This window comes from Rhinolophus ferrumequinum, chromosome 2 (genome assembly GCF_004115265.2).
Source record: "Rhinolophus ferrumequinum isolate MPI-CBG mRhiFer1 chromosome 2, mRhiFer1_v1.p, whole genome shotgun sequence".
Classification (NCBI taxonomy): Eukaryota; Metazoa; Chordata; class Mammalia; order Chiroptera; family Rhinolophidae; genus Rhinolophus; species Rhinolophus ferrumequinum.
This window is the reverse complement of record NC_046285.1, coordinates 38,132,471-38,420,828: the sequence shown is the minus strand read 5'-3', so window position 1 is coordinate 38,420,828 and position 288,358 is coordinate 38,132,471. Positions and strand designations below refer to the sequence as shown.

General features: G+C 36.8%; 1 protein-coding gene across 2 annotated transcripts; it reads right to left on the bottom strand.

Moving 5' to 3' along the window:
• Positions 1-156,858: 156,858 nt before the first annotated feature.
• NECTIN3 (nectin cell adhesion molecule 3) lies at positions 156,859-274,854 on the bottom strand. Of its 2 annotated transcripts, XM_033129375.1 has the most exons (9): positions 274,272-274,854; positions 237,986-238,327; positions 230,779-231,075; positions 227,700-227,817; positions 224,200-224,351; positions 206,109-206,247; positions 203,869-203,953; positions 161,705-161,767; positions 156,859-160,879 (listed from the first exon to the last, which is right to left on the bottom strand). In XM_033129375.1, the coding sequence occupies exons 1-9, from the start codon at positions 274,432-274,434 to the stop codon at positions 160,700-160,702; spliced, it is 1,539 nt and encodes a 512-aa protein (XP_032985266.1). In that variant the 5' UTR covers positions 274,435-274,854; the 3' UTR covers positions 156,859-160,699. The 2 variants fall into 2 exon arrangements, with proteins under 2 accessions (XP_032985266.1, XP_032985255.1); XM_033129364.1 differs by lacking the exons at positions 156,859-160,879; positions 161,705-161,767; positions 203,869-203,953; positions 206,109-206,247 and adding an exon at positions 216,660-217,984 and having other exon boundaries at positions 274,272-274,850.
• Between the last annotated feature and the right edge of the window lie 13,504 nt (positions 274,855-288,358).

The window sequence follows — 288,358 nt, the reverse complement described above, 5'->3', positions numbered from 1 at the left end:
GTGGTGTCTGACTCTCCTTCTGCAGGCAAAGCCCACCTTTATGTAGCTCTTGCTCAGGGAGACTACATACCATTTTCTCAGTGATACTGGGCTGCCCTGCTGGCAGCCCAGTCATCATGGTAAAATGTCCTCAGCCTGGAGTGTAACAATACGTTGCAATGTTCTGTTTGTGGACTTAGGGGGACTAGGTTTCAGTTCCTTGACTGTAAATCAAGAGACAGCATGAATGCCAATCATCTAATTCTATTAAATGTGACTTAAATGTTTATTAAACAATGTGATTTTTAAATGCTTGCAATAATTTTCTTGACCTGTCTTTGCTTCTGATTATCTGCCATGAGGATCATGGGCCTGGAGTCGTCAAATACACCTGGGTTCATGTCCCAGTTCCTCCACTACAGAGCTGCATGTCTATAGGTAGTATCCTTTCATGACTTTCCTCTTCAGTAGGATTTTCACAAAGATCTTCAACAGTTAAAAAAAAAAAAATCCCAAGGGCTGGGTTTGAGTTAGAATCTTCATACAGAAGAGACAGAGTTGTGTAGTGGAAAGAAAGTTTGACTGGGAGTGAGGAGTTCTGAGCTCCACTCTGGCCTTGGGCTTTGACTGGTCCTTTTACAGCTTAAGATCTTTAGCCCTGGCCCGTCTTCCTATACCTGTCCAAACAGCACTAATGGCCGAGTGCATATTCTCAGGTCCTGCAAAGGTGTGGGCAACAGCTACTACACATGCTGCTGGGTTCAAATCCAACTCCACACCTCAGTAACTGTGACCTCATATAACTCACTTAACCTTTCCAGACCTTCCTGCTCTCCTGTACAAAGTGGGAGTTGGGTTCTGTGGTCTGTAAAGCCCTTTCCAGCTCCCACTCAAAAATCACAAGAGTAATAGGGTAGTGGTTAAACAAGTGAGGGTTACAGGGCCACCCTGCCTAGGTTTACATCCATGATACTTGGTTCCTCATCTGTAAAATGGGAATTGTAATAGTTCCTACCCCATAGGATTTTTAAAATGAAAATTAAGTAAACTAGTATATGTAAGAGGCCTGTAACACTGTCTGGCACATAATAAGGCCCAATAGATAATAGTCTTTATTACTATAATGTTCCATACCCAGCGAGAAGCAGTAAGACCTCAAGCATAGAGTCTAAAGGCTGGAGCAGGATCAAAGCACTCTAGACTCTTTTTTTAAAAAAATCTGTGGTGTCATCCACCACTATGTAGTTAAGAAAGATATTTTGTGTTCGAGGCCCTTCTCCATGAGCTCCCTTCTCCTCTTCTTCATTCTAAGCCTCTCTGTGACCTCAACTCACCCGGAAGGTGTTTGGCTCCCTTTTCAATCTGCCATCAGGGTTTGTTTTCTCCCTAACATAATTCCTTGTTCTGGAACTTTCCACTTACATATGTTATAATAGATCATCATGATGACAATGATAATACTCAGGCATGGAAAGATGATGGATAGGAGCATTCTGAAATTAAACACACCCCCTCCAAGAATTTCATTCAAGAATTGCTTTCAAGACTACAGAATTCAAAAAAGATTTTGAATCTCAGAAGTTAAAGATATATTTTTAACCGTTCCTTATTTTCAGTTTTGTCCTTTCATTTTATGGTTTACCTATTTAAGTGTCTCTCATTAAACAGTACCACATAAAGGGGAATAAAAAAAACATGTGAGGGTTGGAAAATAGCTTTTTTTCTTTTTCTTTTTTTTTAAGAAAGGCAAGGATTAATTCTTTTATTCGAGGCCTTTGTTGGAACACCTATTATGTGATAGTCACTCAAACAGGTAAGACATAAAGACAGATAAGACATAGTCTTCACAGGGGAACATAATAGTTTTTTTTAAAGAATTCAGGTTATCTGGGAAAACTCAGAACTCTTAAAAATTCCCTTGTATTTATTTTAGGATTTAGTAACATTTTATTTGCATTATACATAGTGGTGGCTGCATAGTTGTTTTTGTTGGTTGGGTCTCAAGAGTCTTAACTGGTCCCTGCATGGTGAACGTATCTAAGAAAAATGATGGCAGGCAGCTGAGGCTGAGATGAGCAAAGTCCTCACAGAGGAAGTGGTATTTGAGATGTCTTAAAGGACAAATAAGTTTGTCTGTCTAGTATGGGAAAGGAGAAGGGAAGCGACTTCCAGAGCAAAGATGATGCAGGTTTGGAAGTCTGACAAGAGTGTACATGGCCTATACAGTGATTGCAGTAGTTGGGTTTTGCTGGAGCATGTAATACTTGGGAAGGGTGATGAGTAGGCTTCAGCTAGTTCACCAAGGGCCTCTGGTAAGATCCATGTTGTTCTTAGGAGAACGCTGCATCTGTGGTTGAATAGAGAGCAGCTACAATTCCCAAGGAGCTCCACAGTGATTTGGAGAGCTTGGCTTGACTCGCAGTTCCCAGGACTGGGGCTCATCTGCTTCATCTCCCCTTCTCAGGCGATATGCCTGCTCAGTTGAAGGAGGGTATTATTGGGGCGAAGAGCTGAGATCATGGCTGGTCAAGGGGATTCACAAAGGACATTATTTTATCCATTCTGTGAACTCACCTGCCCACACAAAAACAGTTGGAATTGTTCAGAATCAAATTGGAAGCCAGTCTTTCCTGCCATAAGGCAATTCCCCAAACATCCCTATTTATTTTTCCAGATTTTTTTTTCCTGTGAAAATGTTTTTGCCTATGTAGAGTGTCTGTTCTATTTCAATCTTCAAATTAATAATAGCTAGAACATTTCTTGAGGCATTGCATTCTAAGGATCACACATCATTAGGTCTTCAAACAATTTTTAATTTGTTTCTCATTGTGTTCCACTCACAACTGTGCTTCATATTGTTTCAAATCATAATGTTTCAGTAAGTACAGTCATTGAGTCATGGCCTTACTATAGATAACTATAAATATCACAAATTTCAACACAGCTATTATTCTACAGTGTTTGGGTAAAAAGTCAAGGCTAAATCTTGTTCAACTAAACTACAATTTTCAAAGAAAAAAGGACGAGACAGTTGAATTTCAGAAGATCAAACAAATTGAGTTGTAAAATATGAATCATTTCCTGGCCTTTATCACATAGTCTGTAGAAAATACTTGAACTGCTTAAATCCTTAGGAATAAGGACATAATTATTGTTACTCTTGTTTTATAATGGGGACACTAAAGAATAAAGTGGCAGTAATTCTGCTGAGCCCACTAAATTACAGATAACAATTATTACACTTCAACATTAGAGAAATGGTTACAAATGAAACTTTTGCTCATTTTCTTCTTAACCTATCATTCATATTATATGTCTCTTTTTTTCCTCTGCCTTTTTGCCTCAAATTTCCTGTCCTTTGTTTACATTTTTCTGTTCTTATGTTCGTGGGCTTTTGTTTGTTTGTTTGTTGTTGAGGGACGGGTTCTTGGTAAGCCCTAAGCATTGCTCTCCCATCCAGTCCTCATCACCTCCTCACAGCCAACCTTCTCTGCCCCAACTATGTCCTTGGTCCTTTTTAGACCATTTGACCTACCCAATTACTAATTTCCCTTTTGTCCATTTCATTTTTCCCCATCACCACCTTATTCTCTAATTCATAGTGGATTTTCTTTTATTTAAAACAATCCATTTCTTATTATATATTGACCATTTCCCTATCCTTGTAGTGGGTAAATTTATTCACTCAAATATTTACTAGCTATCTTTCAGATAGGTCCACAGCTGGATACTGAAGAAATATAGTAGCAACATATAAGCTAGAGATATTGTAATCCACTGAGGGAGATAAAGCTGAGAAAGTTATTTAGAGACCCAGGTCATAGAAGACATTGTACGAGGTCTGACAATTACGTGCACAAACTCGCCACCATGCACTTACATTGGGAGCACTGTACAAACAGCTTGGTAAGGTTTCATAACCTTGCTATATCAGTGTCTCGGTTGTGTTTGTGTTGACGTGTAGCGATGTCTTGCTGAGTGGCATTCATTGTTGTTGCGTGTGTTTGTGTGCAGTCATGAGACTGTCTGAGCTTAAATTAGAGCAACAAATAAACATTAAACTTCTTGTTAAACTCGAAAAAGTGGAAGTGAAATCAAGGACATGTTAGTCCAAGTTTATAGAGATAATGCCATGAAAAAAACGGTAGTGTACAAATGGATTAAACGTTTTTCTGAGGGGAGAGAACGCGTCACTGATGAAGAGAGATCAGGACAGCCAATAACGAGCAGAACTGATGAAAATATTTCAAAACTTCCTTGAATTACGTGTCAAAATCGTCAGCTAACTGTGAGAAGTATAACAGACCAAGTAAACATTGATAGAGAAACAGTTCAGAAAATCTTAATTGAAAATCTTGGCATGAGAAAGCTGTGTGCAAAAATGGTCTCGAAGGCACTCACCGGTGAACAAAAGCAAAGGACAATCAAAGTTTGCCAAGACCTTTTGGAGAGGCAAGATGGACCGTGTTGTCAATGGTGATGAAATATGGGTATACCAATACAACCCTGAAACAAAGTGTCAAAGTGCACAATGGAAGTCACCCAATTCTCCATGACTAAAAAAGTTCCGTCAGTGCAAATCAAGAGTCAAAATTATGTTGGTAACCTTTTTTGATATCAGAAGGATTATTTATGATGAATTTGTACCAACTGGACAAACAGTTAAACAAGTTTGCTATTTCGAAGTGTTGAAAAGGCTGCATGAGAAAGTTAGATGACAACAACCTGAACTTTTCGCCAACAGTTCATGGCTCTTGCATCATGACAATGTAGCAGCTCACAAGACACTGTCTGTGAGGGAGTTTTTAGCTAGTAAACAAAACTGTATTGGAACACCCGCCCTACTCACCTGAACTGGCCCCCAGTGACTTCTTTCTTTACCCAGAGATAAAGGAAATATTGAAAGGAAGACATTTTGATGACATATAGGACATCAAGGGTAATACAATGACAGCGCTGATGGCCATTCCAGGAAAAGAGTTCCAATATTGCTTTGAAGGGTGGACTAGGTGCTGGCATAGGTACATAGCTTCCCAAGAGGAATACTTTGAAGGTGACCATAGTGATATTCAGCAATGAGGTATATAGCAATTTTTCTAGGATGAGTTCATGAACTTAATTGTCTGACCTTGTATTATAAAAAGGATAGTAAAACATGACAGAATGGGGTTTATCCCAGAAATGCAAAGTTACCTTAACATTTGTACATCAATATAGTTCATCATATTAACAGACTAAAAAAGAAAAATCTAGTGATCATTTCAACAGATGTAGAAATGGTATTTGACAAAATTAAAAGTCCATCCTTGATTTAAAAACACCACAACAAAAAACAAACAACAAACCTCTCAACAAAATAGGAATAGAAGAAATATTTTTCAGCCAAAGAAAGGACATTTACAAAAAGCCTACAACTCACATTATACTTAATGGTGAAAGACTGATTCTCTCCTAAGATCAAAAACATGGCACACATGTAATTTCTTTAAATCAGAGTTGAGGAACTCTTAGCTTAGGGAATGTGTGGATATACTGAAAAGTAAGCGTTACTGCCCAAGAGAGCCTATTTCCCAAGGCTGTTCACTATCCAAATATCTTTAAATAAATAGTCCAAAATAAAATGGTAATCAGTGCCTCTGTTTGCAAAGTGTTCAGATACATGAGAATTGACCCCTCAAAATAAAACCAAAAAAATAAAGCACTGTATTGGCTGAATTGTTTCCCCCGCCATCAAAATTCATAGTTGAAGCCCTAAGCCCCAGTATCACAGGATGTGACTGTATTTGGAGACAGGGCCTTTACAGAGGTGACAGTGAAGATAAGCTATTAGGATAGGCCCTAATCCAGTATGACTGGTATTATAAGAACAGGAGATTAGGACACACAGAGACCCCAGGGACGTGTATGTGCACAGCGGGACAGCCACATGAAGACACAGCAAGCAAATGGCTACCTCCAAGTCAAGGAGAGAGGCATCAGAAGAACCCAGACCTGCTGACATCTTCATGTTGGATGTCTAAGAGAAAATAAATTTCTGTTGTTTAAGTCATCCAGTATTTGGCATTTTCTTATGGCAGCCTATGTACTAATACAGATACCATTACAAACCTATCAGACTAGATAAAATGAAAGGAAAGCAGTTTAGAGCGGAGTTGGCTGCTTATGAAGGAATAGGAGGAGATTAAAAGAGCTGCAGGACTGATGAATGAAATAAGCAGTTGGCTGGCAAAGAAAGAAGAGAAGAATTGTCAGGCAATTTTCAGGGCTCTACTGAAGTTAGTTAAAAATAATTTAGGGGGCCGGCCCGGTGGCTCAGGCAGTTGGAGCTCCTTGCTTCTAACACCGAAGGCTGCCGGTTCGATTCCCACATGGGCCAGTGGGCTCTCAACCACAAGATTGCTGGTTCAACTCCTCAACTCCCACAAGGGATGGTGGGCAGTGCCCCCTGCAACTAACAACAGCAACTGGACCTGGAGCTGATCTGCACCATGCCCTCCACAACTAAGACTGAAAGGACATCTTGACTTGGGGAAAAAAAAGCCTGGAAGTACACACTGTTCCCCAATAAAGTCCTGTTCCCCTTCCCCAATAAAAATCTTTAAAAAAAAAAAAATAATAATTTAGGGGCCATCAGTATGGTCAATACATGTTTTAAAAACAAAGTTCTACTATGAAATACCTGATAAACTGTAAAACTCTCATTCTTTCTGTGCTACCTGTATCCTTTTCTAGTCCAATTGGATGTCAACCATGTCATACCAACAAATGATTGAAGAAGGGAATGTTAATTTACTTCAAAGTGTATTGAGGCTCACAGGCAATAAAAGGGCTGTTATGATACATTCTCTGAAATCGCCACTAAAAATCATCAGTATAAAGGACTGCCATGTGATTTGAGCCATCGACACTCAGTAACTCAGAATAAATGGATATTTGCATTCATCTAGGGCTATGGGTTATCAAAGTTAGTATGACAGATATATGAAGGAGATAACTTGAGAGGTAGGGAGTGAAGAGTTGAAATGTGAACCTTGGAGTCCAGGCCAAATTGAGAAGAACACTAAACTAGACGTGACTAAGAGACAAAAGGGAAATGAAAGGAGTCCTGAGTTTTTGTAGGGAACACACAGGGCAAGGCAAAGGGAAAAGGGTCAGGAAAAGTGGGGGACAGTTAATAATTATTGTATGCTTATGCTGACATGGGTAATATTATCATTAGTTTATAGTGGAGGAAACAGGGGTGTGGAGAGGTTGGGTACCTTGTGCACAATCACAGAAGTATGGGGCCAGCATTTAAACTTGGATCTAATGGTATAATCCATGCATTTTCCACTACTCTCCATTGGCTGATAAATTAAAAAACAATAGGAGTGAGAAAAGAGGAGAGACAGAAGTTGATCAAAGAGATGAAGCTTCAAGTCTTAGTTACTGGAGTTGACATACTTAGGCCTGAAGATAAGTTTCAAGGTGTGGCTGTTCACGCTTTTGCTAGAGGGGAGTGGAGGTGAGCTCAGTGGAAGAGAGGTGATGAGTCAGAACTCAGTGCATGTGACACAGCACAGGCCATCCATAGAGATTCAGGTTAGAATAGGCGATGGGGGAAGAGAGAGAGAGGTTTGAGGAAGATTTATTCTTCGTAAGGGCTGTTTCAAACTAGACAAAATAATCCACACCAAGATTCTATGATCTTTCTCTCCGTCTCATTTTCAGAGAAGCCAAAAAAAAAAAAAAAAAAAAGAGCTTTAAGGGTAGTTATGTCAGATTTTGAAAAGTTTCCTCTCTAAATAAATGTGTAACACATAAAACAAATGTTTCATTGCAGTTTGTATGAGAAGGTGCATAGGACTAAACAGGGCAAAGAAGGTAGGCTTCCAGTCCATTTAATATTTTGATTTTATCTTAAAAGTCATTTGTTCTTGGATTATGACCTTTGATCCTGATCACACTCATGATTTTAACTCTGCAATGAGAAATACCTACTAGGAAATATCAATCAATTACCAGAGGTACCTCTTGCTTGGTATCAAGGAATGAACAAGTGACCAGCCCACCTGACAAACCTGCTGCTCCGTGTATCATGAAGAATGGAGAAAGATGTCTTCACCTCCATTAAACTCTGTGGGTGGAAAGGGTGTATCTCAGGGCACATCTGAGTATCTGAAGTAACAACACTGTGCAACATGTGTTTTCAGATTTCCTGGATCCTTCACAAAAGGCCCTATTGTTACAGCGTTCCCGAAACATGGCTGTCATAGAACTCAGGGAATTCGAGAAAAAATGAAAACGTTCTGACTCATACTGTCTGTGCTGGCTGAGTTACTTAAATTTCAGCCTATTTATGCTAATAAAAATCCCTGAAAATCCATTTGCATAGCATTCACCCACAAGTCTTTAAAATAGATAGAGAAAAACTGTCTAATAGTTGCTATACATAGATACCCTATTGTTTAATTATTTAGATGACTGCTATTTAATTGCAACTCAAATGGATCATCTTCTAAAAGTTCAACTTTTAAGATAGAAAGGAACTTTTAGTTTAATGAGGTCCAAAAATAAAATTTATTCAATTATCCTGATAAGTGTCTTATCTAATTAGCTGAGTATCCGGAGCTGACACATGAAGAATATTAGCTATCGTAGAATGCTTTGATTTTTTTTTTTTTTACAATATTTAAGTGCTCAGTCGTGTGCCAGGTAATTTATATATGTTATTTTATTCCTACCTTATGGAGTATGTATTATTATCACTGTTTAGAAGGTGAGGAAGCTGAAGTCTAGGGGTCTAAGTAACTTGTTCACATGGACAGTAAGTGGTAGAGATAGGATTTGTCTATCACCAAAAATAGCTCACATTCCATTTCAAACATAAATTTGGCATATTTCTTGCTTTGTATATCTTTTTATAATAACAATATTTAACATACTAATAATTAACACTTAAGTAGCTGTCATGTTTCAAGAATTGAATATAAACCAATTTAACCTTTACAACAATTTCATGACATGGATGCCACATGAGGAAACTGAGGCAGAGGAGTCCCCTTGATAGTCAACGATAGAGAAAGATGTGAACCCAGGTCTGACTCATGTCTCTTACCCATTTCGCTACCCATTTAGTCCCAGCATGACTATGATTGAACCCAACCTTGTAGATGTGGCTTCCCTGGGCCTTAATCAGAGTAAAGCAGGAATGGAGTTATTTCCAAAGTTCCTTTAGTCAGTTTTAATTGGATTTTGGCTTGACATAGGTAGGAGAACCAAATCTCATATATCATGATGTTGCCCATCTAGACCAGCTGCACAAATCACTGGTTAAGTACAAATCACCATTCTAAAGCCTCTTCTGTAGTTGTGTATAGATGATTTTATGCATATAAAGTGTTCAAATCAAGGCCTGAAATGTAGTAAGTGTACAATAAATATCAGATATTGTTATTCCATAGTATTCTTAAGATGGAGAGCTATCAAGAGAACAGAAATCTGGCCAGGGCACTAATGCTGCAGTCAGAACCCTTACCTAGAACTCAGCTATGTGTTTCATGATTTGAGGCATGAGGTAAATATATAATCCAGTTCTACAGGTAGAGGGGTGTGTGTGTGTGTGTGTGTGTGTGTGTGTGTGTGTGTGTGTGTGTGAGTGTGTTTAATCACTGAGTTTTCCTTTGGACTTCTTTCAGTCTAAATGAGATTGTTTTAAAATCTCACATTCTTTATTCACCTAACGTTGCCTCCCTTTATCTTTTTACTTATACCACTTTCTTTTTCATCATAACCCAAACCTCAGTATTGGTTACTAAAGTAGCAAGAGACATTGATGAGGACCAAACAGCAATCAAAATCCTCTTTCTCAGAACTAAGGGTTGCCATTCTGTGCTAATGTAGAAATCATCTTACTTCTGGTAGCTTCTCTAGAAGAGAGCAATTATACATGGCTCTGTCCTTTGTGCCTATTTTAATTCTGAAAATGATGTTCAAGGTCAAAGTATATAGCCACCTTAAAGAAAGATTCCCATAATACATTAACATGTTAGGTAATTCCTTTAGCAAAGTTCAAGACAGACCCGTCTCTGCTTTTTCTCAAACACAGAAGAATCAGGTGCTCCACATTTGATTTTTGTCCCCATTATGTTTGTAGAAAAGTTTCATTTTGGAAGAGAATTTTCCTTCTGGAGTCAACCCTGATTTTCTGATAGATTCTGGTCTGTATTTCATTATGAAGAAACCACAAGGCAATCATACTTTTCACAGTCATTCTTATTCATTCTTATTGTGTTTTCAATCTAAGGTTTTATATATAATTCAATCATTAATCCTCACAGGGTCTATAGATTGATTACTCATAGATTGCACTTCCAGGAGCCACTGAGTCAAATATATTGCACAAACGTAACAGGAAGTCCATCTTTCCAAGACAGAAGGGAATAAATATATGCCTGTCTGCTTCAGACTTGAGATCTTCTTACCTCTCATTTGAAGAGAACTGCCTTTTTGGTCAGCTGCCAAAACTCAACTAAATATAATTGTGAAATCTTCTGGGACCTCAGCTGAATGGGCTCTAGGACAAACGAAGACAACTAGGATGGTACAATATATGTAGAGGATGCTAACATGGCATTAATACAGGGTGACTAGAAGTAGTGGCCTTCTTAGTACTTCAGTTGTCCTATGAAAATGATGGAATTGGTGTCAGTTTGAAGTGCCATAATCAACATACAAGGCAGTCCAATATGGAGATGGTCATGGAACAGAAGGACAGATGGTAGGAGCTAGTGAAAATCAGGTTAGTGGCAGTCATTTAATAAAAGAACCACAACCAGGGACCAGAGACAGGATTCAGCCTTGGACCAGAGATAGGAACTAAGCAGTTCAGATGCCAGCCAGAGTTTGGGCTTCTGTGTGGGGCTCTGATCCAACAGAAAGTTTGAATACTGAAAAGACATCCAGCGTACAGAAACATGGCCAATAAACAGTGACATAGTCCACGTGTACCTGAGCCAGCTAGGGGTGGGAGGTAGCAAGCCCAAAGCTCAATCACACCAGTCAGTAGTTTGAACCTTCCAATTACAGTGCATCTCCAATGTTAGTGTATGCATAAATCATCTGGTGATCTCGTTGAAATGCTGAGTCTGATTCTGGGGAGATGCGGGGCTGGGTTCATGTCCTCCATTTCTAACCAACTCCCAGGTGACGGTGACACTAATGGTCTGAGGACCACACTTTGAGCAGCGAGGTACTGCTTGCCTTGTTCAGGCCTCACCAAGGCATAAGGGTGAGGGCTAGAGGTGGAGGAGATGAGTATAGATTGAAGAAATCAGTGCTCAGAATTCCGAGAAGCTGGGGAATGCCGAGACGTGACGTACAGTCAGTGACTGTGCAGTTAGCGTCGGCCAAGAGCTTGCAGAGTCCCAGGAGGACATGGGCTCATGCTGCCCGTAATAAGCATTCTCTGACCCCTTTGGGCAACGATGGTGTCAAACAAAGAAGGTAGCACAAGCTTGCTTTTCTGGAACTCCTTGGCTAGCATATTTGCTCTGAGGTGATGAGTTCTCCCCTATGGCAGAAGTTGTGACAGAGGACAAGAATTAGCAGTTCCCTTTCTGGCAAATCTTCTGTCCTATTCCTGTCTCAGTTATGCCAATCTCCCTTTCATGATGCTCTAGCCCAGAACATGTTTGGTGGTAAACTACGTCCTTTATCATAGTAGCTATTATGAGCTCAGGGAACAGAACAAGTTCTCGCAGCCATAAAAAACCGGTGGCTCATATCATTGCTGCAAGAGAAAAAAACAGCTCAGAGTGGTGAAAACTAACTTCAATGACTGTCATTTCTTTTTTCATAAAAATTTCAGTTTCTCATGTTAGACAACTCTCCACATTCTGCCTAAACATGTCAGAAGGATACCAGTGTCAATCTCCTACCAGCCGAAGTACAATAATAACATAAGAATGAAGACAAGTTTATAGAACAGTAAAATTAATGCTCATGCTCTGAAACTGAGAACAACCCAAGTGGTTGTAGTGTATCCAAGCGGAGATCTAAGCCAGAGCACAGAAATTCTTATTTTAGCATTTAGTCCTGTATTAGTAGATATTACTCTCAGAAACTAGATGTTTGGTCACTCCCAGAAAATTTCCAGTTACAAAGTCTGATATTATGCACTAGGAATCTTTGTCTCCCAGCCACTGTGGAGGAAATTCATGAGAACAATCTATACACTTTACATGTCAGTTTATAGCACGCTTCATCTCCTACTATCTCCAAAAAATGACAGTTTGATTATAATGTAATTATCTTTTGTCGTGAAGCTAGTGCATAATTTTATTTCCAGATGTGTTTATGCTGCTTATATTTAAACTCATTACTAGAAAAGCAGTCATGAAGCAAAATATAAATAAATAACCTAAAGGCAGACCATTATAAATTTCTTTAAAGAGCAGAGTCTTATAAGGTGAGGATTGCAGGGAAAGTACTCCCTGTCTGTCTTATATAATGCATATCCCACTGTTTGAAAGATAAATATCTCTGTTTTAAGAGGACAGAGGCAGTTCTGAGTCATTGGAGACGTTTCTATGGAAATGAAAAAACATGCAAATACTGCCATAAAGACTGAAAGAGCATGAGAGCATCCCGGCAGCAGATAATTTGACCTGGGAGGAGACCACATTACACAGAGAAGAGGCACAGATAAGCCAGCGTCAAGGTCCATTAGAAAGCATGAAGCTCCAACACCACGTTATGTAAATGAACAGGAAAAAAAAAAAATCACGGTCATCCCACAAGTAAATTCTTCATACTTGCGAAGGAATGGTTCATTTCCTATTCTGCACCTACAAAGTCTGTGGTCAATGTAGTCCTCTTGATTCCCACTTTTGCTGAAAGTGATAGTTCCTGTTTAAACTTTAAGCTCTGAAACATTCTATAATTTGACTTATCCAGTGATGATGTTAAGAGATTCTAAGTTTAGGTGCCCACCCCCGTTACCACCCATCCAATCACCTGGCCTTCGAGGTGTACCTGATTCATTTGTTTACCACACGGCTGTTAAGACATGTGCCAGACAATGTAATGAAAACAATGCAATCAAGATTATTGGAAAGATACATGCAGGATCCAGTAAGATCTCAGATGGGAAAACATTTTAACTTTGGAAAATGACTCATGGTGAGGGTGATGTTTGATTGAAGTCTTGAAAGAATTGGCCATGTGGACACAGCTAGCTGTGGAAAGAAGCGGAAGGGCACAGCAGGAGAGGTGCTGCTCTGTGTGTATGAACACTTGCCAATTTAGGGATGGCTTCCGTCTCTGAGTTGGACTTAACTTTTGTTTTGTGTTGTTATTTTAAATAAGCTATGAGGCAGACATTTTAAGTTACCAAGAGAATGAGAGACTAGTCCAGTGTAATTCTATTCCCTTTTAGTCTTAATTTTAAACAATATTACCCGACATTCAAATATGGTTCCAGCTTTTGGCTCCACTATGGTTCCAGCCTAATACACAGCACATGTCCACCTCTTTTATATATGAGAACATATATGGACCTCCAAACTTCATCAAAAGTAGTTTACACAATTGTCTCAAAACCATACATGTTCTTCAAAGGGAGAAAGTACATTGGCCCTCAGTATAACTTCTGGGCAGGTACAATTGGCAGTGATGACATTCACACCAAATCTATCATCTCATTTTAGATAGGAGGAATACTCAGTACTCACTCTCTGTCTCTCTCTCTCTTCTCTCACAGAACATTAAATCACAACCTTTCATTCTTTTTATAAACAAATCATAGGAACTTAAATATTACATGTTCTGTTTGCTACAATTCTGTGAAATGTATATTTTTGAGAAAGGTTCATAGAAATCTTACTTAAATCATAAATTGTTATTCCATTCCATGTAAAATTGGTATCACAATTAAATTTGTGGTATCAATAAGGCAATCCAGCCTATAAAGAGAAATCTCAATCAGAGACTTTTGTCTCTGATTAGCAAGTACTAATCTCCCCATGCCACGGTGCACTGTATATGAAGACCAGCCATGGGGCTCTGATTTATAAGATGACAAAAGTATGCATCTGAACAATAGATGTGAAAACAGTATGCATGAAAATATATATATCCAACTACAGAAGAGATCAAATATTCGATTATACTCATCAGAGAAGGCAATCGATACTTTAAAACAAAGCTAATAATAATTTTGTGTACCTCCCCTTAGCCAACCTGGAAGATTGTTGTATGGACATTATTTGAATACATTAGATACAGATGGTTGTATGGATAAAGTATAATAGAGCACCTCTAGCAAAATAAATCTTTTTTTTTTAAGATAAATCTTTAGATAGTATTCAGGTCATCCATTCAGTTCACTATTATCTTGGGTGATATAGGTCTCAAATAAATTTCTGTTCATACCTAAAGTTCAGAACAATGAATTTAATTTAATTGGAGGACTCCATTGATGAGGTACAGCCCTTAGAGCCCTTTTAGCAAAAGAACTATGAAAGTATAAAGTAGAAAGATAGATCACATTAAATTTCTGCTCAAATATAATGGCTTTTGGTTGGCTAGACCGAAATGCTCTGAGACCATCTAAACTTTAATGACATTTCTGAAGCTCAGGCACACAGCGCACAAGAATGAGCAAGTGTAGAAAGCAGGCCTCCACTGAGCCACAACTTTTCAAAAAACTAAAGTTGAGTATTGAGTAGAAATTATCACCAAAATTTAAAAATTCACTTAGGAAAGTAGAATGCATGTTAATGAGTTATGGTTTACAATTTTGAAGTTTATATGGGAAGAATTTTTATTAAAGAGGTAATAATAAACAGATTATAGTTGTGCATTCAGACAGAACAAGATGGAGAAATAAAACCCAGGCATCAGGCTCATCCCAGCACCAGGACTGCCCCCACAGACCCAGACTCCAGGCCCATCCCTGCATCCACTGACTCAGGCTCCAGGCCCAAACCCATGGACCCAGGTGCCAGTCCTATCTCAGAGGACTCTGGCACCAGGCCTGCCTACCTGCAGATATCAGCATCAGACCCGTCTGTGTCACCCTACTGCCACTCCATCTAGACTCTTTGGCCAGGCTGACTAGTGAAGGGCTTCCTCTGCTAAAACCAGTCTGTAAAGACTGAAAATGACTGCATTTTCAAATGGAGAGACATCAGTGTAAGTCTACAAGGATCATGAAGGATCAGATAAACATGACACCACCAAAGGAACAAAAAATAAGCACTAGTAACCAATTCTAAAGAAATGGACATTTACAAACTACCTGAAAACCAATTCAAAATAATCATCGTAAAAGCTCTGTGCGCTATAAGAGAACACAGATAGAGAGACAACTAAACAAAAATCAGGGAAATTATACATGAAAAAAAATGAGAACTTTTTGAGAACAAGATATAGAAGCCATAAAAAATGAAATTCTGGAGCTGAAGAACACAATGACTGAATTGCAAAATTCAACAGAGAGCTTCAACACAAGACCAGGTGAAGCAGAAGAAAGAATCAACAATCTTAATGACAGATCATAATATTTTGAAATTACCCAGTCAGAAGAACAAAAAGAAAAAAATTAAAAATGTGAAGAACGTCTATGAGAATTATGGGACTTATAGGACATGAGCAAGAAAACCAATATATGCATCATGGGAAACTCAGAAGGAGCAGAGAAAGAGAAAGGAACAAAAAAACTTATTTTGAAAAATAATAATAGAAAACTTGCCAAATCTGGGTAGGGAAATGAATATCCAGACTCATTAAACACAGAGAACTACAAATAGCTTGAACATAAAGTCTTCACCAAGACACTTTATAATCAAATTGTCAAAGTTAAAGACAAGGAGTGAGCTTTGAAGCAGTAAGAGGAAAACAACTCATTACATATAAGGGAGTCCCATGTGACAATCAGAATTTCTCAGCAGTTATCTTGCAGGACAGGACAGTGGGATGATATATTCAAAATGCTAAAGGAAAAAAACTATCAACTAAGAATACTTTATCCAACAAAGCATCCTTCAGAAATAAAGGCAAGATAAAGACTCTCCTATAGAGGCAAAAACTAAGGGAGTTCGTCACCACCCAATCTGTCTTATAAGAAACACTAAAGGAAGTTCTTCCATTTGAAATGAAAGGATGCTAATTAGCAATATGAAAATATAAAACTCAATGGTAAAAATAAATATATAGTCAAATTCAGAACACTCTAATAAAAGGGTGATGTAAAAATCACTTTTACTTTAATATAAAAGTTAAAATACAAAATCATTAAAAATAACTATACCTACAATAATTTGTTAATTAATACAAAATATTAAAAGATATAAATTGTGACATCAATAACATGAAATGTAGGAGGGGAGAAGTAAAAGTGTAGAGTTTTTGTGTGTGATCAAAGTTAACATGTTATTGGCTTAAAATAGACTGTTATAAGATGCTTTATGTAAGTCTAATGGTACTCACAAAGAAATAACCTGCAGTACTTTCAAAATATAAAGAAAAAGGAATGAAAGCATACTACTACAAAAGAAAAAATATCATGAATTCACAAAAGAAGATAAAAAGAGAGGAAGAAAAGAGCAAGATAGTCATGGGATGTAAAGTACAGCACAGGGAATATAGTCAATAGTATTGTAAACAACTTTGCATGATGTCAGAGGGGTAGTAGATTGGGGGGTTATCAATTTGTGAGGGGTGCAAATGTGTAACTATTACGTTCCTTTGTACACCTGGGGGGAAAAAGTTGAAAAACCATTAAAATGGCAATAGTAAGTCCTTACCTACTAATCAGTACTTTAAATACAAATGGATGAAATTCCTCAATCGAAAGACACAGCGTGGTTAAATGGGTGATATAGGCTGTGCACAAGAGCCTCACTTTAGCTTTAAGGATAAACACAGGCTAGAGAGAAGGGAAAGAAAATGTCCTTACAAAGGCAACCAAAGATACCAGAAGTGCTATCTTTGTAACAGACAAAATAGTCTTTCGCTCAAAATCTGTCACAAGAGACATAGAAGGCCATTATATAATAATAAAGGGGTCAATTTACTGAGAGGATATAACAATTATAAATATTAATGCATTGAATATTGAAGCACTTAGATATAAAAATAAACATTAACAGAACTGAAGAGAGAATTAGACATCAATACAATGATAGCAGGGGACTTTAATACTCCACTATCAACACTGGATAGATTATCCAGACAGAAAATCAATAAGAAAACAGTAAACATCAATAACACTATAAACCAAATGGACTTAACCAATATATACAAACTATTCCATCCAACAGTAGCAAAACACACATTCTTTTCAAGCACACACAAAACATTCTCCAGGATGGATCATATGTTAGGCCACAAAACAAGTCTTAAGAAATTTAAAAGTTTGAAGTCATATCAAGTATCTTTTCTGACCACAATGGTATGACACTAGACATCAATAACAGGAGGAAATTGGAAATTTCACAAATATGTGAAAATTAAACACACTCCTGAATAAATAATGGGTCAAATAAAAAATCAAAAGTGAAATCAAAAAGTACTTTGAGAAAACCAAAATGGAAATACAACATATCAAAACTACGGAATGTAGGAAAAGCAGTTCTAAGAAGGAAGATCATAGTAATATAGTGATAAAGGCCTACGTTAAGGAAAACGAAATACTCAAATAAACAAACTAACTTTATACTTCCAGGAACTAGAAAAAGAAGAACAAAATAAGCAGAAATTAGAAGAAGAAATATAATAATGATTAGACATAAATAAATGAAACCGAGACTAGAAAAACAATAGAAAAGATCAATGAAACTAAGAGTTGGACTTTTGAAAAAGTAAACTCTTAGACTAAGTAAGAAAAAAGAAAAGAGTCAAATAAATAAAATTTTAAGTGAAAGGAGAGCCACTACAACTGATACCACAGAAAAACTAAAAATCATAAGAGACTACTATGAACAATTGTAAGCTAAGAAATTGAATAACTTTTAAGATTGAATAAATTCTTAGAAACATACAACCTGCAAAGACTAGATCATGAATAAATAGAAAAAACTGAACAGACCAATAATGACTAAGGAGATTGAAACAGTAATCAAAAACTTCCCAACAAAGAAAAGCCCAGCACCAGATACCTTTACTGGTGAATTCTACCAAACATTTAAAAAAGAATAAATGCCAATCATTCTCAATCTCTTCCAAAAAGTTGTAGAGGAGATAACCCTTTTAAAAGGCCATTATTACCCTGATACCAAAGTCAGACAAGGACACTAAAAGAACGATCATTATAGGCCAATATCCCTAATGAATATAGACATAAAAATCTGCAACAAAACACTAGCACACTAAATTCAACAGCACATTAAAAGTATCATACACCATGATTAAATGGGATTTATCACTGGAATGCAACATAGCACAACATATGGAAAACAATAATGTGATACAACACATTAACACAATAAAGGATAAAAATCATACAATAATCCCAATAGATACAGAAAAAGCATTCGACAAAACGTTTATGATAGAAACTCTCAGTAAATTAAGTATAGAAGGATGAACCTCAACGTAGAAAGGTCATATATGACAAGCTCACAGCAAATATCATATTCAATGGTAAAAAGCTGAAAGCTTTTCCTTTAAGAACAAGATAAGGGTGTCCACTCTTACTATTTTTATTTAACATAGTACTGGGATTCCTAGCCAGAGGAATTAGATAAGAAAAATAAATAAAAGACATCCAAATCAGAATGAAAGAAGCAAAATTGTCTCTGTTAACAGATGACATGATCATACATATAGAAAACTCTAAAACTTCAGATACAAAAAAAACTGTTAGAATTAACTTAAATTCAGTAAAATTGTAGGATACAAAATCCATATATAAAAATCAGTTGTGTTTTTATACACTAACAACAAACTATCAGAAAGAAATTAAGAAAGCAATTTCATTTATAATAGTATCAAAAATAACAAAACACTTAGGGATAAATTTAACCAAGAAGTGGAATGACCTGTAGAGGGAAAACTATAACACATTTATGAAAGAAATTTAAGAAGACACAAATAAAGGGAAATATAATCTGTGGCCTTGGATTTGAAGGTTTAATATTGATAAAAATGTCCATACTACCAAAATTGATCTATAGATGCAATGCAATCCCTATCAAAATTCTAAAAGCATTTTTCATGGAAATAGGAAAAAAAAAACACCAAAGTTCAGAGGACACTACAAAGACCTTGAATAGACAAAGCTATTTGAGAAAGGAGAAGAAAGCTGGGGCATCACAGTTCCTGGTTTTAAATTACAGTACAAATCTATAGTAATCAAAACAGCATGGCCCTGGCATAAAAACAGACACAAAACAATGGAACAGAACAGAGAGCCCAGAATAAACCCACTTATATACAGTCAGTTAATCTTCAAGAAGAGTGCCAAGAATAGGCACAAAAGATAGTTTCTTAAATAATTGGTGTTGTGAGAACTGAATATCCACTCAGAAGAGAGTAGAATTGGACCCTTATCTTGATATTATACAAAAATATCAACTTAAAATGTATTAAAGACTTAAACATAAAATCTAATACAATAAAATTTCTAGAAGAAAACATAGAGGAAAATCTTCTTGTCATTGGTCTTGGAAATGATTTCTTGGATATGGTACCAAAAGCACAGACAGCAAAAGCAAAAATAAACAAATGAGATTACATCAAACTAAAAAATTTGTGCACAGCAATGGAAACAATCAAGAAAATTACATTTACGGTGGCCAAGACATGGAAACAACCAGAATTTCCTTCGATAGATGAATGGTTAAAGAAGTTGTGGTATATATACACAATGGAATACTATTTGGTGGTAAGAAAAGATGAAATAGGACCATTTGTGACAACATGGATGGATCTTGAAATTATAATGCTAAGCGAAATAAGTCAGACAGAAAAAGCAGAGAACCACATGATTTCACTGATATGTGGTATATAAAGCAAAAACAAAAGAACAAGATAAACAAATGAGAAACAAAAACTATTAATAGACACAGACAATAGTTTAGTGGTTACCAGAGGGACCACTGGTACCCAAGGGGGGAATGGGGTGGAAGATGAGGGAAAAGGGGATCAAATATATGGTGATGGAAGGAGAACTGACTCTGGGTGGTAAACACACAATTGGATTTATAGATAATGTAATACAGAACTGTAAACCTAAATCTATGTAAATTTACTAACAATTGTCACCCCAATAAACTTTAATTAAATAAATAAATAAAATAAAAAGAAAATTACAAAGTAACCTATGGAATGGGAGAAAATATTTTCAAACCATATAAGTGATAAAGGGTTTATATTCCAAACATGTAAGAACTCCTACAACTCCACAGCAAAACAAACAAAAACAAAAACAAAACCACACCAAAAAAATGATAAAAAATTGGAGAAGGACCTGAATAGACATTTTTCTAATGAATTAATACAAATGGCCAATAAATATATAAAAAGTTTCTTACCACCACTAATCATCAAGAAAATGCAAAAGAAAAACCACAATGAGGCCTCATCTTGTACCTCACAGGTTGATTGTTATGTTTATAAAGGATGTGGAGAAAAGAGAACCTGGAAATAAAAATCGGTACAGCCATTCTAGAAAAAAAGTATAGAGGTTCCTCAAAAAATTAAAAATAGAACTACTGTATGATCCAGCAATCCCACTTCTGTATATGCATACAAAGGAACTGAAATCAGGATCTTGAAGAGATATCCGCACTGACGTGTGCATTATAGCATCATTTACACTAGCCAAGGTTAGGAGATGGCCTGTGTCTATAAATAAATGACTGGATACAGAAAAGGTGATATATACATACAAAATATTATTCAGCCTTAAAAAAAGAAGGAAATCCTGTTATTTGCAATGACATGGATAGACCTGGAGGACATTATACTAAATAAATAAGCCGAACACAAAAAGACAAATACTGTATGACTTCATTTAAATTCGGTGTCTAAAATAGACTATAAAAGAAGAGAGTAGAATACCAATTGCTGGGGAGTAGAGGGAGGAGGCAATTGAGGAGGTAATGGGCACAGGGTAGAAAGTCTCAGTTATACAAGATAAAACGTTCTGGAGATCTGCTACACAGCATACTGCCTATAGCTAAAATATCGTATTGCATACTAAAAATGGTAGCTATTATATTGTGTTCTTACTCCAAAATTAATCGATTAATTAAGGGGCAGGAGGAAACTTTGGGAGGTGATGTATATGTCTGTGGTCTTGATGATGATGACGGTTTCACAGATGTGTATTTACATCCAAACTCATTGAGTTATAACCATTAAATATACATAGCTTTTTACATGTCAATCATACCTTATAAAGTGGTTTTTAAAAATGAAATAATAAAGTATAATAAAATTATGAATATAAAATGTGTGTTCAACTACATGGCGTAATTTTAATTATAGAGTTTAAACTGTACAAAGAATTGAGACTGGAAGTTACTCAATACAATGTCCAAAGTGTCAGTTCACTTCTGTTCTTCAATCAATTGCATTATATTGGCAACTGTTCCACTTCTAGCAACCACTACACAAGGGGTATTCTTTTTTCTGACTCAACCCTGGAGTTCCATTCATTACAGGTTATTAAAAATTTTCTCTGACACTTGAAAAAAAGCCTAGACAAATTTAATGCTGGTTGATAAATTACATGTGTCAGTTTAACTTCAATTGTTACTGTTAGAACTCACATGATAGTAACCCTGGTCTCAAAACCAAGGGGGAAAGAAAATCTTATATTCAGAAGGGATATTTGGGTAAAAACTCATTCAAGCAAGGATTAACATCTTTAGATCCAATGAACTGAGATGGATTGGGGCTAGTTACTTTGACTCGGATCACCCTGAAAGGAAGCAATCTTATCTGACATTACATAAAAAAAAAAAAAAAAAAATCAGTATACAATGAAGAGTCCTTATCTTCAGAAATTAAGCAGATATGGCAATAAAGGCGATATATTATATAAATTAAGAACCTTTGGATGGTGGATTCCAAGCTCTTAAGAGTAAAAGCATCCTTACCTAGCAGCTATGGGCTAGTCTATGTTTCATTGAATATCATTGTTTTATCAATCCCATTTAATCAATATCAGTCCGTTCATGTTTTGCCTTGGATAATGGTCTAATACAGTTTTTACGATGCCTTAAGGGTATTGCACCTATTGTTCCCCAACAACTGGGAAGAATGCTTTAAGAGATCCCTGAAATATTCTGTATCTTGGCTTCGGTTGTTGTCAAGTGATAATCTTTCCTTCACATGGTATATTAGTTTCCTAGGCTGCCATAACAAAGTGCCAAAAATTGAGTGGCTTACAAAAAACAGAAATATATTTTCTCACAGTATGGAAGCTAGAAGTCCAAAATCAAGACATCAACGGGAGCATGTTCCTGCTGAGACTCTTCCTTGCCTCTTCCTGGCTTCTGGTGGTGGCCATTAATTGTTGGCATCCCTTCGCTTGCAGTTCCACCACTTCAGTCTCTGCTTGTGTCATCAGTGTTCCTCTCTCTGTGTGTTAACGTGGTCACATGGCATTTTTCTCTTCTTATAAGGACACCAGTCATATTGGAGTAGGGTTTACTCTAATGACCTCATCTTAACTTGAATACATCTACAAAGACCCTATATCCAAATAAGGTCACATGCACAGGTGGCTGGGCTTAGGACTTTAATATCTCTTTCGGGGGACACAAGTCAACCTATAACACCTAGGAGATCTTGGGCTATTATTGCATTCTCACAATAGTTACAATATGAGACAAGAAAATGAGATGCTGTGCAGTTTTTAATTTTCACATTGTGAAAATTTTTGTGTGGCTGCTATCTTGTAATATTTCTGCTAAGGATTAGAGGAAGCCCACTTCTCATGCCTCAAGTGAGAAAGAAAATGCTATAATTCAGTATTACCACTATAATAATTTTGAGTATAAAAATAAGTAACTCACCGCCAGTCTGATATTGAGTTAGCAGGTGGGATTGAAAGGTCTACATAATGAAAGATCTACTTTTTCCTCTTAAACTAGAGAAGGTCTTCACTGTTCAAATTACTGAGGCAAAATATACCTCAATAGCAAAGGGCTGAGAAACCAGTGAGGATAGTCTGTAATTTCTTTTTTTTTTTTTTTTAGTTAGCGGTGCCTTGTGTAGAAAATAAAAGAGTTTATTAAATATCTTTCTATTGGCTGACTATTAGAGTGCTGACTTCTTTACACACACACACACACACACACACACACACACACACACACACACGGAAAAGAATTCCTTTAGGGCCTAAAAAGAAGAAAGCTTTTCCTGATCTTTAGCCAAGAATTTCTCTAAATTGTATAAAAAGGCATAAATACATTATGTGAGAGAACATATGTATTTAAGGAACTACACCATATTTCTCTCTGACTATAGCTTAGGGAGCATGTAGAGAAGCAGTAGGCAACAATGTTTCCTAAGGTTTTTGCAAAGTAGGTTTGTAGGAAATCAGTCAACTGCAATGCTCACAGAGTTACCGATCATTTTGAATCTTAAATACTTCAGGGGTGAAAAAAACGACAGTGAACACCACCACTAGTGGGAGACGTCATATCGTACCATAATGTGAAGCAACTCCATTCTTTTCATCTAACTCACCTAGAATTTTAAAGGAACCACATGTCAACTCAAAATTTCGTGCCATTTTACAACAGTTTTCACATTTCCATTTACAAATATATCTTCATTAGATGCTGTGATAGTAAAGGATATCTAGACATACCAAGCCTAAGAAAGGGCTTTTAAATTCACATAAACCGCTCTTCAAAGGGCATGACTGTTTCAGAGACAAGGATGCATCCTGTCCCCTGTTACTATGCTTCATGCTATTCTGGAGTACCATATGCATACATTAAAAAGGACTATTAATTACTAGGCTGCAGGATCTTAGGAATTTTTATTGGAGACATAGCATCTGCCATGCTGGGAGAGTAAATAAAAAATGATCCTACTGGAATGTAAACTGGGAGAGAGGGGCTTAAACAAAATTTAATGAGCTCTAAAATTCACAATAAGTTCTTAAGTCATTTCTCAGAAATCCCATCTTGTTTTCCAATCCATTGCCATAATTACCCCATCCCTATGACTCGAGTGCTGAGGGGGTAGAGGGAAACTAATAAAGAGAGGAAGACAGAATGTTCAACCTCTCCCTTCATCCTGATGTATCTAACGTTACCTCTAATATTTCCGTATTTTAGAATTAGTCCTTGGCATCTTATGTCACTATATCTTATCATCCTTATATTGACATTTATTAAAAGGGGACTAAAAAAAGGACCAAGACCTTGACATTAATGGATCCAACCAAGCTAATATAACTCCACTAGCTAGACATAAGGATAACAGAAAGTACAGGTATATGATCATTCAAATGCCTGGAACCATTTAGGCAGGGATTTGTAGATGAGTAGATTGTTTATATTCATTTCCAATTCTATTTACTAAGATTATATAGCAACAGTAGCTTCTTACAAATATACCTAGACCCACAGAGCCTTGTTTGTGACCATCATCAGAATGTAGAGAGAGCTCATTAGCTTCTCCCTGTGGCCTTCCTATGACCTTCTCTTCTGTGTCAAATGTTCCTCTGCCTGCTTCTTATAAGGATACTTATGATGGCATCTGGAGTCCACCTGGATAATCCAAAATAATCTCCCAATCTCAAGATCCTTAATGTAATCACATCTGCAAAATCTCTTTTGCCATATAAGGTAACAGTTCCAGGGATGAAGACCTGGATAATTTGGGGAGCCATTATTCAGCCTACCACATCACTATTATTATTAGAATTGATAAAGTGGTATAGATAATTCTACACAAAATAAATACACAAAGTACCTGGTGTCTCTGCAAAATGCATAGTACTTACAATCTATTCCAACAGATCAAGAGATCCTTATCTCATAAGCATCTACTAAACTATATACACTTGATGCAAAAACAGCTATAGGATCCTGGCTTTCTCCCACTTAACTCATATGAGAAAGAATCTGTTATGCTTTCCTAGAAACAATTTGAGTCAGATATATTTTCTGAAGATTAGCAGAAGTGCTCAGGAAGGTCAGAAGATGGTAGCTCACTTGACAGAAGTTAGTTGTTATTGATTTTCTATCTGACACGGTCAGATGCGGTTGCATTCTCTCTCTTCTAACTTGCAAATTCACAGCAAGATCTATACATACCTAAAGTTGCTGTTGAGGAGGAAATGGAAAACATTAGATTTCTTTCAGACCTAGGTGTCCCTCCTTAACTTGTCAACGTGCTCTACAGAAAAAAACATAAAAGCCTTGTTTTCAGATTATGGATTGTTGCCAGGCCTCTGTGTGTCCTTTGTTTGCAAATTCAGCAATTTGTTCTCCAGCCAACATGCCTTCCTTGACAGCAGTGCAGTTGGACTGGGAAAGAATTCTTTAGCTTAACAAAAATCAATATAATAAATTGTAATTGCAAAAAATTCTGAAATATGAATGTCTTCTAAGCATAAGTCGTTTGAGAAGATGTTACCTAAAGATTCTTACATTCCAATGTTTTCTTATACCTCGATTAAAAAAAAAAATCAAATAAAGCAAGGAGGGAAACTGTCCAGTTCTGAACGTCAAAACAAGTCTGGACAGCTTACTTCCTCTGGGTTTGTAGATTACCATTTGTACAAATTGTAAGCTCCAAAATCAGGGGTATTGGCATGAGAGATAATAGGAACAATAATGTCAATGGTATATATGCATGCATCCATGAGAGAGAGAGAGACAGAGAGAGAAGAGAGAGATGGAGGGGACAGAATTATGGGTTATTAAACAGTGAGTGCTGTTTAAAAACTGTTTTCTTTACAACTGATTTAGTGAGTACTGTAATTGTGATTAAAGGAGAAAACAAAAGAGGAAATCAGAATTAGCTTCCAAAGTGTTTTGCTCCCAATCTGGGCAACACTGACGTAGTAGACTATTAATACAACTTAACACTAAACAATGCTCTTTTATGAGAATCTCAAATATCTTCACGAACAAGTGTGGCTGTCTTCATTGCATGGAAAGCAAAACACTGCACAAATCACTTAGTATGCAGTTTATGTGCAGTTGAATTAGGACTGAGTTTTGAAATCAAGTTAGAGCAGTCTGGAGCAGCATCTGGCACTGGTGCTAGTCTCTTTTCACAGGGAGGTGGACAGGGCAAGCTGGGTGCTGGGCCGCAGGACTGTAGGGAGAATTCACCCAACTTCCTGCAACAAGGTGAGGGCAGGGCAAAGGATGCTTCACCCCACCCTGTTAAACCATTACATTTTACTTCTGAAGGTTACTCTGCTCTGCTTATTCTGATTTCAGGAAAGAAAGAACCTTGGTGAAGGAGCTTGACAGGCTTATCAAAAAGTATCATCATGAGACACAATTAACAATATTCTTCCTGTGCAGCATATTCCATAATATCCCAAAGCTTGGAGATGGTGGCACTCAGGGAGGAAAAGTGTTACAACTTGCAGGCTCAGGCTTCTAAACAACTGGCATCCCCTAAACTATGGAATACCCCATTTCACATCTTCAGGTTGGGCATTTATGGCCACAGTTGTCTGGAAGGTGGAATGTTCAAGTATTTCTTAAAATGTTACAAAGCAGGAGAAATAGGTACTGAGGCTTTCACTTGCACAGGAGCCTGCAGGTTCCATAGAAGTGCCCCTGAATAACGACCAAGTTATCATCTCCAAGTGTGATATTAAATTATTAAACTCGACGACAATTACTACAGCTAATAAAGCGCTGGTGCAGAACACAATAGCAGCAGTAATTGTGTGGCAAAATGATTAAACAGCAGGCTGCAATAATTATTCCAATCCATCTTCAGAGATGGAGGCAAAGCTCTTACAATCAAATCAATCAATTAGTGAAGGAGAGCGCTGAGGAGAAAAAAAATCAATGAAAAACAAGTTTTCACAACAAAGCAATAAATCAATCCCAAATAATCATGCTGCATCACTGTACCAAAAAATAGTAGGATGATACCAGCTATTGCAATTAAATACCAAAGCAGTGGTTTCATTATCTATTATCCAGCTCAAGCTGGACGGTGATTTGATTTTTGCCAGGCTTTGTGGCATCAAAATAAACACCTAGGACTCAATGTACATACATACATACATACATACATATATATATAAATTTATTATATATATATACATTTATATATATACACACACACACACACATACATACATCAGTTTCAGGTGTACAAAGCAATGTAATAGTTAGACATTTACACCCCTCTCAATGTATATTTTCAAGAGTCATGTAATAACAGAATATCTCTTTTGTCATTAAATCCTAGGTCCTGTCACTTTTCTCTGCCAAACACCCAATCAACCATGGATAATGGTTTTTATGGCCACCCTAGAAAAAACCCAGAGCAGTCACTGAGTGGTTCTCTGTATTGTATTTTACAACGCCCAAAGAAATTTTGCCAATTTTATCTGAAATTTTCTTTCCCGACAAGTGTCAAATGAGGTGGCAGAGAACAGACATTTTTAATTAATTTATTTTACACTGAGGCATACTGAGATTTAGAGAAGTGACTTTCCCAGGGTCACGTGGGGTGAAACAGACAGATAGGGCCATGTGTCTTTCCACCTCAGTCATTCTACGCTGCTTGGTGACTACACTATTGAAGTTTAGGGGAAGGACTGAAGGAAAGCCCTGAAGTCTACCTTCCCCTGCAGGTACCTGTAAGAGACTGAGGTCATGCTGTGGATACGCGGGGTGTGTGCAGGAAGCACTCAGTGGAGGTCTGTGAGGTGTAGACTGACCCCCGGGGAGTCTACACTGGTCTTAAAATGACACGTCTTGGGGTGGTTCCAGATGTGACCGGAGCCTCCCAGGTCCAGTTAGCTGGAGGCTCCTGCATCGCAGATTGCCCTAGAAGTGATCTTGACAGAATCTTTAAGTTGGGTCTGTTATATTGTTCATTAACAACATCTACATATGTACACCACTGATCAAACAAACACTGAGAATGTGCCAGGCACCGTGTCGTGTGTTACATAAATTACCTCAAGTTAATTTCCAAAACTACATTCACAAGTGGGTACCACCATGACCTTATTATAGACTTTAAACAACTCAAGCTCAGAGCAATGAAGGGGTGGCACCAAGCCTCACAACTCAAATTTCTGACTCTGCTCTGACCTGCTTCTCACTTGGCACTACGCTGCCAACATCTCGGTTGTGAACTGTTTAATTAGTTGTACACAATCTAAAGCACATTAACATTCTCCCTTGGTCTCACCTTGCAAACATTTCAAAAGACTATTCATTTTGATGTAATTTTTCAAACAAACTCAAAATTAGTGGCTACAGAAAAGGTGAATCAAAATTTCTCTCAGGTAGTTTATAAAGTCAACACAAAGTTTTAAAAATGGAAGTAATTAAACGACAGCAGAAAGGCAATATGTCATGGGATCCCAAGACCACTGCCAAGTTCAGTGATTTGCTAGGACTCACAGGACTCAACATATGATTTATTACAGTAAAAAGATACAAAATAAAAATCAGAAAGGGAAAAGGTGCATGGGGTGAAGTCCAGAAAAAAACAGATTCAAGCTTCTGAGAATTCTCTCCCAGTTTCAAGCAGTATTACACAGTTCCTCCAGCAACAAATTGTGACAACACCTGTGTGATGCTATCTATCAGGGAAACTCATTAGAAACTCAGCGCGCAAGTTTATCAGGAGCTAGGCATGCAGGCATCCTTTACTGAGCATGTACCAAAATTCCAGACTCCCAGAAGGCACACATTTGCACAAACAGTTTGGTACAGTAAGGCTTTCTTCTCAGAAAATTATAAAAATCTTCCAAAGTCTAAGTTCCCAGGCTCTGGCCAAGGGCCAGCCTTGTAAGCAGGCCTTTCACAGGACAGCAGCGTCAGGCCTGCTCTGCTAACTCTTTTCTGCACAGACTAGGTTTGTCATATCTCTTCATTTTATTTATTTCCTTTCCTTCCTTCTTTCCCTCCCTTTATTCAGAGAACTGAAAATCAAGACTCCTAGGTATGATCCATTTTAGCTACATCCGTAACGGCAGTTAGTAATGCATTTCCATTTGCATCTCCTGGTGAATATGATGGCTTTCTTACAAATGTCTGGTTATCCTTCACTCCAAGAATCAAGTTCGCTGGGGTCTCAACCTCATGGTTCCTTTCATAATGGTAAGCTTCCTTCACTCCAAGAATCAAGTTCGCTGGGGTCTCAACCTCATGGTTCCTTTCATAATGGTAAGCTTCCCGGCTTGGAGGAATCCTGTTTTGGATATTCTCAGCCAAGTATCTCTCCGTGGGGGCAGAAGAACTATTTTGTCTCTGTCTTGGATGGCACATAGGACTCACTGTTCATTCCACAATGAGTTCTGAGGAACTCAGCACTGCTCACAGAGGGGTTCCAACTGCACGTTTTCTCTTGAAAATCTGTTTGGCCTTTGTAAGGCCTTACATAGAAGCACTAGGTGGCAGCTCTGAATTAGCTATTTAAAACTAAAAGAAGCCCAAAAATGTTGCCTCCACGGAGAAACAGATGATGTGAAGGGAAAGCAGACTGGAGGGCAAGGAAGAATGAGAGAAAACAGTTTAAAGAAACAGAAGAAAAGAGAGCCAAAGGCAGCCTTAGTTTAGAGTGACCTCAGTTCAGAGAAGAGGTGAAACTGAGATGGTGATAAAACACAAAAGTCATGAGAGAGCGGGGTGGAGGAGAAACCCATGGTAGACTATAATTTGTGGAGGCATTAAAAGAAAATCTGATCGTACTTCACAATTCTGCTTTTGTTATGTATTTCACGTTTGACCAGTCTGATTACCCTGCGTAGGAGGAATGATCATTTAAGGTGGTATCTACATATAAACCTGTTAATACGACCACCACCCCACACGGATACTAACCAATTATTAACCAGTTGTTTGAATTGAATGACATTTTCATTCATCTTCAGTCCAGTTTGCTTTGTGTGTATCTACTGTATGGCACTGAAAAACAAATCACAGATTATGTTCAGTTTCCATGAGAAGGACCTGCTGCTTAATCCATGAAAAACAAATCCTTACCTTCAACACTGTCCCTTCACTCTCTCCTTTCCTCCTCAGGATCTGTTCCTTCCACCTCCGACATCCTACCCTTTTTATTCCTCTTCCCCCTTCCCTTGAGTCCATAGTTTCTGCAGAGCCTGGTGACTTGTGCTTCCCCCTCCTCTCCAGCCACGTTCCATGTCCCTAAATCCTTGAAATCAATGGCATATCCTCATTAGCTTCTGTAGCTTATGTCCTTTCTGTTCTAAACATGGCTAGGAGTCTCCATGAAATTAGTCAAATGTCCACTCAGCTATGTCACCCATCTTGAATGATTGTCTTTGATGTACCATGCTATGAAAATACAAGGGTATTTTTGTGTGTGTGTAATTTAAAATTGGTGTTGTCATGAGAAAACTATGCAAAACCATATTTAAAGATTTTCCTGCTGTTTACATGCTGAAAGACATTCAGAAACCAAAGGCTAGGAGCCAAGAGAGGGTACGAAGGGAGCTGAAGTTTGCTAAACTAGTTCAAGGGGACAGAAAGGAGGTTTTAGAAATGATATGCAAAATAACAACCATGCCAGTGAGAAACCTAGAGGAAGGACTCTACCTGGTTGTTTCATGAAGCAGCCAGACTCTCTCCTGTTCTTTCATAGTGAGTTTACTAGATTATAATGCTTCTTTTTGTGCGTGTGCAGTTTTGAGGAAGAGACAGAAAAAAATAAGGGAAGTGCCAGTATTTTAATGTCTGTACACAAAGGGAAATGGAACAACCTTATTCTGATAAAGAAGTTGCTAAATAAAGACAGCTGCAGGGTCTTTTTTAAACTCGGAGGCGTGGTTAGCCCAGAAAGGGCTGAAGTAAGCCAGATAGCTGGAAAAGGCAGAGCTGACGGAGGCCATGCATTCTGCCCTCTTCCCACTGCTCAGCTGCTGTCCCCCCCGAGTTTCTGAGTCTAAGAAAAAAGGATATTCACTTTGCATTTCAGGATCAGATAACAAGTGACCAAAATTATTAATTGCAACTCTACATATAAATACTAAGGCCTTCTCATAGAGTATCTATTTACTAAATTTTGAAGATCTATATATTCCATAATATTATGAAATACCAAAATTTAAGCTGGTGGTGTATGTTTATCTGTCTTCCCAATTAAAACAGACAAAATTTTAAACCTAGCTGATTATCAGAATCACTGGAAAGTTTTAACAAATAAAAATTCCTGGGCTCACCTCTAGAGATTCTTATCTAGTAGGTCTTATATCTCTGTAGTTTTAAAAATACACACTATATTGACTTTGGTGTTAAATCAGGTTTAGAATTCCCAGGCCTGAATATCATTATTAATAGTCCAAATTACCAGAATTTCAGGTATAGTTTATGACAGAGTTTCTCAAATTAATATGTACATCAATTACCCAGACATCTTGTTAAAATGTAGATTCTGGTTAATACCATTGGGGTAGAGAGAGAGAGAGTCTGCATTTCTAGCAAGTTTCCAGGGGTGGCTGATACTGCTGGTTTGTAACTATACTTTGGGGGCAGCTGCAAAAGATTAACCCCCCAAATTTCAGTGGCTCGACACACTAAATATTTACTTCTTACTCATAGAAAACCCATGTGGATTGGATGGCCCTCCTCCATCTCACAGCTATGTCACTTGGAACTTTTGTCCCCCAAAGTTACCAGAATATGAGATGAAAGGGATGGAGGCGGCACCATGGCTTTTAAATGCTTCGACTTGGAAGCAACGTATGACATATGGCAGGAATATGGCCCCAAGTGAACTGCAAGGGAGGCTGGGAAATGCAGAGGAGTACATGTAAATTGGTGAGCATTAGTGGTCTCTGTACCAGGATCTAATGTTGGACTGGATAAACTACCAAATTTTAATATCTCTTAGATAGATGCTTGGTTTTATCACTGTTAGTTTTGTTTTAATCTAAACTACATTATTCAACCAGAACAAAACCATAGCTCTTTGATTCACTTGGCTCCATAAAGTGATTATTTATTAAAGATCCAAAGCCCAGGAAATGCCATGATAATGTGTTCCATTATTGCATTGTACATAAAATTATAGTGTTTAATTGTAACATCTGCATTCAGTAACGTTTTCACATAAAATAAAAAGTACTGAAAACAGCAAATTTCCAGTAAGTATATGAAGGATAATCATGGGCTTGTTAAAAGACCTGGAAATACAGAGAGCAGGTAAGTAGCTGCATCATCAAATGTAACACAACTCTCCTCAATTCCTCTCTTTAGCCTGGATCCTTCTACTTCTACTTCCTTGCATAGTCACCTGCTTCCACCCTGCTTTGACAACCAATACTCAGGATGCCCTTTTTAGATTTCCAGACAAAAGTAACTCAACTTTGTTGAGTCTCAATACCTTCATGTGCAAAGTGGGAATTAAAAAACTAAAAAACAAAAAACACACCTATGCCTCCTAGGGTTGTGGTAATGACAAAATAGTCACTCGATAAATATTCTCCTCTTAGAATCAGATTATGAAGAAAATTAGAAAGAAATAAAAGTAAGAGAAAAAATAGATTTGAGTGTTTGGGGGGCTCTGTTCTGAATTTTACTAAAGTGTGGTTTCATGAGTTGATGTTTATCAGTATGAATATTAGAAAGTTAGGAAATGTTGAGACAGTTATGAAATCTTCTACCTGGAGATTCATGGAGCCAGGGAGATGTTCACTGGTGAGTGAAAATGAGCTCTAATGGAACACACAATCCCTCAGTACCCCTTCTGTAGTACGACTGTATGTTAAATACAGTACTTTGATCATGTGTTCTCATTTTGTTTCTCCAAATCTTGAGATTAGTTTTGTATAAACATAGTGCCTCTTGTTTTGTTCTCCAATGCTTGTAATAACAGCTCTGCAGGAAGTTGATTCTCTCTCTCTCTCCATATATATGTATGTATGTGTATATATATATATATATATATATATATATATATATATATATATATGTATATGTAGTTTCAGGTGTACAAAACAATGTAATAGTTAGACATTTACCCTTCACAAAGTCACAACCCTCCTCCCCCAATCTACTACCCCTCTGACATTGTACATAGCTATTACAGGTCCACTGACTATTCCTTATGCTGTATTCCACATCCTATGACTATATATATATATATATATATATATATATATATATATATATATATATATAATTATAGTTCACATTCACTATTACTTATTGATTATAATAAGCTATGCTATTTTGGATCAACATTTTATCTCATTTCTCTGTGACCGAGTTTTTAACTTTTGGGAGGTCATAGAACATTTTGAGAATTTTTAAAAAAAAATTATAAACACTTCTTCCCTATAAAAATTCACATTATCTGTACATATATATTTTTACATATAATTTAAGGAGGTTCATAAAACTCCAGTGCCATGTACGGATTCCCTGCCCCATAGTAATAACTACATGTTAAGTGTCTAAAATTTACCAGTAAATACTATTAACATGCAGGAATGAGGCAAGTAATCCCACAAATGCACATTGGATGACGAGAAAGGCCAGGGAAATTACATGATAATAGGCTAGCTATTACAGTTTCTAAGAAACTTCTGGTCCCTGATACACTTTCCCTAACAGGACAGATTTGCTGTTTCCATCACCTCTTCTGTGAAGCCTTTCCTGATGCTACCAAAAAAAGTTCATCTTTCCCTCATTATGTATGAGGGACTCCCTACAAGAGTCAGCTTGTTGGGCAATGGTTTACCCATTTCTGCATCATCAGCATGTAGTCCAGCAGGTGGTATATAGTGAGCACTGAGTAAGTATTTATTTAACTGTGCTGAAGGGTAAGCCACACTGATCTATTCTTTTAAGGATTGAATGCGACTCCATAGTCCATCAGAAGCAGAATAAACAGAATGTTCCTTACATGCCACCTCACCAGCCCCTCTCCTTCCAGATCAGGCCTGACTCAAGCACAGGACAAATATTACTCAAATTAAATTAAATTTCATTTAATATACTTGTCAGAGTTCCCCTGACAAAGCAGTTATTAATAAGGTATTCTGAAACAAAAGATGGATTATTTAAATGTGAATGAAAATTGGAATAAGCAGAGAGAAGTGAGCAGCATTATACAGAGAGTAAAACCCAGTCATGTCCAGTCAAATCCAATTGAGGGCATGCGGCCGAGGTTTCAATTTCTATCCAAAGCTTGGAATAAATTTGTGTTTGGCATGAGAGTGCCACTGATGGTCTCAGGAGGAGAGCAATAGGGAATCAGAAAGGGAAGATTATTGGATGTAGAGTCAAATGATAAAAAAAAAAAATACAAAACATCCAGTTAAATTTGCATTTCAGGTTCTCAACAAACATACATTTTAGTGTAAGTATATCCCATATATTCCCTGGAACATATTTGAACAAGTTTTTCTTTAACTTTTCACCTGAAATGAATATTTAGCTGGACATTCTCTATTATTATTTGCATAATTTGGCAACCCAGATTTGGAGGCCAATATCTCACAGCAAAAAGAAAGAAAAAGAAAAGATATCCATGCAGCAGCATCATCTTCAATCCTTTCCTATAAGAAACATTTTTTAACAAGTTCAATTTGCATTTTTATTTACCATATTCCAAAGACATGACTTGTACTTCTAAGTAATTGGGTATTTCTGATGGTAACCTGCAACCCTAAATCTTTTACATTTGTCGTAATGGAATTCATTGGAAACATAAGATTCTCAGCAGTTCTGTTTTTCTTTTTTCTTTCTTTTTTACTCTAATGGGTGGTTTATGAGGATTGGCTAGTGCCATGTAATCTCAGCTGTTGCCACTGAGCTTCCTCCTTGCTGGCATGTGTTGTGAGAGGAGACCAGCTGTCATCTTGTGGTGTCAGATTGCAGGGCTATGCCTGTCGGGAAGAGTAGACAGTTCCCTCCCTGAAAGAGGAAAGGTCCCCAGAGGTCAGCAAAGGCTGACACCTGTTGAGTTTTGATAGTATTCCAATGTGAAGTCAAAAGGCCTTGCCTTGCTATTTATATAGGGAAAGGACAAAAGGGCCTTAAAATCTTCAGACAGCTGATCAAGCCAGAGCACAGTCACATCTTGGGGAAAGGGAACAGATGTAGCTTCTGATGAGCTATGTTTAGGATCAACCTGGGAGTTCTCCTCAAAATGATGGATGCAGAGCATCAGCACATGTGTCAACTCTCCATGGGTCATTGCATGGATTTCTCTCTGTTTTTCTGGTTTCCATATGAACCAAATATTCTGGGTTGACTTTGCCCCAGTGTTTTAGACAACATGACATTTTAGTGGTATTTCATTCTAAATTTAAATCTTATTGCTAGACTATTAATCTCTTTCCCTGACAGTGGTGGTAGTCTGAGTGGTGTTTTGAGAAAACAAAGGTCAAAAAGCACATGAGGGTCCACTGGACAAAATTATATTAGTTAAATATTTGTGAAGCTGTTTAATCTAATTTTTGTCAATGCCTGCTTGTCTGTCCCATAAAATATGATTAATACCATTTTAAGATCAATGTGTCTTGTAGATGGTCTAGGGAAATTTTTAGGCTTAGAAATAGCTAGGACCATTGTTGAGAATCCTCAGGACATAAAGTGACCATTGTTGAGAATCCTCAGGACACATGTGATTCAAAGCAGAATCTGGTGTCAGTAAAATCCAGGTTTTATCCTGCATTGAGGACCACTGGAAACTGAATTGTACTCAATGGCTTTAAAACATATGGAAGAACAATTGGTATCACTCCACTGTAGGAGGATCACATCATGGCACTTTGTGAGTAGCTTTTCAACTTTATTTCCCTGGCATATATCTGATATTATTGCATGCCGTTGCACCAAAGCCCTTATCATTGTCACTGCTTAGAAATCATACCTACCACAACCATAAACATTTTCCCCAACCTTTTTACTTGACAAACTCTTTTCCTCAAGGTACAACTCAAATATCACTTTTTTTAGTGTACCCATGGGCCTTAGGTCTAGTCTGTAAAAGCCCTCACCATGAGATTGGGTGGTCTCCAGGGATAGGTATTGTATTAGTCAAGGTAGCCTGAGTCAGGACAGGTGGATAGAGAACCAAAAGGGTTAAAAAGAGTCCAGATTAATCTAACATTGGGATTAGGGAGATAACTCACAATCGTGGTAAATAGCAAAGGAAGAAAATAATAAGTTGTAAAATTGATAGCTAAGAGCAGGTGGAATGAGTTTTGAGGGGTGAGTGATTCATGTCTGAAATTGTGACTCAGCACCAGAACGTCCTTTTTGTATGTGGTATATGGTGTAGAGCCGATTTAAGATGGCAAAGTCTTCCTTGACCAATCACATTTTGTTGTTTCACATGTTGATTTTGTCTTCCTCCTGATGTTATCATCTTCTAGATCCGGAGTCCTTGTTTTATCTATATTGTCACAACATCTTCCATAATGCATGGTAGGTTGTATGTGTTTGTTGATTGTTCACTGCCAAATTGATCTGCTACTTCTTCAAGGAGGCAATTTAGGTTTCTGACTTGTCCTTTAGGCACAGTTTTTACTTTTTAGCTGTGTTATCAGGCAATGCTGATGACTTACTCCCAAAGATTCTATGTCCATGGAAATGTTAGGTATGCCATGTTATACACTGGCATTATGACTTCTGCTCAAAGGGATTGAAATATACTTTATCATCAAAAATAGTAGAATAAAATTTGCATTTTTCCCTGCCTCATATTAGACTTATGTACATGAGAAACAAATTCCAAGGAAGTACGGAACACAAACTAAATAGAAATGTGATTCCTGTTTCAACATCTGTAATAGGATGAAACCACGTTCACTTAAAGACTGCTGAGATGGTTGATAGGGTAAATATGTATGAGAGTAATGTTAAGGGCTAAGACACAGGAAGTTGAAAATGAAAAGAACAAATTCTATAGTTTTGTTCTGGTGGGAGAAAGGAGAATGAGTTAGAAGCTCCAAGAAACTCATGATGTTTTATGGCTGACATGAGCCATCCTTACCTCCTTCCATGGATCTTCTCTAATTTACCACCAATTTTTCAAAGGCCAAAGACAGCAAAATTCCAATGTAGTGGGATCAGGATTGCTCTTGATTTTCTGCACCTAAGGAAATCTTTCTGTACCTCGCTACTTAAATTGTATTCCTCAGTCCAGCAGTATCGGCATCACCTGGGAGCTTGTTAAAGATACAAAACCTCAGGACCCACCCTAGACGTACTGAACAAGCATGTGTATTTGAACAAGATCCTCAGGTGATTTATATGCATTTATTAAATTTTGAGAAGCTCTGACTTAGGGTAAGCTACACATGGAGCGTCAGTTTTCAAGAGAATGCACACTAATTTACAAAAGCCAACATATAGAAACAACCCAAGTGTCTGTCAACAGATGAATGGATAAAGAAGATGTGATATAGAAATACAATAAAATATTCAGCCTAAAAAATGGAAATCCTGCTATTTGTGACCACATGGATTAACCTGGAGGACCTTTATGCTAAGTGAAATAAGCTAGTCACAGAGGGACAAATACTACATGATTTCGCTTATATGAGCTATCTAAACTAGTCAAACTCACAGTAGCAGAGAATACAATAGTGGTTGCCAGGAACTGAGAGTTGGGGAAATGGGAAATTGTTGTTCAATGGATATAAAGTTTCTGTTATGCTAAATGAATAAGTGCTAGAGGTCTGCTGTGCAATATAGAACAATACGGTATTACGCACTTCAAAATTTGTTAAAAGGATAGATCTCATGTTAAGTGTTCTTACACAAAAAACAACAACAAAGTGACAGAAGAAAACACTGGAGGGTGCTGGATATATCTATTACCTTGATTGTGGTGATGGCATCATAGGTGCTTGTATGTGTCCAAACTCCTCAAAGTATACACATTAAATATGTGCAGTTCTTTATATATCAACAATATCTCAGTAAAGCTGTAAAAAGAGAGGGAGAGAATCCACACTAAGACATTTCAAAATTACTCAAGAGAATAATTTCCCCATTCACTCTTGTTCACACATGAATTCTGGCTTTAATCGTTTATCATTACGCTCATATGTGGGGACAGAGCCCCAAAAAGCAGTTTCCAGGCTCTCGGCCTCACATAGAAAGGTGCTGGCTCAGGTAGTAAATGGCCGTCGACTGTGATCAAATGGCCATCAGCTGTGGCTAGTTGGCCGTCAGCTGTAACCAGTGAGCCATTGGGCAATAATATAACTGCCGTGGCTACGCTAGCAAAGAAAGGGGGAGCTAGCAAGAAGATGGTGGCTGAGTCTGCAAGCGGCACAGTGAGGGTTGAGAATTGTGTTGCTCCTGGTTCCTGTGTCTCCAACCCAGCCACCAGTGAGAGTATAGTGGTATGACTCCCGTACCTATGGCTCCGTGGGTGTTCCTTTTTGGCCTCACCGTGTCCTGCATTCTTATGTGGGGAGTGGGACCAGAGACCCCGCATGACACCCCGCACGACACATGGCGAAGTCGGCAGGATCCCCTGCACTACATCATACCAATAAAGATCCCCCAGCCTTCGCACAGTTTCTAGAATCACAGAGATGATCAGCTACCTATTTACCTTTCCACTGCAGGGCCTCAACTTACCACATAAGCTCTGCAGACAAACTTGGTCAGCAAGTTTACCCATTGCTCACTAACTTACCACTACACATCGCCTTACATGCGTTTTCTTTCTGTGGCAGCCATTAGAGTGTTCTCGGGTTGCAGGTAGAAAGGGAATATTTGAATTTTCTATGTCAAGATAACTGACATTTTCCCCACATACTTTCATTTGAAGAGTATAATATTTGGCCTGACCTGTTCTGACTAGTACATGAACAGCAAGGGATCCTTTTAAGGGGGAGACCTCAGCCTTCAAAACTCTCCTCTGTGCCCCCAGGAGGCTCTTCTAGGGATCGTATTGGCTAGGCTTCTTGCCTTCTATCTTCCAGGTGGGTTTGGCCAGTGGATAGCAAATCGAGGACACCAAAGGATGAGAAGAAAAAGAGATCTGGATATTTACCTGTCCTCTACCCCCTACAGCTCCTCCCCTTGTCCCTACTTTAGGCCTAAGGGTGGTAACAGCTTTTTACTGTTATTATTATCTAAATGCTTCACCATGCATTATAAATTAACTTGACTTGCCCACACCTTTTCAAATAGTGTCTTCATTAAAGATTCTTTAATATCATCTTTGAGTATTCCCATCTGTGTCCTGCTGAGACTTTGACTGATTTACTTACTGGGTTCTTTCTCTCAGCTTACCATGTTTCCTTGAAAATAAGACTGGGTCTTATATTAAGTTGTGCTGCAAAAGACACATTAGGGCTTATGTTCAGGGGATGTTATCCTGAAAAATCATGCTAGGGCTTATTTTCCGGTTAGGTCTTATTTTCGGGGAAACATGGTAGTTCAAAGATGCACAATCTAACACACTTATAGTTTCCTGTTACTTTTCATTAGAACATCTTTCACTTAACACCTCTCTGGCCTCTTCTACAAGTGACCTTTCTCAATGCTCTGAGTCAGTGTTTCTCTAATTTTAATAACAGCATACTAAGTTCCTGAGGGATCTTGTTACAATGCAGATTCTGACTCAGAAGTCATAGGTGGGGCCTGAGAGCCTTGATTTCTAAAAAGTTCTCAGGTACGGCTGGTGCTCTGGTCCACAGACCACACTTTGGGGCTTCAATTCAGACAATGAAGACCAAGGAGTATGGAGGAGAGCAATGATTCTCAAAGTGTAGTTAGTCCTAGCCTAGCAACACGAGCATCACCTGAGAACAAGCCTGACAGAAATGAAATTCTGGGTCCGCATCCCAGACCTATTGAGTAAGAAGCTCTAGGGTTGCAGCCTAGCAACCTGTGTACGAGCAAGCTCCCCTAAATTTGAGAACTACGGAAGTAGAAGGTACTGAACTAGCAATAATTATTTTTAAGGCATCATTATTCGAGTAACTTCTACATAAAACAATGCAGATAATCCTCAGAGTAAATCTACTCAAAATACAGATAGAGTAGCTATATGATTTCAGAAATTGACATTAGCCACATTGACAGAATTTTAATTTCTGTGATTGTCATACATAACACTATGAAGGAAAAGAACATTACCAATGAATGTGTTGGCTTTTTTTGACAGTGACAATTAAGATTTTATTTTATTTATTTTACTGGTCTTTTTTCCCCTAACATCTTATTTTTTAAATTAAAAAAAAATCAATTACAGTTGGCATTCAATATTATTTTATGTTAGTTTCAGGTGTACAGCACAGTGGTTTATATATATATATATAATTTACAAAATGATGCCCCGATTAGTCTAGTACCCACCTGGCACTATACATATTAGGTTGGTGCAAAAGTAATTGCAGATTTTGAAACTTTTAACCTTTTAAACTGCAATTACATTTGCACCAACAATAATATGGTAATAGTTATTACCATATCATTGACTATATTCCCTATGCTGTGCTTATCCCCATGACTATTTTGAAACTAGCAACTATTCTGAAGATAGTAAATTATATCATCATAATTCATTTCAGTCATACTTATAACACGCAATTCTGTGCTAGATGCTGTAAGAGATACACAGATGGAACTTACAGTTTCATTGAGCATTGGCTGAGGCTACTGCCAGGCTGCTGTCTAGGATTTGAACTATAAAATCAACATATAAGAAATGATAAAAAAGTCTGTAAAGAAGAAGCTGAGAGACAAAATGTTTCCTGGACTTGAAGCAAGATGGACAAGAATCAGGAGATTCTTGGATAAAGGAAAGCCACAGAGATAAACACTATTCAGTTCTGTTGTCTGGTTTAGCCCTGCTGTGAAGCTGCTTTTGACTTGAGTGCCTTTTGTACCAAGCTTTTGAATCACAGCACTGTTCTGATTTCGTGCCCACCAAGCAAATTTCTGGCTTTTGCTATTCCCATTGGTAGATACCCAGAGGAAGAACACACACTGATATGACCAGTGCACTAGACAGTTGATCTCAATCAAAATGACCATAATGGTGTTCTGGGCTCACGTTCATACTCTCGTGAGTTATGGAATGAGCAGGTTTGAGTACCTCTGGAACACTGACAAGATACGAGTTCTGGATGGCGACGCTGGAATCATGATCGGACCACAGCAAATTCTCTACTGTAATGCCCAGTAACTGTGTGGCTAACAAACCGGCCTCTATAGGTGACATACACTTTACCAATACCCCCTTTGGACTTTTAAAAGCCAGACAAATAATAATATGTCAAGGCCACAGGACTTAATATAAAAGAATTCTGCCTAAAAGATAAAAGCTCACTGAAGAACTGAATACATCACTTCAGAGTAGAAGCTGAGGAAGACCAATAAAGCTCAAAGAACAGGTAGAGATTTTTATTGAAATACAATTCATATGCCATATAGTTTGCCCTCTTAAAGTGTATAATTCAGTAACTTTTAGTATATTCACAAAGTTGTGCCATCGTTATCACTACTTAATTCCAGAACATGACACCATACCCATGAAAAGTCACTCCCCATTCCGAATCTCCCCAGACCCTGACCCTGCCAACCATTAATGTACTTTCTGTCTTTATATGCCTACTCTGGATATTTCACAAAAACACATCAAGCAATATGTGGTCTTTGATGTGTGGATTCTTTCACTTAGCTTAATGTTTTCAAGATTTATCCATATTACAGCATACATTAGTACTTTGTTGCTTTTATGACTGAATAATATTCCATAGGATGGATATACCATATTTTGTTAATCCATTTATCAGTTGATAGACAATAGAATTGTCTTCACTTTGGGCTATTATGAATAATGTTGCTATGAATATTTGTTTACAAATTTTTGTATAGACATATGTTTTCAATTGCCTTGACTATATACCTAAGAGTGGAATTTCTGGGTCATATGGTTAATTTTATATTTAACTTTTAAGGAGCTGCCAGGCCGTTTTCCAAAGTGGCTGCATGATTTAACATTCCCACCAACAAGCTATGAGGGTTGGCAAAATCCATCACCATTTCATGGTTAAAGACCATAACAAAACTAGGAATAGAAGGAAACTTCCTCAGTCTGTTTAAGGACATCTGCGAAAACCCACAGCTAATATCATGCTTAATAGAGAAGGACTGAAAGCTTTACCCCCTAAAATCAGGAATAAGACAGGAGGTCCACTTCTATTCAACATTATACTAAGGGGTTACAAGCAAGTCATTCTTGGCAAAAAGATAGAAAGAAAGAAATGCATATGAAAGAGGGAGGGATGAGGGGAGTGACAGAGAGAGAGAGGGGGGAGAGAGAGGGGGGAGAGAGAGGGGGAGAGAGAGAGAGAGAAAGAGAGAGAGAGAGAGAGGAGAAGGAGGAGGAGGAGGAGGAGGAGGAGGAGGAGGAGGAGGAGGAGGAGGAGAAGAAGAAGAAGAAGAAGAAGAAGAAGAAGAAGAAGAAGAAGAAGAAGAAGAAGGAGAAGAAGAGAAACCCAGAAAAAGAAAGAAATAAAATTATCACTATTCCTTGATGACATGATCTTCTATTTAGAAAATACTAAAAAAAAAAATCTATAAAAAAGAAAAAAAAAGCTAGTAGAACTAATAAATGAGGTCTGCAACATGGCAGGATACAAAAAACTCAATTATATATCTATTTGCTAGCAATGAACAATTAGAAATTAAAATAAAACAATCCCACTTCCAATAGCATCAAATATAATAAAATATTAGGAGTAAATTATGTAAGTACAAGATTTTTACACTGAACACTATAAAACATTACTGAAAGAAATTCTAAAAGATCTGAATAAATGGAAAGTCCTATGTTCATTTGCAAATTAACATTCCTATGTTAATGGAGTGAAATAATTACTATTATTTAGACTCTCTAATTGATCTTCAGTTTCAATGCAATGCCAAGACCATTCAATGGGCAAAGAATAGTCTTTTCAACAAATGGTGTTTGGATAACTAATAGCCACATGCAGAAGAATGAAATCAGACTCCTACTACACACAATATACAAATTATTAATTTGAAATAGATTAAACACCTAAATGTAAGAGCTGAAACTATAAAACTCTTACAAAAAAACAGGGGTAAGTCTTTTTCATTAGATTCTTAGATATACCACTAAAAGCATAAGTATCAAAAAATAGATAAATTAAACTTCATCAAAATTAAAACAGTTTGTGCTTTAAAAGATACTATCATAAAAATTAAAAGAAAATCCACATAAAGGGAGAAAATATTTGGAAATCTTATGTCTGATAGGGAACTTGTATACAGAATATATAAAGAACTCTTAATAAAATTACAACTCAATTTAGAATGCACAAATGATCTGAATACATCTATCTCCAAAGAAAATATAAAAATGGCCATCAAAACATGAAAAATGCTCACATCGTTAGCTCTTAGGGAAATGCAAATCAAACTCACAGTGAAATATCACTTCACAACCACTAGAATGGTTATGATCAAAAAGATAAACAATAATTATTGGTGAGGATATGGGTAAATTGAGACCCTTGTACTCTTCTGGTAGGAATGCAAAATGCTTCAGTTACTTTGAAAGTAATCTGGAACTTCCTCAAAAAGTTAAATATATAGTTATCATATGACCCAGTAATTCTACTCCTGGGTATATACCCAAGAGAACTGAAAACATATTTCTACACAAAAACATATACATAAATATTCATAGCAGCATTATTCATAATACCCCAAAGATGTAAACAATACAAATGTCTCTCAACTAATAAATGGATAAACAAAATGTAGTATGTCTACATAATGGAATATTATTCAGTTATAAAAAGTAATGAAGTATTGATATATGCTATAACATGGATAAACCTGAAAAATATTCTAAATGAAAGAAGTCAGTCACAACACATCACATGTTGTATGATTCTATTTATATGAAATGTCCAAAATAGGCAAATTTAGAGATACAGACAGTAAACAGTGGTTGCTTAGGAATATGAGGAACACGGTATAGAGATTCCATACAGTGTAACAGCTAAAGGGTACAGAGGTTATTTTTTGAGATGATGAAAAATATTTTTAAATTGATTGTGGGGATGACTGCCCAACTCTGTAACTATACTAAAAACCATTTAATTGCATATTTTCAATGGGTGGATTTTATAGCATGTAAATTATGTCAGTAAAGCAGTTTTTTGTTTTCTAAGTCAGAAAGAAAAGGTGAAGAGAAACCAAGTTCTTGGCATTGTTTAAGTCACTAGAACATGCTTTGGCAGATTTATTCCCACCTCAACACTTTCAGTTACATAAATCTCTCCGTTGTTTAAGCCAGTTTGAATTGGGATTTTGATCACGTGCAATATAGATTCATAACCAATACAGAATTGGCAATGGTTCATCAGGAAAAACAGACTGAAAAAAGCAGTTAAGGTTGGGAAAGCTTAATAGGGGTTATTGCAATAGTTGAGAGGATGAAAAATCATGAAAAGGAGTTGACAACATGGATGTTGAATCTAGCTGATGAATTGAATTTTGTTGAATATGGGACATAGCAAAAATGAAAAATTGAAAATGTCTAAAGAGACAAATCTTTGTGAATTGGAGATTCTCTACTGTATTTGGAGCCCTTGAAGACAAGGACAGTGTTTCATTCATCATCACTATATTGGTCAAACTAAGCTGCTGTAATAACCCCAAAGCACCATTTGCTTTCAACAATCACTAATTTCTTGCTCACTCTATAAGTCAATTGTGAGCCAATTGTAGCTTTGCTCGAGGCTGCAATTCTGTTGCATATGGCCCTCGCTCAAGCACCCACACTGACGGGGTAGGCCCTTTCTGGGAATATTGTTCTTAGGGAAGAAGCCAGGGGCCAGAGTGCTGGCAAACTTGTGATGCTTTCTAAAAAAAATTGCTTGCTTATAGTATGCATCACATCTCATATTCCTCTGGCCAAAATATGTCACATGGCAGACCAAGCCCAAAGTCAATGAAGCAGGGAAATATTATTCTTCACACAGAAGACACTGTAAATCATATAGCAATGAGCAGGGATGTATAACCTTCTCAAGGAGCAGGGATATTGAATAATTGTTAACATTAATATGATTTCCCACAATTGTTTTTTCAGGCCTATTACTGTGTCTGGAATATTATAGATAATAAATCAATATTTATTTAGTGCTTGAATAAATAAATTCATACATTATCAACTATGTGCATTATTAAATAAAGAAAAAAGCATTTTGTGGAGATGGGAAAGAAAAGATGAATTTATGTTGATTTTGAAAAACCAAGAGAGGTAAGGTCAAGATTATTCATCCAATATTTATAGATTTGGAGAGATGAAGTGAGAGCAAGAATAAGAATGATGGGTGTAAATGTCTAACTAGTACATTGTTTTATACACCTGAAACTAATTTTATATATATATAAATATAAATTTTATTATATATATATATAATTATATATATATAATTTTATTATATATGTATATAATTATATATATATAATTTTATTATATATATATATATATATATATATATATATATATATATATATAAAAGAATGAGAGAGGGACGTGAAAGTTAAGATGTGAAATAGATGAGATAACCCAGGAGGAATGTGTGCAATGAAGAGAAATGGGTTATTAGACCTGGAAGAGAAATAGGAGTTAGGAAAGATTAGTCAGGATATGGTCAGAAATCAGAACAATGAAATATCAAGGGTACTGGGGAAAACAGGTACTGGGACAATGTTAAAGATATTTCTTTAATTATTTAATAATGCCTCTTCCAAAACTCCAAATAGAGTTATGTTACTTTTTTTTTTTCTCTACAAAGCTCTATTACACATAGGAAACTAAGGTAATTGAACTCTACACATAACAACAGCCTAATTAAATTTAGTGGAGGGTGAAGAAGAGATAGTTTGAAGGAAAGGGAAAATATTCAAGTTAACTGATTTGAACATTAAGACCAGGCAGGAAACAAAAATCAATACATATAACAAGTATGTAACAAACATTTGACAATAAAATTCAATTCCATATAATAGCCAGTTAAGAGGGGATCAGAAAAGGGAATGAAATAAGGGAGAAAGAAGGGGAAAAGAGAGACAGACCAAAAAAAAAAAAAAATGTGATGCTAAAAACAAACCAAAACAAAAACAAGAAAACAATGTCTTAGCCTAGTGGTTCTCAATGCAAGCTACACATTAAAGTCACATGGGGAAATTTTTTAAAAAACACTCACACCAGGGCCTATCCCCAGAGATTCTAAATTAATAGGCCTAGAATGAGACCTGATATTGTTACTAAAACAAACAAACAAACAAACAAACAAACAAACAAAAAACTCCCAGGTGATTCTAATGTGCAGTTTGGACTGAGAACTATTGTGCTGGAGGTAAAGAGGAGAGATTGAAAGGAGACTGTAATGAGGTAATTACTTTTGTTAAATCTCATGGTCCACTTGGGTTATAGGCTTAAAGAAATCTTTAAAATGTAAATTAGCTAATTAACCAACCATAGCTCAGCTGCTTTTTACTTTTTAGACAATGAAATGCCTAGTTTTACTACTAACTGTAAGTCTTTAAGCAAATCACTTAACATTTCTGGGTCTGTTTCCATATTTTCAAAATGAAGTAGTTTAGACAAGATGAATTCTACTTCCACAACTATGATTTGAAGGATATTAGAATAGGAAATGGGAGGGAATCTAGTCAAAATCAACTCTCTCCCAGGCCTGTAAGGAATGATCCATTGAGCACACTTAGCACATATTTTATGGAAAAACCAAAAGGGAGTGAGGTGGGAATACAAAGTCAGAAAAATGTGAGAAGATTGCAGAATAGGGGGTCCCAGCTCTCATTCCTCCAGAGAAACACTGATTTAACCATCATTCAGAGACAAAAATAACTTATTTGAGTTCTGAAATCCAAGTGAGAGAACAGCACCCTTGTAAAGTTCAAAAACAAGAAAAGACTCATTGAAAAGGTAAAAACAAATTCATTTACCCACATCACCACATCCCCAACCTGGCAGAGTACACATCTGAGAGAGACCCTGTTAGTCCACAAATTCTCCTACAGGGGAAAGAGAAAGTAAGCCCACTAGTGGACTCTGACACCAAGTCCATTCACCTGTTAATCCCAGTTATCAGAACTGCCAGTGGACCCCACCACCAGGCCTGCCCAGGGAAAAGGTGACTACTCCTTCAAAAGTACAGACCCCAACACAAGGCTACCATGATCACAAAGAATCATGGAAACATGACACCACCAAAGGAACAAAATACAGCTCCAGTAACTGACCCTAAGAAATGGAAATCTACACACTACCTGATAAATAATTCAAAGTCATCACCTTAAAGAAGCTCAGTGAGCTACAAGAGAATACAGAATGACCAAAAAAAAAAAAAAAAAAAAAAAAAAAAAATCAAGAAAACATTACAAAACCAAAAGGAAAAATTCACAAAGATATGAAAACCAGAAAAAAGAATTAAACAGAAATTCTGGAGCTGAATAATACAATGATTGATCTGAAAAATTCATTAGAGAGTTTCAACACCACACTTGATGAAGCAGAAGAAATCAGTGAACTCAAAGACAGGTCATTTGGTAGTATACAGAAAGAACAAAGAATGAAAAATAGTAAAGAAAGCCTACAGGAGTTGTGGGACACCATGCAGTACTGGAATCTTAGAAGGAGAAGAGAAGGACAAAGTTTATTCAAAGAAATAATGGCTGAAAACTTTGAAAATGTATGGAGGGAAAAGGGCATCCAGATTAATGAAGCCCATACGACCTCAAATAGTTTCAGTTTAAAAAAGATCTACACCACGACATATCATTAAATTGTCAAAAAATAATTTTTTGAAAAACGGATAAAAATAAAACAAAATTAAAAGCAGCAAGATTAAAGCAACTCATGACATAAAAGAGACTCCAGAAGATCATCATCAGATTGCTCAGCAGAAACCTTGCAGGCCAGTAAAGAGTGGTAATGACATTCAAAGTGCTAAAAGGAAACTGCCAGCCAAAAATACTATACCCAGCAAAACTGTTCTTTAAGGAGCAAGACTTGCCAAGACAAAAACTAAAGGAATTTGTCACTACTCGAACTGCCTTACGGGAGTGCTAAAAGGAGTTCTTTAAGTTCAAATAAGAGAACACTAAACAGCAACACGAAAGTGTATGAATTTCACTGCTAATGGTAAAAAGAGAATAATGTAATATGTAAGGTGGCACATTATCAATTTTAACCGTAGTGTAAATGTAAAAACACCAAAATTATGAAAATAACTATAACCAAAACATTTTGTTAATGGATACACACTATAAAAAGAAGTAATATCTGACACCAATAACCTAAAGGGTGAGTGAGGAACTAAAAGAGCTTTGCATGTAATCGAAACTCAGTTATTATCAGTTTACAATAGATTGTTCTAAGTTTTATTCAAGCCTCATGATAAACAGAAAAAAACCTATAGTAGACACAAAAGAGATAGAAAGAAGAATCAAAGTTTATTACTAAAACATCAAATCACAAAGGAAGATAACAAGAGAGGGTGAGAGAAACAAAAGAACTACAAAACAGAATGAAAACAATGAACAAAATAAAATGGTATGGTAATAGTCCCTACCAATCAACAATTATTTTAAATGTAAATGGATTAAACTCACCAATCAAAAGATACAAAGTGGCTGAATGCATAAAAAATAAAAACAAGACGTAACTGTATACTATCTGCAAGAGACTCATTTTAGATTTCCTAAAGGCTGAAAGTGAAACAATGGGGAAAAAATATTCCATGCAAATGTTAACCACAAGAGAGTAGGAGTGGCTATATTTGTATCGGACAAAATATGCTTTAAGTCAAAAGTTGTCACAGAAGGCAAAGTTGATTACATGATGATAAAAAGATCGACTGAATAGGAAGATATGAAAATAATAAATATATATGTACCCAACAGCAGAGTATCTAATACATAAAGCAAACATTGACCACAGACACAACAATAATAGTAGGAGACTTCAATATCTCACTTTCAATAATGGATAGATCATCCAGACAAAAAAATTAATAAGGAAACAGTGACCTGAACAACACTATACCACATAGATTTTTACAAAACATTTTACCCATCAGCAGCACAATATACATTCTCAATAGCAGATAGAATATTTTCCAGGGCAGATCACATGCTAGGTCACAAAACACGTCAACAAATTTAAGAAGACTGAAATAATTCTCACCACAATATAATAAAACTAGAAATCAATAACAAAAGGAAAACAGGAAAACTCACAAATACATGGAAATTAAATAATACATTCTTAAACAAACATTGGGTCAAAAAAAACTAAAAGGGAAATTGGAAAATATCTTGAGACAAACTAAACAAAACACAACATATCAAAAAACTTACGGGATACAGCAAAAGCAGTACTAAGAGGGAAGTTCATAGTGATAGATGCCTACATTAAGGACAAATACTATATGAGGAACCAGACTCTGAGGCAAACTCCTAGAAGCAGAGAACAGAATGGTGGTTTTGGGGTGTTGGGGGGAGGCAGAAATGGGCAGGTATTAGTCAAAGGGTATAAAGTTTCAGTTATGCTAGATGAATACATCCTAGAGATATACTGGACACTACTGTGCCTACAGTTTACAATCCTGTATTATATACTTAAAATTTTCCTAAAGGGGTAGATAGTTAAGTGTTTTTATTACACACAAAAAATAATAAATAAAGAGGGTGGAGGAATCTTTTGGAGGTGATGGATATGATTATGGCATAGATTGTAATGATGGTTTCACAGGTATATACTTATGTTGAAATTCATCAAATTGTGTATATTAAATATGTACAGTTTTTGTATGTCAATGTTATCTCAATAAAGTGGGGTTTTTTTTGTCTTGTTCTTTTATTTTTGGTTTATATACCACATATCAGTGAAATCATATGGTTCTCTGCTTTTTCTGTCTGACTTATTTCGCTTAGCATTATACTCTCAAGATCCATCCATGTTGTCACAAATGTTCCTATATCATCTTTTCTTACCGCCGAATAGTATTCCATTGTGTATATATACCACAACTTCTTTGTCCATTCATCTATCGAAGGACATTTTGGTTGTTTCCATGTCTTGGCCACCTGGTTGTTTTTTTAAAGTCATAAAAGTGGGAAAGAAAAAGCTCTTTTAATTTCATCCTGCCTGAAAGTTCTGTGTTACTTTGAAATATAAGTTTTAAAGGATTAGGGTTTTTAAAAACATAAATATTAGAGAATGGGGATTATTGCTTTTTTCCCATGATTATGGCCTCTAAATTATTAGTATAGTTTTATATTTCCCATTATTCACAAATAATCTGAAGTAACTTTAAGGCTTGGGAAATTAGCATCATGAGATAGTAAGGCTTATATGGAAAAAGTATTAGAACTCTTTGCCTATTTTTTTTTAAAAAAAGAGTGTTGTGAGAGAGCTTCAGCTTCTGAACCCTATTCGCATTTCTAGGTACAGATCTGGAGGGAAGGCAAAAAGGGAAGCGAGGAGGCAGAAATAGGACTGAGGATGGGACACCCTCACTAGCCCCCAATCCATTGCTTATATACAGATGGTGGTCACCAGCTGGTCCTGACCTTGCAGCCTCTAGGCCAACCCTGTGTCAAGACTTAGAAAGACCAATGGTTTGCCTACACCAGAGCTGGAGGTCACACCATTCTGACTCAGTCAAAGCTGGTCTAGCTTGCTCCACTGCAGATGACTAAGGCTCAAAGGACACAAGGAGAATTAGGCCTTTTAGTTGCATTGCTTAGACCCATGGACCTTCCCATGTGAGCATAGCTCAGAAGTCACCTCATGCATTTTTAAGGTGAAGAAGATCCATATATCATGGAAATGTTTATATTAATGGATGACTTGACTAACTTTTTTCAAAGAATTCCAATTCTCAGTAGCACCCTACATCTAGAAATAAGTCTAAATGAAACAAGACCCAGCTTACATGTCACATTCTTTTGTTCTCCCAGTCAGGATTAGCTGTCCCTTATCTGGGCTCCTAGGTTATTACAACAGTTACCTTTCTTCAGATGTTAGACACAGCAGTAGGCTAAGTATTTTGCATGCATTTAATGCTCACAAAGCCCTAGGCAGTAAGAATTCTTCTTTCTTCGTTTTTCAGATGAGAAACTCAGGCTAGAAGAGTTCAATCTATGTGACCAAGACTGCTCAGCTAGTAAGCAGCAGAACCAAAATACACAGAATGCTTAACGTTGGAGTTTCATTACAAAATACTGCCTCTGTTAAGTATGTCTTCCTTAAAGTAGCCCAATCTGCTGATTATAAAAGTCATACATGACCATTGTAGGGAATTTATACAAATCAAGAAAATATTAAATTCAAAGTGCTAATTTTCTATAATCTTCACTACAGCCCACATTAAACCTCCATAGTTTGATGTTTCTTGTGGTATTTTTTTAAAATTTATAAATTTTTAAAAAAACTTTGTATTAACAAAAAGTTTATAAAACTTGTTTCATTTGATTATTACATCATTTGCACTTTTTTTTCCCACATCGAGTTCTTCATGAACACAATTTTAACTGGCTTAATAATAGTCAATCATAATTTACAGAAACAATTCCTTCCTATTAGAAGGGTTTCTCCTTCTCTACTGGTATAAATAATGCTAGGATGAGCATCTAATAAATCTTTGTTCCCATTTGTGATTATTCCCTTAGGACACATATCAAGTTGCCCATGGATATCTCTTCTCTGGGAACGACCTGCCCCACCCACAAGCGTCTCCTATATTTAAGCTATGGAATCCTGCCTTCTGACCTAACTAATTGGTGCAATGTTATATTCCAGACCCAAACTGTTCTGTTTTCGGAATTTGAAATCTTAACCTGAGGAACATAGAAACTTGAATGTTATTCCTAGTCATGTCACATGACTGGCAGCATTCTAGGGGTAAGGACCATGGTCTCCTGTTAACCAGATTCTCCAAAGCTGCTCTGGTTCCTGTTCTTTCCAAAGCCTGGCGTTTCAAACATTCCTTGTGTCCCCAGATTCACCAGTATCCTTCCAATAAACTCCCTTGCTTAACTATCTCTGGTTGGTTTCAGTAACTTTCAAACAAAAGACTTAATTAGTATAAAATACACAGTCGTATTTCTTGAGGAGGTATTAGTTGGTTAAAGCAAATTTGACGCTATTCATGCATATTGGCTCATTATTCCTAGAAATTTCTAGTTTGCATTCCCACCAGTAAACACATGGAATGGGACTATTATATTTAGTATTTTTGTCACATTTGAAGGCAGATAATACCATCTCATTATTTATATTTGAATTTATGTTATTACCAATAATGTTTAACATTTTCATATATGCTTATTATATTTGTTAACATCTATGCCTATTCTCTATCCACTTATCTATTTTGGTCTAAATGTTTTATTGTGACCTATCCAAGATCTTTCTATACTGAGAACGTTAACCGTGGTTAGAGCACTTCTCACGTTTTGCTGTAGTTACACAATTATGTATCTGCCACTACTCTCCCACCACTGCCTTTCATGTAGCTTAAACTTCTGTCAGATTAAACGTCATACATTCCTTGCAGTAATCAAAATGGGCCAGTTTATGCTGTGGTAACAAAAGGCAATATTTCATTGCTCGGCACATAAAAATTGTATATATTTGTTCAGGTTTATCAGAAGTAGGAGGATACCGCTAATTTTAAACACTCCGTGACCCAGGTTGATGGAAGTTCCATCTTGACTCATGATTCCATGAACACTGTAGAAAGGGCAGGGAACTAGGTGATTTGTGTGCTTTCTACCTGCAAATAATGAACATCCCTTCTGATTATAGTTTATTGACCAAAGCAAGCCATGTGGCTGTGACAAACTTTAAATGGGCAGGGATATACAGTCCTACCATATGACTAGCAGGAGATGAGAACCAGAATATGTACAAAAAGCCACATGGTTACATCCCTGTACATTCTTGCTGTTTCTCACTGTTCTACTTCCTAGAAAGTACCTTCTGCTTCTCTACATGTTCAAATTCCACCAACCTTTCAAAAGCCATCTCAAAGATCAAGTCACCCTGAAGTCTGTTCTCACCTCCTCCAAATGGAATTGGTCTCCCCCTTCTCTGAGCCACATTAAAATCTCCTTAGGAGACTCACTTTTTCCTATATTCTATTATAGTCATTTGTATACTATTGTCTTCCTTTTCACTGGATCCTGAGCTTCTTGAGTGAAAATTTGTATCTGATTAGTATTCATATACTTCATAGGGCTTAGTCCAGTCCTGGCATATTAGGCTCACAATAAACATGAGCATGATGTGAGCCTTACTTGAATGAAAAAACGTATATACTCCATAGCTTATAGGCTTTCATTTTTGCATAATACTAAGATATCCCTTACTTATAACTCATTGTGTTAATAAGAATAACATTTTAAAACATGCCCAACATAAAATGAGCATGTTCCTTGACTTTCCTGAAGTCCATCAACTCAGCGATTTATTGAGAAAGCTGGTGGCTGTACCGTCCTTACACAACTGTAAAGCTCTTCCTCTTTAGGTGCACAGGCAGATGGTTGGGCTTCCAACGCTTTACAAAAGGACTTTTTTTTTTATCAGTAGGTATGTTACCAGTGTGGTCTTGAGTTGGCCATAGTTTTAAATTGTTGCTATTCTTACTTTGAAATATAAATCACTGATAGTTTATCTTCAGCTTTTCTCATTTATTTTCATATTTGTTTACCTAACCCTGTATAAGGTTTGTATAATTTTAGTTAATACTTTATGTAGTACTTCTGAACTCTAGTTTTAGATTAAACTTATTATATGTATACATACACATGTATATGTATAACGTGTATATATGTATACATGTATAAAATGTATATATTATAAATACATATAGGTATGTATATATACACCCGTATATATACACACATATATTCACACACCCCTACATAGAATGCGCAAACACAAGCACACATATATATGGGGGTCTTTGCATTTAATATTTCTCCAAATTTGCCTATGACAACAGATTTTCATCATTCACTCAAACGTCAGCTCCTCAACTTTCCTCCCTGAGCCCCCCGCTAGAGTAGCTTCTGACCATCCCCCAACCCCTTGCCCTCCCATTTTATTCATGTTCTTTTTACATCTTATTATTACCTGAGATTCTCTCAGATACGTACTATTTTGTCCTAGTTTTTTCTTATTTTTACCACACTTACGGTCAATTCCTTCCCATGAAAATGCACTGTGTTAAGAACAGGGATTTTGTTCTTTAATTCCTGTATTGACAACAAGCAAACACTGCCTGGTACAGAGTATGCAGTAAAATAAATATCTTTTTCAGATCAGCGAGTGATGAATAAAAGATTCTTTCTGGGAAGACTTAGGTGAATTGTGCTGTCACTGGAAAGAACATGCAAAGGCAAAAGTAATGTGAGAGGAATGGTGAGTTCATCTCTGAACACGTTGAGTTGGAGGTTCCTGTGTGATATTCAGAGGACGATGTCAAATAGGAACTAGTGTGCATGGGTCTGAAGCAGAGGTCAGGGGATGCAGATGGGGGGGTCATTCACTCACAGGTGACGGGAAATCATAGGACTGGCGGAGATTCCTGGGTGGGTGTAGTAGCGTAGAAACAGACAGGGACAAACATTTGTCTCCCAGATCATTCTCTCTCTGATGTCTGCTCCTCCCAACAGCCTCCACAGGCAGGAGTCCCCAAAACCCTCTACTCTTGACAGTGCAAATGACCTTGCCGCTTTAATCGCATTAGTTTCCCTATCAATAAGGACCGCTCAGGAGAGCTGGGCCTGCATAATCTATTTATCCCAGCCTGTCAGACTCATGTTTATCCCCGATGTTACAGACGTAGGAGAATCAATACATCCCATGGGGCCTTACAGAAGCAGAGAGCAGACCCCACTTGCTTACCCAAATACTTGCTCCCAACCCTTCTGGCAGAATTCCCAGGAAGAAAAGACAGGGACGTATGAAGAATGTTTTATCAGTGATACACAGCAGCAGCCATCTGTCTCTCTAATGATTATTTGTATTCATACAGAGATCTGTTCAACAAAGGAATTCAAGCTCAGAAGGAACTCCTCCTTGGTAATGCAAACCATAGTCCTGCAAAGTGTTTTCATAATTTACTAGGCTTCTGCCCTGAGGTTCTCCGAAACATGTGTAATTCAAAGCTTCTGAGAATAAATAAAAGTTGAATACTGTTCTATAGTTAAGGACACGGAGTCATCGTGACCTATCCAGTGATTTCCAAAGATCAATTCTGGCACCAAAATCACACTCCTGCTTCCTAGTTTTCATTCTGAACTGTTCCTGTGTCCTAACAGTAGTTTCCTAGAAAACTTTAGTTACTTTCTAAAGGTTTTATTAGCCTCAGTTCATGAACCCATATAATACCATTCTTGGATTATCTGGTAAAATAAAACCAAGTGAAGGCTGGTTTTGCCCAAAACCAGTTTCAGACTATATTGTCTATAAACTTCTCTGCAACTCTTATACCCTATGCCCATTGAACAGTGAATGCCAAGGTTAGACATTAGACATCATCTAGCCACACTGCTTAAATTTCCTTCTATAATTTGCTCATGGAGCGTTTATCATTTTGCATGGACACCCCAGTGATGTGACATTCACTATCTCATAGGCTTGTACATTTAATTTTTAAGTAGATCATTAGACAATTCTCCCATGTGTTGGGTTGAAATCTGCCATACTCCATGTTTTCCTTACAACCTTCAGTCCTGCACTCTGGAGCCACCCAGAGTAAGTCTGAAAATGCTCTTCCACAGGATAGCGCTGCAGATTTGATGAGAGAATTTTATCCATCCTCGAGTCTCCTAATCCAACGTAAACCTCTCGATTCCTTCAGCTTGTCCACATGCATTCCCAGTTTGCAGCTTCTGCTACTTAATCTGGGGCCCTACCCAGCCCACTCTCCCTCAAGGTCGCTCTGCTCAGCACAGAGTGGAGGCCCGTTAGTGCTGTCCTGAACCTCATGAGCCATTTCGACAGGCCTATCCCACTATTGATTCAGACCGAGCTTACAGCCAGCTGTAACAGGATGCAAGTGTTTTACATCCTGCTGTGAAATGACGCCTCCTTTACGCTGTGCTTAGGCAGCTGATGCCCTGATCCCCAGTGCAGGGCTTTGCATTTACCTCTGCTAAATTTCATCTAACTGAATTTGACCCATATATTCAGTTTGCCATTCAGTGTTCTCACTCAAGTCGTTAATAAAAATTACACACAGGACAGGGTCAAGAAGAAATCCCTGTGGCAAGGGGACTAGATCAACATTGATTCATTAATCTTTTTGGTCCTCTCCAACCAGTTACTAAGTCACCCACCCATACTCTTGCTGGCCCACAGCACTGCGTCTTGCCTCACAGGTAACACAGAAGACCTTGTCAAACACGTGGCTGAAACCCAGATCCACTCCATTCATAGCCCTCCTAAAATGGTTGGTTGAGTAACTTTATGGAGTTAGTCTCTATTGATCAGATTAAAGCCCATATTAGATACATAATTTTTAAATACCCAAATGATCCATAGTGACTTGGTCTTTTAATGAAAGCCAGACAGCCTTGAATGTGCTCCCTATTTGTAAATACACACCTAGGTGCCACCTCAAGTTTCTATCAAGGTTCTGGGTGTATTTCACCTTTAGGTCAGCATCAAAAACCGGAGAGCTACCTGACATTTCCTCAGTTCTCTTTGAAACATTACTTACTTAGTGGAAGAAAAGATAGCCTGGGGTCTCAATATACTTCAAGGGGTAGGAGGATGAATGATAAAAGAACTGTAGCTGCTCTTCTGAAAGCAATCTTGCCACCTCATATCACAAGAAATGCCCCCAACTCCCTTCCCCGGGTCCCCTGAAACACTAGCAAAGACACCTATTATTCCCAGGTCATCAGGAAAAGTCGCAATTACCTCTGATGTAGATTTATTGTTTATATAACTCCTTAACTTCTTGGTTAAAGAAGTCAAGATACTCATGCCTTTGCCTCCAAAAAATGCCTCAAATGAGCCTAAAACTATTTCCTGCAAACTATCATCTTTAAACATGTGTTAAAATATCACTGAAATAATGGTTCCCCACAGGATAGTCCATTGTTCCAGATCCAATTAGGACTCCCTGGAGACAGGAGAGGTCACCACCAGCCTTTACAACAATTACTACTACTCTACTGAGTTGCAAGTGATCCCAAAAAAATTCCTAGATTTTTCTCTCTTCATTTTCCAAATAAAAAAATTCCCAGAGACATTGAATAAGTTGCCAAAGGTCACAACCTAGCTAAACACAGAGCCAGAGCAAGAACTCAGGTCTTTTGACTCAGAGTCCAGTGTCCTACCTACTGTTACAGAGAGGAGAGATGGGACAAGAGAAAGGAAGAGGCAGCAGTGTCCTCTGACCACACAAGAAATCTCTGGAACCATTTTTGCTTGTACTTCATTTCCATGCCTGAGAAACAAAGAATAGGAAGGCATCTCTGTGCTCACATTTTGCCGGCTCGGAGACCAATCTCTTCCTCTGCTGGAACTGGGGATTATGGCCGTGGGCATCCCTCACTCACTGGTGACTCCCCTCACTCACTGTTGACTAGTCAGCGTCCTATAGACTCTAGTGCCTTGTATGGCACTGGATGAGAAAGCAGGTTTCTTGCAAACACAGCCATTCCCGTCTTTCTTGCCTAGAGTGTGCCACTAGCATAACTCCCTAAATTTGTAGCTTGTCTCCAATATGTTTATCGCTTACACTTCTTTACTTTCTACTCTCACATAAAGAGAACCTCAAAACTTAGAAGTCTGTTTTATTTTTCGAAAACAGGCCAGCACCACAAAGAGCCTTTTACTCTTTGTTAGAAAACTGGAAAGTCACCTTTAATCATTTAGCTATCAGAGAACGCACAGGCTTAGGGAACAAATGAGAGAATAATAAGAAATCATTCAGTAATTCAACCAGGTGAAAGGAGGGGGTGGATCCTTCTGCATGATTCCGGTAAGAAACACCAGGCGCAAAACCCTCAGCTCCCACAGCGTGAGCATCCCAAAGGTCTCATGGTATATAACCAGCCCAACCAAACTAACTTAACATCTGGACATACAAGAGCAACCTGGTCTTCTTGAACAGTGATCCCCAAACCAGATCAATCATTAAGGTCATCTTGGGTATTTTTTAATAAAGTCTCATTTCCAGAAGTAGATCCCAGCATGTGTAGTTTATCAAAGTACATAATCTGATTCTTATGTAGTCAGCTTGAAATCATCTTCTAGAGATGATGGGCTGTAATCTAATTGATTTTACTTTATTTAGAATTTTACATCTCGTGCAATATAAATATCTGTAATAACAAGAAGATAATAATGACTTCTTTGTAAAACAGTCTGACAGAGAACAGGGAGGGAATTGTATGTGCAGAGGGTATTTTTTAGAAGGAACTTTAGAAAGAACTACTGGCAAACCAATCAGATCTGTTTCTGCAAAATAAGATTTGAACAATTGTAGAATGCTGAAAATATGACAGTGTACCTTACACTTAGTGGCCCTCCAATATTCAAGAATTTTACTCATTGCAAGATCTGGGGGGAAATCAACCTGTTATCTCAAGGACACTGCCTGTGTCTACTGAGGGAGGGGTACTCCCTATACCATGCTACACTCCGTCTCATGTTTTCTCAGATGCTACAGCTGAGGGCACCTCAGCACCACAAGGCAGAGGCAGTGTGGTGGAGACAGATTCATTTGTTATTCAAATGACATCGATATATCCCTGGTCATACAGTTAGACTACATTTTCTACCTTGCCTTTCAATTAGATGTGGCCTTTGATGAATTCTGGCCAATAAAATATGGGTGATGCCAGTCACTTCCAGGCAGTCTGAAACCTGACATAGAAAATCCAGCAGTCGACTCAATGCCTAGGAAATGCCAGGGCCACAAGTGTGCAGACTTAGTCCCTGGGTGTGTAGACAGGGGCCCTACCTGACCCCTGCTGCCAATTAGACTTTACATAAGGACGGAATGGACTGCTAATGTGGGAGTCACTGATATTTTGGGATTATTGATTCTAGCAGTGAGCCTTCTCTGTCTAATACAGAAATCAGGACAGAAACTGGAATGCTGACTTCGTAAAAGCCTAAAATGTGTGGTATTGTTTTAGCGGTCGGATAGCAGACAGAGAGAAAATAAATACAGCAAGCTAGAAAGTTAGAGAGCCTTGATATTCTCTGGCCAAACGCTTCATATATGTGTCATCTGCAATAACTTAAGAAAACAACTACATGCCTCTAAGCCTAAAGCTGTGAGGAAAGTAGTTGGAAAAAGGTAACTGAAGCATATTAATTACTCTGAAATGCCTTGAGCACAGGAACTCAGGCAACTATGGAGTGTTTTCCATGCAGACATTAAAGGGAATGAAAAAAGTCCAAAGATCAAGAGTCTTATAAATTTGGAAGAGCCAACAGGGGCTGAACTCCAAATAATAGGAGAGAAGACTGGAAAGGTCCTGAGCTACAAAGATCCACTAAGACTTTTTGCTGATACACAGTGCCTTTGTAGCAAAGACCAGAACAAGGGGGATACCTTGGTATCCAAGCCTACTGTTTCAGTGAGCCTGAAGTTCACTACCACGAAGCTGAGAGAGGGATGCATGGAGATGAAAGAGGAAAGAAAGAGATCAGGCTTGAGAATTATGTCTAGGAGAGAACTTAAAACGTGATTACTGGTTATAAGCAAACAGATCAGAAGCCTACTGAGTCTTTAAGAAAATTATATTGCCCAACTAATCACAAGCTCGCCCTAAGGAGACTTCTGACTATTTAAGGCTTAAAGCAATTCTTGAGCTCCCAAACTTGCATGATCAGGAAGAAGGCTGTGAAAGCTGTCAAGCTCCCAGGAAGAACTTATTCTACCAGGCCCACTTCAGATGTAACCATGAAGGAAAATCCTGGAGAAGGAAGAAATCCGTAGTGATAGATCAAGGGTCATAGAGAATGAGGGACAGAGCACAGTGTCTCTCTGACCAGGTTACGTCCTCTGCTCCTAGGGAAGGGTTTTTCAAAATGCCTGGCTAGGAGCATTTCGGAAGTATGGTGGACAAGTGACTGCTTTGTGTCTCCCATTCTGCCCTTTTCCAAATACATGTTTTAAGTTGTATATTATTTGACCATTGTCTATTGATGGAAAACGGGTGGGGTGGAGGGGTGGAGAGTGGGAACTGACAACTTGTTTTTTCACTTCATAGGTCACACAGCTTCACATCCAAGCCAGATGAAGGTTCTGCATTGTCCAGAGATCCTGGGTTTTGAGCTGGATATAGGAACTGTCTAGTACTTAGCGTAGTCTCATTGGGAAGGGCAACAATAGGTTCCATATATGGAAGGAAACGTGAAATTAATATTTAGTGACCAGAAGAATAGACTGTCTAGTCTCAAAACCTATTTTCCCCTTGGGCATGCATCCAAACTAGTTTTCCAATCACTTTTGCACGTGATCAAGTTCTGGCAGTTAGAAATATGGGCAGAAGTGATGTGTCCACTTCCAGGCCTGGCCCATAAGTAGCCCAAATATGCCAAACTGACTCTTGCTCCTCACTTGCTAGCCGCAGGCAGAGGATTCAACAGAGGACACCAGGACTCGTAAGAGGATATGTGCCTGAGTCTGTAATACAGAAGCTCCATCCCCACCCCATCTACCAACACTAATTGGCCTTGATGTCAGCATGATACACTTCTATGAAAAGCCGCTGAAATCTGCCAGTTGTTTCTTCTAGCAACAGGCCTTCTCTCACTAATACAGGTGGGCAGGGTGCCAACTATACTCATACTTAGAGCATCTTTAATTGAAGGAGAATCCTGACAGTTTATTAGCTCTCAGAGGCATGGACTTCTGCAATAAACATCTTTTCTTCCTTTTCTTTCTGTGTATCAAACACTGAATCACACGACAGGAAGTATCCTAGAAATAAAGAAGGTTTGATTTTAAATCCGAGATCTGTCACAGAGTAGCTGCTTGTTCTTAGGTAAGTAATTTAATCACTCTAAACTAGTTGAATGAGTCTAAAATTACAGTCATTATGAGAAGGAAATATGAAAGTACTTAGCACAGTTTCTGGCACATTTTAGGTGTTCAGTAAGTATTAGTTTCCTTTCTTCTTTGTATAATAATAAGCAATGGTTATGAAGCTCTTACTTTATACAAGGTACTCTAAGTGCTTCATATATCTGTATCTGGAATTGCATGCAAAAAGCAAGTATGGCTATTCGTCTGGTCTTGTCTGATGAGTGCATTGAAGGGAAAGTTAAACAGAAGCAGGTCACTGCGGTCTCTATTTTCTCCTCTGTGCTATTTGCTGAAGTGGCCTCCCCATCCTACTCAATAGACACATATGCAGGAGGGATAGTAATGGTTTCCATGCCTCCTTTTGGGTGACCTGGGAACAGTGGTTCAGGAATCCAAGTGTAAACCATTTACTCAACAGAGCATTGAAAGCAGAAGTTCTCATCACTGCTCAGCGCCTCAGCAAACCTCACCAAAGAGTGCAAATTCTGCAGTGTGGGGTACCCAGAGCAGGGGAAGATGCATCCGTGAGCTCACAGTTTGCAGTGAGAATTCAGGGACACAGCTTCTGCCTGGTCAATCGTCCAGAGTCCATATCTAATCAATAGATTTCCATGTGTCAGCCTACTTAGGAGAAATGCAACCTCGCGTGTCCTGCTGCTTCTGTTCTTTCAGTAGTGGTAATCTTACCTCTGTCAACATCAGAAGAAGGCTTATTCAGTCTTGACCTTTTGAGATTTTATTTTCTATCTTGGTTTTCTTATCCCTTCCTCATTTCCTCATGAAACCATCTTTCAGCTAAACGTTTTTCTTAGTATAAAAGTCAGTAGCAGCAGCAGAGGCAAAGCTTGAGTGAATGTAACAGATCCAATTAAATGTATAGTTAGACCTTTGGGATGTATTATGGAACACTCCCCTCTACCTACACACACACACACACACACACACACACACACACACACACACACACTGCCCTGTTTTATATCTTTCCTGCTCCTCAGAGTGATTTTCAATTTATAAGTGATCCAGTTCAAATTTTCAAATGATTTAAAGTGTTGTTCTGCTTTTGCCTTAAGAAACTTCTTATTCAAGTTTCTCAAAAGCAGTTGTAACATACGGTGCCTGTTGTGTTCATTTGTGCATTTTGTCGATGAGTGCTTAATTTGCAATGTTCACCAGTGCCTCCTAGAAGTAAATCCAAGAGAAGAGCAGTATTCTATTCTATCAACCCCTGAGCAGTTACAAGTTAGTTTTCCAGGGGGAAATTTGTCCCATGTCCTTTACAGGAAGGTGGGAGAAACACCTTACCTAGGCACAGGAGAGATCTGTTTGTGTACGGAATCAGTGTCCTCCAGTCATTGTGAGCAGAGAGGTACCTTGTAAAATATTGCGTGGCTTTTGAAAGAGTCACTCAAGACATAGGCCATGGTAGAGTTTTGCCCCTCCACAGATGACAATAAGATATCAGAATGGTAACCAAAGGAAAGCCTTTAAAAGGAGACGCTTAACCCAAGTGTGGAGGAGAGCCTGTTCTGTGATGTGACTGCTGTCTGTCGCCCAAGCTGGACCCAATCTAGAACAAAGGTGACCTTCTGCAAAGACCCCCTTAGCAACTGTCTGATCGTAACTGATGTTCATGCTGACATACACGAGCCACCCCCCTTGCCTCCTGCTCTGCTGGTTCCTGAAACAGGTTCCTGTCCTGCGCTGGTGAAGCATGTAAAGTAATTTCCCGTACCTGGGAGCATTTCTGTGCTAGTACCCGTGACTATTTCCCACCCTGATCCTATGTAATTCTTTGCGCCTGGCAACAGGCACGGGGATCCATTTCGTCTTACAGCCACTCAAGGCACGCCTCATGTAACCTTCCCTTAATAAATTCTATGAATAACCAGACTGGACTGGCCAGCCTCTTTCATTGGTCTTTTCATGCCCTCTGCTTATGGAGATAGATTATCAGCCTCAGGACTTTTCTCTGGGTCTGGGGGTACTAACATAAAGAGTTAGCAAAATAATATATATTTGAAAGCCAACACTAAGTAAGTAAAACTTAATTGATAAAATTATAAAGTAACTTTTTTTCTCCAACTATGTCATTAAAATGTTTTCACATATAAGGTGGAAGAGTGTTCTTTTTCATGCCGATGGATGAAAACTCAAATAGTTCCTACGAAGTCAAATAGACTTTTTCAGTCACTCTTAGGTAATAATCCAGCATTCATCCTAAATCCCCAAACCTAATCCTGATGCTATTTTAAAACGTCTCATCCTTCATTATCAACATTCCAAATGTGACTTAAAGTTATACGTTCTCCCCGGCTGCAAGCAAGAAGCTAGAGAAACAGGAGCATGGCCCATCTTCTTTCTTTTCCCGTCCTATGTTTTCATCTCTCCTCCTCCTCTTACTAACTGTGGCTTCTGATCCCTCCAAGGTCAAGTCTGAGGGATGAAGGGGTAGAGGGAGCATGAGGATGTTCTGTTTGAATTGGGAAGTGGTAGTGTTATAAGATGCCTGCATGGTTTCTGAGCCTGACCTGTTCTCTAACAGGAATTTTCTTGGCTCCCCCAGGGACCACCCCCTCACCAGTGTTGGGGATTTCTAACCTGTAGTTCCCATAAAGCGGGTGATTCATTATTCCTGATCACATTACTCATTCCTTCTGTGGTCCCGAGGAATCCAGAAATACGTTGAATTTCTATTTGTCCCTTCAGCTCTCTATTGAAGGGCCTCATAGGAGCGCACGCTGGCTCTCATTTGAGTGTGGCCTACTGTGGACCACAGTAAATAATTATCAGCTCTTTATCCTCACAGCTCTGGGAGTATAGGCTCATCCTAAAGCAGCCACCTTCACTTGAGTTCATCTGTCAAGATCTAGACTGTCCATCGCTCTCTCTTTCAAGTTTTAGGATGGGAGTCAGAAACAAGTCTATGCTCCATCGGTGGCAGGGATACATAATCAAATTCTCCCAGTCATCCTCTTGAAATCTTCGTATCATTGGCTCGAGAAAAAAGAAGCATCTCTCCACCTCTCCTCCTTGATGAGGAGAGGACCCACACCATCAATCTTTTCAAAGAAATTCTTCCAGAAGGCCTACACTACTGACCTACCACAACCTGGCACTCTATTCTCACTGTAGATGAGGGGTTTAGAACTTGTAAAACTGTGTTCTTCAAGTTACTTTTGAAAGACTGCAATTGATTCAGAATCTCACTTTGGAATGCCAAACCCATTATAACTTGGTGCTTCCATGGGAATATACAATTTAACATCCTAATATACTTATTGAAATTTTGGAAGGTACATGATCACATAATAAAGAAAACAAAAGTCACTGATAATTTCAGATCCCACACAAATGTAACTACTGTCAGCATTTGTAGAAATATTTATTCAGTCTTTTTCCTTTATTTAGAAACACATTTAAAAATATATACTTTTAGAAAATTAGATTACACTGTATATACTACTAGTGTGTTTTTTTTCTTTTAATCTATTTTGAACAACTTTCCAAGTCAGTAACTGTGTCTCTACATATTTTTAGATGGTCTTTCTAGATAACATCTTTGGACATACCACTATTGATTCCACAAATTATTTACTGTTAGCTGTTTTCCAATGATTCCATTGCATAAAAAGCCTCTCCTGAATATCTTTGTGTTCATGGCGAAATATCATATCAATAATAAAATTAGAAATCCAAGCCATAGTAAAAATAAAAAGTAAAATATAAACCCTACCATTCAGGGATAGTATTTCAAGCTGTAATCAGTAATCACTAATTTCATATTAGTGTGAATTAAGGCACTAAGAGCAGATTTTGATTAAATATCCCATGGAGAGATACCAAAGCCCACCAAAGGGATTCCAGAGGATGAAAAACAAATTTTACCCATTTTCACAATTTTTTCTTTCCTAAAGCCAGCTTTTACTTTCACCATATGCCTAAAAATATCACTAAATGCTATTAATTCTACTTCAGAAATATTTTCTGGATGCAGCCCCTCTTCTCCATCTCCACTATCATTAATTTAATTCACACTGTCACCATTTTTCACCTCATTTGCTATTATCACCTCCATTCCCTCCTCACCCGTCATCCACACTAACACCAGGATGGACTCCCTCAAAACACATAAATTCTTGTCTTATTTGCCAGATTTAACCTCTGTGCTGGCTTTCAGATGGTTACAGGATAAGTCCAACTGCATTTCACAGCAATTCCAGGCCTTCTCAGGGAATCCCTCCTGTGTTTACAGGCTTACCCCTGACCCTCCCATTGCCCCTATCCTGAATTTTATGCTTTAGCCACACTCAGTTTCTCACTGGCCCCTAGACACACTGAGCTTTTTCTAATGGTTTCTGTACATAGCTCCTTCCTTTATCTGGAGTGTTGTAGCCTGGTTGTTCATTCCTTTTGAAACTAGATCCTGCTATCTATCTATCTCCTCTCTTTTCCTGAAATGTCCAGGTGGTATCAATTGCTCCCTCTTCTGGTAGTTCACAGGCTTCTCTATTTGTGCTTGCCTTTATCAAGTTGTGTTATTTTTTTATCAGTCTCCCTCTCATTAGACCACGAGCTGCTGGAGGGCAGGGACTTGGTCTCCCTGACACCTCATATGTACCATTAGACACGTAGAATATGCTCGATGGATTAGAATGATCATTTAGAAACCTTTTGGACACTAATTAAGTATTTCTCAAGTAGCCCACAACATAATATAGAAATCAGTATTCCTTTCTTCCCATCTTTTTATAGCTAAAAAAGTAAAGCCAAGGGAGGGGAAATCACAGCCTCCAGATGAAGCAAAGCGGTATACCACTCAGGAGTTTGGGACCGTGATCCCACTCTCCAGCTTGCTAAATGACAGAAGGTCCAACTTGACCCCAATAGGGTACATTACTAAAATCCTCCAGATTTCCAGGTTAAAACTGAAGCCTAATGCACTTAAAAATATATTTTTCTTCCCACTGTGCCAGTTGTGTACAATAATAAAACACATTATATATCTGAAATACAAGCCCACATAAGCATTTCTGGGCTGCATGGAATAAGCGCTCCAACTCAAGTAAACATCGTTTGTAAAACATCCACTAAATTATAGATTAAAATTAGAATAAAAAGACAGAAAACAGCATGTGAAACACTTCATTACCTTTTACATTTCTATGAAGCCTAGGGTAGAGGCAAGTATTAAAATAACAAGATTGGAAAGTGACTGCTGAAAAGGTCTTTAGCACTTCCCGCCTGACATTTTTAAAGGGGTTTATTAATGCAAAAAACCCTGAGGCTTTCATCATGCACACACATAAAGTGACTTTCAGAGGCACAGACAGACAGGAAGGGAAGTCTGCCCATTTGATCTCAATAGAAGAGGGTAAAAGAGGCTGCAACTCCTCCAATGCCCCTTCACCGACCCTCTTCCATCACCACCTTCTCAAAAGTCAGGCTGAAAAATGTGGTTTAAGTCCTTGTCCCAGATGCTAGCTTCAGCAAACTCTGTAGGCTGCCGTGCTTCTGCCTGGCACTATTACAAGCTGCTGGGCAGTGCGTCCACCCCAGTGCTAACAGAGTTGCATGATGGCAGTCTGTCCCTGCTCTGAGGGCAGAAGTGGGCGGTGAACCTGGCTCTCTGGTATTCTGACAGTGCATAAGAAACCCCTATACAGAGGCCAACCAGTCCCACTTCTTTTCAAAACCATTGGAAAATAAGAGTCTGCCATCTGAGAGAACTCTGCCCAGTACCCAGAAGTAAGATGTAAAGGATGGCTTTCTAGCATCATTCCTACTGGCCCCATATTCTAGAATCCTGTTCCCTGTTTTGTTATGCCCCATCTCAACATATTGTGACACCGTGTGATATGGTCTCTATGGTCCATGTTTGAAACTATGTCCCAATCTGCTCCTCACATCCTTGGATTCAGGCAATCAGAGATTGAACCAGAGTTGTCAAAAACTTTTTTTGTTCTTAAAAAGTGCTTCTTAAACTCTCCCAGAAACTTCCACCTTCTTTCTCATTCCGGACAACTACTAAAATTTCCCTCTGCTACTCTCACATCCCAATCCACGCTAAGCTCTCCCTCTCTAAGCATTTGAACCCCTCCTAATGCTGTCATGTAACAGCCTTCCAGAGAGATCACAGTCCTTCCTATCACCACCCACACCAATCCAGACGGAGTCTCCCCTCATCGAGAACTACGTAGAGGTAATCTCCACTTTTCAACTCTCATTCATAGGGTAGAAGAATCGTTCAAAAATTCGTTAAAATTCCAGTTGATACTTCAGGGGGCCAAGTCAAGAATATGACAATTCATTGAGAATAATTTTTGTCTGCTTCATATAACGTTGGTACTCACTTTTCATGCCTTTGATTTTGAAAGCACTCTGAATCTCTGTGGCTCAGTAGAGCAAAGCTCATCATGGCTAAAATCATCGGATTTCTCTCTGTACGTTTACACAGAGACTCACGTTTGCAGAGCCAAGGAGTCATGGCGTTTAATAGCAATTTGAAGATCATCTCATTTTACAAAAGGAGAAACTAAGGCAAAAAGAAAGAAACTTGTCTAAGTTAGAAGTGGAAGTACCGTTTTTTACTAACATTTAGGGCCCCTGACTATTAGGATGCTACTCTTTCGCCATTCCATGCAAACTCAATTTACTAAAGATCACTCCAGGAGCTCTCCCATCAAGGCAGGGACTGTGTATTTAGCAGTCATTAATAAATAAACAACCCTCCAAACGTCCTGGCTATGAAAGGCCTGAGGCGGTGTTTTTGTTTTGTTTTGTTTTGTTTTGTTTTGTTCCTGACCAAGAAGTAATTTTCTTCTGCCTTGAGACCTTGGAGGAGTCTCTACTTTCAACCATACAGTAGAGATACCTTTAAGAGTAATGGTGTAACAGCATGTTCAAATTTGGAACCTTGAAACTCAAGGGCACACAGTGAGGGGCAGAGCAGCAATGGAGACTTAACTCCTAGGGCATCATCAACTCTGGAAGGTCTTCAGAAATGAGGGGGTGAGTGTAACATAAAATGCCTTATTTTTAACAAACGTGATGAAACCGGCTCGTGCAAATTAGTTTTCTTTTCTCACCTAAAGTAGTCACTCTGTAAGAAAACAGAATTTATCCTAACATGTAGCCATTTCACAAAATATTTTCAAACTTCTCTTTGGAGATTGCTGTCAAAGCCTGTGCAGAATTCTTTTGAATGTCTTTGGTGTTAGTAGATGCTTTTTCTTCAAGGTAGATTTGGTTGTTAGAAATAGCCGAATGTCACTTTTAGTTAATTAGAAGGAAGAAGATAGGTAAAATTATATTTTTGTTTTTTAAAAACATTATATATTAATAATGACACAAATGTTCTGAGTTGTTTTGAAGGTGTTTCCAAAAATGTCATTTCAAATATAACTGAAGCAATGGCAATGTCATTGGAATAAGAATATAATCTTCCCAGGTGATTAAAGCAGAGTCAACATTCATTCCTTCAAATAAGTTTTGGTATCGTGGTTCAAAGACCAGCCACAGTATGACACATTTTCACAATGGAATACATGCTGGCATCTAAATGGATATTTGAACAGCTTTTTAATAGCTTAGAAAATGCTTTTGTTAGAATTTTAAATGAAAAAAGCAGGGTATATTATACATCAAGGATTATTATAGCCACATAAAAATACACATAGATGAAAACTGGAAGAATTGATACCAAAAAGTTAAAAAGTGATGGTCGTTTGGTGGTGGAACAGTAGGTGATTATACTTCTACTTTTTAGTATTTTCTAATGAACAGGTATAATTTGTATAATGGGGCAGAAAAGCTTTCTTTTCTTTCTTTAAAAAACCATTACATGTAAGCATTTTCTTGTACCCAATGAAAGAATTGCTTATATTGGCCTCCAACTATGATCACTTGCCTGCATGCACCTTATCTACAACGTGAAGTGACTGGGTGGTTACCATCCGAAGGCCTTAGAGAAGACCGGTATGAAGCAACTGCAAATGCTAAGATTTAAATGCCTAGAAAAGTTACAGAATGATAAAATAATATGATTTGGTTCTATTACAGGAATATTTTGTTTACTGGAACATCTTGTACTATAATTAAACTAAATTTTGTAACCACATATTTATTTTAGAACAATCTGAGCATGTGTTGATTAAGTAGCTTAAACAGAACCATACAGCAGCAGAGCTAGACTTTACCTGAAGACATGGTAGCCTTTAACTGAATAACCTGTTGGCACACTATTCAATTCATTTCTCAGGAGGCATTTACCAGGTGCCAGAAAGGACACAGTACCCAGTGCCCAGAAGCTCTATGAGTAACTGTATCTTCTCATAATTATGGTATTTTCCAAGTTCACAAAATATGATGATTTACATAACCTAATTTGATTTTTCACATAACTCTGTATTTATGTTACAGTTATTATTAGTGTTTATCACACTGAATTAGAAATAGTTTTAGTGCTAATTGTTAATATCTTGAGGGCAGGGATTGTGTTTTCACAATCAGTAAGTTTGCCAAATTAAATTCCCATAGTGCAGATTAGGAAACTGAGGTTTTAAGATTTCACGTGATTTGTTCATGGTCATGAAGCCAACAAGAGGCTCGGGACACCTAACTTCTTTTCTATTCCATGCCTTTTTTAATAATAATTCCTGCACTTTGGTCCTATATTTCAGCTGTGGCTAACAAAAATTAGTTCAATATTCAAGTACTTAAACTCCCAGAAGAGATAAAATTTATAATTGAGAGAGAGATTATTTGTTTAAAAAAATATCTGTAATTACCGTGTAAACAACTAAGGATGACTAAACATGTTTATAGCTAGGCAATTAGAAACAAAAGTGCCATCAAAAAGTAAATAATAGTGAACCAAGAAGTTGAGTTTCTCTTCACTGGGAAAGGTAAGACCCTGAGCTGTGACCTAACAGAAGTTCTCAAAATTCTAAAAGAAATCAATAGAGGTTGAGAGAAACAAATCATCCATATGAGTGAAGTGCTAACAAAATTGTCTAGAGATCATCATCTGAGAATTAGAAATGAGAACACAAAGGATTTGGGGCAGCATATTTTCTTTCTCACAAAGAGTATTAAATCCAGGCTCCCTGGATTCAATCAGGTATCAGCTCAAATGTCATACACTTCTTCCCTCCCTAATATATCTACCCAATGATGTGCTGGTAAATGTTTACAGCCAGATCTCTGAGGGGAATATGTATGCATGTATATATGCACATATGTTCATCATAAATTTTACTGATATAAAAGATGTATTTCACATAATTTAGAAATAAAAATAACAAATTCATTATTCTTTATCATAAATTATGTGTAGTCAATCGATTCCTTCAGAGTGTTTTTGCTTATTTTCGCCATAACTCTTGTATCCATAGCCAACCTATGGTTGCAATTGAACGAGTACAGTTCAGATTCATTGATGTCACTGAATGTAAAATTAGGAAGACATGTGCAGTAGTGCACCATGGTAGAGGATTTCCACCATACAGATGTAATAGATGTAAATAACCACACGACCATATACGATAGCTAAATAGAGTAAAATGAGAAAGTGATGAGTTTGGAGTTTTTTACTTTTGTTTCTAATAAAATTTATTTAATTTTTAAGTTCATAGCTGTTTAACAACTGGCTTGCAAACTTCCTGTAAATTTAACAATCAGTTCTCACGAGCCAGCATGAGATAGTACCAGCACACCACCTTTCCCACCCACCTCACCCCTATGACTCTATTCTCTTGCCTTGCTTTATTTTTCTAAATGGCTCTCCTCATCTCCCAGCTTTGTACATTTTTTTTGTTTATTGCTTGTTTCTCCCACCAGAACATAAGCTCAGTGAGGGCAGGAATATTGTCTGTCTTGATCATTATTGCCATGGCATTTGACACATGGCAGATGGGGGGTGTAGGAGGTATGGAAAGGGGAGGTCAAGTAATTCATGCCCTTGTCACTGTGTGCTTGGTAAGTATGCTCTGAAAGGGAGATTAGAGTGAAGCAGCTCATTAGGAAGTGTTTATCAACACCTCTGGAGAAAGGGGAAGGAAGAAGGGCTGGCAGAGGAAGATGCCGAGCCGTGATCCAGTCTCAACCAAGACTTCAGCTTATTCATAGGAGCTCTGGAACAGAGACAGTCCATCCGAGTTGCCCTGAGCTGGTCAGTGTGAGCCTTTATGCCCTCACAATTAATACATATAGGCTACCCCAAAAGGAGGCGTGACCTTGGATGAGGTAATTCTCTGACTGACAGGAGGCTGATAGCTGACAAGTGTCTGTCTCTGCCTGCAGCACTCTCCGTGGCTGGGAGACATGTCCTGTGCAGGGTTAGACTCAGGGCTAGGTGCCAGTGTCAGCAGAAAAATGGAGTGCAGTGAGCAAATAAAGATGAAACCATCATAGGAATCATAGGAAGGGAGTGTGTCTGGTGGGGAGTGAGGGAGAGACTGCAGCTTGGAAGGCATTCAAGTTCCCAGGGTTTGCTTCAGGATCGTTTTCTCACGTTAGGAAGCAATGGTAGAATCAGGGTAGAATACATTGTCTGCCTCTAATTTACCTGGTACACTCCGTAACCCTCACAGAGGCCCCAGCCAATTCAGCTCTACCCAGGATTCTTACAAAGCACATGTATTCAAAAATATGTATTGAATATCTATTATATGTCAGGCCCTGTGCTACATTACAGAAACGTAGTGGTGAATTAAATAGACATAGTTCTTGTCTTAATGGAGCGTACGTCTAGTATAGTGGTTCTTAATGTGACTGCACATTAGGATCACCTGCAGAGCTACTTTAAAATGCCAGTGCCTGAGCCTTGTCACCAGAGATTCTGATACAATTGGCGTCAGTGCAGCGCTAGCAGCAGTATTTTCTAATTGACTTTTATGTGTAGTCAGGGTTGAGATTCACTACTTTAAGCCACTGAATGAAAAGGAAGTGAACACTCCAAATGCTCCCAAATTCAAAATGAAAATGTACACCCTGGACACAAAGAAACAAAATTAAAGAAATAAAAATCGAAACAATGGCTTGATCCAAAAAGAAGATTTCACTTAGTCCTCTGTACCCCGATCTGAATCGACACTCACGGCTGGATTAAGTTACTGATACCACATCTCTGGAATGGATGGTAAATCTTTTCGATGATTGGTCAGGATTACAAACTGCATCCCTTGAGTTGTGCTTGATGGCACAACTAGAAGTGCCTTGCACATATCAATAGACGTCAGGGCAACCGAAGCATGATCTAAACTGCTCCTGCTGAAAACTGGCAGCACATTGGGCTTTTGGCTCCTGACAGTAAGTCGACCTTTCCCTCTGAATTCCTGACTCCAATGCCCAGACACAATATTTAATTAGTGTTTCAATTATCATTTAAATGTTTGCACATCAAGTTCAATAAAGATCAGACAGATGAATTTTGAGACAAGTGATTATATCATCAATGATTTCCCCAGAGATGGTTTATTTGAAGGTTAACAATTCAAGAAGAGGGTCTTAAAATGTTGTTAAGTGGTGTAAATACTTTTTCAGCTGCAGGAATCAGCCCTGTGAACAAGTGACTAGCTCCTTTGATCTTAATGAACTAAGATGTTTTCATGCATCACAGGAGCTGCTTGGGTCCTAAACTGCAGTTCCCAAGAGCAGAGGTCATCTTCTAAACAGTCTTTCATGTTAGCTACATTGTAATTACCCTTTACACTATTCACCATTGGCTCACTAGAACAAATTCAATGCCTGAAATGTTTTTTTAAAATCATGCAAATAATAAAATTCGAGTGGAAATGTTTTGGAGCGGAGAAGCCAGCTTTATGTCACTCTAAGAAGATGAAAGAGAAGTGAAGGATACCTGTAATTAGGTTGGTTGGTAATATTACCTATTTTTTGTGCTTAAAGGGCAATAACATTGCCTAAAATCAAAAGAAATGTGGGAGAGATAGAACAAAGGGAGGAGAAAAGAAACTTAGATGGCATTCCTGCCCACAGCACTTCAAGACTAAAATGACTTTGAATGCTATAAGGATTGACTGAGCACATGTTGAGAACAACGTCATGTTTAGGGAGGTACCGCTGGATTTTCATCTAATTCTGAGTTTTCCTGCCTACAGGCCTTAATAATTTTTTGGTTAGTTTTGAACTCAGGTTCAGTACGGAGAAGGGAATAGTTAATAATCCACCACAAAATGACGTGAAAAGATTTCAGAAAGCTGAAGATCCAAGAATTAAGGCAGATGACCTGGAAATCCCTCAAAATGGAATATTTTTTTTGCTTCGGGCCCTGTCTTCTAGTATCTAGTTATTAAGGAGGAAAATAATGTATTTCAATCCCTCATAAGTCATTTCTCCAAAATTAAAATTTGCCTTTCTGTTTCCAAGACATACCAACATTCAATATTTTAGAAATCTTTCCAGGATTTTCCTAGGACTTAACTACTCAGTTGTTGTTGTTGACTTTTTTTTCCCCCAAAGGAATTTGCCTGGTCTCTAATGCTGGCTTTTCTCAAGAGGAACCTAGTATTCTTAATCTTTTATGTCATGTCACCTCTTTATACTCCATCCTTCAGAAGAAAGAGTTGGATAAGGTCTTGAAGCTGGAGCAATCTTATGAATCACCAAGGCCAGTTTCCTCATGTTATAATACTATTCATGCTCAGTGGTTGGATGGATCTTCCAAGGCCCAGTACTCTTTGGGCAAGCAGTGATTGAGATCTCCAGCTCTAGAGTCCTACACACTGGTTTAGATACCAGCATCAACTCCTACTGGTTGTGGGAACTTGGATAGGCTACGTAACCTCCCTGAGTCTCAAATTTTCGATCTGTTAAAACAGAAATAAGAATAGTACTCTCCTACTGGAAGTGTGAAAAGGATCAAATGAGATAATGCATGAAAAGCGCTTAGCCCAGAATCTGATACAGTGAGTACTTGATAAATGGTAACTGTTACAATTAAGAGACAGAACCCAGCGTAGAACCAAAGATTCTGACTTTCAGTCCAAGGTTCATTTATTTTTATCATGTTGAACAACTTTTTCAGTTGTTAGAGCTCCACCATCAAAATTCTAGGCCTTGGTGCTCTAGAAAGAAATATTCTATATTCCCTTCACTCCTCTATATTCCCTTCACTCCTATGAAGAAGTAAGGTAAGAAATGATTATTTATTCAAGGTGGCTCTTCCAAAAATGTCTCAGCAGGAGCATAACAAAATGTGGGAGTCACCTCCCTGGTGGAGACAAAACTTCTCGTGTTATTTCTAGCTGCACTGCACTCATGCTCATTGGTGTAACTTCCTCCCTCTAATTTCTTGCCTATTTCCTTCTCAACTACACAGTTAGCTACCGTTTGTACCTCTGCCTCTAAGAGCATCTATTTCATAAATTAATTATGCTCTCTGAAAAGGCAACTGACACCTAGGGCACAGAAAGGTACCACAACATAAAGTGGGAAGGCCATTCTGCCTCCTTCTGACAAAGGACATTGCGAATCCAAAAGGTTATTCTTGGGATCATTTATTTAGAAACTGCAACAACATCTTCATAATAAAGAAGGCAAAACAAAACACTTCAGCAAGCCTACCACTAACCTTGATTACGTTGTCAGAAAGAATAGCTTCTGAATTGTGTCAAGCATGAAAAGCAGTTAAGGTAGAACATTTTCAATTTTCAACCTTGGTTCATACAAAATGAGTTTATCTCGTCTGATCTGTGTGGCTGTGAGTAACCACCACCTCTGACTCACCGATCAGTATGCTGGGTGGGAAGGCAGTGTGCAGACCATCATTTGGCTCGGCTGTCACAAGGGCTTTCAAGGAAGCTCGGCGGTTGTGTTACTATGGAAAACGTCATAGGGAGCCTGCTCACACCATTGTCAACGCTCAGATATAAAGACACAAATGTTCTGAGAAAACCGTACTCCCCACTCTCTCAATTCGGAAGGAAAAAAAAGAACATAAAACTCAAACTGAATCTTTGAAACCCTTGTATCTTAGAATCTACCTGATTCCCCACAGAATGGGCTTTAACATTATACCTTTAGAGGTTGACTCAGAGCTAAGAGAAACTTTAGAACTCATGTTGGAATCTATGTGCTCTCTTTTATCTTGAATTTCTCACTTTTTCTCCCTTTTCTGGTGAATTATCTCATTCTGTTGACCTTCCTCTTCATGTTTCTCAGATATGCCTGTTCCTTTCACTTCCACCACCACTCTCATAGGCAAAATTCTTCAATATGCACATCTCAATTATAGCAGTAGTCTCTAAGTTGGTCTTCTTTGCAACCAATTTTTTTATGACCCAAATTGTCTTGCTTTGTGCTACAGGATTCATCTTCCCTAAGTCATAGTTTTCATCACATCACTTACTTGTTTGCATAAACAAAATGGTTCTAATTTCATGCAAGTATTCATATCCTTCCATCTTTGAAGATACATTGCGCAATTCCACTACACATCATCTTACGGTGTCTTGAATTTGCTGCCTTCCTTCTTCCCTCCAGGCTATTTGTTGCGCTGTTTTCTGATGCAAAGTTATCTTCCCTCTTTTTCCATACAAATGTTACACTGTCTTTACTTCTGAAGGCTCTTGCAGTGAGAAAGTAACTTTAGCCACTTTAGTATTTAGCACTTCCTGTTTGTCCTCAGACACTTCTCAGGAATTTTGTCTTCTCTAAAAGTTTCTCACTTCTTAAACACCCTATCTCTTGCTATCTCTATCCTTGCTTCCCCTCTAGAATGCAGAAGTCCTCCAAAAGTTCCCTGTTCTCCCACAACTTTGTTGTGTCTTAAGCACAGCCAACCTCCTGGAATAGCATGAAGCATACACCAGTGCATAATACTGGAAAAAACACAGCATATAGATCCCCAAAAGACTTCTATTTAGAGCAATATTTTTAGGTATGCAGAACACCTAAATATTCTGAGCGATATGTTTTTTGTTTGTTTGTTTTCTATGCATGACTAAACTGGATAGAAAGTAAGAATGGTCCTTAGGGGTGAGAATAAAAAAGAAATCTCAAATCCATAAATGGACTATCAGAATTTGTCATCCAGCAATAAAAAATCAGCATTTGTCCTGTTTCAACCCTAATGACCTAGAACTTGGCTTCAGTAGACCACCAGCAGATCACCTGCGCTATGGGAATCATGGGAGTTCAGATCAGGGACCTTTGTATCAAGCCAAGGCCCTGGAAGCCTCTGTGGGTAAACTAGGAAAAAACTGCCTCACAGAGAGATGTGGTAGGATACTTATTTGTTTTGGCCTTTGCTCTGGGAAAAGGGGGGGAAAGAAAATGATTCCTCTGAAATCTTGACCAGAACTCTGCCCTCCCGCAAACTTAGGGCCAAAATTTACATTGATTGTAAGATTTTAAAAAACCACATGCTAAAAATTTAGTTTAAAACCAGAGTTGGCAAACTATGGTCATGGCAAAATCTAGTCTGCCATGAGCTTTTTGTATAGTCAATGACCTAAAATGGTTTTTACATGTTTAAATGCTGAAAAAAATCAAAAGAAGAAAATATTTTGTGGCACACAAAAAGCATATGAAATTTAAATGTCAGTGTCCAAAAATGTTTCACTGGAGCATGGTCATGCTCATTTGTTTACATATTATCTATAAATCCTTTAACACATCAGCAGAGTTGAGTAGTTGTGACAGAGACTGTATAGCCCACAAAGCCTAAAATATTTACTCTCTGGCCCTTTAACAGAAAGGCAGTGTGGAGATTCCTCAAAAAATTAAGAATAGAATTACCATATGACCCAGCAATCCCTCTCTTGTGTATCTACTAAAAAAATTTGAAAACATTTATCCATAAAGATGTATGTGCTCCGATGTTCATTGCAGCATTATTTACGATGGCCAAGACTTGGAAAAAACAAAGTGTCCTTCAATAGATGATTGGATAAAGAAGTTGTGGTATATATACACAATGGAATACTATTCTGCCATAAGAAAAGATGAAATAGTGCCATTTGTGACAACATGGATGGATCTTGAGATTATAATGCTAAGTGAAATAAGTCAGAGAGAAAAAGTAGAGAACAATATGATTTCACTGATATGTGGTATATAAAACTGAAAACAACAAAAGAACAAAAAAACAATTGAAGAAACAAAACTCATAGACACAGACAATAGTTTCGTGGTTACCAGAGAGTAAAAGGGGTGGGGGTGGGAGATGAGGGTAAAGGGGATCAAATATACGGTGATGGAAGGAGAACTGACTCTGGGTGGTGAACACACAAAGTAATATATAGATGATGTAATACAGAATTGTACAGCTGAAATCTATGTAACTTTGCTAACAATTGTCACCCCAATAAACTTTAATTAGAAAAAGAAAATGTTTGCTGATCCTTGGTTTAAACTGTTCCCTGGTTGGCAGAAGCAAACACTAATGTTCACTGGTAAGAAAATTTTAAACACAAATCTCAAAAAATTCCACAGATAAAGTTCTAAGAAATATACATTCACAATTATATATATAAAAAAAAAAGGTACTTTCACTCAAGGAATAAAAAAGAGTAGGTGATAACAAATATAACTAAGAGGCAGGTTAGAGAATCTGACCTACAAAGAATATAGATACCTAAATTATCAGACACATAATATAAAAAATGTTTGATCACATTTACCTAAGTCCATCTGGGAGTGTCTATTCAGTCATATATCCGTATGCATTTGTTTGTTCACTCATCTGTTTTTTTAATTGCTGTCTGCTTTCTTTATAGAGAGTGATTAGTGCTATCTTTTTTTCTATATGCATTATAAACACAATCCCTTTTGTAGAGCGTGATATTTAGGGCTTAATTATAAACTTTGTTTAAAAATGAATCCTGGGGGCACTTTAGTGTCTAAGTACAATATCAACACCAGCATTTCACCTACTCAGAATTTATTTCATCTACCCATAATAGAATTGGGAACTTTTATTCTACTGGAGTACTTACCACTAAGAAGTATTAGAATCGGCGGGGATTCCAACCAGGACAAGTTCACAACTTGACTTTAAGAAGTACTCATACAAGTGGGAAATCTTATATATACTTGACCTTCAAGTAGGTCAACTACCTGCAGACACCACGCTATGCTAGCTGATGTTGTGGGTCTTTCCCCAGATCATCGAGGACTCATCTCAAAAGTCACCTCATAAGAGAGGCCCTCCTGAGCACTCTTTTTAAACAACCCCTGTATGGACACATCATCTTTCACATTACCCTATTACCTTCAAGGCACGTCACATTACCCAAATATTATTTGTTCATATATTCATTGTCTATCTTGGCCCTACAGAATGTTGGTTGCATAAAAAGAAATGCTGTCTTGTCACATGTACACGTTACACTTGTATACAGAGTCTTTGTTTTCCTAGGACCCAGAAGAGGAGCTGACCCACAGGTACATTTAACATATGACTAATTAATGGCTGAAAAGATGAATGCAGATAGATCCATCCTGGGTGCCTGGACTGCCAACCAGAGCACTGACATGTGGTCCATTCATGTGTCTTGACGTTCTCACAGCATGGAGACCTAATGGTAGTCAATCTTTTTACATGGTGGCTCAGGTCTCCAAATTAGAATGTCACAATGAACAAGGCAGAGCTGCCTCACGTTTTAGGAGCCCAGGTCAGTGGTCACAGAGCATCATCACCACCTACTCCAATGGACAAAGCAGTCCCTACATACTCAGAGGAGAAGACATAGACTTCAGTTCTCACTGGGAGAATTTGCAGTCAATTAAAAAAAACTGCTACATTCTCCTTTCTTCTAAAATCCACTCCTCTCAACATAATCTAGTGCATCTAAAGTGAAATTTTTTTTTTCTATATCTTAACTTGTATAAGTTTGGGTGATGCATCTTTTGTTACTTAATTTGCATAAAAAGGGGTAGGACTTGATGATCTTTAGGTTCTATCCTTCCAGCTTTTGCATTCCATGCTTCTACTATTATAATGTGTCAGCCAAAATTTCATGTCTACCTGGAACCTGAGAATGTGACCTTATTTGAAAATACTATCTTTGTAGATGCAGTTAGTTAAGGATCTCAAGATTAAATTATCCTAGATTTAGAATGGGCCCTAAATACAGTGATAAGTGTCCTTATAAGGAGAAGAGAGGACACAGAGGAATACAGACAAGAAGGTCATATGAAGACAGGCGGAGATTGGAGTTAGGCTACCATTAACCAAGAAATCCCTGGAGCTACCAGCAACTGAGAGAATCAAGGAAGGACCCTCCCTCAGAGTCTAGAGAGGGAGCAAGGCCCTGCTGACACTTCAATTTCAGACTTCTAGTCTTCAAAACTGTCTGAGAATAAATGTGCATTGTTGTAAAACACCAAATCTGTATCAATTCATTATGGCAGCCCTAGGAAACAAATACAACTACCTTCTCCCATTTCTTCCTTTCCCAAATCAAGCCTCAGTCACCAAAGGTAAAAAGCACTTCCTGACTCCCCACAGCAATGCGTGACTTCAGGAGCACAGCAGCAAGAAATTCAAGGAAAGAACAGAGACACGGGGGGAGTATGCCCATTGTCTGAAGCCTGGAGGCTCCCAAAATCACTTTTTAATTGCTTTATTGTTATTTACCTTGAGCATGAGAAAAAAGTGAGTTTGAAGATGGTGAGGAAGTCCTAGTATGTAGAAGATACACGTGCTCCAATGCAAGCTGTAAAGGAGGGATGAAGTGAGGACAGAAAGATGTGTAAGTCACGTCCACTAGAAATGCTACTCCTGAGAAGAGAAACCCAGCATGGCACAAACGTAAGGCTGAAGTGCAATTATCTGTATTCTCAAGACGTGGGAAAAAGAAAGGGTAGACCATGTAGAATGATGAAGCCAAATCAATTTAAGTGCTTCTCTTAAAAACTTTTTCTTTCTTTCTTTTTTTTTCTTTTTGTCTTAGAAGCTGGAAAAACAAGAAATAAAAAGAAATTTCATTAGGTCGTAAATAATCTACAAGTAAATCCTAAAACTACAAATGATTCAATAATTCCCATTTTGACTTTGCAAGCTGGCAAGCTATCCACTCCTTCGTGCTTGAAGGATGCTTTCATTCCTTTCTCTTGACTCTAATGCAGCTCTCTCCCCACCCCCATGACTGCTGAGTCCAGAAATGTGGAACAGTCTCACTGGAGAGCTCCCTCTCCGTCTCCCACATTTCATTTGAATTTCTAATTCCACAAAGCTTAAAAAAATAGATGCCTCCAGACAAGCCGAATTGAGAAAGTCAAAGTGAATTGTACTAAGGGGTTTAATTACAGACCATGCATTCTCCTTATCTGGGTGACAAACACACTCATGCAATTTGAGTTCCTGCCCTCATTTTACTTTGAAAGTGATTAGGAGGTCTTAATATATTTTGAAAGAAAGCATCTTCCCCACCATATTCTATACAGATTACATGCTAAACTAGACTGCAAGGAGATATTTTACTCAAAGAAAGATTAGAAAGTGCCTTTTCAAATGCTATCAAAGCTGATGCTAAGATGCAAAATGTACAGCTAATCAGATATTTAGACTATAGAGCTTTGTACCATTCAGAGGTTTATGTTTTTCATTTGTACAAATCATTTTGGGGGAGATTGTGAGGAAAAGAAACATGTGTAATAAGAACATTTAAAATTTTTACTTTACAAGGCAAAAGATCACAAGCGGAACATCAAATGAGCTGAGCTGTTTATCAAGGGGTTTCAACTAAAGAAGAGCAGACCAACTGGCCAGCACAGCAGGCAGGTCAGTGAATGAATACTGTGGCAGTACTCACAGCCCTTCTAGAAGCTGCAGAAATTAAGCCTTTTTGTTTTGTGTTGTGGTCTGGTTGACTTTGCACCAGGTCGAAGCAATGATCTGTATAATTGCAAACCGTACCCTATTACCAGAACCTGTCAGTTCAGAAAGTGATGTCTGGGCTCCAAGCCAGATTTTGGTTTCACCTTAGCTTTCAAGATACTCCTTATTGATAAAAGGAAATATATTATGGGGCATAGAGGAGGGAGAGTGAGCATGCAGTAGAAGGCAGAGAGAGAAAGGGAGAGATGAGAGCAGAAAGGGAAGGATAGAGAAACAATAGGGAGAGAAAGAATAAAAGCTGGGAGTGGAGGTGGGAAAGAAGGTAGTCTGCGAGACGGTGAAATTGTGTTAAATAACAACATATTTGTATTTCCCTAAGGAAAAGCAGTATGAGGAGGCATAGCACATTTCCTCCTAATCAAGAGTCTACTTTCCTACATTTTCCCACCAACACTCGTGCTCCAGCTCCCCATCTTGGGAATGACTCCATCTCACTACAAATGAATTTCCATGAGAAAGCATGGAAGTCTGGCTCTGGTACTGATTCTGGTGAATGTCAAGAGAGTAGGAGGGTCCAACAGCCTGCCTGACCTGGGTTCTTCAGAAATTTGTAAATGAAAGAAGGGTCCAACCTGGAGCAGACCTGGGTACCTGACAGTGTTCAACAAATATATGTGGAATGGGCAGAGTTTACATAAAAGAAAATATATTCCATGAGCAATAAGAATACATGATTTAATTTTAAAAATCATTAAAGTAGGCATAATCTTGAAATGAACTTTTATTCAATAGTTTGAGGGTTTTTTATTCCTCAGAAAGTCATCTTAAAGCTGAATACCCTAACCCATTTTTCTCCTGTATTCACATAGAAAATATCATGATCATCATGATCTTTTGAGCTTCCATGCTTTTCAGTAGTTTGCAAACATCCTAATTAAATAAAGAGACTGTGATTCAGACAAAGTATAAATTACAAAACAAACAAAAAAAGCAGCAAGAGGAAAAATGACATGAAAAGAATATTAGTCTTGGTATGCTCTGCTATTCCTGTTCTTTTGGATAATCATCACCTTTATTCTTAATATTTGCACTCAAAGAATAATTATCATCGTAAATCATTCATCATTCATTATTTAAGCTGTGAAGTAAGTGCATAGAAAACACTGCAGTGTGGGAAGGTACAATTCAACTTTGGTGGAGGCAGGGGACATGAGAAAACCATATGGTGGGAGATAATCACGACTCTGCTAAGTCCGTCTATGGAACTCATTTCTTCTGAGATGTATTTCTAAACCATAAAAATCTCTGGTAGAGAAAAAAAAATGGTCTATCATTCCTAAAAACTCAGATCTTCGCATAGGCTGTGGTCATCTTTTCTCTTGGAGAAACATTGATTATCTTCCTCTTAATTTATTTTTGTACCAGGCTGTTAGTTGGTTCACAGTGAATGGCAGGAATCATCAGGTGATCAATACTGGTTAGTCCAGAATAATAGAGGATTTACTCACATTCACAAGATGGGGAAGAAGCAGTAAGACTACAATTGCCCTTCTCACTGACAGGTGAGCAATTCAGGCAATGGCACAGCAAACTCCACGATATTCCATCTCATTTCCCAAGGAGAAAGCAACACTGCACCCTCACAAACGCTTGTGTGGACTAGACCTCCCCTACGTATCTGTCTTGAAATCTCCACAGTGACCAGGTACACATTTGCACCCCTCAGTAGCTGCTCCTTTCTCTGTAGTAACTCCTTTCGGTTCTTAAAGTGCTTTACATATGTTAGTTTATTTGGTCTTCTAATAATTTTACTCTCTCTAGGCGAAGAAAGTCTTCAGGAAGAATTACAAGCAGGTGGCTCAAATTGTATGCCTCCTAAGGAGGAAGTCTGGGTCAGGAATCCAGGTTTCTTCACATTATAGAAGAACTAGATCCACCCACCAAGCTGCTCAGAAAACAGCATTTGGGGCTGGATAATAAACCAAAAAGGAAAAAAAAAAATCCTCATCTAGAAAAGATAGGTAGGAAATGTAGCTGAGGCTAAGTCTCCTGGACCTAGGTAATAAGCCCACAGCAATAATTAGGGCGTTGGGAATTATTAGCAGCAGAATCTATGCGTATTAAAAAAAAAAAAATTGGTGTTCTTGTTTTTAAATTGATGGCAAGGGGTGGTTAAAGAAAGAATTATGACAGATCTCCTACTCTCACAAATTATGTTAATCAGTGCACATTTTAGTGGCTGCACTTTCCTTCAAGCTTTGGACAATATACAATAAAGTTATCACCACCGTAATTAAAGATATGCTTGTGTGGTTATGCTTGATAAATGGGACAGAAAGCAATTGTAACTTATGTCCCCACACGTATGGTATATGAAAATTAGATAATTAATAGCTTTTGGCAAGAAAGAACCTACCCCTGGTTGGTATTTCTTCCTACTGACCTAAACACTCCTTCACCTTTACTTAACTTTCTCACCATCCATCTGAAACCAGTTTCATCTTACTCTGCTTCTGCTGCTGCAAACTGAAATATACCTTTTCATCAGTACTTCAGTCAGCCCATCTATTACAATGTTTATTGAGAATATACCATCATGTTAGGCGCCAAGGGTACAATGGTGATCAAGGTATCAAAAGTAATCACTCCTACTATGAGTGTGAAGCAAAGTATACCATTTTATAGAAAGTCACTACTATTACTTTAATTTCTGAGCATTTTTGGTTTCTTATTTTTTTATTTTTATTCATCTGGGGATGGCTATGCTCCAAGGTCAATACAAGAGTGAATATGATGATTCTGTCCAAGGTACCACCATAAACACTTTCCTACCTCTCACCCCCTAAGAATAAGAATCAATGCTTAGAATAAAGTGCAACACTTGGCAAGACTAAATATGTAGGAACCGTAGTTATAAATACATAAATAAAACAGATGATGTGGGATAAAATCTCAAACTGTAATAAAGGAGATATTTACTTCAGATGGCAACTTCAGCCTTGCTGGCAGTGCACTACAAATTGCATTTTAAAGTCTCCATGGTAAATAAATACATTTATGTTATCAATAATAACTGTAGGGATTATAAGAGTGTTTCCTTCCAAGTTACATTCCCTTTGAAGTTTATTCCTGGTAATTTACTGTAGCACATTTAACAGAGCAAGGAAAGAGGGGGGTTAGGTCAGACTAGCAAAAGCACCCATATTTCAAACATCAAGGATTCTCTGGAATTTTTTATTTTATTAATTAACCCAATAGCTGTCTCCTTTACTCCCTCACTTTTACTCATTTAAATTTTATCTGCTTCTAAAAAGAATGAAGTCAGTGAGAAGGGCAATTGTAGTCTTACTGCTTCTTACTTTTTTTGGGGTTTTTTATATGATTTACATGCATGTACTTAAAACAAATATTAAAAAAACAGTTTAGGGGAAAAAGGATCATTTTATTCATACTTAGGATGAGATCATTACTGCAGTTAAATACTTATTTTATCTCCCAGTTTCACAGTAGTCAAAGTAACATTAAATGCATTATTATATGTATAATTATAATGAGAGGAATCCCACAATATTAGTTGGGGAGGCAGTTTCATGGCACTAAATTCCTGGACAATGGTTCTCCATTCTACACCGTATAAGAAAAAGTAAGCAATATAGTAGGCACAATGAAAAATAAGTTTTGTAGGTGAACATGAAATAATCTTCAAATAGTCCTTCCTTATATCAAAATTTAATAAAAATCCAACATCATAAACTCTGACATGAAGGTAGATTTGAGGGAAGTTGATATAGCAGTCCTTATTTTACGCATGAATAAAGTTTAAAGAATCTAGAGAAATGAATAGATACCTCTTAGCCTGTCTTACCTGTGATTTGTCAGCTATACTTTAAGTAGATCCTTTATTACTTCAAGACCAAGATCTTTTAAACTGGTCTAAAATGCTGATTTTCTGTGTTGTTGACCTGAGGGTGTGATGTGGACATGAGATGATTTTTGCTAAGTAAAATATAGGTGAGATTCCCTAGTGCTTATCACAGGACACTAACCTTACACCTCTGACTCCTCTGCTACCACAACCAGAATGAGCTGCCCTCATTCAAGAGAATGATTTAGCTCACCTACTACACTGAACACCATCAAGAAAAAAAATTAACAATTTCAGTTTTAATTCATTTTAGTGTTGAGCATCAAATCTTTATCAATAATTCGTTTTTTTTAAAAAAAAAGATTAGTTAGCTCAAAGTTACAGATTACCTTCAAACTGGAAGACGTTCCTTCGATGTTGGAATGTGAATACCTCCAGTGACAGGTAATTGACTACTAAATGAGACAGCTCACCTAGCTTCTAAAACATTCTAAATGTGAGGATGTTTTTTTATGTGATGCTCTTCCTTAAAATTTACTTCTGCCTAACTTCTAGCTACAATCCCATCTTCTGCCCTCTGATGCATGCTGGAGATGCGTAATAAATACAAATATCCATTTCAAACCATTGAAAATTTAATTACGCCAAGGGTGAAAAGTTCACCTTTGCTCATCACGATGTCTAGTGCATGTCTATCATTTCAACACAAAACACTCATAGCACTATTGCTTTTTATGGAGTTCATAGTACAATTCTGGTATTTTTCTCCATTGACTTAACAGTCTGTGGTGGGAACTTAAAATGTGTCCGTGGGCCTGCTCTCCTTGCAATTCCTACAGGGTCAGCGCTCTGCACTATGGTTTCACCCCACGGCTCTAACTGGCGGGATATAGATAGCTAACCCAACCAAAGGCTACCCACCCATGACCATGACCTTGAGCCTCACCTGAGGGCTTTTGCAGAGGAACTGCGTAAGATTCTCTCTCTTAATATTGTAAGCTAAAATACAAAGTATGTGGTTAGTCAATGGTGAATATTAGAGTAGGAAAATCAGGAAGTTTGGAGGACATCTTAGCAATTGAAGGGGTCATTGGGAAGCTGATAAATAAGATAGAATGAATATTTAAAGAGTGTAGATAGTATGTGCAGAGAAGGCCTGAGCTGGTAGATCGTTAGGCCCTGGATAACAGAGGAAGCAAGTTTGATTCCTGGTGACTTATTTCCACATGGCCCAGTTCCCGTGGTTCCAAGCCTTAGATCCCTAAGTGAGCTCTGTATGCTTACAATGCCCCCATACCTTTACTTGATCGGATCTGACTGAGTCTCTGTTCCTTAAAAATGAGACTGCCCTGACTGAAGAGGGATGAAATACAAACATCCCAAGTGTACAGAGCATCTAAGCTACAGAATGAGATTTGAGGTAACTTAATAGCCATATGCAGCACTGGCAAGTGGAATTCTCCCTTCTAGGTTCCATTTTGTATGGGCTAATTTCAATGACACAGATTGTTTTATACAATTTCATAAACTATAAAAAGACAGATAGTTAATTAAATCAGATTAACCATGACTGCAATCAGTTTATGTGGCTCAGAGTGCAATTATATGCACGTATAGAATTAAGTGCACTTAGTACGTCAGATCAGGAACTTGACTTTGTTTCATTGTAAGATGCTGGTGCAAAATGCAATTTCTAGTTTCATACTTTTGATAAGCTGGAGTTCAGAGTGACGCTAGAAATCCCCACTTCACATGAACAGAGCAGATCATTGAGTTTTTGGAAACCTACTTGTAGACTCCACCACACACATCTCTCATCTTTGGATGTGCTAGAATTCTAGGAGGAAAGATTGTATCTGATAGAGGGACAGTGAGGGCAAGTGAAGGACAGAGCAGGTCATGATTGCTGGGAAGGGAAGACATAAATGACATTTGAGAACCACTGTTTTGGAACATGATAGTATTTTCCAAAAGGTGGTTAGTACCTCATAGTATACAATTTTAAGCCATGCAGTGTCTACTCATTTTCAAGCTCCTATCCCATTCTATTACAGACTTTCAATGAGTCATTCTTGACACATGTTGTAATGTTCTGGACACCAAGTTATTTTGAAAAACAGCAAGGAAGAAAATACTGTCATCACTTCATAGTCCTAGCAGCTACTGGTAATATCATTTGATTTGTACTATTTTGTTGTTGTTGTTCATGTACCCATCACTGAAACCCCAAAGTAATCATGCATGAAAATAACAATATAAGCAAAAATTTATCCCACAAAATTCCCATTTTTTTTTTCATGTCCAAGAGAGGATTTCTATTGAGAATTAGAATGGGAAGCAAGAAGGGAAAGAAGAAACACAAGGATTTCATAGTTGGAGTGATTTCTAGCAGGCACAGAAAAAAAAAAAAACACAAACGGAAATTATATTCAGTAAAACCAAAGCAAAAAGGCAGAGCAAAATAAATCAGAAATAATGTCAGCTCAGAATCTGAAAATTAAAATACTGCTCTGAATAGAATAGATACGATTCCCAATTGAACAATAAGCTGAAACTCAGGAAGCCTTCAAAAATAAATAAAAGGTAATCACAGTGAAGAATGAAGATAAGTGCATGTTCTCATTTACATGAGCGGACAGTAGTTTCACAGCTATTTCTTATTAAAATGGATTGTTCTGCAAGGAGCAAAAGGAAACGGATCATAAAGTTGCTCATTTTAATGATACATCCTCTCAATAAAAATGTATTTTTAAATTAAGATATAATATGCAAGATGAAATCTCAACAATATTTGAGTGATCATAGAACTGAAAGGGATGTTGAATTAGCCAACAATGTATTGTTTGGGTCAAGGTGAGTTTTTCTCTAAGGCTTGTTAGGAGATCTCTGTATATACAGCCCTCATAGACAATCACTGACTCTGTATAAGTGTTCCTACCTTTTTTTCCCTCCCTCTAAAACAGTGCAATATCCCTTATTGCAAAGGTGCTCAAGATGAGATGAAGAAAATTAACTTTAAGAAAGCCTCTTTGAGCTTTAAACTTAAATAAACTACTCAATGAAACATTTGAGCTGATATTTGTCAACTATTTGAGCTGATACATCTCAAAAAGCGGAAGGAAAAAAAAAGCCAATGTCATGAAGCTTTCCCTCCATATTTTCTTCTAGGTATCCCATAGTTTTAGGTCTTACTTTCTGGCTTTTAATTCATTTTCAGGTAATTCCCTTTAATTTAAAAAAAAATTCAATTACAGTTGATAGTCAATATTATATTACTTTCAGGTGTACAGCATAGTGGTTAGACATTTATATAACTCATGAAGCAATTATTACAATGTCTAATACCCACCCTTAGAACATACATAGTTATTATATGATTGACTATAATCACCATGCTGTATTTTATACCCCCATGACTGTTTTGTCTTATAAAGAACTCAAAGGATTGGAAAAAAAATGTTCCTAGAAGTGCTTAGTGCATAGAGATCTGTATGCATGTCACACTTTTTTCAGCATGATCAAGTTCTTTAGTCTTCCCTACTCTAAATTCCTCTTGTCTTTCTTTACTCTAAATTGTAAAGAGTTAGACTCCATTGATGGTAAAAACGCTCTCTTCCTCGGTCCCTCAGATGGACAATTCTGAGATGGATTTTGTGTGGCTCTTCCGTGGGTCCCAGGAGAATTAAGGGTCAGTTGACCACAGTGGGGATCACCTGAAGAACATACACTTGTAATAACTTTCCCTGGTTTTTGTTCTTCATTCTTTTTGACATCTTACTCCAGTTCCCTGGTATTACTTTCAAAATAAACCACTTATACACATGCCATTATTTCAAGCTCTGCTTTCTGGAGAAAGCCTAAGTGAACATGAGGGAACTATAGGCCATTCATTTTGTGCAATTTGTGCAGCCAATTTGTACTTCTTACTTCCTTCAGCTTTTTCACCCAGCCCCCCAATCTGACTCCCATCTGACAATGATTAGTTTGTTCACCATATCTGAGTTTGTTTTGGTTTGTTCATTTGTTTTTTTAGATTCCACATATAAGTGAGATCATATGCTATTTGTCTTTCTCTGTATGACTTATTTCACTTAGCATAATACCCTCTAGGTTCATCCGTGTTGTCAAATATGGTTAAGATTTCATTGTTTATTATGGCCGAGTAATATTCCATTCTATATATGTACTACATCTTCTTTATCCAATCGTTTATTGATGAACACTTAGGTTTCTTCCATATCTTAGCTATTGTAAAGGATGTTGTAATGAACACAGCGATGCATATATCTTTTCAAATCGTTGTTTTGGATTTCTTCAGATAAATACCCAGAAACGGGATTACTGGCTCATGTGATAGTTCTACTTTTATTTTTTTGAGAAACTTCCATAGTTTTCCGTGGTGGCTATACCAACTTGCAACCCCATCAACAGTGCACGAGGGTTCCGTTTTCTCCGCATTCTCACCAATAATTATTGTTTGCTGATTGATTGATGATAGCCATCCTGACAGGTGTGAAGCGATATCTCATTGTGGTTTTATGTTGCATTTCTCTGATGCTTACTGACACTGAGCATCTTTTCACATGTCCATTGGCCATCTGGATGTCCTCTTTAGAGAAATATCTATTCAGGTCTCTGTCCCTTTTTAATTGGCTCGTGTGTGTTTTTTTTTTTTTTTTTGGTATTACGTTGTATGAGTTCTTTACATATTTTAGATGTTAAGCTTTTATTGGATGTAAGATTGGTGAGCATCTTCTCCCATTCAGTAGGCTGTCTTTTCATTCTGTTGATGGTTTCCTTTGCTCTGCAAAGATGTAGTTAGATGTAGTCCCACTTATTTTTCCTTTTGCTTCCCTTGCCTGAGGAGATATTTCAAAAAAAAAAAAAGTCACTAAGAGCAATGTCAGAGAGTTTACTGTCTATGGTTTCTTCTAGCAGTTTTATGGTTGTGGGTCTTACATTTAAGTCTTTACTCCATTGTTATTTTATTCTTGTATTTGGTGAAAGAATGTGGTCTAGTTTCATGTTTTTGTTTTGCCTGTGTCTATTCAATTTTTCCCAATTACCATTTATTGAAAAGACTGTCCTTACCCCATTGTATATTTTTGCCTCCTTTGTCATAGATTAATTGACCATAGAGGCAAGGGTTTATTTCTGGGCTCTCTATTCCATTCCATTGATGTGTCTATTTTTATACCCGTACCATGCTGTTTTGATTACTATAGCCTTGTACTATATTTTGATATAAGGTAGCATGATACTTCCAACTTTGTTCTTTGTCAAGATTGCTTTGGCTATTCAGGGCTTTTTGGTGATTCCATAGAAATTTTAGGATTATGTGTTCTAGTTCTGTAAAAAATGCCATTGGTATTTTGATAGGGATTACATTGAATCTGTAGATTGCTTTAGGTAGTAATGGACACTTTAATTATGTTGATTCTTCCTATCCAATAGCATGATATATGCTTCTAATTATTAGTCTCTTTTCAATTTGTTTCTTCAATTAGTTGTAGGTTTCCAAGTACAGGTCCTTTACCTCCTTGGTAAAATTTACTCCTAAGTATTTTTTTTTTTAATGCAATTGTAAATGGGACTGTTTTCTTAATTTCTCTTTCTGATAGTTTGTTAGTGGTGTATAAAAATGCAACTAATTTCTGAATATTAATTTTGTATCCTAATACTTTACTAAATTCATTTATCAGTTCTAATAGTTTTTTGTGGAACCTTTAGGGTTCTCTATATACCATATTTCCCCCCAAACAAATCCTAACCAGAAAATAAGCCGTAGCATGATTTTTCAGGATGACATCCCCTGAACATAAGCCCTAATGTGTCTTTTAAAGCAAAAATTAATATAAGACCCATTCTTATTTTTGGGGGAACACAGTATAATATCATATCATCTGCAAATAATGAGTTTTACTTTGTCCTTTCCAGTTTGGATGACTTTCTTTCTTTTTCTTGTTTGATTGCTACAGCCAGAACTTCCAATACTATGTTGAATAAAAGTAATAAAAGTGGACATCCTTGTCTTGTTCCTGATTTTAAGGAAAACGTTTTTAGATTTTCACTATTGAATATGATGTTAGCTGTGGGTTACACATATAGCCGATATTGTGTTGAGCTATGTTGCCTCTATTCTTATATTGCTGAGTATTTTTATCAGAAATGGATGCTGGATTTTGCTAAATGCTTTTTCTGCATCTACTGATATGATTATATGGTTTCTATCCTTCATTTTGTTTATATGGTTCATCACATTAACTGATTTATGTATATTGAATGAACTTTGCATCCCAGGAATAAATCCCACTTGATCATGGTGTATGATCTTTTTCATGTATTGATAAATTCACTTTACTAATATTTTGCTGAGGATTTTGGGGTCTATGCTCATCTGAGATATTGGCCTATAATTTTCTTTTTTTGTAATGTTTTTGCTTGGCTTTGGTATCAGAGTAATGCTGGCCTCATAAAATGAGCTTGAGAGCCTTCCCTATTCCTGAATTTTTTTGGATAGTTTGAGAAGGATAAGTATTAATCCTCTTTTGAATGTTTGGTAAAATCCACCTGTGAAGCCATCTAGTCCAGGACCTTTGTTTGTTGGGAGTTTCTTGATTAGTGATTTGAGTTTGGTAGTAGTTTATTGGTCTGTTTATATTTTCTTTCTTCTTGATTCAGTCTTGGAAGATTGTATGTTTCTAGGAACTTATCCATTTCTTCCAGATTGTCCAATTTGTTGACATATTATTGTTCATAATATTTTCTCACAATCCTTTGTCTTTCTGTGGTGTCAGTTGTCACTTCTCATCTTTCATTTCTGATTTTACTTATATGGGTCCTCTCTTTTTTCCTTGATGAGTCTGATTATGGGTTTATCACTTTTGTTTATCTTTTCAAAGAACCTGCTCTTAATTTCATTGATCTTTTGTATTCTTTTACAGTTTGTTTTTTTTTATTTCTGCTCTGATCTTTATTAAGTCATTCTTTCTACTCACTTGGGGCATGTTTGTTCTTCTTTTTCTAGTTCCTTTAGGTGTAAGGTAGTATTGTTTATTTGAGATTTTTCTTGCTTCTTTAGGTAGGTCTGTATTGCTATGAATTTCCCTCTTAGAACTTTTTTGGCTGTATCCCATAGATTTTGAATCATTGCGTTTTTTTTTTCATTTGTCTCAAGGTATCTTTTGATTTCTTCCTTGATCTAATTGTTCACCCATTCATTGTTTAATAGCATATTATTTAGCCTCCATGTGTTTGTGTGTTTTTCAGTTTTCTTCTTGTAATTTGTTTCCAATTTCATACCGTTGTGATTAGAGATGATGTTTTATATAATTTCAATTTTCTTAAATGTATTGAGAATTGTTTTGTGGCCTAACATGTGGTCTGTCCCAGAAAACATTCCATGTGCACTTGAAAATAATATAGATTCTGCTGCATTAGGATGAAATGTTCTAAAATACCAAGTTAAATTCATCTAGTATAATGTGTCATTTTAGACTCCTGTTTCCTTATTGATTTTCTGTCTGCATGATCTATCCATTGATGTAAATTGGGTGTTAAAGTCCTCTGTTATGACTGTATTATTGTTACTCTCTCCTTTTATGTCCATCGATATTTGCTTTATATATTTAGGTACTCCAACATTGGGTGAGTAAATGTTTAGAAGGGTTATAGTCTCTTGCTGAATTGATCCCTTTATCAGGAAATATCCTTTCTAGTCTTTTGTTATAGCCTTTGTTTTAAAGTCTATTTTGTCTGATATAAGTATTGCTACCCCAGATTTTTTCATTTCCATTTGTATGAACTTTTTCTATCCCTTTACTTTCAGTTTGTGTGTATCTTTAAATCTCAAGTGGTTCTTTTGTAGGCACCATATGTATGGTTTTTGTTTAATTATCCATTCAGCTACATTATGTCTTTTGATTGCAACATTTAATCCACTTACATTTAAATTCATTATTGATAAGTATGTAGTTGTTGCCATTTTATATTTCAGTTCTTACCCTTCCCCTTCCCTTTCCCTTCCTTTTCCTTCAAGAAGTCTCTTTAACATTTCCTGTAATACTGGTTTGGCAGTAGTGAACTTTAGCTTTTTCTTGTCTTGGAAGCTCTTTATCTCTCCTTCAATTCTAAATGATAGCCTTGCCGGGTAGATTAATCTTGGTTGTAGGTCCTTGCTTTTCATCACTTTGACTATTTTGTGCCAATCCCATCTGGCTTTCAAAGTTTCTGTTGAGAAATCAGCTGACAGTCCTATGGGAGCTCCCTTGTAGGTAACTAACTGCTTTTCTCTTGCTGCTTTTAAGATTCTCTCTTTGTCTTTAAGCTTTGGCATTTTAATTATGGTGTGTCTTGATGTGGGCTTTTTTGAGTTCATCTTATTTGGGACTCTGAACTTCCTGGACTTGTATGTCTATTTCTTTCACCATGTTAGGAAAGTTTTCCATCATTAGTTTTTCAGATAGGTTTTCAGTTCCTTCCTCTTTTTCTTCTTTTTCTGGTAACCTTATGATGCAAATGTTGGTATGCTTGATGTTGTCCCAGAGATCCCTTAAACTACCCTCATTTTTTAAATTCATTTTTTTTTTTTTTTGCTGTTCTGATTGAGTGTTTTACACTGCCTTGTCTTCAAAAATCACTGATTTGATCCTCTGCTTTATATAATCTGCTGCTGATTCCATCTAATGTAGTATTCTTCATTTCAGTTATTGTATTCTTCATTTCTGACTGGTTCTTTTTTATGGTTTCTGTCCCTTGTGTATGTTCTTGAGTTCATCTATTCTTCCCCTAATTTCATGGAGTATCCTTACAACCAATATTTTGAACTCTTATCTGGTAAATTACTTGTCTCAATTTCATTTAGATTTTTTTCCCCTGGTGTTTGATCCTGTTTTTTCATTTGGGACATATTTGTCTCATTTTGGCTGCTTCTGTGTTTGTTTCTATGTGTTAGGTAGATCTGCTATGTCTCCCAGTATTGACAGAGTGGCCTTATGTAGTAGGCCTAATGGTAGTCCTAATGGTAGTCCTAGGTCCTAATGGTAGTAGGTCCTAATGATCTGAGTGGCACAGTCGCTCCCGACATCTGAGCTGAGTGCTCCAGGCTTGTACCTTGTGTGTGTTGTGTGTCCTCTTGTTGTTGTTGAGCCTTGACTGCTGCTGTCACGTCAGTGGGTGTGATTGACCCTCAAGTTGACTGGCTATGAGGACTGACCATGACTACAACAGATGAGCTGTTGTGTGGGGGCTGACCCCCATGGAGCAGGATTAGCTTTTGTGGGGTTCTGGTGCCTACAAAGTCCACCTTTTGGGTTAGTCATTTTTGGAGCTAATTGTGTGGTGCTCTGATGGGGTCTGAAGTTGGCCACTAGGTGTGTTATTTCTGGGGCCTCTGGAAGAGTCTCCACTGGAGGCCAAGTTCAGCTACAGCCTATGCCCATCTTGGGGCCATCTAGTAGGATCTGTGGTTGGTAGTTTCCTGTGCTGGGCTTGGGGGCCTCTTGGAGAGGCTATGCTGTGAACCAAGGCTGGCTGCCACTAGTGCCGGGCTTGGGGCCACCTAGCAAGTGGTACAGGGCACTCTGATGCCAGCTGCTGATTGTCTGTGGACCTCTGAGAGATATTAGGAGAGTCTGAAGCATGGACTGAGGCCAATCACTTCTGTGGAACAGCCACTGAAAGAAGTTTGGGCTGGACACGAGAGTTGTGTGGGGCAGGGTCTCAGGGAATCACCAGGGGTGGGACAAATGCGATGTTAACCGGGCTAACGGAGACTCAGACTTGGCACCTGCCTGCAAGCTCTCTGAAGGGAGGGCTCAACAAAGGAATAATGGTGCCTGCCAGCACTTCAGTCCTGTAGAAAGCTGACCTCCAGCCCTTGCCCTGAAGTCAGACAATTCAGTTTCTCCTCATGTGTCCTTGGTGCTTTTTAAACTACTGTCCCTTTGCTGGAGCTGAGGGTGAGTGTTTGTGAGTTTGTGCTTGGGCCCTATAAGAAGACACCTCGGTTTCCATCAGCTTCCACTTCACCCACCCCTCTGTGTGGTTCTCATGGGGGGGGGGGGTGTTATATAGTTTAGTTGTAATTTTGTTATGGTCATGAAGAGGTGAGCACAGCATTTACCTACTCTGCCATCTTGACCAGAAGTGTGTTAAGTTTTGCATGTGGTGTAAGGTAAAGATCTAACTTCATTCTTTTCATGTAGATATCTGGTTTTCCCATTTCCCATTTGTTGAAGAGACTGGTCTTTCTCCATTGTGTAGTCTTAAAACCCTTGTCAAAGATAACTTGGCCCTATGCACAAAGGTGTGTTTCTCGGCTCTCTATTCTGTTCCATTGTTCTATATGTATGTCTTTATGTCAGTACCATATGGTTTTAATTACTGTAGCTTTGTAGTATGTTTTAAAATCAGGAAATCTGAGAACTCTAAATTTGTTCTTCTTTTTCAAGCTAGTTTGGCTATCTGGCTAAATTAATTCCATATTAATTTAAAACGAGCTCTTTTCTATTGCTGCAAAAATTGCCATTGAGATTTTGACAGGAATTGCACTGAATCTATAGACTGCTTTGGGTAAAATGGAGATTTAAACAATATTGTTTTCCAATACAAAGCATGGGATGTTTTTCCATTTATTTGCATCTTCCTTAATTTCGTTCAACATGTTTTGCAGTTTTCAGTGTACAAGTCTTTTACTCAGATTTTTTTCATAAGCATTTTATTATTTTTGATGCTATTGTAATTAAGATTGTTTTCTTAATTTTCTTTTTGGATTGTTCATTGTTAGTGCACAGAAATGCATCTCATTTTTGTACATTGATTTTGTATCTTGCAACTTTGCTTAATTTGCTTATTAATTCTAACAACTTTTGTTGAATCTTTGGGGTATTCTACATATAAGATCATGCCATCTGCAAACAAAAATAATTTGACTTCTTCCTTTCCAATGTAGATGCCTTTATTTTTATTATCTAATTGCTCTGGTTAAGATTCCATGTACTATCTTAAATAGAAATGGTGAGAGTGGGCATCCTTGCTTTTTTACTGATCTTAGGGAAAGTTTCCAGGTTTTCTCTATTGAATAAGATGTTACCTATGGTCTTGTCATATGTGGCCTTTATTATATTGAAGTAGTTTCCTTCTATTCCTAGTTCATTGAATGTTTTATCATGAAAGACTGTTGAATTTTATCAAACATTTTTTTCTGCATCAATTGAAATGATTATGTGATTTTTGTCCTTCATTCTGTTAATGTGGTGTTTTACCTAGATACATTTTTGTGTGTTGAAGTATTCTTGCATTTTAGAAATAAATCCCATTTGGTCACGGTGTATAATCATTTAAGTGCTGTTGAATTCAGTTTGCTATTATTTTGTTGAGGGGTTTTAAACTAATATTCATCAATAATATTGGTCTATAGCTTTCTTTACTTATAGTATCTTTGGCTGGCTTTAGAATCAGGACAGGGCAATGCTGGCTTCATAAAATGAGTTTGGAAGTGTTCCTTCCCTTCCAAATTCTTGGAAGTTTGAGGAGGACTGCTGTTAATTTTTCATTAAATTTTTGGTAGAATTATCCAGTGAAGCCATCTGATGCTGGGCTTTTCTTTGTTAGGAGGATTTTGATTACTTATTCAGAATCCTTACTGATTGTAGGTCTGTCCAGATTTTTTCAATTTCTTCATGAGTCGGGCTTGGTAGGTTGTATATTTCTGGGAATTTATCCATTTCTTCTAAGTTATCTAATTTGTTGGCATATATTTTCAGAATAGTTTCTTGTACTCCCTTCCTTCCCCTGTTGCATACGACCCCTGTTGTGAGGTTTCCTCTTTCATTTCTGATTTTAGATATTTGAGTCTTCTCCCTCTTTATTTTAATTGACAGAGCCTGTCAATTTTGTCAATCTTTTCAAGAAAAACAAACTCTTAGTTTTGTTAAATTGTTCTATTGTTTTTCTACTCTCTGGTTTATTTCTACTCTTTGACATTTGTTTCCTTCCTTCTGTTAAATTTGAGTTTAATTCATCTTTTTTACTAGTCCCTTGATGTGTAAAGATAGGTTCTTGACTTGAGATCTTTTTCCCCCATTTTTAATGGACTTATTTACTACTATCAACTTACCTCTTTGTACTGCTTTCACAGCACCCCATAAGTTTTGATATGTCTTGTTTTTTTCATTTGTCTCAACATGTTTTCTAATTTTCCTCGTGATTTCTTTTTGATCCACTGTGGTTAACACTGTGTTGTTTAATTTCCACACAATTGTGAAATTTCCAGGTTTTTTTTTTTTTTTTTTTTTTTTTTTTTGTCTGTTTTCTGCTAATGAATTCTAGTTTCATTCGATTGTGGTTAGGGGAAAAAAATGGCATGATCATTATGACCTTAAAAAGCCAGTCCACATAAGTTATATAGAGAATTATTCAATTTATATAGCCTTCTTGAAATGACAAAATTACACAAATGGAGAACATTAGTAACTTCCAGGAGTTAGGGATGGGGGCAAAAGGGAAGTAACTGTGGTTCTAAAAGGGTAGCAGGAGGGATCATTGTAATGGAACTGTTTTGCATCTTCACCGTGTCAATATTGATATCCTGGTCCAATGTTTATATCTTGTAATACTGTACTACAGTTTACAGGATATAAATGGGGAAATGGGTAAAAGGTACACAGGATCTTCTCTGTATTACTTCTTATAATTGCATGTGAACTTATCATTATCGTGTTTCCCTGAAAATAAGACTGGGTCTTATATTAATTTTTGCTCCAACAGAATGCATTAGGGTGTATGTTCAGGGGATGTAATCCTGAAAAATCATGCTGGGGCTTATTTTCCAGTTAGGTCTTATTTTCAGGGAAACACGGAATTTCAAAATTAAAAGCTTAATTTCAAAAACCTCTAGAGAGGCAAGTGTATCCATTGAGAGTACATTTTTTGTGTGAGACAAAACAAGTTTCCAGTCCTAAGTCCATCATTAATATTTGTTTGACTTTTGGGTCAATGTCCCATCTACTACTATTGTGGAAAATAGATGGAATTTCCCTGAACCTGAAGTGCCTTATCTGTCCCATGGGGTTAAAAATAGTATCTATCCCACAGGGGTATGGCAAGTATTCAATGATCTAAGGTATAAGAAGACTTATCCTAGAGCCGAGCACAGGTAAGTACTCTACAGAATACCATTCCAACTATTATTGCACACTTCCTCTCTCTCAATAAAGTCCATAGCTAGTGAGCACCATTTTAGCGACATAGGAGAAATAACAAGATAGAAAAATACAAAGACTTTTTTTTTACATTGAAACTGAGCAAAGATTTAGTGTGACTATCTCAAATACACAAATTATAATGAGGCATAAATGCATTTATAATTAAACTAAGCAATTTATAAACTAGAAACAAAATCACTACCCAGGTTTATGCCTCACTTTTTTAAAAAATGAAATGAGAACTAATTAAACAGCCTGAGCATGAAACCTGAATAAGCATTAAATGAAGCATAAAAGTAATAAAGATAATTTTTTGCTAGTTTCCTTAAAATTTAAAATTAAAATTAAAATTTCCTTAAATTTAAAATTAAGCTAGTTTGCTTAAAATTGCAAGCAATATTAAGCAGAATCATTTTAAGTTTTCTTAAGGTGAACTTTTCTCTTCCATAGAAAGAAATTTCTGAGATTTTTCACATTTATATGAATTGAATTCCCCATATTTTTGTGTTGCCTTTCTTTAAAGAGAATTGTTTTTCAAAATCAGGAAGGGATGTAAGGTAGTTAGGGCATGTGGACCATCTATTTTCCAGAATAGTGGTAGATGGGATAACACAATGTAAATTAGTTTTAGCAATTGTTTTTATCTTGTTACCAAGCAGCTAACCATTAAGCAAATGGAATGATCAACGTTTGCATATTTATTCTGCTCTGATCACCAATTGCTAAAAAGGGAGGAAAAGAAACACTCCAAGGGCAGATAAAATGTAAAGATCTGTAGAGTCAAGGATATCATGACATTCTTTGTACTTTAAATCATCATGGATTCAAGAATTCATAAAACACAAGAATTAAACTATGAAACAGAGAACAAAAGAACCCTGCATAACATGGAGAATATAATTTTCTTCATGAGATTTTACTATTTGTGAAGATGAAACTATTACCTGGTGAAATGGAAAGAATGTGGATATCAGAATCAGGCAAACTTTAGTCAAAACCCAAGCTCCACCAATTATTTATTGTGTGACTTTAGACAAGTTATTAACCTGTTTGAGTTGTAGTTTTTCATTTATAAAACTGGGGTTAAAGTAGTTGTCTTAATGGTAGCTTTGGAACCAAGTGAGAGCACGTGCCTCAGCACCTAGCTCAAATCAAGAGCTAAGGATATTGCCAGTTCCTTTCTTTCCTTGCCTTTATACCTTTTGTTTCTTTTGTTATTGTGGCTTATTATTGGGTCAACTTACTCCCAGCTTTTGGTTAAGAAATTTCAAGGACAGAACTCTGACTTTTCATGGCAAGCCCGAAGAACTATATGATGCCCATCAAGTCTGGATATTCCATTTCCAGGTTGTTATTAGCAAGTAAGTCCTTCTGAGTCAATTGTAACCCACACATACCAAAACTCATATAACTTACATTCTTTGGAATATTAAGGAGACATATGTACAGGAAATGGAGGTTGGAGAACAGTTCAATCCACTGATAGGAGGCCCTTCGTAGATCAATGGGTTCATGCCCATAATCTTGCAAAGTGGTCTCCTCTGTAAGCTAAGTGAAGGTCCCTGACTGATGCAGAGAAGCTCAAAGATCTGCTTCTAATTCAGTTTTTGCCACCAAAAATTCAGAAAATTATTGTGATTTTCTCCTTGAAAGAGAGATGGCAGGTGATAGTCATGGGTCAAAAAGGAGGAATCTGGATTTAAGCCAAGGTCCTGGGCTCCATTGGTTATTTATTCATTATGCTCTTACTTCACTTACACATTCACTTTTCCTTAATTGAATAGAAGCAACATACCATTGTAGGGCATCGATTCTGACATGAATAAATGTTACTAATAACATGCATGAAATAGAGTCAGAAAACTCGAATCCTTTTATAAGTTTCAGGTTGTTCATCCTGGTGTGTATGTTAGATTGCTACAATAAAGACCTTCAGTGAATGACATTTCTCTGTGTCCATTTCTCTTTGCAATGTGACTTGCCATTTCTACCAAGAAGTAGAATAAATTTCCCCATCATCTGAATGTGGGCTGGCCTTGTGACTTTCTGGACCAATATAATGTGGTGAAGTGATAGCGTGTGACTGACTTCTAAAGCTAAGTCTAAAGCCTTGCACCTTCTACTTTGAACCTCTTGGAACACTTTCCCCATCACGTAAAGAAGGTTGGTCTACTATTGTAAAAGATGAGAGGCCTTGTGGAAAGAGAGGCCTAGCCAAGATTCAACACCCATCATTGTACATGGGAATGAGGTCATCTAGAACCAACCAGCCCTAAGCAGATCAACCAACTATCTGAGAAAGTGAATGAACCCAGATAACACTAGAGGAGTAGGCGGATTTTCTAGCTGAGTCCAGCCCTTTAACATTGTGATTTATAAGAAATATACATTTGGTCTTGTCCCCATTTCTGGCACAGAGCTTCTAGAACCCTTGGAAATTCCTAAGTGATGAGAGCAATAAAGGTGTCTTTTGTTATGTTAATGAGGTGCATTTGGAAAGCCCCTAGGTAACCTAAGGACAGGCACTGGTTGCCAGGGAAACTGACCTTGTGATTTATAATTGCAAGATTGGAACTTTCAGTACACAAACACACACACACACACACACACACACACACACACACACTACCTCTTGGGAGAGGAGAGGGCTAGAGGTTGATCAATCACCAATTGCCAATAATTTAATCAGTTATGTCTACGTGATGAAGCTTCCATAAAAAACCCAAAAGGACAGAGTTTGGAGAGCTTCCAGGCTGATTAACACATAGAAATTCAGGGAGAGTGTCACCCCAGGGAGCATGGAAGCTCCACACTCCTTCTCCACACCTTGTCCTATGCATCTCCTCCATCTGGCTGTCCCTTTTATAATAAACAGGTTTTGCAGTAATAAAATGTTTCTCTGAGTTCTGTGATCCACTCTACCAAATTAATCCAACCCAAGGAGGGAGTAGTTAGAACCTCCAATATAGCCAGTCTGTCAGAAGCACAGGTGACAACCTGGATTTTTGACTGGCAACTGAAGGGGGTGGGGGGTGTGGCAGTCTTGTAGAACTGAGCCCTTCACTTATAGGACCTGATGCTATCTCTAGGTCAATAGTGTCAGAATTGAGTTGAATTTTAGAACACCCAGCTGGTATCAGAGTATTGCTTGGTGGTGTGTGTGGCGGGAAACCCACATATTATAATTGGGTACAGAATCATAAGCCCAAATTGCCAAGGCACAGAATTGTGATCAAATACACAGTTACAGTTTTAAACCACTGGCTTGGTTTCTTATCCAGCAATAAATAACTGACAGACTAGGTAAAAGGGCCTTGGTAAGCTTTTGATGCAAAATAAAAGTGAAGCACAGAAAACCTGTCACTCCCATTTTTATTATATCTAGTTGCCTTTTCTCTGTCCCTTTTCTACTTGTATTTCTGTAACTGAGATTATTGACCACTCTCTGTGTGAAATGTCTCCTTTGATTTTTGTTACTGTTCTTTCCGGGGTACCCCCTACCTCATAGTCTCCTCCTTCTCAATCATTTTTGCTAGTTTCTTTTCTGCTCGATTTTCAGTTCCTAACTCTGTGCTTTTCTGTCTCATTCCTTCACTCACTTTTGGCTTTATTCTGAGAATTATCATATCCTGAAGACAAACAAGTGTTCACCTATAGCTTCAATCTATGTATATCATTGATTTTCAGTAAATGTTTGTGAGCTGCTCTTCAAATGGAAAATAAAACATGCACATGGACTGTGATTCTCAGAATTATGTTTGACAAAACAGAAAATATCTGAAAATTTCTTAAGGGAGAGATTTCCCCCCAACTTAAAGTTTGCATATTAAAGTAATGTGAAAATATTTCCCATTCTCAATGAGAAAGCTAAAAAGAGTTCAACTCTTATTGTAAACCCGAAGACACAGATAAATGTACTAAATACCCACATGTTCCTGCTGCTAAAATACCTTCCTGCAATCCTCACTTAAGCATTCAGAGATGCTTCTGCCAGTTCCAAATAGGAATCTACATGTAGCTCTGGGCTTCAAAGAAGGAAACAAAACAATAATTTCAATTTTATAAGTCCTCAGAGTGAAAACAACTGAGACGTAGCCTTTTTCTGGCTGTTGTGCAGTCCAATCCCTGCAGGCCAATTAAGTTCTTTCAAAGCCCCAGCAAGGACATGAAGGTTAATTAAAATGTGCGATTTAGGAAAAACGAAGGATAGTATAATAGTGCACATACTCCACCAGCTGCCTTAGAAGCAACATTTAATTAACTGGCAGTGAGGCCCAGCACCTGATATTCCCCCATTTCTGCACAGACATCATTGACGCAAAGCACCAAGGTCTTCGTAGGTGATATTTGCAAAGACAGAGAATGGAATGCCTTTCCATTCCCCACTCCCACTCTTAGACAGGGATCCTGCTTTTTGGTGTCTTTATTATCATACTGTCCTAAGAGTTCCTCCCACAAATAGCAGATCTTTAACCATTGAACCTCCTCCAAAACCCCACACAGAAAGTTTTCTCACACCTTCTGTTCCCCCTCCACACACAACTTGCTCATCTATTTTCTGCTTTTCACATTGGCATCTACTTGGTTAAATCAACGAATGGCCTGTTAATGTGCTAACCACTCCGGAAACACCTGCGTCTTAACTGAAGGGTCCATAGGACATGAAAGCCCATCTATGGAAAGTGGTAGGCAACCTCAAAATAGTCCCCAATGATCCCTGTCTCCTGGTATTCATGCCCTTGTAAAAGCCCTTCCCACATTTTACCAAGTTGGTCTGGGTGATCAATAGAATATAACAGAAGTGATGATGTATCACTTTCAAGATTAGGTTATTTAAAAAAAAAGTTCCATCTTAGGTTCAATCTGCATGTGTGTGTGTGTGTGTCCAACTACTTGCTCTGGGGGAAACCATAAAATAGTGGCCCAGTGGAGAGACCTTCATCGTAAGGAACTGAAGAGCCATGTGAGTGAGTTGGGAAGTGGTTACTTCAGCCTCAACTAAACCTTCACAGGCTGCAGACTTCATCCGTGAGAGATCCTGATCTAGAAGAATCCAGAGGAGTTGCTATCAGATTCCTAACGCATAGAAACTGTGTTACAAATGTTGTTTCAAGCTACTAAGTTCTGGGGTAATTTGTTATACAGCAATAAAATAGTAAATAAAGTTTGGGTCTTTCCCACATGATGGAGCCATTTAGCAGCACATAAAGATGACTGGCTGAGACAGAGTGAGCTGAGCACCCATTTCTGGTAGTTTCTAGGAAGAAAAGAGACGGAGAGCTGACATTTCAGGAAAAATGTCACAGGGTGGGTGGGGACCAATAGGAAAGTGTTGCTGGGCAGAGTCAGCTTGGATTGGAGAGGGTAAGAGGTGACTGTTCGGGACTCCAGGATTTATTTTCCTTTGTCAGATTAGGCTTTGACGCCGTCTCTCTCCCACCCTTTCTCTCTTGCTCAGGCCTCAGCCACGCTGAAGCTCTAGGCTGACTAGGGTTGCTCTCAGTCTGTCACATTGCCTATCTCATGTTATCTTTGTCAAGGTGCGTATCTCTTTCTCTTAAGGTTTCCTTTGAGCTGATGGTACACATCTTTGTTCCCTTCCCATCAAATGAGCTTGTGTGTTCCAATTACCAAATGGTTAGTCAGAAGGAAGGACTTTTGGTGTATGAAAGAGGAAAAAGATGCCTGCCTTGTTTGCTGTATTAACTAGCAGAATCCCATGAGAAGCTTTACTAAAACGTGGATTTCTTAGTCCTATTCATGCATTCATTCATTCATTCAACATATAGTTGTCAAAAGGTTTCAGGCATCGATATACATGCAAGGATACAGAAGTAAACAAATCAAACAAATACGTCTGCCTGAATGGTAATTCCATCAGAGATTTTGATTCGGGAGGTCTGATTCTTCCTTCTGTGGTTCTGAAACGCAGACAGGCTGATGAACTGGCATAATCTAAACTTAAATACAATGATATGACTTTCTTATGTTTTATATATTCACTTTTTTATTATGCAATATTTGATATTTACTAAACAATTTGCCATCTATACATTATAGAATACAATAATAAAATGAATGCCTGGGAAGCCACCACTGACTTACGTCCTAGAGAATCATCAGAACTGTCCCATCTACCTTTGCTTTCACTTCTTTCTTTCTCATGCTTCCACCAAACCCTGCCCCCCACCCAAGATGAATTTTGTTTTTGTTTTTTAAAAAACAGCTTTATTGATGTGTAGTTCATATACGAAACACTGCACATATCTAATGTATAGAGTTTGATGAGTTTGGACATATGCATATACCTAGGAAACCATCACAAACTCAATAAATGTATCTATCTCTTCCAAAAGTTTCCCTGTGTCCTTTTGTTTTTTGTTTTTGTTTTTGCATGGTAAGAACACTTAACATGAGATCCAGTCTCTTAACAAATATTTTAAGTATATAATACTTATTGTAGACAATAGGCAGTATGCTGCACAGCAGATTTCTAGAACTAATTCATCTTGCATAACTGTTAACTTTATACCCACTGAACAACAGCTCTCCATTTCCCACTCCTTCTGGTACCTAGTGACCACCATTCTATTCTCTGTTTCTATGAGTTTGACCATTTTAAGAACCTCATATAAGTGGTATCATGCAGTATTTGTCTTTTTGTGACTGGGTTATACTTCACATAATATCCTTTAGGTTCATCCATAATATTGCAAAGGCAGGATTGCCTTTTTTAAGCCTGAATAATATTCCATTGTCTGGGTATACCACATTTTCTTTATCTATTCATCTATCAATGGACATTTGGGTTGTTTCCATAACTTGCTACTGTGAATAGTGCTACAATGAATAAGAGTGCTGGTATTTCTTTGTGATCCCAATTTCAATCCTTATGGAGGTATACCTAAAAATGGAGTTGCTGGATCATTCTAGGTTTAATTTTTTGAGGAACCTCCATACTGTTTCAATAGCGACTGCACCATTTTACACTTTCTCCAACAATCCAAAAAGGTACCAATTTTTCCACATCCTCGCCAACACTTGTTATATTTTGTTTGTTGGATAATAGCCATACTAACAGGTGAGAGGTGGAATCGCATTGTGATTTTGATTTGTATTTCCCTGATTAGTTATGTTCAGCATTTCTTCATATACTCTTAGCCATTTGCTGTCTTCTTTGAAGATATGTGTATTCAAATCCTTAGCCCCCCCTCTTTTTTTAAATCAGGTTGTTTTTTTGTTATTGAGATGCAGAAGTTCCTTATATATTTTGGATATTAACTCCTTATCAGATACATGGCTTGCAAATATTTTCTCCCATTCTGTAGGTTACCTTTTTCATTGTTATCTCCTTTGCTGTGAAGAAACCATTTAATTTGATGTAGTCCCACTTGTCTAATTTTTGCTTTTAACTGTCCTTTGGTGTCATATCTATAAAGAAATCATTGCCAAGAGCAATGTCATGGAACATTTCCCCTATGCTTTCCTCTAGGAATTTTACAATTTCAGGTCTTATGTTTAAATCTTTAATGCATTTTGAGTTGATTTTTGTGTTTAATGTAAAAGAGGGGACCAATTTCATTCTTTTGCATATGGCTATCCAGTTTTCCCAACACAATTTTTTTGAAGAGACTATCTTTTCCCCGTTATTTATCCTTGGCACCCTTGTGAAAGATCAGTTGACCACATATGCATGGATTTATTTCTGGGCTCCCTATTTTGTTCTATAAGTCCATGTCTTTCTTTATTCTAGTAGCATACTGTTTTTATTACTGTAGCTTTGAAATATATTTTGAAATCAGGAAGAGTGGTGCCTCCAGCTTTGTTCTCCTTTCTCAAGATTATTTTGGCTATTCTGTATCTTTTGTGGTTCTCTACAAATTTTAGGATTTTTTTTTTCCTATTTCTGTGAAAATTTCATTGGGATTTTGATAGGCATAATGTTGCCTCTGGTAGTATGGACATTTTAAAACTATTAATTCTCCCAATACATGAAAATGGGATCTTTCCATTTATCTGTTTCTTTTTAAATGTCTTTAGTCAATGTTTTTGTAGTTATACAATTCTTCACCTCCTTGGTTAAGTTTATTCCTTAATATTTTATTCTTGTTGATGGTATAATAAATCAGATTGCTTTCTTAATTTCCTTTTTGGACAGTTTGTCGTTAGTATATAGAAATGCAACTGATTTTTTAATGTTGATTTTGCATCCTGCAATTATACCGAATTCATTAATTTTTTTCTAACAGTTTAGAATTTACCAAGTGGAATTTATCCCTGGGATATAAGAGTGGTTTAATATATACAAATCAATTAATGTGATGTACCACATGAACAGAATGAAGGAATAAAAACTACATGATCATCTTAATAGATTCAGAAAAAGCATTTTACAAAATTCAGCACCATTTCATAATAAAAACTCTAAACAAGCTAGGTATAGGAGAAACTTACCTCCACATAACAAAAGCAATAAATGAAAAAGCCCACAGCTGACATCATACTAAATGGTGAAAAACTGATAGGATGCCTATTCTCACTAATTCAATTCAATATAGTACTGGAAGTCCTTGCCAGAACAATCAAGAAAAATAAATAAAAGATTTACATCCAAAAAGAAGAAATGTAATTATCTGTTTGCAGATGATATGACTTTATATTAGAAAATTCTAAAACTCCACACAAAAAGAAGTATTAGAACTAGTAAACAAATTCAGTATCAAGTTCAGTATACAAAATTAACCTACAAAAATCAGTTGTGTTTTTATGACTTTCAAGTATAACAGACTACTTGCAGGGGTTACTTTGATAAGTACAAGAGGTCTCTAGACTGAACCCCACCTATGATATTTTGAAACTGGTCTTGTGTGCAGGTATTTTAATCAAAGCATTGTGTAGTGAAAACAGCATGGACTTTGAAGTCAAGCAGACATGAGTTCAAATTTTTTCTCACCTCTCCATAGTTTTTCTCTATAGACTTTGAGAAAGCTACTTTCTCTGACTGAGCCGTTGTTTCTCATCTGCAAAATGAGGCTATTAGTATTTACTTCACAATGTTTTTTCCAGAATGGGATATGGTATAACATATATGAATATAGAATGCCTAGAATTTAGTAGAGAGTTCCATAAAATTTGGCTGTGGGTGGTGGAAATAATAGAGCAAATAGTAACAGCAAAGGCAAAAAACCTTTATTAAGCACCAAACCTGATGTAAGAAGCCTTCCCTCTGAATGCCCTTTCCTTCTTCCCCAAGTTTCTTAGAAACTCTGGACAGAAGACAGGATATGAGCCTGTTGGTAGAAAGGGGCTAGCAACGTAACAAATACATGTACCCCACAAGGTGCTCTTGAACTTAGACAAACACATACTAGATTCTATGTGTTTGTGACTGAGAAGAACTATGGTAGAGTCAGAAAAGCATGTTTTAGCACTATATGACTCTGGGTTCTAATGTATTTTCTGCAGCTTACTAGTCATGCTAGGTAAGTAATTCCTTTGACCCTTGGTTTACTCATCTATAAGTGGAAATAATATATAGTTCATTAGTTCATTGCAAACACTAAGTGAGACAATGTACATAAATCTCCAAATGCAGTTCCTGGCATCTAGAAAATGCTCATCAAATAATAATGATTTTTCTTTCTATTCTCCCATCTGAATCATTCAGAGCAACTCTAATAATTCATTTAGAAAGAACTTCAGGGCTTATTTATGATTCAAGGAGGAGGAGAGGTATATAATAAACCTTTTGGATGCACAATCACTTGTCAAAAAAGAAGAAATCATTTGTATGGTCTAACTTTTATATGATTAGTGCTGTACTCCAGATAATACTTAAAATATACAGGATTTGAATAAATCTACAAAAGTTACCCAAAGCACAGGTGAAGCCATCTACAGATGGATTTTTAACTGTTACTATCACAGCAAGGGCTATCTTTATAAAAAGACTTACAGATGAAATGGAACTTAGGGTACATCCAGGCTAAATGCACATCCCGTATGGAAAGTCCATCTAGAATACCTTTTAGAGACAGGATGGTACTGGAATGCCTGGATTCAAATCCCAACTCTGCCCCTAATTAACTGTGTGACCTTGGACAACAAACTCTCTGAGCCTCAGTCTCCTTGTCTCTTAAATAGGAATGATTATAACACCTGACCTATAGGGTTGTTGTGAGATATATACATATATATATATGTATGTGTGTGTGTGTGTGTGTGTACATATATGGCTATACCAGTGCCTGGTAATGAGTGTATATGTATGTATATATATATATATATCTGTATCTATCTATCTATCTATTTATATATACATATATATATATATATATATATATACACACACACACACACACACACACACACACACAGCTATACCAGTGTCTGGTAATGAGTGAATATAAGTGGTCACTGTCATTTTCAAGTGGCCACTGAGTTCTATCTTGAAACTTCAAGAAAATTCAGGAAATTGTGTGCCCTACGGGGTAGGACTTCCATTGTTGGACAGCACTAGTTACGTCCAACAGAACTAGTGGGACAGAACAAAGCAAGTCTACTCTTCATTCAGCAAGGCAGGCCTCCTGATATTCAGAGGGAGCTAGAGCCTCTCTGCTCACTGTGCCTCCTGTTGTGAAAGGTTTCTAGACCCTCCATTCCCCGGCTGCCTTCCTCTAACTGCTGATAGTTTATCAGAGATCTTTCTGGAGTGTGTCATGCAGAATTACACCAGTACTCCAGATGTGGCAGATAAACTGGAAGTAGGATTTCCACACACAAAGAGTGCCTTTACAACACAAAATCCCATTGTTACTTTCTTCTTCTATGTAAGATAAGATCAAGCTTATGTGGTGCTAAATATAGGCCTTTATCTCTTGGGTTTTACCTTATTAGTTTGATTCCAGTGTTCTGTCTGTTCTATCCCACTAATAGCACTTTGAACAGTCTATTTTTTCCACTTTTGTGTCAGCTACAAAGCTACAAACCAGACAAGAAGCTTCCATTGAAGTCATGTAGAACAGAGCATTTTCTTAAACTGCTGATACCAGGAGAGAGAACTCCTTCATCTCAGTGTGTGGAGCAGAATGAGGGTGCTGGGCATCTTTGGGATGCAACTTACCCATGGATAATGTGGCCTGGAATGGTGTAATCTCTGCAAGCCAAGAAAAGCCACTGATCAACAGCAAATGTACTCAATCAATCAATCAATCAATAATTAGGGGAGGACTGGAGATGAAATACCCAGGCTAAAATTCACAGTGAGCAAGAAATGACCAATATCAGAGAGTCTTCAAGAAAATGGTTTATTGGAGGAAAGTGACTGGATTCCTGAACAGGGTAGGAAAAAAAAGTGATGCAAAACAGAATAACTAAAAACAATCAGTGAAATTGCAGTTAGTTCACAGTTCACTGGGCTCTACTAATACAAGCAGGATATTTTTCCTAGAAACCTGGGAGGAAAATGGCGGGTTTTTTTAAATCTCAAAATAGATAAAGACTTTCAGATCATGTGATTTACACTTTCCATACATGCAAATAACTGAAAGATACAAAAGATACAAAAGACATAGATTTCTCAACTTGAGGAATTTGTTTTGGAATTAAAGAAAGCGAAAGAAAACATGTAAATAGAGCATAATGATATTAAACAGTAACAGGAAGCCATGGGAGACAAAATAAAAAAACGAAAATGGGAAGGAAACCAAAATATTAAGAGCCTATTGTTTGCTAAGTGCCTTCCATACATGATCGTTTATTTTTTCCCAAGATTGTTTAGAGTAAATAACTCATTTTAACAATGAGAAAAACTGATGTTCAATGAGTTTAAATAATTTTCTCAAGGCACATAGGTAATAAGAAGCCAAATATGATTCAAACCAGGTTTGTCTGCCTCTAACTCCTACTTTCCCTCAATGTAGGAATGTAGGTTGTCTCAATGTAGGATGTCTCAACATCACCTCCTTGGGTTAGTCTATTTGGGGAGAGTAGATATACACAAATTGAACAAAACAATTATGCCAGAGATTCATAAATCGATAATTGATAATACTGATAATTTTTGTAGAACAGACTAGAAATAGTTTTGGAGTTTGAAACCAAAGAAAACCAATGAAATCTGGAGATGTTGGAAAATGTCACTCTGCAGAAGAGTTGATCCTTGTCAAGTTCTATGAACCCTGTCAAGTGTTGCGTCTTGATAGATGGGTATAGAACTTGACGGGTGGGCGTGGGGGTAAGGAAAACAGAAGCCATGCTATGTAGGAAGATGAGGAGAGTCATTTCTTAAATAAAAATGTGTTAAGACATAGTGTGATGCATGATATGGAGTGTGAAGGATAGAGAAGAAAAAATGACAACTTCAAAGTATAATGGTGCCCATCTGAGGGGTGAAATGTCTAATTATTGCATTGTTTCATACACCTGAAACTAATTAAAAAAAAAAAGTATAATGGTGGTACCACTAATAAAGGTCAAAGAAAGTAAGAGAAAAAGATCCTTTTCGGTGAAAGATGATAAATTATTGTTTGGAATTGTTGAATCAAGATGACAGTGAAGTATACAAACTAAAATCTCAGTAGAGGAAACAAACTAAAACTGATAAAAAAACAAACAAACAAAAAAAACAAATAGGGCTCAGAGTAGAGATGTGAGATTTAAAGCTGTTACTGATGAAGAGAAGAACACAGGACAAGAGACAGCGTTGAAAGTTAATAGTTCTATCACTAGAGAATCCAGAGAAGGTCACCAGAAACCTTGTAGGAGTCTCAGAATGGTGCAGTCTCAAAAGCTAAAGTAGGAGAAGGTCTCAAGCGTGGCAGACTGAATGAATGATGTGAATTCTCCACCACTGTGACATCCACCCGTTGGCCATGGTCTAGTCATAGATGAATGCACTTCTGTCCCGGAGACTTTGAGTTGATACATGTGACTTGTTTTGGCCAATAGCATGTGGGAAGAAGTGACAGTGTGCCTGCTCCAAGCCTAGGTCTTAAGAAGCTTTACAAGTTTCCATGCAGCTTCTCGTGTTTCTGCAGTTACCATGAAAAGAACATGCCCCAGCTTTCTCACTGATCATAGGGAGAGGATGACACAGATGTGAAGAGGTGTCCTGGCTGACCTTAGTGCACAGCAGAGCCACCCCAGCAAACACAGCCCCAAGAAAGAGCCACCAGCCAAATCCATCCTCCATCAGATGAACCCTTCCAACCTGCAAAATGTGTGAACAATAATATCTGATCATTGTTTTACATCACTGAGTTTGGGATTGGTTTGTCATGCAGTTACAGCTAATCAGCAGGTTAGTTGACTTTGGCAAATATATCAGAGAGAATATGAAGACAAGACTATTGAATTTGGAAGCAGGTAGTCATTAGAGATCTTTAAGAATGAATGATGATGCTTCAGGAAAATTACAAACACAAAAATTAGATTTCGAAGTATTAAGAACAGCAGAAGGGGCCAGGAAATGCAGTCGTAAGTCTCTACTTGAGAAGATTTGAGGTTCAAATAAATAGGATAATTGTTAGCAGGATAATCAAATATTACATCCCAATAGAAGTGTCCTGTGCATATTTGGAAGTATAGGAAAGGAGTCTGTGAAGAGTGGGTGGAGGGGAGAGGGAGGCTGATGATTGTGGAGCATGAGAGCCTAAGAATATGGGGAACGGTCCACAGAAATCAGACACAAGAATGGGGCACAGCACAGAGCATAAAATCAGTGACTCTGCCATCACCAAGGGGACATAATAAAGGAACTGAAGTCAGTTCCTGAGTCACAGACCACACTTTATGTATGAGTTTCTTTTGTTTTTCCAGTGAAATTCCAAGAATGTGCCAACAATTGTGAGAATGTGAAAGAGCATCACATACTTGTCTCTGAAACTTCTGTTTCCCTTACATTGCATAGGACTCTGAAGAGTCAAACATCTATACTCAAGAGATATATCCAAAGAGTTATCATACAGGTTTCATGGTGAGAGAAAGGATTTGAAATTCTACATAAAATTCAAGTCCATAGCTTTGAGTATTTCAGGGTACCTCTAAGTGACCACCTGTGATGTCAAATGAAGCAGTGAAAGCAGATGGGGTCACTATGAGAGGAGAGAAGCATGTCATGTTGGTGTGTTGAAGAGAAGTGTAAGGCACTAATGCTGTGAGCTGTTACTGGACCACTCTAGTCTTTTGAGATGGGTGCTATCTTAGTGTTTCTGTTACCCAGGAGTTCATGAGATTTCCTTTTGTTAGCCTGACTTGACAATCTCCAGCCAACTATGCTATAACAGCATTATGGAAAATGTCTATGAGCAATTCATAGATGAGGCTGGTTCCATGTTTGAACACTGGTTTGCAATGATGTTCCCCAAACTAATTGAGGCCAATGCGTCAGATCTGTCTGAGCAAAATGGAATAGGAGCCATCCTCCAAAGATCTGTTCCTGACAGGGCTGCTGCTGACTCACCAGGAGAGAAAGTGAGCACCAGTGACCATGCCATCATGGCAAGTCGTTCTGCCTCATTTCTGCTTTAATGGGGAGTCAAGACAATATTTATTTCGTGTGCTCTGACCCCAGGGGAGTATTATGAAGGCTTCCCTGTGGTGCACCACTTCTTCCTGCCCTCCTGCCACAGGCTGTGTCTGGATTGTCAATGAAAAGTTGACACCAGGACGCTCGGTGCCACTGTCCCATTGCCTGCAGCCACACCTACAAGCAACTGAAGTCAAGGTTATTTCCAAGGCACCCGTCAAATGAGAGGATCATGCTTGTTAGGGAATGGGACAGTACAAGAAGGTGGGGAAAAGCATCACTGGGGTCATCATTTGGTGAAGGAAAAACAAATATCCTGCAATTTAAGGAGATGAGAATTCCTCACCTGGGTTGCAAAAGCATAGTTTGTGCTCAAGAATCCATGAACAAAATGCCTTCATTGTGAAAAAAAATAGTTATTGAATGCCTCTTAGTGTCAACACTATTTTAGCAATACAAGGAGCTTACATTCTAATGAGAGGAGACAGATTAAGAATAAGTGAAAATATATGTATCAGATGGCGATGAGTGCTATGGTACAAAGGGAGACAAACAGAGATAGAAATAGAGAATATATATGCATACATATATGTCAGGATAAAGGGGACACTGTGCTGTGGGGAAGGAGTTCTTTATATATGGCAGTCAGCGAAGGCCTCATGGATAAGGTGAGCAGAGATCTGAGAGATCTGAGGCAGTGAGTCGTGCTGCTACGTGGAAGAAGAGCTTCTCTTGGTGCAGACTTGTCACCACAAACATGCTTAGCCTGAATGAGGGAACAATGCGCATAAAGCAGAGTGAGTAATGGGAAGAATAGAGATTCAGTCAAAAAAGTGACAGGGGTCCATATTACATTGTGTCTTATAGACCATGTGAAGGTTTCTGACTTTTACTCTGAGTGAGATGAGAAACTGCTGGATAGTTTTGAGCATATGTTAGTTTTGTACTAAGGAGAAAACAAAGGAAACTTTACTTTTAAAACAGAACCTTGACAGCCGCCTCACCAAAGGAGACATACAGATGATAAATAAGTATATGAAAAGATGCTCCACATCATTTGTCATCAGGGAAATTCAAATAAAAACAACGAGATACCACTATAACTATTAGAATGGCCAAAACCCAGCACACGGACAACACCAAATGCTGGAGAGGATGTAGAGCCCCAGGCATGCATACTCATTGCTGGTGAGAATGCAAAATGGTACAATTTGGAAGACAGTTTGGTGGTTTCCCACAAAACTAAACATCCTGTCGCCATACAATCCAGCAACCACATTCTTTAGTATTTACCCAAAGGGGCTGAAAACTCATGTCCACAAAAAATCTGCATACAGTTGTTTGTAGCAGTTTTATTCATAATTGCCAAAACTTGGAAGTGAGCAGATTCTTGTCCTACAGTAGGTGAAAGGATAAATAACTATGATATATCCAGACAATATAATATTATTCAGCACTAAAAATAAATGAACTATTAAGTCATAAGAAAACATGGAGGAACATTAAATGCCTATTACTAAGTTAAAGAAGCCAATCTGAAAATGTTATATATTGTATGATTCCAACAACATGAGATTTTGGAAAAGGCAAAACTATAGAGGCAGTAAAAAGATCAGTGGGTTGCTAGGGGTTGGAGGGAGGGAGGGAGGAATAGGTGAAGCAAAGAAGATTGTTAGGGCAGTGAAATACTCTGCACATTATACGGCTGAATACACATCATTATACATTTGTCCGAGCACAGAGAATGTTCAGCACCAAGAGTGAACCCTAATATAAACTGTGGACTCAGGGTGATAACGATGTGTAATGTAGGTTCATCAGTTATAACCAATGCACCCCTCTGGTGGGCAATGTTAATGGGGCAAGCTGTGTGGGGACAGAGGGTACATGGAAATCTTGGAAGCTTCTACTCAACATTGCTGTCTGTGAACTTGAAGTGCTCTAAAAAATAAAGTCTATTAAAAAAGTAAAGCAAGAGTAAACACAGACACAGCGTTCTATCCTCAAAAGCCACACTCACTGAACTTCCCACTGGCCAGCTATTCCTCAAATATAATCGACTGGCCTCTTGGTTTTTGTTTGAAAACACTAGTTTTTTGCCATCTTAGCAACCTGACTTATAAAATGATTATGAATTCTACATCAAGCTCTTAGAATTTTCTGCAAATTGCAAAATAAAGGCTTAGTTCCCCTGATGGCTACAAGATAATGTTGGATTTAAGGAGAGGCAAGAGGCGAAAAAATAATAATAACGCTAAGGGAGATAATGCCTGTATTTTGGCTCAGATGATTTCCCTAGGAAGAATGCCTGCTTGCTAGTAGAGAGCATCTTACGGGAAGAGGCTCCAGCACTAAACAAGCCCCTAAAACAAGCAGCTGAAAGCCAAGGAGATTGTAGGGAAATGTTAAGTAGAGGAGAGGCAGGGAGGAAGGGGAAGGGAAAAGGAGGGAGGGAAGGAGAAAAAGAAAAAGAAAAAGAAAAGGAGAATTTAGATTAGCCAGGGTTAACACTCAGGGGTTGTTGTGGGAGAAAAAAAAAAAAAAATATATATATATATATATATATATATATATATATATATATATATATCCTCAACAAAACACTGGGAAACAAAGGAGAGAAAAATATCTGACTTTCATTAACTGACCTTAGCTAGACCGAACACAAAGAGAAATTCTAGTCCGTTTTTAGAGACATTTTTAACTGAAAGGTTGAGGGGTTATTAGAGCTTCTATTTGCAGTTTGGTTCAATCAAACCCTGTCCCCAACAAGCTTCTCACCTAAAGCTTCATTTGAGAAAATAACATATAATCATTAAAAAAAAATCTTCCAGCTCTATGTAGACATAAAAATAGTTTAAAGCGTGAATTATACAGCCAGGATTCAGAGGGCTGTTAACACACTAACAACCCAGGTTTGTAAAAGGCATTCCTAGCTCTAATGGCTCACCTTGTCAAGACTCGCCTGCCCCCCGCCCCCCACACACGCACACCACACTCCTTTCACTCTTTCCACTGGTTTTGGGTGTCACCTACCTGCACATCCACACACACAAGCTTGTTCCTCTCACCCACTTCAATGCTTGACATGTTACTGGGGGGTGGTCTTCTGACTCTATATTGTGCTCATGGCATGATTTGAGAAGCACAGGAAGGCCCCTGCCCAGAGCTATGGTTTCTGCTCATTTTCTAGAGATTCTTGCTATTCAAAGTAGGTACATGGACCCATAGCATCAGCATCACCTGGGAGCTTGTTACAAATAAAGAACCTAAGGTCCCACCCTCAGACCTGCTGAATCAGAATATGCATTTTAATGAGACCTGCCAGAGTTCCTAGAAACTGAAATCAGAGAAGCACTGGTACACAGAGCCTCACGTTTTAATCCAGAGAGAGTCAATCATTAGACAAAGGTACTACTGCTCTCTTAAGTGTTCTAATCGGAAAGAGCGCTGGGGCCTTCTTTTATGTCTTCACTCTGATACCAACTTACTGTGGACTTGAGGTAAGTCTAAGAGATGTTAAGGCAAGCTGCACATGTGATTTTACGTTTCCTAATAGCCATATTAAACAGTAAAAACAACAGCAACAAAAAAAACCACAAGTGAAAATAATTTTAACAATGTATTTTATTTAACCCAAACTATACAAAATGTAATTATTTCAATATGTAGTTAATATAAGAACTTATTAAAGAGATAGTCTATGATTTCTTTTTGTACTACATCCCTGACATTCAGTGTGTATTTTACACTGCAGCGCATCTCAATTTGAGCCAGTTCAAAGCTCGACACCCACTGTGTACAGTGGCTTCAGTACTGGCCTATGTATCTCACCAGACTGCTGCGTATGATGAGATATCTTATGTGAACACACCTTATAAGCACTAACTGCTGTCATATGGATGGAACTCATAAATTCACAGATCACTTGAGTCTGTCTTTCGTCAACTATCACGGTTTATCTTTCCCCTGAGTACTTTCCTCTGTGACAGTGAGCTGTGACCTGGACACAGTGACATGTGCAGTCGTATTTGCTGCCACAGTTGTGGTGTCATGGGAAGCGCACAGACTGTGGAGTCCGGATACATACAGTTGGGTTTTTGACCACATCCTCAGTGTCTTTTACTGTAAAAATAATATCTCTTCTATCTATACCACAAAGTTGTTGTGAAAATAAATGAATATAATATGTATAAGTAAACTATTATGTATTATAAAACGCTGGATGCTATCATTGTGGTATTTACTAAACTAGCACGCCCTCACATAATTGTTGATTTGGCACGGAACATAATTATAGATCTTTCAAATCTTTAAATAAATTTCCTATTCATTGCCTCCTACAGCATAGCACTCCTTTTATGGTTTGGTGTTCTGGGCTAGGCTGTCAGCTGTGATACCTACAGATGCCCCCTCTGCTGGATAATGTGTCCCTGTGGGGAATGTTTCTGCAGTGGGCAGAAAATGGTCAAAGCAAATTCAGATTAGAGCGATGTTAAGAGCATGAATTTGAAGTCAGAGAGAGCCAGGTGGGAATACTAGACCTGCTGCTTGCTCTCAGGGTTATTTTCCTTTTAGAACCCCCGTTTCCCCATCTGTGAAATAAGCTACTGTCTAGGATTGTTGTGAGGCTTACAAGAGAAAACACAGTAAAACACTTAGCAGTGTACCTGTGTACCATAGTCCATCCCATTCAATTCTAACTGCTTTTATCATTACCTCAGCATACCAGATTCCTCACACGCCATCCCGGGAGAGGGAGGAGCTGTGGTGAAGTTCCAAAGTGGACTGGCCATTCATCTCGTCTGCAAGGGGAAGGGGATTGTGTGGAGCCTGTTGGCAGTTTTGTTTAGCAGGAACCGGGCCCCCAGTTGGTGTCTTGGTTTTATAACGTCAAACCATTTAGTCACATCCCAATGGACTGACTCATTATTTCTGAAGAGCTAGAGAAATAGCTCATAAGAATGATGGCTCTTTCCAGTCTGGCTGGCTTACATGGGACCTCCCTCACAGCGACTGGCTTCTTGGGGAGAACCTTTCTGCTTGATAGACTTAGGCAGATAGAGTCCTGCCTCATGAGTTCTCATGTCCAACATGAACTCTGAGTTTATGGGAGCAATGTTCATCATCCTGGTTAGATATTTGTAAGAAGTCCTTTCATCCCCAAGGATCTCAAATTACTTTCTATAGCTCGCCTCTTGTGAGAAGCCTTACTAGGAATGATATAATCCCTGGGTGACAGCGGGAACAGTGCAGGCAATGGCACAGGGCCAGAGAGATGACATCTAGCAGGCATTTATAGTGGAAACTAACTTGGATGATAGAAGGCTGGGTGACCCACTGTCTCAGTGCGCCCGAGACTCAGGGGTTGCCCTGAATGCAGAACTTTTCCCAGATTGTTGAGAAGCCTGGACAATAGGTCAAATCCTCAGGAGCAATAGGATTGAGCAGTGCTTCTCAAACTTTAATGTGCCTACGAGTCACCTGGGGATCTTGATAAAATGCAGATTCTGATTCAGGAGATCCGAGGTGGGACCCAACAAGCTTCCGGTAATACACAGTGATGCTGTCCATTCAAGGGCCACAGAACTAACTAATAACACAAGGCTTTGGAAAGGCCTAGGTTGGCATCCTGGACACACTCCTTCCCAGACGTTATTCTTTGAACTTCACTTTCCTCATTTGCTCTACTCCTAGTGCCCCTTGGGATGAAACTCATCGTTCAGGCTACTCAGAATTCTGTATTCCTGACCCTCTAATCTTTGATCTCCTTATGCAGCCCCTACCCCTTACTGTCTCTTAGTCCTCCCTAGTTACATACTAGGACTCACTTTCAAGTAGGGTAGCACATGATCACATCCAACAAATACAAGTTTCCTCCTTCTACTTCTCACATCTCCATCAGTGGTGATTCAGTTATCGCTGGTCAAATCCCTTCTCCTCAACCTTACCCACCTCACCCATTTCCAATATAAACGTGGGCCTGAATATGCCTAAGGGCATGTAGCTACAAACGTTCCCCTCTGTCATACAGTGTATTCTAGTTGTCAGTTTTCCCAACATGGTAGGAAGAATTTTAAGATGTCTCCCCAAGATTCCTGCCTCCTGGTGATATATACCTCCTTCCAGGAAGTAATTCAATCAAACACTAATCTAGGTGCTGCTGTAAAGGGATTTTGCAGATGTAAATAATTTTCCCAATCAGCTGACTTTAAGATAGGGAGATTATCCTTGGTGGGCCTGACCTAATCAGACAAGCCCTTTGTTGTGCGGGGGACCCTGCTCGCTCCATTTGTTGTGCGAGGCAGCCTGCGGGCCCCTAGTCCCTCTCCCCACATAAGAATGCAGGATGTGGCTAGGCCAAAAAGCAACACCCACGGAGCCGTAGGTAGGGGAGTCATACCACTATGGTCTCACTGGAGGCTGGAGTCACACGACCTACAACCTGCTGTCCGCTTTTCTGCCGGCCACCCGATCGACTCCACTCGACTCCGACTCTACTCTCTCGACTCGACTCTCCAACCAGCGCAGCCGCGGCAGTTATATCAGTGGCTACTTGGCTCACTGGTTACAGCTGACGGCCAACTAGCCACAGCTGATGGCCATCTACTACCCGAGCCAGCACCTTTCCACGTGAGAACAAGAGCCTGGAAACTGCTCTCTGGGACTCTGTCCCCACACCCTTAAAAGAGACTGGGCCCTTCTTGGTGTAAAAGATGTGCTCTGATATGAAGAAGAGCCTCCATTGCTGACTTTGAAGACAGACGGTGCTATGAGGTAGGGGACTGTAGGAGACTATAGAAACTCAGAGTGAGCCCTGGCAGATAGTCAGCAAGGAAACAAGGACCTCAATACTCCAAATACAAGGAAGAAAATTTGGCCAACCATCTGAATGAGCTTGGAAGCAAATTTTTCCCTAGAACCTCCAGGTAAGAACTTAGACCAGTCAGCACCTTGATTTTGGCTTCTGAGACCCTGAGCAGAGGATCCAGTTAATCTGTGCCTGGACTTCTGACCCACAGAAATTATAGATATAAATGGACATTGTTTTAAGCCACCAAATTTGTGGTAATTTGTTATGCAGCAATGGAAAACTAATGTACCCATTCAGAATACCAAAATAGGAGAACAAATGACCACCAGCCCATTTGACTGGACTTTCTCTTGTATAATTTTCCCCAGGAATTCAAGTAAACTGGGTCAAAGTATGAATAAAATGATATGCCCACAGCACCGAGAAGACATAGTATTGAAGTTGAGCACCTTGGCTGCGGACACCCCCTCATTCCTCTCTGATCTCAACTCTTATCATTATGCCCCTCACTTCCCCTATTCTAGCCATACTGGCTTCCTTGCTTTTCCTCAAATACATCAAGTGTGTATCTGCCTCAGGGCCTTTACACATGTTGATCCCTCTGCCGACATCACTCTTCCACCAGATAGCTGCATGACTCCCTTCCTTACATGCCTCCTTCTCACTCACATTTATGGTGTACATGATTTGTCAGGTTATATGCTCAGGCTTTCCCTAACCACACTATTTAAAATAGCTACCCTCCAACCCTTCTCCAACCCCCAGTAACATTCATATACACTCCCTATTCTTCTGCTTTCTTATCTCTTCTCGTTTGTTATTAACATCGATTTAGTGTATTTATTTGCCTTTTCTGTATTTCCCTCCACTGGAGCATCAATTCTGGGAGAGCTGGGAGTTTGTCTAGTTGTTCACTGCTGTAGCCCCAATACCTATTAGAATGTCTGAGACATGGTAGGCCCTCAATAAATATTAGCAAATAGATGACTATTTTAAATTGTGTGACGTACTAAAACCTTTGATGTAAGAAACTAACCACAATTAGCCAGATTGATGCACATATCAACCACAAAAAGAAAATGCATTCTGACTTCAAATCCCTTGCTAAATTCCTTTTACACTACTCATAACTTTAGCCTATGTACTTAAAAATGCCTAGGAGTCTATGAACTGTCACGTACGTATACACACACACACACTCTCTCTCACCTTGATAAGGAATACAAATAATACGTACCATAAATGTGTGGTGGTGGTGTTCTTTTGTGTGGGGATGAATGAATTCTCTGTGAACCCTGAGAAGCATGGCACTCACTGCCTTGGCACAAAGTAGTAGAAACTTCTCTTGCAAGGTAAGGTGGTTCCGGGAACCATGCCTCTTCACATACACACCTAACCAACTCAGTTTAACATGATGAATTCACCAAGTCTCTGTGTCAAGCAGAAAGACAAATAAGCATATTTGTGTCTAAAAAGTGTCTCAGCTGTTTCATGATGGCTTTAATTTAGTATTAATGGTTTAATTTCCAAGTTGCACGTCCTCCCTCCTTAAATAGCACTCAGTGTAATTGATGCCAGGCTAATCACTGTGTCAGCCACGGGAAGTGTCCACAGGGCAGGAACCACATGCTGTTTTACCTGTGCTTAAAGAGGAGAATGTCACGCATCTCTGAAGAAACAATGCTGTTTGAAAACAGTGCTGAGTTTCAAACGAGATCCTTGAGAAAAATAAAGCATGAAGCACAAAATGGGAAAGAGACAAAAAATCATCACTATCTAAGAATTGAGGTGAAGATTAAGGTGACTACTTTTTTCTTCTTTACACTATTAAGTAGTTTCCAAAATTATAACAATAGGTATATATTTTGGATAATTATCGACAATATGGTATAATGTAAAAAACAATACACATTATGTGGCGAGTATTCTCAATTTTAGTTGGGACTTGTCTCAGTCCATTTGGACTTCTATAACAAAATGCCATAGACTAGGTGGCTTATAAACAATAAAAAGTTGTTTCTTTCAGTTCAGGAGGCTGAAAAGTCCAAGATCAAATTACCAGGAGATTAGGTATCTGGTGAGAAGTCACTTCCTGGTTTACAGAAAGCTGTCTTTTCTCTGTGTGCTCACATGACAAAAGGGGCAAGAGAGCTCTCTGAGGTCTCTTTTATAAGGGCACTAATCCCACTCATAGGGTTCTACCTTCAGGACCAATCACCTCTCAAAAGCCCCACCTCCTAATACTACCATATTGGGGGTTAGGCTTCAACATGTACATTTTGGAGGGACACAAACATTCCATCTATGGCAGGACTACAAAAAATACAGGAATCTAAGGAAGCACACTAAAATGTTAATAGTGGATATCTCTGAACAGCAGGATTATTGCTAAATTTCATCCCTCCCCCGATTTGTTTTTTTAATTTTTTTTCTAATTATTTGACAATAATATGTGCTACTTTTTTAATTTAGAAAAAGTTGGTTAATTTTCTGAAAATTGCTACCATCCTGTTCTTCTAATAACTAAGCATTTTATTTGTGTGTTTGCCTTGGTTTATTTTAAACAGGCTTTATCTCTTATTTCTGGCATTATACTGAGACCGGGAAAGTTTTTATCTTGGAGAGGGAAAGGGAGTGTTCCCCTTAAAGTGTATCATCTTTTAGAAGGAATCTTTCTATCCTGCCTTCCTGTAAGATTTCCCCATCGCTATTGAAACAAGGTAGGCATGGACAGCTGCACCCTGGCCTTACATACATTTGAACCCAGGGCTGGTGTGAACTTGGAGATCAACCAATGCCACCCTCCTTCACAGTAGAGGAAACAGAGTTCCTGAGAGAGGACGGGATTTGCTCAAGGTGTCACTCTGTGTGTGACACCATAACAAACCGAGGTCTGGAATCTCAGATAGAAACTGTATGTTCTCTGTGTTCAAGCTGCTTATTGTTTGGACTCAGAAATAGAATCCTGATGAATACTGAGCACAGTGCCTAATCTATAATAGATCCTCCATAAATGAAGGTTGGAAAGACAGAAAAATTAACTAAAACATTTTGAACGTTAATGATCAATACTTTACATGGGGAAAAAAGAGAGGCTCTGGAAATAAACATCAATTTCCTTTTCCTTAACTTGATAGGAAAAAAAGAGCAAAACCACCATAAAAATAGACTATCTACGACTATCTATGACACATATTGGCATCAAGTGCCAGGATCTGTCCCCAGAGAGGAAGTCAAAATGACTCTGATGATGGAAATTGCACAGGGAGGCCTGCACAGATCTTTCTCTGGATTGAAGGGGTCCAAAGAGTTGGAAGAAATGTAAAAATGTCTCTATCTCTTCCTAATGGGTAAAGTGAAAACCCAATCCAGTGCCCACAAAGGAGCTCTAGAAAGCAATTGACCCAGGAGCCTCCAAACCCAATAGGGTATCCATTGGGTCAGCAAAACTGAAGGGGCCAACACATGTTTAGGCAATAAAGGGAGGTGTTTAAATGCACCCTGGAGGCAGTAAAAGGAACGGAAAGAATGCTTAGCCTCACAAGTAGGTACAGTTTTAGGAACAAAGAGAACATAAACATTCAGGACTTAGTAAGGCTCACTAATAACAATACACAGGCTTCATCAATGACAGCCTATACATAAAATGCAGGTCTTGCTTTACTTCTGTCAACGTCCTACCATTCAAACCAACTAGATTTTCCTCAGTAGCTGGGCCTACTCTGGGAGGCAGTCATTTCATACAACTTGGTAAACCACACCACCCAAAGAACATTGCCAGCTGCCAGAGTTGACAGAAATTTCTCCATCATCCCCATTATGAGGGCCTCCACTGCTAGTTTTCATATTTTCCCACCCAGAGATGCCTTTTCTGAAGATTCCAAATTGTCTTTTTAACCTCAATCTTTGACCCAGGTGAACAGTAATGCAAACATGACAGCCATTGCATACCAAACATCCTTTCTTTGAACAATTTTCTCTCCCCATTCTGATTAGGGATCTAAATTTTCTTTATGGGGCTTCTTCAAAGGTCACTGAAGACAATACTGTGGCATCACTGTCCTGTGTATTACAGGGTGGGTGCAATGGGCAAAGATGTGCATTTAGTTTTCATAGAGCTTCAATTCACTTAGCTGCCTCCCTTACTGGAAGATAGGATCCTCTTCTCAAGATAATCTCTATTTCTTTTCACTTACTGAAACCATTAATTAGACTTATTTGATAAAAAGATGTCTTTCCAGAAGAGCTGTCCATGCTGAAAGGAAATCCATCATGGGCTTTCACCTTTAGAAAAGAGGCTTACACACGTAAGATGCTTAATATGCATTAATTAGATAAACAATCTGTGGAAAGCAGAATAATGCACCCCTCCCCCCAAAGGCGTCCATGTCCTAATCCCTGGAACCTGTAAATATGTGACCTTACATGGCAAAAGGGACTTTGCAGCTGTGACTAAGTTAAGGATCTTGCAATGGTAGATTATTCTGTATTTTCTTGGTGGGTTCAATGTAATCACAAGGGTTCTTGTAAGTGATAGACAGAGGCAGGAAGTTCAGAGTAACAGAGTATGAAGATGCTATACAGCTGGCTTTGACAGCGGAGGAAGGTTAATGAGGCAGGGAATGCAGGTGACCTTTAGACAATGGAAAAGGCAAAAAAAACCCCACAAAAAACGGATTCTTCCACAAAGACTTCAGAGGGAATGAAGCTCTGTAAAAACCTTAATTTTAGCCCAGTATAACCCATTTCAGACTCTTACCCCCAGACCTATAATATATTAAATATGTGTTATTTTAAGCCACATTTGTGGCAATTAATTAAATAACAATAGAAAGGAACATTTGAGAATTCCCCAAATTACCCATCACTCCTTTCTTTAAAGAGATGACTGATAGACAGGAAGAGCAGTCCCAGGGACTTCTATTGTGGACTCTTCCACTAGCCTCTTTCAACAAAATCGTGCCACAGTGACCGGCAAGCATCAGCACACACAGTCACAGCCACGCTCACTTTGGCTAATACGCATTTAACAAAGCCATATGTAATCAGAACAATCGATTCTAAATTATAGAGCTTTTTGCTCTGCAAATCAGCTCTCTGGCCTCCTTTTTACTCCTGATTATAACAAATTCAAATACCTCAGTAGCACAGGAAACAAAGGCATTGCCTAATGTGTAATTTGGGAGGGAATTTAATGATACATCTGTCTGTTTTGACAAAGCACAGTCTTGAAATATCTATTTAAAATAAAATCAGCAGATTGGCAGCGATTAAAAATGGGAGGCTATATAAAGTTTAGGGAAAAAAAGCATTAAAGTCTAATAGCTCTTGGTTTATGTGCCAGCACTATAGTAAATATTTCCAGCACCAAATTTCTCTCCTGAAATCTCAGCATTAGCTACTGCAAAAAATACCACTATTAAACACATACAAAAAATCCATCTTTTATAAAGATAAGGCAATGAGTCCATCTGGGATCCAGTAAGACTGAGTATGCATAACATTACAAGGTATTTTATTGGACAACGCTGAGCAATATCTTTCAAACCAGTGAAGATATAAACAATATGCTATTGCTTTGTTTAAAAGACTGCCTTAAAAGCTTTTTAATATTACACTGTTATTTTGCCTGAGCAATTTATTAAAGAATTTTGGAAGTTTGTGAGTTTGGGATATTCTCAATGATTTCATTTGGAAATGTACTAATAGCCATATCATGTATTGATATTTGTTCTTGAAAGATTTAATATAGTTCACATCTTAAAGCAACAATGTAATGACAACCAGAGACAGAAACTACCACCAAAATGGACTTTTAAGTAAAGTTAGTCATGAAATTGCAAGTATTACCAGTAACTGAATGACACCTGTAAGATCTCCAGGGGTAAAAGTTATGGCATATGCAACAGCCCCAAACTCAGATCCCTGCTCTGAGTCACATCCCAATGTGGAACTCAGTTCCCTCCTGAATTCTTTTACCTTCTGGCTCCAACCATACTAAATGCCTTCTTAGGTCTCCTGCTTCCTATCTTCAACTTAGCTTACTGAAATTGTGGGAGATTTGTAAAAATCTAGTCCTTATGTTATGTGTCTTTTATTTGGTATCAGCCTGGTGATATAAACTCGATGGTACAAGTTCCTTATGCTATGCTAAAGCCTTACAATCAGTGACTGTCTCAAGAACAACAATGGATACTTGAAAATAATTCTATAGCTTTATAAAACCACTTAATGTGTAAGTGGTCTAGAAATGATTTATGGCATGGCATGGGACTGTGCAAAGGTGGACTTTTAATAACTCTATTATTATAATTACTTCATTGGTATATAGTTGTCCAATGCTTCTCAAAAAAAATAGAGGCAGAAGAGAACATAATCAAGGAAATCATGTTTGTTTACTCAATATTTATTATATCTACTATATGCGATGGCTTATGTTAAGTGTTAAAAATACAATGGGAAATAAAATGGACATGGTTATGACCTTTTTCCTCACAGTCTAAAATGACTGTTAACGCTCTGGTGGAAACGTCATCAAAATGGCAGCGTGAGGTGAGACTCTGGAAATCTCCCCTGGAATTTACAATAAATCGAACAACTATAACTCCACAAAGGACTCCCTGCACAGCAGCAGACAAACAAGACGAAGAGTCTCACTACTGAATTCACCTAAAGGTGGGCAAATTGCATGAGCAGGGGATTAGGGAAGGGAGAAGTGCAGAGACAGAGCCGCTTGGGCGCAGGACACAGACCTAGCTCAGTGCTCCAAGCTCACTGCACCCCGGAACTACTGTAGCTGCAGGAGAGGGAAGAACTCGGACTGCTTGGGCTCTGTTTATGGCCCACAGAGCTGAGGGGACAGCATATAACATGGCTGAACCCAACGCTCACGGCAGAGACCTCAGAGCAAAGACTGAGGGAAGAAGGCTGAAAACGGTGGTTTAAGCCCTCACTGCCGAGCAGAGAATGGAAGCCGTAGGCACTGAGACGAGCTGCCCCCCTCCCCACCCTCCCAGAGCTCACCCCGCCCCCACGTGCCCGGTGCTAGAAGCGGAACCGTAGCAGTGTCAGATCAAAAGAACAGAATATTTGCCGTTCTGAGAACTATGGTCCGCAGAAACAGATTCGCAGCCCAACTACTTCCAGCAAAGGGGAGGGAGCTGTGGAAGCAGGACTAGGTGTGATGGTGGTCAGCGCCATTGCTCTGGGCCACCTCTCACAATTCACCCCGCCCCTGTTCCCACCTATCTGGGTGGATCCCTGCAGGAGTAAACAGAACTGCTGAAACACATGGGCTCTGAATCTGGTGCAGGAAGAGCGTTGGAACTTCAAAAGCTCTCTGCATCCCCATACAGACACGGTGCCCTATGACCCAGGTGAACTGTTAACAGAAGAGAAGCCCGCCTTCCAGGGAATCACCCCATTGTGTGAGAAGCTGGAATAGTGCAGAAAAAACATAACACTACAGTGTGAGAGAGAAAAAAAGGCTGCAGTTGGAGAGAAAATAAAACATTCTACCAACAATACTGGAAAACAAAAGAAAGACCTCTTCCTATCAACTTGTTGCAGAAGCCACTCCTGTAGATGTCTAGGTAGAGAAAGAATAAATCAGTAATTGCCATGAATAATCAAGGGAGCAAGATAGCGCAGAAAGAAAATGAAAAGTCTCCAGAAAAGGAACTTAAAGATATGGAAATATGTGACTTAAACGACAGAGAATTCAAGATTGCAGTTCTGAAAAAACTCAACGAGATGCAAGAAAACACAGAAAGGCAGTTTAATGAACTCAGAAACACAATCAAAGAACAACATGAGCATTTTACGAAAGAGATTGAAATTTTTAAAAAGAACCAAATAGAATGTCTGGAGATTAAGAACTCAATAGAAGAAATTAAGAATGAAATAGCCAGCTTAGGTAGTAGAGTTGACCAGATGGAGGAAAGAATCAGTGATCCGAAGACAGAAACCTGGAAATTACACGGATGGAAGAAGAAAGAGACTTGAGACTTAAAAGAAATGAAAGAACTCTACAAGAACGTTCTGACTCCATCAGAAAGAGCAATATAAGAATAATGGGCATACCAGAAAGAAAAGAAAGAGAGAAGGGCACAGAGAGTATATTCAAACAAATAGTCGAGGAGAACTTCCCAAACTTGTGGATAGAACTGGATGCTTGATTCCAAGAAACAAATAGAACACTAATTACCTCAGCCGCAATAGGCCTTCTCCAAGACACATTGTATTGAAGCTGTCAAAAATCAAAGACAAAGAAAGAATCCTCAAGGCAGTCAGGGAAAAGTAGACGGTAACCTACAAAGGAAAGCCCATTAGAATATCATCAGATTTTTCAGCAGAAACTCTACAAGCCAGGAGGGAATGGAATCAAATATTCAAACTATTGAAAGAGAGAAATTATGGGCCAAGAATAATATATCCAGCAAAGATATCCTTTACGTATGAAGGAGGAATAAAGACCTTTCCACACATACAGAAGCTGAGGGAATTTTCTAACACACGACCTTCACTACAAGTAATACTGAAAGAGGCTATTCGACCAGCATTAATAGGAATAATTTGTGGCAACCAAAACATAAAAGGGGGGAGAGTAAAGGCCTGAACTGGAATATGGGAATGGAGAAAGTAGGCATGCTGAAGAAAATGGAATACTCCAACTATCAAACTTTCTTTTACATAAACTTAAGGGTAACCAGTCAAAAAAAAAAAAAATCCAGAACTCCAATATATACTGTAATAAAAGAAGAAACAGAGGGAAACATCATAGAATACCACCACACAGAAATAAAAGACAACAACAAAAAGGCAAAGAAACAATGGAGACACAGTCTTACCAGAAAACTAAAGACAGAATGATAGGAAATCCTCACATATCAATAATCATCCTAAGTGTAAATGGACTGACTCACCAATAAAAAGGCACAGAGTAGCAGATTGGATCAAAAAACTAAACCCAACCATATGCTGTCTCCAAGAGACACATCTCAGCTACAAGGACAAGCATAGACTCAAAGTGAAAGGGTGGAAATTGACACTCCAAGCAAATGGTATCCAGAGAAAATCAGGTGTAGCTATATTGATATCAGATGAAATGGAATTCAGGGTGAAAAAGGTAACAAGAGACAAAGATGGACATTTCATAATGGTAAAGGGGACTATACAACAAGAAGACATAACAGTCATCAATATTTATGACCCCAATCAGGGAGCACCGAAATATACCAAGCAACTACTAACAGAACTAAAGGGAGAAATTAATGAAAACACAATTATACTAGGGGACCTAAATACGTCATTGACAGCTATGGATAGGTCATCCAAACAGAAAATAAATAATGAAATAGTAGCCCTAAATAACACATTAGATGAAATGGACATAATTGACATTTATAGAGCACTTCAAACTAAAACATCAAACTATACTTTTTTTTTCTACTGTACATGGAACATTCTCAAGGATAGACCATATATTGGGACATAAAGCAAATTTAAGAAGATTGAAGTCATACCAAGCATATTCTCTGATCACAAGGCTTTGAAATCGGGTATCAACTGCAAAAAGAAAGCAGGAAAAGCCACAAATACATGGAGATTAAACAATATACTTTTAAAGAATGACTGGGTCAAAGAAGAAATTAGAGGAGAGATCAAAAGATATTTAGAAACAAATGAGAATGAAAATACATCCTACCAAAATTTTTGGGATGCAGCGAAAGCAGTTTTAAGAGGGAAATTTATATCATTACAGGCCTATCTCAAGAAACAAGAAAAATCCCAAATAAATAACCTCACGTTACACCTTAAAGAACTAGAAAAAGAAGAACAAATGAAACCCAAGGAGAGCAGAAGAAAGGAAATAATAAAACTCAAAGCAGAACTAAATGAAATTGAGAACAAAAAGACAATAGAAAAAATTAATGTGATAAAGAGCTGGTTCTTTGAAAAGATTAACAAAATTGACAAACCCCTGGCTATGGCTAGGCTCACTAAGATAAAAAGAGAGAAGACACGAATAAACAAAATCAGAACGAAAAAGAGGAAGTTATCATGGATGCCACAGAAATACAAAGGATCATCCAAGAATACTATGAAGGACTATATGCCACCAAATTCAATAACCTAGAAGAAATGGACAAGTTCTTAGAAACATATAGCCTTCCTAGGCTGAACCATGAAAACCTGGAAAATCTGAACAGACCGATCACCAGTAACAAAATTGAATCAGTCATCCAAAACCTTCCCAAAAGCAAGATTCCGGGACCAGATGGCTTCACTAGTGAATTATAACAAATCTTCAAAGAGGATCTAATACCAATCCTGCTCAAACTCTTCCAAAAATTTGAAGAAGAGACAGTACTCCATAACTCATTTTATAAAGCCAACATTACCCTGATACCAAAACCTGGTAAGGACAATACAAAAAAAAGAATTACAGACCAATATCTCTGATGAATACAGATGCAAAAATCCTAAACAAAATTCTAGCAAATCGAATGCAACAATGCATTAAAAAGATTATTCATCACGACCAAGCGGGGTTCACCCCAGGGCACAACGATGGTTCAACATATGCAAATCCATCAATGTGATACATCACATAAACAAAATAAAGGACAAAAATCATATGATGATATCAGTTGATGCAGAAAAAGCATTTGACAAGATACAACATCCATTTATGATTAAAACACTTAACAAAATAGGTTAGAATGAAAATGACTTAACATAATAAAGGCCATATATGACAAACCCTTAGCTAATCTCATAATTAAGAGTGAAAAACTGAAGCCCTTTGCTCTATGTTAAGGAACACGACAGGGCTGTCCCCTATCACCTCTGCTTTTCAACAGAGTGTTGCAAGTCCTCACCAGAGCAATTAGGCAAGAGAAAGAAATAAAAGGCATATAAATTGGGAATGAAGAAGTTAAATTGTCACTCTGCAGATGACATGATGCTATACATAGAAAACCCTAAAGACTTCACCAAAAAGCTATTAGAAACAATCAACAAATACGGTAAAGTTGCCGGCTACAAAATCAACATACAAAAGTCCATTGAATTCCTATATACTAACAATGAAATCTCAGAAAAAGAAATAAAAAAAAAATTCCTTTTGCAATTGTAGCAAAAAGAATAAAATACCTAGGCATAAACTCAACCAAGGATGTGAAAGACCTATATGCTGAAAACTACAAGACATTTTTAAAAGAAATCAAAGAAGACACAAAGAAATGGAAAGACATTCCATGCTCATGGATTGGAAGAATCAACATAGTTAAATGGCCATATTACCCAAAGCAATATATAGATTTAATGCAATCCCCATCAAAATACCAATGACATTTTTTAAAGAAATAGAACAAAAAATCTTCAGATTTGTTTGGAACCACAAAAGATCCCGAATAGCCAAAGCAATCTTAAGAAAAAAGAACAATGCTGGAGGTATCGCATTCCCTGACTTTAGCTTATACTACAGGGCAACAATAATTAAAACAGCATGATATTGGCAGAAAAACAGACACGTAGACCAATGGAATAGAATTGAGAACTCAGAAATAAAACCACATATATATGGACAGATAATTTTTTACAAAGAAGCAAAAAACATACAATGAAGAAAAGACAGCCTCTTCAAAAAATGTTGCTGGGAGAATTGGAAAGCCACATGCAAAAGAATGAAACTGGACTGGTATCTGTCACCATGTACCAAAATTAATTCAAAATGGATCAAAGACTTATGCATAAGACCTGAAACAATAAACTGCATAGAAGAAAACATAGGTACTAAACTTAGGGACCTTGGGTTCAAAGAGCGTTTTATGAATTTGACTCCAAAGGCAATGGAAGTAAAAGCTAAAATAAATAAATGGGATTATATCAAACTTAAAAGCTTCTGCACAGCAAAATAAACCATCATCAAAATAAAGAGGCAACCAACTGAATGGTAGAAGATTTTTGCAAACAGTGCCTCCAATAAGGAGTTAATATCCAAAATATTCAAGGAACTCATGGAACTCAACAACAAAAAGCAAACAATCCAATTGAAAAATGGGCAGAGGACCTGAAGAGACATTTCTCCAAAGAGGACATACAAATGGCAAATAGACATATGAAAAAATGCTCAACATCACTAATCATCAGAGAAATGCAAGTAAAAAAGAAATGCAAAAAAAAAAAATGAAATATCACCTCACCCCCGTTAGAATGGCTATCATCAACAAGACAAATAGTCACAAGTGTTGGAGAGGCTGTGGAGAAAAATGCACTGTTGGTGGGAATGCAGACTGGTGCAGCCACTATGGAAGGCAGTGTGGAGGAAGTTCCTCAAAAAATTACGAATAGAATTACCATATGACCCAGCAATCCCTCTCCTGGGTATCTACCCAAAAAATCTGAAAACATTTATCCATAAACACACGTGTGCTCCAATGTTCATTGCAGCTTTATTTACGGTGGCCAAGACATGGAAACAACCAAAATGTCCTTCGATAGATGAATGGATAAAGAAGTTGTGGTATATATACACAAAGGAATACTATTTGGCGGTAAGAAAAGATGAAATAGGACCATTTGTGACAACATGGATAGATCTTGAGATTATAATGCTAAGCGAAGTAAGTCAGACAGAAAAAGCAGAGAACCATATGATTTCACTGATAAGTGGTATATAAACCAAAAATAACAAAAGATCAAGACAAACAAATGAGAAACAAAAACTCATAGACACAGACAATAGCTTAGTGGTTATCAGAGGGTAAAGGGGGGAGGGAGGTGGTAGATGAGGGTAAGGGGAATCAAATATATGGTGATGGAAAGAGAACTGACCCTGGGTGATGAACACACAATGGGATTTATAGATAAGGTAATACAGAATTGTACACCCGAAATCTATGTAATTTTACTAACAATTGTCACCCCAATAAACTTTAATTAAAAAAAAAAAGCGCTGGCCATCACAAATGCATTCCAGGCGTTAGGACTTAGGGACAGATAAAGAAGAGCATGTACCAATTTCTCTTCCCTTTAAGGGATGAATCGTCCACACTATCACTTAAATCTCATTAACAAAAACTTAGTCACATATTCATACTGAGCTGTAAGGGATCTGAGGAAAATAGATGCTTAGTTGTGTGGTCTGTGCCCAGCTCAAAATTAGTGTTCTTATTTCTAAAGAAGAAAGAGAAATGGATCTTGGAAGTTAACTAGCATACTCTGACACAGTGTCTTTATTTCTTTTACATTCATTATCTTATATCCTGACTTCAAGCAGAGAAAATTCTCCATTTAGTATGAATAACAATCAAGTGTGACAATACAAGAAACAGCTTTTCAATCTATAAAGTGCCACATAAGGGTAAAATATTATCACTGCAGATAAAAGTCTATTAGCTGTTAATTCAGGAAATTGGTACTTTCAACACCCAGAGTCTGAAAGGTGTTACAGGACATTACTAAGATCCACCCCATAACATATTAACTTCTGTTAAATTAACCATTATTTCAATTTCAAATTTTAAAATTTGTATTACAAAATATTTTTAAAATATTTAAGTATCGTTCTTGTGTAAAAACATGTTCTCTGGATTTCTTTCTAGAATGCACTGCATACTCTCCTTATTTATCAAAATGACTGTGAAATAAATTCATTGGTACTGAATATATCTATTGAATGCCCAGTGCGTGGCAGGTGCTGTTCTAGGTCCCAAATGATAGAGCATATAATAAATATTAAAAGAAAAAACCAAAACGTGCTTTCAGAGAACTTATGTTCTAGTCGGGAAAGAGACAAAACAAAGAGCCAAGAAAAACGTTTCTCTTTCTAGTTTTGCAATTTCGAGTGTGTGCTGCAAAAACAAAGAAATAAGCAAACAAAAACCACTTAATGCCCCTTTACTTCTGTAATGATAAAATGGAAGAGAGAGAGAGAGAGAGACAGAACCATTTGCAGGGATGAATTAGCCAGATGAACAGGAAGAAACTTGATGGTAAGGGCAGGAAAAACAATAGAGGAAAAGAAAAAAAGTTGGTGAATGTTAATAAAAGAAATGTTTCCCCGACTCCCCACCCCCAACCAACGGTGATAGTGCAGAGTGCTTTGCTGATGTGGTTCATTTGGGAGGCAATGGATTCGAGAGAGCTCGGGAGCTAACCGGGTGAAGTCTGAAACTGGTCCCCTACACCAAGGACAAGGAGAGACCAGAGTCTGGCCACTCCAGACTGAGAGGTGGCGGTTTTCAAAAGCAACGGAACGAGGCTTGTCTGGAGCAACCAATAAGACGAGTACATCTCCGCACCCGCCCTCCGGATTCGTAAGTTTATGTAGAGAGAGGCCTTACCTGGGTTCAGTCCCGCATTCCATCCAGAAGGTCTCGACAACACCTGTCCCTCTCAAGCCTGAGTCCTTGAAAATGGTTCCTGCTGTGGAAAATGGCAGCTGTTCCAACTGCCGCAGAACATACATTTCATGGACCGGAAGGGGCGGAGCCTAGGATTGCCCGGATGGAGCTCTCAGGTCAACCTGAGCTCTCATCTTCTCAATGACCTCCCCCAGCAGATGAGAAGGGCTGGAAACACAACAGCTTCTTTTGCCTTTTGACATCTTAAAAGCCTGAAAAGCTCGTGGGCCAACTGAACAGAGGAAGGGCCACCGAGTGCAAAAGGAGAGGGCACCTCCTGAGATATTGCTGAGCGGGAATTCTCACTCAGTGCAATTTATTCATCCATTCATTCATTGTACTGCTGGGACAAGAGGTAAATGAAACAGACATGGTCCCCACCGTCATGTGGTGTCTAGTCTAGTAAATGTTGTGGACATTAAATAGAAACAAAAATAAATATATATCCATAAATTGCATATATAGTACTCTGAAGGAAAAGTAAAGACTGCGATGAAAAATTATGACATGTGGTCCTGAGTTAAACTGTGTGTGTGTGTGTGCCGGAGAAGGATTTGGGGAGTTGTCAGTGGAAACTAAGAAAGAGACATCTGCACGCAGACAACAAGGATGCATATATGTTAGCTGGGTGTAGTGCAGGGGATCCTGCCGACTTTGCCATGTGTCGTAGGGGGCGGCAGGCAGGGTCTCTGGTCCCACTCCCCACACAAAAACGCAGGATATGTCTAGACCAAAAAGGAACACCCACGGAGCCATAGGTAGGGGAGTCACACCACTATACTCTCACTGGCGGCTGGGTTGGAGACACAGGAAACAGGAGCAACACAATTCTCAACCCTCACTGGGCCGCTTGCAGACTCAGCCACCATCTTCTTGCTAGCTCCCCCTTTTCTGCTAGCCTAGCCACGGCAGTTATATTAGTGCCCAATGGCTCACTGGTTACAGCTGACGGCCAACTAGCCACAGCTGATGGCCATTTGATCACAGTCGATGGCCATTTACTACCTGAGCCAGCACCTTTCTATGTGAGGCTGAGAGCCTGGAAACTGCTTTTTGGGGCTCTGTCCCCACACTGGGGAAACAGTAAGCTATTTCTGGGAAAGCTTTCAATAGATTGTGGAGACTGAAGTCACTCAAAACCTCCCAGGAACCATGTGCAGATGACTGATTTGAATTTTGATACCTATTTTAAAACATTTCCCACTAGTTAAATGTAATATATTTCTAACACTGTTGTGCTAGAGCTAATTCATAGGGACTCATTAAAGCCTGTTCTAAGCATCTCTTCCCAAATCTGCGTTCAGTGATGTCATAATGGTAGCTTGAAGCTAGCCATGTTCATAGTCTTTACATCATGGAAACTAGTAAAGGCTACATATCAGGACATTTTTTCTCCTTCCAGAGAGCTGGTTGTGAAACATTTACCAGCACATCATTGCTCTTATGTCAACTGATGCCAGGATGGCTAGGCAAGAAACACCTGGAGAAAGGCCATAAAAGCAGTAACTGAATTAACCCATTCTGATAAAAAATTTCGTCCAAAATTTTGATATTTCTCAAATGGTTTAATATCCTCATAGAGAAAGTATCCAGATTATTTTGGGAACAACAGAATAATCACACATTTAGTTTGCTGTATCTATAATAAGTTGCTTAATAACAATGGCTCTAGAATTTACCTAAGTCTGATAACAACACTTTTAAAGAGAAAGTATTCTTTTGAAAACTACAACACATTTCATTGATTTGTATTGATAGCATAGGTAGAAAGGTAGAAATGAGCAGGGGAAGGAGGGAACTAGCCCCGGTGAGGAAGCCCCTTGCAGGTGCTCCTACTTGGTTCAAGTCCCCTTGCAGCTGCTCTCACTTGAGCCACAAACACCTTTCTCAGCAAGATATTGAGAACAAGGTATGTTGTTAGAAGAATGGAAAATGCTAGAGAGGGACAGAAACCATCCCACTTATCAGAATATACATCCTGCTCCTCAAGACCATTTTTAATGAGCTTTCTCAAATAAATCATGGGAAATTAACAGGTTTATGCTTATGCCCTGAGAAACAACCTTGAGAGCCAGAGGGGAGGACAGGTCACCTCAGCAGGGAGAGGGAAAGATAATAGAGTGGGAGAGGAGGAGACTATTCTACCTACGAGATAAAAACCCTCTCACAGTGTGAGGAGAGGCTGCTTGCTTCTCTTGGGTCAGCCGGCTCCATGTCTCAGGGTGTACATGATTTTACTAAAAATCTTCTTGCTGTCCTATGCTGCAGAAACTGTCTCTTGACTAATTCTTTCCTTCAAGAAGACAAGAGCCGAGGTACAAACGCCATTCCTAGTAATAGTATTACTTTCTTTCTACTCAACTTTAATCATTCAAAACCTATTTTCTGATTACTGATTATTGTACCAAGCTCAGCAAGGAAAATGACAATCCTAGGACTCAGAGTTTCCAATATTAATAAATAGCTCAAATATTATGAAATGTAAGCTAAAGAGAGGTAAGCGTAGATAAAAATGGTGAGGGAGGGAAGATGTCACTGAGAACTTGATTTGATCTGTGCTATTAGAGATGTGTGGAATGTCACTTTATTATTATAAAACCAATCTAATATATTGCTGGTGGGAATGTAAAATGGTGCAGCCAGTCTGGAAAAGAGTTGAAATTTTCTTACAAAACTAGATGTAAGCTTACCATAAAACCCAGGAATTGCACTCTTTGGCATTTATCCCAGAGAAATGAAAATTATATTCACACAAAAACTTGTACACAGATTATCATAGAAGCTTTATTGATAATAACCCAAAACTGCAAAAAAAAAAAAAAAAAAAAACAAAAAACAAAACAAAAAACCAGAAATTTATCCATTTCTTTTTCAATGGAGTGGGTGACTAAACAAACTGTGGTACATCTATACCATGAAATACTACTTGTATAGCTCTCATGGGAATTATGCTGAGTTAAAAAGCCAATCTCAAAATGTTACATACTGACAAAAGAATACAGATGGATAACAAATTCATGGTTAAGAGGGATTGGAAGCGGGGAGAGGAAAGGAGGTGTCTAAGGCTACAAAAGGATAGTGTGAGGGATACTTACAGTGGAATTCTTTTGTATCTTGACTCTGGTGGTGGTCGTCTGAATCTATACCTGTGATGAAGTTGTATAGAAGTAAATGCATACATACACACAGACACATGCACAAAAATGAATTCTTATAAAACGTGAAATCTGGATAAGTTCCATGAATTGTATCAGTGTCAATTTTTTGTTTGTGACATTGTACTATAGTTTTTTCAAGACTTTACCATTAGGGGAAACTACCGTGTTTCCCCAAAAATAAGACCTACCCAGACCATCAGCTCTAATGCGTCTTTTGGAGCAAAAATTAATATAAGACCCGGTATTATATTATATTATATTATATTATATTATATTATATTATATTAAGACCGGGTCTTATATTATTTTTTGCTCCAAAAGACGTATTAGAGCTGATGGTCTGGCTAGGTCTTATTTTCTGGGAAACACGGTAAGTGAAGGGTGTATAGGGAAGCTTCTATTGTTTCTTCCAACTGCACATGAAACTATAATTATCTCAAAATAATTATAGTTTCAAAATTATGTTAATTCAAAATTATGACATAATAGTAGACAGGAAAGAAAATAATCTCTATAATGCTATCACACTATTATAACAATAATGGTCATTTCTTTTATTCTTGTGGGTCGTATTTGGATAAAGAATAGGGTAGAGTTTATTAGAATATCTCAAATCATGAATGATTCTAACAAGACCAAAAATTTCAGTCTTATTTCCTCTCTGTAAATATGAAATATGAGAAGAAAATAGTACAGAATTGTACTGCTGACTCAGTTTCCTCTCTTATTCATTCCATTCCAAATTTGATAAGCTTATCATCCTACCTACATCATCCTTTGCTCTCCTGAGAACAACCACCTTGGGACTCACAGCTACATCAGATTTCCAGTTAGGGCAGAGTGCTTTACAGAGTGTCTTTCCCTACTCTTAATATTTAAAGATACAGCGACAATCTTTATAGCAGAATGGATCCCAGAGTCTTGGTCTGATATTGTACTGGAATGTAAGATTTCGGGCTGAATGGCAGTGAAGTATATTTTTCATCTGATAAGGTAGAAACCCAAGCAGTAATCTGTATGTTTAGTTGGAAATCATAATTGTAGGGTTTGGATCTTTATGTACAATACTCCCACACATACATACACACACATCCAAAATATATACATGTTTTAAGTTCTTCTTATAAATCAATATAGAAAATTAAGTAGAACTTACTGATGAAACTCTGCCATAAATTTGACATTTGAATGCCCTCTCCTGAACAGCCCCAGGTAACATTCAAAAGCCACAATTTAATTTTAGACCAAGAGTGAAAGGTTTATGACCACGTTATTCAAACAAACACATGTTGCCGTGAAATACCACCCTGACCAGGCCATCTGTTTATCTGGGTGATTTTATTTAGTACACAGATCTGATGGATGAATCAGCTACTTTTTGGCACATTGGGACTGCAGAGAAGGCCAAAGTCTGTAATTCAGCTTCTGTTCATCACTGGTCAAGCAAGAAGCCCTAATGAGAGTGGAGTGACAAATGGCTGACTTGAAACAGCAGGTACTGGTCTCTAGTTCTCAAATTTCTCTTTCTAGAAGATCCTTCAAATTAGATTTGATGTATAATTATATGCATGTATCTGATGCTTATATGACCCAACAAGATATTATCTTGGGAATATTAATTACATTGTTTATCCTTTCAGCTATGTTGTTATTCTGTTCAGTAAAAATCTCATGTGTTATGTTTAGTAAATATATATTTTAAAACTAAAACCCTGGAGAGCAAAACAAATTCAGATATTAGATCACTTGCCTCTACTTCTTAGTGTAGGATAATGGTAGGAATACCAATTTGAGTCAGACACATGCTCAAATGTCCGTTCTTTCTCCACCATCTGTAACTTGGGTAAGTTATTTCATCTCTCTGAACTTCACCTCTCTGAGTCTGTTTCCTCATTTGTAAAACGGGGTTAAGGAAAACTACCACTCAAAGTTTTGTGAGAATTGGCCCAATAATTGGCACAAAGTAGGTGCTCATTAAATGCTAGTTCTAGTCCTTTATTGAGATTTTGTTGGGTAACAGAGTGGTACCATTGAACAGGAATTAGCATCAGTTCAAGACAGCGTGTGTTAGTGGTTAAGAGTGCAGATCCCGAAGCCAGACTGCCAAGCTATGAATACCAGCTCTAGCACTTTCTACTTATGGAAACTTGGACAAGTTATTTCATCTTTCTATTTATCAGTGTCCCCATCTGTAAAGTGTGGATAATAATAGTATGCCTAAGGATTAAATGAGTTAATATAAAACACTCAGAACAATACCTGAAACATAGCAAGTGCTACCAAAGATAACGGTTAGCTATCAGTATCATTATTACCATGTGTTGTTTGATAACTTATATTTCATAACGTGTATCTATTAACCTCCAAAGACCTTTGTTTTCTTGCCAGTCATTAATAAAACTGTTTCTTTTTCCATTGTTTTATATTAAAAATACCTGGGTAAATCTGGCTTTCTGACTTCCTGCCTCATCAAGTCTTCCAAGGTGAAAATACCCGTCAAATGAGGGAATCAATGGCCTTTTTGAATCTCTCTCAGAAGGGGGAGCCAGCTTCAAGGTTGTTTTGAATGTCTGAAAATCTACCCCCAGGCTTGACATTCTCTAAGGTTCCTTCCTTCATTAGAATTCTGTGAGGAAATCCTTTCCCACTCTTGGAGATGATTAGGGAGAAAGAAATAAGTTTATCTAAATCTCCATGGGAAAGAAATGAAAGATAAAAATGAAACTAAGACATCCTTACTCCCTCCTCTTCTCCAATGATGAGTTCATTAATATATTTCAAGGCCATTCTATCACAATAGCTTTAAAAAACTTCCTTATTGTTTTCTATTGTAATGAAACAGCATATTTAATTATATTACATAAAAAAATTCTACCACCCAGAATAATAATGGTCTCCTCTGCATAGAGAAATGTGGCACTGCTATTCTCCAACAGCAGGACAAGTATTTTGAGTGAATGTACATCAGGGTAAAGGATTTGCACTCTTCCTGAATATTCTTATGCTCTGCTTCTCTTGGACTAAGGCAATATGTTTTCAAGATGGCTGCCTCAGGCTGGAAACGTGGCTTTTCTCCATAGCCATGGCACAAAGCACAGCTTCCAGTCCACACCATCACACTCCTGAGTGAGTGGTGACAGTTCTGTGCTTTACGTACTAACCACAGACTCAAAGACGGCACAAGCCAAAGGAAGTGGGGAGAGTGGGGGCAGGGCTATGCTCATCTCATTCAGTTTGGCTACCTTCTAAAGCAAAGGGACCAAGACAGGGAACTATCTTTAAAAGAACATCGTGAGACTCTGTTCTTTCCTCCCTAAGAAAAATTCCTGCACTCTCATCCTATTTTAGATCCTGAGTCGCATCACAACATCCATGAGGCACCGAACCCTCCTGGAACTCATGAAAGACAGTTCACAGTTCAAAGAAAGAGTTCTTAGTCATAAAGCTGACCTTATACAGAAGGGGGTGCTTACTCACCCAGAGTGACTCTACAAACTGTGAGAAGCCCCCGAAGTTCCTCCCTCCTTGCCTACTCCCCCATAATAATTGATTATTCAGACACTCACTGCAAATGATTTGTAATTTGAGATAAATTGTTCCTGTCTTTAGTTGACCTTTGAAAAAAATAAAACTACCACTGAAAAACAGGAGAAAACATATCTAATTTTTTATTGCTTATCAAATATATAGACTATTTTAAAAGTTTAGCAGGGAAAACACTACGAATAAGTATCCTTTAGGAATAAGATTGGAGATGGCTGAAAACTGCTAGCCTATTAGTTCCTAGGTGGCCACGTAATTCTGCACAAAGTTCTAATAAAAACAGGAGTATTAGAGGGAAGAAGGCACTGCTGTACATTTAGGTTGGAATGACCTGACCTGGGTGGAGAGGGAGTCCCGGGGAAGACCCCACTGATTGCCTCTGGCTTCCTCAGGACAGTCAGAGAGCAGTTCAGTGACCACAAGAACCAGATGTGCTTGGATAGCTCAACTTCATGCATTTTTTCCTCAAAAGAACCATTTTGCTAAATATAACTAAATATGATCTAATTTTCATATTGAAAAGACTTCTCTAAGACAAATTGGGAAAAAGTGTCCTGTCCCACATGTTCTGGTTTGAGGTTAGGAAAATATAGCCTTTATAATAAGGAATGCATAAGTCAGAGCTGGGCAACTTGTGCTGAGGGTAGAGAAACACTGCTGAGCGCTACCAGGCCAGACAAGTGTGGGAGTTTTCGGGGTAGAGAGATGTCTCACCTGACTAGGATGCAAGAAAGAAGAGTAAGGAGTTCAAAAAGTTGGGCTGCAAGGTCTTCCAACTACAGTAGGTCCCCCGAAACAGGGAGGAAGGTAATATCCGGAAGCAGTGTTTTACACTACAGCTGAATTGTGGTTCAGAAAACCCAAACCATATGTGGGCCCAGCCCAGGAAGGCGTCTGAGGTTTGCTTTCCTCCTTACTTGCGTGCCTGGCTCCTCCATCCAGCTATCTATTCTTCCTCACAGAAAACATTTGAGAGCAATTTATCTAGGAAGTTACTCAAAGAAAGTTCGTTTCAGGGAAAACAAAATTTTTGAAGAGTTAGAAGACACCCATTGTTTTAAGGAGTTCAAAATTACTTTCAATCTTTCTATATATATTCTGAGTTTATTTATACTTCCTTTAGTGGAAGTATCCACAGTTTACACCCACAGTTTTGTACTGGGGGCAACAGGGGGTGGTTCCAGCACGGTGGGCCTAATTCGTACACTCTTTTCTGGAACTCTAACAAGAATCATCAGGAGACAATGGTCAAAGTTAGCTGTTCAGTTTTAAGTTCTAGTGTTTTTGCTGCATGGGGCTCGTCTCAACAAAGAGAGTTTTATACCAGTATGGTTGTCATAATTGCTCCTCTTGAACATGAGAAAGTATGAGTTACACAAGTACGTTAAGAAGCCGAAAGGGTGTAATTTCTCCAGCAGTGAAACAGGAAAATTCACTGATAGATGCACATTACTATTCTACTTGCATGTGCGTCCGCGCCTTGATGGCCATCCATGACTCAACAGCTCCAGTTGCTAAAAATGTTTACATTGAACTCAAGTTTAAGTACCTAGGCTTTTAACTATGTTATTGTGACTATAAAAGTAATACATGTGTATTATAGAAAGTCTGAGAAAACAGAACCTAAATATAGAATAAAAACTCAATTCTAGCCCATAAACAAGTGTTGTTAACATTTTAATGTATTTATCTTAGCCTTATTTATATAATAAACACATATACAAACACAAACACATCACTTGTAACATAATTGCGACCACAGAATATAGTATTTTGAATCTTACTGTTTTCACTTAATAATATATCATTAATATTTTCCTATGATTTGAAATATTCTATGAAAACATTATAATGAAGGCATACTGTTCCATAGTATAAATACGTCATTATATATGAACTTTTCTCTATTGAGTTTTTGTATTTTTTCAAATATTTGCTCTTCTAAATAATAATTTAATAAACATCTTAAGACATGAATCTTTGATTGTTTTACTCTGTGGGGTAGATTGCTGAATGTGAAATTATTAGCTCAGAGAGTATGGGCTTTATTTTTAGAATAATGCATTAATTTATATTCCTAGAAGCAGTGATTAAGAATGTTATTTTATTATCCTGTTTTCAAAATTGAATGTTGTAATTTAAAAATTCTTTATTATTGTAAGGAGCAAACTATGGCCATTTCATCGTTTCAAGCCTCATGGTTTTCAAGAGGTTTCATTTCTCCAGGAGAGAAGAAGTTGATTACATGTATGGCTTCATATCTATACATGTCTATCCACAAAGCCTTCTTTAATTATCATAAATGGAACCATTTGATAGTGACTATGATATTCTCAGTGTAGTGTTTTGAGAGAAACTCACCCATCTCTTAGCATGTGCCTTGCAGAATCAGCCTGTCAGAGTACTGGCTGCAGAAAGGAGAGGAAGGGGGCCAGGCCTAAGGAAGGGGAAGTTCTCAAAGCTGGAGTGGTACCATGAGAAGGGCAGGCCCTGTCAGAGCTGCTGTAACTGGAGGACTTTGCACACTGGGAAAGGAGGTGAAAGAAGATACAAAAGAGTCTTCAAGGATGTGAAGGTATTGAGACAAACACTGTCTAATAACTTGTCTTACTGAAAACATTATTATTGAAAGGAAAGCCTAGAGAGGATGCTAGAATGGGCAGAAATCATTAACACTCTTAGAGCAGTGGGTGTCAGATTGAGATGCTTGCTAGAAATAAAAGAGGTCAGACCTACCCATCTGGTGAGCAGCTTCCTGTCAGGCAGCAGACAGTGAAAAGATGGCCATCTAGGAAGGCAGAGCATGCCATCCAGAGTGAAAGGTGGCAGCTGTTGTGCAAGATAGCATTTGGCATTGAGGAGTTTCTGCGTGACCCCTAGTGGGTGTCCCTGACCTTGACAGGTCATGGAGAGCAAATGCATTGTCTGGCCAAATGTGAGGTTAGATCAGGGTGTCAAAACGTGCAAAAGCAGACCCTGGTTCAGGGAAGGACTAGCAGGTAAGGGGGACCCTGGACGATCTGAGGATCTGGACAAGCTAAGTCAGATCTTTGCACCCAGACGTGCAAAGAGGAAGCCAGTTACTAGTGCTGATGTGCAAGGTGTGTGCTGGATGAGGAGATCCTTGAGACCTATGAACCCGACTCAAGGCCTGGGATTGAGCACAGATTCTGCCTCCATGTGGGGGTTGAAAGGTCTCAGCGAGAGAGACTGGCAAACTGAGGTGACAAGGAGCCAGTAACGTCATCAGAGAAAAGAAGCAGAGAGCTCACGAGGACACGCAAAATAAAACTCAAAACAGTGCATTTCATCCTCACTATTTAAGTTCATGAACAACTGGAAACTTCAAATGATAAATTGCAAGAGATTTATGGGTGAGGGGAAAAGAAATGTATTAGAAGAGGCCCAGTGGGGAATGAACAAAACCTGTAACTGTTAAAGTAGCCGACAAGGAATGAAATGAATAGCCAAAATGAAGCGTATTTTGATACCAGCAAAGGGGTGGGGGCTAAAAAGCGGAAGGATTTGTAGGGACAGTTTTTTTTTTTTTTTTTTAAGCCAGTTTATAGTAAATCAAGAGCATGAGATTAATGGTGACTTTAAAATGGCTAAGATAGTGAACTGATTTTCTTAACCTGTCTTTAATAAGAGAAATGGAACCAAGCAGCCGTTTCAATTAGGTGGTAATGTGGAGTTTGCAAAAATGTCCACAGCTGGTAAGAAAAACCTGGAGACTATAAATATGCAGCTCAGCAGGTCTTGTTGAGATTCATCCTTGAAGTGATGCCTACAAATAATCCACACTGTGCAGGGAAAGGGGTAGGCAGAGTGGGGTAGGGGCAGGAGGAGGGAAGGCAGCCACGTATTTAACCCCTAGAAGAGTGCCATGGAGCCTGCTGGAGGAGACAGGTACTATATAAGCGCTACGCGAGCTATCCTCATGCCAGTCCTAGGAAGCAGGCGTGTGTTCCCACTCCAAGAAATACCCAGGAGGGTCAAGCAGTTGGGAACAAGGGTCAGGAGCAGTGGTCAACATCATCATGTTTTTCCTCATGTCTCTAACGTGTTCAAGACCATTTGCCAGAGGCATTTTTGGAAAAAACTACCTTAGGTTTGAAGAGCACGTTATATTTTGTTCAATCCAGCAAATACTTGCCAAATACCTATTACATGCCTCACTTGTGCTGGGGGAGAGTGAAGAAGACAAAAACATACCCAGTCTCTGCTTTTGTGTAGCTTACGAACTTATGGACGCACCAAACACCAAATGAGAAAGTAGCGCAAAATAGTGGAAACTAAATACCCAGCATGTGAGGTACGGGACCTAAGGGGCAGGCCAAAGAACAGCGGTCCTTGCGGGGACTTTTGACATTAGGAAGACATCAAGAAGGGGACACTTGAAATGGGCCCTAAGGATGGGAAGGATCAAGGCAAAACAGAGTGTGGGTTCTCCTTGCAAGGGTTAAAATAGCAGGTAATGTGTGTTGGGTGAATAGTAAATCAGCTGACATGGGAATAGAGAGCTCATGCTGGGAAATGAGAGGGGATGAAGTAGACAGAACACCACGTAGCAAAAGATCAGAGTACTAGTAAAAAAGGAACAGAACCTGACCTGGTCAGCAAGGAGTTATTTGGTGTTCCTGAGTAAGACAGTGACATGAGAAGAACGGAATTTAGAAAGGGGGTCAGTTCTGGAGAACGCAGAAAGGAATGGAGCATGAACAGACAACCGGTTACAAGGGTATGCCTTCGATAGAAACATTCCTTTTCCTGTCACCACCTTGGTCTAGCGACCACAGCCTCTCAGCTAAATGCTTGAACTGGCTTCTAAACTGGGCTCCCTGCTGCTCTTCTTGCCCTCATTTGGTCTATTTCAACGTGGCAGCCAGAGTGATGCTGTTCAAGTCTAACCAGATTATGTCACTCCTCTGTTGAGACCCCTCCAGGAGCTACTCATTCCTGCAAGGAGCAGGCCGAGTCCTCACCATGCCCCATAACTTTGTACTGACCCAGTGCCCACCTCCCATTCCTTCTCAGACTTCATGTTCCACTTCCTTTCCCTTCCCTCACGCAGGCTTTTCCCCGAATGTGGTGCTCACATATCTGCCAACAGGATCTTTACACTTGTTGCTCCCTCTGCCTGGCTGGTTCTTTCCCCAGATGCACAGCCTCTACCCATTCACACCTTTACTTAAATATCACTTTCTCAGTGAGGCCTTCCCTAGCTACCTTTTCTAAAATCATAAAAACCCTATGCCCCCAACACTTTCTAACTCCTTTTCTTACCTTGTTTTTTTATTCATACTTATCACTTTCTAATATGCACATTTTAAAAAATTAAATCATTGGCTGTCTCCCTCTCTATCCCTTGAGGCAGAGATTTTTGTTTGTTTTGTGCATTGTTGTATTCTTAGCACCTAGAGCAGAACTTGGCAGACACTCAACCATATGTATTGGATGGATGGATGGCCATCTATCACAGAAAGCTGAGAAGGATTGAGACTGTAAAGTGGATGAGAGCTGTAAGAATGGAGGAGGAGAGGTAACTATGGAGAGATTGTATAAAAATGCCAGAGCCTTTGAATTACTGAAGGAATAATTAAGGAAATGCATGTCCTTTCAGCAGAAGTCCTGCTATTACTCAAAGTGTCTGCAACATGGGCTGGCAAGGTCAGAGTTTTATGAAGGAGAATCATCTTTAAAGCATGATGAATATCTGAATAAGACCCACTAAGTGACCTGTTACATTAATTAATCTCAAGTTTTTCTTTCCAGGATATTCCTAAAGAGGTTTTGAAACATGCACTTTCCCCCTTCTATCTTTAATTCTGCTTGATATTAATGCAAAAACAAAATCCATTTTAATGCTGGTCAAAATGCTAAAATCAGTATTCGTGTGTTCTATTCATTTATAGAGTTCATTTTTAAAATAGCATTTTGAGGTTTCTCATGACAAACATCTTAATCTATTGTTTTACAATTAGAGTTCTCAAAGATAGGTGTATACTGAAAAATAAGAAAAAAGATATGAGTGATATTAAGGAAAGAAACATAAATTTGAGTGAAAAACGTGAGGATGAAAACAAGAAAGGGGTGGAGTCAGGATTTTTTCTAAAGTGCTGCTCTACTTGTCAGACTAGAATTGAGGATTGGTCGATGTGCAAGAACAAGCAAATGGGGAGGGGGTGGGCATTGGGGACGGGACGGTGAGGGCCTGCTCATGCTCTGAGATGGACTAGAGAGGAGCAGAGGGAGGCTTTGCATAAAGTGCTTAACATCCTCTCAGCATCCACCTGGCAATATGCGGTCCAGATGGCCTAAGGACACAGAAGGTACATGTACACAGTACTGAGAGGCTTAGAGGACCTGAGCAGTTAAGAGAGGGGGAGGGATGGAGGGACTGATATAATTGAGGTTTCTACACGTGTCAAACACACAGGTGTGCAAGAAATAGCACATCTCTTTATTTTCTTCCAGTCACCTTCTTCTAAGCCATGCTTCCATCCCAACAGGCAAGTTGGAAATTCAAAGCTATTCTTGCACCATTCTTCTGTTACCTTTTCTATTTCAAGGTTGTTTCCAAGTCCTGGAGTTATTATATACAGTGCCAAGGTGGTGCTGGTGGTGGCAGCAGTGGTGATTGAAAACGACTGCTCAGACACTGCTGTGTCAGCCCATGTGTCTCTTTAGGTCCACCACTGTGCTGCTTCTTCGCCAGGACTAGGACACAGGACAGTCCTGCCCGCCATATTCACTGAGTAACCATTACCTGAGTATCTCCTGCACACACAGGGAAATACCAGAAACAATACGCATGTCTGTATTTCTTGTGGGACCTAACATCCTAGAGCATCTATTTTAGTTTGAGAGAAATTGCCTTCTCTTCAAACTCTATTCTCAGAGCAATGGTTTTAGGCTTCTAGGGGGGGAAATGCAAAAAAAAAAAAAAAAAAAAAAAGGAATTAAACTCCCCTAAGATGAGGAAACATGAACGGTCACTACCCCTTGAATGGGGAAAGATTAATGGGTAAAATACAGGAAGAAAACATAAGTTAATAACTTAAACACTATCTGGCCATTAATAGAGACGTCCTAGCCTATAAATAAATCGATAGCAGCAAATCTGAATAAAAGTAGCCATCTTCCTTCCTGGTGTGGGCAGTGGAAACACACTGCCCACATCCCCTTTCAAGGAAGAAGTTGTTGCCCGAGCTCTTAACCCTGCAGAGCTGACCCTGCTGCAGGGGGCTTCTGCTCCCAGGCACACGCCCTTCTTGGGGCAGCACACATCCAGTGACTCAGGAAGGTAGGGCCATTTCAGCCAAATGTGGGACAACCCTGATGGGCCATGTGGGGTGGGTCAAGGCTTTGCGAACCTGCATCACAGTTCTTTTGTCCCTCTGCCCAACCTTGCTTCCACCCCTCCCTCCTGCAGGTGTTCATCTCTAAAAAGTATCCTGCACACCAAAATCATCTCGGCATTTGCTTCCAGAGAACACGACCAGAAAGTTTGTCTAGGAGTGGTGCTCAAAAGCAGTTACTAAGATGGGATTTGGGAGACAAATCACTAGCCAATGAGGACCCAACTAGCGATGGATGGAACATGACATCCCCTGGCTCAAGGTGACAGTGCATTGGGTGGTAAAATGGAAAGATATATCCATAGCAAGGAATGCACTAGTGGGTGAGGATTATCAGTTGTTGAGAACTAAGGGAGAAATAGTAATTATAGGAACAATGGGATTGGATGAGTATTGCCAAGAGCCACTGATATACTAAAGAAAATGAAAAGATGCTGGAATGAACAGGTGACCGAAAGCCAAATAGGAAAGCCAAAGAATCTCCCTGGTAGTTTACAAAGAGGCTCTTATACCCTGCAGCTGACGCCCAAGCCCAGGAGTAAATCTAGTGCTCATCTCCAGAGATGGTTAAATTTCCAAGCAGACGTTTTATCCCAGTGTGGTTGGGGGAAGGGGACCCTGTTACTTGGGATAAAAACATCTAGAAAGATGCTCCCTGAAAGTTGCAAACCCCCAGAATCCTCGGGTGACCAACTGTCCTGGTTTCTGCTGATGGAGGGGTTTCCTGGGATGTGGGACTTTCTGTGCTAAAAGTGGGACAAAAAGTTGGCAAATCGGGGCTGCTGTTCACCCTGTGACTCCTGTGAGTCCTCTAAGCCTATAGAAGTGTCCTGTCTCTTGCTACTTGGAGTTAGCACTTCCCTCTTGCTTGAAATCAATGAGTTTCCCCCCTTCCAGGTGGCAAGTCCCACTCAAGATCTATCCCAAGCTCTCCTCCTGGCTATGAGGCTGGTAAGTAGGATTCAGTCACAGCATAAGCACCATGGGACATGTTGGGCCTCAAAAGGGAAAAAAGGGACTCTATTCCCAAGTTGCTGCCAGGCTGAGCCAACATGTCTGGGCAGATGCCAGGGCAGTACCAGGGTGACTGGGTTCTTGACCAAGATAACAGGAACATAAGATTGGATAATAGAGTTTATTGATTGGGGAGCACTCTCCAGAGATGGAGGTTTTATACCTCGGCAAGAACCCCAGGAGATGGTGTCACATTGCTACTAGGATGGTTCCTAGAAGCATGGAAAAAGCTATGACCCACAGTAAACAAATTTGGAATGCCAGAATTTTCTTGGCAGATTGAGGAAGAAAAAATTAAAAGGTTCAGGGATGTGGACACGCTAGAGTGGATGTATTACAAAGTTTGTGAGGCCTGCAAAGCAACCAAAGGATTATGTTCCACAGAACAGCCTAGAGGACATACCAATAACCAAGACCATCAGGGATAGGCGTCAGGAAAACACTGGTGAGAGGGGCTCCAGCAACACTGAAATGTTCAGCAATGATGAAAGCACAACAAATGGTGATAGGCTAGGACCCCAAATGATAGGACCCCAAAATAACAGAGGCCAAGTGTGTAACACCTGAAGCAAGCCAGGTGGATACAATCCTAATGAACAGCAAGGGGAGAGTAGCAACCCACGGGGCCTGACCTGCAGGGTTATGGAGATTATAGGGCTCTTCGGACCAGAAGACTACTGAATCAGGAACTCTGGGGGAGGGACCCAGAACTGTGGCTTAGCAAGCTCTCCAGGTGATTCTAATGGAAGCTAAAGTTTGAAAACCACTGAGTTAAAAGAACACAGGTATAACAGGGATGACTTTGGAAAGCAGTACCATGCCAGGAAACCCAGCAAGTCCACGTCAATCATAGCAGGGGACACATGTGCTAGAATGTTCTTCACAATTTAGAAAAGGCTTTGCTTTCCCTTTAGCCAACAAGAGAACAAGTTTACAGAGCAGTCACAGATTAAAGTTCCATTGCACTATACATTTCCACTTAGGAAATCTCAAACTGGGGACTTAGCAATTTTGAGTTCTGAGCGATGAATAGTTCCACCCCTTGCTAAACTGAGCAAGGTAACATGCTGACCATTTCTGTCCACCAAACCTGCTGCTTTCTTTGATTTGAGCTGACAAATATAGGTCAAACGCATCAATCCCACCTTGTAACTTTGGACTTTATTACCAGCAAGAAGGGAAGAGTTTGGAAAAGGTAGGGCGAGCCCCAGGAGATTGTGGAGGAGAGGCTGGGTTATACTTAAACATAGTTCATAAACTAATACCAATCTGGAAACATATTAGACCAGAATTTCAAAGCGCTATTTAAAGTCTGAGATCTGAAGTACTTATTTTGTAGATGATTCGCCATCTCATGCCTCTAGAGCCTTCTTGCAGCAATTTCAGAGGCTGAAGAAGGACATTTTCTTTTCCTTACATTGTTTTTTGCTGAAAGCATAAATCTAAAGTTGAGTCTTTTCCTGGAACTTCTGGGGAGAAGAAACTTACAAGGAAAATGTCTTATCACAAGAGCTCACGCTCGTGTATCTAACCACCGAGACATAGCTTCCCCACTCTTTTTGACTCCTTCACACCTTTGAACTCTTGCACAAACCATGTATATGTGTGGAATACGTCTGCTCTTTTGTTTACCTGGCCATGTCTGATTCATTGAGCATGCTCAGTTAAAATGTATTTTCCAGGAAGTCTTCTAGATGGATTAGAATATGTCCCCTTTGGTTTGTTGTTTGTTTTTATGAATTTGATCATATCACAATCAAAGCTATCTCTTTAATGAGGCTTGGACTTTATTCCAACACTTTTTTGACATTCTTGGAAGTCAAGTGCAAGTGTATGTACTTAGTTGCCTGTGAAAATGTGGCCATGATTCCTGAGTAATGAAGGCTGAGAAAGAGCCAAAGGCTATTTGGGAGTCTAATGATATCATGGGGAGGGGCAGACATTGTCCCTTCTACTGGTTGGAGAAGACCAAGGATAGCCCTGAAGATGGTAGCTATCTTTCCTGATCACTATGTCATACATGCCCTGTTAGAGATGGTTTACATCAGTGATATGTTAGAGTCAGCTGGTTCCACTTGCTGTGCCAATTGTGCATGTCCCTTTCCAACTTTAGGTTCCGTGGTGTCATGTCAAGAGCTTAAAATTGGCCATGATAGGAATATTTACATCGTTATATCATGGAAGTCAGCAAATGTTGCAAACCAAGGTTTCTTTTTTAATCCAGCAAGCAGATTTATCAGCACTCTACTGTATTCTTTTTTATTCCATATCTACCTCTAACAGGCTCAGGCTTCCCTCTACATTCTCAAACACACAGTGTGTAAATGTATTTGTCCACTAATTTTACCTTGCAGGTCAGAAGTTGACTAACTGAAGGTCAAATCCAACATGCAGCCTGTTTTTACATGGCCCATGAGCTAAGAATGGTTTTACATTCTTACAGGGTTGTAGAAAACAAACATCATTAGCCATCAGGGAAATTCAAATAAAAAACACAATGAGATAGTACTTCACTCCTACTAAGATAGCTATAATTAAAAAAAACAGGTAATAACAAGTGGTGTTGAAGATATGGAAAAATTGGAACCCTCATACACTGTTGGTGGGAATGGAAATTGATGCAGCAGCTTTGGAAAACAGTTTGGCAGTTCCTCAAAAGGTTAAGTCAGAGTTTCCATCTGATCTGGCTATTCCATTCCTACATATACATGCAAGGGAAATAAACACATATGTTTACACAAAGGCTTGTACATGAATGTTCATAATAGCATTATTCATAATAATTCATAATTATTTCCAAAAGTGGAAACAATCCAAAAGTCCATGAATTGATAAATGGGTAAAATGTGGTATATATCCATACAATGGAATGTTATTTGGCAATAAAAAGAAATGAATGATAAATGCTACAGCATGGGTGAGCCTTTAAAACATATGCTAAGTCAAAGAAGTCAGACACAAAGGACCACATATTGTATGACTCCATTTACATGAAATATCCAGAATAGGCAAATCCATGGAGATAGAAAGTAGACTGGTTGTTGCCAGAGGCTGGGAGGAAGAGGGAAGAATATTTTAAAAGGGTTAATTTTATAATATCACAATAATTTCTTTTTAACTGGTCCCCCATACTTTGGGATTTCACAGGCCAGTAAAGCATTCATCCCTAAAACAAAATTCACGGATCCGTCATAGATGCCTTTTTTTGGTAAGTAATCACATTTAAAAAGTTATCATCTAGCACCAAAATCATTTTATAAAAGAAAGGACAATTTTTTTTTTAAATTTATTGGGGTGACAATTGTTAGTAAAATTACACAGATTTCAGGTGTACAATTCTGTATCACATCATCTATAAATCCCATTGTGTGTTCACCACCCAGAGTCAGTTCTCCTTCCATCACCATATATTTGATCCCCCTTAAAGAAAGGACATTTTAACATCTAAAAATTAATCAAGAATGAAGAAAAATTCTTTAAGTGGAATAAATGTAGCCTTCATTAAAAAAGTATTAAGTAATTTTCCCAAGCAATTACACTAATATGTCACTTGTCACGTTTTAAAAAACATTTCCAATACTGCTTATGTATAAAAGTACTTTTGTTACTATTTTTAAAATATTTTTTAAAGGGGATCCCATATAAAACTTACTATTTCTATAAAAGAAGTTCTTTAAATCTTGAATTTTACAGTCATGTAATTAGGTGATTAATTTTTATATGTACTTTAATCATAATTGATTTATTGATAATAAAATAAATGAAAACACTTTAGTTGATAAAGCCTTTATTCAAAACATGTCAAGAAACATAGAGTGCAAAACTGCAAAAATAAAAGACAATCTTGGTAACTTAAAGAATACCTAAAAACAACCACAGTAACATTTATTACTTATAATACAATCTCAAAATCAAAGGTAATCTTCATATTTCTATATTTTGCCACATTTGGGCTAGAATCCTCCTCCTTACCCTACTACATTGTTATGCAGCCCTTTCAGTTTTAACACCTAAAATACAACTTGGGACTTTTCTGACAAGCAATAATACATACTATTGATTTCTTCCTGTATATCAAAATAGAACAGTTCAAATGACTAGACACTAATTTTCACTAAAAAAAGAAAGTACATGTTAGCAAAACATTTTCTTAAAAACAATAGGTGGATTAGTATTCTGCACTGAGCTACACAAAAACACATTTCTACTTGAAGATTCTCCAGATTATTCACTATGCATTACATAGTACAGGACATTTGCAAAATACTTTTCACCATTTGTTAGTCACGACTCACAACACCCAGGTGCTGTGCGATAGCAGAATTAACCTTCGCTTATACAGGGAGAACCAAGGCACATGGTGAGATCTGGTCAGGGCTAGAGTGACACCGCTTAGCTTCTGACGTCATGTGTCCAGAGCCAGATGCCTCTTTACAGAAGACATTAATTTGCTTAATGATGGAAGTAAAAGTATGTGGGATTTGGTGTGGGAGAATTAGATTTGGCTCTGTAAGTAAAATAAAAGTTCACAACGTGGGTAAGATAGAGAGGACAATATCAGTGTGAAAGGATTAATGGAAAGAAAGTTAAAACCAGAGTAAAGAGCCTATTCAAACAGAGATCACTTTTCAGAAATAAAAATAGCAAAACAAGAACAGGAAAAATACAATAGCTATAGAATTTCTCATTTCTAAGCCAAGGTGAAACCTCTCTTGAAGACAATTGTTAAACATCTTATTTTTCCTCCATCAAACCCCTGTGAGGTAGAGAGTACTAACTTACAGGGGGTGAAACTGAGAAGTAAAGAAGAGGTTAAGACCACATGGAGAGTGAATAGACTAGAGCAGATGTTATGTCTTAAAGCATTGGTTTAGAAATAGAAACAGAAGGTAGAGGATAAACAGGAACTTTTCTGGATGGACGAATGGAATAATCCAGGGATCCAGTAGCAACACCACCTACTTAACATTTTTTACAAACAACTTGGAATTTCAAGTACACAATGAAACCTAAGATGACAAATGCACTTCTGGGTATTAAAATGCTCAGTTAATGGGAATAGATGCAGTAATTTCTTATAAGGTGTGATAAAGCAGAGGCATAAATGAGCCACAGTGTGGGTGAGTGCAAACTAATGCATTTAGGACAAAATACTGCTGCTTGTAGTTAAAATATGATGTACGCTGAGCCATCAGCACGACTTGGGAGAGGAATTTAATTTAGCTGTGTTAGGGTGGATTTAAAAACAAACAAACAAACAAACAAACAAAAAAATCTGGTCATTATTGGAAAAAGTATTGAAAACCAAAACAAGGGCACCCATTCACTTGGAAAATCACGTGCAACCTTGGGCTTCATAGGTCCACTGTGAGCTATAAAGGAACATTAAGAATGTTTGAAGTATATTTCTGACCTCTAGAGGGGACACATGAAACACATCATCATGGCTATCAGACATATTTGCAGCAGGATAGCCACAGTTCTAAGCCAGAGTAGCAAATCGGATGGTGTGGCTTCCCAGGGAGGCTTTCCCTCAAGATCTCCTCTAACTGACTTTCACACTTAAATCCCAGGCCATGATCATAAATATACCCAATTTAGACTATAGGGGACCTGATCATAAAAAACATTAATGGTAGCGCTGGGAAAAACTTCAAAAGGCAACTCTTTGGTCTCCCACTTCTAGATGGCGTGAAAGATTGAAATTCTCTCTGAAAGCTAGTTTGTGTTGATTGAAAATTGGTTGGGATGGCAGTTATAACCTAATAATAATTTTAAGTCCAAGACTCCTTGGGTCCAACTGGCATGCCTCCTGTGTAAAGTGTGTACTATAAACAATACAGCTATAGAATGGGGGCACTTAGAGGACAGGTCCGTCCTCATTTTTCCACTCATGGACGTTGCTCTTCTCCATAAATACTTGCAACATCTGTTCCCCTGAAATGGAGGCATTTATCCCTAAACCTCACAGACTATAGAATAGAGAATAACTAACCTCATAATTGAAATGGAGTAGAAATAAACCTAATATTTTACACAGTTCGGCTGTCAAGGTAAATATGGCCTGCATGTTCCTATGTCTAAGGATTTTTTAGAGATAATGTTAAAGCAAATACAGAATGGGCTTGAAATAGTGAGATGTTTGCAGATGTAAGGCTTCTCTTATACATGTGAACTGCAAAACTTTTTTCAACTGCAAATTTTAAGTCACCTTCTTTTCCCTCTAACACACACACACACACACACACACACCCCTAAGAAGGAAAAGGCTGTCACTAAGGAGAAATGCCAGGGAGACTCTATTTAGCACATGGTTGACTTCAGAGCAGTGAACATCTAACTCACCCTAGTGTGAGGAATCCTTAACAAATTCTGTTACATTCCATGCATTTTAATTATTTTGGCATATGCTAATTAGTCTTAACATACACACTGGGAGTAGTTAGTTAACATTTGAAGTAACCTAGTTGGGAACACACTCTCCAAAGGTTATCATTTAGCATTTTAAACTCTAGTCCCTTCAGAGGCTACTATCACAAATGCTTTACCTGGAGCTCAACGCCAGAGACTTTGTTAATAAGTGTTTATTTTCCATGGTCACATTAGTGGTGCTAAAGGTATGTGGATTGGTCCAGATACCACAGGGCACTCCAGCTCTTCCATGAGCAGGTGTGAGACTCTAGCAAGCACACTAGCTTTAGGATTCCTAGATTCTGTGTCTAGAATTTAAACAGAATGGGGTTGCCTGACACTGAATCTGCCTGAATATTATTGGATTCATTTCAAATAACCCCTTTACTTAAGATATTTTGGGTTCCCTAAAAAGAACAGAGGTGGGACTTTTTCAAGCTTACAGGACAGGTTGACTGTTATAGGATCTGTTCTGGTGCTTGCATGCTTATAAACATGAATGATGCAGAAAATGGTCGAAAGCCTGATTTCAGTGTAAAGTACCACCTGGTACGGTTGTGGGGAGGAGACCTACAGCCCTCACCCACCTCTACCAACAGAAGGCCACCAAAAACAACCTCATAATTGCAAGTGACCAAACTGGCCATGTCCAGCTGACAGCAATTTTCTCTAAACGAGGAAACACAAACACCTTTACAGGTGCAGTAAAATTAATCCAGTCATAGTGTCTAGTTGAATAGGCTTACAAATAGCAGTTTCTAGTTTAACAGAAGGACTGGAAGGAAGTCCCTGGTCCTTTTACAAAACTGTAAACAGCCCGAGAGTAAAAGACCTTGTCAGTTAAGCACAGGAGGAAGAGAAGCACAGAGCTGAGCCACAGGTGACATTTCTACTTCACACCCTTCCTATGCTTCTTCTGCCTTTCTCCCAAAGCCATCTTTCTTTCTAGCTATCTATGAGTGCCACCACCCTGGGAACAAACTAAACAGAGGTGAACTAAACTAAACTAAAGGTGAAACAAACTAAACAGAGCAATGAGTATATTAAAGAACTAAGTTGGGGAAGAGGTGTTAGGAGTTTGTGCCCACTAAAACACACCGAGTAGGATGGAGTGGTTTTGATTATTTGGCTGGTTATTTTTGCAGCTATGGTTAACCTAATAGATATGAGACTCTTTCTGAACATTTTGAGAAGTTCAAAAACTAAGTAAAAACAAGCATAGGGACTTGCTTTCACCTTAATCAACATTTCTTATGGTTTTCTTCATTACCCTCTTATACCTTTACTTAAGAAAAAAAAAAAATTCAAAAAGACCTCTTCCCTAACACCACTTTCCAAAAGCAGTTGTAACATAAGTAACAGCGACCGACGAAAAGAGTGATCTGTGAGTATGCAGTGTACAAGTGTGAGCCTTTCTGTCTCCACAAGGGTTCCTGAGAAGGGGACAAAGCAGGAGTTTGGCTCTAGTCAGTGGGGTGATTCATGTAAGGTGCTGCTCTGGAATCCCTCAATAATGGTAGCTGTTATTAGCAGGAATTTGTAAAACAAAAGCAACCACTAGTCATAGCAACATGTACTTTCAATTCTAGGCAAAGCTTGAAAGGCTAAAGTCCAGATATCAAGCTTTCCATACGACCAATGTTCAGTGTAATAAAAGGAATGTCTTCTACTTACATTTGTCTAACTCAAATTAGGTCTAACTGAGATTTTCATTTGCCACTTGGTTCTCCCTGGGGACAGTATGGTACTCTAAATGCTGGCACGGGTACTGGGAGTTTAGGTTCAACATGAAACAATAATAAAGTCATACACATTTGCATTCGAAGAGAACTTACAATTTCCCATCCTTTATTATCTTATTTCACTCTCCTCATACTGCTGCGAGACTGAGGGGGAAGGTGTTACAATCTCTGCTTTACGGATAAGGGGAAACTGATGCCCTAGACAGGTTAAGTGACTTGTTCAAGTTTCCACGGCTGGAAAGGGGTGAAAGTGGGAGTAGAATCTGCTCTTTTGATTCTTGGTATAATGGTCTATCCTCTACACACCAGGGAATAAGAGGCTTGAAGACAGGCTCTACTGCATATAAAAAATAGCACAGGGAGACCATCACAATGCAGGGCAAGACTGCACGATAAAAATCAAAATAATAAATTTTAGACTACTGTGAAAGAAGACAGGAAATCATTTTCAAAGATGGATAAAGAAACTATCATCCCTATGAGTAAATAAGGCCATAACAAATTAATGAGGGGACCAGTTAATTCAGTTTATAGCATATTTCTTTCGTATCTACTGTGGGCATGTTACAGAAGCCTACCTAACGCAGGTAAGAATTTTGTATTACATGCCCCAAATGGCATGGACTTCTTCAAATTTAGAACATATAAGGTGGCCAGGGATAGAGAAACCCTCACAGAAGAGAGAAGAAATCATTGCCATTTAAGAATTAATCTACATTCTTATCCCATTATGCCAGACCAATCCTAAGTGGCACAGCTGCTTCATTTTAGCGTGGTCTGCAAAGAACCTAGTTATCCGCTACTGCAGCAACCCTGCACACTCTGGGAGCCTGGGCAGCCTACAAAACAGGCAATAAAGGCTGCGTGTTTAAGATGGAGCATGCACACTCCCCTTGAAATGCAAAGCCGCAACCACAAGTGGATAAGCACTCTGGGATTTATTTCTGTCTCAGTGTTTTAGTAAACCAGAAGAGTATCTGGTGTCAACTGTGGCTTATATCCCTAAGCCTCACTCACTGACCTTTAAGAGTCTAACTTCCAAATTTAAATGGCTATCGTCAAGTAGTCTAGGCTCCACATTTACAGATTGACAGGCTAATTTTGGATGGTACATTTTGGTTGAGGGGGCTGGTTGATCAAAACCTTCTAAAACTCCTTCCTATTCCACACAGTATTTAGAGAGAACAGATGGGATGCACCAGGACAAGCAATTATACAGCTTCCATGACCCATGCAAGGGGCCAACAGCTATAAAATCTACCAGTTTGTTCAAGAACTATCATAGCTGACAGAGAGGCAAAGAGGATGTTGAACAAGCTGGCTGTGAGGGAGGTACGTACATCCTGCAATTTCTTTTCCATAACTAAACTAAGGATATGGAAAATGCAGGCGTAGGTTCTTCTTGGTAGGGAAGGTGCTGAAGACAGGTCAAAGGGCTCCTGAAACCCACTCTTCCAACTCTCTTTCCCTAGTGCAAATGAGGACATCTCTACTCCGTGCTAGGTCCTGGGTGCGCTTTTGTGACATTCATTCAACAACCTGTTTCCAAGCAGGACCCTAGGAACTATCCTCAATGTGTAAGACATTTTTAAAGCTTTCCAGAGAGGGTGATGCACTCCAGTATCCCCTCCTCGGTAACATCCAGTATTTATAAAACACTTCCCTGTCAAGAAGAGCTCTAACCAGAATCACTGTTCTGTTGGAAAACAATTGCAAGGATTCCTATACCTTCAGTTACACTAACTTCCTGCTGGCATTCCAAGTAATAAAGTCAAATATTTTCTTTGTGTGTCAGCCTGCTACAAAGGGCAGTAAACGCTAGCTCTGAGGTAGCACAGTGATCCAGCAATGAGGGAATTTACCCTTTGATCCCATGTAACTATCGCTTTTTTTTTTTTGCTAATTACCTAGCTAAAGCACTGAGTTAGAATTTAAGTATCTTTTCTCCCAGAACCATTGGTCACTGTTAATAGGCAGACAGTGTGTTAGTACTGCAGATCAACAGGAACATTTGTCTGACAAAGCATGGCCACTAAGAAAAGGAAACAAACACCCAAACAAGAACTAGAGCCAGCAAAACATGAATCTCAACGTGTCTTTGGTATCTCTTTAGAAATCTGTGTTTTCTCCTGTTCCCTTGAAGCTTAGGTGGGAAAATGGGTACTATCTCTTAGTGCTTATGTCACTCTTTCCTAATACATGACAAAATCTGTAATGTTTTTTATATCCGTGATGTACCTCTCATCTTCCAGAACACACAATGTAACGATGCTTTCCTTACGATGTGAGGGAGAGTGAGCGCCATTTCTACCTGTGCTCCTTCCTCTGCTTACCTGACTCTAATTACTACCTTGAATCTCAGCGAGGAAAAGTTGGCAAAAGGAGAAAACTCAAGACGAACAATGGCAGGCACCAGAGTGGTGCCGGATACACTGGTCAGTCAGTCCCGATACCATGCACTTTTCTTAGCATCTCTTTCTTCTTCTTGTTGATCAGGTAAAGTGGGGGGAGGGGGCGGTGAAGGACAACCTGTGTGTTAAGCATATGTGCCACACTGAAGTGGTTTGGTTTTTTTTTAAAGTTTTCAAATTTTCTACCTGGCTTTTAAGAGCAGGAGTTATTTCACAACGATTTTCTAGCAGGCTTTTCTGAGGTAGATAAAACCTGGACAACAGGTACTCTGAAGAATGCAGAGGGGAGCGAAAGCCAGTGCGGATAGGATTCGTTTGAAAGAAATGTCAGTAGTGAAAGCTGAGCCTGTCACATACAATACCACAGAAAAGAAGGAAAAGGCGCAAGGCTGTCCACCATGCAGACAGGGTTTTTAGAATTTAATAGGTGGGAAATAGACTAGGAAAGAACAGAACTGTGGGAACAATGACAGAGCAGGAGAAAGGCCGTGGTGAGCCCCTACTAAGGAAGAGCAGGCAGATACGGGGACTAGGCAGAAAACGGGCATCCCTCGGGAACGTCGTGATCACGAAGGAACATATACATGGCAGGATCACAAGAGTCTAAAGCCTACAGGCTTGAAGGTTTAAACTGCCTAGTGTTGTTGCTTTTTGGATACAGAAGAAATTTTGCCTCTTTCCTCAGGCTTCTTATTTGTACACAGGTATTGCAACTATATGAAGTCATGCCAGGAAAAGCCAAATCCCAACTAAATAATTAGTGAAATGGATTTTGAACTCCTTTTTCTGCCCCTTTGAGTTACAGATGAACAGGCTGGCCTGCCGGAGACCCGGCGAGGTGAACGGTCCCAGCTGGGGCCTTTCTTTCTGGAGAATCACTGCTGTCATCACAAGCAGATGCTCTACTTTTAAATGAACGTGCCACTGTAGGCCAAATGTTAGTAGTTAAACACCATCCCCACAGAAACGCACAAAGCTATAGTCAAGTTCTCAAACACAGCTGGTGGTGAAGCAAATATTCACGAAAGAAAGAACTTCGCTATTGGCTCCAAGGTGTTCATCACAACTTCCGATACGCTTAGACTGGGATTGTTTTATATGAGAGAGAATAAAATAATAACTATTGACCTGGGTTTCTCTCCCCAATCTAAGAATGACATTGGTTAGAACACCCATTAGAAAACAAAGGGAAGTCACACGTAATGTTCTCGCGGGTTGATGTAGACTCTCTCAGGGTCCTCGTTCTGATGACGTTTGCCAGAGCTTCGGTCTTGATAGCACATCTGATTGTAAAGGGGGTACATCTGCTGACGCCCAGCTTCCCCCACTGGATTCTCATCTTCATAGTCAAATCTCCTGCTATTTACTCCATTCTAAAAATTCAAACATTGCTTACATTAGTGGAACAGCTGTTTGCATTTTTCTAGCACTGTGGTAAAAACAGGCAAGAATAGAATTCATTACCATTTGTGTCCCTGATTGCTTATCTCACAAACCACTGAATGGCAAGGTAAAGTTCAACAGATTATCATTTTTCGGGCATTTGTTGCCCGAATACCTGAATAAGATTGGTGGCAGCTCCTAAATAAATGGTGACTAATGAATGGGGACTGTAGTCAGTTTCGGGTTTTGAAATTTGGAGTTAGTATCGGTTAAGGTAAACTGCAGAAGAACAGGGCTTGACTTCAAGAGTCCCTCAGCATGGCTCATGCTCGAAATGAGTGCATGGGATATACAGAGAATTAAATCAAACAACCCAAAACAAAACAAAGCCAAACCCCAAAAGAAACCTCAGAATTCAGCAGTGGGGAGTTAGGGAAGAGACATAGCGAAATGAGCTGGTATTGGACCTTATGCCCAACACAACTGAGAATAAGAAGCACTATCAAAATTACCCGCTTGTCTTGACCTTTCTACCTTGCGTGACCTTGAGTCACAGCTGACACCATAAAATGAACCCCACATGCTGCTCTGATGTCTCTGGTACTGATCCCTCTACCTGGTTATGGGTTTCATAAAACTTTATTGCTTCTAAGAGGGATACGCAAACTCATGGACTTTACAAAATCACACTACAGATGCATAGAGAGCAGAGGTGAATAAAATGAAATTTCATAGACATCAGATGATATTTTAATAAGCACGGTGGCCACTGGCTCCACCTGGGCGCACCCCGACAACAGGACAGCATTACTCACAGAGTGCTGCAGACAGCCAACTTCTCTTTCTTTGAACTGAGTCTGCAAAGGCAAGTGTTCAGTCTGGAGGAAGAAGAGAGAAAAAGGCATGCCCTTTAAAGCACCAAGCACATGGTAAAACACATCAACCAAGACCACTAAGACTCCTTTTTGAAAGAGCAAATCATGTCTTGTGAAATGCCTGCCAACTAAGCAAAACGTTCCAGATGAGGACAGGAAAAGTACATTTCTTGAGAGGCTCTCTCTCTCTCTCTCTTTCTTCCCCTCCCTCCCTCGTTCCCTCCCTCTCCTGGCTCCAGATTTCTTCTGGAAGAAAAAAACACACAAACCATATATGGAATCTCTCCTGCAGAAACTCTCAGGCAAACTTGTTTACATCTTACTTCAAGGAGAACTGGCACAGAAGGCCTTCTCTCATCTTTGCTCAGTAGAGAAGTCTGCTATTTTTGAATCAGCTAAAATTGGTTTGGGGTGCTAATGAAAGGTTATTTTTTGTCCTTATCTATATATGTCTTTTATGGTCACCCTTTTCTTCCTGCAGCTACTCCCTGGCCCCAGGCCCCACCCAGAGCACAAACAGGTTTCATCATTTTCAAACCCTAAGAAGGATCCTTCTCAGCTGCCCCTGACTTACACAAACGCACCTTTACCCTTCAGCCCCTTTGTCAAACATCACCTCTCCAGGGAACCCTAGTGCTTACTAAACCCTCAGGCAGAGATGGCCACTCTCCTCTCTGTGCTCTCACAGCATGTCCTATCACAGTTATCTGTGCATTTGCTTGTCTCCTTCACTAGACTGAGCGTGCCGGTTGAGTGTTTTACAAACATCTCATTTAATCTTCACTATAATTCTATACAACGGATATCTTTATTTTACAGATGACTAAAACTGAGGCTTAGAGGGGTTAAGTAAGTTGTCTCCAGCCACACGGCTGGGAAGTAATGGACTGTGATACCAAATGGACTTATCTATTGCTTAATCCTATACTCTCCTGTCTCCTGCTTCTAGCTCATTGCCCGGAAAATAGATGTTCAATAAATACAACAGAAGAATGTCTGAGAGTCCAGCATGTAGATGTATCTATCAACATGCTCTCCATTGTACTGCCCTTCTTATTCTAATCTATCCTTTTGGTCTGGAAGGTCTGTCCCGTCGTCTCTGGTAACTGAAATACTACCCATCCATCTTGGCCTGACTAAAGTCTGCCCGGCGCCTCCCACCCCCGGACAAGGCTTTCCACATTGCTCACCAGTTACTTTCTTTACTTTCAGTTTCCCTATTGTTCTCGTTCATATCTCCATTAGAGCACACATCACGTTCCATCTGTTTTACAGTTCCTGATGTCCGTATCTTTCAAGCCCAGGAAACAGCCTTTCTTGGCCGTCCTCCTCCATCCCCACACCCTAGCCTGTGGTTCTAGAAATACTAAGAGTTGGTCAACAGTTAACCAATGAAATTACGGAAATCTAAACTACCAATTCTTGATATCCCACGTCAGGATTATCCTAGTTATATACATGATATGACAAATTTGTTCCCCCTGTTGTGTTCTGCAGGAGTCTAATGTGCTTTCCACATGACCAGTTGATGTTGACAGTACATAAAAGTCCAAGTAGGGCCAGCTTCATGGACGAGTGACCTAGCGCTCAGAAGGGTCCCACTTTGGGGTTTAATGTAACTCTGTGGTTGCCATTTTAGATTTCTTAATTTCCTTGTGAATATGTTTTGTAAGTGGTCTAACGGAACAATGGAGCATGCTTCAGGGACTTGTAGCCTCAGCTTAAGGGAGTCCTGCCTCCTGCAGCTTGTGTTTGATTTTGTTCTAGACTCTCCCACCCCGTATCCTCCCGCCTGATACCTTCCCCTCCCTGCCCCCCATCCAGTGACTGCTGCCGTCCTCTGTCCCTGCAGTGGCCTGGGGTCAGGAGTGTATGCCCCTCTGCTTCATGTCATACCTGGCAGGTGGCTGGAGGACACATCTCATGAGGCCAATCCCCTCACTTATCCGTGATCTAGGACCTAGTCTTACCATCTGGACATTTTTAATTTTAAAACTAGGGGCCCCTGCATTTTCACTTTGCACTAGGCATCACAAATTATGTACCTGGTTCTGGCCCAAGGAAAATAGGCTTAGAAAAAAAACAAAAAACCTAAAATTAAAATTAGTATTTTTCTTTTGTTTATTTGCTGATTTAGATTATCCCTGTTGCTGTTCACCTTCCATTAATAGGTCATTGAGAAATCACTCTACATCACTGCTGTATCTAATTTGACAAGAGGCAGGGTTATTAGACGCTCCTCTGTAGAAAAACCAAGAGGCTCTCTCCTGCTGGAGGCACTGTGAGGAAAGCAGGAGTACAGGCAATACTGAAAGAGAGCAAGAGTTCAAGAGAAGACTTGATTGGAATATATGCTGTTCTATTGTTATGCTATAAAATTCCTAATGGTAAAAGTAACATGACCAGAAAACAAATTGTCATTCACACTTTCCCTGAACACTCTAAGATCTGTGTTTGGTCATTACCAATGAAACACAGTAACCACCTTTAAAAGGTCCTTAGAAGCCAGTATTCATAGAGGACACACTCATGAGTAACAATATAACCAGTATTAATTTAATAGTACTGGGGAATTAGAGGCAGGAAAATCTGTCTATTTTGTTTCAATACAAAGGAATTTCAAAGAGCCATGACTTTATGAGTAATAATATCATTGCTACCTGTTTCTCATGGTAGGAGATTATAAAACTAGCCGGAAGTAGTAACTTTGACAATAAAGGACAAGAAGAAAGAGTTCCTAGACCTGAACAGGAAAAAATGGTGTCTGGGCACCACGAACAATCTTCACATGGACAATAAGCAAACGCCTAAGTTCCTCTTCTCTATCCAATATTGTAGACCTTCATTCATAAATTACTACACTTCCATGAGCCCGTGGATTGTGACTTTTGTAATACAATATTTAATCAAATTGTTTCTATAGATAGGAGCCCCACACATCCCAGGGATGTACACCACCCTCCCTGCTTAGGAATACAGGGCTATGGAAAGGCATGTTGTGTTTGTCTCTACATTGTGTGGCCATCCAATTTCCCACAAGATAAATAAGAAATTTCATTTAATCTAATGGTGGGTGGATCCATATATTCTTTTTCTGCTAGTCCACAAACTATTTGAAATGTTGCATGTTCTGATTTTTTAAAGAAGTTAATGACCAGCGTGTATAGCAAAATGTCGTGCATAGTATCTCACATATATTTGGTGCTTAATATATAGGCAATGAATTAATCTATAATACTTTAACTGCATTGCATATATTATTCCACTATTCTTGCTTTTTTCCCCTAGAAAGCCTTGGGTTACTCTGAATCTCTCATACATATTTTGGTTTCCCTACCTACATGTATATACTATCTGGCAGCAATTTCTATTGTGCTACAACCCGTATTCATTTTCCTGATTTACTAAAGTCATATAGACTTACATTCCTGACTTCCAAGGTGCTAACAACACTAGTTTTTCAAGTTTTAGTATATGTTATCTTAAAAAATATTTCACCTTCTCTGGCTCAAAAAATAAGCCAAAACCTTCACTCTTTACTATGTACTATATTTTAACCTGTTTCCAGCTAGATAATATTTTAAAATTCCCTAACGAGAGCTTTCAGAGTTTTTAACTTATTTTCAGTAATGACAGAACCAAAATTTCAAGTTGCTATTGTCAGGAGCTCTACAATAATTCTGGATACTCTGCTTGCTCTGGTAGTGTCCACTTGGATCCATTATAACTACTACCAACTTTGAGTTCTTTTGGTCTTCTGTCTTGTTTCATGATTTCATCTTGAGAGAAATGAAAGATAATACCTATAAAACTTCAACTTTTTAAATTCTACAAGGTGCTTAACTTACCTCTCAAAATCTCAGCTTGAAAAGATACCTAAAACTTGTTACCTGCTGAAGGGCCATCCATCTTACCTCAATTTCAATGAGTGAAGATATACTAAGTACCCTACAACCTCACACCTAGGTGTAATTGGTCTCTCCTCCACTGCTGCCTTTCCAATTCAAGCATTTGCTAAGCTTCCCTATCACATCCTTGAGTAACTTTCCACTGTCACATCAGACATAACCAAATATTTTAATGTGCAGACACTATTTTTTATGGAGACAGAGAATCTCAGAGTATAGTTTATATGAAGAATGTATGAATAATAAGTATATTACTTAATTAGTTTGATTCTGCATGAAATCTAAGGGATGGAGAAAATTACTATACATTGCCCTCATGCCTGTCAAGAAACGCTGAATCCTAGATAATACAACATTTCTATGAATCTTTCCTTTTTAGTTTGCTTCTATTTGTGCTTTTATTATTCTCTCAATTCCACTGGTAACCAGGGAAATCCTGTTTCATTTTCCCCCGCTGCATCAGAACTTCAGGTTCATATCTAGTATTCATGTTGAAATTACATTCCACTGAACCCTAAATAGGTTAAGTTTCTGGAATTGCTGGGTCACAGGACACCCAGTAATTTTCTCTGAGCTGAGTACTTGTTTCACGACCTGTACTGTTCTCCTGGTCTATTTTCTACAAGATGCAATAAATCTGTTGGCATTCTCTCTCTCTTCTGATCGTGTCTCCATAAAGCTTTTAAAAGGGTTTCATCCTATCAACATTATCTTGCCCTAATGTTTCTTCCTTATACTGACAAGTGATACATTTTTGCTTCTGCTTCTATTCATGATGGAGAACTAATACCAGACTAGCCCACCTGCTACAGATTACTAGAAAACTGGACAAAATATATGAAACAACAGTTTTCAGACACTGACAACTGTGCGGCACAGCACTGGGATCTCAGAGAATGGGACACACACAAAGCGTGCATGCACACAGTAATCTTCTGACAACCTTGACTTTTCTGCTGATTCAGGAAGAGGAAAACCCAAGAAGAACACAGGGTCTTGCTGACCTGTGGAGATAAGAGTTCAGCGTTCGGGCAAGCTGGGGTGGCTGAGATCTGTGGGACCGGGTACTGAAGTGAAGGAGAATCTCACAGAGCATGTGAGACATTAAGCAGAGACCCCAGAGTCATACCTTAGGAGTAAGGATAGTGTAGCTCTAGAGGACAGACTATTCTAGAACCACAATAACAAACCTTAAAAACCAGCTTCTGAAAGATCAAGTTGATCTTAAAGTAAATTAACTTGACTTTCAGAAAATAACTCAATTCTTATTAAGGAATGATAACAAAATTCAAATAATTGACAGTATAACACAATTGTCCAGCGTCGAATTTATATGTATTGAACATGAAAACAAAAGTAAATACAAACAAACCCAGAAATGACAAATGTGATGGGATTAGTAGACAAGAACTTTAGAACATCCATTATACTAAACATGTTTAAGAATAAAAAGGATAATATGCCCATGACATGAGACTTGAAAACTATGAAAAAGAACCAAAGATAACTTCTAGAACGGAAAAAATATAATATCTGAAATGAAAAAGTTACCTGCATGGTCCTAATAGACACTAAAAAAGAAACGAAAGTGCACTTACGAGTAAAGACAGAAAATATTCATACAGAAAACAGGGGAAACGGCTGAAAAAAAAAATAACCGTAGTAATCTGTGGGATAATATCAAGAAATCTACTATTTTTATAATTAGAATCACAGAAGGAAAGGAAGACAGAAAAAAACATTTGAAGAGTTGTTAGAATTTTCCTAATTTGATGAAAAATATAAACCTATAGTTCTAAGAAGCTCAATATACTCTAGGAGGGTAAACATACAACTATGCCAATATATTTCAAAATCAAAGTCCTGAAAACTAATGATAAAGAAAATCCAAGATGTAGCTAAAGAGAAAAATAAGATACAGTATATACAGAGAAATAAAGAACTATCACTGGCTTCTTACGAGAAAAAAACAAACAAGAAAACCCACCACCAATAACAACAAAAACACAAGGCTAGAAAATAAAACTACAACTTTAAAGTGATGAGTGAAAAAACAAAGTCAAAGTAGAATTTCATATTCCACAAAAATATTCAAAAATGAAGGTAAAATAAAGAAATTTTCAGACAAACAAAAGCTAAGAGAAGTTGTTGTCAGCAAACTTGTACCATAAATAATGCTACAGGAAAGTTCCACAGGTTGATAAAAACTGATTTCAAACAAAACTTCATGAATTTTAAAATTTTTATAGAGATACATTACAGTTCAAAACAAAAATAATAAGAATATATTGACAGGTTTATAACATGAATAAATAAAACATATAAAAATTATACAGGAGGAAGTTGAAGTATGTTAAGTTTTTATATGATACATAAAGTAGTATAATGTTATATAATAAGGTAGATAGTAATAAGTTAAAAATGCACATGCTAAACTCCAGAGAGATCACTAAAAAAGTAAAACAAAAAGGTATAGTTAATAATTCAATAGAAGAGATAAAAAAAATACTAGAAGTGCTCAGTTAATTTAAAAGAAGGCAGGAAACGAGGGTAAAAGGAACAAAGAACTGATGGGACAAACAGAAAACAAATAAGATGGTGAACTTAAGTCCAACTATAGCAATAAGCATATTAAATAAGAATAGATTAATATAGCAACCAAAGAGGGCTATTTTCAGACTGGGCAAAAAAACCAATACTCAACTAGATGTTATCTATGTGAAATACATTATAAATATAAAGATATAGATAGGTTAAAATTAAGAGGATGTAAAAACACATACCATGAAAACATGGATAATAAAAAAAGTTTAAAGACCTGGTGCAGGTATATTAGTAACAGACAAAGTGATTTCAGGACAAGGAAAATTACTGGAACTAAAGAATAATCTGTATAATGAAAAAAAATCAACTTATCAAGATGACATAATGATCTTAAATGTGTATGTACCCAGTAAGAGAGATACAAAACATATAAATAAGAGACAGACCTGAAAGGAGAAATAGACACATTCACAAATATGGTTGGAATTAACACTACTCTTTCAGTAATTGATAGAAATGTAAACTGATAATTATTATGTATAAAGAAGACTTGAAAAATGCTATCAACCAACATGACCTAATTGACATTTGTAGAATACTATACTCAACAACAGAATATACATTTGTTTGTATGCACATGGAATATTCAATAAGATAGACCATATGTTGGATAATAAAAGAAGTCCCAATATATTTTAAAGGATTGAAATCCTACCGATACATTTTCTAATTGTAACAGAATTAGTGAGAAATCGATAACAAAAACATATTTGCAAAACTGTAAAATGTTTGGAAATTAAACAACATATTTTAAATAACTCAATGGCCAAAGAAATAACAAGAGAAGCTAGAAGATATTTTGAACTGAATGATAATGAAATCGTAACATATCAAATTTTGTGGTATTTCAAACAAAGAAGTGCTTAAAGAAACATTTATAGCTTTAAATGATTGTATTACAAGAGAAGAAAGATTTCAAATTAATGATCTAAGCTTCTTTAAGAACGTGAAAAAAGAGCAAATTAAATCCAAAAAAAGTAGAAAGAAATAGAGTAAAAAATCAACAAATAAATGGACAAACATTGAACAAACTTAATAAAACCAAAAGTTGGTTCTTTGAGAAGATTATTAATAAAATTGGAAAAACCCTAATGAGGAAAAAAAAAGAAAATGCAAACCAATATCAAAATAAAAATGGGGACATTACTACTACTTTCAGATAAATTAAAAGGACAAAAAAGAGGTGTTACGGAAAATTTGAGGCCAAATAATTTTGATAATCTAGATGAAATGGACAAATGTCTTGAAATACACAATTAAAATCCTTTCCACAGAGAAACTCCAGGTCCAGGTGGAATCACCAGTAAATTCTATTAACCATTTAAAGGACTAATACTATCCTTAAATTCTTTCTGCAAATGAGAGAAAAGAGAACACTTTGGAACTTGTTTTAAGAAATTAGCATCATCCTGATATCAAAACCATACAAAGATATTACAAAAAAAGAAATTAAAGATTTTTATTCATAATATTCCAAAACCTTAAACCAAAATAGTCCCTCAACAGTTGAATGAATAAGCAAATTAGGGTATATTCATAAAACGGGATACTACTCAGCAATGAAAGGAAATTTATTCATGCAACATGAATCTCAAACATTATGCTGAGCAAAAGAAATTGGACACAAAAGAGCACACTATGATCCCCTTTATGTGATTTTTTTTTTAAAAAAAGGCATAACTAATATATTGCGATAGAAATCACATTAGTGATCGCCTGAGGCAGGAAGTATGTGTTGGAGCGGCAGTGGTAGAGGGTGTAACAAGGAATTTTACAGGTTATAGAAAGGTTCTAGATTTGGGGTAGTGGTTACATTAATGTGTGTATTTGCAAAGCCTTTCAAATGTATACTTAAAATAGGGCATATGTTATGTAAATTGTATCTTAGTAAAGTTGAGTTTTTAAAAAACTGTTATCTTTCCACTTTATCATAGCTATTCAATTGTGGAGGACCATGCACATGGAGGTGAATGAGAATGAGTAATCGCTGACAGTCCAGAATCTGGCATGATACAAGCACATAGTAAAATTCTCGATAAATGTTTATAATAGATTGTTCTTGATATAGGCGTTTCTGAGCTATAGTATCCAATTGCTTATTTGTGTTCTAGGGACGAAGTTCCTAATCTACAGAGATGACTTCACCACACTAAAGGAGTAACACACACAGAAATGGCTACCATACATAATTCACATTGTATGGATTCCTCAAGGCATAAAGGACATTACATTCCTGTCTACTAAGAACCTCTGAACGAATTTATAAAACATTATTCAAACTATGAACCAAAGGTCAATTATCCCTTTCACTGTTTTAATAGTCATGAGAGCATCTGACCGTGTTGCATGAACAAAAACTATAAAGACCGTGTTCTAAGCAAGCCAAATTTATAACATGAATTAGGCACTTGTTTAATGAGATACATAATTGTTACTGTTCTCCACGATAATTACCTGTAAGGGTAAGCCATTCACATGAATGTCTCTTATTATTATAGTAGATCCTTGGCATTCACAGATTTAACGTTGCTGGTTTTAACCCTTCATGAGTGAGTTTAAAAAGGTTATGACAGATAGTAATTTGTAATTTTGTTGAGACAAATCTGAATCAAGACCCAGGAGGTTTCTGCAATGGGGTAATTATTTAGCTCATTAATGAGCTTAGCAACTGCTCAATACGCATCTTTCAAGGTGTCTTTGTTATTCTCAACTCTGGGTTTAAAAAAAAAAAAGCGGTATTTTGGAATGTAGATTTCTCAAAAGCCTGTGAAGTATACTCTATGAATGTCAAAGGGGGTGCAGTCTTAATCAATCTTTTTGTTTTAAATTTAGAAGTGTTTTCTTATTAACTTTTAGTTAATTCTTAGTTCTCTAGTATCTACAGTCAATCATGACAGATGCAGATTGCTACTACACATTTTATACAGGTTAAATGTATAAAGTCTGTCTGATGTTATTCCCCAAGACTTGAGATTTATTTGCTTACAAGTCCTCCTTCTCAATGCCTGGAAAGTAAGGTTCCCTTATATCTTCTGTGTATGCATTCTATCCTATAAATCCTTTCCTGTTGACAGGGAGGTTCCCCCAAAACTTTATATGGTGCTATCACGGAGTAGATATTCAATAAACACTTGCTGATGTATCTACTCTCCATGAACAGGATCTGTTCTGACTCTCAGTCAGTGGTCCCCACAGAAGTCGTGGATGCTAGAGCATGTTGGGAAACCTGTACTAGTTGGACTAGAAAACTTGGGGTCTGAATCCCTAACTTAAGAACCACATTCTTCTCCTACTCCCTGCCCCGTAAGGTAGGCATTGTACAAAACGCATTAAATTGTGCTCATATTGTTATACTATCTCATTGAGGTAATTTTATTACTGTTCCTATAATAAAGAGGAGGAAACTAAGGATTAGAGAGATGAAGCAATGTTCCCAAATTTATAAGAGCTAAGATTCAAATTCATGTTTATGTAATTCCAAAGTCTGTGTCTTAAACCATCACACAAGACTGCTTATCTTGAGTATATCCTGTCTGTTCTTAGCTTAGCTTGACTGCAGAAAGGGACTGAAAAACAGGGAGACAATGAGCTTTTGAAAGGAGAATAGGGCCTAACACCGAGGGGAAAAACTGGCGATGTTCAGTACTTGCCAGCTTTGCCCCCTGCTCTGGGTTATCTTCACCTGAACTGGTCAAATAGAAACTATGGCCTCAGCTACTTCATCTCCTGCTTGGGCTCCAGCCTCAACTAAAGGAAAACAAATAGAGTCAAACACTCTGACTGCATTTGTTTTCCTTTAGTCAAGCAATCCCTCTCCTGGGTATCTACCCCCAAAATCTGAAAACATTTATCCATAAAGATATATGTACCCCAATGTTCACTGCAGCATTATTCATGGTGGCCAAGACATGGAAACAACCAAAGTGTCCTTCAAGAGATGACTGGATAAAGAAGATGTGGTATATATACTCATACACAATGGTATACTACTTGGTCATAAGATGAAATGCTGCCATTTGTGACAACATGGATGGATCTTGAGATTATCATGCTAAGTGAAATAAGTCAGACAGAAACCTTGAGAACCATATGACTTCTTTCATGTGTGGGATATAAAACTGAAAGCAGAAAATGAACAAGACAAACAAACAATCATAGATACAGACAACAGTTTAGTGGTTACCAGAGGGTTGGGGGTAGGAGATGGTAGAAGACGGTAAAGGGGGTCAAATATATGGTGATGGAAGGAGAACTGATCTGGGTGGTGACCACACAATGTGATACATAGATGATATGTTATAGAATTGTACACTTGAAACCTATGTAATTTTACTAACAAACATCACCCCAATAAATTTAATAAAAGTTTAAAAAATATAAAGGAAAACAAATCCAAGGTTTTCTTTGAGCAGTCTGAAACTCTCAGACTTTTGGGGTTTTTTTCTGTTGTTCGTTTGTTTTGTGTGTTTGTGAGTGTGAGTGTGTGTGTGTGTGTGTGTGTGTGTGTGTTTATCTGCCCCAGCCTATGGTCATTCGCTATAGTACTTTGAAAAATTAGTTTAGCGAACATTTTCCACTCTAGTTTTATTGTTTGTTTATACTATGCAGATATAATTAGTACTTTAAAATGCAATGTCCAGTCCCCAAATTTATAATATTAGAGATTGAAATGAGGCAAAAGATTGAAAGAAGAAAGGACCACAGAATGTCCTCATGGCAAATTCCAAATGTAGGTGTAAGTCACAAGATTTATTTATAAGACAGAAGAATATTGGACATTTTATCCTACAATGTAGCACTGAATTTTTCTTAAGTCACCACAGAATTATAACAGCCTAGTTGGGTTGTTGAAAATGTTATCTTATCCAAAAGGAAGTCAGTGTTGCTTCTTATCACTGGTAAATAAATTTCATTACTTCTACTGAGTATACATTCTAGATTTTAATTTTTCAAAGTGAAATTTGATGTGATAGATTTTAATGAAATTTCTTATCTTGGTTTTGGTCTCACTTCATCCTTACATTAAAATATACAAGAAAGTGATACTTCACTTAAATTGTAACATGTATGCAAAGCAAAACATCTAATTAAAGCAGACAGATGATAAAGGCAATGGAAAATTATTTGTAGGGAAACCAGACACCCACATACAATGCTAAGATGTCTCCAATTATAAATCCTACCCATTTCCAGGGCACAATTCAAATGATTATGCATTCATAAGTGCTGTTTTCCATAACTAATAAATACTTGCACATTGTAACACCAGACTGCTATGGTGTCCTTGTCAGAATGGTCATCTTTGCTCTTCAACCCCTAGCACGAATGCTATACCAGATTACGCACTCATACCACTTTATCTCCAACACTGCCCACAAGGTAAACCTTCAATTTAGAGCTGTTAATGTAATTTCACCCACACACCCAAATGCCCTCATAGAAGATGTTAATTGCTTTTTCTGTATCAGGCAGAGTATTGCACCCCAATAAATTTAAGAGATATTAAGCACAGAGATATTATCCATCACACTGAAATATAATACCTGTGAAAAGTTGTCTTTTCAGGGTAAACATCATCCCATTTCTGGCTTACATATTGTAATGGTCAAAATTTCACGTGCTAAAATAAAAACTCTAATCCCTCTCTTGAAATCATTAATACAGGCCTTCCTAAATCTCATATTTAATCCAGCTTCTAATTTCCTTAACTCGTGGCACTTTTTGAAAAGATACTCTGGTAAAAATTTCTGTGTGGTTAATAATTTATGTTATGCTTGGCAAAAAGGATTAAAAAAAAAAAAACCTACAAAGAGCCTCCTCAAATCTTCAGCACTGAACCTATTTTAGATTGTGAAACAAAAGGCAATATATAAAATGCGGAACACCATTACCCTTGTATTCCTTCCTATTGAGAAGTTAGATAATACAGGAATCATTTCCCATCAATAATCTACTTTTTCTATTGAAACTGAGAAATTACATTAATTAAATATTAACAGTATTTAAGGTAATAAGTGATCTACTCCCTGCCCAAGATGGAACAACTCAAGGCTGTAGGTGACCCTGGCTGGAATTGATCCGACCCAGGGCGCTGTCAGCAGGTGTCACTGAAGCAGCAGCAGTCTTTTCTTTCCTCAGTCCCATGCAGTTAGTTAGTTCTGACGTAGTGTTTATGAGAAGTGGCACCATGGCTAGGATATCTGGCTTGAGATCTGATGGGAATTTGGTTCTGCTATCTATGAGAACTGAGCTCTATAGAGGTGAACTGAAGTCTTCTCTAAATGGACTGGAAAGTCCATACTCTGAAATAAGCTCATCATTAGTTACTACTCCACCAAAGCAGATACGAAAGAACTTGTGGGCCCCGATCTCCAGGAGTTTACAATCTTGTGTCATGTGGCTTATCTTCCATTTAAACAACAAAGGAAGGCAGTTTGAACACAATCTCCTTAAAAGTGGGGAGCTTGTCTTATGCTTTTACTTTTTTTTTTTTCTGTCATACTACCCAGCACACTATAGATATATAACCATCTCCCGGACTAAGCTGATTATATGCCCAAATCACTACCGATCCACAATTTCTTATCTGAAACTTTTAGGAAGAGACGTATATTGAAATTGAGAATTTTCAGATTTTTAGAAGGGTGATAGGTACTTACTCCATATATTTATAAAACACGTCCAGCAGGGTCTGGAACAGAACCCCACAATCAAGCACATAAATATTTAATATAAATATTTCTGCAGTGGAAACTGTGAGTATCCACCCACATTAAGAAAGTAATGGCTATATGTGACTTCATGAGAGTCAACAATTCAGGTCAGATTTTGGTGCAAAATGAGGAAAATCTTTAGGTGCCTAGAGATTTTTGGAAATGTAAGTAACAGAGTGTGGATCTATAATACATGTCACTGGAATGACAAGAGTTAAGAGGCTAGAGCAATCAAGATAAGGTGTGAAGAGGTAAAGATTACACAGTATGAGTGAGGACCTACATGTTATTGGTGAGGTGGTAGCACTCGTGTGACCAAACGAAGCGTACTGAGCTAGGTATGGTGGGGTGAGATCACAGAGCGCCAGGCAGAGAGTCCCAAGTCTCAGGAGCAACACGATGAAAGCAGGCCTGGCAGATCCTAACGTGACTGATGATGAGGATGAGGATGATGATGACATGATGAGTGTGGCTAGGTCCTCAGACTGCAAGACATCCAGCGTTCTACTACCAATAGTTGGAAACAGAGAAGGCGAAGTAAGAGAAGGCAGAAAACACCAACAGACCAAAATCAAGTGTGTGCATTCTGCAAGCACAGACAAAAAGAGAGAATAAGAGGAAAAAAGAAATACATGCAGGCCACATGCTTCATTAGAAGTGTATGGGACAGAGGTATACTTGTCTGTGAAAAGAGTAAGAGTGTGGATAACAGCAGAGATTATTACTATAGATTGATTGAGTTGAATCGTAAGAACAATCACATTCCATCCAGGAAAACAGAACATAGATTTTTTTCAAAAGCACAATGAAAGGAGAAAGAAATACCAGCTCAATTGTAGGAGGGAGTTTATTATATTATAGGGCAAGCTAATCTTGAAGAGCTGACAAAGACTGTAAAATCCCCGGCCTAGTGAGTGAGCAGCTCATGTTACAGACACTGAACCAATTGTGAGGTTGGGGAGGAGTACAAGAGACAGGGCTGCTATTCATTGAAAAAAATGGGTCAGACGTTTGCGCCCCAATAAATGATGAAGGAGAATCCGAATTGAACCCAGGAATTCTGATTGAAAGCATCATGCATGATTACAGATGAAAGATCAAGGAGGAAGAAAAGTTGCCCAAGGCCTGAAAATGACAAGATGCAACAAAATGGGAGGGGTTAAATGTTATCACATGGAGGGAAAATACTGCTGCTCCCGTGAAGATGGGGAGCAGCTGGAGGTTCAGAAATAAACCTTCCTGTTCAGAGATGAAGCGTGTTGTATTAAAGAAGAGTGGCATGCACTTGGAAGACGAGTCATGCTTTCCTAACAGACCAGAATGGGTAACACATCAAAGAGAGTGAGCACCATCTGTGTGTTAAAGGAAAAGGCATAATGTTTGCTTTTGATCGTAATCTGTTTGTTGTTGTTTTTTTAATGTTGCATTTCTATGTAATGAAGAAGAGGGAAAGAACGTAGCCAATGTAAGCGGATTCAAAAGCTGCACAAATTGTCTATCATTTTTCCTCCAAAGAAACTGAGAGTGCTTTGCTAGAATCTCATTTTTAGTTTACAAGCAATATCGATAGAAGAGATAAAGGTTCTTGGAAAAACTTGTGCAGGATTTCACAGTAAGTCCAGGTGCTCTACTGTGTTTGCAGAACACATGAGGCCTCCAACAAATGTGCATGGTAAGTGGCAGACCCAAGAAACAGGCCACCTGGAAAAGTATCCTCCTGACAACTATTTGTGACTGGAGGATTCTCTAACAGCCACCATTAAGGATGAAAGTTTTATTGCTTAGCATGTTCAATAACTGAATGTAAAGACCCACTTTAATTTTTTCCTGCTAAAATCAATTTTGAATACTATACCATCTTATATTTAGTATGATTTCGGGAAATATAAATTTTTAAAAACAAATATATAAGGAAGCTAAGTAATACAAATTTCTTTTCTGTGGCACAGAATCCAGATTAACTTCAGATCCTTTAAATGTGTAGAAGTGAGATGGAAAGGATCTTGCTTTTATTTCCAGCTTTTCTCATCTAGAATTATGACATTTCAAGCTCATGTTCATTTATGAACATGTATTTTAACTTAGCACTGTTTAGACTTCTGCATCAAAGTGACCAGGGCCCAGAAGGATACATGATGTGTGGGTGTGCATGTCTGCTCATGCATGAGTGCATGTGTAGCTGGGGTGGAGAACGATGGCGCGAGGTGCTAGAATAAGGAAGAAAGAGAACAAAGGAAGCAGCTGCCACACACACAAGGGGAGAAGATAAGCACTAAGATTATAGGGTTTAAAATCTACTCATAGAACTCATGGAGAAAAGTCATAAAATATGACAGATACCCAGAAGGAGGAGGAGGTATAACAGTACAAAGCCCTCTATTTATTTTATAATACCATTTTAGTTAAATATGTTCAGTTCAAAACAAAAAGAGAAAGCTCCGAATATTTACAGGGCTAATGCCAACAAAGTGCCTGAATGTTTCCCTATTTTGTGAAATGTTGGAAAAAAAAAAAAACCCTACCTCAAGTACTTGGCTACAAATCTGTGCAACAGACCTTTAACAGGGCAAGCTGGATGACAAAGTGAGTTGTTTTGAGAAAATACATGCACTTCACATTGTAGTTGAACTTTTTTTTAACTTACCAGGAGATGACATACATACATATATTTCAACTGTTTTTAATTTTAGAGTGTTTTTTTTCCCCTTATGAGGTTCCACCCATATGTGCAGAGGGGTCATATGACATCTCCTTATAAATAGCTTTCAAATGGCAATATACACTGGTACGGAGTCCTGTTCTATACAGATGCAAAGGCACCTGATGTGTTGGGAAAAGGTGATGTATTAAATTGCAGCCACTGAACATCTTCTGGGTACAATCCCAGAGGCTGTGGGATAACAGCTACTTAAGTCTAAGACTGTCCTTAATAACTGATGGATCCAAAGCAACAGATTTGTTTAGCCCTTTCCATGCGAGGAATTGTAAAACGTTAGTGCAAGAGGACCTCAGGAAATATTCGGAAACAAATGCCCTTCTTTCACATATGAGGGAACAGAGTTCCAAAGAGGTAAAGGGATTTCTCCAAGGATTCACTCATGACAGAGCTGGGACACAAATCCAGATACACATTTTTTTGACACCCAGGCCAGGGATCTTTCCCAGTATTTGCAATACAGTGTGGACTTTCGAGCTAGCCTGCCTGGGTTCTAACCTTGGCTCTTGTAGCTGGGCGACACTGGTAATGTTATTTAATACTCTGAGCTTCAGTTTGCTCATCTGGAAGCTGAGGATAATGCTAGCATATACCTCACAAGGTTATGAGGACTGCATGTGTTAATACAAAACACTTAAGACAATGCCTTGCATTTAACACATGCCAAATAAATGTAAGCTCTAATTAGTGTTAACAAATATTCTCTCAGTCGGTAGGCAACAAGACATAGAAGAGCCCAAACCTAGAAGCCCTGTATAGAAATGACCTTGGAGAAATCAATTCCTCAAAGCCTTAGTTTCCTCATCTATAGAATAAGGAATACAGAAATTCCTACGTGAGAAGGTGACTGTAAGGATTAAATGAGATAGTTCATGTGAAATATTTACAACAATGTCTGGCACATAAGTAATGCTCAATAAATAATAGGTAGTATTCACAATACAATAATTCAATGAAAGCTTTTAACGTCCTTTCACAAACCTATTTCCTCCCTACTCACTCCTACCTCCTTCTACCTTTCAAAACCTTTTTCCATCCCTATGCCCAATAAAGAAGAAAAGAGTAGGGAATTTGTTATTCAACATTAAATAAAGGAAGAAAGAAAAAAGTTTTTAAGAAAGAGGATTTCATTTACTATATAAATAGTCAAATTTATCCAATCAGTGGATAAGAGCTGACTCTTTGGAGAGAGGAAAAAGTGGATGCATGAGAACACTTTCAACTTACCAGCATATCTTTTAGGGCCTTATCGTAGTATAACAGCAATTTTGTTAAATGCAGAATTAGTTAATAAATGAACTAAAAGACATGATTTCTTTCATACACTGTTGGTAGCAGTGTATATTGGTATAAAGTATAAATTTCTTTGCAATAGCCATCAAAATAAAAACCCATATATCCATTAATTTTCACTTTTTAGAAATTCATCTAATAGATATGCCTCCATGTGTATCAAAATTCGTTTGTACAAGCTAATCACTGCAGCTAAATGTAAAGTTGTTTTCCTAATTCTTATTTCAAGATTTTAGATAACTTTCCAGTATCTAGTCATATGTACCTATTGTTGAAGATTTTAATGGAGAAGTGATATCTTCATATTAGACCCTAGAAATTAAGTAAATGGAATAATCATAAACAACTTTAAAATATGCTCTGCTAACCTTGATTATAATCTACTAACTTTCTGTGACAGTGCATTTTACTTAGCCTTGAGCACAATTTGCTAGAAGAAAAAATGCTTATTAACAATATCATGCTTGATGCCAAATTTTGATTTAAAAACATGAAGCATTTTGGGGAGTGATATCACTAAGATGGCAGAGTAGGAGAGCCCAATCTCTGTCCCCTCACAAAGATCAACAATTAGATAGCTATCCATAAACAAAAACAGCTCTGGAAGAGCTCAGGAGGCCTGAGAAATTTCAGCGCAACAGTGGAACAAAAATACCTGAGAATAACCACATGAAAGGGGAAGGAAGAACAGCTTCATTTTGCCTGCCTCATCCCATCCTCCAGGCCAGCATTGGTCAACCAGAGGGAACTTTCCAGCTAGTAAGAGTTCCCCTTGCTGGAAAGGGAGGGTGGGGTAAACAACCAGCTTCCTCAGCCTTTTGGGATACCACAGGAAGGCTCCACTTTGGTTTCACCCCACCCAGAGACCAGCAAAGCTGAGTTATATAGAGACAGCTAGAAACAAGAAAGAAGAGTAGGGGCGACCAATATCAGCCAGGCACTGGGAGCAACCATAGTTCCCCAGTGACCAGCTCTGCAGACGACCCCAGTAACTTTCATCACTGAAGAAAACAACAGCCAAAACAGCTGCATGAGACCACTGAAGATTTTACCAGTTTTCACTCTGAGGTATTTGTGTTTGCAGACCATAAGCCACCTGAGTCCTTCCCCATTCCCTCCCCTCCCTAATCCCATTGCAGCCCAGGATCCTCTTCACCAGCAACTATCCCAGACTCTCACCATAACGCATGTGCTTGGAGCTAGTCCCTCAAGCTGTGCATTTGCATACCACCAACTTATACCCATCATTGGCCTGTGGCAAGACCCTGCAGTCACAAAGTACACACTGACAGTGAAGGCCCCCACAGCTGCTTGGGCCCATATTCAGCTCTATATCTCTAGTCACTGGCCTATATTACCAGGCTTACTTATAGGATTTATGGGCTTACTCAGGATTTATAGGATCTATGCATTCCTGAGGTCTCACTGGAGAGAAAGGGGCAGAGAAAGAGGCAGAACACTTATTTAAAGAAATAATGGCTAACTTCCCAAACCTGGGGAGATTTGGACATCCTAGTTCGTGAAGGTAATAGGTCACCCCATAATTTCAATTCAAAACAATTTTCTCCAAGTCACATTATAATAAAACTACCTCAAATAAAAGACAAAGAAAGAATTTTAAAATCAGCAGAGGAGGAAGAATTTCTCTTAAACAAGGGAACCCCTATAATGATATAAGTGGATTTCTCAGCAGAGACTTAGCAGGCCAAGAGAGAGTAGGATGATATATTCAAAGTGCTAAAAGAAAACACAAAGTGCCAATCAAGAATACTTCACCCAGAAAAATTGTCCAGCAGAAGTGAAGGCAAGATAAAGACTTTCCCCAAACAAACAAAAGCTCAGGGAGCTCATCACCTCTAGACCTGCATTACAAGAAACGCTAAAAGGAATTCTTCAAGTTGAAATGAAGGATGCTAATTAGTAACATGAAAATATATAAAAATATAAAACAATGGTAAAAGTAAGTGTATAGTAAGATTCAGACTACTCTACTACTGTAATATGGTGGCGTGCTAACTTCTTCACACCAGTATAAAAGTTAAAGAATAAAAGAATTAAAAAGTAGTTTAGCTAAAATAATTTTTCCATATATATATATATATATATATATATATATATATATATATATATATATATATAAAATGAAAAAAAATACATACCTGGTGCCAAAAAAATGTGTACACACTTTAAAAGAGGTTATCTATGTTCAAACAGTAGTTTGCCATAATCAGAAGTGTCTGGACGCTGATGGTAACCACTTTGAGCACCTCTTGTAATTGCAGAAGTCAAATGTGACTTGTATTCATCTTTTGTTACAGGTATATGTTGAGTATTACAATTTTAATACAATTTTCCTTTCTTAAAATGTGTATACATTTTTGGCACCTTCTGTATATATTATATATAAATAATATATTATAATATTATTATTTATATATCTATATATAATATATATATTATATATATATATAAGAGATATATAATATATATAAGAGATATATAATAATATATATCTCTTAATAGCTCTTATATATATATAAATAATATATATATATAAATTATATATTATATAAATAATATATTATAATATTATTATTTATATATCTATATATAATATATATATTATATATATGAGATATATAATATATATAAGAGATATATAATAATATATATATATCTCTTAATAGCTCATATATATATATATATATATATATATATATAAAAAAGAGCTATTAAGAGATATAATAGCTACCATAATTTTGAAGTGGTGGTGAGTGAAAATTATATTTCAAGACATCTACAACAACTCTAATGTGATTTTAAAAATGAACAATTTTATAGGTTATAGAGTCACAGGTACTGCCAATTCCACTGTGTGGTTTGTTGCCTACATTCATAATTGAAGGAAATGTTGAATTTCAATTAGAGGTTATTAAAAAATATATATTTTTTTCAATCTTTTTCCCCTCTTCATAAAATAGGACTTTCTGAATTCTAACCACTAACCCCCTAAACATCAGTAGATCCTAGGATAAAAATTCCTTGTCTTAAGTTTCTCATAAACAAGAGAAATTTATTTCTCTCAGTTCTGGAGACTAGGAAGTCTAAGATCAAGGTGGCAGCAGACTTGGTGTCTGGTTCACAGAGGGCTGCCTACTCTGTGTCCTCACATGGAGGAAGCTGAGATAATTTCTTAATGAGTATACAATAATACTGTGATATGAAAAAGATAGAATCATAAGATAAGGGACAAGTGTGCCCACTCTCACCACTCCTATTCAATAGTGTCAGAGTTATTAGGCAAGAAAATAAATAAAAGGCCACCAAATTAGAAAGGAAAAAGTAAAATTCTCTCTATTTGCTGATGACATGATCTTGTATACATATACTAAGTCAAGATCTTGGATTTATAATTTGAGTAGCTGGTAGTAGTTCTAATAATTTGGCTAATGACTGAAATTCAGGTCCAAAGGTGGACTACACTAAATGAAGGTCAAATTCTGGCATTTCCATGGAATACTCTAAAGGAAAGTATCCAAGAGCTTAAGGAGACCAAATATTACAGTGAAATTATCATGTAAGACCTGTTTAGCTACTTCTTAACTATGCCCTCCAAGAGATTCCTGAGGACCTTCTCTTGACCAATTCTATATGAACTGCATCTGTGACGGGAGCTCTGGCATCCCTGAAGAACTCTGTGGTATCTACTCTCTGTAAGTCAAGAATGACAGTGGGTATTGCTGCCAATAAACTGGCTCCCTGAATCAAATGGAGAAAATAGCATCCTAAGATGGCAGAGACCAAGTGCAGCACTTAACCACTAGAAAAAGGTGGGTGTGGTGCCAGACTGAAAATCCTTGGACACTAATTTTTGTTTGAAACTGTAATTACTTCATAACACATCCAGCTGTGTTAGAAAAGCTTTAAATACATAGTTTACATTTCTCCCCATTTCACTTTTACTCCACATCCTCACAGCTATTTTCACTTTCAAGATTACCAGAGATGCATTACCAGATACTGCTGTTCTCAACAATTGTTCCTCCCTACACCCCAGGGTGTAATATTTTTCTCCTATTAAAATTATTTTTTTTAAATTAGAAAATATGTGCCCATTACTTGAAAAATCTGCACAGTGAAAAGTACACAAAGTTTTTAAAAATCGTGTAAAAAAAAGGGTTGATGTGGAACATGGAGAAAACAGCAGGAGATTACCTTCAAATATGCATTCATGAATGTTACAATAACTGATTTTGACAATCCAACTACATCTTGACAGTTCCTCTTACTGGTTTTAAGTCATATCACTTTGGTTACCTATCTCTCACACCAGCTCAGGGCAGTAAAACATCAAAATTTCTGAACTGCGGTTGCATTAGTTAAACAAAAAGTTTGCAATAGCTTGGAATTTTGATCTAAAATAAAGGTTTAATTTAATAAAAACATAATTAGGTTAAGAAAATCAAAATAACTGTGAAGAGGATGTGTGGATTGACAGGACAATCCTTTGTAGCTGGCTGTTACGCGTGCCCACAGAAATGGAAGCCGACCATTTTAACAGAGTACAGGTAATCCCCATATAACACGGTTGTTAGGTTCCTAAAAAAATGCCGTGTTATATGAATCCATGTTATATGAAACAAAGTACTAGTACTAAAAGGGGGTTAATTTCCAAAAATTAAAAAAAAATACTGTTATATTTTTATGATTAATAGAAATATCTTTATTAAAGCAATTTCACCAAATGTATAACATATTAATATGTATTAAATAATGTTTTCTTGTCATTACTACTAAGCTTTTATTACGTTCCGTGCTGTTTGGGTATTTCCCTTATTTCGAATGAGATATTTTTTGCTCTTAAAAGCTCTTATTATACTCCATGTTGTTCGGGGATTTCTCTAATTCTCAAACTGTGTTAGAGTGAAACTGTGTTCTGGGATGCCATGCTGTATGAGGGTTTCCCCAATTCTCGAACCGTGTTAGAGGGGAACCGTGTTATAGAAGTGCCGTGTTATATGGGGGTTACCTATACAGGTTTTACACAAGAGAAGGTTACAGTCTATGTATATTTGGCACTTATCATCCTGGAGTACTGTATTTTGCTTCAGAAAACATATTTTATGAGAAATATTAAACTAGAATTTGCTCAAAGGAGAGGAAAGGAAGATAAACTATATCATATAAGGAATGGCTGAAAACACTGGAAACATTCAACTTGGTTTAAAAAATAGGGCAAGTCAGAGAACTTTAAATACTTGAAAAGCTACTCAAACAGTTTCTGAAGCGTTGTTGTAAATATTTGAGGTGTGTAGGAAAAGCACATAGATTTAAAAACATACATGATCTTAGTAACTGAAGCTTAAAAGGCTTAAAAGATTTTTGAGAATTATAGAAATCAAAATCAGAACTAAGTAATTTGAAGGGAGGCTAGATTTCTAATTTTCTAGCAATTTTAACTATAAAACATGAAATATAATGCATAGTGAAGCAGTAAAATTGTTAATGCCAAGTGTTTTAATTTGAGGCTGGATGGCTACCTTCTTAAGATCTTGAAGGAAATTTTGCTTTGATTGGGAGGCTGGGCTATGAGACCTCAAATGGTATTTTCACCTCCAGGGCAATGACTCAAAGATTTGCCATCTGCTGCCTTGACAACTCTATTCACATTTCTCCTTTTTAGAAAAATTAAGTACTTGTGGCTCATAGGCAGTTAGTTCATTATGGGAAGATAACAAAACAAAACAAAAACCCTACCATCAACAACAGGATTACTCAGTTGTAAAGGGCTCTAAAACAAAAATATAAACTGAGTCACTCTTGTGGAGAAAAAAAAATCGTATCATATATTCATTATCAATCCTTGTCTATAAAAACTAATGTGGATAGGGGGTGAGAGAATTCTGTGAGAACAATTCTGATGTTTGGACTTCTAATTACATATAGTACTTTGAGACATAAGTTGATAAAATAATAAGGAAAATTAACCTAGTAAAGCAAAAATGGAAAATAAAGTATAAATAGCTTTTACATAAACTGAATACAAAGGTAGACTTATAAAAGGTAAATTAGTTATTATTTATTATATCAACACTTATTACAGTCAATCATTTGTATTCTTAGCCCATCTAATGGGTATGTAGTTACATTTTATTGTGGCTTAATTAGTATTTCTCTGAGGATTAATTATGCTGAGCATCTTTTCATTTGCTAACTAGAGTTTAGCATATCTTCTTTGATGCAAAGTCTATACAAATCTGTCCATTTTTTAAAAATTGGGTTGCTGTCTTCCTATTCTTGAGTTGTTAGACTTCTGTATTCTGAATACGATTCTTTTGTCTATAGGTATGTGTGTAACCTTTTTGTCTATAGGTATTTTTTCCCAGTCTATTGTTCACTTTTGTTTTATTAATGATGTCTTTCACAGATCAAACATTTTTAACTTTCATGAATTTTACCTTATCATTTGTTTCCCTTTTATAGTCCATGTTTTATGTTCTAGTGCAATTAATTGTGTGTGTGTGTATGTGTGTGCATTTACAAGCACACATGATTTTACAGTTTTACATCCAGTTCATAGCTCAGCAGGAAGTAACCACTGTTAACATTTTCAACTTTGTAGTTACCTTTTCTTGAATACAGCCTATAATTTCTCAGGTTCTACTTAAAAGTAAAGCCACTATTTTATATCACTTTTCTAAAGAAGTATATGTAGTTTCCATGGGAACATATACATCAATAATAAGGCACTTAAAATGTTTCAAACAAATACATTTACATGGCATTTCTTTTAATAAACAGGATTGATAGCCTAAATAATTACTGCCCACTCAACATTTGAAATTGAGATTATTATGTTCTGTAAAGTGCCAATAAATTTAAAATAGGAATCATTAAAACACTAAGCATTTCCTTCTAAAGACCTTTAACTATTCTCATTCTTCTGAACTTACTTATGTACATGAAATATTCTGCAGTTAGCAAGTTTTCTATCTCATCTAATATTCATTGTAGTTAAAGTTACTGTAAAGATGTCATTCAAAGTGTATTTTAAGCTTTAGTGTCTATGTGAGCAGTCAGTCATAATTGTAAACCAACCATAAAACAATATATAATTTGCATTTTAAGAAAAAAATCATTTTCTTCTTTAAAATAAGGTGAAAAAACTTAAAGTAATTTTTGCTTATGTTAAATTGCTTTTTATAAAAACTCAATACTGTCTGGAAATAGCAATGGATCTTGAATTAAAATCAATGAAAACATGTATAGAATAGAGACAGTAACTCATTAGCCAACTAATCAATTATATATAATTAAATATTACACTGAGAATCACATTAAGATATCTATGTAGGGCATTAAACCCAAGTAACAACAATGTTTTTGTTTTTTTTTTTCCAATCTACCACCTATATTATTTTCCCAAGGGGAAAATAATAAGAGTCAAAAGACAGAACTAGAAGGGGCCTTAAAATTCAACTTTATTCCCAATGCAGAAATATCTCCTATAACATAAAACAAGGGATAACAGCTGAGTCCTTTAAACAAGTGCAGTTAGAAAATATACATTACTTCTTGAGGTATCAGCCCTATTATCAGATAGACCCAGTTTTTGGAAAGGTCTTTTTCATACTCAGTATTCAAATCCACATTCCTATGACAATCATCTTTTGGTCCTAGCTCTGTTTCAGAGGACTACAAAGAAAAATTATACTATTTAAATCACTAGAACAATGGGGAATCATAATGGAAAAAAGCAGATAAGAGTTTTAGTATCAGGGTTTTGGTATCATAATAATGTTGGCTTCATAAAATTAGTTAGAAAGCACTGCCTCTTCTTCAATTTTTTTGGAAGAGTTTGAGGATGACAGGTATTAAATCATCTTTGACTGTCTGGTAGAATTCACTAGTGAAGCCATCTGGTCCTGGACTTTTTTGGGGGAAGGTTTTGGATGATGCTTTCAATTCCCTTACTGTTGATTGGTCTATTTAGATTTTTCAGTTCTTCATGATTCAGTCCAGGAAGGTTATATATTTATAAGAACGTGTTCATTTTTTTCTATGTTATTGAATTTGGTGGTATATAGTCCTTCATAGTATTCTTGTATGATCCTTTGTATTTCTGTGGTATCCATAATTCTGATACCAAAACCTTGTAAGAATAACACAAAACAAGAAAACTACAGACCAATCTCTCTCATGAATACAGATGAAAAAATCCTAAACAAGATACTGGCAAATTGAATACAACTACATTAAAAAGATTACACATGACAATCAAACGGGGTTCATTCCATTTGATGGTTCAATACATGCAAATTGTTCAACACGGATGGTTCAACATATGCAAATTGAACAATGTGATATACCACACAAACAAATTAAGGATAACAATCATATGACCATACGAACAGATGCAGAAAAAGCATTTGGTAAGAAACAACATTTATTTATGATTAAAACACTTAATAAAATGGGTATAGAAGGAAAGTACCTCAACATAATAAAGACCATACACAACAAACCATCGGCTAATACCATACTTAATGGTGAAAAACTGCAAGATTTTCCTCTATCATAAGGAACAAGACAAGATGCCCCCTCTCACAACTGTTATTCAACATAGTATTGGAAGCCCTAGCCAGAGCAACTAAGCAAGAGAAAGAAATAAAGGGCATTCAAATTGAGAATAAAGAAGTCAAATTGTCACTTTTTGCAGGTGACATGATTCTTTATACAGAAAACCCTAAAGGCTCCACTAAAAAACTATTAGAAACAAAAACAAATACAGTAAAGTTGCAGGATACAAAATCAACATACAAAAATCCATTGTGTTCCTGTGTACTAACAATTTCAGAAAAAGGAATTAAAAAAAAAAAAAAACAATTCCTTTTGCAATTGGAACGAAAAGAATAAAATATTTAGGAATTAACAAAGGACATAAAGGAACTATACACTGAAAACTATAAGACATACTTAAAAGAAATTGAAACAGATACAAAGAAATGGAAAGATATTCCATGTTCATGGATAGAAAAAAATCAACAGAGTTCAAATGGCCATATTACCAAAAGAAGTATAGAGATTTAGCACAATCCTCATCAAAACCCCAATGGCATTTTTTAAAGAAACAGAACAAAAAAATTATCATATTTATATGGAATCAAAAAGACTCTGAACAGTCAAAGCAATTCTGAGGAAAAAAGAACAAGCCTGGATGTATAATACTCACTGATTTCAATTTATACTACACTGTGTTTCCCCGAAAATAAGACCTAGCCAGACCATCAGCTCTAATGAATCTTTTGGAGCAAAAATTAATATAATATCAGAGGGTAAGGGGGGTTGGGGGGTGGGAGATGAGGGTAAGGGGGATCAAATATATGGTGATGGAAGGAGAACTGACTCTGGGTGGTGAACACACAGTGGGATTTATAGATGATGTAATACAGAATTGTACACCTGAAATCTATGTAATTTTACTAACAATTGTCACCCCAATAAATTTAAAAAAAAAAAGAAAAAAAATTAATATAAGACCCGGTATTATATTATATTATATTATATTATATTATATTATATTATATTATATTATACCGGGTCTTACAGTAAAAATAAGACCAGGCCTTATATTAATTTTTGCTCCAAAAGATGCATTACAGCTGATGGTCCGGCTAGGTCTTATTTTCAGGAAAACAAGATACAAAGCAACAATAATCAAAATAGCATGGTATTGGCAGAAAAACAGACACATAGGCCAATGGAATACAACTGAGAACCCAGAAATAAATCCACATATATATGGGCAAATAATTTTTGACAAAGGAGCCAATAAATAAATAAATAAATAAATAAATAAATAAATAAATAAATAAATAAAACAATGGAAAAAAGAAAGCCTCTTTAATAAACGATGCTGGGAATAGCCACGTGTAAAAGAATGAAACTGACTGCCATCTGTCACGACATACCCAAATTAACTCAAAATGGATCAAAGACCTGAATGGATATAAGACCTGAAACAATAAGTTGCATAGAAGAAAGCATAGATACTAAACTTATGGACTTTGGATTCAGAGAGGATTTTATGAATTTGACCTCAAAGGCAAGGGGAGTAAAAGCTAAAATAAATGAATGGAACTATGTCAATCTAAAAAACTTCTGTACAGCAAAAGATACCATCAACAATACAAAGAGGAAACAGAATGGGAGGAGATATTTGCAAACAACACCTCTAAGGAGCTAATATCCAAAATATATAAAGAACTCATACAATTCTACAACACAAAACAAACAACCCAATTTAAAAATGGGCAGAGGAACCGAACAGAAGTGTCTCCCAAGAAGACATACAAACAGCCAATAGATGAAAAGATGCTCAACTTCATCAGCTGTTAGGGAAATACAAATCAAAACCACAATGACATACCACCTCGCACCTGTGAGAATGGTTATTATAAACAAGACAAGTAATAACAAGTATTGGAGAGGTTGTGGACAAAAAGAAACCTTCATACACTACTGGTGGGAATGTAAATTGGTACAGCCACTATGGAAAACAGTATGGAGGTTCCTTAAAAAATTAAGAATAGAATTACCATATGACCCAGCAATCCCTCTTCTGCGTATCTACCCAAAAGAATCTGAAAACATTTAACTATAAAGATACATGTATCTCTATCCTATGTTCATTGCAGCATTATTCACAATGGTCAAGACATGGAAACAAATGAGTGTCCTTCAAGAGATGACTGGATAAAGAAGGTGTGGTGCATACGCATATATACAAGGGACTACTACTCGGCCGTAAGAAAAGATGAAATACTGCCATTTGAGACAACATGGATGGATCTTGAGATTATCATGTTAAGTGAAATAAGTCAAACAGAAAAAGTCAAGAACCATATTACTTCATTCATATATGGAATATAAAACTGAAAGCAACAAATGAACAAGACAAACAAGCAAACATAAACTCATAGACACAGATAATAGTTTGGCGGTTACAAGAGGGCAAGAAGGGAGGGAGAGTGGTAGAAGAGGGTAAAGGGGGTCAAATACTATATGGTGACAGAAGGAAAGCTGACTTTGGGTGGTGAACCCATGGTACAATATATAGATGATGTATTATAGACTTGTACACTTGAAACCTATATAATTTTACTAAGGAATGTCACCCCGATAAATTCAATTTTTAAAAAACAGATAAGCAATTATGTATTCATATAAGTGCTAAATGAACTCAGGCTGGGTCTCTTGGAAAAACAAGTAGTAGTCCTAAAAGAATTCATCATAAAGGATGATCCTGAATGTGTTACACATGTATTTGGTAGTAATCAGCACACAAAGGTAAGGAAAGTGAGTTGTGACATGTTTGTCCATATGGCAATGGTTTTAACAGGCCTAATTATTTTTGAAAAATACGTGTATGGAGCATCACTGATTCAAACTAAAGTAGTATTCTAGATACTTTTTCTCTCCCAAACAATGGGTTTTATTAATTTCTCAGTAACAAAATGCTATTTAGTCTGAATTACATCATTAACTTTTTAATGTACATGCCCAAGGAAATATACGTTACATTGGGACTTATTTCTTCTCAGAATCAGATTCCAAAACAGCAAACAATATATTAAAAAACAAAACAAAACACTGAGTTAACAATAGGCTAATTGCTTTTCCTGCACATATTCTTAATTAAGAATATATCAGTAAAGCAAACAAAGGGAGATTACTGTACATAAAACTGAGGGGACAAATATCTTGGCATAAGAATATGTGCCAAAGAATCAACAAAATAAATTTGGATTCATGCCACAACCAAACTTACCAGTGGTCAAAACATGTCTCTGGGGAAAGAGTTCGCTAACCATATCTACCACCATCCTAGGAAAAGAAAATTTGTATTATGGTTGTTTGGTAACTATGGAAACTTATCTGACCAGTTGCCAAGGCAGACTGGGTGAAAGATTCTCATACTCATATAAGAAAATGAACTAATTTAGTGGCTCTAGGTCAAATGACTAAGGTTAATTCATCCAAGGATAAGCTGTGGTCTTAAAACAAACCTTTTTTGTTTTTCTATGTATTGAATTTTTAAAAATTTCTTAATTTTTGGCATTTTAAAGATTTCTAAACCAACAGTCATCTTGAATTTAACTTACTATTTCTAGCTGATTTCTAACTTATAGCATTAAAAAAGAAATTACGGACTCGGCTTCATCAATGAGTTTTTTTTAACCAATAAACTCTTTAGGAACATTTAAATGTTTCAAACATGCTTTCTTCATATTTAAGAGGTTTCAAACTTAAAATTTTATTTTAATGAAAACGTTCATTCTAATTTCATTTTATTTAAGACATATGAATAGATTCAAAAATAATCAAAAGTGTTAAGTATTCAGTAAATCTGTTACTAAATGAATTTTATTTTAAATAAAGTTATCGAGTATCCATTTTCTGGCTCTTCCTGAAATACCTTATGCTGTTTTTTAGTTACTCCACAATTTTATGAAACAGAAAATAAAAGTAAAATATTAAATAAATGATATAATACATAGTAAACTACAAAATTAGAACCCAGGTTACCATCCAGCTCTTAAAGTTATCTTAATAAGCTTATTGTATCCAATTACATTTTGGAATGTAACTACCGTGTTTCCCTGAAAATAAGACGTAGCTGAACCATCAGCTCTAATGCATTTTTTGGAGCAAAAATTAACATAAGACCCGGTCTTATTTTAATATAAGAATGAGTCTTATATAATATCGGACCGGGTCTTATATTAATTTTTGCTCTAAAAGACGCATTAGAGCTGATGGTCCAATTACGTCTTATTTTCGGGGTAACATGGTATCACAATAACAAGTACTTTTACTATAGTTCACATTGGTATATTTTATTCTAAAGTACCTATTCCTCTAATTAGCTTAAGAAGATTTTTTTAGAGGAGGTTAAGATGTAGGAGCTGTTTCATTACAGGAAGAAAGTATTTTGAATTGGATTAATCAGAAATGGAGAAAGAGACTATTATGGAAGTGGATAAAAGGTATGGGATACAAGTCAGAAGCGCTAGAGAGGTCTCTTAGAGAAACAGCCATCTCAAAATTGAGGTAAGTGCACTTATATACATACTGACACCAGAGTACAGATATATGAAATCAGGACCACCCTGGAAATTCTAGAATGTAGATTGCTGTACAGTGCACTACCTAAGGATTTTAGTATATGTGTTGCCGAAGCGAGCACGACTACCTAAGGATTTTGATAATAATCAATAGCCTTAGATAATCAAATGCCTGTTAGCATTTTCATGTTAACAGGCAGTAACAGATACTATTAAATTAATCTCTATTAAACTTGATTATAAATATTAATCTCTATTAATATTAAATATTAAATACTAATCCCTATTAATTTCTATTATTATTCTCTGATGAGAAGTCAGGCACCATAGCAGGCATGGAGGCCCTCACTGGCATTGGACACATTTCAACATGAAGGTAGCTGCCTAAAGCAACTCTCCATTTAGGTAAGCTTAATTTAACCAAGGGCTCCATATTGAATTGACTTTTAAAGGAAGAATCTAAAAAATAAATCACCCAGAAATGCTTACTACAGTTGAATGAATGAATGAACACTAAGTTTAGACATATGGGTAACATTTATCTTAAATAATATATTATTTACATTATTCTCTCAGAAGTCCGTATGTGGCCTTTACCAATTTTTTATTTTTATTTTTTACATGTCAAAAGAACTTCAAGAAAAATTTGCCAAGACTAAAATCAAGACTAAGTAGTCAAATTTGAAGTTAGAGTGATAATATCTATGTAAAGCCTAATTCACAAATAATGAATAAATATATTCTCTGAAAACAATTTTGTTACTTTGTTCTGAACATTTAAAATAACTCTCTGTCCAGATTTCATTGCACTTAAAAAAGAATCACTCCCAATAAAGATAATCACGAGTGCTTTTAAATAAAGAAAGCTATTAAGTCCTCTAAAATTTGGAAGAGACTTTCATTGTATTTAGCTTACTGTATTTAACTTCAGTAGTTCTTTTGCTTCTACTTACTCATGAGTCAATCAAGAGTCACCCATAATTAACACTTATAGTTCCCTGACGGCTGTGTGAATTTAACACAGTCTCAAATAAAGATTTAATGTTCTGATTGCATCTCAAGTATGAACAGTTTAAATTTAATTTTTTTAAAAATCATGGCAAAAAACGCAATTTATGTAAATCAATGGTTAGAATAATGCCTTTTAGCATGAATTCCCAAGTAGCATTGATCATTAAACGGGTTTTTTTCCTCCAAAGTTTAGCATTACACCTGAGTTAATGCTTTAGCCTTAACATGGTTTGAGGTACTTTAAAAATATTTTGGTGGTCACATTAAAAAGTTGTGGTTTAATTTCCAGTTATTCTGAGTTGACAGTGATAAGTCTTTGGAAAGGATATTATAGATTGGCACTTTGTTACATCATCTTGTTCAAAAACAGCGACGGGCTCGCTATAAAATTTCCAAGCTTTTTAAAACAAATTTCCTACGCGTTACACAGACTGAAGGATGAGGTGACACTGTGTATGGCCATAACTCCCTGAACACACCCATCTCATCTGTAGACAGATTCTGATATCCTCCCTGTTCCCTAAAATTCCTGGGACTACCCTCAGCTAGCTTGAGAAACTATAATTTTATAAACAATTAATTTCACTATAACAGAAACTCAACAACAATTACTGAGTAGCATCTGTACAGAGCAGTTTATTAAATGTCAAGAAAGGTTACAAAGGCAGTATAGCAGTCATGGTTTCCATTTCTAAAGAACTTATAATCAAGAAAATATAAAAATAGGAGAACCACAAATACACATATATAAGGACAAATACTATGTAATTTTTATAATGAATCAGTTCTTGGAACAGTGCCAAGGATTCAAAACGAAGAGCTATGTTTATAATGTAGAACCAAGTGGAATTATACTATAAAAAGTCTTATGAAAAGATGTGAATTAGAAGCTCTTCTCTCTGGATTGCTCAGAACCTTTTAAAAGGCTAACATTTAATTATTTTATTTTAATCTGGTGTGGTTTTTTTTTTTGTTTTTTTTTTAAGTATTGTGTATTGGTGATTAGAACGAAGCCAGCTAGCTCTTTTAGATCGTTTAATCTGCATAAAATAATCCAATCAGAATTAGAAATAGCACTGAAGGAACTATTGCGTAATTAAGTTTTGTTTCTTTCCTTCTTTCCCTACCTCCCTCCCTCCCTTCCTCCTTTCCTTCCTTTCCTTCCTTCCTTTCTTCCTTTCTTTATTAAGACAGTACTAACACTCCCACTCAGGCTATCGAGCCACAAATCAGAAACAGATACCAATGAGAATCAAGATCAGAGCATTTCAACTTCTGAAAAGTCACATAAGTAATGCACTGATTCAGTTCAGTGTTGTTTTATATGTGTAAAGTAAGTCTAGAACTTTCTTAGAGTATTTCTACAATGATAGCAAGTCAAAAAACTGAATCTCAATCTTAATTTAGCAAGATTATTAGATCCTGTTTGATTCTACTAAAAATTTTGACTCTAAAATATTTTTCCTTCATGTACCACTTATGTCCTATTTAAAAAAAAATTATTAAGCATATTGTCTGTGCTAATTATTGTGGCTGATACAGAGATGAATAGAACATATAAAGAGATCATGGCGACTTCGGCGCCATGGGAAAAAACACTATTGGAGAGGCCAAGTCTTCCTAATTTCTGTATTTCTGAGGTGAGATGAGAATTATTTATATCTATTTCTCCTCAGGATACTAGGTACTGAAGGAACTCTAGTAACCAAGGAAAACTACTGTCTTTCAATTAATTCACTAAATTTCCTTATTCGTGATGAAGTTTATACAGGAAAAATAAAATGATGTACCATACAAATGATTAACGTTATTAATAGAAACTAATAAAAATAGGTATTAACTCCCCCAAACCTGAGAGAAAGCATGGCATTACACAGTCATCTTATAAATTGGACTTTATGCAAATTAAGAACTTCTGCTCTTTAAAAATCACTATTAAAAGAATGACAAGCAACAGAATGGGGAAGTATTTCCAAATCACGTATCTGACAAAGGACTTGTATCCAAAATGTCTTATTCCACTGGGGCTATTTTAAGAAATTACCACGGACTGGGTGGCTTAAAGAACAAACTTTTATTTCCCACTGATTTGGAGGCTGGGAAGTCCAAGCCTTCTATTTGTCTAAGATTTTGGTTCTTGGTGAGGACCCTCTTCCTGGTTTGTAGACACCTGTCTTCTTACTGTACCCTCACATGGCAGAGAGCAGAAAGAAAAATAAGTTTTCTCCTATCTCTTCTTCTAAGGGCACTAATCCTATCATGAGCGCTCCACCCTCATGACCTACGTGATTACTTCCCAAAGGCTCCATCTCCAAATACCATTAGAAATCAGGGTTCCAAAATATGCAGTTTGGGGAGACACAAACATGCTATCGATTACACAAAATATACAAAGAACTCTCAAAACTCAACAATAAAAAAAAAATCCAATAAAAAATAATTCGACAGAAACTTCACCAAAGAAGATAAACAGATGATAAACCAGCAAATGAAAAAAAAAGTTCCATATATTAGTAACTAGGAAAAACTACAAATTAAAATTATAATGAAATACAACCACACAATTATCAGAGTGCCTAAAATTTGAAAAAGGCTGTTCATAGCAAATGGTGGTTAGGGTATGGAAGAAGTCACGCACTGCTGGTGGGGACATAAATCGTAAAACCACTTAGGATGACACTTTGCATCTTTTTAAAAATTTACACTTTTTAAGTTACATTTACCATATGATCCAGCCATTTTATACTTAGGCACTTACCCAACAGAAATGAAAACATATGTGTACACAAAGACTTATATGTAATTGTTCAAAGCAGTATTGTTTGTAATAGCCCCAAATTGGAAACTACTGAATTGTCTATCAACAGGTAAACATATTAAAAAATGTAGTATACCTATAAGTTATATCTATCTAAAAGGAATGAACTACTGATCAACAAACATAAAGGAATCCCCAAATTATTATATGGTGAGACCAAAAAAGAGAACATACTGTATAATTCTAGTATATAAAATTCAAGAACATGTAAACTAACAGATACTTGTATAGACAGAAAGCAGATCTGTGATTGGTTCTCTGGGGATGTGGAAGGGGGACAAGGGAAGGATGAGCCGGGAAGACTACAAAGGGGCACAAGGAAACTTACGAAAATGATGGCTATGTGCATTATCTTGATTGTGGTGATATTTCATGGGTATGTATGTATGTACGTATGTGTTTGTGTAAAGTATGTGAAATGTATCAAACTCACACTTTACATGTGTACAGTTTGTTGTATCCCAATTAGCCTTCGATAAAATTATTTTTAAAAAAGGAAAAATAGATGTCATCATAAGCATTTATCTATTTGTCACTAAAAATGTAAGCTCCATAAAGGTAGTAATTTTATCTGTTTTGTTAGCTATGTATTCCCAGTACTGGACCATATTAAGTACTCAAGTAATATTTGTTTGATAAATGAATGACTGAAGAGAAAAAAACATGACCAGAACTATGAATAAAAAAATGTAGACTCCATACATTTTAATTTCATTCCAAGCACTACTAAGTTTATAATAAAAGTATCAATAATTTCCAAAAGAAATAGAAGTTGAGTTTACATGAGTCAAAGTAGTATCAGTTTTATTCTTCTACTAAAATAATTTCACTGATTGGTCTCTTCAATATTTTTATGAGTAATCACGTTAACTTCTTTTTAAGTGAACAATAATGACAACAGCAAACATATAATGTTAACTATGTGTCAGGCACTGTTCCAAGGATGTAACCTATGGTAATTTATTAATCCCTATAAAACCTTATAAAGTAGGTTTATTTTTTCCTCATTTATAAGAGTGGTTAGTCAGAGCTTTGATTTAGTAAAAATACTTCAAATGTTACATCTATATTTGAATACATATTTCAATGTTATAATAGTTTATAAATCATTATTTTAGCCAAGCTTTGTTGATCACAAAACTTCTTCCCTCACACCAGAACAAGGCCCCACAACTTGTCTTGTTAATTGCCACTGCCTCGTAACTGGAGGCAATATGAAAGATGAAAACTTTTTTGCTACTGAAGTACAAAACCATGCTAGAAATACTCAGTCCTCATTTACTTGAAGAATTCACCCAGTCATATAATTTCCTTTAATTTGGAAGAGAAAGGCTAACTCTCCTATTATCTTCCTCCCTCCTTTCTCTCTGATCCCAAAGCTCATAATTACTGGTAGTATCTGGAAACATGTTAAAATATTCAGAAGCTGGGAGAAAACCACACAATTGATGATATTTATAATTAACACAAGAAGCTTAACTAAAAACATTATTGAAAAATGGCAGTGATGTGTTGGAAAGATGAGTTTTGGGAAGAAATAATGGGAATCTATAAAACAATAAAAAAATAGTCTCAGAGATATAGAGGAAAAACTAATGGTTGCTAGAAGTGAGTGAAGTGGGGATGAGGGAGAAGGGAAAGGGATTAGACAGTATAAATTGGTAACCACAATATTGCCACGGAGACATGAAACAGTTTGGAGAATATAATCCATAACCTTGTAAAGATTTTGTAGGGTGTCAGATGGGCACATGTCTTGTTAGAGACCACTTCATGGACAGTGTAGATGCCAGACCACTGCACTGTACACCTGAAGCTGCAGCTTAGTAATATTGTATGTGAACTGTAATTTAATATAATATATATAGTCACAGGATATAAAGTATAGCACAGGGAATAGAGTCAACGGAATTGTAACAGCTATATACGATGTCAGAGGGGCAATAGATTGGGGGAGGGGGATTATCAGTTTGTGAAAGATGAAGTGTCTATAACATTGTTTTGTACACCTGCAACTAAAAAAACAAAAAACAAACAAACAAACAAACTATAGAATAGTAGGGTGGTAAGTTTAAGAAAGCCGTAAGTGAAATAGGGCATAATTGGTAACTGAAATTAAGATACCTGGAGGGCATATCTCTAATTGTAGACCTTGGTAACAAGTAGGAATATCATGTTTCTAAAACTAAATAGTGTGCAAATGTTTGAGTTCTAGTCATAACACAGTTTTCCATTTTTTTATCTTATTTTATAAATCAAAGGTAATATATAATTCATCTTACTACACTTTCTGTACTACAAATTTGGATACCAAGGGGCAATGTACATACTATTCATGCTGGAATCAAAACAAAACAGTTTCATATTTATTTATAAAATGTTTAAATCGTCATAAGTGGACAGGAAAGTGTTAAGGAATTACCGCTTATAGAAAAAAATTGGCTTTTTAAAGTCTTGAAAAGATGCTGAAACTCACTAGTAATGAGATTGCAAAGTTACAATTAAACACACACATACACACACAATTATTTGTTACTTTTCAGATTACCAATAACCAAGTAAAATACATATGCTATTGGTGAGAATTTGGAGAAATAGGTACTCTCAAGCATTACTCATAGAAATGAAAAATAGTACAGTATTTATAAAAGAAAATTTGACAGTATCAAAAGCATAAACACATTTACTATTTGATGTAGCAAGATCAAGTTTAAAAATTTACCCTGCAGATTATACTTGCATATATACAAAATACCATATATACAAAACTATTCACTGCAGCATTATTGGTTTATTAAAATATTTTGACATTATAAACTATGTAATATATACATATTAGAATCGCCTGTAGATATAAGAATGAGAACATGCCACATCCCGATAAAGATATCCAGTGTATCTTAGTAGAAATCGCAGGCCATATAACAGTGTATACACATTACCTTTCCTATAAGAAAAGATACAAACTGTGTATGTGTGTTTCCTGTCTATGCTCAAAATAACCATATTGAGACAAGAAATTTATAAAGTGGTTTTCTGTAGCAGGTGGTAAGGGTAGAGTAAATAAGAATGGAAATGGGAGGGAGACTTTAGAAAATACTCTTTAATACTGTTTTGCATATATTATCTACTAAAGAAATGTAGAAACACTTCTTCCACAATACTCTGCCATGAACATTTACAAAAATGTGTTAAAAAATGTGATCTACGATAGTGAATTATTAGGGAAATATCACAATTTCTCCAGGCAGTAGATTTTGCTGAAGTACTGCCATAACAGTATGACTGATTAAACATTCCAGTCAAGTAATATTGCTGCTGTTTGACTGAAATTCCTGTTATGATTCTCTGTAGAGTCAAATAATAGTAGCTGTTTCAAGGACGCTACTAGTCCTGACTTTCCAAGAATAAATGCTATTTTAGGCTGAAACACAGAATATTCTAAAAGATTTATATTTATGTTGAGATTTTTCTGTATCTGAAACCAAACTGTATTCAGTAGATCTATCTATCTATCTATCTATCTATCTATCTATCTATCTATCTATCTATCTATCTATCTACCTAATCCCTGAAAATGTTCCTTGGATCATTTCAGTTGGTTTGGGAAATATTTGTCTTTCACATCAAAGTATACAACTCTTCCAATACAAGGCTAAAAAAATAGCATTATTCATAGAATGCACAGTGTTTTCCACAAAGCTTTTAAATGAGCTATTTTTCAGTATTTCATGCTGGATTTGAACCTGAATAAGATAAAGCGCCCTACAACTGTCAGCATTTAGCACTCTGCTAGAGGTCCGAATCATTGCTTTCTTTTTGAAAACAAAATAAAATAGGAATAAAAAAAGATAACTTAGTTATTAGGTTAGTGCAAAAGTAACTGTGGTTTAAACAGTTAAAAACAATTGTAAGAACCGCAATTACACTTGTACCAACCTAATATTTGTAGCAAATAGATAATACATCTAGAAAATTCAAGAAAACAAACTAGAACACTATTAAAATGAATAAGAAATTTGAGATAAGAGGCTAGATACAAGACTCATATTAAAAAGCCAAAGCATTTATACAAGCTAATGCTAACCAATTAGAAAAAGCCATGGATGGGGTCTGGGTGGGGAGAACCCCATTTAAAATTAAATTATCTAAAATGCCTAAAATAAATGTAATAAGAAATGTGGAAAACATAAAAACATATACCAAAAAAAAAAGGACTTTACACAACTTCCAGAAAGTATAAGGAAAAAAACAAAGATATTTGACTACATAAAAACTTAAACCTTCTGTACAGAGACTATAAAGTTGAAAAATAAGAGATGGTTGTAAGAAAAGATTATTGTCCATATCAGAGTTGTTAAAAATTTAACAAGCAAAGTTCAAAAAGTAACTGAAAATTTTAAAAATTATGGAAATAGGTAGTTTACAGAACAACAAATAGGCAGTTATGAAACTTCATCAACTAATCTACAAAGCTTTTAAATGAGCTATTTTTCCAGTTTTATCAAACTGGCAAAAAGAAAATTCCACTAAACAGTATTAAAGAGGGAAATGGGTTTTAATATACAGTCGTGCCCCCATCCATGTGGGTATGTTCCCAGACCTCTAGCGGATGCCTGAAATCACAGATAATACCAACCCTTATATATTATGTTTATTCCTATACATGCATACCTATGATAAAGTTTAATTTATAAATTAGGCACAGTAAGAAATGAATTACTAATCAAATATTAATAGAAAATTGTAACAATATACTGTAATAAAAGTTCTGTGAATGGTTTGGGGGCCATTATGAAGTAAAATATGGGTTACTTGAACACAAGCACTGTGATACCTTGACAGTTGATCTGATCATTGAGACGGCTACTAAGTGACTGATGTGGCATACACAGCATCGATACACTGGACAAAGGGAGAATTTCTGTCCCAAATGAGGTGGAGCAGGATGGCACAAGATTTCATCACACTACTCAGAATAACACACAATATAAAACTTACGAATTGTTTATTTCTGAATTTTTCCATTAAATATTTTTGGACTGTGGTTACCGTGGGTAACACACTGTGGAAAGTGAAATCACAGATAAGGGTGGACTACTGCACTATTTATAGGAATATACTCATAAATTGATACAGCCAATTTGGCCAGCAATATGGTACCATTTAAATGTTTAAAAAATTTTTCACAGTAATCGTATATTTTTGCATATATTTTATGAATACATGTGTACAATAAAGTATATAAAAGTACCCTCACTATAAAAATTATAGTTATAGAAATAAATTGGAAACAACCTAGGAATATAATTAGGTAATTTGTGGTATATCAACATGATGGAATACTATTATAGCCATTAAGAATGAGATACAGAGATAGCAATAGTGTTTAAATTTGAATGTGCATTTAAATTCACCTGGTGAGCTAGATAAAATGACCATTGTCTCCAACCCCCGAGATTCTGATTCAGTAAACCTGAAATTATGTTCAAGAATCTTCATTTTTCACAACCCAGAGGATTTTGATAATGGTGAAAACGTTGGCCCCTCTGAAAAATATTGGTCTGTAATAGAGTGGAAAAACAATTTCTAGAACAATATGTATTCTATGACCACATTTGTGTTTTTAAAAAATATTTGTAGATTTAAATGTGAATGATGTACACATGAAAGTCAATTCATCGAAAAAGTCTGGGAGGATATTTAGGTCCCTAACAACAGTGATCTCTGTTAAAACACAAACAGCCACATAATTAACATATGACGTTATAATGCATGAATTATAAATTGTCTTACTCGTGGATAATGAGAATGTCCTAAATTACTCTTAAAATCTTTATAAAATTAAGAATGATTTCATCTCCAACTCAAGTTCTGACTCTCCTAAGCAAAATGATAGCAACTAGTCGACCCTTAGCAATATTTTATAGAATCAGTTTTATAGTTAGAAGAGGAAAACAAACAATTACATTTTTCACCTGCTTAATTTTACAGATGAGGGCAAAGTCACAATATTACTACATAGTCTCTGACTCCCAAAGTCCAATGCTGTTATCCATTGCAGGTGCTCTCCCCTCAATTTTCTTTCTAAAATTTCGATTATTTTTCCACATACTTCATTTCCACCCAGGTTTATGCTTTGAATTATGCCTTTTACTACAAGTCAAATCACTTTAATCAACAACTGAGTTATTTAATCACAAGTTTCAAAACTCCTGCCTCCAAAATTGATCCATCCAGGAAACCTTCCTTCTCTGACTTCAAGGATACTAAAAATTGCAGTTTGCACCACTGTCAACTCAAATCATTCAAGAAAAATCTTCTTTTTGTTTATTTAGAAGGGCCTACATATATATCATTCATATTTTCTTAACTAAAACCGAGCATACATGATCTGAGCCAAATGATTTTTTTCCCAATTCATAAGCTTTTAAGAATATTTAATTTTTAAATATTAAACAAGTTGTATATTCAATTAATTTTACAGACAATAAACATATATGCAATTAGAATTGTCCTAGAAAATTATTAACAACATCGTAAAAACATTCCCAAAACTGAATCTAGAAATCCTCTAGTTAACTACTACCGTGCTTCCCTGAAAATAAGACCTAGCCGGACCATCAGCTCTAATGTGTCTTTTAGAGAAAAATTAATATAAGACCTGGGTCTTATTTTACTATACTAATTTTTGCTCTAAAAGACGCATTAGAGCTGATGGTCCGGCTAGGTCTTATTTTCGGGGAAACAGGTAGCTTTGTGGAGGAAGGAAGATAGCTATCCTTCTGTAGCAATTCACAACAAATCTAGTTAAATATTTTGTTGGCCTTTCTTACTACTTATTAAGTTCATTTATCACCAAAAGAAATGTGAAGCTACACTCTTTATGTGAAAACAAGAGGTCATAAAAGATAGCATGTCTTTGCTCCTAAGACGTCAAACTTGTGTAAGATGACAAAGCTGGTGCCCACTGTTAATGAGTACACATGCTGTGCTCGGACAGGGGACTGACTATATGGTCAACAAAAGAACAGAAACTGATAATATCTTAACAGATATATTCCCTTGGAGTTTTTCCACCAAATTAAATAAATTAATTGTTGGGCAAATGATTTGCCTTATTCAAGCTGAAGATATAGGACATTTTTTAGGAAGAAAATATTAAAGAACATTGCCACAGATAATAAAACCACAATATAGGGTTACAGCCCCATTAGGTTGCATGAGTGACAGAGAAAAGAACAAAAACAAAAAAAACTAAAGCTAAAAATAAATATATTCAAATATTCTGATGGTTTAAACTTTTCCAAGCACAGCATATTAATCTAGTTATAGAATATGAGATAGAAGCACTGAATCAATACTTTCACATGAATTACTGTAAACTGATTCCAAAAGAAACTTTAAAAGTTATCATAAATGTAATAGGGGATCCGATATTCATAGACAGACTTTTAAATTGTAATGCAAACCTTTTGTTCGTAAATAAAGGAATGTTAAAATTTAGACGTTGAATATACTGAAAAGAAACAAAAATAAAACACAGGCTCCAAGGAGGAAAAGCTCTTCATCATACCCTAACAAAGACATTCAATTTTCCTACCTTTTATTTTATGCAAAAATGCATTTTATAATGAATCTGTATATGAATAAAACTGTATAACAATAAATCTTCAGCCATAAGCTTTTAGTAAAAATTTGTACTCTTTATACTGCGTCAATTTGTCTTAGTGGCCATAAATTTTTCCTTCTTAGCAATTTGTAGACAAAATTTGATCCCCAATATGTTCCAGAAAAATGGTTACATATTATGATGCAATAATTAATGTACCATGACTGGATATTTTTTTGAAACAAATAATATACATTGCTTAGCATTTCTATTTCATTTCAAGTGTGTCCCTGAACACTTACCTGAAATAGAAGGTCTTTTTGAGGCAAAGGGGGGGATCGTTCATCATACATAGGAGGTGGTTTATGTGTGGGTGGAAGGTCAATCCTGCATTGAAAAGGTTTAAAAATGTGACTTCTACATTTAGCAAATCTTTAAAAAACATAACTAAGAGGAAAAACAATCAAAATTCTTAAATTTTGAGGACATTTTCCTCATATTAATATTTATACTAGTGTACACTGCGTGTTTAATTTAGCTCCTCTTTCCATTCGGTTATAACAGATGGGGGAAAAAGCAAACTGGTTTTAAAGGTTCCAATGTTTAAGACAATCTATTCAATTCATATTTAAAGAAGCGACTCAAATAGAAGCATTTTGGGCAAATTATTACTAAGCAAGTAATCTAGTATATGACCAATTTACTTATGTATTACACATTTTTACATCTACCTGTGCCTACCAACACTTTAAAGATAGTCAAATATGTGTGTAAAGGAAGGCACTATCTCCAAAGTGTCATAAAAGCGACTTAAAAGACTATGTCTTAAAATAATAAAAAAGTTTATACTGTATTTTGGAAATAGTTCCAAAACTAATTTTCAAAAGCATGGTCAATCTTAGAATATTCATCATGCAAATTAAGATTTTTCAATCTACAGACCATTACAAATCTTGCAACTGAAATAAACAAAGGGATCATTAGGAAACCTTAGGAAATGCATTTACTGATGCCAAATGATCTAATCTATTTTAAAAAACCACAATATTTCATGTATTTTAAACATCGTTGAGTTACAAAAAAAAAAAAAATAGAATTAAATGTATCCTGTAGTCCTTTGCATTTTATGTATTCTCATACTTTTTATGTATTCTCATACTTTTGAAGATCACAGATAAGTAATTTTCTGTACTTATGATTAGTAAATCAAACAAAAATATTACCTATATTAAAGGATAAAGAGAATGAAAGCTAATGAGGTCAAAATAATTACAAATTCTCTGTGGTCTAAAAACTTCTCAATGTGGGCATGAAATAATATTTTAAATGAATAGAATTCAAATAATTAAAATGATTACATAGATTTACTAGCCTATAAGTAAATTATGTTTTTGAAATTATAGAAAAGCCTGAGATAATGTGGAAACTAAGATGAAGTTAACCAAATGCTGAAATATTAAAGTTAACCAAATTTTGAAATATTAAAGAACTCCATCCAGTCTTACAGGTATTGCACTGAAGGAGTACTTTAAAGTCTTTTTAAAGTAATTAGTTCCCTTCATCTAACAAAAATGACAGCAAATTTAGGTGAGACAACATGGAGGTGATGTGACTTGTTCATCGTCAGGTTCCTAATTTGATTGTGACAGAGCTGAGACTAACACCCAAGTGTCTTCAATCCAAAAAGATCATCCTATAACTGTGCCAGATTAGAGACATACACAAAGCATTTCTGAAGACAGAGGAAATACATTCTTTGAGAGCCAGCCTTATGTCCTAATATAAAAACTGCAATAACTATACAAGAAATAATGCCATTTGTATAGAACTTCACAGTCCATAAATGACATTATCTTTACTCTACTCTCATCACAACCCTGTGCAGTAAGTAGGAGAAGTATTATTCACATTTCACAGATGAAGCAAGAAAGCTATTGATGGAATTAAATGAATTGGGACATTGGTCTTGATTCTACAGCAAAGAGCAATTTCAGCTTTATAATTCTATCTCAAAGATTGAGCCCAAAACACTGCTTTTTCTCTTCAAAGAAAAATGAGTCACATTTTATAATTCACCAAAACCAAAATTCTTTAAGGAAAAAGCTTTAAAACTCAATGGATTGAATAAGTCTTAGCAGTTGTAAGTTAATTTATATCTATACATAAGACAGGTATATACAATCTGAAGAAACAAACGTCTAAGACTTTTTGTATCTGTCTTTCATCTACATCAAAGACCTGCATTTTTATTCAAAAAGCAGGGCAATATAGAGTGCCATCATATTACCACTTGGAAAGCTGTCTAATGTACTGTAAGTGAAAAAGATGTCTAATATATTTGTCTCCAGCAGCCCCTTGACACTGTTTATTAACCAAGATGTAGTCTGAGATGTTCTGATGAAACCATGGTCATCTCACAAAGATCTAACAATAGCTTTACTTTCATCCCTTAAGACACTTTACGGATGAGTAGCTGTAACGATATAAAGACTGGCACATACTGAATATTCATAGTTGAACACAGGCAAAATAAGTTACCTACACTTTATCAAGATAGGAAGGTCTCTTTTTTCGAGGAGTCAGCAGCACAGTCACAAAGACAGCAATGATGAGAAGGGCAAGGACAGCGCCAATTACAGCTCCAGCTATGGCGATGGAAGAGGTCTGCTTAAATGGAACATCTGTGAAGTAACAAAAATTAGGCTTTTCAGTTTTAAAGAGTTCTTCAATTTGCCTGCCCTAATTTCTACAATGTGCAAGTATGTTATCCAATAGCAAGCTTAGAGGACCCCAAACTTGATTCACTGCTTTTTGTAGCATTATGCTAACACCCTTCTTGCTTTTAAGATGTCACCTTAGCACTCCAGCTTTGCTTTTCTCAAGTTATGAAAACAGTATCTCCAACCATGTTATCAATGAGTGAATCTATTCTCTATGGGCAAAGAACGTCTGGAGGAGAAAAGAAGACAGAGAAAAGGATGAAAACTTTTAAATTCTTGCTCTAAACGGTGATAAAACAAAAAAATTTTCAGGATTCTTGAATAGTAACCAATGATATAGACATTTACCATTTTTATTCTATTTAAATAAAAAAGAATTTCTATTCAAGAAACCAAAAATCTTCCAGAAGGAGCAAAATATCAACAAAAATATCCCAGACTTAATAGTCAAAGTGACACTGTAAAACTGAAAAGTTTGAAAAATAGAAGTATTACTAAAAATACTGTTATAATTTCCTTTGATTCACGCATTTAATAAAACGTATGCTTAAGACAGTATCTCTATTACAAAATTAAATGAAAATTCTTCCCTATCTCCTAGCTATACACATCATTTCTGAATACCAATTTCTTTCTTAGACTTCACACCACAAATTATATAAGAAATAATTTTAAAAACATACATGTCACATAATTAATTCACCTTATTTTATTAACTACCAAATAAGAGAACTTACAAAAACTATTATAATTATATATTTTCAAATGTAAGTATTCTGGATATGACAAAACTATCAGTCCTTAATGTATTATTTTGACAATTTCAGCCATGTTAAATCCAATCACTAAATTTTGTTACAAAGTACCTTCAATATATACATTTTGTTTTAGCCTTCTAACCAGTAAGAATTTCAGATAACATTCTATAAATAAAGATATTGCAGTTTGAAAGTTAAAAATTCTGCCGAAGGTCACTCAATCAATGAGCAGTACAGAACACAACACTAAGACTGAAATAAAGCTAGGTAGGGGTAGGCAAGAAGCTTTATGGCCTTATTGGGAGAGGGTGGTTGTGACATCTGATGTAGACTCTCCTTTTGGATTCGCTATTTGATAATGAAGAGCTCTTCGTTTTCAGTTAAACTGACAATCACATACACTCTTAAAGAGTTAATTACTGTTGGGATCCAGATGTGGCAAATTTAAAAGGAATTAAAGCACTATCAGTTTTGAAATATGTTTCACCTACTTATCAGTGGTATTTCTATATAAATACATATTTTAAATATTTTCCAACTCTTTTTATTAAAATGTGAGTCATGTGGTACTTTAGATTGTCAAACATGTTTTCTTTCCAATTATAAAAAGTTCTTTAGCAAACTAAAAATCCTTGGTTTATTATAGGTCATTTCATTATTAGCCTCACTCTAGACTAAAAATCTTACACCAATGAGTACCAACTAATCCATTTCAATAACCTTTCAAACACTGAGTAGAATCTAAAAATAGTAAAATACAATTAAACAATAAAACCAGCCCAGTAATTCAGGTTGTTACACTCATTTGCTAATATGTCTGGTTTATCTTCCTATTGTTGCTCATTGCTCTACATACACCCCCACTACCTCATATGCTAGATGAGAAAAATATTTGAAACCTAAACCGTCAAACTTTTCTCTGCCCTTGTCATTGTGAGAGATTTGGGATGACTTAGGGATAATCTTCTATTCTACACTGGTTACTTTCCCCACCATGAAATTATGGAAATTATAGCTTTGTATTCAGTCTTTAACAATAGGCCAACTGAAAACTATTACGGTTACGTGGCCAGGCTTATTTGGGCTAACATCATATACCTCGTTATTAGCACAAATGAAAAAATCTCAATGTGTCAAGTATGCTACCTATTCCACACTAGTTATTCTAAAGGTTTCCCTTTAATGAAAATTTTTCTTTTGCCAAGGGATAAAGCAGTGCTATGATTTTTGTCCAAGTGTACTGAATTTAAATTTTGAATGTTCTTGTTTTGATAACAGCAAAGTTAATACTATATTTATAGTAATACTTCTGAAATTATTTTTCAAAAAGTCAGGTTATTCTTTTAGTACAATTAGTTCAAATTGAGATTCTCAATGTACAGATTATATTCATCAAACCTCACAAGTCCTCCAAGAAAGCCTTTTACTAATCTTAGCAGTATTAAATTTGGTGGTGGTTTTTAAGTCATACAACATAATCAGAGACTTTTACTATCCTAAAGTAATTCTCAACTTTGAACATACACTATTTTTAATATCCTAGAGTAACTCTCAAGTCTAAAAGATGTAACTTTCTAAACATCTAAATTATGGTCTACTTACCAAATTCTGTCCCATTAGTCATATCATTTCTAGTCCTCGGATTCTTTAACTGAGTTGACTGTATGTATACTATGACATTTCCGGCTATCTTCATTTGGGCATATTTATTTCACATGGTTCTATTCACTTTTTATTCATATTTATCCTCTTTTTTGCACCAGTTTTCTTAGTATCAGAACAGGCTAGAAAGTACTAGCCTGGAAGAAAAGCTATTTACCAACTGGATAATCTACTCTATGTAGGTAAATTGATCATGTTAAATATATATGAGTTATATTTCCTGTTTCCTGTTCTGATTCTTCTACTAATTGAGAAACAAGAAGAATATATATAAGGATATAAACAGGTGATGAACACTAGTATGAAATGCAAAGGAAGAGCTGAAACTTCTTACATTCAAGTCAAAGAATTTTGGTGAAAATTGACAATTCAGCCCCAACACTGCCTCCCCCACACGCCTGCCCACAGCAGCTATATACTCTATATTCTAGCTAAATCACTACATTAAGGAAAAAATTAAGCAAATACATAAAAATGTGGCATTTTTAAACATTAAGCTAGTTTACTGAATGAATGATGTGAAGTAACATTACCATCATCTAAGGAGATAATCTACTAAATCTAATTATATGCTTAGAAGCAGCAGAAAACAAAAAGACCAAAGTGTTAAAATATTTAGTACTAAAGAACTGACTGGTGCATGTATCTCTCAAAACAATAGCTTCCTGTTATCACAGCAGCTATGTTTACCCACACGCATTGGAAACTCACCTCTAAAAACACAGAAATAGCATTCCTCAATACAACAAAAGTATACTGCCCATAATTAAAGATATCATACATATGTCTTATGAGGAAAATGTTCAAAAATCAGTTACAAATCATACAGAAAAAAATTAAATTTAATAGATATAAGCAATAACTTTCATTACTTTTAGAAGAAAACATGTTATAGGTATTAAACTGAATTAAAGTTTGTGTTTATTACTGATAATAAAGGATATGTGAAAGCTATTCAAACGTGCTCACCTATTTCACTTCTGAAACAGACATTTTAAAAAATTAAATACTATTCTATACATTAAAATAATTGTTTACAGTAATTTGCTAAAAACCATTTAAAATGGGTGAGTATTGAAATCTATAGGACCTTTTCACTCTTACATTCAGATACCACGTCCTAACAATTAAATGAAATGTTAAGTTTTGTCCCTTTTTTCACCTCTTGAATCCCTTCACCAAAACTTCAATGAGGCCATCCTGATTCCCAGGCTACTGTGACACCCTACAAACTTATCTTTCCACCTTTTCTTTGTTCCCGTAATATGTATCATTGTGTTGCCAATTTTTCCACCTAATCCCATTTATTTTTCAACAGGCCTCTTTTAATACTTATCTTTTCAATATGACATCTGTGTCTTTATATCCACCCAAATATTTATCACTACTTTTTAATAAAAGTCCTCTATTTGGGTCAGGTTAGTTTCCTCAGCCTCTCATCCAATAAATACCTTATAGCAACCTAACACATGCCAGGCCTATGCTAAGTGCTAAAAAAGCAAGTATGAGTTTTACATAGTTTCTGTCCTCACAATATAACGAAGTCCCCAAAGTGGAGTCACAGAATCGATAAATGTATTTTCCAATGAAGTACAGAGATTATCACTTATCTAAAAAGAGGGGGGAGAGGGCATTTAATAAAAATAAATCTGTACTACATAGTATATAACACATGGATAGGCACTGGTAAGTCCCATGTGGTCCATGTGTCAGGTGTTCACCTGTCACACAGGGTATCCATAATATTCTATGTGAAGTGTGGAGTGGGATAGTTCCAGAATGAAATCAATTACACAGTTCCATTTTCTCTTGGTTGTTCCCTCTTAGCACAGTCAGCATTGTGTGACAAATTATGATGTATGAGAGCTCAGCTAAATGAAGTAATAACTCTAAATTTAGAGTTAACTGACAGTCAAAAATGTAAAGGAGGAACGACACGGGTGCCCTGTGTGACAGGTGAACATCTGACACATGGACCAAGTGAGGGTATCAGTGCTAAACCATGTTATATACTAGTAACCATTTCTTCCTAGTAAAAGTCATTCCTGCAAAGAATTGGCAGAATGAAGGTACCACCAATAACGTAGGCACAAATAACAAAACCCAAAACCATCAACAAAAATATGTTATTCTTAATACACAAACTGTATCAATTACATTATGTCGTAAAACCATGGCAATCTAATCAGATGTGACAGGTCAACTAAAAAAAAAAAATCAAATACATTAGGAGACCAAGTAAAATAGAAATTTACATTCACTCTTAATAATAAATCTCACACTAAACCCATACTGTGCTGAAATGCTGTGTTTCCCCGAAAATAAGACCTAGCCGGAAAATGAGCTCTAATGAATCTTTTGGAGCAAAAATTAATATAAGATCCGGTATTATATATTATATATTATATTATCATATTATATTACATAAGACTCGGTCTTATGTAAGACCGGGTCTTATAGTAAAATAAGACCGGATCTTACATTAATTTTTGCCCAGAAGACGCATTAGAGCTGATTGTCTGGCTAGTCTTATTTTCAGGGAAACATGGCTAAGGTGAGCGGTGAGGTTACTGTGATTAGCAAAACATTGAAAAACCAAGTATCTCAAACAAGAAGACAAACTCTAAACCCAGTAGTTGGAAGGCAAATTGTTGTGGTCCCCAGCAATATATAATACTTCTTCCATTTCAATCTACTTGTTTTTTCAGAGGTAGCATGTTAGTTATTATACCTAAAAACCAAGTATCAAAATATAATGAACCTGGAATCACACCTTTGAATCACTGAATCAAAAAGTATGAAACCAAGATTTAAAAAAAGCAAATGAAGCACATTGAATCATGTGTTTTTTTACCACATTATTTTTTACCACATTTTATTAAAATGTTTTAGTAAGAAGAAAAGTTAACCTTTAAAATGAAGCATACATTGTTTCCCCAAATATTATTGCTTTAGTGAAAAAAATCAGTATTTTAAAAATATTTCATCAGATGTTAAAATTTCCTATTGAATATTTTATAGTGCATAGAGCAAGTTTCTCTGACAGCACATATGTAACTTATAAACTTATACATATTAGGAGTGCATAATTAATTTTTAGCTGATAGGTACGTAAGTTTTTAAGACCACTGATGTAGAGAAGATAGGTAAAAACAAAAATGTAAAGTTATGGTAGATGTAAGATGATATAAAAAAAATATAGCCAGCAGTTATTAATCCTACAGGGGAAGTTTCATAAAGCTATCATTTGAACTGGACCTTGAATATGTACTGGTTTCTCAGTGTGGAAAGGGGAGGAAAGGGAATTTCCAGCTAGAGGGAACAGCATGGACATAATTATTCAGACAGCAAAGCACATGGTATGGTAAAAGAACAGCTAACAGATCTAGACATTAAGTAATTTCCTGTTAGTAGATCTAGGCTTTGAGCATCAAGTGGCTGCTAATTGCAAAAGGAAAGCAGGCATTATGTGCCTTCTGATGGAAGAACATACCACCATTTAAGAAGTAATCTTGCCCTCAAATTAAATCTTGATCTTATCGAGGCTCTAGATTTCACTGTCAATTATACAGAAAGTATAGAGGTGCAACTGGCACAATCCAAACTAGGAAACCATAGGACAAATGAAGTCATTTCTTCAACAAATAAATTACAAGGGAAAAATGGTAGTAGGGAGGCTGGCATGTGGAGAACACAGATTAAAAGATACTGCAACCAAGCACAATGTATGGGTCACATGCACATACTAACTAAAACTGCAAAAATAGGTGATTCAAAATTTGAACACTCACTAGATACTTGATATTAAGGAATTTTTCCGTGTAATAATTATCTGTAGTTACTTAGTTTCTAACTGTTCCTTATCTTTTAGAGCTATATACTGATATACCTTACAGATGAACTATGGCAGGAAGGATTATGTGGGTAGGAGTTTAAATGAAACAAGACTGACCATGAATTGATAACTGAAGCAGGTACATGGAGGTTCATTTCATTATTCTATCCTACTTTTGTGTAATTTGCCGTAATAAAATGTTTTTCAAAAAAGGCTAAGGCCTCTAGATCTAACTACCTCTGGCTTTTAAATCAAACCATCCCACCTTCAAAACTAGGTTTTTCCTAAGATATTTCTCATAACTGAGACTGTGAAATTAGGTATTATGTATATATAGAAATATTATGCATGTCAGCAAATGAGGCTTGAATTATTCTCAAGTTTTGAGGATTATTTATATTTATTCTATAATATGAAAATCACTTTAACTGTTTCATCTGTAGTGTCCAGCCAGAACAGCAGCTATTAACTTTTAAAAGACAAGTGAAATAAAATATCCCAAAATTAAATCAAGTTTTATCTGTCTGAATTGAAATGAACATGATAAATAACTATTACCCAGGTTCAAGAAAAAAAAATTACTCCTAAGGATATATATAGCAAAAGCTTTTGAAAGCAATATTTGGTTTCAAGTTCTTGATTGAAATTTATCACTACTCAATAAAAGAGTATAGCTTACTGGAATATAAAAATTTTAAAAAACAGAAAAGTTGTATACTGTATACACTATTTCAAAGATTCTTCCATGCATGAATTAAACTTAATCCAATCAAAACGTATATTAAAACAAAAACAAAAAAAACTGCTGCTTGCTCTAAAATAATTTAAAGTTTAGAAAAAATGTATTATAATTTTAAACGTGAGAGATAGAAGACAGGAAGAAGATGATTACAGTTAGAAACAATGGCATTTCAAATCAAAGTAGCTCACAAGCAGTAAGCAAAAAACACTAAATGCCAACTTAAAAAATATCTTATGAAATGTGTTAATTACAAACTAAAAGTCAATCCAGAAAATCTGACTTACGTCAAAGTCAAAGCAAAAAATAATTGCTTCAACATATTCAAAGCTTCAAAATAGTTGTCATCATTACAACTTTATACGACTCCACTGTAAAAACAATTTAATTACCTCACAAAGAAAACTACTAGGGCTAGAGAGACAAGATAATTCATGATTCTAGAGAAATATATGTGTGTGTGTGTGTGTGTGTGACAGAGAGTAAATGGTTAATTAAAACCAAAGTTTATAATAGCTAACATACCAACTTAGATGCTCCCTCAAGTTTTATTTAACTGTATCCTTAACCTGATAGTCTTATTTGGGTAGAGAAATAAAACAGGTTTTTAAATCCCACAAAACATTAAAGGGAAACTAATTACGTCTCTCTCCCTCTCCATGCCCCTCCCCCTGCCAAATATCATAAGGATGAAGGTAATACAGAGCCATAGGCTTCTTATAGAAATATGTCTCTAAAGAATTTTAAAAAAACAACAAGAAAACTTTCATCTAAATATCTGTATGACTATTGGGAATACTAGCTAATAAATTGACCAAAAAAAAAAAAAAATCAGTACAAATTAAAATTCAATCCAAACCCAATATACTTAAAATTTGAGAAAGCAGCATTTTATGGATGATACATTTCTAATTAACAAGTAAACAGTAAAAACAATATATAAATCACTCCATTAGAAATCAAAATTCAATATGGGTACTTCCTTTCTTATATTTTACATTGATTACTTCCAATTTCTTATATTTTACATTAATTACATTGATTACATTATTTACATTATGAGAACTTCTTCTTCATATAGTTTTAGCATGATTTATCAAAAGCAAAAATAAAATTCAAATCAGATGTTTTCACATATAAAATTGCTACATTCCTCTCAATTTTTGCACTTACAGATTGTACTTCCTATAGCCCATTATGCTAAACATTCAGCCAGGCTTATCTTTATAAAAATTTCCTATATATGGCTATCAGAAGCAATTTAGAGTAAGTAGAACTTACTACCGAAAAACCTTAATGGTTTCTTTAATGTTAGAATTATCAAATAGAAACCTTTTAGGCACATGGTAAAATACTAAATCTTTCAACTATAAAGTACTTCTCAAACATCACGCTTAAAGTTAACCCCTAGCCTATTCAAGTTTTAATGTATTTTAATAAAAATGACAGGAAAAATAAGAGTTGCAGTCATCTCCATTATATGATTGAAATATTTTAACCAGTGTGAAAGAAAAAAGTGAATACAAAAATGAAAAGCCAATTCAAAGGATATGAAAGAAATAAATATAAACATGGCAAAAATAAACTATTTTCATCTTTTCTGAGAGGATTTTCATATATATATGTATATATATATACACACACATATATATGCTGTGTACATCTCTGATATTCAAAAATTAACTTAGCAAACATGTTTATTTTATACTATTCATGCTTACAAACAAGTCTCTATGTACAGTAAACATACATAAAGCTCAAATAAACAACAGTGCAATGCTTCAGAAAGTCTTAAGCATTAGTATCAGATTCTTAAGATTTTGAAATCTTTTAGTTTGCCAAATAGTTTAGATTAAGGGTAGACAATATATCAAATACTCACTTGCAGCCTTCCATGTCACTCTCCAGCCAAAAACGAAAAAAAAAAAACCCTAACTGCACAATGGCCACAATATAAAAGGAAATTCATAATCACTAAGTAGATTTTTTTTTAAATAGTTCTTGAAATAAATTCTAGTTTCTTTCAGATTATACTCAAACTGAGATTTATATAGTATTGTAAATGTGATTGCTGATTCATATAGCACTGTAAATTATTGTTCTAAAAGATGAAATATTGTTCAAAAAGAGCCAAAAATTCACATCTTCCATGGTGGCCATCTTTGTTGTAGCCATATCATTGCTGATGATAATAATTTTTTAAAAAGTCACTTCAATCACAGAGTATTATCAAGAAGTTTTGCTTCCAATGATTGGACCAAAGAGTTTGTAAATCAATGGTTAATTATATTTAAAACCAGATTTTTTAAACAATATATCAGTGAACTTATCTGTATTCTTAACCGCTATTACAGTCTTATACTGAGTGTTTGGGAAGAGAAATAAAATAGGTTTCTAACTTCCAGAAAATACTGCTAGTTAAAATAAAGGAAACTAGGTTATAGTCATTTAGAATAAAGTCTTCCCTACATGCAAAACTGTATGAACATGTTAGAACTTTGCATTATAAAACATTATTTTTAGATTTGACAAGGATCAGGAAGGGGTAATTGGGAGGGTAAAAAAAAAAGTACCTATTTTGCGTTTTTGTTAACAAAATAATTTATTTAATTTACGATTCTCCTACTAACTTCCATTTCAATTCCCTGGCAAAAGACCTAAGGCAATTCTACACAATCCTTTTTTCAAATTAATCATCAACTGAAAAAACATATTCTTTGGGTTCAAAATAGTTGTCATTATTACAACTTAATAGGACTCCACTGTAAAAGCAATTTAATTACCTCACAAAGAAAATCTACATTTGAAGATTTAGATAGCATTTTTTTTCCCAAACGATACATGATTTCTGGAAAGAATATACGTAATGAATTATGTAACAAAAATGAAACAAAAAACCTCAAGATGTTTCCAGTTTTAATTGGAAAAACAAAAATCTTGAAACATACATACAGTTAGGAGGGAAAAAGGGATGGTTTGCCAATATCCATCAGCAAGTGTAATTGGTTCTGTCATTCAGATTTTTCTCGTTAGATCTCAAATTTCCAAGTTTATTCTAAATTTTATTTCTGTATATTTATCCATTTGAACAACATCAATATTAAGTGACTAAAAGAAGTTCTAGAATATTCTTTATATAGATTCTTGGCTGAAACGTCTCATTTCTAAAACCGGCACTTTAATGCTATTTTACCCATGTTTATCCATATACTGAAATACCCTCTCTGCACTATATTTAACTGTGTACCATCTTTTCATTATTAGTCTTATATTTAGGACATAAAGCATTAAAACAAAACTACCACTTACTGTACCAAAATCCATTTCATATGACTACGTAAGAGTTGTCCTCTGGAGATGTAAAACGTTATAATAATTATGATGTTTAAAAGGCATGTTTTTATTACTCTTGTTATGTATTTTGGACAAAAATATTGAGCAGCTAATTATGCTCTTCCACACATTATGTTCACTGAGTTTACTACCACAGTTTTAGTGCAACAAAATACCTTTGAAAAGCCACTCTACAGTAATTATGGCAAGGCTCATTAAAATGCAGAGGTAAAGATTCCATTTGTATAGAAACTTAGAAGACAATGTTTCAAAAAGTGTTTTATCAGGTTGAATTTTTTTTTGTATACTAAAACATATAAACATTTCTTGAATTAGTTTAATAGTCGATTTTGATGTAGTATCATTTAGTGGTGATAAATTTTGAGAGGTATATGTTTATAGACATTATATTTGAGATTATAGTCTTAGGTAAACATTTAATACACAATGCCAAGGTAGTTTCCTTTTTTTTTAATTTTTGTACCAAAAAGTCATACATTTAGTGTTGACATTTCTTCTTACCTGTGTGCCTTAGACCAATAAAGTACTCTGCATTAAAATTTAAATCTTGAGACAGTAGTACAGCATTGAAAAAAAATATTGTAAAGCAGCTCAGATACATTGAACTCAGATTTTACATTTTCATTTGTCAAATTAGAATATAAAAAGTAAGCTTGAAAATCAAGTTGAAAAAGCTTATTCTTCCTCAAGAAAAAGTATGAACAATCTGAAAAATGAACAACTAGTATGAATGAAACATTGTACATAGTTAAGTCACATTTAGTGGTTGCTAAACATACCACTCCCTCCTGGAAATTACTGAACCATCTACATGAGAAACTAAGTCATCTTCATTTTCGTCATAATGTTCATCACTGACGAACTTCATTCCCATTTTTAGATCTTCGTAATAATCCATTGGTCTTTCAAACCTATTGAGATTTTCTACATTGTTCCACTGAGTCTTTTCAGGCTCTTCTAAGTAGTCTTTCCGTATTAGATTGTTCACTGGATTTTTGTTTTCTTTTTTTACACTGTCTGGGTAAGAATCAAGCTCATCCTGTTGAAGAACATCTATTTGTGATTCTTTTTGCATATCTGATGGTGGAATGTAGTTCTTGGCAAAGTAGTCTCCACGAAACGTCCGTCTTCTCCTATAGCAGAATATTCCAGCCAAAACACTTACAAGTATTACGAAGAGAGCCCCACCCACTACACTAGCAATGATCGTGCCAATTGTGTCATCCTTAATTGTTGCCAAAGTTGACAATGGGAAGGGCAATTTTTTTGGTTCTGTTGCTAGATCCTCGATGTCGGCAGTTGAGGGATGCCATTGAACTGTAGGCTGAAGGGTGGTAGTAGTAGGAGGATCTAATGGAAACAGTAAAGATAGACAAGACACAGAAAGGCAAAGAATGTCAATGCAGGCTGATTCAGCAGCAAGTTGAAAAGACAGCACAGTTAATGAATATATATTCATAGTAACAATAGTTTTTCATTCTTAATTTGATTTAAGATTAGAATGCATTGGTACTTATATATTTTGCAAAAATAAAAAAACTGACACTTAGTCAGTTACCAATAAAGTAAAAGGAATGAAAAATTATCTATGGTGTAAATCCTAAATTCTTAGGCATGATATTGTACTCAAAGAAATACGTTTTATTGTGTGTGTCTTTTTTCGATGAAGAGTATTACTTAAGTGTCCTACATATAGCTGGCTTAAGAATCATCATGCCAAAAAATTAAATAATATCAAATAATGCAAATGTGCCAGTAACACAAAGAAATAAAATGAAAAATTAAAATGTTTCCTTAATATCCATTTTTACCTAATACAGTTTATTTTTGTAAGATCTGAACTTATCTGTAAAAGAATGAAAAACTATAGAATCTTGTTAAGTGGCCACAGTATAAGCTGTTGTTTTAATAATTCTCTCAAAAATATTTTCCTTAAATAAAGAGAACTCTTCCATTTTTAAAAAGGATCTATGTGGTACATAACATCATTTAGTAATTTAAAAAATAAAAAGCATGCTGCGACTGTGTTTGCCAAATGGGTAATTATCAAATGACACTAAAAGACAAAATGAAAACATGTTATAAACTATAAAATGTTATAAAAATGTCATAATAATGTCTATACCCCATGGGTAAGATATCTGAACATTTAGGAAATTGAAGGATTTCAACCATATCTGCAAAATTTAATGTCACATTTCTTTAGGATGGAGTCCCAAAAAAAGTAGCTAATATTTTAGAGAGAACATTCTAATAATACTTAAATATTAGATGCAAATGATCCTGTGTATTGCCATTAGATTACAGAGTAAATAGCCATTAATATTAAAAAGCAACTAAACATAAACAGTAAAAATTAAAGACTGGTTAATTATCAATTAAGTGGTATTTGCAGGTCATGTTACACAAAACTCTAGAGTTTGAAGAAATGATGAGGTAAAAAATTTTGAATTTCTTCATTGATAAAAACAAATGACCCAAATGGTAATCTCCTATAATTAATTTTTAAATGAGCAGTATTGATAGAGCTTTTAAAAAATGATTGTTAGAAAAATACTAAATCTACATGAGGTAAGTTACTCTAAAATTACAAGCTAAAGAAAAATACTTACTGAGACAGGTTTCATCACGGAATGCCATATATATAGAATGTGGTAAAAATTTAGCAAGTACAGTATAAAATTTAATAAGTACAGTATAACTAATTTCCTATATGAGTTTAAACCAATATAAGAGGCAATCCTGTCAAGTACCTTGAAGTGAATGTTACTTATCATATTATATGTAAGTAAATGAATCAAGAAAGAGTTGTAATTTGTGAGAACATATTCATTAGCTGAACAAATTTAATCTTAAAAGAAAACAATTGTGGAATTGTAGGATCATTTCTAGTATTAACGTAGTAAAGCCTCATATAATCCAACTTCACAGAACCAAGATATTAAAGAAATAAAAATTAATCAGTTGTAAGATAACTCATGTATTTTCTGAAGGGGAAAGACTAATAGAAAAGTCAAATTTTAAATATTAAATGTCATCTTTACAATGATTCCCAAAGGAAAAGTATTACAATAAACTCGCATCAGCATGTTTAAACAAAAGTACAAATCACCTAAGTAATTATTTATAATCCACACATTTTTGTGCACATAAAGTTTTTGATAGCTCTTAATGAAATGCTATCTTTCTCAGAACAGTGCTTTCACCATCTATAAGATATATAACTGAACATTTTTGCTAAATGTCAAAAAAATGAAAACAATAACTGACATTTCCTATTTCTACTTGCAATGTTCTTTATGGGAACATAGATGGATAAAATACAGCCCTCAGAAACTATCTAACTAAAAAAAAAGAGTACTAAAAAAACCCTTTTTAAAAAATCTGCTATTATTTGTCAGTGGTGCTAGAAACTTAACTTACCATCCCCTCATCGACCAGTGTTAAAAACAGCATAGCCTCACTATTACTATGATTCCACGGAAGAGGGACTACTGTTAATACTTTATTTTTTTACATTTTAAACAATGGATATATGATAATACATATAAGACATTCATTAATGTTTTCTAATTCTTGCCCTCCTCCAAGATAATTATAGCGAGAATCACAATTTATGTAAGGAAACAGAGGACTAGTATTTTGTAATCACCAATAGCTACCTATTTATTGTGATTTAAAATCTTTCCTAACAGCATTCCTTATTTTCTCCATCAGACAATATTTTTTTATATTCTTTGCCGAACATATGAGTATAAAACAAATGTAATGAACTAGTAGACTCTGAGTTCACCACACTTAAATGAAGAATTTCTTAAGCTTCTTTTTCAAATTAATGACTTCTGTCAAATAGGAGAACAATCCAGTAAGGCCTCTGTAGCTTTAAAATATATTTTAGCATAATAATTACTATGTTAAAAACTGATTTATTTTTGTTTTATACTTTATATGAATTGTTTAAATAAACAAAATCTATGAATTTTAAAATTCAAGGCTTACTAAGAATGTGTGGATTCTTAAGTCTGATATCTGGATCTTAAAATCAGTATTTGAAATTCAAGATTTGCATAGGCATATACTTTGAGTTTTAGGCATGGGGAATTTATATGATACATAAAAATTCACTTCCCTATTCTAAAAGAGAAGAGGTATCAGGAAAAAAAAAACCACAAAAAAAACACAGAACAAAACAACTAGAAAAACACAATTTCCAGCAGTCAGTTAACATTGGACAAAGAGTCACTGCACTCCCATTAGTAATAATTGAAGTTGAATACTGCAATCTCGAATCAATCACCTCTTGTCCAAAATCTTATGCTTTCCAATGTGGGAAAATGTATAATAAAATTATGAGCAATTTCTCTGAGAGTTGCAAACTTCGCTCTGTTCTGAGGAGAACCTTTAGTCTCTAGTCACAAGATACATTCCTTTTACAAATACTTTTAAAAATAATTTCTGAAACTTTTAAACATCAATTTTAATACTAAGTTAAAAAGTTTTTTCCTAGAGGAAAAAGGATACGTAGAACTCAATGAAAAAAGATAAACTGATCATTTACTGTGTGCGTTATGAACTTTTATTCTGATAAAAGACTACGAGGATTTACTAGTCATTTTGGAAAGGCAGTATTTTATCTAGGATACTCGATATATTACAAGAAGTTCTTAGAGGAGTTAACTAAACTCAGCATAGTATACTGTATTAAAGACTCTAGATAGAAAAGCAGAGTCTAATTCTTGATGATTACCTTAAGAAAACCATCTCATATAATGCTATCTTTTTATAAAGTCCTTATTGGTAATAAACTGTGATTTTTCAAATTTACTCAAAATGACTTCCTTTCTTATAAGACTTAGTAAGGATGATCAAAAATTGTGTAAAGTTTGTCACCAGTGTTACATTAGTTACCTTGTCAAAGAAAACAGAGTTACATAAAAGAAGATTTTGGATTTTTAATTCTTTCCTGATTGTTTTCTTCTCAAATTTATTCATTCAGGCAACGAAAGCTTATTGAACGCTTAGTATATACTAAACATTATTGCAGATGATGGGAATATAGTAGTGATTAAGGCAGACAAAAATACTGCCCTCTTAGGATTTATGTTCTAGCTTGGATAAAAAGAGACAAGCACATATATTAGGTTGCTGCAAAAATAATTGTGGTTTTTGCAATTATTTTTAACCTTTTACTTTTGCACCAACCTAATAATAAAATATGTATGATGTCACTTGCAGTAAGTAAAGAAAAACAAGGGAGAGAAGACAGAATGCAGTGAAGAGGTGAGAAGGGAGCGGTTTCAATTTTAAATACAGTCGTGAAGGTGTTATTTGAGTAAAGACCTAAAAGAAGTGAGGAAAAAAAGCTATGAAAATACCTGTAGAACAGTCAAGCCAATGCAAACAGCAAGTGCAAAGACTCTGAGGTAGAATGTGCCTGCCATTTTCAACGAAAGGCAAGGAGGCCAGGGTGACCGAAACCAAGTGAGCAAGGGATATAATAAGAGATGAGGTCAGAGAGAGAATCCAGGACCAGAACACGTAGAGTCTTTGTCATTGTAAAGACCTCGTTTTCATTGTGGGTAAAATGGGAAACAGAATTGTGAAGTTAAGAGTTGCTGATGGCTTGGACCAGAATATTAGAAGTAGAGAATTGGTAAGGTTCTGTATATAATATAATAGGAGAGCTGACATCGATTTGTTGATGAATTGGGTGAGGTGTGAGAAAAAAATTGAAATCAAGGATAAGTATCAAGGATTATACCCTCAGGAAATATAAAAATGGAGTTATCAATAACTGTCAGTTTTGAACATTAAATTGTAAATGCCTATTTATACTTTACATAGGGTTAATGATCATTAACAGGCAGTTGGACACACAAGTCAGGAGTACAGAACGCCAAAAGATAAGAATTTAGGCTGTCATCAATAGAATCTATATATAAGAATGCCTTCCTTATAAATTGAGCCTTAGAACTTAAATGATTACATAATTATAACACATTGAGCCTAAGATTTACAAGTAATACCCTATACCAAATTTTGTACAACAGAAACAAAAAGTAAGAAGTCCTGAGTTAAGTACATTTTAAATATGCATTTTCTGTGGCTTTATGATTGTTTAAAAATAAGAAACCTCTAAGGGAAGAAAGGGAGACTAATATACTAATAGTCAATCTCATTCACATTTCTACCAAAGCACTGCTGCTGGTAGAAAGCGACAGGTTAGGGATGTACACAGCTCTAAGTTTCTTGTGAGATGCAAGCAAAAAAAAAAAAGTTGAGTCCCTATCATTTGCCAGTCCCTATCATTTACAATGGTAAATAAAGCAAATACAAACTGCTTAAATGTGAAGATAGATAGTAAGTAAACTGAGCACACAACTACAAATTGTGGTAAATGATATGGGCGACTGTTCTTAGGTTGAGTGATCACACAAGAACTTAGAATACAACATAAAAGCAAGCTTAAAATTCCTCTAAAATAAATAAAAATCTTAACTACCTATTACATAATTACCGTACAAACCTGCATTTCTCAAAGTTCTCTTCCTTCGGCCTTTAATTTTCCATTTGTTAGACACGAAGACTGCTACATTCTTATGGTCAATAAGGAGATGCTCAAAATATTTTACATGATTTTTGTAAATACAAATTCCATCGATAATTTAGTATTTATAGCCACACTCAGGAAACAATGTATTTTTAGCGGTAACTACATTTTGAGAATACTCAAATTTATAGTGTCAAACTGACAAAAAATTTCACAGTGATATAAATGGAATGTGAGAAGTCTAAGTTCTTAGTGGTTGAGAGACTAACAATAAAAAACATCTTAAATTTTATTTCATTGGAACACTCTTAGTAGCAGTCCTACTTCACCTCCCAATAACCCAATACGATCACCATACTGAGTGACAATGCTATTTAACAAGCCAGGTCATCAAAGTTGATATCCTATTTCATCAGAGTAGTAGTCACAAAAACAAAGAAAACCAAACTAGTGTGTGTTCCTGATGTAGACAAAAGCACATACTACCTATAAAAGGAATAATTTAATACTATTTAACTGTAAAACTAACTATCTACATAGGTTTTAAAATGCATATAAATTTGTTGCACAGACATTCTGACATTTCTTTAAGTAAAGGAATGCCACTTTACAATATGTATTTCAGATAGGGCTACTTTATTGTGCAGTAGGATCTCGATTTTCGAACATCTCCGTTGACGAACATTTCGGTTTACGAACGCCGTAAACCCGGAAGAAAATGCTTCCGTTTTTGAACACACCTTGGCAGTTGAACATGTCACGTGGCTTGCGATGAGTGCAAGATTCTGAGGCTTAGCTGTCGGCTGTTTTCAAACATTTCAGAACTCGAACTGTCTTCTGGAAGGGATTACATTAGAAAACCGAGGTACCACTGTATCTCTTTTAGATTATTTGGAAAACCTCACATTTAGGAATATTTTCACAACTATAAATCACCACCACAATCATAATGCTACTGTTATGACTGTCATTACAGAAATAATTTAACTCATTTTACAAGTAGATAGTAACTTACCTGAAATGTAGATGACCTTTTGATCACTTCTTTGACCAAGGGAATTTGTCACTTTACAGACATAAACACCAGAATAATTGAAAGTCAGTGGATGGACAAAATGCAGAGTATTGTCTGAAGCCAATAAGCCATCAGGCCACTGTCCATCCAACCTAGATTTTAAAAAGTAAAGCATTGTTTTAAATATCTTCAGTCTCTATTCATTAATAGCTGTCTAAATAAGATATTAACTTTTGAATGTTAGTGAAAGAACTAATGTCTTAAGGGTAAAATTCACTATTTAAAGAGTATCACTTACTGCAGAACAAATCTATACTGTGCCCCATCCAAAGATGGTTAGTTTTTAAACCACCAAGAAAGGTCTTCTTATAAAATAATTTAATTTGTAATGTGGGTATCGGTAACAACAAAACAACAAGGCACCATTTGGTATCAATAACTCTTTTTAAATGGTGCCTACACCAATTTAGCTAAGAGGTCCTATCTAGTGTATACACATATATTACTATAAACCATAATGGGAATAAAATCCCACTGTAAGAACTTTAAAACCATTCATTGCATTGGAACTAAGTATACAGTTCTACATCATTTTTCCAACTTTAGAGTACAAAAAACAAGCAAACAAGAAAACCCACCAATAATACATCTTGATTTTGAAACTATTTTTAAAGGCTGTAAGTTATTTTTTTAAGAGGATGAAAAAGTCAAGTAAACTCAAGCAACTCAACTACTATAGTTAAACAGTTCAGAAAGTTCATTCATTCCTTCACTCAGCCATCCATTATTTACCCTCCTCTCTTCTGCTGATGTTGATGAGATTCAGAGCTAAGATTTGGTCCTTACTTTCAATGATCTAAGTATACAGTAGGAGACCCAACAACTAATTACAAAGAAAACAACAAAGAAGAATAAGAAGGCAGAATAAAGCAAATCAACACTGGTGAATAGGTGGAATGATTTCACTATGATTCCCAAGGGTAGTAGGTGGGTGAACAATCAGTACAATCTTTTACAGTTAATAGTACTGTGATTCAGCAATGAAGGATCAAGGTAATTTTTTAATGTTTAAAAACAAAAAACAAAAACACCCAACATTCTTCTTAATAGAATTTTGTAAAGAACATTTTTACAAGCATCAGCTATCAAAAGGGGAACTCTTTTCCTAAGATACGAACTATATCTATGCATATCTTACCAACTATCTCTACTTTGGGCCCCAAACTTTAATTCCTTTAATTCTGAGCAAAATGTCTTAAAATCCTTTGAAGTTGTTTATTCGAATGAGCCGCAGAAAAATCTAAATATCACAACAAATGACATGCTAAGCATCTCCCACTCGATTGCACTTATGTTATATAATTTATATTCTTTGCCGCTACCCTCACAAAAACTCTATGAGGCACTAGTATCAATGAGGAAACAAAGGATTAGAGAGGTTAGATGACTTCCTCAAAAAAAGACATCTGCAAGTACAGACACTAGGATGAGAATGTGGAATTGTATGACTTTTAGAAATACCCTATCACACATCTTAACCAATGACTCCTTCCCACTTTTAAGAAAATATAAAACTGTATGTTTGCTTAAAGAAAACAGACTGACCAAATATACTGCTTCCTTGTTCCCAACAAAATCCCACCTAAAACAAGAGTAGACAAATTAAAAAGCTATTAAACCTATGAAGAGGAAGATAACAGAAGATAGAATTCATTAGATAAAATGGTTGAACAAACTTTTAGAAGACAGAAAACGGAGAAAACAGTATATACTTTAAGCCAGTGTTTCTCAATCAGGAGGCATTTTTGACTCCAGGGGACATCAGCATGTCTGGAGACATTTTTGGATGGCAGCATGTTTGAAAACGTAGTTGTCACAACTGGGGGGGGGGGGGGGGTGGTTGGGGGAAAAGGTGCTACTGGCTCCAGAGATTAGAGGTCAGGGATGCTGCTAAACATCCTACAATTCACAGGACTGCCTCCCACACACACACAAAAAGTTTGTCCAATCCAAAATATCAGAAGTATCAGGTTGCAGCTCTGCTTTGGGCTTGCAAGAGGAATGTGGATGAGAAAGCAGCCAATTTGATCCAAAGAACCCAAAATAGATTTGGAGTTTGACTCACTATACTTAAAGAGCGCCAGAGTGAGGCAAAGGGCGAGAAATAAGGAGATTAGTTGGAAAACAAAACAACAGATCCTCCCAACTCTGTACAGGTACCAGACATTCATGTTTTAGGCAAAAGAATGAGGGTTAATTCAATAAATACAATGAATGGCCATGAAATAAAGACTTCTATTCTTCCACAGGTGACATCGAAAGCTTCACCAGGGAAATAACCACCTCTCTACCTAATGATGCTGAGTAGTCTACTAATAATCCCCACTAGAGAAAAAGAGTTTCCACTCAGCATTTTATAATAATTTAATGCATCATTAAGAAACGACTGGACAAATGAAAAAATTAAGGAGTATCTACAAAATGAAAGACAAAAAACAAAACCAAAAGAACTAGGAGGAAAAAAGAGACAATATGTAGGAATAATAAAATCTCTGCAGAGGAAAGAACTCTAGTTTACCTCTGGGGAAAAAAACAAGGAAGATACTACATCCACAAAACAAGGATGCTAGGAAAATGAACACAGAACAATAAAATGCTCTTAGAAAATAAAAATATGTCCACCTAATTTTTTTAATCACTGGGAAGGGGGGGTAAGAACAAGCAAATCTCCTGTAATAAAACAAAAAAAATTATTTGAAAAATAAGAAAGGATATTTAGTATATAATAAATAGGAGTTCCAGTAAGAGCAAACAAAAAAAAAGGGGTTGGGGTAGAGAATGCCAAAAATATCAGAAAATTATCCACAGTTGAAAGATATAAGTCTCTAGATTGAAGGAGGGCCCTAAATGTTGAGAAATATGAATGAAAACCTTAGTGTAACAAATGGAATTTTATAGATAAAAAGAATTAATGATATTCAGACAGTAAGCTACACAAGTAAAAAGAAGCAATTAATAGCCTCAGGGAAAACAGCTTTAGACAAAAGAAAACGATTCCAGTATACTACACAGCTGTCAGTAAATAATATTTACCTGTTGTAGGGGGGCAAACAATAATTACAGAATTTAACTAAAAGTAACAATCTCATTGGGACTATGAAGGGTGTATATGTATGTGGGTATATTTTTGTGTGAAGGGGTAGATACATTCATCTACCACAAGAAGTGAACAGATCATATTAAAAATTAGTAAATGAAGAAGTAGCAGTTTAAGACCTATGATAGCAACTACCAGAAGGAATTGCTAAAGTAGCCTGAGGAACAGAACTGTGGGGGGAAGGAGGGTGGAGAGAGGTGGGACAGGAGAACGTTTAGAAACCTTACATTTAATTTTCAGCTATTACTATAATTATGTAGTACACTGATAAAAACAACTTTAAACATTTAAAAATACTTTCACTTTTAAATAATTTCTCTTTAGAAGTAGCTAACATTATTACCTGCTCCACACAGATTTGAAGGGTGGTGGATTTGCATCAGCATTACACTTGAGATTAACACCTTTTCTTCCTACAAACCAATTTCCATCATAGCCTGTTACTGAAACCTCAGGAGCGTCTATAAAATAAATGCATGACAGAACCAGATTATCTTTTGTTAATGATAAATACAACATACAATGATAAACTAAAATTTAGAAAAGCAAAAATAACTTTCTTCTCTCAATATACATAACCAACGTGGAAGACAGTACTCAACAGTTGACTGAAAGAATGAATGAATGAATGGACAATGAGTACCCAAACAAACAGTAGGCAACTATAAGCATATACAGTTCTAGTTATTATAAACACTGAATGTAAGAATATTGACAAACCTATAATCACCAAAAGCAAAATTTAAGAGTCATATGAAATATGTAGAGATATATGAACAAGGAAAATACATTAAGAACTTAATTCAATAATGAGACATGACATTTAAATATCAAGTCACCATATAAAACTGTTTTTAACAAAATGTTTAATCTGAAAGGAAATATCCACAGAGATATCAAGTCAATACAGGGATTAGGTTCCCTACACTATAATTAATTAATATTCTGTGAGTATGTATGTAGAAATGCAGCACAAACTTTCTAAGCCTATAATTGTAATTTAAGTAAATTATCTAAGGCCTCAACTGTATGAACATGTATCCATTCAGTAGTGTACCCAAAGGTCTATTAGTGTGTATACAGTGTAATTAGTTAAATGAGCAATTATCCATGTCTACCAGCAATAGAAATTTATACCTTCAAACTATAAAATCCAATACTAATCATTCCTTCAACTACCATAATAGAGAGAGACTCTGTATTTGTAGAATTATATTCTAATAGGAACAGGAAAGATGACATTTTAAAAATAGTTAACGAAAACCTGTTATGGAAAAGAATAGGTTGCTAAGAGAGAAGACAAGAGGAAGGGTCTAATTTAGTTTGGGGATGGGGTTAGGGAGGTCATGAAAGACCCCTAAGGAAACATTACTTATACGCGGTACAGGGACCCTCCATCTTCATGTGAGCTACACAGCAAATGAGATAAATAGAACATGGTCAATTGGAAGTCAGAGAGACCAGGTCAGTCCTTAACTCTGCCAGGAAAGCCTGACCTAATATCAAGCAAGGTTTAAAAAAAGGTAGTGAAAAAATTAACCTTTTACTAAGGTACAATTACCTTAGAATTAAAAAAAAAAAAAAAAAAAAAGCCAGCCTCTTATAAAAACCAAGAATTAACATTTTTGTAACCTAAAACAGGTACTAAAAAATGTTGCTCAAAGAACAGTACGGATATCTGTGAGTTTAATTTCTCTTAAGAAAAGGAAGGGATAGGTATTAAAGTATCCCCACAGAATACCTCCAGATTTTGAGATATGAATTTTGAATATAAGATTTTATCTTACACTTTGTTCACATGTTTTATAGGTCCCAATTTAAAAAAAGAAAAATGTCATGAGGACTCTAACATTTTAGGAGCATGCCAATAAATCTAAATGATAATCTTACAAGAAATAATCTTATATATTTAGGATTGCACTCAAGCAAACAAAAAATATAATATACGTTATATAAATTGATGAAAATTTCAGTCATTATTAGACCCACAGGGAAGGAAGAATGTGAGAAAAATATTAACAGTACTTACAATTGGGATCTAAATTTTACGAGAAAAAGGAAAAAGAGTCTGTGAAAGCAAGGTAGGAAATTGAATAATTTTAATTGGATTCTCCAGAGAGGTAAGGAGAAAAGAAGGTATTTGTATTCAAGAATACAATAGTAATAACATTCACGTAGGATAGCTTCTCAAGTCTAATCCTATAAATGTTGAAAAAAATCCTTAGAATTAGCTTTAGAAATCGTTACATCAAGTGTAATGAATGTGTAATTTAAAATTCTATCCATCATACCAAAAATAAAAAAATTAAAAAAAAAAAAAAAAAAGCAGAACATCTCCTCCACATGATCTGTGTATGGATGGAAATGATAGCAGAACCTAAACATTTCTCCTAATTTTATCTCTACTTCAATCTCCTTAATTGTCATTATCTTTGCTATAAGATATCTGCACCATCAGTTTTTCTCTTGCTCAACAAATTTTAAAATGCTACTCAAAGAACGTATCAAAAACTGAGAAACTTTATAGAGAAGGGGAAGTATATGTATCGGGGGTGCCAAAAAAATGTATACAAGTGGACACTTAGGTCAGCATTGCTCAAGCAATGTAGTTCGCCATAATCAGAAGTGTCTAGACCAATTTGAGCACCCCTTGTAATTGCAGAAGTCAAACGAGACTTGTATTCATCTTTTGTTATCAGTATATATTGAGTATTACAATTTTAACACAGTTTTCTTCTTAAAATGTGTATGCATTTTTTGGCAACCTCTGTGTACACACACACACACACACACACACACACACACACACAGTGCATCCCATAACAAAAAAATAAAAATACAACAATGGACCAGCTTTGAACCTTATCTACAATGGTTATTATCCCAATGATGTCTTCAAAATATTGTTTTACCTATCTGAGAATCTTACATGATCAATAAAATTGGATTAGAATATTAAAAGAATATAGATTTTCAAAATAATTAAAATGCATCTAGGAAGTAAAAAATTCTTGCTGAAAAATGAAAACATCATGGATGGCATCAATAAAACTGAATAACAGCTAAATTAATTGGAGAAGTAGTTGTCTCTAAGTATTGCACATTTTGAGGTATAAATTTTCACAATTTGCTTATGTCTAGCCTATTTTTAAGGTCTAAAAAAGATAAGGTTAAATAATTCTAAGTTTGAGAACAACTTTAAATCATTGTAAATCTTTACAAACTGATAAAAAATGCTCTGGTTAAATAAAATTTCCATGAAAATGTTTTAAAAATTAAGAACAAAAATGTCAGTAAGAAAAAGCTGTTAAGAATTTCTGAACACTAAATATTCAAATTAAAAAGTTTGATATAGAATTCAAAAGAAGAAAATGAAAATAAAATACAGGACATGTAAAAAGCAAATGTTACCATTTACTTACACTGTATATCTAGTATGAAAGAATATCGGATGTCCTTTTCCAAGGCTGGATGTTTTACAACACAAGTAATTCGCCTTCCTCTAGCAAATCTGGTTGGAAACAGCTTGTATTGGCTGACAATTGTTGTTGTTTCATTTGGAAAAGTAGTTGTAGTGGATTCCATCTCACCAAGATCACCTTCCCAATTAATATGTGCAACTGGTTTTCCAGTGGCTGCAATACAAATGGCTGCCACTGTTTCATTTCCTCCATCAATTAAAGAATCTGGCCCTTTAATCAGGCTCACAGTGGGTTCAACTGTTTAAATTAAAAACAAAATTAGTTACATTTCAATTAAGACTATATATATCTCTTTCCAAGCCACATCTAGCTATATTTCATAAACTTAGGGATAATTGCATAAAAAATCTACCCACACTTTTTAGGTAATGCCAACATCAACTGGATTCTTGGAACAAGAGAAGATCACGAGCCAGGTCAAATAAGAAGCCAAGATTTTATATAACCATTACAAAGATTGCTCTCACTGGTAGAGATATACTTTATAGGGGCAGATGAGTTCCCCAAATTAACAATACAAAAAATTCCTGTGAATTGGATCATAATTTCCAATATGAGATTAAAGGTATCATTACTCTGAAAGGAAAAAAAGTAGTTTTAATATATAATGCTTCACTTTAGGAAGCATTTATGAAAAATGCTTAAAGGAAAACTATTTTAAAATAAATTATCAGTATAGAAGCTACACTGTCAAAATGCAACATGACTAAAAGTTATGTTTATTGAAATGTACATACCACCTATCTTTTTCTGGCGTAAGAAAGCTGCTCATCAAAGAAAAGTAACCTTAATGTTAGACGCTTTCAATCTACACTCCATACATTCTAGCTATGGCTTCACATTTTTCAGCAAATTTTATCTGCTTCTTTCTGTATAAATTCCTCAGTATTCAGTTCATGAACTCTTTGGCTGAAGCCTAGTTTATTCTGTGCATTAAAATTTTAATCTCAAAGATATTTTTTTATTTCCAAGATTTCCACGTGGTTCTTGGTTTGTATCTACGTATTTTTGTTTCATCATTTAAGGAATATTCTTTTCCTTATGTATTTCCTCTTTTGTAAGATGAATTATTGGAAAATAACAAGTGCACACACTTAATGAATAATTTAGAGCAAATATCCATGTAACCACCACACATCCTAATAACAAACATTTGCACCTCCCAAGTCTCTCATATGCCTCTTCTTGATCGTTAACACCTTGCCTGCCCAAGTGTGAAACCATTATACTGACTTTAGAAATAAATTTTTCTTACTTTTCATGTTGGTTCTATAACTAACAAATGCAAACCTACCCAAGTTTCATCTGTTTCTGAACTTTATATGATGGAATCCGACTATATGTATTTTTGTATAGTTTTCTTTGACTCAATTTTGTGTTCCCACTATTTGTTTATGTGGGAATATTTAGCCTTAATTATTTTAGAATTTTTTAACTTTTCATTTATAGATCATTTAGATTTACTTACAATTGTGTAACTTATTAGTTTTAACTACTGTACGGTTTGATTGCTGAACATTGACGGTGTTTCCTGTTTGGTATAAATGATTTTACAAGAAATATTGTCATACATGCATTTTGGTGTATTTGTGTAAACGTTTCTCTAGTTTATCCCTTATTGTAGAATTGTTATTACTATATTTTCAGTTTCACCAGGTAATGACAAAAGTTTTCCAAAGTACCAATTTATTCCCAATCTTAGAATTTTTGTTGGTCTAAACACTCACCACAGTTGATATTGTCAGACTTCTCAATGTTTGTCAGTCCCATAGGTATGCAATAACATTTGAGATTTTAATTTCTCCAATTACAAATGACATTAAGGACCTTTATGGGCCATTTGGAATTTCTTCTTCTACAAAATGCCTATTAAAGCCATTTTCTGTTTCTTATTGATTTGGGAGAAGAGTCTTTTTTTTGATTACTATCTTCTACCAGTTAGGGCTTGCTTTTTCACTCTATGGTGTGTTTGATGAGCAGAAGTTTTTCATTTAAATGTAGTAAAATGTATCACTTTTTAGATCCCTTGGGTGGTTAACTACCTTTATACACTAAGAAATACTTCTCTACTTCAAGGCCAGTTACTATGTGATATACACATATATATATAGCTTCTTGTTCTCTGAAGGAATTTTGTAGATTGACTTATCAAGTCAAATGGTAAGTGCTGTTGTTTACCAGTCTGTGTCTGATAAGTTTGCTGTGGAGAAAAAGGAGCCCTCATACACTGTTGGTGGGAATGCAGACTGGTGCAGACGCTATGGAAGGCAGTGTGGAGGTTCCTCAAAAAATTACGAATAGAATTACCATATGACCCAGCAATCCTTTTCCTGGGTATCTACCCGAAAAATCTGAAAACATTTATACATAAAGACACGTGTGCTCCAATGTTCACTGCAGCTTTGTTTACGGTGGCCAAGACATGGAAACAACCAAAATGTCCCTCGATAGATGAATGGATAAAGAAGTTGTGGAATATATACACAATGGAATACTATTCGGCGGTAAGAAAAGATGATATAGGAACATTTGTGACAACATGGATGGATCTTGAGAGTATGATGCTAAGCGAAATAAGTCAGACAGAAAAATAAGCGAAATAATATTAAGCGAAATAAGTCAGTCGAGAACCATATTTCACTGAGATGTGGTATATAAAACTGAAAATAACAAAAGAACAAGACAAACAAATGAAGAAACAAAAACTCATAAACATAGACAATAGATTAGTGGTTACCAGAGGGTAAAGGGGAAGAGGGATTCTAGAAGAGGGTAGAGTCAAATACATGTTGATGGAAGGAGACTGACTTTGGGTGGTGAACATACAATGTAATATATATGTGATGTATTACAGAAGTCTACACATGAAATCTATGTAACTTCACCTGAAATCTATGTAACTTTACTAACAATTGTCACCCCAATAAACTTAAAAAACAATTGTTCACTAAAAAAAAAAAGTTTCCTCTCACATGTCAGTACTAAGATCAGTACTAAGCCAAAGACTTCATTCAGAAGGCCCTTCTGTATATCTCAAGTGTGTGCCCCCTCCTGTGTGCTCTCTTCCTCCCTTTCCCGCCCTCCCCGCCACGCTCCGTTTTTCCCAGTATTCTGCTCCACAAATTCTAATCACTTTGTCCTCCCTGAATTTCAATCTCTCTTCAACTCAGTGAAACCACCACTCTCTGCTTTAACTCCTTGTCACTGAGCTGTAGCCTGGAAACTGCCTAAGGAGGAAGCTGGAGCATTTGTAGGACTCACCCTCTTTCACAGATAATAATCCTACACTGACTATTGTCCAATGACTAAAAACTGTTTCTTATTTGCCTGGTTTCCTTGTTCCTAGAGAATGAGGGTAAATCTAGTCCCTGTTACTACATCTTGTCCAGCAGTGGGAGTCTATTTCTTAATTGCAGAAGTATTATTACTAAAAATTGGAAAAACAGAAAAATTATCCATGACTCCAGAGTCCCAATACAGTAATTATCATACTCTCCCATTTCCTTCTCATTATTTTTATTTCCAGTCTCTACATAGATGTAATCATGGCATGCCTACAATTTTGTGGCTCATTTTTTTTTTTACATAGTAACATTTCTCTTGACCATAATTTGAACAACTAATATCCCATATCAAGAGGAAGTAACCAATTATGTAACAACTCTTCTACTATGGGACATTTGTTGTTAAATTTTGCCAAAACTTTTTGTTATGTCATATTCCCTTAATTTGGTTTCTATTACTACCACTTCACTGAAACTCTAATGTCATCATCTAATCGACAGGCTTGATATTTTTCTTTGCCTATTCTTTGACTAACTTTGTGGAATTTAATAGTTCAGCACAGTTCTTCCTGATCAGTTCCAAAATTCCAAAAAGAATTAAGCACTAATACATTAAGGCACCCATTGTAGTAAATTAACTTGTGGGCTATGCATTTAGAATTATACTAGCTGTGCGCCATCCTTAGGAGAACTGAATAAAATGATCACTAAATCATTTTCTATAGGGCACAATGCTCACTGTGTAAAAAAGGCTGCTAGAGTAACCTTTAAAACTTTATCTTCTCTTGATATGAATATTACTTTGCTCAAGTTTTTCCTAAAGCTCTCTTTGAGTTCTTCATCTCTATTTCTTCAACCTCTGCGCTAATAAATATTAAGTCCAAGGCCTTCAGTTATTATTTTTTTTGATCACCTTTAAAAACTTTCATCTGATAAATATTACTACCCAGATGATCCCTAATTTTCTCCAATTTTGAGATTAGGCTTGACTCTATAGTTTCTAACCACCTGCCTGGTAGTTTTGCCTATATATCTTCAAATTCAATAAACCAAATGCTGAACTCATCATCTCATTCTACCATCTACCATCTGTAATACCTGTTTTTCAAAGACATGCCTATTTAAATTAATGGTAACATAATTTACTAAATTACCAAGGTTCAAAACCTGTTAATGTTCAAACTTCTCTTGTTTCTCCCATCCTAGTTATTCCACTAAGCTCCCTTCACTTAAGTGGCAGAAATTAGAAAATTAATTTCATGGCCTCACGGTTGAGGCATCATGATTTCAGAACCTCGTCATTTCAATTCATCAGCACCACCAGATTGATCATCCTAAATCACAATTTTCATCCCACTGCTACCTAAATAAGGTCTACTACGAGTTAGGCATCCCTTTAAGCAAGGTGAGGTGATCAAAGCAGTTTTTCTAAAACTTTGCTGTGCACACAGATCACCTGGAGATCCTGCGAAAATGTAGATTTATCACTCAGTCAGTCTGAGAGTCTGAAATTCTGAATTTCTAACAAGCTCCCAAGTGATATCAAAGCTGCTGGTTCATGAACCACACTTTAAAACCGCAAGAGTCTGAGAGTCGAAGGAAGGTGAGAAGAAGCACAACACTGTACATACACGAAGTTCACATTTCCAATAATATAAAGCTCAAATAACCCATCCTAACATTCAAGTTACTTTAACATGGTCCTACTCTACCTTCTAGTCTTTAACGATTGTACTTGACATAAATCTTTTGAACAATCAACAAATTATTCAGTGATTCCATTAACAGTGAATGACGTCTCCCTTCTTCCCCAAGGGGACATCTGGCAATGTCTGGAGACATTCTAAGTTGTCACAACTAAGGGACTTCTACTAGTATCTAGTGACCATAGACGCTACTAGACAGCCTACAATGGACAGGATAGCTCAGCACAACAAAGAATTTCAGCCCCAAATTTCAACAATGCTAAAGCTGAACAAATTCTGTCCTAATGTATATAGTTTTCTGTCTACCTCTGTTGGCTCACTTACTCTCCCTATCCTTCTTCCCCTTTTGACCACCTCAAACCTGGCTTCCCCTTTTGACCACCTCAAACCCACCATTCAAGAACTGGCTCAACTAATTTTTTTTTTTTTGTACATACATTTCTAAACTATCAGGTTCACTGATCCATTCCATACCCTACTTAAATAACATTTAGTGTATGACTGCTATATACCAGGAACTCTTACAGTCTTTAGGGATATAATGTTAAATTTTAAAGAGCAGAGCTGCAGTCCACCATGTGTTTACAGAGAAGAAAATATATAATAAACAGTACGGTAACTACTGCAATACAGGCATACTCAAGATACAATGGCAAAAGAGCAAAAAACCGTCAAACGGCAGAGGAGCCAATTTTTCAAGACTGGCTTACAAAAGGCTGTTGTATGATGAATAGAGACAGAAGGAAAAGAAGGCAATCCAGGCAGAAGGAAAAACACATGTGAAAACATAGGTGCTAACAGAACTACAAGTAGTGTATTATGATTATAATATTTGGGCTTTGGGAGACGTGGAGCAAGAAATGAACCAAGTGAAGGTAAAGAAGTAGGCACGAGTCTTGAGTTTTAAACCATTAAGTACTATATTAATTTAGGAAAAATTACTAAAATTTTAAGCAAAAAAAAGTTTATTCTCATGACCTCTCTCTTCCATATACAAACTATTTGTCTATCAGGTATTTTCTTGACACTGAATATTTTGTGATCTTTTTCACCCTGACGGCCTGCACCTGATTTTTCAGATATTATGCTCTGCCTTCCAATCAATACATTTCTCAAAAGGATCAATTTCATAACCGTAAGTTATATTTCCCCACAGCTCTTAGGACAGCATCTTAAACATATAAAGTCCTAAAATATTTCATTTTATTTCTATTTTTACATAGTATCTCTCAATGTGAAAAAAATATATAACAAATTTGGACAAAATTGCTTTCCTGCATTCCAGAGACTCCGAAGTTACGCCATTAAATACTAGAGGCTGTGTACTTGTTTGGTTCTCTGGAAGCAGATACTGAGACCAAGTGAGGAGTGCAAAAGGCTTACTAAAAAGTAATATCTGGGAGAAAAGTGAAGAAAAAAGATTGCGTAGGGGGAGCTATCAGCTGACCTGACAAAGTCCCTGACAGGCAAAAGGTCAGATTTAGAGCAAAGACTGCCCCCATTAAAAAAGGCCCACTTTGGGGAAAATGGCTATGGTTGCTATAACTCCTTACTCCTTGTTCTATTATTCAAAAGTACTCACCAGTGTTTCTAAATTGGTTTATCTTTTACTACAAGTGACTATCTTAATGCTAATAAGTTCATTCTAAATTCCACCACAAACTTTAACAGAAAAAGACATATCTTTCATTAACAGTAATACAGCCCAAGATTCAAATAGCTATGTAAATTCACAATAGCAGAAATAAAATTTGATTTGAAAAACAAACATGAGGTGTCAATGGCTCCAGAACAGTCCTTTAAAATACAGAAAAGCTATTTAAAGATGGTAATTTAATTAAAAGTTGAAAATTTGAGGGAAAATAATGAAACATGTCAAGGAAACTCTGTATTTAGTACTATAAATAAATAAAAACAATCTTTCATGAAAAAAGTAAAATAGCTAAGAACTACATAGTATTATATAGCTAGGTAGGTAGATACAGATAATACTTCAAGAGAACTTAGAATCAGACTTTTAAGACAGAACTTGAAAAATCGTATTTGAATTAGTTTAAACCGAAATTTACATATAATTTCAATCATTTATATTCTTGAAAATACTTTTATTATAATCTTCTCGACTACCACCAAAATATGTAATTCAAACATACTTACCTAATACAGTTACAGTTGTAGAGGACTGAGCATTTCCAAGTGGGAATGTAACAGCTTTACATATGTATTTTCCAGAATCAGAAAATCCTATGTTATGTAGAGTAATTGTTGCATCATTAAGTGAATAGTTTTTAAACAAGACTCTTCCCTGATATTCTCCTTGAACAGAGAATCCATATTGAGGATGATGAACTGCAACAGTCTGTGAACTTTTGCCATGTATCTTCTCCCATGAAATTTGTGTTATAGTTTCATTTACTTCAATCAAACACTTCAGGGAAACATTCTTTCCCCATACTGCTGTGACATGAGGCTCCACAATTATTGGTCCAGCTAAGGCACCTATTGGGGGAAAAAAAAGTATAGTTCTTAAAATGGAAAAATGTTATGCTAAAATAAGATCAATCTAATCTCCCTCCCCTTCTGTTGCCCTCTCCCTCCCTTCTTCCCCTCCTGTAGGTACACACACAGAAACACACGACTGAATTACACGAAGACTGAAAAGTGCTAGATGTTCCTGAGGTTGGATGTAAGACCCAAAGAGTGACTCTCAAAGAAAACAAGTAACCACCAACATGTCTTGCAGTGGGAAAAGCACTTGCAGTGGGCCAAGACTAACCTTGAAAGCGGATCTTTCCCCAATCAAGCCTTCAGATGAGACCCCAGCCCTAGCTGACACCTTATCTGCAGTCTTGTGAGAGACAAAAGCAAATGGACCCAGCTTAGCCATGTATGGATTACTGACCCAAAGAAACTGAGAGATAATAAATTTATGTTTTTCTAACACTTCTAAGTTTTAGAGTAATTTGTTAGTAATAGATAACTAACATATGCAGGATCTGTCAAACCAAATATAGTACCACAGTATCTTCTTCTGGAGGTTCCCTCTATCAAAAATCTCTATTAAAAAAACCTTAATTTAAGATACACCAGAAAACATTAATTTAAAAAAACACATAAATGTGAAATCATTTTTTTCCATTTCAGGAATGAAGGAAAAAAACACCACAAGCAAAAGTTAAAATAAAATGATATTAAACTTCTCCCTTATAATACTAATGTCCTTCCTAAAAGCAGTGGACCAAATCTATATCATTTTAAGGGAAATAAGGCTAATATTCACGAATGCTAAAGTCAAGCAAGATGCTGCTCACCAACAAATATATTAAAAGATAAGATAAACAAGTCCTTGGAGAATTTACGACTCATGTGTATCCTGACAAACTAAATACTCAAACTAAGAAGCAAACCATTATAAACACTCAAAAGTGGAAAGTATAAACAATACCTTTACAGTTTAGAGTTATGCCCCAATAATATTTTTAATTTAATACAAAAATGCAGAAGGGTATTACTTAAAAGATAATCAAGAAAAACATGCTTAAACATATTCAAACAGCTCTAAACAACAAAAACTTTACACTATATTATTTCTATGAACCCTTCTGAGAGGGAAAAAAAACCCATAAATGAATGCATAAATATATAAATAAATAAATCAGATAGCTAGACAGATACAATGATAAAGAGGGCAAACTTTACCATCAAAGAGATGACTGAGAATGTTACAAAAAAAGAACAGTTCACACTGACTATACTTAACAGCTATGGAATAAAAAGTTTTGTGTGTTTTTTTTAAAGCCCCCTAAAAGTACCCCAAAGCCCCCAAAATTTACCATCACGCTCCATTATGCTTTCAAGTGTAGATAATTACTAATGTACTTTAGCAACCTATCATAACTAAATAAGAAAATATGGACAATGAAAGAGCAATTTATGAATATTAATTAAAATGTTCACATATTATTACGAAATACTGCCCAGCTTAATATTTAAAGAATAAGAACCCTTGACCAAGCAGGATACTCCAAGAATGTGAGGATATTTTCAGACTACTCATTACACTGAAAGCTCACATGACTTTCTCATTTGATGCTAAAAAGACACTGAATAAAATTTAACGTTTGTTATCTGATTTTTAAAAAAATCTAACAACTGAAAAAAGGATTCTTAATAATAAAGTTGACTCTTCTCAAATCAGTGGCCATCACAGTAACTAGAAAAAAAAGGGACTAGCTATTAAAGAAAGATCAAGAGAAGATGCTGTACTATCATTATCACTGTTCAACTGAGACTAAAACTTCCAATGCAAGGAGATGGGAAAAATAAATGGAAGAAAAAGTACTAGAAAGGAACAGATAGACTCATTATTTGAAAAACCTATTACTTGAAAAATCTAAGAAGGCCATAAAGGGCTACCAGAACTAATAATGTGGGTGCTTACAAAGAATGCACAATGTATACAAAATATAAAAGCAACAAGTTATAATAGGTGATAACCTTTATAAATTTATTGCACAAAATGACTGAATATTTGCAAAACATTAATATTTAAAACACCTATGAATAAAGTTGTAAAGAGCCTATAAAACTCAGTGACTGACTTGAATAAATAAAAGATATGTCATGGTCAAGGATGAAAATACTTACTGTGCTTCCCTGAAAATAAGACCTAGCCGGACCATCAGCTCTAATGCATCTTTTGGAGCAAAAATTAATATAAGACCCGGTCTTATATTAAAATAAGACCGGGTCTTATTATAATATGATATGATATATGATACAATACAATACCAAGTCTTATATAAGACCGGATCTTATATTAATTTTTGCTCCAAAAGACGCATTAGAGCTGATGGTCTGGTTAGGTCTTATTTCTGGAGAAACACGGTAATAACTATACGGACATCAAATCTCCCCATATTGGGCCGGCCCGGTGGCTCAGGCGGTTGGAGCTCCGTGCTCCTAACTCCAAAGGCTGCCGGTTAGATTCCCACATGGGCCAGTGGGCTCTCAACCACAAGGGTGCCAGTTCAATTCCTCGAGTCCCGCAAGGGATGGTGGGCAGCGCCCCCTGCAACTAAGATTGAACACGCCACCTTGAGCTGAGCTGCCGCTGAGCTCCTGGATGGCTCCCGGTTGGTTGGAGTGCGTCCTAACACAAGATTGCTGGTTCAACTCCCGCAATTGTGGGCTGTGCCCCCTGCAACTAGCAACAGCAACTGGACCTGGAGCTGAGCTGTGCCCTCCACAACTAAGATGAAAAGACAACAACTTTAAGCTGAACAGCACCCTCCACAACCAGGATTGAAAGGACAACAACTTGACTTGGGAAAAAATAAAGTCCTGGAAGTACACACTGTACCCCAATAAAGTCCTGTTCCCCTTCCCCAATAAAATCTTAAAAAAAAAAAACCTCCCCATATTAACACACAAATTCAATGCTATTGCAGTAAAAACCCTGAAAAAAATTTCTTGAAACTAAACTAGGGACAACAGCTGAGAAATATTTCAAAAACACAATGGTCCAGTAGGAGAGAAGAAAAATATTAAAATAAAAAGCTTACTATTAATATCTTTAAAATAATTCAAAGTACACAAATAATGGCATATGGTATATAATAAAGTTAATTATTTTGTATAAGTGGGGAAATAATGAATTAACCAAGACATGCTAAAAGGCCAAGAACTAAATATTTGGAAATAGATCCTCGCTTTATACTGAAAACACACATACATCACACACACACACACAGACTGAAGATCTAAATGTAAAAAATTTGCCACATATGCCTATACACCTACTGACAATAACTTTTTATATATTCTGGCTGGTAACTAGTTATTCCTAGGGAATGGGATTACTGAGGATTAAAGAAAGAACCTTTACTTTTTACTTTGTGTTCTTATGTGATGTCACAATGACTTACAATAAGTAATTTTCACAATAAAAAGCAAACTAAAAATAAACAGAATTATCTGCCTCAGGTGGAGGTGGAGAAGAGATAGGCTAAAGGAAGTGTTATGGACTGAATGTTTGTGTCCCTCCAAAACCTGTATGTTGAAGCCCTAACCTCTATGGTATCTGGAGGTGGGGCCTTTGTGTAGTAATTCTATTTATATGAGATCATAAGGGTAGGGGCCCCATGCTGGCATTAGAAAAGGAAGAGAAACTAGAGCTCTCTCTCTCCACCATGTGAGAACACAGCCAGAGGGTGACTGTCTGCAAGTCAGGAAAAGGGTCCTCTCCAATAATTTAATCTGCTTGTAGCTTGATCTTGGACTTTTCAGCCTCCAGAACTGTGAGAAATAAATGTCTTGTTTAAGCCAACCAGTCCATAGTGCTTTGTTCTAGCAAATACCAGAATAATCTGGGATGGGTAGTGCTATTGTATCTTCTTGTAACCTGTAAGAACCACAGCCTAGTGGACCACCATTACTAAAGGGAGTATGTGGAGATAGGAAAACAGAAAATATGGGTCCACTGCATCAAAAGTGTCTTTAAAATAGTCTGCATTTACATAGAGAAAGCAGCTCTTAGCATAACAGCAAAGATAGGAAAATCATCAAGAAAAAGGTTGATAGATTTGACCAAAAAAACTAAGCCCCTAAACTAAGAGCTCGAGTAGATTTTTACAAAAACAAAACAACAAACAAAAACACAAACTATAATGGCTATTTTTAATGTGTTCAACTTTACTAGTAAACAAATATTGATGTAAATATCAGGTTTTTCTTTTTTGTTTGTTTTCATATCTAGGAGGTAATGAGTGATCTTTACTTTCTAATTTTTTTCTACAAAAACATCCTGAGTAGTTTTTACTAGTTGCAAAGTAAATGATGATGTAAATTTTTTCTTGGTTCAACTCTTAAACCTTTGAGCAAGGCTTTATACTACCCTTCAAGTATTAATAATTTGGCTCTCCCTTAGATTCCATAAAGCTTCTATCGATGTGTCTCCTTTTCTGTAGTTTGGTTAGCCAGAGTTAGTTGCTATTGCTTGCAAACAGAAGTGCCTACTGCATTTCCAATCCTAAACTAAACCCAAAGTGGTTTTTAAAAACCACTACTGCGTAAGATTTTCCCCCACAGAATCTTAAAACCATGGAGAAACAGATTTTCTATTGTGATTCTTGGACCAAAATCAATGTTAGAATGCCTCACTACTTAAAGTCTCCCAAACATTGAACCTACTCCCTTCCCCCTACTTTACCATATGAAGCTGAGTTTGACTGAAGAGCAGAAGTGTGTCCTGGAGGAACATAAATATTTATTACTAAAGACCTAAATTATTTGAAGCATGTTCTTCATTAATGGCAATGCAAGCTTAGAATATAAAGAAGCTAAAGAACAGCAAAGGATGGAACCTTTCATATCTGGCAAGACCCTAAACTTGTCACAAGGTGTTCCTGGCTACTGCACATTCTAGGGGCGGACGAAAATCATGGTAAAATCTGATACTCCATTTCTGTTCTGTGTGTCCACTTGATTTATAACTGTTGTATCATTAGCCAATTAGTTAAACTGAACTTATTATCTTTCAGAGAGAGACGAGTGTTTTTCCACTATCTGTAGCTCTCATGAAAACACTACATCCATGAAAATAACAACAGCTTGGAGTCTTCATGTGTATCTGAATAGTCATTCAGTAAGGACTTAGAATGCCCAGAAGATACAAATCATCTGGAAATATATGTACTTAAAAATAAGCTTAGGGTGGCTGCTTATCTCAGTTGGTTAGAGCATGGTGCTGATGGCACCAAAGATGCCAGTTCAATCCCCCCTTGGGCCACTGAGAACTGCGCTCTCCTTAATTAAAAAAAAAAAAAAAAGAAGAAGAAAAAAGAAAACCAGCCTCTATTAAAATAAGCTTGTGACAGAAAAAGAAAATATAATGACTCATGTGCTATAACTTCTATGGATTATTTACAAACAAAATAAAAAAGACTGGAGATTCATATTAGAGATCACATTAAAGCGTTTGAAATGGAAGTATGAATAAATTGGCATCAGTTCACTTTCTTACCTTTCCCACTTCTAGCAATGAACCAAAGAGTAACAGAAGTCATCACAAATCTATCTTTAATACTATCCTTTTTGATACTATGATACTATCTTTTACTACATCTCACTTCTCAACCTACAGGAAAGGACCGGCATCTTGGACATTACAAGTTCCAAAATCTTTCAAATATTAGGATCTACAAAATAGGTATATGCAAATATTCTGCAAATGAAACATTTTTATTGTACTCTGTGTTCAACTACAAATAATACTTCCAAAGATCTCTACGGTATAGATCCTTTCAGAGTCTTCAATAATTTAGAATATTTTGAAGCAACTGTAATAAGTATACATTTTCAAGAAACTAGCAAAATCACAGCATCTAGATATCCTCAACAATTTCAGCATACTTAAAACCCATTTTAGATTAATCAAATTTATTACCACATTCAATAATTAATTCAAATTGTTTTAAACTGATAAATGTTCAAGTTATGTCAACTTTGAAAATGTAACAAAAATGTCTTTTCAACAAAATCCCCAGACATTAAAAGCAGAAATAGGTATAGAAGACTAGAGCCAAGTGAATTAATAAAATGTGAAAACTATAAACTGCAAACTCAAATACCATTAGATATGAAAGAATCTCTAACTCCCTATCATGTCATAATTAGAAAGGATAACTCTGTGATCATAGGACATGCTATATTCTAAGGAGAAACTTGGACCACATTCCCCAAGAAAAGGCTGAAAGAACCCAGGGCATTCATTTATCAGTATGTATTAGGTACGTATTTTGTGCCAAGCACTGTTCTTCGTGCTGGGAACAGTACCGAACAGATATCCATATCCTCATGGAATTTACATGCTAATCAGAGAAACAGAATTAAGAAAATAAAAAGATATCAGATAGAACTACGGAAGAAAATAAAGGAAGAGGAATAGGAATTACTTTAAGGTAGCACCACAGTTTTTTGATCTAAGAGTGATAAAAGAACGCCTTTTTAAGAGGACACTGGAACAGAGACTTGAAAAAAGTGAAAGAGTGAGAAGAACCTTGCAGTATCCCTAGAGTGAAGTGAGGAAAAATGGCAGGAGATGAGCCCATAGAGGCAGCAGGGGACCAGACCACAGAGGTAATAGTAAGATTTGGATTTAATCCTGAATAAGATGGGAAACCCGTAGAGAATTTTGAGCAGGAACATGACATTCTAACGTACGTTTTAAAAAGATGACTGTTGTTGGGAATAGATGACAGGAGGAAGGCAACGATTAAACCAAGGACACCAGGTATGAACTATTTTGTCAATGCAGGAGGGAGAAGATGGGGTTTGGAGCAGGGTAATTAAAGTGGTAGTGTTAAATTAGTAGTCAAATTCTGCATAGACTGTATTTGAAAGCAAAGCAAACAGGATTTGCTGATGGAACAAAAAACTGTGTCTGAAAGAAACAGAGAAGACAAAATTACTCCAAAGTTTTTGGCCTGAGGCAAGTGGAATGATAGAGTCGCCGATTACCAAAATTAGAACTAGCATGTAGAGCATTTTTAAGTGTTATAGGAGTTCCCAAGTGCAATTTTGGACTTACTAAGTTTGTGTTGCCTATTTCACAATCAAATGAATATGTTAGGAAAAAAAAAAAAAAAAAAATATATATATATATATATATATATATGCACTGTTTGGAGAAAGTGAACTGGATATATATTTACAGTAATTAACATATAAAAGGTATATAAAGTTATGAGACTGAATGAAACCATCTACAGAGTATTAATAGCATAAAGACCAAGCAACCATGGTGCATTTAAACATTAAAAGGTTTGGAAATTGAGTAGAATTCAAAAAGGAAGATAGCAAAAGGATAGCCAGTGAAGAAGAAAGAGTATCAAGAAATATCCTGCAATGTAAGTGAAGCAAATTCCTTGAGGAGAGGGTGATCGATTACTCCAAAAGCCGCTAATAGGTCAAAAAAAGGAAAGACTGATGATAACCAATAAATTTAGCAACTGTGGTGAGGATCAAAGCCTGAATGGAATAGATGTATAATAGTATGGAGACCGCTGCTTCTAGCCAAGGAGGAGTAACAGGATTTACCCTCTTGCCTAAAACAATCATTTGATCAACAGGCAACAAGGTACTGATACCTGACACACAAGGTGAGCCTGCTGATGACTGGCCTCAGCTTACCACTGGAGCGGAGATCAAGGCCTCAACACAGAGAATCTAAAGAGCCCGGCAACAGTGTATAGTGCTGCAATAAACACAGGAGTGCATAAATGTTTTCGAATTAGAGTTTTGGATTTCTCCGGATAGATACCTAGGAGTGGAATTACTGGATCATAAGGTAGTTCCACTTTCAGATTTTTGAGATGCCTCCATACTGTTTTCCATAGTGGCTGCACCAATCTGCAATCCCACCAACAGTGCACAAGGGTTCCCTTTTCTCCACATCCGCGCCAGCACTTGTTGTTTGTCAATTTATTGATGACAGCCATTCTGACTGGGGTGAGGTGGTATCTCATTGTGGTTTTTATTTGCATTTCTCTAACGATTACTCAGGTTGAGCATTTTTTCATATGTCTGTTGGCCATCTGTATGTCCTCTTTAGAAAAATGTCTTTTCATGTCCTCTGCCCATTTTTTAATTGAGTTGTTTGTTTTTTGGAGTTGAGTGAGGTTTTTTATAAATTTGGGATACTAATCCCTTATCAGATATATCATTGGCAAATATCTTCTCCCATTCAGTAGGATCCCGTTTTTGTTTTAATGATGGAAACAACCAAAATGCCCATCAGTAGAAGACTGGATTAAGAAACTGTGGTACATTTATACAATGGAGTATTACGCAGTCATAAAGAAGAATGAAATCTTACCATTTGCAACAATATGGATGGACCTAGAGAACATTATGTTAAGTGAAATAAGTCAGACAGAGAAAGATAAATACCACATGATCTCACTTACATGTGGAATCTAAAAAAGACTAAATGAATGAACTAATCAGAAACAGTCTCAGAGACATAGAGGAAAAACTGAGGGTTGCTAGATGGGAGGAGGGGTGGGGATGAGGGAGAAGGTGAGGGAATTAGAAAGCACAATCGGTAACCACAGGATTGCCATGGGGATACGAAAGTTAATTTGGGGAATGTAATCAATAATGTTGTAAAGATTCTGTAGGGTATCCGATGGACACTTGTCCCATTAGGGAGACCACCTCAGGGTTGATGTACACCTGACCACTGCACTGTACACCTGAAGCTGAAGCTGAACAATAATGAATGTTAACTATAATTATACATATATATATATATTCACAAGTGGAGTACAGCATATGGAATAGAGACAGTGGAAATGTAATGGCTCTGTGCGATGTCAGAGGGGTAGTACATGGGGGGTTGTCACTGTGTGAGGGACATAAATGATAAATGTTTACCTATTACATTGTTTTGTACACCTGAAACTAAAAAAATGTTAAAAAAATATAAAAAAATAAAAATAATAAAAAAAGAGCCAGGCAGTCGCCCTGAGTTCTATCCAAAACTGCACCTAAGGTTCTAGCCAACACAATCAGAAAAAAAAAAGCATCCAGATTAGAAAAGAAAATTGTCTTTACTCACATAAAAATAATCATCTGTGTAGAAAATCTGATGGAATCTATAAAAAGAAAACTACTATAATAAGTGTTTAGCAAGGAAAGTAGTAGTCCTTATGTAGTACCCAAGATTAATATACAAAAATTAATTAAATTTCTATGTATTAGCAATGGAAAATTGGAGGAAAAAAACCACAGTGTAGAATAGCATCACACACACAAAAAGATGAAATAGGGATAAATCTGACAAAGGATGTGTAAAACCTGTACAGTTAAAACTATCTTTTTATTTGCTGAGGGAAATTAAAGACCCCCAAAAATGGAAAGATATACTTTGTTCATAGATTAGAAGAGTCAATATGTTTACAATGTTAATTCTCTCTAAATTGATCTAGAGATTCAACACAATCCCAAAAAAATCCAATCAGACATTTTAGAATAATTGCCCTGCTGTTTCTGAGATTCATATGGAAATTCAAACGTAACGTTTTGTGATGATGGGTTGTAAAATACTTCTTGGATATGTTACCAAAAGCACAATCAGTGGATTTTCTCAAAATTAAAATTTTCTGCTCTTCAAAAGACACTTTAAAGACACTTAATGTGAAAAAAAAAATCTGTGAAAAACATATTTGTTAAAGAACTTATATCCGATAAAGAACTTTAATCCAAAATACATAAAGAACTCTCAAAACTCTTTAAAAAGAAAACAAGGAAGCCAAAATAAAAATAAGCAAAAGACCTGAACAGACACATCACAAAATAGCACATGAAAAGATGTTCATCGTTAGGGAAATGCAAATTAAGAACACAAAAATATACCAAGACACACCCATTATAGTGGCTAAAGTTAAAAAGACTGATAAGTGGGGCTAGCCCGGTGGCTCAGGTGGTTAGAGCTCCATGCTCCTAACTCCGAAGGCTGCCGGTTCGATTCCCACATGGGCCAGTGGGCTCTCAACCACAAGGTTGCCCCAGTGGGCTCTCAACCACAAGGTTGCCAGTTCAATTCCTCGAGTCCTGCAAGGGATGGTGGGCTCCGCCCCCTGCAACTAAGATTGAACACGCCACCTTGAGCTGAGCTGCCGCTGAGCTCCCGGATGGCTCAGTTAGTTGGAGGGCATCCTCTCAACCACAAGGTTGCCGGTTCGACTCCCACAAGGGATGGTGGGCTGTGCCCCCTGCAACTAGCAAGGGCAACTGGACCTGGAGCTGAGCTGCGCCTTCCACAACTAAGACTGAAAGGACAACAACTTGCAGCTGAACCACACCCTCCACAACTAAGAATGAAAGGACAACAACTTGACTTGGAAAAAAGGCCTGGAAGTACACACTGTTCCCAATAAAGCCCTGTTCCCCTTCCCCAATCAAATCTTAAAAAAAAAAAAAAAAAAAAAAAAAAGGATTGATAAGTATTAGAGATAATGTGGAGGAACTGAAACTCTCCTACATTGCTGGTTGAACTGTAAAATTGTACGACATTGGAAAACACTGGAAGTTTCTTTTTATAAAGTTAAACATAAACGCACCATAATATTCACCCATTTCAATATGCTTATTCATTAGAAAAGAAAGCATGTGTCTACACAAAGATTTATACACAAATGTTCACCGCAGCTTTATCTGCAATAGCCAAAAACTGGAACCAACCCAAATGTCCACCAACAGGTAAATGAATAAAGAAATGATGGTATACCCATACAATGAAATACTACTCGGCAATAAAAAGAAATACCCAAGTAGGAGTAGACGAGATCTTCTTCAACTTGATAAAGAACATCTATTTTAAAAAGGTACAGCTAACATCATACTTACTAGTGAGAAACTAAAAGCTTTTCAAGTAAAATCAGGAACAAGCAAAAACGTCCCCTCTCTTGTATCTTTTCAACATCATACTGGAAGTTCTAGCTAATAAAATTAGAAAAGGAAATAAAAGGTATACTGATTGGGAAGGAAAATAAAATTTTGTTCACAGATGACATGCTGGTCTATGTAGAAATTCAGAGAGAATTGACAAAAAACTCCTCAAACTAATAACTGATTATAGCAAGTTGCAGTATATAATCGCTTTCCTATATACTATCAATGAACAAGTAGAATTTGAAATAAAAAAACCAACATTGTTTACATTAGTACCCCAAAATTAAATATTTATTTATCAATCTAGCAAAATATGTACAAGATCTACATGAAGAAAACTGACAAATGATCAAAGAAATCAAAGAACTAAATAAATGCAGACATTCCATGTTCAAGGATAGGAAGACTCAATATTGTTATAATGTCAATTCTTCCCAACTTGATCTACAAATTCAATACAATCCCAGTCAAAATCTCAGCCAGTTACTTTGTGGATATAACAAACTGATTCTAAAAATGTATATTGAGAAACAAAAGACCCACAATAGCCAACACGGTATCTAAGGAGAAGAACAAAGTCAAGAGTACAGACACTATCTGACTTCAAGACTTACTACAAAGCAATCAAAACAGTGCAGCATTGGCTAAAGAATAGACAAATAGATTGATGAAGCAGAGAGTCCAGAAATAGATTCACGTAACTATAGTCAACTGATCTTTGACAAAGGAACAAAGACAATATAATGGAGCAAAGAGAGTCTTTTAAACAAATGATACTGTAACTAGACATACACATGCAAAAATAGACATAGACCGTACATCCTTCATAAAAATTAACTCGAAATTGATCACCGGCCTAAACGTAAAACACAAAACTTTAAAACTCCTAGAAGGTAGCATAAGAAAAAATTTAGATGACTTTGGGTATGGCAATGACTTTTTAGATACAACACCAAATACACGATCCATGAAATAAATAATAGATGAGCTAGACAACACCAAAATTAAAATTTCTGCTCTGCAAAAGACAGTATCAAAAGAATGAGAAGACAAGCTACAGACTAGGAGAAAATGTTTGCAAAAGACATATCTAATAAAGGACCATTATCCAAAATATAATTTTTAAAACTCAACAATAAGAAAACAAACCCAATTAAAAAATGGGCCAAACTGTATTCCACTGTGTATATATACCATTGGCAACAACATGGATGGATCTTGAGATTATTATGCTAAGCAAAATAAGTCAGACAGAAAACGTCAAGACCCATATGACTTCACTCATATGTGGGATATAAAACTGAAAGCAACAAAGGAAGGAGACAAGGAAACAAAGGAACAAGACAAAGAAACAAAAACAAGACAGACAACAGTTTAGTGGTTACCAGAAGGTAAGGGGGGGAAGGGAGTTATAGAAGGAAAAGAGGATCAAATAAATGGTGATGGAAGGAGAACTGACTCTGGGTGGTGAATACACAATGCGATATACAGATTATGCATTGTGGAAATGTACACGAGACCTATATAATCTTACTAACGTCACCCCAATAAGTCTAATGAAAATTAACTAATTAAAAAAAATGGGTCAAAAACCTGGACACCTTACCAAAGAAAATATACAAATAGTGAATTTAAGTACATGAAAAGATGCTCGGGTCACATCATTAAGAAATTGCAAATTCAAACAACAATGAGGTATCATTACACACCTATCAGAATGGCCAAAATCCAAACATTGTCAAAACCAAATGCTGACAAGAATGTGGAACAAAAGGAACACTCATTCACTGCTAGTGTTAATGAAAAATGGTGCAGCCACTTTGGAAGACAGTTTGGCAGTTTCTTACAACACTAAACATTGTCCTACCATAAGACTCGGCAATTGTTCCCCTTAATATTTGCCTAAATGAGTAAAAAACTTATGTCCATACGGAAACCAGCACACAGATGTTTACAGCAACTTTATTCAGCAATTGCAAAAACTTGGAAGCAACCAAGGTGTCCTTCTATAGGTGAATGGATAAATAGTGGTACATCCAAAGGAGTATTACTCAATGCTATAAAAAAATGAGCTATCAAGCCACAAAAAGACATAAAGGAACCTTAAAATCACATTAAGTTAAAAAAGCTTCTCGGTGAAGGCTACATACTGAATGATTCCAACTATATAATATTCTGGAAAAGACAAAAGTAAAAAACAAAAAGATTAGTGGTTGCCACTAAAAGATTAGTGATTAGTTGCCACTAAAAGATTAGTGATTAGTGGGTCAGAGAGGAGGGAGAAATGAACAAGTGGCGCACAGGGAAGTTTTAGGGCAGTGAAACTACTCTGTATGATACTGTAGTGGTAGATGCTTATCATTCCACATTGGACAAGACCCACAGAATGTACACCAAGAGTAAACTGTAATGTAAACTACAGCCTTTGGGTGATTAAGATGTGTCGATGTAGGTTCATCAATTAGAACAAATGTCCCACTTTGGTAGGGGATGCCGAGCTGTTGGTTATGGCAGGGGAGGGGAAGATGTGTGGGAGGGGCCCTGGGGTATATGGAAACTCTGTACTTTCCATTCAGTTTTGCTGTGAACTAAAACTGCTCTAAAATTGTAAAAAGGATTACTCATATAACCAAATTCTACTCAGCAACAAACGGAATTAAACTGATACATGCAACATAGATAAATTTCAAAACAATTATGCTAAAAGACAGAAAAACAGTATACAGAGTATGATTCCATTTATACAAACCTCTACAAAATGCAAACTACTTTATAGCGACAGAAAGCAGGCCAGTGCTTGCTTGGAGGAAAGGAGTAGATAGGGATGAGGGATGATTTACAGAGAACACAAGGAAACTCTTGGGGTGATGGGTAACATTCACGATCTTCATTATGGTGATGATTTAACAGGTGTATACCTCTGTTAAAACTTATCAAATTGCACATCTTATACATGTGCAGCTTACTATATGTCACTTATACCCAGTAAATGTTTTATAAAAAAGCTGAAAATAGAAGAGGGACTAGAGAACATTTAGTATATATTAATAGGTAACTTTTGTTACAATTTTTACTACAAAGGCATGCAGAGATTAGACAGTAGCTCAAAAGAGATGATGGGTCAGAGTTTTTGTTTTTTTAACGGAAGATACAGCATATTTTTAAGCAGATTAAAATGAATGAAAAGACACGTTTATGAGACAACAGATGGGACAACTGTTACAGTGGTATCTTTGAGAAGAGGAGACAGTGTGGGACAGGATTAGAAGGGATACTATTGGCTATTCATTGTGCATCCATTGTAGCAGGCAGAGTCTACTAGTACAGACAGGCAGGTTGGTAGATATGGTAGTGAAAGTTCTGATTACTGTAGCCTCCCCCCTCCAACACACACACACACACACACACACACACACACTCACACACACTCTTATCTGTGGATTCACTTTCTGTGGTTTCAGTTACCTTCAATCAACCAAGATCCGAAAATACTAAATGCAAGATTCCAGAAATAAACAATTCATAAGTTTTAAACTGTGCACTGTTCTGAATAGCGTGATGAAATCGTGTGCTGTCTCACGCCATCCAGCCCAGGATGTGAAGCCCGCCTTTGCCCAGCATACCCCGCTGTGTACACGACCCGCACGTCACTTAGCAGCCAACTGTTGCAGTATCGCACTGCTTGTGTTCAAATAACCCTTATTTTACTTAATAATGGCCCCAAAGTTATCACATGACTTTTATTATAGTATATTATTATCATTTTTACTTTGTTATTAGGTATTGTTAATCTCTTACTGTGCCTAATTTATAAATTAAAGTTTATCACATGTGTATAAATAGGAAAAAACATAGTATGTATAGGGTTTGGTACTATCCACGGTTTCAGGCATCCACTGGGGGTCTTGGAATGCACACCAGTGATTAAGGGGAAAGTACTCTAATAAGAGACAATGCCATTTACCGTAGTCCAGAGGATCAAGGAAGCTTTGCAAGAGGTGGTATTTAAGATGTGCTTGGAATGCTAAGACTTTCATAGGCTAGGAAAACCATCCCAGGCTAAGTACAGATCTACTATGAGGTCAAAATATGGAAATAACATTGGAGAGAAGGCTTAATCCACAGTGGGTAAAGGGCAGTAATCAGAAACGACAGCAGAGAACTAGAATTAGTCCTCCAATTATCCTCTGACACAGCACTGAGCACTACCTAGAACAGAACCATTGCAGCCACTAGCCACAGGTGGCTACTATTTAAATTTATTAAAATTAAATTTAAAATTCAGGTTTTCGGTTACACTGGCCGTATGTCAAGTGCTTAACTGACACGTGCAGCAAGTGACGTTAGGACTTGCTGATTACGTTGCTTCATTACACAAAGTTCTAGATACAGAAATTCTAGAACAGAAGTTCAATAAAGGTTAACTTCTTTTCTAATTACAGCTCTAGAGTTTTCTATAAAGCAAAAAAAAAATCATCCTCAAAGAGTTAAATCTCAAAACTTCAGATTACTATAATGATTTACAAGTAACCAACACAAGGAATAAAAAATACGAGATCACATACATCTACTACAATATCTCCTATACATTAAATATAGATTCCATCCCATTGTATAATTTCTACTAATCAATTTCAGCCTTTATAAAATGATTTTCTAAAATGTCGTTTCTACCATCTATTCTCAATCACTACCTTTTAATTTCAAATAAAGAAAATATCTTGATTTAACCAACCAATATAAATAAAGGTTCTCTTCAGCTGAATTTAAACTTAAAAACACAATTCCGTCATATTTTCAGAACAGAAGCACAAAATCTTAGATCAGGAAGAGAATTTACAGGGCACCTATGTAACTCATTTTATAGTGACAGTGAAGTGATTTGTTTTTATTTTCGGGCCAGTGGCAAAACACAGACAAGAAGTCTCTGGGCTTCAAAAGGTAATCTTTCAACTCCATCATGCTAAGTACATTATGAAGAAATTCTAAATTTTCACAGAAAGAACACCTAGAAGGACTATTACTTGGGATGTTCAAAAGCTCAGTAATTTTTCAAAATAAAAAGGTGAAGGGGACTATAGTTAAGTCAGCACTACTTCCAGCAGAGGTGAAATGTGGCAGAATGGAATTTCATAGCAATTACTAAGAATTTCTCTTTCAATTTCCATCTCCACTTGGGAAACTGTGCCAAATTTTAAACAATGAAATTGTTTAAATGAATTTATGAGTTTTAATCATAATAAAATGTATCCCCCCAAATACTATAGTAATTGTATTATCTTAGGCTTTACTATTATTCTAGCATTAAAATTTATAATAAACAGTAACCAATTTTCAACCAAAGAAAGTTTTTTAACCATACTAATGAATTTGCTTCCAATTCTTTACTTTATTTTAACCTTATTTTAACAAACACATAAAAACCGAAGGCCTATGAACATTCTCAGATGAAGCAGGCATTTTAAAGAACTAATGCTTTGGAGACACTGATGTAATATCAATTCTCAAAAGTGATAGCCTATAATGACCCACCTAAAATGTATACACATATTTATACAATATGCATTCATTAATAATCCAAAAATCAATCTCAAACTTAACTGTGTTATCTCTAAACAAGTACATAGAGCTTATGGTTCAGCAGTATGATACTTCTCAGACCCAAGAATGAGACTTAAAATTGTGAATGGGAACAGGGTGGGAAAAAAAGAGAACTTTGGAGCTAGACTAACCTAGATTCAAGAACACACAGAACTCTAAATTACTGCCAGTATGACCCTGGGTATTTGAAAGCCTGTTTTATCGTCTACAAAATGGGACTTTTACCACTTAATAAGGTTTCAGTGAAAATTAACAAAAAATTCAAACATCGGAGTGTGCTCTAAGCACTGAAGGAAGAACTGCTAGAAGAATTGCTTCCGATCCAGTTGAAGCCAAAGCCTGCTTCTGTAGTGGCACCAATCTCATGGTTGTATGATTTTTTTTCCCTCTCCAAACACCACTAGTAGAAGAGAGGTAACTACAAAGAATTTGTACAGCTGAACTAATTTAGAGTTAAGATTTTGCAAGGCTGGTATAACTGAAAGACATTTGGATTAGAACAAGACAAATCTAGGTTGAAAAAAATAGTGAACTAATATGGACAAAATATAGTATGTATGGCACACAGTAAGACTGCTAATAATGACTGAGTTTTATTTACTGAATATTAAGTACTAGGTACTGTAAGGTAGAAAACAGTAATAGTGTGAGATTTCTAAAAGCTGAGAATCTAGAAAAGACATACAAGAATGTTATGGGTAGAGTGACCATATAACTTGTCATCCAAGCCAAAACATTTTTTAGAGTGAAAGGGAAGTGGAGGAGCATTATTGATAATTATGCCAGAATAACAGTCGTAAACCTAGACATTCCAAGGCAAAATGGAACATATGACTCTTATAGAGACACCCTAGCTAAGGGTACAGACATACAGAGACTCGGGAGAGGGAATGAGAGAAGTGTGTTAAAAGCTCCATTGAGAAAGCAAAATTTTCCTTCAGCTAAGCCTAAACTAATGATTCTAATTTTATTTGGGTAAATTTGTGGAAGAATAGTGAAATGTAAGCGAGATCATGGGCAAGTTGAGTTTTTCGAAGCAGAGAAAGTACAAAGAACAAAAGTGAAAAGATTTACAGAAACAGAAAATGCAAGGAAAGTTTGGAAGAAGTCAAGAAAATCCAAGTACTGATAACAGAATAACAAAGATGAAGCCAGAAATGTAAATTCTTAATTCAGTTTGTTTGCACATTCATTTTTTTCACTAACACTTACTTAACACCTACCTGAATCGGCTAGGCTTTATGCTGTGGAGGAAAAGGAGAAGGTATGTTCCTTACCCTTCAAGAGTTTACAGCCAAGTCACAGAAACTATAAATAAGCAAGAAGGAAAAAATAAGTAATATTGTAGAGTGAAAATACAGGAAGCCAAAAAAATGAGCAGGAGAATTAAGAAAATTCTTCTAGCAGAAGTTCACATATTATAGTTCGAAAAAAGAAAGCACAGATGGAGAAAGAACAATTAGAAGGTGTGAACTTGTGAAGGTGACTTTTTTGGAAAAAGGGTCTTTGCAGATCTAATTAAAGATCTTGGGATGAGAACATCCTGGATTATGCAGATGGGCCCTAAATCCAATGACAAGTGTTCTTATAAATGGCAAACAAAGGAAAGACAGAGGAGAAGGCCATGTAAAGACACAGGCAAAGAACGGAGTTATGCACTCACAAATCAAAGAACAACATCGATAGCCCCGAGAAGCAGAAGACTCAAAGAATAGAGCTTTCTGGAAGGAATGTGGCCTGGCTGACACTGGATGTGGAACTTCTATATTCCAAAACTGTGAGAGAATAAATTTGTTGTTTTAAGACACCATGTTGTTTATGGAAATTTGGTAATTTGTTACAGTGGCTCTAGGAAACGAATATAGGAGGCATGAGAGAATAAATGCCCAGAACAAGAGTAATGACAATATAAATGGAAATAGGGAAGATGTTTAGACTTACAGACCACTCAAAAGTCCCAGAATCACTGTGCTGATTTAGAAGTATTTTCCCTCTCTGTTCCAAATCCAGAGAAAAATTTTACAGACTAAGACCAAAGAAAAGCACAATTATAACCTCAATAAGTCTGAGTCCTCGTCTAGAGAAGGAAAAATCTGGATTAGAAAAGTGAATTCAAATTGTTCTCCAGGTCCAATTCTAATAATGTAAGTCAAGGAAGAGGTGGGTAAAAAGTACACAAGAGAATTTCAAAGGACAGCGCTTAGAACTTCTACTAGACCAGCTTCACTTTTGTACGCGTAAAACTGTTCAAGGGGGGAAGAGCACTAGGAAGAAGGAGGCTGAATATTACTAGACTAGATGTCTACTTGTTTTCAGCAATGTTTGGCAATTTGTCCTTTCATCTGCATTCTGTGCAAAAAATGATCAAACTCAAGAAATTTATGCTATAATCCACTCTATTCTCTTCCACCAAAATTTCCATAAAAACCATCTCAGCAGCAAATATTTGTTATCCTTTGAATCCGGGTAAGTTCTTCAATATAGCAAAGCAATCTGCGAAAAAGTTTTGGGGTTCCATTGACTCCAAGATGCATATTTTTCCACATCTCTAAAATTGGGGTACAGGTAGCCTGAGCATATGCCAATTTCCTTGTTATGACTGATGGTGTTGACTGATGGCATGAAACCCTATGACCTATGAACTTTAAATCAAACCACCGTATGTGCCACTAATTCCTTCTGGCAGGATCAGGATAGCGCCAGAATAAAAACTTTCAGCATGGATATTAGAGGCTTTTAAGAAAAATCTCAGACGTGGTCTTTTGTGTAGTAAAGAGTTAACACAGCAAGCCTAAACTGCTATCTTTGAAAAGGCCTTCTTACAATGACAGCCTTTGGCTGGTGGTAGGGATCTTAGATATTGAGAAAGTTCTCACCATTAATTGGTAACGGTGGCTCATTGTGCCTATACTATTTATACAAACCATATGATTTATGATGAATACCTACTTTCCTTCTGGGAATCTAGAATTTGGGTATGTGCTAGGCAGGGAATGCCTATGTGATCAGTCTGCAATAAAAACCCCACGCTGGAGTCTCTAATGAACTTCCATGGTTGGCAACATTTCGCTCATGTTGTCACAAGCCATTCCTGGGGGGAAGTAAGTGTGTCCTGTGTGACTCCACTGGGAAGGGATTCTGGAAGCTTGTGCCTGGTTTCCCCAGACTTTGCCTCATGCCCCTTTGCTGACTGTGGGCACTTTCGCTGTACTAAATCATAGCCTTGAGTACAACCATATGCTGAGTCCTGTGAGTCTTCGTAGAGAATTACTGAATCTAAGGGTGATCTAGGGGACTGTATAACACATCTTTTAAGAAGACAGCATTAAAGAGCTCCTCAAGGCACAGGAGGCAAAAAGCAATACGACGAACTAGGGCTCTGAATGTGAAGAAGTAACAGGGACACCTTAAACATTTTTCCACTTATATTTTGCTTTTCACGTATGCACACAATTTATGGTGATTTAAAAAAAACTATGCCTATGACTACAATATTGATAAGAATGAAATAAAAGTCCGATAAGTGTAAAATAAGTCAATACATATAAAATAAAAATTCTAAGTTATAGGAAAGCACAGTTTGTGTTTTTCTTCCTTAATAGTATGTAAAGTCATAATGTATCTCTTAATGGCCTCTCATTTTTGATGAAATATGGTTAACTGTCAAAATCTGATATCCTAAAGCAGTAACTAAGCATCTACAGAATAAGTATTACACATAAATCAGAAGTCAATACAAGTTATGATGTTCAAAAAGCCGATTACTACAGATTTAAAAAGAATTACACTTATGTGGTTTCTACATTCTATACACTTTCTAAATATTTCAATTAAATGTTTTATTTACACGGATCTCTAATTCTCAGTTTCTAGAAAATCATTTATATATGCATTTCTCATTTCATTTGGCTTAAGAGCTATACAAAATACACAATACTTAGCTTCTAATAGTATGTCTGAACTTTAAAGTACCTTTAAGCTATGGAGATGTACGTGTTATCAATTCATTGTCTCTCAACTCCAAATGTACCTTCCATATATGCTGTGTGGTAAGTGAAATGACTTTAAATATTTCTCCTTTAATGTGAACATGGTGCTAAGGTTTCTCAGATAATGCTATAAGGATAGTGCAGAAGGAAGACGCTCTCCTGCCATGTCCAAAGCAGGCAGACAAGGAGTCAGCAGTGTGGGTGTGAGAATATCAGGCAGAACCAGCCACGAGCCCAGGACTCAGTCCCTTTACAACCCCGAAGCCTTGGCCTGGCAATAACTATTCCTCAGTCCTCACAACACAAAAAACAAAGATCCCATGAAGCCCAAATGCTCTTGAAGGTCTACTGTCTCCACTAGCACCAAACTCACGCTACACATTCATCTACCACCTGCTTTCCCAGAAGATAGATTATTTCTTGCCTAATAACTCCAAACCAGTTCCAGTCTCCTCTCCTATCAGGTGGCCTCAAATATACCTTCTCAACAAAGTCTGAACCTCTCCCAAGTTTGTCCTTCCATGGGTACCACATAAAAAAAAGAAAAAAAAATGATACGATCATCTCAAAATTAAGATAAGCATTTGATAAAATTAAACATCATTCATGACAAACATTCTTAGCAAATTAGAACAAGAAACTCCTAATCTGATTTTAAAAAGGGTTCTATTAAAAAAGCTACAGTAAACATACTTAATTTTGAAATGCTGAACACTTTTTTACCTCTGAGATTAGGAATGAGACAATGATGCCTGCAGTCACCACTTTAATTCAACATTACAGTGGACATCCTAACCAGTGCAATCAGCAAAGTAAAAGAAAAAAAAATTGTGTGAGGATTGGAGAAAAATAAGATCTTTGTTATTCACAAATGGCATAACTGTATACCTGGAAAATCCAAAAGATTCAGCAAAGTATGAGAAGTAAATGAAGTCAGCAAGATCTCTGGATATAAGGTCATGATACCAAAATAAACTATTTTTATATGTCGAAAACAATTAGTAACATTTTAAAATACCGTTTACAATAACATCAAATAATTTGAAATATATAAACTATGATTAATCTAAAATGTATAGTTATGCAAGACCACTAGACACAGAAAAAAACAAAGTTTTATGAAAGATAAAGAAAACTTCAGTAAATGGAGAGGTAAACCAGGTTCATGGATTAGAAGTAGGGTTTCCAGGCAGGAATTCCCGCCCGTTCTCAGGAATTTTCTTCGCTTTTCCCATTCCCGAATCCTGAGAAAAGTTGGTCGGGAAACTGGGAAAATCGGCTCCTTGAATCCAGGTGGTTGGTAGTAACGGCCGTCACTTTGTGGAAACGATTCATCGTGGAGAACAGAAAACAGTTTACATCTCGGGAATGGGAAAGCGAAAAAAATTCCTGAGAATGGGTAGGAATTCCCACCTGGAAACTCTAATTGCAAGATTCAATACCATAAAGATGTCAATTTAGCCCTACATTAATTCATACAGATTTAATGTGCTTATAATAAAAATCCCAGGTTTTTTGTGGAAATTGATAAACTGCTACTAAAATTGATATGGAAAAGAAAAGGCCCAAGAGTAGCTATGATAAACTTGAACGGGTGGCCTTACTCTACCCAATGCCAGGATACATTATAAAGCTATATAATGAGACATTGTGATACTTGTACAGATAGTAAAATGGACCAAAGGAAAAAAGAAGAGAGTCCAAAAATAAATGCAAGCATATATATGGCTACTTAATTTATTACAAAGGCAGCACTGCACAGTGGAGGGTCTTTTCCATAAACAGTGATGACCGACTGGATAGTGATGGGATTAAAAATAAGAACCTTACTAATAATCACAAAAATTAATTCTAGATGTATCACAGTAAAGGCAAAATAAAAAAGCTTCTAGAGAAAAAGTTTTCATGATGGTGTACTAGAGAAAAATTCTGTAAATAAGACAAAGAATTAACTGTAAAGAAAAAGATTGGTTTTGACTTACATGGATAGATATTAAAGAACTTCTATTCATCTATAGATACCACTGATAGAGTGAAAAGGCTAGAGTGGAAGAAGATATTTGCAATACATATAACTGGCAAAGGGTTCATACCTAGCATACATCAACAACTCCCACAAAGCCATAAAAAGACTAAAGACAATCAAACTGAATAAAATGGGAAGAGAATTAACAGTCACTTCACAAGAGAATATTCAAATGAACCATAATCCTTAGAACTCTGCCATCAAGTAAACACAAATTACAATCACAGTGTTATACCATTACATACTGATCAGAATGGTTAAAAGAAAAATACTGATATTATAAAGGGATGATGAGGATGTAGAGCAATTGAAACTCTTAGATACTATTGATGGGAAGTACAAGCTGTTACAAGCACTTTGGAAAACTTTTTCAGTAAAACCATGCATAAAAGGAACCAGCAATTCCACCACCAAAAGTGAGGTCCAATGATGTTCACAGCGGTACTATTCATAAAAGCCTCGAAATGAAAACAACCCAAATGCCTGACCAAAATTATGGATTAGTCATGAAACCAAACAGTGTTGTTCAAAAAATACAGTGGTGTTCAAAAAATAAAAAATAAATAAAAAAGAACAAACTAGTGCTACATGCAAAAACATGGATGAATCTCACAATACCAATGAAGATACGTGAAGTTCAAAAACAGGTTAATTTATGATGTCAGAAGTCAGAACTGTGGTTATTAATGGAAAAGAGAGAAGAATTTGTGATTGGAAAGGAGTGTGAGAGAGGCTTCTGGAGTGCTGGTAAAGGCTTATTTCTTGACCAGGTAATGGCTTCATGGATATGCTCACTTTGTAATAGTTCATCCAACTGCACACTTACGTACCATGAATATTTTTCTGTATATATACGGTGTATGTCAATAAAAAAGTTTTAAAATTTCATGAATCCAAATCTTGTTCAAACCAGCTCATACCACACATCTTCAAATGCTGTTTTATATACCTGGAACTCTGACTTGAATCAAGCCTCAAATCTCACTGTTAACAGTCAAATCCCAAATCATTATCTCTGTTATGAGTTGTGTCCCCCTTAAAAGATATATTGGAGCCCTAACTCCAAGCACCTGTTAATGTGACCTTATTTGGAAAAACAGTCTTTGCAGATGTACTTAAGATGTAAAATAAGGTCATATCGGAGTACAGTGGGCTCAACGCATATGGCTGCGGTCCTTATGAGGGGAACCTGCCACGACAGAAACATACAGGGAGAACACCATGTGACAACAGAGGCAGAGATATGGTGATGCAGCTGCAATTCAAGCAACGCAGTGGACTGACAGTCACAACCAGAAGCCAAGAAGATGCAAGGAAGGATTCTACCCAAAGTCTCAGAGAAAGCATGGTCTGCTGACACCTCGATTTCAGACCTCTAGGCTGCAGAACTATGAGAGAATTAGGTTCTTCTGTTCCAAGCTACGCGGTCTGTGGTATTTTGTTAAGGCAAACCTAGGAAACTAATGCAGTCTTCCATAGAACATCTAATCCTTACCTCAACCTCCCTTTCAGCAATATTTACACTATTCTCCCATCTGTCTAATACAAAAGCGCCAAATGCACTAATTTTTCCCCACGCCTCATATCCTGGGATGATCAAAGGCATTATTTTGCATTTCAATTATCTCGTTTTTAAACATTTTCCTTTCATTTCTACTATTACCAGCCTAATTCTGGCCTTAATAACTGTACATCTAGACTATTACGCTTATGATAAGTCAGTATTTCATAAATACTACTTTCCCTACATCATGTCTCTGTTCCCAAACTTCCAACAACACCCTACTACATATTCAAAAGGCACTTGGTAATCTAGCTCTATTCTACTTCCTTCAATACATAAATATGATTGGTCCCCAAGAACACATTTTATTCTTTTATCAGCTGGTTTTTCACAGTACCTACCTAGAATAATCTTTGGTGGACACACTGCTCAATTAAATACTAACATAAACTTACTACTTCCACACCAACACGCATATTTTACAAGTTCGTGTTAATGTCAACTCACCCTCAGTACTGATCCATCATTCATTCTTACGTGATGTTTTACTCCATTTTTGCCCAAAGGTTCTACTACTAAGTCCCAACATCACCCTGCACTCATTTGTTTTCAAAATATATCACTTAAATCACTAAAGATCAAAGCCTCTCCGTAACTTACCTCTCTTATACCTGGAACTGTCTCTCCATCTTCACCTATTATTTTCTTTTTCTCTATCTAATAAAAAGAAGAACTTCTCATCATTTCTATGACAAGCCTCTCTCATCTGTGCTTTTAATGTGTCCACTTTCTGTTCCTAGACTTTGCCGTATCAATGTGCTTCTCCTCCCCCCCCAAAGTCAGAGAATTCTCATCATAAAATTAAAAGAGCTTTTTCTCAACTTTCTTGACATCCATGGAAAATATATTCTCTTGGACTATGTTAACAACAATATCCAATTTCTAAGAGCAGCAATGCCAGTGTCAGAGCCAAAACTATAATATCCAGTGTCTCAAGGGGTGGCAAGCAATGGTCTTGAAAGACAGCCTCTTGACATTATCCTGGCTGTGCTTCTGGATGCCTGGCCTCCTTTGGTTCTTGATTTCCATACCTGAACCCTTAATATCCTTTAATCAATTTTGTTTTAACCAAAGTTAAATTTCCAATGTCTCCAATTAGGAACATTAACTGGTGTCTTAGCTCAAGCTGCTGTAACAAAATATCACAGACCGCGTGCCTTAAAGCACAAACGTTTATTTCTCAGATCTGGAGGACAGGAAGTCTGTGATCAGGGTTCTAGCATGGTAAGGTTCTGGTCAAAACGCTCTTCCTGGCTTGCAGACAGTTGCCTTCTTGCTGTATCCTCAACATGGTGGAGAGAGAACGCTCTAGCGTCTCTTCCTCTTCTTATAAGGGTACTAATCCCATCATGGGGACACTAACCCATGCCCTCATCTGAATCTCGTTACCTCTCAAAGAACCCTTCCTGATACCATCGCATTGTGAGTTAGGGCTTCAACATATGAATTTTGGGAGGACCACATTCAGTCCGTAACAACTGATACATTATTCTTCCTCCTCAAATTACTCTCTCTTCCCTGTCTTTCCCAAAAGTAAGCCTACCCAACTACTCTTTCACTATCCCCTTACCTATTAAATTGTTGGAATTTGACTTATTTCTCCTAACCACTTTTACTAAATTACTGAGTCATCAATGCACACCCCTTAACTACTAAACGTATTGGTCTATTTATCAAGTAAGACCCTCCCCCTTCCTTCTTCTCATCCAATCAAAAATACCTCAATCTTGAAATTTTTTCCCAGTTCCCTCACCTCCCTTTCCTCCCTTCTTTCTTCTCTTCTCTCCTCTCCCTCTGCCTCCTCTAACTGCTCTACTAATCCAAATACCTCAAATCTGATCATCCCCACATCCTACCCCTTATGCTCTGGCAATAAATTTCCAACTATAGCTTTAAAATATACTCCAGAGGCATCACAATTAAAATTCCTCTAAAAAAGTAATGGACTGATTAATCATTTTACCAACCTCTTCTGGTTATTCAAGACAGAAACCTAAGTTCACATCCAATTCTTCCTTCCTCACCCATACTGAGATCCAAATACCATGTAATTTAATTCTCAGAGCCATCACTCCCTTCAAATCCCTCTGCCAAATTGTCATGTATCTCCACAGTCCTCTCTTCCCATGAATGATTGCAATGGTTTTCCCTTTTGCTTGTCTCTCATATCTCCAATATATATTTTAAACTGCTGTCAGAGCTATACAATATTCTCAAATCACAGACTCAGTATTTATCTGCCTCCAGAAACTCCTCACTGCCTACTACACAAAGCTTAATCTCTTCAGCAAGGTATTTAAAACATGAAGCTCATGCTCGAACCACATGAGAACATTAATTCCTTGCAGTCTTCAGTCCAATGGTTTCTTTTCAGCCTAGAATGCCCACTTTTTCATTGACTTTTCCTCACAAATGGAAACCAATCTCTCTCAATGTCTCTCTCTCTCTCTCTCTCTGTCACACACACACTCACACACACACACACACACACACACGTCGTACTAATACATCTGTAAGACTGGGAGCAGCCACCACGCTTTTTTCACTGCGGTCTCCTCTGTACTACCCAGCACTCACTGGTGCTCTATCACCTGTTTCCTGATTGAATAGTCCCCCACCTATTTACTGCTCCAATTTCTAGGCTCTTTATTTTCTGCATTACAGATAGAGATCAACTGTTGTGACTAACTAAACATTATCATATTTTAACAGTAAATATTACTCAACCCACTCCTGAAATTTAAAGCTCACAGGTCAAGGCAGTGTTTAATCATCTGATGGGAGAAAAATCTAGAGCGACTATTTCAGATGACTGTAGAGGGCAGCAAAGCAACAGTAGTACCCTCAAAGCAAAATATGTATTTTTCTCACGGAACTTCAGATTTTTTTTATTTTATTTTAACAGATGCTATTATGATTAAAGGTTTTACAAGGCAAGAGACTTTTCAGTATGCTATATACAAATTTCACCAGCTACTCATATATTTAAACATTTTCACTATCAATTATAAACACAACAAAATTGTTACCAATGCCCCAGATCCTTTTATACCCAATTGAAAAATAAATTTGATAAACAATGCATGGCTTCAAAACAGCCACCATAATTACTAACTCTTTTACAAATCTAAAAGTTGAAAATGCTTTTCCATTGAAAAGTGTAAAAATAATCTACCTTAATACAGAAAAAAAATGCCAATGGTCTAAACTAAACAGTCTTGTTTCTTGCTAAGAACAGGTATCTTCATCAGTATTACTAATTCTGGCCTTGATATTCCTTCTTTTTGTTATTCAAAATCAGTCGGTCAGCTATAGGGTCTATCCCAGCTTTGAAAGAAAAAAATAATAAATCCTCTACCACTGTACTAGTGTACAACAAACAGAAGGTAAAAACTTGAAAGAGAATAGAAGTTCCTTACCATTATTTCAATACTAAAGTTCATTTTGGTTTTAATACGAACTAGGCAAATGAAACTGTATCATCAAAATAATCATATATTCATAATCTCAGAATTGCTTAGGAATGGAGAACTGTAAAAGTTGATATTCAACACAACTGTACTATTTGCATATGTTTCTCAAGGTTTTTGTTGGTGATAATTTACCTCCTTTAACAAGCAGAAATCAGAGACTTAGAGTAGCTGCTGCTGACATTAACATATGTAGACTCACAGTTGAGTGAAAAATGCCATGTTCTAGTCCTTTACCCTTAATGAGAAGGATAGAACTGTTAGCTATATACCTTCTTCCACTTGAATCTCTTCAATAAAGAAAGAAATTGAGAAGCTTTTTTATAAAGTTTTGCATTTAAAATAAAGAAACCTGGGTATCTCTGAGTAGATAAAACTTGACAGTTTATTGTCTGACTTAGTATTAAATTGAACTTATAGCCATGAATGATTATCTCTAATCTAAATCAAATTAGAAGGGAATTTGGAGTTCATAATGGCAAGACACTTGTGAAATGAATCTTAATCTAGCCCACAGCAGCTATGACTAAATTAAAAATCATATTAATAATTTAAAAAATGATGGCCTACGATATTTTAGTAATGACAGTCATGTCTATCATGAATAACTCATAGAAACAGTTACTATAGGAAAGTGACCTTATCAGTTTACCAATATTAACATTTCATTAATATTTTGTTTTTCCTCTGAATAGAACTCCTTAGAAGAGTCAAGCCCACCTCATTCTGAATTATATACAATGTTCTTAAAAACTGAGTTAAGTTCCATCTCTGTGTACCTATTTTTTATATTTGTCTCTTGGGTTTTTTTCATGTCCTTCCCAATAAGAGCACTGGCATATTTCTATTACAAAATGGATTAGCTATCTGAATTTACCCATTTTATTCCTACAACTCAAACCCAGAGTAAGACGTGTTATGTATCAAGTGAGGTATGGCCCACAGAAGCTGCTTAAACTACATATATTCTGAGGAAAACAATACACAGGAAGAATTGTATTCCTCCTCAGTCAAGTCTGCAAATATCTCAGATTGAAAATAGGTAAGACAATGGGGAATAAAGAGAGAGAACTAAAGAAAGCAAACAGTATTTTTAGGAAAAGGACAATGAAGAACTATCTCATCAAGCAACATCTTTAACACCTATCAACTTTCTCTAGTTTATTAAGTAAATACTAGTTTATTAAGTAAATACTTATGTATATACACTGGGGATGCCAAAAAATGTACACACGACTTGTATTCATCTTTTGTTATTGGTATATATTGAGTATTACAATTTTAACACGGTTTTTTCCTTGCTTAAAATATGTGTACTTTTTTTGGCACCCTCTATATTTTACATATGTACATGTATGTGTACACACACACACACACACACACACACACACACACATTCTTCCCCCATCTTGGCAGGTAGGAATAGGAATAATGATAAGGTAGGAAAAATAACAAATGTACAAACCTAAATATATATTTCCTACAGTGTGTTCTGCATAACATAACAGATATTACCTCCTTAAAATGTATTTAATTAGTTTGTAAACAGTATTTTACTGGAGAATTCTTAGACCATTAACAAACTAATGCACATAGTGACTTTCCATGAAGGGGTTTTATGGTTAGTTTTTCCCATTCTCCAATGTATTCAACCATGATATTTTCTTCTAAAAACATATCTTCTGAGACTAGTATTCTACTAAAATACTTTGGCAAACATTGCTCTACACCTAAAAACATGAAAAAAGTGGATAGAATTTGAGTGCATTTCCCACTAATGACCACATGTCAAACTATTAAACAGAACAGGATAGGCCTACAGGGACTAAGGATTTGAAAGATATCTCGGATCAGACAGGAAATGAAAGTAAGAAAAATTTTTATAGTTATTTATTATAGGTTTTATTCTATTTTAACATGGAGGATGAAATCATAAACCAAATATTCTCCTGATACCATTTTATGGTATAGCAAATTTGATCAATTCCTTAAACAATTATAATGGGAGAAAAAGCAAATGTTAAAATTATATATAATTTAAAAAATAATTTGTGTTTATTCTGATACCTGCTATGAAACATACAATGAAGCTTGAAGTAAAGTCTTTACTGCAAAGAGCACACATCACAAAACAATTTATAATCAAATACTAGATAACAAACAGAAAAAGTAACTACTTTAGATAGAAGAAAAGTTCACTATATGCAAGAAGTGGTAAGGGAAGGCTTCATAGGGAAGATTAATCTTAAACTGGGCACTGCAGAATTTGACTAGGTAGGAAAGAGGAGTAATGTCATTTTAGGCCTTATGAGTAAGGACCAGAGAATGGCATAGTCTACTTCAGAGACAACAAATAGTTTAAACCTGCACTGTCCAATATGGAAGCCACCAGCCACAACTGACTACTGAGCACAAGAAATATAGCGAACCCAAATAGCGATCTGTAAGAGTAAAATATATACCAGATTTCGAGTACTTACTTCAAAAGAATATGTAAAATATCTCAATTTTTTAATATTAATTGCATGGTGAAATAATATTTTGGTTATACTGTCTTAAATAAATTAAGATTGATTTGTTTATTACTTTTTAGCGTGGCGTCAACATTAATTTACAATTATGTATGTGGCTCACATATTTCTATTGGACAGTGCTGATTTGGACTAAATTTGATTTTGCTGTTTAAATTCTTGAAATTTGAGTTGCTTCTCCATGCCAAGCACATGGGGATAAATAGTGAACAAGACAGTGGAGTATTATTTCTTTTAGAAGAGTGACTACATTTGATCAAATCATAAATAAAAATGCTATAAAAATAGCACTTGTCAAGGGAAGAATCAACTGAAGATGTCTCTTAAAATACAAATGCCCAAATCCTCAGGCTCCATTCCCTACCCCTCTTGCAAAAACTGTTGACCCAGTAAGTCCATAGCAGTGCCTGGAATGTTGTTTTGAAAAAAGATTCCCTAGTAACTATGAGTTAAATCCACCCGCAGACCCTATTTTTGCCGACCGTCTAAGAATAGTAATTTATAGCCCCACCTCGCTTTTAAAAATTTTATTTCTTCGGAAGAAACCTAGACTAAGAGAGTAAAGAGCCTCTACTGGGTGTAATGGCCAGCCTACTTAAAATAAGAACAAGTTTGATTTTATTTTTAACGATTAAAGTTAAAGGAAACCAAGTAAAGTTTTTCAAAAAACTATTATAACTTCTCCCATTTATAAAAGTCACAGGTATAATTTACTATCTTACACCAAGAAATAATCATCTAAAGTGTTGAAAAGCATACTGTCAATTCTTAGCCACTTAATCGTTATGAGCTGGTAGCTTTTCACACATGCCTCAAATTCCAGTTTATGAATATCTACTCAGAATGCAACAGGTAGTTCTTTCCAACTCATTTTAATTAGAATGAATGCTGGGTAGTCAGTAGGGTTGCAAGAAAAACAACCTCCCTGAACTCTAAAAATTCAAAATGTAAGTATGTAATACAATATCCTTTCTAAAACAAAGTTGGTACCTGCAAGATAGCTGTATCTAAGACTCACAGGAGGCAGTTCTAACTAAAAATTTAAAGTAATGACCTATGCTATAAAAAGTGAGTCATTTAGGAAAAAACTTAAAGCTCACTCTTGATAAAGATTCACACAACTTTTATTGAAGTAATGATTAAACTATGTCAGAGCCTGTCATAAAAATAAAAATTGGAACTTTTATGAAAATCAGGAAAGGATACAGGTTCAAGATTTTACAGACAATTTTAGATAAAAACATAAAATGTAATCAAGAGTACAACATTAATGGTACATAGATTTTTGGGTCTGAGTGCTTGGCACACAAAATCCTCTTTAGTATTCATTCCATTACTGACTCAAGGGCTATTTGATTTCATCCTACATTTACAACTAATAGCTATGATTAATTAAATGCCACATCTTTTGTAAACCATATAGTCCTTATTGTCAATTTTTATGAGGCCTTTAACAGGTTACAGAATATGCTAGAGCAATATGTTATTTACTCATAATTTTAAGGAGTAAATTACAGAATGTCAAAAGACTACTTTTTAACCAGGGTATTATAGCCATCTTCTCTTCAATAATTTTCAAACAGGCAATAGGACATAAATTTTACTCCTTAACTATACAGATATAAAATGTACATCAAAGTTGCTGAATCATTAAATTATATATGTAAAAATATATGTAAGAGTAAGTGACAAACAGGTAAGACAATACACAAACGCACATACAAATATATAACTGCCCAGCTTTTTCCAATTCCTGATACTGTAACAACATACAAGAAGATTTGGTCTTTTTTGCTTGCTTTTAAATTTGGTTCTTTCCAATTCTATCTGTTTAGGATGCAGGAAGATTCACATGCACAATATGTATTATAGGCCCCAATCTGATACTATAACTTGATAAAATAGAAGTGAAATTCAGACTCCTCTCCACAACACCACATTTTTCAATATAATCACTAACATTCTAAGTGACCTTATGGAACTGCCAAGTCCTAAAATGCATTCTACATCATGAAGGGGAGATTCAACTAGGTTTCATAAAATTACACAGTTGATTTCACCATATCCTAATATTCTGAAAATTGTTCATCTACATATTTATCTGAAGTCAATTTAACAAACATCTAAAGAGCATTCTGGGGTATACACTCAAAATAAAGATGTAACGTACAAATAGAGCCAGTCAATTAACTTGAAAACTTAATTATTCAAGACATCAGGGTAGAACTTAAGAATGACAGATACCAAGGCTAGGCAGCTTTGATGTTCAATATAATAAATGCTAACATTTGAATGTTTACTACATTGCATACACTCTGCTAAATATTTTATTCTTTCATTTAATCCTCACAAGAACTCTATAGGTAAGGTGATACTATTTCCCTTTTTTAAAAAGATGGGAAACCTGAAGTTGACTGAGGTTAAATAACTTGCCAATGACTCAAACATCTAGTAAGTGGCAATTCTTTTTTTTTCAGGATCAAATTTAGTATCTAACTATAAACTACAGAGATTGAGAACAAACTTGTACCATCTATCACAATGTCTAATCTCAATAAGAAGACCTGACTCAACTTTTTTAAAGTATGTTTTTGTTTTGTTTTTTTGTTTTTTGATCAGTTCACATTCACCTATCTTTACCTAATAGGTTAGGTATCCCTCTTCTGAGCACAGTACCTCATGCAGATCTCTATCATAAACACCAAACTTTCCTAAAATCCTCTTTCCTTTGTCTACCACAATGTTATAAAGATCCTTAAAGCCAGGATTCCACCTTATTCGTGTTTTACGTCACAAAGTACCTATCAACTGTACTTCGTATCAACTGCAAGGAATATTAAAAGTACTGAAAGTGCTGTTAAAGGTTCAATATTATATTAGGTCTTCTTTTCTGTCATCTTCTAAACATTAATCTTAAAACCCTGCTGAAAATGGAAACAGTAAAATCCTAGATTCTAATAAAGTTACTAAGGTCAAATAGTCTCTCTTCTCTTTCATCAATACCATATCCCTGCTAATATTCTGTACATCTCAAGAAAAATGTTGGAAGGAAAAGTGAGATAAATCTGATCACCTACGAAATGATCATAAAGAAATACAGAATTCCAGAATAAATTGGTTTTATCAAGTCAGATGGTGTTGTAAATCTAGTCTCCTTGACCTCTATACGTAGGAATTGATTAGGCTTAAAAAAAAAAAACCAAAACACAAAAAACCTGGTAATTTGTCAATCTGTAAAATTCTTAGTTTTAAAAGTTCAGTTCTTCAAATATGACAGATAATATACACCCTCAAAACAGGAAACCTAATGTAATTTTTGTTGTAACTTTCAGAATATCAAGTCTACTAGTTTCAAGGGCTCTTTTAGCAATCAAATTAACATGATGTCATAATTATCTTGTGCTAATAGATGATATTGCGGAAGTTGAGCGTAGTTAAGACTGTGCCAGATGTAAGCTGCATATGAAAAACACAAGCAAAAAGAAAAAGAAATCTGTATGTGACAAAAAAAAAAGGAAAGCACTCTGATTAGCAAATCTCTTTAAAGCCAAAAAGTCTTTTCAACTTTAAAACTGACTACTCAAACATTAGTACATGCCAAAACCTTACAATCAGTACTATGAATGTCAGATGAACAGGTTACATGAAGAAAATTCTGTTTCCATACGTACTAAGCATCCATTATAACCGTGTCCTACTCAAAGACTGAATTTAAAATAGAGAAAGGTTGATGGAAAAAAACTCATCATAAGGGTTCACAAATTAGGGTGTGATAACACCATAAGTCAAAAATGGAAGCTCTTTAAACGAGCAGTGCACAGTAACACAAAGCTAGTGTCTGTTTCTACAACTACAAACAAAGTTGACTCTAAAAACTTCAATTTACACCTCCTCTAAATCACAGTCCATTTACCTATACTGTTTGAATTTTTAGGACTCTGAGTCCTAAATATGGAAGTCCCTTCTATAGCACATTATTAAAGAGATTTGAAAAAAACAACTCTTTTCTTCCATGTGAAAAGCAATAGTGTTCTTTCAAAAAGTAATCAACACTTCACTTGCACAATAACTGTGAAATTATTATCTAAATTCTATTTCCCTGTATTAGCTGTACACATTACCTAGCTTCAGTCTTCCACAGGGCTTTCGCCTAGCTAGACAAGCCTTTATGGAGGTACAAATAATATTCTCTCAGTTCTTAACACAATCTAAGTCAAGGTAGTAAAACTGTTAATACCCCCTTCAACTTCTCTCCCACCCAACTGTAATCCACAAATCCTCCTTCATGGAAAAGAACAGGACACAAATTCAATCTGTAACAGCATTAAGAAATTGTGTAGTGGAACCAAACATCTGGAGAGTGGGGCTACAAAAACACTGTAGATTAGATAACGTGCCATTTATCATACTATACTCCGAAAATCTGAAACTTGCATTACAGTGCTTGAAACGTAGTGGTGAATTGGTAGTGGAAATTCTCAGCCTATGAGGGGCACTCAATCTCTTGAAAACTTTACCTCCCTCATAACCAACAACTCTGACACACCTACCCCGAACAGAATTTTCTTTCTTCTAAATCACACTATCCAAGAAATCTGCACACATCTTTCCTTTTTACAAATACTGGTAAAACTTCTGGTTTCATTTAAGATTTCCTTACATACTGAGATCCAACAGCAGCCTTACATACCAGTGAAAATATCTTAGATAAACCAATCTTCCAACAAGCGTTAAGTTTTGCTTCTCCACCATCCTCAGCAAGTAAGTCTTGGAATGAATAACCTGCAGTGTTTCGGTATTACCAAAGGACAGATAGGGCTAATCCCCAAAAACTAGTAACCCTATTTTCCCAAATCACCACCTTCCATTAATGATCACTTACGTCCATCTCTCTTGCACGAAAGACACATTTTACACGATCCTTAACAAGTAGGCTTCTAGTCTCTTGATACCTAGGAACAGAACTTACAAAAAGACTAGCTCCCAAAAGTGACAGGAAAACTAACAACACGAGGGGAAAGAACCATGGAAGGGGCGTGAGGTTTTTTGGATCAGAAGAGTCGATGCCTTCGGGTATTTAAGCTCCTGAGGACAAACAGTGTTTGCAAAAATAATCACTGATAGTGTGACGGACGTCCCACAAACTGGAAGGCAGCGACGGGCTCAATGGCAAAGCCATCCAGAGGCAGCCAGGACAGAACCTGGCCGGACGACCAAAGAAAACTGACTGTAGGGGATGCTGCAGGGTGGGCTAACCCGGTGCCTTCTCCCGAGTGGAAGGCTACGAGGGGTGGAACCGAAGGCTTCATTCCGTCGGGCTCGGTCCCTAAAGGTATCTGGTCTCACAGCTCAAGTTTCACGGGGAAAAAAGGAGGCGGCAAATGTGCATCCCGGCACCTTAGCCCCAGCCCAGAAGTCCGTGCCCTCGGCTTCCGGCTCCAAGGAGCGAGGAAGTAACGGTCGCCGGAGCACACACGCCGGAGGAGTCGGTGCAGAAGGCACCACCACCGAACCCTGGCCATCAGCGTGGCTAGCTGCGCGGCCGCGGGGGAGGGGAGAGGGCGGCCAGCGCCGCACTCGCTGGCCCTGGCCCTTCCCGGGCCTCGCCCCGGGCGCGGCGAAAAGTTTCCAGCCAAAGTCCGCGGCACCCGCTCGTGCAGCCAACCGCCGAACACAACCGCCTCGCCGCTCAGGAGAGCGGCCGACCCGGCCGCGGCGATGGGACCCTCGGTCTCGCCTCCCTCAGCGGCGATGGGACCCTCGATCTCGCCTCCCTCAGCCCGCTCGGGCCGCCGAGGTTCACCTACCACAGAGCCGGGAGAAGAGCAGCAGCGGGAAGAGCAGCAGTAGCAGCAGCGTCGGTGGCGTCGGGGGCGGCAGCAGGAGCCCGGCCCCAGGGGGAGAAGCGGAGGAAAGTTGTGCTTTGCCGCCTCCGGGACACAGCGAAGCCGGCCCCGGGGTCCGCGCCATTCCCCACCCTCCCCCCAGCCCGCTCGCACGCCTGCCCCCACCAACTCCCCCAGCCTCAGCTCCTTAGGCTCTGGGCGGCGGCAGCAGCAGCTGCCGCTGTAGGGCGGCAGCGGAAGGTCCGGCGCGCGCGTCCCTAACTCCTAGTTCTTGAGCCGTCGCCGCCGGCTGACACTCAGCGGAGCGCTCGCGGCTGCCTCGACTCTGCCGTCGCCAACGCCACTGCCGAAGCTGAGGCAGGAGCCGCCCGCCGCCACCGCCGCCGCCGCCACTCCCCTCCCCCCGGCACCCGCCCGCTTCGAACTCCTGGGAACTCGGAACGCACCACCCCGCCCCGCGCGGGAGGGGGAGAGGAAGCCGACCCTCTGAGCGGGCGCTACGTAGAACTCGCTCGCCCTCCCCAGTCAACTCCTGCTCCCGTCTGATCCCAGAGTGCCAGCCGCTTCTCCTCCCACCCCTGCCCTACACACGCTCCTCCCCTTTCAAAAAAAAAAAAAATCTGTTCTCTCCACTTTGATAACGCGGTTTCTCCCAAAGCAGGGCTTTAAAAAGGACTGGAAAATCTGGAATAGGTTAGTAGGCCCCGCCCCTCGTTCCTGCCTTGTCCCCCCTTCCCAGCTTTTCCAATGGTCTCGCCCACTCCAACCCTCGCGGGTCCACAGCCGCCCCGGCGCAGACAGAGGCGGAGGGCGGCGGGACTATCCGGCTCCCGGCCTGCCTCACCCGAACAGTGCTCTCCCTCTGGCGGGGACCGGGAACCGGGGAGGGTGTGGGGGAGGAAGGCAGGATGGTGTGGCCCTTCCGTTGCCCGTGCTAAAGATTCCTGTCTAGGAAGCTGGACGCAGCCTGCTGGACTAGTAGCCATCTGTCTCCTCGCCGGGACACAGGGGGCTGAAAGGGGAGACTTTCTCCTTCCTGCTTCCTGGGTCGGCTGTGCTCTCCGAATTCCTCCCTTCTTCCCAGCCCCACTTCCCCAGCACGCGGAGGCACTTTTGCACGGGCGTTTTTTGTTCCTTTCACTGGGAGGGCGGCTTGGTGGAAGGGTCAGCGTCTCCGGGAGAGGAGAGGGGCGCCAGAAGGTTTGCTTTCCCACTTTTACTTCTCCTGGCTGTTGGGCTGTCCTCTGTCCTCGTCTGGCGACTGGCAACAGGAGGCCTTGGATTTCCCCGATCGGAGCGCTTCGAATGCGGTGGTGTTTTTCTTTGGTTTTGTTTCATTTGCATGTTAGCACGTGTAATTTTATTTTCATTGCTCGTTTTCCTTTGAACTGATTGCGGGAAAGCGACCTCGGGAAGTGTTAAACATTTTCCCTTAAGAGAAGCACCTGTGGTCCATCACGACGCGTCCTCACCCCAGACGGGTTGCGCGCCCTGCGCTCTTTTTCTGCGAGCCACGCACAGCCCTGGTGGCCTGACCTTGGAGCCAGAGCCACCCGCGGTTCTGCGCGGGTGGTGGACAGTTTGGACTGTCCGGATGGGGACTGGAAGCAGAGGACGCACGTTCTCAGTCGTGACACCATTAATTTTACGTAGGTCTTGCCATCTCCACCGGTAGCCACAAATGTGCTCCAATAAGAAGAATGTCAAACAATGATTTAGCCGCCTGTCTCAGCTAAACTAATGTTTGCTTGCCACCAAGATCACGCTGTCCTACCCCTTCAATCACCAGCGTCTCCCACCCTCCACCCACTAGCTTACAATTTTTAACTCACTTGCAAGGCTGCACACGGTTCTACCCACCTCTCTTTTTAACTTCTACCTGCCATCCTGTCTCCTAGCGCTGAGTTTGGAACCTCTTTTACTCCATCCCCGTTTCTTTCCCTCTCTGTGCCTGCGTGCTTCTGCCATTCCCTGTAAGACTGTCTCCCGCAAGTGGCCACTCCTTTCCATCTCCTATTCTCAGGATGCACTTAGAAATAAACCTTGTCCTGCGTTCGCTCCGGAGATCCCCTGATGAGGATCATAATTGACAAAATGTAGTTATTGTGACATTCCTCAGCTATGCTGACACCACGGTTTCCCTTGAGAAAATTTATTTTCCTATTTTCGCATTTCCTAAACGTAATTTCACTGCTAAATTTAGACAGCACACTGCACAGCTACTACATAGCTAATTACCTGTTTGGATAGCACTTTAACAAGTCGTTGATACTCAGTTAAATGTTAACCCAAATTTTAATATCGCTAGTCAATTTCATCCCCCCAGCCTTTCCCTGATGGTTCCAGTCTCCAGAACAAGTAATTTAGCCAACATTTGAAAAGGTGCCAAAGGCTTAATATGAGGGCCGTCCTGCAATTGCTACAGAGACCATGAGGGATTAGCCGGTTTAGTGCTTCTCAAAAGGATGATATGGAGCTTTAGAAAATATATTTCCTCCATATTTTGAGAAATTGGATTAGTGGCATGCTATGATTATATTCTCCTCTGACCTAAAGTGAAGAGAAAGCTTGGGTGAGCAGTATTTATAAATGTTATATAAGCATTAAAAGTGCACCATGCTGGTGTTTTATGTGCATATGAGTACACGCATTATGTTCTAATAATAATTTGTGTTGATATAGCATCTTCAGCCAGAAATGTCAAGGCACACTCTTCTCACAGAAGGTAGCAATTACCATTATCCCTACTTGACAGCAGAAGGAACCTAGGCACAGAGGTTAAGTGCAAATACTACAAGCCACGTGTGATGGTTTTCCTGCTAGAACCGAGTGCTTGCCTTCCATTGGGCACTACTGACCTCTCAAGATTCCTTCTAAAGTTAAAAACCAAATTTACTGAAGTAACTTAAGTTTCTACTTTCTGTGTCCAGTCTTAAAGTACATTCTCCTCAAAGACATACCCACCCCAAGCTTTTCTGTTGGACATTATTAATACTAGCTACAGAAAAAGATTTTACACGACATACGTAGTACAGCTCATTTTTTTCAAGGACTAGAATTACTGTTGATTTTTCAAAAACCTTTAGCATGAGAGTATCACCGAGTTTTATATTATTTTTATTGTCTAACTTTATAGGTAAGTTCACTCTTACTGTTTTAGGGACAAAATGGTTAAAGGAATACTTAATTACAGCTAACATTAATATTAGACCATTGAATGCAAAGTATGCATGTATTTTCCAAGAAAAATATTGTCTGAATAAAAAGCAACGTGATCCTAGTGCCAAAAATGGTTTTGTTGTTTGGGGCTAAGAATACTGGTGGTATCCATCCCACTTTCTGTCTCAAAGACTGCTGGCCAGTCGCTGAAGTTCATTAACGCTTAACTAAAAAACAAAGGTTGAAATGTTAACAAAGAAGTAATTACATACAGTGCTGGGCATTTTACATTTACTCAATCCAGTTGAAGGGTTTGAGATTATTAGAATTTCATAGCTGTCTCCGAAACAAAGGAAGTATTTTACAGTAGAGGTAGGTAGGCCATTATGTACTGTTGGTAGTTCCACTTACCATCAGCAATTTTTTTATAACCTGCTACTTGAAGAAGTTTAGCTTTTTCCTCAGTGAAAGAGATGAGCAATACTTTGTGGAATGTTTGAACTTGGTACTATATTTGATAATAAGTTGATTTTACCCTGCTATAATCGCAATCTTCTAAAGCAGAACTATGCAAATAGTTAAGAAACAAACTGCAAACTCACAAGAAAAAAATAAACAAAAACCACTCCTTCGCAAATCTTCACCAACCTCACATTTATCAAATGCAACTATTTCTTACTGAAAAGATCTCCCTGCCACAGGTACATACTGCTTTCTCCCTTATATTTCCTTTGGGTCTTTGCTCAGATTTCACTCTATCATTGAGATCTTCTATGATCACCCTATATGGAAGAGCCACTCCATCCCCAATCCCTATCCCCTCTTAACTTTTTTTTCTCCACTGCACTCACCATATGACATGCTGTATCTTTATTGTCTATTTTCCCTTTACTAAAATGAAAGTTCCACAAGGATGGGTGGGGAGCTGTCTATTTTTTCACTTTTGAAACTCAACCACCTAGAACAATATCTACCATATAGGTTCCAGATTGGATGATTCCATGATAAGCATAGTGACATAGAATACTCAGGTGCATGTCTAATGGCAGATAAACTCAACAAAAGTATTAATTTTTTAACGTCTTGAGTATATGATCATGTTGAGTTTTTAAGCTGGACGACAATTATACTGACTGTTGCTTACGACTCTTGATTTAATTGCCTTTAGTGCTGCTTATTAAACTATTGTCTCTCCCCTCCATAGTCACACCTCCACACTCTGGGTTTGTAAAACGGGCTGTAACTCTGCAATCTGTCTCTCTTGCCAACTGACTTCTTGGTAGGTTCTATCAATAGAAATCTCTGGAGGGAAGGTGGAATGCAGGAGTAGGGGAGAAGACTCCTGTTCCTTTCCTTCCTGCTCCTACCAGCATCACGTCAGCAGTAATAGCCCTTCACCCTCTCATCAGCAGTTGGTTCCAGCCTCCCACTTGTTTTATACTCTAAGAACCAGACTCCTTACGACCCTTTAGAGGTACTAGCACCAGCCAGGCTGTGCCCACTTCTCAGAAATCCAGTCCCTAGTTCAACAGTATTCCTCCTCTCAGTTTATGAGTTCTAATAACTCAAACTTTTCCCTTTGTTCCCCCAGCTCTAAAAGTGGTAATGACTTCCTACATCTCAGATCTCTGGGTCCCCTCAATGTTATACTTTTCAGTCTGGAGACGCCCCTTCCAACTCCTGCGTAACCACACTCTATTATTAAGTTCCTTCGGTAACATAGTATGGTTTCTGTTTTCCAGATCAGACCTTGATTGATGCTCTATGTCTCAGTGACTATTTCTCAAAAGCTTCCCTTGTGACAGTTATTTTTCTCTAAGTCAAACTGTTTAAAATCACAGAGCCAACATCAATCCATCTATTAACGTAAATAAAAGCAATAAGGAAAATGAGCAAAATTTGTTCATTTCATCTGCAATAATCCAGATTGAGCAGAGGTAGGTTTGAAATAAGTAAATTTGAAGGTGTTTTAGTCATATATACATATGATTTGTTTTGTTGTTGATGTTCCTCATAGAGATTGTGGTAAAAACAAATACAATTTTTAATTTTTCTGTGATTTATTTCTTTTATGGACGTTGATTGCACTTGAGCATCATTATGGAGCTAAAAAATAAGGGTTATTTGGGAGAAGAATTGTACTTTTCTCCTAAACTTAGACAATGAAAACAAACATACACTTCACATAGCTATCAAAAGGCTAACTCTATTTATAATATATCCATTTTTTCTGTAGAGCAATAGGGTTCCAAAGAATACAGTTTGAGGAACCAATATTTAGGCAGAAAGAAGAACTATGCCATGGCATTACGGTAGGTTGAATAAAAGGGTAGGTTAAATTTAGCAAAGATGGTTGAGCTACTAGTATGTGCTGGAGTCTATGTTAGGTGTTGGGAATGGAAAAAACCCAAGTCTTGACCTCCAAAACCAATAACAATATTCTTGTAAACAATGTACGGTATAAGAGAGGGCAGAGGAGCAGTTCTACATGTGCTTTTTAAAAGAGACTGGGAAGGCTTAACAGCGAAGATAACATTTGAATAGTCTTAAAGAATGACTAGAGGTTTTCCATAGAGATGGGGTAAAAAACAGCAGAGGGAATAGGAGAACCACAGATGGAAGGTTACAGAGGCATGACAGAGTATAATGTGTTTTGGAAACCACAAGTATTTCTGTGTTGCTAGAGGGTTAAATACAAAGGGGAATTAGGGGAACAGGTAAAAAATGAAGTTGGATGAGTAGGCAGGGCATTTTTAAACTGTATAAAGAAGTTTCAATTTTATCTGGTTTCAATCCTGGAAACAAATGAAGAATTTTGAGGAGGGAATGACTAGATTAGTTTTGCTAGAAAAGTCAAAGAACAGTGAAGGTGAAGATGGATGGATTGTCAAGGGATTTGGGAGAAGTATAAGCAGAAATTTAGTAAAGAAGTTGTAAGGAGCAGAGAGAATGAAAGTATGAATTTGAGCAGTGATAAAGTTGAAAAGAGAAAATGCATTCAGGAGAATTTTAGTATTTTAAAACAAAATAGTTTATTTCCACAGTGGTTTGAAGGTGGCATGGCTAACTAAAAGATAGTAATACCGACAAATGAGGGAAGAAAAATGCAAAAACTCCTGAGCAAAAGAGAAGCACTCCAACAAGGTAGTGAAAATGTGGACAGAAGCAGAGGGATATTGAAAGAGGAGAGAATATGGAGAAGAAAATGGGGAGGATCAAATGACAAAGGTTCCAGTGATATAATTGATAGTTTTATAAATTATTGGGCAAATTTTACAGTTTACTTCCACTTTATATTATTCCGTCAATTCTTATGGGCATGTCTCAGATTCATGTAATGTCCTGTACAGTTTCTTTAATATTAATTAATAACTATTTGTTGAATGGAAGGGAGAGAAAAGAAAGAATAGTTTTATGGATGGTTTTGCTGTTGTATTTAGATTGAACTGAACTAAAATCTGGTGTCTGATACATAGGTTCAATACAATGAAGAGCCATTTTTCCTTCTGTGGGTGTTTCAACAGATCCTGCCCTAATTAATTGCCTGAAGCTTGTTTCTAACTTGTACCCTTTGGTATCTGAACCAAAACAGATACTTGTCAGGCATTCCACTTCTCCCAACCCAGAGGGATGCACACAGGGAAGCTGTAGTATGTAATGTTAAAAGCCCTGGAGCTTCACTGCCTGCGTTTCAGTTCAAATTCTCTATTTTGCGATCTTGGGCAAGCTATTGAGTTTGTTAGTTTCCTCATGTGAAAATAGGGAAAATGGTTATTCCTTTCTACAATGTTGTTTAAGGACAAAATTAGTTCACGTAATGACTTTCGAACAAGCCTGATATATAAAGCCCAAGAGGTGTTTGCTTTGTTGTTATTATTAGTAGTACTATGTGTTAGTATTTTTAAACATAGATTCAGGAATTGCATATTAATGATCAGACACCTGGGAGAAGAATTTTGTCAAGGCTCATGTTCCCACATCCCACTGAAATCTTGAAACAAGTTTTGATAAACTGACTTCCATTAAGCAGAATGCATTAATTTAGCATCCTTCTTCTTCTTTTTTTTATTAGTTTCAGGTATATAAAACAATATACTAGTTAGACATTTATACCCCTCAGCATCCTTCTTTATTGCTTACATACCTCTGCAGTGTTCCTCCCGTTGTAGGCAGAACAACGGTTCCCCAAGGATTTCCATATTCTAATCCCCGAAACCTGTGGATACGTTAGGTTTCATGGCAAAGGTGAATTGAGTTTGCAAATGGTTAAAGTGGCTAATCAGCTGACCTTAAAAACACTGAGAGTATCCTGAATTATTCAGGTGGGCCCGATATGATCACAAAGGGTCTTTCAAAGTCAGAGGACGGCAGAAGGATCAGAGGGAAATGTGACTATGAAAATGGTCAGAGATACAGCGTCCGGGGCTTTAAAGATAGAGGACAGGGATAATAACCCAAAGAAGATGGCAATGTTTGGAATGGAAAAGCAAAGATAAGGATTCCCCCATAGTGCCTCCAGAAAGGAATGCAACTCTGCCTATGCCTTGGTTTCAGCCAGGTGAGACCAGTGCTAGAATCCTAACCCACAGAACTGTAAGACAATAAATCTGTGTTGTTGTAAGCCACGGAGTCTGTGGTAATTTGTTATAGCAGCAGTAGAAAACTAACTGGGATATAATGAGAAATATATATTTGAACTTCATCTCTGATTCCTGGCACAGAGCTCCTGTAACCCTTGGAGTTTCCTGAGTAATAGGGTGAGAGAAGTGTCTTATTTATAACAAACCCCTTTCAACCATATCTGCATTTATGCTAATGAGGTGACTTGGAGGATGGGGGTTGATTGCCCACAACCCCTAACATCCAAGGATGAAGAGGAGCTGGGGATTGGCTTCATCACCAATGGCCGATGATGACTCGATCATGCCTACTTAATAAAACTTCCATTGAAAACCCTTACCAAAGTGGTTCTGAGATCTTCCAGGTTGGTGAACACATAGAGAGTTGGTGCATTCTGAGAAGGTATGAAAGCTCTGCTCCCCTACCACATATATTGCCCTATGCATCTTTTCCCTTTGGCCATAATAAACCAGTAATAAGTGTTTCCCTTGGTCCTGAGCTACCTCTGGCAAATTATCAAATGCAAAACAGGAGTCATAGATTTACAGCCAGGTGGTTAGAAATACAGATGACACCTTGGGACTTGTGATTGGCATCTGAAGTGGGGGCAGTCTTCTGGGACTGGGCCCTTAACTTGTGGGGTCTGTGCAAATTCCAAGTAGTGTTATAACTGAATTGTAGGATACCCATTGGGTCTACAGCAGGGGTGTCCAAACTGCGGCCCACGGGCCAACTGCGACCCACGATCCATTTTTTATTGGCCCGCAGCAAATTCCAAAAATATATTTAGTTTACTTAAATAAACCAGGCGAGGCAATACGTACTTCACCTCGAGTGAGTAGCCCAGCTGTTTGTGTATTTTACCGAATATGGCCCTTGGTGAAAAACGTTGAAAAAAGTTTGGACACCCCTGGTCTAGAGGTTGGAGAACTGTTCGGTGTGGGCACCACACCACCAGATTGCCCTTAACATGGCCCATATCTTTGCCTTTACTAACATTTCTACCTTCTAACACTAAATGAAAACTGGATTTTCTCTTAAAATTTAAGATATTTTTGCATCATCTTCTATAGAAAGCTTCTGGGTTTTGTTTTGTGTTTTTCTGGAACAGGGCTGGGTGTATCTATTTCTAAATGATTGTTCTGTAGCTTTCATTCAACAACCTGTCCTCTTTTTAACATCTGTGTACACTTTTATCTTCTGCTTCTACTTGAAATCCTAGACAACATCAATACTTTTCAACCTCTGGTGGACCTTTAGTCTGAGTAGGAATTTCTCACTGAAGAACTTTTTCTAACTTAGCCTCCTTTTTTCCTGCCAGTTTATCAACACTGTTGAAGTTACTCTGTGTCTTCCAGTTTTTGTCTTTTACCACTTATCTCTAAATCCATCATTCTCATTCTGGCTTCTCTACCTTCCCTTCCAGAGTGGACTCCATGGTAAACTTTTCAATAATGTACTCACCAGCCCCTGTCTGCCTGGCTAACCCTCACTGACAACATTCTGTATTCCTGTCATAGATCAGGAGTTGCTTGATAAAATTTCAAAAGGGTACCAGGTATGATTCTTGAAATTCATGGTATCAAACTTCCCTCAGATTCTCAAAGCTATTCAGTAGTTCTTATAATCATCCTTTTTGAAATCTTTACAGTGAGTGCTCCAAATGTTTGCCTTTCTCCTCAGGCTCCCATCTTTTTCCTTAGCCCATGCACTCTCATTGGATAACATTGCTTCTTATTTCCCTGAAAAAAAAAAAAAATTGAAGCTCTCTTAGATGAATTAAATCAATCATGTCCTAATTTAACTTATCTTGTCCCTCCCTCAGAAATAATTTAAAAGTCCAGTGACAGTAACTTCATCTCCACTTTCCCTCACAAATCAGAACCTATGGGTTGTTATTTTCTAAGCAGGTGAGGATGGAAGGGCATAGATATAACTTACCTCTTAGAAACAGATCAAACACTTTGAGTATTAGAATTCTTAAAATCCAATTTCAGAATCAGGAACCCAGCTTTAAAGATAATAGACAGCTGATAGCTCTGCTACCCTCAGCCTGTTATGGGAATATACCAAACAAAGGTGTTGACCTAATGAACAGAACGAAATTGGGAAGCTATAAGCCAGTTTGTCAAGGAAACCAGTTCTATCCCTCTTATGATCAAATATTTTAATGCTTAGCTAGTGCCATCCACTGTTTGAAATATCATTTTGGTATAAAATGTATGTGAATATTTATGTAAATAAAGAGGTTTTATTGTTATTTTCATATGTGATTGCATTATTAGATGGCTAGAACCTCAGGATTGGAAGGAACCTTTGCTTTCTAATTTTCTTTGACCTCTTTACTCTGCCCTTTCTGTATTTCATAAGAATTCCATCTATTTAATTCCTTGAATTTGTCTTTTCCTATCTAATTTGATAACTATCTATACAGTTACTTAAATAACTGAAATATACTATGTTATTGAAAAAGATCTAGGCATTCATACTTTTAAAACAACTCACGTAGAAAAACTAATATGTCATTTCTGCTGATATCTATATTTATAACAGCATGAGAGAAATCCCTGAGAAACTGACCCTTTTGCCTAATAATAAAATAACCTTTCAGAACTATTAAATATTTTTCCCCAGGAGGGATATTGACAATGAATGAACTATCCTTTCAAATGCTATGATAGAAGGTACATTTCATTTATTCAGTAAATATTCCAGATTATCCATGCTCCATGCAGTGGAGAGGGAGCAGTAGAGAAGATGTAGAGGTCCTTCTTTTCCACGACTTTTCAGTTTAGCAGGGAGGCAAGTATTAAATAATTATGCACCTTTTAGTTACAATTTTATTAATGTTGTGAAGAAAGACACAGGGTGCCAGAGAGTATATATTAGGGGACCCAAATTAATATATTAAGTCAAAAATAACTTCATTATTTAAGCTAAAACCCAGAAAATGAATTGGTATTGACCATATGAAAATCATATTAGGGGTGTGTGTGTGTGTGTGTGTGTGTGTGTGTGTGTGTCTTGAAAGGGTTCAGTGTAAAGCTCACAGTTTGGTCAGTTTGAAAAATTAGAATAGGAGCATGTGCCAGTTATTTGTGTGTAGTTCTTGGCTCCATTCCTGGCCTTCTGTGTTCTCTGAATCACAAGGGCTGGAAGTCGGCAAACTACATTTTGCAGACTCATTTTCAGCATAGTTTCTGTTAATTTCTGCCACTATGCAGCACTGATGGAACATTTAGAGTAGGAGAAATAACGAAGCCATTTTTTTCTGCTTCTGGTAAAGCCTCAGGTAGTAGCCAGAGAAGTGGTAAAAGACTCTGGGCTCTAGTAGTCAGTAAAGGTTTTTAGCAGCACCTTTAGAAAGGCAAGTGACTGTTTAGTTCTAACAGCAATAGGAACAGGTCCCTGTCTCCAGCATAGCAAAGAGCAGTGAAGGCCAGTGGACTCCAGCCCAGGGGGTAGCATATTCCTGAGCTTCGGGTAATATCTCACTCATTGAAATTGTCCTTGGGTTTGATTTTTCTGACTGTATACTGACTAATACAGAATAGAAAGGTAGAAAAGGTCCAGGTAAAGGAGAGACTTATAGATCATCTTAAGTATTTTGGACTTCATTCTAACAGAAATGGGAGGCCATTGAAAGATTCTCAATAGAGAAGTGACATGATCGACTTTCCATTTTTAAAAATAGCAATCTGAGTACCGTAGAGAGAATGGACTGATAAAATCAAGATTAAATTCAAGAATTAGTTAAGTAGATACAGGCATTCAAGCCAGAGATGATGATAGTTAGAGCCAAAGTGATAAAAATCAAGAACTTCACCAACCTGGAAAGAAATTGGTAGGATTTGGAGATTGGTTGGATTTTAAGGGTAAGAGGAATAAAATCAAGGATGATCATGAGGTTTCTGACATGAGCACTGGGTAGGTGGTGATGTCATACACCGAGATATGACAATTTTAGGAGCAAGTATAACTTGGAGGGGCAGATGAGACATTCAAGCAGATATTTTGAGTACACTATTAGATATTCAGATATAGAACTCATAAACTTGGTTAGGTGGGGAAAATAAGTTTTGAGGTAATTAGCAAATTGATTGTATTCAAGACATGTTAGTACTGTATCTGAGTTCACTTAGGACACTAGTAGAGCAGATAAGACGTAATCCTGAGAAGTAGGAATATTTAAATGACACGTTGAAGAAAAGGCAGCTCTAGCAAAAGAGACTGAGGGCTTGCCAGAAAGGAAAAAGTGAAACTGCAAATATGGTATCATTGAAACTGAGGGACAAGAATGTTTTTAGAAAGAGGGAATGATCAATTAGATTGAATGCTATGATTAGAATGAGGACATTAGAAATTTCTGTAAGACTGAGTAACAAAAACCAGTGGCTGATATAAATAAAGTTTATTATATTAACATAGTAACATAATGTAATATATTGATATAACAGAATGTATTAAAAGAATATTGCATAATTCATTAAATCTCTGGGAGCTTGGTAAACCAAATTGGAGACTAGCAGCCAGAAACAATGTCCAAAATCACAGTGCAGAAGTGATCAAAAGAAGATACTGTTGCTGTAGCCACTGGACACCAGATGCCACATTTGGAACCATGAAGAAGGCTGGAACTGTACATTAGACAAGTAGGGAAGGAAAAAGTTTTCCTCAGCCCTCTTAAGGTCCCTGGCTGGGTCTGAAAATTAAACTGATAAAGACAAATCAACAGGAGAAAAGCATACAGATTTATTTAATAGAAGTTTTACATGACAGGGGAGGCTTCACGAGGAAATGAAGACCCAAAGAAACAGTTAAACCTGAGTATTTTGTCCTACATTTGATGAACAGTAGACAGTCACAGAGAGATATGATAGGACAAAGAGTGTGAAGGTAAGTGTAATAAACAGGGAAAATTAGCAAGGCCTGTTTGAGTCTTTTCAGTGTCCCCTTGTCTTTGGAGATAAGAATTCTCCTCTTCTCTGGGTATAGAGAGATCACCTTTCACAAGAGGGTTTTATGACCTGCTTCAGGAGAAAAGGACAGGGGAAGGTCATAGTGAACTTGTTTGTTCTATTTCTTAAACTTCTTCAGCTTAAAATATTCAATATGCCAAAGCACCATATTTTGGGATAGCATGTTCTGAACCCCATCAAATACCATCTCTTACACTGCTGCCACTATTACCTCAGGACTCAGTCTTCCTGCAACCATCACCACAACTAAAGAGAGTTTCTTGAGTACCACATGATTCATGAGCCAGTGCGTCTGATCTGCCTAGTGGTAGAAACAGAAGCTAGACTGAAATGAATGCAGGAAAGAATGAAAGAGGAGGATATGAGAAGAACAAGCATTGATAACTTTTTCAAGCCATTTGGCTTTGACAGAAAAGTGAGAGAGCAGCAGCTGGAGTGCAGTGTGGTATCCACAGAGAGTTTTTCAAGATTAGAAGGATCTAGGAAATTCGGAGAAGCTGATGATATTAGGGAGTGAGAAGTTAATCTTCAATGTAAGATTACCCGAGTAACAAGACAAGAATGTCTACAATCACACTATTGTCTAACATTATTCCGGGGGTACTAAATAGAGAAAAATAAAGAGAAAGAATTTTGAGGTTTAAACGTTAAACAGGGAGAAGCTGAATTTACTATTTGCAGGTAATATAATTGTATGCCTAGAAATCCCAAATTGATTAACTAAAAACCTATTACAATTGGAGAATTCAATAAAGTGCTTGACTAAAAAATTAATATACAGAAATCAGTAACCTTCATACCATGTTTCCCCGAAAATAATACCTAGCTGGACAATCAGCTGTAATGCGTCTTTTGGAGCAAAAATTAATATAAGACCCAGTATTATATTATATTATATTATATTATATTATATTATATTATATTATATTATATTAATTATATTATATTATACTGTATTGTATTATATTATATTATATTATATTATATTATATTATATTATACTGGGTCTTATAGTAAAATAAGACTGGGTCTTACATTAATTTTTGCTCCAAAAGACGCATTAGAGCTGATTGTCTGGCTAGGTCTTATTTTCGGGGAAATACAGTATACATTAAAATTAATTAGGAAATCTAATAAAAGACAGGAGCCACCTAACAATAATAATTAAAAAATGACAAAATACCTAGAAATGATCTTAACAAGAAATATGTAAAATTTTTATGAAGAAAACTTTAAAACAGAAATCATAAAAGTAGTAGAGGAAACCATAAGAATTTTTTCCCCATAAAC

Coding starts and splice junctions, on each gene's coding strand:
- NECTIN3 (XM_033129364.1), bottom strand. CDS start 274,434: ATGGCGCGGACCCCGGGGCCGGCTTCGCTGTGTCCCGGAGGCGGCAAA. Junction 238,328..274,271: donor GCTCTTCTCCCGGCTCTGTG/GTAGGTGAACCT, acceptor TTCCCCCAATAG/GTGCCTTAGCTGGACCAATA. Junction 231,076..237,985: donor TACAACTGTAACTGTATTAG/GTAAGTATGTTT, acceptor TAATTTAAACAG/TTGAACCCACTGTGAGCCTG.